This window comes from Protopterus annectens, chromosome 2.part1 (genome assembly GCF_019279795.1).
Source record: "Protopterus annectens isolate FY-2018-M chromosome 2.part1, PAN1.0, whole genome shotgun sequence".
NCBI lineage: Eukaryota > Metazoa > Chordata > Ceratodontiformes > Protopteridae > Protopterus > Protopterus annectens.
The window spans coordinates 1,418,835,711-1,419,124,068 of record NC_056729.1 but is presented as its reverse complement, the minus strand read 5'-3'; positions in this window follow the sequence as shown (position 1 = coordinate 1,419,124,068).

The following is a 288,358-nucleotide window of genomic DNA, read 5'->3' as shown; positions in this document are numbered from 1 at the left end:
CTTGTCCACCCTCATCACATCCAGTGCAAATCTTAACATCTTTAACTCTGCCAAATCCAGCTCTAACTCCTGCCTTTTTGTCAATGCCACTGTCTCCAACCCATATAACATAGCTAGTCTCACTACCCTCTTGTAGACCTTCTCTTCACTCTTACTGGTACTCGTCTGTCACAAATCACTCCTGACACTCTTCTCCACCCACTCCACCCAGCCTGTACTCTCTTCTTCACCTCTCTTCCATACTCAACATTACTCTGAACTATTGATCCCAAGTATTTAAACTCATCCACCTTCACCACCTCTACTCCTTGCATCCTCACCATTCCTCTATCCTCCCTCTCATTCACACACCTATACTCTGTCTTAGTCCTGCTGACCTTCATTCCTCTTCTCTCTAGATCATATCTCCATCTCTCCAGGATCTCCTCCACCTGTTCCCTGCTCTCACTACAAAATACAATGTCATCAGCAAAGATCATAGCCCACAGGGACTCCTGTCTGATCTTGTCTGTCAACCTGTCCATCACTATTGCAAATAAGAAAGGGCTCAGAGCTGATCCTTGATGTAATCCCACCTCCACCTTAAACGCATCCATCACTCCCACCACAGACCTCACCACTGTCACACTACCCTCGTACATATTCTGTACCACTCTTACATACTTCTCTGACACTCCCGACTTCCTCATACAATACCACAACTCCTCTCTAGGCACCCTGTCATATGCTTTCTCTAAGTCTACAAAAACACAATGCAACTCCTTCTGACCTTCTCTGTACTTCTCCATCAACACTCTCAGAGCAAACATCATATCTGTAGTGCTCTTTTTTGGCATGAAACCATACTGCTGCTGATCACTAATCATCACGTCCCTTCTTAACCTAGCTTCCACTACTCTTTCCCATAACTTCATGCTGTGACTGATCAATAAGAATTGCTGTTACAGTGATCAAAAAGTACAATACTTCTGCAGGTGTAATGCAGTATTTTCTCACCCTATGTGCAAACGACATCTCTGCAGTATACACTTGTGGGTTGATAGCTGGTAGTTCTAGGCACTGTATTCAGTAAATCACATGTGATTAATTGTGTCAGTGGTACAAGCTGGAAGGCACACTGTAGAAAGATGTGGTTTGTGCTGTGGGAGCTGAAAGACTTTGCAGTACAGTACAAAGTTATCAACATTGTTAGGTACAGTGAGCATTCTCTTGAATAAGCATAATATAACACAATAGTAATGTATGTATTTATTTCTATTTGTATACATATATAGGCACACACATACACACACACACATACCCACACACACACAAGCACAAATATGCACACATTCCCACACACACACACACACACACACACACACACACACACACACACACACACACACACACACACACACACACACACACACACACACACACACACACAAACACACATGCATTCATATGTATACATATATACAGACGCATACACGGATAAAAACATGCACACATACCAACCCGTACACATATGTATGCATATGAATATACATATACAGATGCATACATGCACACAAGTAATTTTTGTATCTGTTGTGAAGACTTGCAAAACGTTATCTTGTGTTTTTTGGAGCCCGAGCAGCTTTGAATTAGAAGAATATCAATACAGATACAACTTTGGGCACTTACAGGATCACTGCCTGACAAAAAGAGTGTGTGGCATTCAGGAGGATAATAATGTGCCTAACAAACTGCATACAGATTTTGAGCTTGCTTCTTCTTTCGGGACCAAGCAAGGACATAAAAAGAGAGAGACTAGAACATTTGGGTTTTTTAACGCAGAAGGCAGGCAGCATTATAATATTAAGCCTGAATTCTAAACATGGGAGTTTACAGCTTATTCATTACACCTGTAAATAAAAACAAATACACACTGATAGAAAAAAAGGTATACCGTAACTCAATAGTTAAAATTTTAAAGTATTTATAAAATAACATGTTACCTAAGGTAACATCCAAAAGCGAAATACCAATCAGTAAAGCACCAATCAGCATCTCTTTAATACAAGAAAGCAATATTTAATTCAGTTTGTTAGAATACAACTATAAAAGAAATTTCTAACAATTGTACAATTTATCCTTAAAAGTCATGTTGTGCAGCGGTAGCATTGTTGCCTTACAGCAAGAGGTTCTCCTGTTTGATTCTCAGCTGGAGTGCCTTCTGTGTGGAGTCTGCATGTCCTCCCCATGTTCGAAAGACATGCGTAAATGGGCGTGCCTTCACTGAAGATTGGGCGTCGGGCTGGCAACTCAGCACCATAAAAAAAAATCTACTGCCAATCATTAGCGGACTGGAGTTCCACTGTGGTGACCCCTAACTGGGAAAAGACAAACAAACATCCTTAAAAGTCCTGTAATAAGAAAAACTCTTACTCATTTTGCACCATCTAGTGGATGTTTAAAATAGAATAGCCTTATAGATGTTAATTTTCTTATGTCAAAATGCAGCAAACTCCTTCTGAACAATTTTAAAACTTCAAAATCAGGAACACTGTATACACCTTGTACTCATTAGTACTTATAACTTAGCAGCCCTTAATTTTAACACAGGGGCTATATTAATGTGACCATTTAGGCTAGGGAAGCAATTGGCCTCAAGTTTTATCTGCTAAAATAACTCTCTATATTCCACAGGGACTTCTTCTACAACAATAAACCTGAATTTTGCCCCTTTACAAACTTTGGTGTTTATACAGGGCATTCATAGCTTTATGGGCAGTAATGTCTCGGTAATGCTCATAAATACATGTTCATAACCTCCTTTTGGTTTTTCCAATATAAAATGCCCCGCAGGGTCCACAAGTAGCCAAATATATCACACCTGTGGAGTTGCAGTTGTAAAAAGAGTCGGACAAAATCTTTATATTCCTACTAGAAATAAACACCTTACCATCATTTAAAATGTGGGCACATTGGGAACATGCCCACATTTGTAAGTACCCAGTCTTTTGTTGCTGTTAATACTTCTCCCTTTAATATTGCCTTTTTCAAGCAATTACTTAAGGTTGTTGCCTTTCTTATAGGTAATAAAAAGTGTTTCTGACTTTAAAGTGGTTAAATCTGTGAACTCAATAAACTTATCTCACTCATTTGTAATAATACTTCTACTAATGTTGGAGCCACCATTATACTCCATAACAAATGCCTTATCAAAAGTTGTCACCATCTCAAAGTGGGTAAAATTAGTCCTTCCTCTTGTCTTTGAACTCATTCCTAATATTCTCAATTAAATCCTCAGGATAGCCCCTTTCTAAGAATAAATTCTTAAGAATTTCACATTCTACCTGAAAATCATCTTCCTCAGAGGTCAATTTACTAGCCCAAATAAATTGTCCCTTCAGTATACTTCTTTTTTGGGACACAGGATGTGCACTAGAGTAGTGCAAATATGAGTTAGAGTAAGTTTCTTTTCTGAATACAGTTGATTTAAAACCGCCACTAAACTTATGTATAGTTACATCCAGATAGTTCATTTTGTCTGTCGTAACATGATGAGTAAACTTCAAAAAACTTGTAGTACTTTTCATGTACATAATAAATTCAGTAGGCTTAGTTTCCATGTCTATCCAAAAAATACAGATGTCATCCAATAATCTTTTGTAGATCAACCAACAGTTTTTGTAAACAAACTCAAGGATGAATTTGTGTTCCCACATAGCCAAGACAATGTTTGCATATGTGGAAGCACAGTTGGCACTCATGGCCACTCCCTTGATTTGTTGGAAGAATTCTCCACTACAAAAGATAAAATTATTCTTTAGGATGAGCACCATTAAACACAAATGAAAATCATTTTGACTACCTCTGTCCTTCAAAACCAATACTTCTTCAAACATTTCTTTTTTTTTTAAATTCTCTTTATTAGAATTATATAATACAATTACAAGTAAATCAAAACTAATCTACTTCTAAGTACAAACTACACAATGAAAAATAACTATGTACAAATCTCATCTATATCTTAGTGAATTTAATTCAAAATTTTACAATATTGTCAAGTGAGAATATAATCGGATAACATTTTCCAAATATTCTTCTGTACTGGTTTTTGCTTCATGGAATACCAAAGATATTTATGCACACAAAGTTGCTTTCTAGCTACTTGTCTAAATCCTTCCCATGACAGCTTAGTCCTGTCTTTCCAATTTAGTGTGATATAATATTTTATTAACATAAATGTTGTTATTAGAAGATGTATCTGTTTGTTACTCAGTCCTATTGGGGGGATGTGTAAGAGAGCAAATTTCCAAGATAAAGTTGTTTTTTCATATCCTATTTTTTCTAATTTGACCCTTAGGGCACACCAAAGCTTGTATGAGCATTTACAGCTCCAAAATATGTGAATGATATCTGCCTCTTGCAAAGGGCAGAATTGGCAGTGTGGTAGAATCTCCTTGTACATCTTATTTAAGATTGAGGGCGTAAAGTATGCATTATTTAATATCATAAGTTGTGTATATATCTAAATTTTTGGAGGGGGATACATTTGGAGAATTTCTGAATCGCCTGCGCTATTATGTTGGAAGTAATAGTAGAATCATGTTTCATCCAGTAGTTAGAGTGTATAGCCTCTCTATTGTACTTGATAGACATAATAAATTTATAAGCATTTGAGATCATTTTCTTTTTCCGCATCAACAAATCCCATAAAGTTTTACATGTAGCTATGTGTGAGTCTGAGATGTCAAAACCGTCCCAATATCTGTAACATAACTCTTTTAATTGTCTTACAATTGTTGTATATTTAGGCGGTAGTTTTAACTTGTTCCTTATGCTGACTACAGATTCCTGTTTGAATAGAAGAAAATCTAATACTGCTTTATCCCTCAGCTGTGGGTATGGATTCAAGTTAATAATTCTATCGTTTAATTGAATATTGGGATTAAGACATAATGGTTGGAGTGTCAAGTATGCTGCATATAAATTCAAGGACTTAAAAAAATTTTGTGTGATTTTAATTTGTTCCCATAAGTCGTTTTGTATTCTATATCTCCTCCTGGATGTTCCATCTAAGAATGGGAGAGCCATGGGGTTAAATCGTAAAGATTTAACATAATTATGGTATAATTTCACCCAAAGCGGGCACCATTTAGTGGGTTCATCCCTAAAGCTTGCAATATTGATTATTCTGCTACTATTGTTAATTTCATAATATAGTCTAAAATCAGGCATTCCCAATCCATCTTTGTCCTTGGGGTAAATAAGCTTTTGATAATTTATCCTGATGGGTCTTGGGTGCCATATACATTTTTCTAGGGTTGTTTGGATATTATTGAAAACTTTATTATGTATGAGTGTATTGGTTGCATTAAATATGTAGAGTATTCTCGGGAGAACATTCATTTTAATAATGGCCACTCTCGATAAAAAAGGGAGTTTGAGTTGTGTCCATCTTTCCAAATCTTTTTGTACATTTGACCAAACTTTATCTACATTTTCTTGATAATATTTATGCGCGTCCGTATAAAATGAGATTCCAAGATAGTGTAAATGGTTTCTAATTTTAATATTTGATGGAGTAAATACACTTGGGTATTGTGCATAGTTATTTAAGGGAAATATTGTTGATTTATCCATATTTATCTTATAGTTCGAAAATGTAGAAAACATATCTATTGAATTAGTTATCTTATTAAAGTCTGTGTTGGGGAGGGAGTAATATATATTTAGATCATCTGCATAAGCTGATAGTGCTATCTCAGTGTTAAATAAGACCGGAATATTGTGAAGTGTTTTCTGCTTTATTAGTAAAAACAACGGTTCAATATACAAATTATATAAAAGAGGTGATAAAGGACACCCCTGTCTTATCCCATTGTTAATTTCTATTTTCTTTGAACTATATTTATTTAATTGTAAAATGGTATAAGCTCTCGTATGTAGAGTGGTGAAATAATGAATGAACTGTGTAGGAATACTAAATGTTTGGAGAATAGCTGTCAAAAATGTCTTATTAATTCTGTCAAATGCTTTAGATGCATCAGTAGCTAACGTGTAAATAGGTGTTTGTTTTATTAGGGATAAAGATATTGCATCGAGAGTGTTTGGTCAACTGTTCGCCTATGGTTAATAAACCCCGATTGCTTTGGGGAGATAACTTTTGTAATTACTGTTTTAATTCTATTAGCTAATATTGTTGCCATAATTCTCATATCCAAATTAATAATGGAGATGGGCCTATAATTATGAGGGTTAGTGGTGTCCGTATTCGGTTTAGGTATTAAGATAGTTCTGGAAGCATTCAAATGAGGATCATTGATACCAACCCGTATAATGTACTTAAAGAGATGATAGAATATAATAGACATTTTGGAACTAAAACATTTGTAAAACTCGGCAGAAAAAACATCTGGACCTGGTGCCTTATTACCTTTCAGATTGTTAATTGCTGTATTGATATCCGTTTGTGTGAACTCAGCTGAGAGAAGAGCTTGTTGTTGTTCATTTAGCTTGGGAAAACTTAATTTATTAAGGAATAGATGCAATTCGTGTTCACTGAATACTGTGGGAGTAGGGTTATACACCTCTTCATATATCTTCTCAAACACCTTGATTATATCTTGTGAATTATAATATCTATTATGCTGAAAGATAATCTCTGAAATATATGGAATAGGTTTATGTTGATTAAGTAATCTTGCTAAAAATCTGGAGGGAAGTTGCGCCCATTGTGAGTAATTGGCTAAGTTCTTAATTTCGTGAAATGACAGGTTCTCTGCTTGTAGAGATAATAGATTGCTCTGAAGTTGATTAATAGTATTCTCTATTTCCGACTAATACTTCTGTTGCAGTTTCAGCTCAAGTTAAGTTATCTCTTCCTTAATACTATTTTCTTTGGTGACAGTACATTTCTTATAGAAGTCAGATTTATTAATTAGCATCCCTCTTATTAAAACCTTCGTGGTAGCCCAGGTTATATCGATCGGGGTGCTAGTATCTGTAAAGGATAGTATGCATTGGTCTAATAGAGTGTCAATTTCCTTTCTAACATCAATCTTATCAAGTAGGTTAGGGTTTAAGTGCCACCATCTATTATAGTTTTTCGGAGAGTTCTTATGTAACCAATCTATGGTTAAAGTAATTTTAGAATGGTCTGAAAGAGACCTAGGTTCCGTGTAGAGTGAAAGATCAAAGTGTAGAAAAATATCAGAAATTAAGAAGAAATCCAGTCTGGACCAACTCTTATGGCATTGAGAGAAAAAAGTAAATCCTTTAATGTCCGTATGAGAGACGATATTATAATACGGGTCAGTTAATCTAAAATCGTTTTTAATCTTGAAGAGTGCAGTAGTGGCCTGCAAATTAAATTTAGTATTAGTGTTTGTTCTATCTATCTTTGGATCCTGGATGGAATTCCAGTCGCCACCTAAAATGTAGTAATGTTCTGGGAAGGACTTTAGTAAGTTGTAGATGTCCATCATAAAGTTCTGTTGAAGGGTACACGAGGCACGTTCATAATCAAAACTGGTTTATCTAACCTATCAATTTTAGTTACAAAATAGCACCATCTACCTTCTGGGTCTGACTTCTGTTTTATGATATCCTGTTGGAAGGAGTTTTTAATTATGATAGCTACTCCTACTTTATTAGCTTTATTGCCTGCTGCTATAATGGATTTAATCCATCTTTTCTACACCGTGAGGTTCCACTGCTCCTTTAGTAAGTGAGCTTCTTGTATCATAATAAAGTCCAGTTTAGATTTAAATACTAGATGCAGGAGCAGTTTTCTTTTGTTCTCTGACTGTAACCCCTTAACATTCCATGAAGCTAACGTCCACATAACTCCATTCGTAACTGTAACCTTAACTGGTATTCATAAATTGTAATGGTAAATACAATCAGTACAGAAGAAAACCATACATGACATGTAAAACTTAGATACAGACAAGGAACTCTTCCAGTCTTAACCCAGTGCCTAACCACTAATTCTCCTAATCTGGAAGAGAGAGGGATACATATTATTGTTTGACAAACATTTGTTAAGCAAAAGAAATGGTACATCATTTTAACGTTTAAAAATTTGTGTTCACAGTTTAAACTGTATCCCAATTCACTAAACCTATCCCTAAAGAGCATAGAAAACTAAGCAATCCTTAGTACTATTTCCTGATGCATGGATCAGAGCATAAACTAATGGTATTGTGAGAATTCCTAAGTTATACCTATATTTATAGTATAGCCTTTTAGACAAGATCATTTATGGTAGATCTTCTGTTATAAACCTTCTTTTAACTAAAGATTTTCTAATCATGCAATATAAGTAAAATTAATTTGGTATCTACATACTCTTCATAGCCAGCAATTAAACACCATTAAAGTAAAATATCACACTTTTATGCTTGCGTTATAACTGTAAATTGAAATGGCGTGAATCAGATATTTCCTATACAGAATCTTACATATTCACCCATTTAATCAGACACTTTACATTCTCCGGTAGACCAAATGCATAAGTAGGACTGCCCCGAATCTCATATAGGTTTTCTGGGTCTTTTACATGTAAAGTAATTGTCTAGGCAACTTTGCCCTTAAATAAGTAAAATATTTATCTATATCATTGTAGCAGTATGTTTAGAGTACCTAGGAATCATTGTGTACCATGAGGTATGCCTTCAGCATTTAATCGGTTGAATCTTCCAAGCGACCACATTTTAGAGAGCATATTTAATAATTTCCTGCCTTAAATGCACAATCTTCTCTTTTCTAGTGCAGATATGTACAGTACCAGTTGCTGCCTCTTTAAGAAAGCGTTACATCCTGGGAGATCATTGCGTACGCAAGGGTTGCGTTGTAGCTGTGAATTATTGGGAGCTGTAGTTCATCTACCATCCGGACAACCACGAGGAAATCAGGCCCAAGTCCAGCATCCCCGTCCGGCCATGGACCGAAGGCCCTCCCAACAACCGATGACCTGGATAAAATGGAGATAATGCCGGTATGTGTATCTAAAGCAGGATATATAGATTGGACCAGATACCTCTCTTTATTTCTGCAGTGTGTCTACCATTGTAAAGCGATCCTACCTCAAGCTACTTTTCTCCGGATTGGCTTTAAATACTTTGAGAAACACCGATACTGCTTCTTCCTTGCTTTTAATTGAGTATTTAAGTCCCTGACTTGTGAAAAGGAGCGTACTGGGATATTTCATCTGAAATTTAATTTGCTTGTCGATAAGGAAGGCGCAATAAAGGGCAAGTTTTTGTCTTTCTAGCTTAATTTGATATGGTAGATCTTGTGCAATGCTTACTTTCAACCCTTTCCATTCCACAAATTTTTTTGTTTTGGCAGCAGCTAGCAGTTTATTAACATGATGGAAGTTAAGTATCTTAGCATATACTATTCTTGGGCTATTTAACACTGGGGATGATCTCAGAGCTCTGTGCAGTCTTTCAATAGTAATTTGATTAGCTTCTAGGTCGCTTCCTAAGAACAGCGAGAATATTGTAGTTATAGTGTCCATCAGCTTGTTTTGCTCAATATTCTCCGGGATGCCCCTTATGACTATATTGTTGCATCTAGATCTGGCTTTGAGATCCAGAATTTTTGCTTGGAGATCCTGGATAGAAATTTTGTTAGTTTCTGAAGCTTTTTGAATGCTTTCAATTTTTATGTCTTGATCCATGATTTTGGATTCAATTTTGTCCATCCTTGTGATAGATGAACCAACTGCATTTATTTGGGTGGAAAGATTTTGTATCGCCTCGTGAATGGGTTGTAGTGCCATTTTTAGATCTTGTAAGTTGGAGGATTCTGTTTTGTTCTTATTTGAGTTTGTTTTTTTATTAATTTCCAGAGATTTATTGGTTCTGGCTCTTTTTGAGGTTGTATCCTTTTCAGGTGAATTTATTGAAGAGAATTTTGTTTTGGTAACCTGGCTTTCCATAGATTCTGTTTCAAGTGACATTTTGTTTATTCTCCTTTGACATATTCTAGCAGATCTTTTTCTGTGTTATATTTTAGAACCACACCGGCCTGGATATTATCAGCATTGAGTTCACATGTGACATAAACTCCGGTTTCAATCTGCAGTAATCTTGCACTTTTGTAAGAGTTCTGACAGTTTCCTTCCCTCAGGTACGTACAGCAGGCTGTTAGTTGACTGAACAGTGTAATTTTACTTGGAGAATGATTTTTTCTCACTTGTATTTTGTATAAACAATTAGGTATGATGCTCCTCTGTGTATCAGCACTTCCTACAGGACAGCAGCCATCTTGATCTCCCCACTTCTTCAAACATTTCTAATCCTTTACTATGTGGGATAACTGAGAATAAATCTTTAATGTCTATCGTCACAAAGATTATCCTGTCCAGGAATATAGAGATTTTGTCCGACTCTTTTTAGAATTGCAACTCCACAGACGTGATATATTTGGCTACTTCTGGACACTGCGGGGCATTTTATATTGGAAAAACTGAAAGTAGGTTAAGAACATGTATCTATAAGCATTACCGAGACATTAGTACTAATAAAGATACAAATGCCCTGTATAAACACACCAAAGTTTGTAAAGGGGAAAAATTCAGGTTTATTGTTGTAGAAAAAGTCCCTGTGGATATGAGTGGTGGGGCATGAGAAGCTAAATTGGAATATAGAGTTATTTTGGCAGATAAAACTTGAGGCCAATTGCTTACCTGGCCTAAATGGTCACATTAATAATAGCCCCTGTGTTAAAATTAAGGGCTACTAAGCTATAAGTATTAATGAGTACAGGGTGTATACCGTGTTCCTGATTTTGAAGTTTTAAAATTGTTCAGAATGAGTTTGCTGCATTTTGACATAAGAAAATTAACATCTATAAGGCTATCCTATTTTAAACATCCACCAGATGCTGTAAAATCAGTAAGAGTTTTTCATATTACAGCACGTTTAAGGACAAATTGTGCAATTGTTACAAATTTCTTTTATAGTTGTATTCCAACAAACTGAATTAAAGATTGCTTTCTTGTACTAAAGAGACCCTGGCTGGTGCTTTCCTGAGTGGTGTTTTGCTTGTTATTTGTGACTTTTTGACACCACTGGCTTCTTTTTCTTTTGGTTACTGATGTTATCTTAGGATACCAAGTGTCAACAGAATTAGGTAAGGGCTAAACAGTATAGTGGATATAAAACATGTTTTGTATTTTAGTTTATTACAATAGGCTCAGCTGGTATCTGTGCCATCTTGATATTGCATGTTAGCTTTGCTCTTAAGGAAAATGGTTACCATTTTGTAACATGGCTAATCTTCTCCTTAATGTTGTCAGTTATAAATTTACAAATGTGAACAGGACATTATGAGAGCCATCATTAGAGAGAATGAGAGAGAAATGGATAGCTTGCAAGGGGAAATTGAGATACTCAGTCAGGTCATTACCACCGACTTAATGTTTTCCGTTGAATCGGAAAAAAATAAATATTTTGACATCAAGAAAAGTACAGAGGATAGGTGTGACCTGTTATATAAGAGGAAATGCAGAAAACTTGACAGGGACCTGCAAGAGTACAAAGACAGGATTGCCTATCTGAAACCTAAGTCTGACCACTATAAATCTAGGTTTCATCAGGGGGGAGTATATGGTGACAGGAGTTATGGATTTGATAAGGGGAACAACAATGAAGGGAGGGTTAGATGTACCCATTTGACCATACATGACAATGGATATGAGGAAGAATTTTATACACCCCACCCATATGATCCTTTAGGGTACCCGGGGTTAAGGAGATCCGAGAGGTTAAGGCAAAAGACACCTGTACAATATTACCAAGGGGGAGCCCCAAACTGCAAGAGGTACTAAACAGTGGGGACATTTGTGAAACCAACAGTTGAAATAAGGGAGTGTTTAAACAACAAAATAGTACAGTTTAATTTAAGCAAAGAGGAAAATGAATTGTTGAAAGAACTCAGGGACAACAAGTATGTTAGAATTATGCAACCAAACAAAAGGGGAGGGGTAGTGTTCATGGACAGTATAGTGTACTCTGGCAAGATGTTGGACATCTTGAATGATAGTAATAGGTACACATGAGTTTCAAGGAATTAAATAAATTTATCTTATAGAAAAATAGATTTAATTTTAAAAGAAATGTTGGATGAGAATCTGATAAATCAGGATACTTATGGATACTTGTTTATGGACAGACCAAAAATACCCTACATTTTTGGGATCCCTAAAGTCCACAAGGATCCTAACAACGCCCCCTCTTAGACCGATTGTGGCCGCTACGGGTTCTAAAACTTATCAAATTTTTTTACCTTAAGTTGAAAAACATTTGGACCAACATGGGGGGGGGGGGTACTTAAGGATTCTTGGGACATTTTGAGGAGTGTAACAGATGATCTGTATGATGACTCCCTTATATTTGTAACCTTGGACATACAAGACTTGTTCAATGTTATACCCCACCGATTAGGAATGGGGTGGTTTGAGGAAGCCTTGAATCATGATGGAGACTCACATAATACTTTGGTTTGTACTGACTTGATGGATTTGGTATTAAAGTACAATTTCCTCTTTTTTGAGGGTGAGTTTTATAAGCAGACACAGGGAGTGGCCATGGGGCCGTGCTGCGCCTCCACCTATGCCAACATTGTTTTGTCAGTGTGGGAAGACAAATTTGTATTTTCCTCAGAGTACACAAGATTTTGGAAATATTACAGGCGTTACCTGGATGATATTTGTATTTTCTGGATGGGAATGGCAAGTTGAATGAATTTATTTGTTATCTCAACCAGACCACAGAATTTTTGAAATTTACTCATTGCATTTCCTATAAGGAAATGCACTATTTGGATGTGACCATACAAAAGGTTGGAGGTGAGAGGAAATTTAAATCCACCATACACTGTAAGGACACTTTCTCTAACTCCTACCTTTACTTTTCTAGTTCACATCTTTATAGACAAAAAAGGAGTATTCCGAAGGGCCAGTTTATACGTTGTTCCAGGATGACCTCTGACAACACGGATTTTGAGGCAGAATGTTACAAACTAAGAGAAATGTTCCTAGCAAGAAAATACCCCCCCTCCCCGATTTAATAGACAATGTGATAAAAGACGTGCAACACATATTTTAGGGTAGGCCATTGAGGATATCCCAAATACTAGCCATGCACAGGTTGCTACTAATGACCTTACAGGTCAAAGGGGGAATTTTGTTATGAACTACAGCTCTGATGCTAGTACTATTAGGGACATAATTTTCAGAAACTGGCAGAAATTTGAGTGTTACTCTGATTTAGAAGTTATTTTTAAGACACCACTTCAGTTCACCTACAGGAAAGGTAGGAATTTAAAAGACATACTAGAGAACAAAAAAGTTCAGGTCAGTATGAAAAGAATTGGTACTTTCAAATGTGGGACTTGTTACCAGTGCTCCTACATTACTAACCAGGACTTTGTTAACATTTCAAGTAGAGACAGAACCATTGAGACTACTACATTTTCCAGTTATGACACTGTGGGAGTTATTTACCTCGCTACCTGCAAAATTTGCGGGGCTTTTTATGTAGGTAAAACTGTTTATAAGCTCAAAAGGAGAATATACGAACACCTCAATGAGATTAGGAAGCAGGACATTAGGAATTTACAAACATTCTCTTACTTGTCAGAATGCTAGTTGGAGTTTTTTTGTCTTGGAGAAAGTAGAACAGGACCCTGGGGGGGGGGGGGGCATGGGAAAATCAGACTGAGGTTAGGGAACTTTACTGGCAGTTAGTTTTGGAGGCTAATAGACCCCCCTGGGTTGAACAAATACATTTCCATTGTACCAGTTCTCAGGATGAGAGCTGCTAAGTTGTAAAGATTTTTTAGCATTCATTTTTTGGTTAGATGGCAGTCATGGTTATATTAGCTTGTCTTGTCATTTTTTTAGCTATCCAGTATTTTTGCAGTCACCTAGTATATTTAACACACCTGTCTTTTATACATGTTTTTATAGATGTTTTTCCATGTAAAATTTTATAATGTTTTTGGTTTTATTCACGTTTAACATTTTTTATTGTCACATATACTTTCTTGAAGGTTTTATACATGCTTTCTCATTTTATTCTGTTTCTTTAAACACTTAATTGGTTAATAAACATTAATCAGGGACGGGTTGGTATATTTAAAAGGAGGGCTTGACAGTGGAAAGTATAACATCTGATGAAGTCTTTGAGATGAAAACGCTTGATTTTTGGAGTGCATTTATGTTTATGGTTAATAAACAACTGTCTACCTGATCCACAGTCTCAATTATTTGGACCTATGTTATCTGTGTCCTGGTTTTGTGATTCACTTATAAATTTTATAATCTAAAATACTGTCACCCTCTACTCAATAAATTATATTTAAAAGGGTTCTACATTAGAAGCCCAATGGGCCATAGCCAAAACACCAGTCAGCTACAAAGAGTTGAAAATCAAATTCTCTAATTTCACTTCTCTAACAAATTTCCATTGCCTTAATTTTACTAAAGGAAAGTGGTTACCAGTTCCTGACATTACTATTCCTCTTTTTAATGCTACCAGTTATACATTTCTTAAACTCAAATGCTATCTTCCCCTTCTCAGTAAATTGTATCTAAAAACTTTGTCTACTCCCATCAAACTTCTAATTTCCTGCTTTTTCACAAGTCTTCCTTCACTACAGCTACCTGTGGGAGATTATTCTCTAAACTTGCTCCAACATACTGAAACTCTGTACCTGAACACAGCATGCTAGTCAAAGACTTCATCTCTTTTAAGAAGTTCCTCTGTTCTTATTTGCTTGAAGTAAACAAATGTGGCTGTTGCACAGACTGTAGTCAATACACAGTATGGCCTGTCTACAAAACTCATCTCCTGCTCAGCATACCTCTCTTCTCCATCTAATTTTCCATGTATCTCCCTTTCCTTAACAGTTGATGAGAGAATCCTGTCAACCTATCAGTATACATTATTTATTTTATGTATTTATGTATCCTTAAAAATAAATAAATACTTTCACTTTAGCATAGCTAGTGGACAAGTGGTGTGTAGAAGTATTATAATGGAAAGAAAGCTTGTTATTGATTACTTTATAAGCTGTTTTGTGAGCTGTGCTTGTGTGCTTAATATACTCCATGTAAAGGAATAAGTTACTTGCTTATACTGCTATACAATTTAGTTTGCACTATGCATAGCATATGTCATTTAATCTGTTTGTTTTATTCTACTTAACTTGTTTTTGTCATCTTTGCCAGGGTTGTCATAGACAAAAGTCCCTGAACCAGTCCACTTACCCAGTTAACAAATGTTGAATAAATAAAAATAAATTAAAAAAAGTAGTAATGTGATGCAAATTGTTTGCTGCACAGAGCATGCAGTTCTTATCTTTATAAAGTACTTTTTTATTGTGCTTTGTTGTGTCATTTGGTCCTATCACTAAATTAATAGTTCTTTCAATGCCAGCATAACCCAATGAAGAGGGCTCCCAGTTAGTTTTATAGGACCTTTAGGGGGCCAAAGAAACTAGCTGGCAGATGGAGCTAAAATGCACAGGATATTATATATTTTTCCTTTATTCCATAACCTCAGCACACTTATAGAAGGGCAGCTAACATGCTCATCCATTTCCAGATGCCATCCAGTGATGCACTGTATATGGCCTTCCACTCAAAGTTTGTTTTGCTTGACACTAGCCATCTGCTACAAGATGGGCATATGGCAGACTATCAAACCTTCCCAGAGGAACATAAGGAGATTGTGGCTTGTTCACTTCTCCACCGTACCTCAGCATTCTGACATTCAGCACACCATTGAACCTCTGATGGCATAAATATCTTGTCCCTTTGTTAGTAGCTCTAAATTATTGGGCAGCTATTCTAAGAGCCATTGGTCATCTACCTGTTAGAAATTATATATGTTGCAGAAATATGTCCGGGTGATTTAATATCAGATATCCTATTTAACAAGAGTTTTTAAAAATGAAGTACATTGATTGTGTTCTACCTGTATTCATTTTTAAGATATTAGCTGACAATATATGTCCACGTGGTATCAGCAGACAAAAGAAGGTAACACTATAGAATGCATTCCTGCAGGCAATAATAGCAATCAAACCATTAAAGGTAAATAAACAGGAAGTGAAGGATACAGAAGAGAAGTGGGATATGACTGAGAGTAGCTGTGAAAAATATAAGAAGCAAAAGGCAAAGACAATAGTGTTGTGAGGGGCAGCATTAAGGAAAATTTGGCAAATAGTAAATGAAGAGCATAACTCCCTCAAACTGAAACATCCCTTACATGACCAATCAAGTATTAAAGTGAAGTTGTTGAAAGGTACACTGTGTATTAAAAGTAGTTATTAAACAAAATCCAAGTTCAGCACAGAAACACAGCAGACCACAAACTTAAAATGAATGTATTTAATAAATCAATAAAATGTATAAAAAGTTTAGTGCTTTCACACCCAAAAGTGCTTCTTCAGACCATACAATCAAAAAACAAAAAAAAATGTAAGCAACTCATATAGTAAAATCAATTGCTTATCAACCAATAGAACCACATTCCAATAAAACACATATCAGTATTAAACAGCCCTACTTCTATTAATGAGGAAGGTCACTAGACTTTAAAAGATGTCTCAGAGAAAGCTTTCCATTTAATCCGGGTTGTTTATTTGCCTGCAAATTAATTAACCACCATAAAACCCTTCTCTCTGTGTGATTCCTTAAATCACCTCGACGTGAACTTCCCTTAACAATCAGCTGAAAGTCTAAATTCATATACAGCGCCTGTGGAAGGGTGAACAAATGTATTGGATGTATCAATGTGCATGCAAAAATTACACCTAAAGCATCTATTTGTTCCCTGTATGTCACAAGAAGCAGCTGTGGATACATAATTAGTTCTAAAACACAATTGTGTCTTCAGGGATTTTTTATTCTTATACCTAATATGAGGCCTGTCTCCTACTAAATTCCCAATCAAATTGTCTGTCTGGAGAATAGACCAATTAGTCCTAATAACTCTACTTATCGCCTCCATATCAATCATATAATGCAACATGATAGATACTATATTCCGATCCAGCACACCAGTCCCTACAGAGGTCACATTACATTCCATATGCCTGGAGGCTTCAGAATAATAGGTTCTTGCCTTATCAGCTCTTAAGCTCATTGTCTCCCTACAAGCATCATCTATTTTTTTTTAATTTATACCCTCTCCCCTTAAATTCGGTTCTCAAAATGGATACATCTCTATAGAAACAAACCAAGTAAAGTCAAACCGACTATTAAGAAACCAGAAATGAAGGTCACAGCTCAAATGACTTATTTATTGATACATCAAGAAAATCAATAGAATTCAGTGGATAATGACTCATAAACTTAAAAAAATGAAGTGGTATTGTATGTAATCTATAAGCCCTTGCAGCTGTAAGGAAGACCCTCTCCACAGCAAAAAAAAATGTCATCCACAAACCTTCTGTACAATAAAATGTGCTCTACATAGCTATTGCCTTGAAAAACATGCTGCTGTTCCCAAAAGACTAAAACCATACAAGAAGTGCCCATAGCTATGCCAGCCCTTTGTATAAACAAAGATCTCTCAAGCATGAATAAATTGTTTTCTAGCACAATTTCTAAAAACATGCACAGCAGATCTATCTGTTGTGCACTGAGGGTAGTGTGCTGACACAAGAAGAATTTCGTCATCTCAATGCCTTCTACATTGGGAATCACTGTGAACAGTGATTCCACATCTGAAGTTTCCAAATAACAAGGCTGTTTATTCTGTTATGGGTCAAATGGTGTAGTGGTACACTGCTCTGTCTGTAGTGTATAGGGTGCTGAGTTTGAGACTTGACAGGGTTGATTGTTTACTTCTGTGATGGCTTGGTGGATAACTACTGAGGTTATGGTGTATAGGGTCCTGGGTTCCAGACCTGTGAAAAAGAGGAGCTTTGAGCAGCCTATCTGTCCCTGGAGAAGTGGTTTCAACCAAGAAATTAATAGTTTATTGGCCATTTTGGGCTAAATTTCTATCTCTTTCATTTCTCTGCATAAAAACACATTTGCACGGTTTTGCAAGCCGGGCAGCACCGGTTAGCTAGGGTTTAACTATTCCCGGCTCCACAAAGTCTCCCCTTCAATTTTTCCCATGGAACTAGACAAACTTTCAACTTCAGTGCTCAAACCATTCATTTCTCAGCCCAGCACTTGCTCAAAACTCATAGCAAGCACTAATAAACCCTAACACTAGACCCCCCCTATACTGTCCAGAAGGACAAGGCTCTCTATTCGTCCCTACCAGCCAATCAGTAAAACAGTTCACTTTACCTATCCAGGCATGTCCAAAGGGCAGTTTCCGGTGTAATCTCCATTCCAACTGGTAAATCTGGGCATTTTGAGGCAATGTTACAACTGCATTATGTACACAGACAACCCTCTCCTCCTACCACCAAAGACTAATACATGCGAGAGATGTGATTATACAGCCAAACTGGAGGCAAAGCTCTCTCAACCCAAGCTGGATCAGACAGTCAAGAGGAGAAGGAAATTACTTGCATCACACGACCAGTCTCACATAGACCTATTAAACCAGCACCAGAAAAAACACACATAAATACATGAAAACAAACTAGGAGGCTCTAAATAAAAATCTGCAAAAGCAACACAGACCTCCAAAGCAGACATCCAAGCAACCTCCACCCCCCAACACAAACCATGAAACACATACTTCACAAAACCAGTGTGCCACGCAATCACAGCCCTTAAGGCAAAATAACATACCCAACACAATAGTAATAGGTGAGTCTATAGTCAGGCACACTGATGTCCCACTCACTTGGCTGAACAAGGAGAAGGTTACTGTTAGCTGCCTGTCGGGTGCCAGGATCTGTCACATAACACAAGCACTCAGGTCACTCCAGAACAAGTACAAATATGACTCTGTCATTGTCCATGTTGGTGTGAATGATCTGAGATGTACCTTCCTGGACTTCACGAAAAGAGACATGGAAGAGCTCTCTGATCACGTAGCCCAGGGTGGTATGACCCTGACCCTGAGTAGCATCCTGCCCTCACTAAGAATGATACCACAGTATAAAGAAAAAATTATCAATTTCAACAATTGGCTAAGCTTCTGGTGTCATTCAAAGGGGATCCAGTGTCTGTTCTCCTGGGATGACATGCTCGACAAGTCTCGCTGCTTCGCAAGAGGCTGCTTGCACCTGTCACCCTTAGGCTTTTGAATACTGGCTAAGGCTCTTGCCACCCCCATAGTGCCTTTTTTAGGCAATTCTCAAAAGACAAACCCACCTCCATAAATAGCACAAGTAACCAAAAACTGAGGATAATGCTACTCAATGCCAGAAGTCTAAACCTCAAAATGCATGCACTCGAGGCACTCCTAAGTATGGAGGAAATCAATATCTGTGCAGTAACAGAAACCTGGTTTAAGGCTCCAGAGAGCACCCCAGCACTACCAGGCTACAACTCATATCATACATTTCGGCAACAGAACCTGGACCAAAATAAAAAGGCGGGGGTGCATCCATATTCATCAAGGATACCCACACCTCCAGGTTAGTGGCACAGCATGATGCTTCAGAGATCATCCATGTGCAACTAACAATGGGCAAAACTGCAATTCAAATTGTAGCTTGCTACAGATCACCCAGCATGTCCCAGGACCCCCATTCCGCATTTCTGGAAACACTGGAAAATATGAAGGTCCTGCCTAACACCCTAATATTGGGTGATTTCAATTATCCAAACATTAACTGGGAGAACTACTCAAGTACTAACTCCCTTGCCCAACATTTCCTAGAATTTATAAACTCAAACACTGTGGATCAACTGGTCAACAACCCCACCAGGGGTGACAACATATTGGTTTTGGTCATCACCAACATGGGCAACAGATGTTCCACACCAGAGGTCAACCCCTTGCTGGTTATATCTGACCATAAACTAATCACTCTGGATATCCACATTCCACCCCCACCCCCGGTGAAGGAAACCACCGTGAAAAACTTTTCAAAAGCAAACTTCACGTTACTTAAGACTAAGGTGGAAAGTTTCAAAGCCCCCATGCTAAAGGATAACGCTGTCCAAACAGCAGCATCCTTTACTAATGCACTCTAAGAGCACCTACAAGAATGCATAAATAATGCTATCCCAAACAAAACCAAGACTCATTCCTCCAAGAAAAGAAAACCAGTCTGGTAGACCCATACCATAAACAAACTATATTATAGAAGGAGGAAACTAGTACAGAGAAGAGTAAAATCCCAAGAAGGGAAGACATCCCTGATCAGTATCAGAAAGAAATTATGATCCCTCATAAAATCATCCAAGGCTAGATTCGAAAGGAAAATTGCCAAGGACTCCAAAGATACCCACAAGGCATTCTTTATCTATGTCAAGAATCTAAGTGGTAACTCTCAGATCTGCTCTGAGTTAGTGCAGAATGGCACAAAATACACTGAACCGACTGATATTGCCAACATCCTGGCAGACAGGTTCACTGCAGACTTCACCCCCAAAAGGGCCCATAAACATACCAGAAGAATGTAGAGCTCCTGAAATCACAGAAACCCAGATTAAAACAGCCCTTTCCAAATCCAAAAACACAGTATCAATGGGACCAGATGGTACCCCAGGCTGCGTCTTACACAAGCTCCAAAATGAACTAACCCCTCACCTAAACACACTGTTCAAACTCAGCCTCTCCACAGGCTATGTACCCACAGAGTGGTGCACAGCAGCAGTTATTCCACTCCACAAAGGTGGAGCCACAACAGACCCCAGGAACTATTGCCTTATAAGCCTGACTAGCCTGGTCTGCAAGGCTATGGAGCGCATCATCATGGAACTCATTAACAGAGACATTGGGAACCTCCAAACACTGGACCCTACCCAGTTCAGCTTTGTCAAGGGCAGATCATGCCTCCTAAGCCTGGTGGACTTCTTTGAGACAGTTACCAAGGCTATAGATGAGGGAAAGGTTGCCCACACAGCCTACCTAGACCTTGCAAAGGCCTTCGACACCATTCCCCATTCTGGTATTATAGACAAGCTCACCAGCCTGAACATAAACCCCTATGTCATGAGATGGATTGCCAACTGGCTCATGGACAGAACCCACATGGTAAGGGTTGCAGGATCTAGGTCCAACTCTAAACCAGTTACAAGTTGCATCCCCCAGGGCTCAGTCCTGGGACCCCTCCTGTTTGGTATATACTTGTCAGAAGTACAGGCAAGCACAGGAGGACTATGGCTGACCAAGTTCACAGATGACTGCAAACTAGGGGCTATAATCGACTCTCTGGCTGACACAGACATCCTCCAAAAGGGTCTCACTGAGACAGATACCTGGTGTCAAAATCATGGCCTCAAGCTAAATGCCAAAAAGTCCATAGTCATCACCTTTGGAAAAAACAAAGTACCCATGAACTACCACATAGGTGGCAGTCCTCTAAATGCGGAAGATGTAATAAGGGAGCTGGGGACCTAAGTGGATAGTAATCTCTCCTTTGATAATTACATTGCCAAAGTGGTTAGAAAATCCTTCTATGTGGCCCACCTAATCACAAAAGGGTTCGCATCTAGAACAAAAGAGGTTATTGTACCCCTCTACTCATCATTCATCAGACCCATCATAGAGTACAATGCCCCATTTGGGATGTACCTTACAAGACACCTCCAACAGCTGGAAAGACCACAGAAGTACCTCACCAAGAGGATTACTGGCCTCAAACAGATGCCATATGCAGCTCGAGTGAAGAAACTCCAGCTGTACTCAGTTGCATATCGCCTACTCAGAGGTGATCTCTACCTGACATACAAGGCCATCTTCAACCCAGAATTGATGGACATGCTCCACCTAAAGAAAATCAAATCCCCTCAAGCCACACACTCTAGGGATCTAAACCTCACCACAACAATAAATAGGATGTGCTGGAGGGATAGATTCCTGTCTCAGAGACTTCCCATGCTTTGCAACAAGATTCTAATCTACATTAGGCAGAGCTCCTCACTAACACTCTTCAAGAGAAACCTTGACGAGTGGATGGGAAACAGAAAGTTTGTAATGGGGATCACTTCAGTGGCTCTGCTGGACAGAGGCACAGGGAACTAATTTAAGGGTGTGGCAAAAGCCAACACATTCTGGCTAGGCTTATAAATGCCTTCAGGTAGATAGCCTAGTACCTGCCTATGAACCTATAAAAGGTCCACTTCTTGTAGTAAAGCTTTATAATTCTTGTAAAAAGTGCTTAGTGTCCATAAGAACTGTCTGTATGCCATCTAAAACTGCTCTAAGATGTTTCGCTACATATATAGAGAATGGCTCAGTGAGCCATCCTTTCCCAAAAACTTTAGGCCTAAAAAGGTGGTGATAAAAGTCTTTTTGTACTTTAGGCAACCCTTGAAATATCAGAATAACTGGACGCTCAGCAGTCAAATAGCAAAACAATTCAGAGGTTATCAGATGACTATCCAGACAATCCTGTACAAGGGAGCAAACAGAATCTCTTAACATTGCAACCTATTCTTCAGTGATTAATTCATACACACCCCTACTTGATAGCATTGCATTAATCTTGTATTTATAATAAGAATAATCAAGCACAAACACAGACCCTCCTTTATCCATTGATTTAATTACTATATCCTTGTCCTCTCACAGCTCCAACAATGGCTTTTTCTCAACCTTAGTCAAATTATAACAATTATCGTTCTTAGTCTTATTAACCTTGCTAGTTCCATGACAAATATTGAGCAAATCCAGTTCGCATTTTTTACAGAAGGTCTCTAGGATTGGATGTAACAATGGCTGAAAAGTATTGGGTTTCTGAAAACTAGGAAGACTAGATTCAGCAGGAAAGATGGTTTTCACCATCACGTTCCTAACAAACAACCTCAAGTGAACAACAACATCACTAAAGTCTGCTGCTTGTGCAGGTATAAATAATAAACCACGTTCCAACAAAGAAACTTGAATGGATGACAAGCACTTACTTGAGATGTTCAAAACTATGAACTTCTGGCTCATTGCAGAAAATGTTTCATAGTTGAAAACTGTAGGATCTCCATGGGCTGCCTCCTCTGTTTCATCTCTCTGCTAAGTGATCTCCCCTTGTCTTCCATGTCTATTTACCTGATTGGTAAAGGGAGGGGAAGGGACGAAAAATCATGCTGTGAAGAGCTCTGCTGTACAGGCTTGATCTTTCTTTAAACCACCGGAGGCTGCTCAGACTCATCCCCAAACACAGCACCAGTAAGAGTGGGAATCTGAGGAGGTGTAACAACCCATTCAATTTCACTGGTACTTGCAACTTTACTCTGTTCCACTAACACCTCCTCTTGTTCAGTTGCTCTCTGCTCATTTTTGGAATTGAATGTTTGAGGCCAAGCAAAAACATGGCCTTTTTTAAAGGCTAGTATGTCTCGATCCAATTTCTTCCCTTTTTGCAAATGTAGACGAGATTCATAGGCACAGACACTATCAAATACTTCATCCAAGGCACTAAGGCAGTTATACCAGCCTCTTTTGGAAAGTCTGTGAACAATTTAAACCTCTTCATGTTTATTTCTTCTTCAAGTTCAATCTCAAAAGGGCTTAAAAAGTCAATAAGTAAAGGAATGTAGCTAAAGCTCAACTCCAAATTCAGATGTTGCCACTTTTTCAAAAGTTCAGCATACGCATCTTCATGGGTGGGCATTTTTAATATTCTCAAAACCCCTTGGTATCACACGGAAATACAGGCATACCTCCAAATAGAGGCATTGCCATTGCATGCATTTGAGTTTATACAAATCATTTTCTAAATCTCTCAAAACAGTCTTAAAGGAGGCAATATCAAAGGGTGCTGTATCTATATTAACCTACAGGCTTGGCCATTTCTATGACAACAGCAGATAAATGTCTACCTGTATAAAGCAATTAAATAGATCCAACCCATCAGCTCTTTCTGAAGTTAAAGGTTTATAACCCAACTCCAACATTCGTGTAAATCCTTCTTCTATGCTGCTGGAGGGTGAACTAAAGTGTGTATCCAAGAAAACACTCCACAAGGAAATATCTGTGCCAGAAGTAACAAATTAATGCAACACAAACCAAGTTCAGCAAAGACACATGGCAGACCACAAACTTAAAATGAATGTATTTAATAAATCAATAAAACATATAAAATGATTAGCACTTTCACACCTGAAGGTGCTTCTTCAGACCATACAATCAAAAAACAAAAAATAATTAAGCAACTTATATAGTAAAGTCAATTACTTATCAACCAATAGAACTGCATTCCAATAAAACACGTCAGTATTAAAGAGCCCTACTTCTATTAATGAGGAAGGTCCCTAGACTTTAAAACCAGTTTCAGAGAAACCTTTCCATTTAATCTGTATGGTTTATCTGCCTGTAAATTAATTATCCACCATAATTCCCTTCTCTCTGTGTGATTCCTTAAATCATCTCGACATGAACTTCCCTTAACAATTTCAATTACCTTAAACCTAAAACTGTGTGAAGGTCCAACTTCTAATGTGTGTTTAGCTAGGGGACTTGTAATATCTTCCACCCTGGTGCTATAAAGAGGATCCCTCATCCTTTCAAAAAAGAGAGTGGTTGGTCTTGCCTACAGAAAAAACTCTTGCATGCAATGCAAGAGGCAATATAGACTATATCTGATGTATGACAATCAGCTGAAAGTCTAAATTCATATACAGTACCTGTGGAAGGGTGAACAAATGCATTGGATGTATCAATGTGCATGCAAAAATTACACCTAAAGCATCTATCTGTTCCCTGTATGTCACAAGAACCAGCTGTGGATACATGATTAGTTCTAAAACACAACTATGTCTTCAGGGATTTTTTATTCTTATACCTAATATGAGACCCATCTCCTGCTACATTCCCAAACTAATTGTCTGTCTGGAGAATAGACCAATTAGTCATGATAACTCTATGTATCACCTCTATAGCACTCGTATAATATAACATGATAGGTACTATATTCTGAACTAGCACTCCAGTAACTTCAGAGTTCACATTACATTCCATATGCCTGGAGGTTTCAGAAAAAATAGGGTCTTGTCTTATCAGCTCTTAAGCTCATTACCTCCCTACAAGCACCATCTATTTCTTTCAGTTTATACCCTCTCTCCTTAAATTAGGTTCTCAAGATGGATAAATCTCTATAGAACCCTTCGTCCAGGTTATTCATCCTGGACAATCATAGGTTTTGACTATTCAAGATATTCTTATATGTATGAGCTGGATGCATGCTTTGTCATTACAAAACTACATTATGTCTACAGGATTTCCTAAACATTCCTGTGCTGTAGGTAACTATACAAGGCAGAAGTGGGTATGGTCTGAAGAAGCCCCTTCGGGTGTGAAAGCGCTAACCGTTTTATACATTTTATTGATTTATTAAATACGTTCATTTTAAGTTTGTGGTCTGCCATGTTTCTGTGCTGAATTTGTTTTTTTTTGCATTCATTTGTTACTTCTGGCACAGATATTTCCTTGCTGAGTGTTTTCTTAGAATAGTAGTTATTAGCTAAGAAAAAGGAATTTCATGTCTCGAGCAGTAAGTAAACAATTTGCTCACAGGAATGTCAATGCTGTTGTGAATGTGTGTGTGTGTGGGGGGTGGGGGTTGCATGACTGTAGCTAGAGAATTCTTGAATAGCATTAGTAAGAATGTTGCAATAGGGTGGAAGCTCAGCTCCTCACCACTCTGTTTAGTCTAGACCCAGAAAGAGTTTAGTCACCACTATGACTGCTCTCTGCACTAGGCCATGCCGCAGAGGGCATACAATGCAATTCCTGGCAATGGTGTGACTCTGCAAGTCACACAAGAAACCTCTTCAAGGTAGCCAATATTGGTATCAAGCTGCCAGTTCACAAACTCTCCCATCATCTCCACCAGTGCCTGCCAGGTGATCAACTCTGACTCACTGACAGTGTCATCAGAGGGAATGACCATCAGAGGTCACTGGGTATGCCTCCAGGTTGTCCCCTGCCACATGATCTCTGTCTCCTGGTGGAAAAGCAGGCTTTGAGGCAGATGGAGAGTCAGAGGGAGATGGATGGGCCACAATGGTGGAGTGAGTATTGCTGCCATAAATCAAGTTCAGCTATAGCACATGCTACAGAAAACAGTGATATAAGTAGAAAGAGAGAGTAATAAAAAATTATATATATATATATATATATATATATATATATATATATATATTTATATATATATATAGCTATGTTGATTTATTATATATGTGTGGTGTGTGTGTGTGTGTGTAGTTGTATATTGCTTTATCAGAAAAGCAATATACCAAACCTTTCATTGTGCATACAATTTTATTTTATTTTTATTTACTTCTACGATGATCACAGAGATTTGGTTTTAATTTAAAACTGTTTTTTTTTTCAAATTTAACTTCAAAAACACTGACAGCCATTTGCTAAACAAAACAAAACAGTCTCACACTGAAAACAGGCAATATGAGCAACAGTAAACAACTCTTCCCTTGAAACTCACATTTATGCAAAATGTTTCTGGCAATTCATTCAATTACAAGATGTGCTGAGGCTTATAGTCAAACAGCATGTAATGAAGCACTAATTAGAATCTATGTGGAAATTCAAAAGTAAATGTGTAATGCATTTACTAACAGCTTGGGACAGCCCACCAGATGCAAGTGCCACTTTTCAAGTACAGCCTAGCAGCACTCTTTGGTGAAGTGATTTGATCAGTCACAGTAGATAAGTGAAGGCTGAGGAAATCAAACCCCAAACTATGAAAGCAGCTCAGAGACAGACTATTGCAGCCCAACACAGTGCCTCTCATGTGCCTGCAAAAAAGTTAAATAAAAAAGATAATCATAGTTAAAATATTAACATTAAACTCATATACTTCATACTGTCTAGACTATTCACAGCTAAATAATAAACACACTGTCAGCAGTCAACAAAGCAAGTAAACCAAGGACTTTTCCCAAAGAACATGGCTGTTATGGTGATGGTCTTGTTTCCTACAATCAGGTCCTCCCTTTATACCATAATTACTGTGTGTTGCAGGAATCAAATATTCACACACACACACACACACACACACACACACATACAAAACCATCAGTTACAGCCATTTGCATGACTATGCACCTCTACTATCTGCTACAGAACAAATGAATGAATACCTTTATAAATAATGGACCAGAAATATATCTCATCTCATTACTGTCAGAATCATACAGTGGACCCTAATACACCCTGGACAAAGACTCAAAATATGAGAAGGTGAGTTTAAAGCTTTCTCATATACTGAGAAAGCTGCTAGAATAGAAAAGCTTTGCAGTAACAATAATTTTCTGAAGGATACAAAGTTTGAAATTCATGCCTGCCATTTGTTAATGACTGCAATCCACAATAATTTGTCAGAAAGCCAAAATGTTACAAGGAATTGGCAAAAGTACCTCTCAACTTCTTTGCACTAGAATTCTTGACAAAGTCAAAAATAATGAGGGAACAAAGGCACACATTTTTAAATACAATTTTTTTTATGTCTTTACCAACAAGGTAAGTTCATGGTACAAAGTATCCCTTTTCAAGGATGACCTAGGGACACTGCTTGAATGACTTGTTAAAAGGCACACACAGTAAGCAAATGAAGGAGGATGGATTCAAATCCTGCACTTTTGACTACAGGAAGCAGTTTGTTAAGAGCTAAGATTCTTAAATGCTAGACAGCTCCTGTTACCTTGAAATGCATTTTCTGAACAATAACCATGAAACTTTAATGACTATCATTATTGACTGACTGTTACCCTCAGCAGTTTAACAAAAAATACAGAAGCCAAAAAAGGTATCACAGTGTAATTGGTCACACCTCTAAGCTCTTAATAAGCTGTTTCCTCTTGTAAAGGGTAGAGGGTTTAATTCTACCTAGATCCATGAACCTACTGAGTGACCTTGAGCAAATGATTTAAACAGACAACACTAATGGAACTTGCTAGATAAAATATGTATTTTCTGAGCAATAATTATGATGCAGTAATGATTGGTATTACTGACTAATTGCAATCCCCATTTACCTTACCTGAATTTTCTGCAGGCCAGTAATCAACTTGAAGGGCTGTTTTTCTGTAATCCACTGGAGGGGGCATTCACACACACACACACACACACACACACACACACACACACACACACACACACACACACACACACACACATTTCCATCTCCACACCCTGGTACTCCTGTCATTTATGATCCTGCTAAATGCAGGCTTGTTTCTGGGACATGCATGCTAAGAAAGTGTGAGCTGACCAGCTGCTTAGTTCATCTTTTACTGGATCTGGCCCTGTCATATGATATTTTACATTCCTCAATGGCATGGCATGACTATGTGATTGATGTCTTCATGTACCTTTCATAACCACCTTCTGTTATGCACTACAGAAGAGTTTGTGTGTCATTGCAGTTGAAGGGTGAGGGGGCCTACAGTAACATCAACTATATCTTCAGATCTTCTATACTTCCACTGGGTTTTGCAGTAAAGTCAGTGCCATGCCTGATTCAGGGTTTATTTTATTAGGAGGATTTAAGAATGCAAGCCCTTCTTTTTTCTTACATCTGTGCCAAGGTGCTGTATGTTTGGATGGTGATTGCTGTGTTGGTGGGCTTTCACACATACTAATCTAGGAGGACTTATCTTTATAATAGCAGGAGATTGCAAACACAACCTGAGGGATGTCCTGGATGACCTGCATCCTGGTATAGGCCACAGCCTTTTTTTGGGCTACACACACACACACACACACACACACACACACACACACCACACACATATACACACATGCACGGTACTCTCAGCGGTCATATACCAGTTGAGTATATATTGGGAGCAAACATATTATATTTTACTGTGTCTGCCATTGTCAATGAAGCTGTTCAAACAATGGCAGTGGAATCATCTGCTGGGCCTGTATCACATCCACAGTGTTGTGAAATAATATGTGGCATTGCTCTATACTTGATACTGTCAAAACATTTGATAGAGACATTATGTTTGCAACTGTGGCCTATAGCTATACAAGGGACGTGAACTAACACACACACACACACACACACACACACACACACACACACACACTTGTGATTCAGCAAGTTTTTACACTGTAGATGCTCCTTTGTACCTACCACTCTCTCTCTGTATATAGTACAACTTCACCTCCTGCAGGGGACCCACTATAGGGGGGAGAGGGCATGGTCTAGGACCCATAGTGTCACCAGCTCCACATCACCATCCAGCATTGGGGAGAGTGGGATTTCATGGATACAGACCATGAAAGGATATTTGTGCTGAGACCTTGTACAGGACATCATCCTAATGTTCACACTCATGGAGCACTCCATCAGCTGTGCATGCTGTGGATCATGTCAGTAACCTTACCAAGATAGTGTACCTCCATGGACAGGGATATACAAATTCAGTGCATAGATTTCTTGATGTTTTTTTTGTACAGGTATAATAAGTCAGCAAGAGAGCTATACACGGTCAGTGCATAGATCTTTTGCTGACTTATTATACCTGCCCATCAAACCTCAGCCCAATAATGCATTGTCTGCTGGATCTGTGACCTCACACACAGACACACACACACACACACACACACACACACACACACACACACACACACACACACACACACACACACACAGATTAGCACTGCCTGTTATTACCCAGTCACACTACATAGGAGACACCACCCTCTCTTTATCCAGTCTACACACTGCCCCAACCTAATCATCCATAACTCACATACTCACAAGCAGTAATAACCTGCACCCCCCCCAAACACAAATGCACTGCCCATTTTTTACCTTGTCACTCTTTCTCTCCCCACTCCATCCTGCCATCAGTGTTCTGTTACCTGCATAGCTTGTGTCTGATATACTGCATAACCAGTCGATGCATGGAATAGCACAGCCTGTTTGCATAAATGCATGCATTATTTTTTGCTGTTGCATGTTATGCTTACTCTTGCCCATAGGTATTAGCCGGATGCTGCCTCTCATTCAGTGCCACAACATAATGCACCCACTTCTGCCTTGTATAGTTACCTGCAGCTAGCTTCTCTACATGCTCCTCATCAGGCATCTCCTCCAGTGCTAACTCTGGAACTTCTCTCTTCCACATGTGTCTCCTCTGCTGTATCTGTTTGCATATCAACATGTTGTGTACTGCTGCACACACTGCAAAGATTTTCCTTTGTGTTTAAGGTTTATACTGCAGTGCACCACCACAGGCATCTAGGCAGAGTAAGTGGGCCTTTAGCAAGCCAACCACCCATTCAACAATGAGTTTGGTCTATGATAGAGTAGTTTTGTGTGTATTCTTGGCTTTTGTCTATAGGTTTCTAATTTATTTCATTATGCATGGCTCCATGGCATATGTGACATCACCAATAACATGGCTCTATGAAAAATCACTTATACAAACCCCTGATGTAAACTGCATGTCTGACACATGTGGAAGTCATGGGCACTGCCAGAGTGGTTAGCTGATACATTGTATATCATACCCTGTGCATTACAGACCATCTGGCAGTTGATGGGGAAGAAACCCTTACGGTTAATATAGTGTTGTCACCGATCCCCAGGTAGGGTCTTTATTGCAATATGAGTGCATTCAATGGATCCCATTACCAAAGAGAACTGGGCTATGTCATAAAAGGCCTGTATGGTGGTGCTTCTTTGTGGTATGAAAACCTTATATGCTGTAGATGGCATTGTGAAACTGGTTAAATGTCTTTCAGGCAGATGCTAGAGATACAACCACTATGTCCCTCTGCCGGTTGCTGTAAGGTTCCTGTAGCTAAAACTCTCAAAGCCACACATAGCTTGGTGTAAACACAGGGATGGGTATTCCACAAAACCCCCAAACCTGCATATGAGGGTGACACAACTCAATCAGCTCCTGCATGGTGCCTCTATTAACATAGTAGCAGTCTAGTTTTGTGTAAGACATGATATGTTAAGTACAGACTGATGACTCATTGATGACAAAGGCACGACATGTACCTCTGTGACTACTGCCAAAGAAATCAGCCAATTATATAATACATATATATTAATGTAGTAGCTTCCCGCATGCATGTGTTTGTGTTTTTCTCCCATAACTCCAAGATTTTTGGATGGTCAGCAGCTGTGACAGTAGCATTTCATTGCACAAAATATACATATGTACCTGAACCATTACTTACCTTTTTCTGAATCTATTACCCTCATTTTAACATTGCTGTTCATTTCCATGTCATTATACTAGCCTTGTTTTGGGCAAACATTTGTTCAGACAGGATGGCATGCATTTGTCAAGATCAGGGAAGATAATTTTTGCAGCAAATATTTTGCAATCTTTGACAAACACTAGGCAAGATTTTTGTCAGGTCGAAAATTTAGCATTTCACAGACAGCAATATTTAATGCATCTGTGATGGTTGTTAATGCTAGGAGCATTAATAATAAAGTTTTTTTATTGGGAAATTTGCTGTTTACACAGAATTTATGCTGTTATTGTTTGCGAAATATGGTTGAAGAACAGAGATTGGAAACTAATTCTGTCAGGGTGTAAATGGTAAAACACAAAATCCAAGAGGCTCCAAAACCAAAACAAATCCAAGGCAGAAGGTTGTGAGCGGCAACGGTTTTATGTGGTAAAACCACTTAAAACAAAACAAAAAATGTCATACATATTAAGCATTTTCGTCCTTTATTGGAACTTCATCAGTTAGTTACAAAACTTTTATACACATATCCATGAGCAATGACAGCAATTTTTTGATGTTTCAAGATGGAGTGTCTCCAACCATTCATCTAATGTTCAGAAGATTTAAGTGCATCTCATCTTGACAGTGTGTAATCTTGCAAGCCAGCTAAAAAACTGTAAACTTTTCATATTGAACAGATTATGTTTTTATATATATTAGTTTCTGTGAAAGATCTTAGATAAAAATAAGTAAAAATCAAAATCACATTAAATGAGAAGTTAAAATCACATACATAAACATCACTCCAAAAAACCTAGTACCTAAAAATAACTCAACATTCACTGCATGCACTAAGATGGCAAAAAATATATTAAAATCAGTTGTAAAGGGTAATAGAAGCATTCAATTAAAGAGCATATAAAATGTATGTTATACTTCATTTCCTTGAAGGGGCTTGAATAGGAAGAAAAAATGTGTGTTAAATATAATGTCCACATAAATAGCTCTATTATATAAAAAGGGTACTTAAAGTGTGAACCCGTAGCAAAGGGGCCATATGTATTATTATATCATTCACCCCAACCTCTGTTTCATTACTTAGTCAATGCTTTAAGTTTCAAAAGGGGTGTAACGGAATAAGACTCGTTAAGTCCAGGCCAACCATGGGCATTGAAAATTCAGTTGCCAATATAATTCCCTTAGTCCAATAACTGTACCCATGGACATACCCTCATTCCCTCCTTTAATCCTTCTGTCGAGTAGAGCCACTGGAGTGATCCCCAGGGTGAATTTTCTATTTCCCATCCACTCATCAAGATTTCTTTTGAACAGAGCCAGTAAGGTGCTCTGCTTGACATGTATGGGAAGTCTATTCCATAGCATGGGTAGTCCCTGGGTTATGAATCTGTCCCTCCAGCATGTTCTGTTGATTGTGGTAATGAGGATGATGTCTCTGGAACATGTGGTATAGAGGGATTGGGATTTCTTTAGATGTAGCATTTCTAACAGAGCTGGGTCAGACATGGCTTTGTAAGTCAAGCACAGATGGGTTCCTATTAGAACACCAAATGCTTGAAACGTTAAATGTCATATGGTCGACACCATAGGATCGACATTTCAAGAGTTTGAAGGTTAAATGTAATGGCGCCGTATGGTGCAGAATGGGAGAATTTCCCTTTTCTGCACTGAAGTGCAGTCTCAGAGTTGGTTTATTTAAGTAGGGGGGTGTGGGGGGCACGCCGTTAAGGTAAGTTTTTTTTTTTTAATTATATATTCAATCTTTCAAACTTCGACCATATGTTGTAGAACATATGGGATTCGAAGTTTTCAAAGTTTGAATATATAATAAAGACCCGCACAGATCGCCTCTAAGTAGGCAATATGAGACAGAGAATAGTTGGTGTTTTTTGGGTTTGTCCAAATAGGACAAGTGTTTAAGGCCTAGGATCGTCTTTGTGAGGTACTTTTGTGGCCTCTCCAGTTGTTGCAGGTGTCTAGTGAGGCGCATGCAAAATGGGGCATTGTACTCGATGATTGGCCTAATGAGGGAAGAGTAGAAAGAGACAATGACCTCTTTCTTCCTGGATGCAAAACCCTTAGTAATGAGATATGCCATGTAGAAGGACTTTCTGACCACAGTGGCAATATGGTGGTCAAAAGAGAGGTAATTTCTGTGTTCAATGGACTACCATCGATGTGGTAATTCATGGGAACTGGGTTTTTCCCAAAGGGGATGAAGACACATTTTTTGGCATTGAGCTTAATGCCATGGTTCTGACACCAGTTGTTGGTCTCAATGAGGCCTTTCTGTAGGATGTCAACATCACGTGGGGAGTTAATAATAGCTCCCAGCTTGCAATCATCTGTGAACTTTGTCAGCCAGAGACCCTTTATGTTATCCTGGTCTTCAGAGAAGTAGATGCCATACAGGAGAGGACCCAGGACCAAAACCTGTGGGATTCCACTCATGACTGATCTGCAGTCTGACTTGGAGTCAGCTACTTTCACACTGTGGGTTCTATCTATGAGCCAATTTGCAACCCACCTAGTGATATAGGGGTTAATGCCTACCTTAGTGAGTTTTTCTGATTCCTGAGTGGGGAATGGTGTCAAAGGCCTTGGCTAGATTAAGGTAAGCTGTATGAACCACTCTGCCTTCATCCGCAGCTCTGGCGTCTGACTCAAAGAAGTTGACAAAGTTGAGCAGGCATGATCTATCCTTCACAAAACCAAATTGTGTGGGATACACAGTTTGGAAATTCCCTATATCCTTGTTTATTAGGGCCATGATGATGCATTCCATAGCTTTGCATATCAAACTTTTCAGGCTAATGGGCCGATAGTTCCCAGGGTCTGTAGTCACTCCTCCTTTGTGGAGAGGGATGAGTGTAGCAGTGTGCCATTCAGTAGGGACAAAGCCTGACGTGAGACTGTGATTGAACATGGCACACAGGTGAGGTGCCAGGTCACTCTGCAGTTCATGTAGAGCACAGCCAGGGATATTGTCAGGTTATATAGAAGCTGTATTTTTGGCCTTGGACAGTGCTGTTTTAACCTGTGCAGCAGTAATATTGGGTGCCTGGCAATGTACTAGTATTGTGATTGGTCATCTGGGGGGAGGGGTAAAGTTGGCCCTGAATCTGTCGGCCAGTATAGTGGCAGTATCTGTTGGCTCAGTATAGGAGGTACCATTGTGCAGTAGCTCAGAGCAAATCTGGTTATTGCCGTGGAGATTCCTTACATAACTATAGAAGGCCTTGTGGTTGTCTTTACTATCTGCTGCAATTCTGTTTTCATAGCTAGCTTTGGAGGATTTGATGAGAGATCTCAACTTTTTATTGAGGCTGATAAGGGAGTTTTTCCAGTCTTGGGACTTTACCTTATTCTTCATCAGGTTCCTCCTTCTGTTGTAGAGTTTGTTTATGGCAGGAGACCACCAGATTGACTTCCTTTTTTTGGAGGACAGCATCTTGGTTCTATTGGGTATAGCAAGATCCATGCATTTGTGTACGTGTTCGTACAGTGAATTGGAGTATGATTCAGTGGTCATGCAAATATTCTCCAGTTGCATGGATGCCATGAAGTTAGCCACCTCTGTTTTTAGGAGCCCAGAGTTAGCTTTGGAGACATTTTTCATGATGGTTTCCTTTGCACTCTTCCCTTTATTGCCTGTCTTTTTCTTCTTCCAGGTCTTTTCAGTGATACATCTACGGATGTTTTTCCATAATATTTTTATACCACGCATTTCTATTTTCTTCAGTATTATTTACATCTTGATCAGTTTAAAATTCTTTATTATATCTCACTTTTTCTTTTCAATCTCTGCAATGATTTCCATCCTTTTCTTTATTTAAACCTTAATATTTTGTTTATTAAACTTTTTTATTGTCCTTCATATATTTTTAGCACCCTATACAAAATTGAAGAGGCAGCATATATGATTATATTAATCAAACCTAAAATCCATTCTCTTCAACGGGTTAAGCCTTGAACTCCAAAGAAATGCAAAAATTGTTCTGTATAATTTATTTTTATATGTAAATGGCAAACCAAAGCCACTTACTAGTTACATAATGTTTGCCATTAATATTGAATTTATTAAATGTATTTAAAAATGATAATTTAAAGGTACTTCAAAATGTACATGTTTTGTATCACTTCTATCATCTATTTCCTTTATACTTCTATCACCTTTTGTACCCCAAAATGTAACCCTAAAACTATTTCATGAAGATTAAACTCATTTCCTATTTCTCCATTGTATCCCTGCTGTTTACTTTTTCTTGTTTAAACATAACCTTATTGTATTTGGACTCTTACTCAAACTATCTAATACTTTCTCCATTCCTTTCACATCTTTTGACACAATTATAATGTCACCCATGTATAATAACATAACATGTATTTCAATCACTTTCTGATTTAAATAACATGCATCTTTCATTCTTGGTTTATATCATCTACTATTACATTCCTTACTAATGTAAATACTGTATTGCTCAAAGGGTATACTTGTCTTATCCCATTTTTTATGATTATATCCTTAATCATCCATTTACTAAAACATTTATTGTGTTATAGTTATATGCAGTAACACACACATTTGCTATCGTTGCAGTTATATTATACAGTCAAAACAATTCCCATAATTTAGAATGTCGTATGGTATCAAATGCTTTATTTATGTCACCTATCATAATTGTTAAATGTTCCTTTCTGTTTATGTTGTCATCCACTCTCTTTATGGTGTCACCTGCTAACTCCCTAATTATCATTAATAATTCCTGACAACCCCTACCTTTTATGCTAGATATCACGTCATCTATGACATTATTAATTTTAGTCGCCATTCTTTTCTGAATTATCTTCTTAAAAATGTTATAGTCTGCATTATTCTTCACCACTGGTCTCCAGTTCTTTATATCATGCCTATCTCCTTTCTTCCATATAAATTTCATTACCCCCCTACATAATTCTTTGTATTTGAATTCTTCTTTTAACCATTCATTTAATACCCTTAAAATATTTCTTCTGCCATGGTTACAAATTTTTATACATTTGATATTCTATACCACCAGGCTCTGCTGCTGATTCATTGTTAACTTTTCTTAATATTTTGTTTAATTCTTCCAAATATATTTCTCTTTCTGTCTGTTCATTATCTTGTTGTGAGAATACTTTTAATTGCCATCTCTCCATTTTGGACAACCATTTACTCTTGAAACATCTCCTTTGCATATTCTGTCATCTCTTCCATTATTTTTTCTTGTCTATTCTGCATCACATGCTTTATTTGTTAGTTCTATCTTTACTGTGTTATATTCATTAACTTACTTATTTTAATATGGAACTATCTTCTCCTTCTTTCCTTGCAAACATACTTTTGCTTATACAAATATTTATTTTTTGCCTGATTTAATTTGTACCATTCCTTTTCTTTAGAAAAAATATTCCTTATCATTCTTTTCCAAAGTAGAAAGTAATACTTCACATTTTTCTTATAATTTCCTTATTTTCTTTTCTTACATCTAAATCCCATTATACATAACATTTCATGTATTTTTTTAAAGGCTATCCACCAGTCCAACAACATAAAATCTTCTCATATCCATGATCTTTCCAAAATTCCTTAACTAATAGAGTTCCTTTCTCATCCTATTTTGCTTCATTTATTCTTTTTATCCCTTTTCCTATCTTTATATATCTCTCATATCCTTTTATTTTTATCTAGATACACAAATGATCTGAACATTTTGTTTCTAATATACATTCCTTAGTTATTACTATTCATTGAGATAGAAAAAAATAACCTTTTCTGTTTCATACGCTCCTCTTTTATAAGCCCATCCATTAAATCTCCATAAATATAATTTACCATATCTTATTATTTCTAATGCTTTATTTATGTCACTTCCCTTTCTCTTTCTATTTCACAATTTAAATCACCTATAAGTATAATGTCTACATTTATAGCTACATAATCTAAAATATTCTGAAACGTATTTTCTCTATCCATTTTATTAACATAAGCATAAATTGCTATCATCCTATATACCTGCTCTCTCTCCAACCTATATACAACACTGTTCTTTTCATCTCTACCAATGTCACATCTAACATCTGTACTGTTTTCTTCAATAATATTCATATTCCTGAACATATATCTTTTCATAGATTCTAGACATTACCTCCCCATAACTGCTTAGTTTGTAATCTTTCCATTATAGTCAAACTTATGTTTTGTAAAGCTATTATATCTGTATCAAGCTTCTTACACCATATTAAAATGCCTATCCTTCTTGTTAAACTTTTCAAAACTATTTACATTACTGTTATTAGTTTATGTGTATCTCTTTGAAATCACTTATAATAACTTTGTTACGATTTTATTTAATTCTGCCTGTCTTATTATCCATTCCCCTCTTTTCTTTTATATTATTTCCTATAACATTTATTTTCCTTTTTCTTACTCACTTATTTCTGAACCTTCTTCTCTTTCTGTTTTTCCTTTACCTCCTGATATTCTTGTTTTTGTTATCTATTTTTTTAACATTTTCCAAAATGTCATCCTCCTATGCCATTTCTTGTTGTGTATTACACACTTCCTCTCCCCCTTATTTTCTCTCTTCTTTACTATCCATCCACAGGTGACTTGTTTTATCACATCTGTAACATTTCAATTCATGTTTTCTTGTATCATGTCCACTTTCACCATGTATATAACATTTTTGCTTATCACATTCATTAATTAAATGATCTGACTTAACACAATAAAACATGTTTTAGGTTGACCATAATACCTTACAATACCTTTTTCTCCATAAGTATTTATCATACTTGGAATATACACAATAGCATAATTTTTCATTTTTAACACAGCATTACATTATCAACCCCCAGTCCATAAACCTCTATTGTCATAAACTTTAATTACATCCATAACATCTTGACACATTTTAATCAAATGTCTCTTTTAAGTCTCTCTTTCAACATCAGTTCTGAATTGAATATGAATTTTCTTCTTGGTGTCTCATTTAAATGCTTTCAAAACATAAATTCCAAGGATGACAGTCTTGTTTCTTTTCATATTCCCCTAGAAGTTTCTCCATTCCTGTCCCAGTTTCAAAAATAATGTCAGAAAAGGTTTCTTTATATGAATAAATGCCCTTATTTCCTTCGGTTTTGCACCTAGAGAGAAGATAACATTGTCCCATATCTTATACCTGCGCATCTCATCATCTGCTTTGCTAAAAATTCTTATTGTAAAGGATTTTTTCTTACCTCTGGTTGTCTTCTTTTGTTGCTAGTTTTCTGCTTTTTATTTCTTACCATGTCTGTATAAGTTGTGTCCATATTAGGAATCTCTCCTCCCTTTCTGGCACCTGCTACTGGATCTTGAAGTCTGTCCATTAGTTCTTCCCAAGATAGGCCTATCCCACTCTCTGGTTCACTTTCCATAAGTAAACCCTCCAATACATCATCCTGCAACTCTCCTTATTGGAGGGTTCTAACAATGCAGTCCTCTTATTTCAGTGTCCTTGTATGCAATATAGAAATAGCATTTCTGAATCTATGGAAGGTTTGACTGCCTTCCTTACATTGCCTAATACATACTTTGACTCCACTGCTATTGTAAAAGTGGCACTTCCTTCAGCTATTGATGCTCCAGCATCTGTGATCAACTCAGCTTACCCCCCCCCATGATAGAAACACTTTTTTTCACCACCATTTACACTCCCAGAATTTGCCATACTGTCTCCCTACCTCTCCAGGTCACCACTGTGCCCAGAACAGTAGAAGGAAGTGCAGGGACCAAACACATCCTCCAAACAGTGTAGAGGTCCTTTATTTATATACAAAAAGTAACTGTTATTTACAAAATATTTACATATTTATAAATATTTACATATGTACAAATATATAAATATATAAATCCTTTTACACATGTTCATAATTTCCTTTACAATCATACAAAATTTTCATCCCTAGCAGATCTCCACTCCTTTTTCCTTAACCACCATCTGAGTTTACTAAATATTGTTGCAAAAATCCATTTACCATTAAACATACTTTCATTTATTCTTTCATTCCATATAACCATGCCAATGGGGCACTAGGAAGCATCAGAACCAACCAGAGGTTTATAAAATCTATTCATTTATTCCTTGGATTTTATAAACCTCTGGTCGGATTTGAGGCTTCCTAGTGCCCTACTATCATGTTTACTGGTTACTGCATTTGTTTTTGCTGGGTGCTATTTACCTCTTTGGCTGTGTGTTTCATTCGATATAACTCATATAACATAAAATAACTTTTTATCTATTTTTAACATATTCCTTACTTCTATTCTTATAATATTCATAGGATCATAGGATCATAGCATGTTACTACCCTACTGGCCCTAAGGCCCTTATAAGCCTAGCCAATAAATTAGCCCATGTTCCCACAAGTCAGCACTCAATGCCCCTGACCAGCAGCAACCCAGGTGGAATCCCAGGGGTGTATTTTCTAATTCCCATCCAGTCATTCAGGTTCCTCTTAAAGAGGAATAATGAAGTACTCTGATTGATGTGGAGATGGAGTCTGTTCCACAGATGGGGAGTCTCTGGGATACAAATCTATCCCACCAGCAAGTCCTATTGATGTTACAGACCAAGCTGAGATTTTGTGTGTGGGTCACATGAGTGGCGTTTGGCTTGTGAATATGCAGCAATTTCATCAAGGTGGGGTCAGAGATTGCTTTGTATGCCAGACGTAGATCATCTCTCAGGAGTCTGTATGAGATGGAGTAAAGGAATAGGGCTTTTAGCCTATCCATGTAAGATAGATTTTTGAAGCCCTGGATTCTCCTTGTCAGGAACGTCTGTGGTCTCTCCAGCTGCTGCATCTGCTTTGAGAGCTACATACCAAAACAGGGTATTATACTCTATGATGGGCCTGATAAGGGAGGAATACATGGAAGTTATGATTTCCTTGTTCCTGGAAGAAATACCCTTACTAATGAGGTGAGCCATGTAGAAAGCTCTCCATGCAATGGAGGCAACATGGTGGTCAAAAGTTAGATTGCTATCAAAATGGGTGCCTAGGTCCCTCACAGCTCCTCACATGCTCAGAATGTTGTTATTAATGTGATAATTTGTGGAGACATCACTCTCCCCAAAAGGAATGATGATGCATTTATTGGCATTTTGTTTGAGGCCATGTTTCTAGCACCAGTCATTTGTTTGGGTGAGACCCTCTTGTAGTATTTCTACATCACTATGGGAATTGATGACAGTGCCCAGCTTGCACATTTCCTTGCAAACTTGGTCAGCCATAGTCCTCTGGTTTTGGCTTGCACCTCAGAGAAGTATATCCCAAACATTAGGGGCCCCAAGACTGATCCCTGGGGTATGCTGCTCATTACAGGTCTACTACTTGAGGTAGCTTCCCTTATTTTGACTGAGTTCTATCAGAGAGCCAGTTAACTACACATCTGGTCACATATGGATTTATGCCAAGCTGGGATAGTTTATCTATTATGCCTGAGTGGGTTACAGTGTCAAAGACCTTGGCCAGGTCAAGGTAGGTGGCATGCACCATCTTCCCCTCAGGTATGGCTTTGGTGACTGATTCAAAGAAGTCTACCAGATTTAATAGGCATGATCTCCCCTTGACAAAACCAAACTGTGTGGGATCAAGTGTTAGGAGGTTTCTCATGTACTTATTAATGTGGTTCATGATAATGAGTTCCATGACCTTGCAAATCATGCTAGTTAGGCTAATGGGTCTATAACTGCCTGGACTGGAGGATGCTCCACCTTTGTGCAGAGGAATGATGGTGGCCTTCCTCCACATTGCTGGGATGAAACTGGTACTCAGGCTTAGGATGAATAGGGTGCCCAATGGTGCTGCAAGTTTCTGCCTGAGTTGATGCAGGATGCTGCCGGGATGCTATTGGGTCCCATGGAAGCTGTGTTTTTAGCCTTTGAGATGGCAGTAATAACTTGTTCCCTAGAGATAAGGGGTGGGGGGGGCAGGTGCTGGGGATATCCTGGATTACTGATGGGGAGCAGAGGGGTAAAGTTTTCACTGAACATGTCTGCCAGCAGGTTGGCTATATCTACAGTATTTGTGTATGTGGTGTCCTTGGCCATCAGTTGTGAGCAGATTTGGGTGTTTCTGCTTAGAATGCAGACTTATGTGAAGAAGGCCTTATGAATGTTTTTTGTGGATGTGTCCAATTTGGGCTTGAAGTTAGCTTTGGAGGACTTCATTAATACCTTTATTTGCCTGTTTAGGTCAAGGAGAGATTGCTTGCATTTTGGCACCTGTTCATGCTTAGTCCTGGACAGTAATGTTGTCCTTTTGTTGTAAAATTTATTTATAGCCGAAGCCCACCAGATAGATTTACTCTTCCTTGAGGAGGAGGATTTTGTCATGTTAGGTATTGCTGAATCCATGCATTTATATAAATGGTTGTATAGTACTTTTGTGCAGGTTTGGACATTAGTGCCAGTTTCTACTTTTGTGAAGGGGGCTCTGAAGCTGTTTAGACCTGCCCTCAGCAGGTTGTAATCAACTTTGTAGAAGGTTTTATTGTTTAACCCTAGCTTGGGGGGAGTCAAGGAAGATGGTGACATTGAAGGTGAGCACTCTGTGGTCCAATCTTATAAGGGATGATGATATTAAGGGTTGCTCCAATGGTTTCCTATGTTGGTTAGTATCAAGTCCAAGATGTTGTCACCTCTTGTGGGGGTGTCAACCAGCTGGTCCAATGCACTGGCATTGACAAAGTCAAGGAATCTTTGAGCATTTCTGCTCTGCCTTGAGTAGTTCTTCCACTCAATGGTTTGGTAGTTAAAATCTCCCAGGATCATGGTATAGGTTTGAATCTTAATAGATTTGAGGAGGTCCAGATAGGTGGTGTGGGTGTCCTGAGTTAATGTTAGGAGCCTGTAGCTAATTATGACTTGAATAGGGGTCTTGTCAACCATTAAGTGCACCTGGAGTGTCTCCTGCATAATACACTATTTGACCAGTCAGGAGATGTGTATATATATTGAAACACCACCTTGTTTGGCTTTGCTGCCCTCAGTTTGGGGTCATATTTACTTTATTCACTTCTTTTATATCTTTGAAAAAATGTTATTTACATAGTTTTCCCATACCTTTTTACTATTTTACATTTCAAAAACACACATTCCATAGTTTCTTCTTCTTGAGAACATAAACAAATTCTAACACTTTTCTTTTTATATGGCAAATTCTAACACTTTTCTTTTTATATGGCATATTTCCTTCTACTGGCAATTTATCTATTACCAGTCTCCACAAAAAAAAAAAAAAAAAATCTTGACTTTGTACTTTCTGATCACACCATTTGCTTATTTTTATAGCTTTAATTTTTTCATCTATTAGATTTTCCCATTGTTTTACATAGTGATTTTTATTGTTACAGCCTTACACCATACCGTTCTATCATTTTCTATATCATCAATTTTTGTTTTCCACAAAAATATCTTTTCTTGGTAACATTTTATTTCTTTATTCATACACTCTATTTCTCTTTTACTCTTTTTTACCATAACCCAAAATTCATCATACTTGCATTTATACAGTTTTACTACTAATCTCATATATTTTTCATTTAGCATACACCACTGAGTTAATTAACCTAAAACCTTCTTCTTTACTTACATACAAAACTCATCTTTTTAGAGGGTTTAGTCTGAAACTCCATATAAAGGATAAAAATATCTGCAATAATTTCTTTTGAAATAATTTTGGCAGCATAAATACACTTTCTAAGTATGTTACTTTTTTTCTCAACAGTACTGATTTTATCAGATAAGCCTTTTTCTGAATGATAATTTATATGTTCTCCAGAAAAGACAGGTTTGTTTTATTTATTCAGTTTTTTTGTGCTGAATTCTACTTATATCTTTATTCCCAAAATGTTATACCTAACACAGAAATTTCATTCATTGTAAAATGTATACCCCTACCTTTACTACATCATCTAAACTGTTACTTTTCTCTTTATTTAAAGCTATCCCTACCACCTCTAGACACCGATTTGTGCAAATTATTACTTTTTTTAAACAGATTTTGCTTTTTACAATTATTATGTCATCTGTGTACATTAACAGAACTGGAATTCTTCACCCTTCAGATGTTATATACCTCACCTCCATTTTGTAATTTATTTCGCATACTATCACATATATATCACATTTATAACTAATGCAAGGAGTATACAACTCACTAGACATCCCTTACACCACTGATCATATGTACCTCTTGGCTTAACCAACCATTTACAAGCATTTAACGTTATTATTACTACACACTAACATACATAAACTCCTAACTTTCTCACTTATATTCTTTCATTATTACCCATGTTATGCCATGCCCAATTGTGTAAAATGCCTTATTACAGTCTCCTCTCATGACGTTCACTTCTTCTTTTCTATTCATAATACCATCCACAACTTCTCTATGATTAATAATTCTTGACCACCCTTCCCCTTTATATCATATATACTATCCTCCATAATATTTTCCATTTTAGCAAATCTCTTTTGTATTAGTTTCATAAAGATCTTATAATCATTATTATTCAATACTATTGGTCTGTAGGTTTTTAATTATCTTCTGTCTTCCTTCCTCCATATGAATTTAAGTATTCCACTACATAATTCTTTATGCATAAAACTTTCATTTAACCATTCGTTCAAAATCTTTAAAAATATATATGTTTTGCAAATCCCTGACATTTTTATACATTTCATACTATATTCCATCTGGTCCTGCAGCTATATCCATATTTACTTATTCTAATACATTATTGAGCTCATTTAAAGAAATTTCCTTTTTCAATTCTTTATTCTATTTTTATGTTAACTTTTTTTGCTTTCTATGTTCTATTCACACCTTCTTTTTTCTTTACACATTTATTGTACATATTGTGCTACACATAATCTCTCTCTGAGTTATTTCTATTTCTTCTTTTACATTTTTATTTCTATTTCTTCTTTTACATTTATTTCTTTTATTATGCTACATCTTCCTTTACTAATCTTCTTAAGCAACCCAATATTTTGCTATTTTTCCTTGTAAAAAGTATTTTCTTATATAGCAATTCTTGTATTTCTTCTTGATTTCTTTCATATAAAGTATTTCCATCATTATGTTCTAAATCTTCCAATGCATCATCATATGTTCTTTTATATTTTTTTTCTCTACTTTTCTCACATCATATTGCCACTGCAATAAACATTTTTTTGTATTTTTCTTAAATATCATCCACCATTCAGACCAGTTTTTATAAAATGTTCTCATAGTAACATGATCTTTTCATAACAGTATTACTAATCTCTTTCCTTCCTCGTTCCATGCTTTCTCATTTATCCTTTTTATTCCCTTGCCTATTTTTATATATATTCTATGTTTTCCTTTATCTTTAAACATACTGAAAGATGATCAGAAAATCCTGTTTCAACAACTTCTCCTTCTTCTAAAACAAAACCTTTTGATACTATAAAATAATATATTTCAGTTTTAAACATACCCCTTTTGGGGGTCCGTGAATTTTTGTCACAAAGATTTAACTTACCATGTCTTATCATTTCTAACATTTTATATAATTTCCTTTTTTAACTTGTCTGTTAAATCACATTTAAAGTTTCCTGTTATTATAATATTCATATTTATCACTACATAGTCTAAAATCAAATGAAATAAGCTTTCCTTTCTTTACAGTTAGCACAAGCATATGATGTTATAATTCTATATACTTGTTCTTTCTATTTTAAATCTAAAATGGTTAACCTTCCAATTTTTGCTAAAGTTACATCTTTACTGTAGTTCTACATAATACATATATTCCAGAACATCTGTAGTTTCCAAAATTCAAGATTATCTTTCCTCCACAATGTTTCTTTGTTTATACTCTTTTTTTATTTGTTAAAAATTGTTTGTCTTCTAAAATAATTACATCTATATCACATGTTATACCACTCCAAAATCCCTATTCTATTACTAGACTCTTAATACTATCCATATTTACAGAAAACACTCTAAAAGTTTCATTTTCTCTTTTCATTAGATTCATGGTTTCATAAGTTCATATCTATTTACTCAGCTAGTTTTCTTAATATGCCATTATAAGCTTATCCAATTTCCCTCCCAAGGATGAGAATCAAACACTGTTTCTTTTGTCTATGCGTCAAACACATTAACCAGTATGACAACCCTCAATCATTAGCTGCATATATTTTTTAATCTATTTCCTTTTTTTTCTATTATATTTACTCCTTTAAATTTCCCTTTTCTGTCTGTCATGCTTTTACCAACAGAATTATTTTCTTTTCTTTTACTACCTCCTAATTTATGTCTTCCTCATCATTTATTTCAGAACCTTATTCTGTGTCCCCTTTATTATTTTTTCTCATCTAATTTTTCTTCCATTTCTACTACTTCTAAATGTCCTTCTCTTTGGTGATTTTCTTCGCTTTCTTTTTCCTTCCTCTTAATTTCATTTGTGCAATCCACCAATAAATGTCCAATTTGGTTATATTTATAATATTTCAATTCACATGTTTTGCATCATGTCCCATTTCCCCACAAATATAACATTTTCTTTTGTCACAGTTACTTATCAAATGTCTTAAATGTTCTTCTTTTTCAAAAAATATGATTTGGATTGTCCCTAGTATTTTACAACACCCCTATTCTCCTCCACATTTATCATGCATGGTATATGTATATATTTTTTCTCTTTCTATTTTTAACACAATATTACAATCATAGCCACCATTCCATAAACCCCTTTTGTCAAAATCATTTGCAATGTCAGTACTTCTTTAAATAAAGTTTTCAAATGCCCTTTTAAAGTCACTCATTATACCTCTGTTTGAAATTGCACATGATTTTTTTTTGGTTTCTCCATTAAATGCTTTTATCGCTCCTATGGGTTACAGTCTTTTTTTCTTATTCTCCAAGAAAATTTTCAATTGGAAAAGCAGTCTCAAATATAATGTCACAAAATGTTAATCGTTAGTAAGAATAAATGCTCTTACCTCATGTGCTTTTACACCCAAAGAAGCTATTAAATTGTCACACACCCCATATCTGTCAATGTTTTGTCTTCTTTACTTTGAATCCTTACCACATACTTCTATTTTCAGTTTTTCTATCTTCTTTTCTGGTATTCCATATTTTCCTTCTTTTACTTTCTTTGAATATATTTTTCTTTTCCATCTCACTATTCATCAGGATTGTCTCTGCATCCTCCTTTTGTGTTTTCTCCATAATGCCCCCCCCCCCAAGGAAACATCTCTTTCATTTTCTGGCTCACTCTGCACCACCATTTATTTAAGTAAATCATCCCACAACCCTGTCAAATGGAAGCTGTAATTATACACCCACCATTGGCTGACTCATCTCAATCAAACATATTTCTTTGAAACAATTCTTCAGAATCCTGCACACATTCCCCACTCTTGATATTTGCATTCTTCTCCATTTTATTCACCACTCCATCATCTCCTTTTCTTTCCATATGCCTCCCTGTTTCTCCCGGCCCCTCTGCAGATGGAACAGAGACAGGAAGTTATCCTCCAAAGAACTGGTCCGATTCACACCAATGATGAGTAGGGAAAGTTGCCTGATGCCCTTGCCAAGTTTCCTCTAGTAGTATAAATATTACTTTGTGTATCTTCTGAAAAGATGCCACTAGCTTAGTTGGACATACCTGACTAAGAAAGGATAAATAAGTACAAATAAATAAATAAAGCACTGTAAGATGATGTATCAAACTAGGCATTAAGACCTGCCAGTACTGGACTGCAAATAGCAGCAGAATTATAAAACAGCTTCATTTCTGTCTGCCATTTTTATGCCAGTAATCTGTCTATGACATTCTCTTTTTTTCTGAGATTTGTGTTGTTGTCTGACAGAACTTGCTAATTGTTTCATGGTTTTGAAAGCCAGTAAAATACTTTGCAGTTTTTTTCTTCTGTAACTAGTAGTACATGGAACAAATAAAGCTGCAAGCACTACAAAAAATTATGATTAGTCTCTGATCTTAAACTGCTATTATGCATTCTGAACATGGATGTCAAAGTTCACTTCTCAAGATTTTATCTTGAGATGAATTTATTGTCATCCCTGTTTAAAAATGGGTCTATTTCATCAGAGTGAAAATTGGGAGCAAAGACAACGAAATACACTGCTTTAGTGACACTGTTAAGCACTTTTGTCCAACAATATGCGCTTCTTCAGAACACCAGCAACATGTTAATAAGTTGAATTTATACACTTTAAAAAGGTCATATGACCACTCAATTCCATCAATAAACCCAGCAACCCAAATTAAAAACCCTTTGATGTTCAATAACAAATTAAAAATACAATCACCCTAAACCACTTTAGAGTCATACTATGTTCAAGCTGACTGCTTGTCAACTTCTACATTAAAAGGCTAAGTAAATACATTTTCACAAACAAAAAGCTGACTTTAATCTTAGAACATTCCCAATTGAAGTAATGTCATTCAAACTTGGATGTACTGTGGCATTAGTCTTTACTTGCCATTTTAATTCTTTATATTCTAAAAAATCTTTACTTGGTCCACCTCTGCTCCCCATATAAATCTGATCAATTCTTGTTCTTAATGGTTGAATAGTTTTCCCACTATAAAAACACTCACAATGTTGACACTGTGGGACATATATGACCCCTAAACTTGAACAAAAATATCTTTGGTGCAATCTAACAGTTTCATAACCTTGAATATACAATGAGGACAACTCAAGGTTATGTCTGCATTGATTACAGTGACCACATTTGACCATTTTTCCTTGGTTCACCAAAGGAACATTTTTTTCCAGTCGTAAAATAAAGAATATATCATTACCATCAATCACCACATTGTTCATCAGATACTGATGTCCCTTTCCTAATAAGGGGCAAAAAAACTCCATCCTCCTTTTCTATTTTGATTGCTTGTAATATTCCATTAAGAAATGCAGTGGGATAATGTTGACTCTCAAACATAAACTTCAACTTTAAACTCTCTTGTTCAAATTGGCCATCATGAGAGACCATGTTCAATAGTCTCGTTGCCATTTCACCAAAGATCTTTTCTGTTGAGTAGGGTGCCAACTACTAAAATGCAGAAAAGAAATGGAGTAAGTAGAGTTCCTAAAAATCTTATAAGTCAAAACCTTTTTTAATTCTCGTTTTTGAAACAGAAATGTCTAGTGGACTTGATCATAGGAAAAATTCACAGTAAACTTAAGAAATTCAGTAGTAGTAGTATGTACATACTGTAAACATTAATTTAACCTGTCAACTGTATCAGTACAAAAAATCATTATGTCATCTAAAAAACACCCATTAGAGGACTAACAATCTGTATAAACAGAGGGGAAAACCTACTTGTTCTCTCAGTGGGCCATAATAAGTTTGGCAAAAATAGGAGCTCATGCTGCCCCCCATAGCAACAGCTTGAAATTGCCTAAATAATTGACCTTCAAAATTGATAAAATTATTATGCAAGATCATTTCCATTAATATTCCTAATGCTTTGATTTTGTTGTGATCCAAATGTGTATTAGAACAAGGTATTCATAGAACCATTCCAAAGCTAGCTGATACAGAATCATAGAGTACAGATCTTTAACACCAGTAGCAATAAATATTAAATCTTTAACATATAATTCAACAGTTATTCCCCTCATAAAATCCCAAGAATCCCTATGTCGGTCAATAAAATGAGCTATGTTAAATATTTCAGAAGATTTAATGTCCACTGTGGATTGAAGAGGCGGATCAGAAAGGTTCTTTTGGATTTTGGGGATGCCAAAGATTATAGGCATTCTATGATATGAAACAAACAAAATTCATGATCATTTTTAGTAGTAAAATCATTAACAAATCCTCCAAATCTATATTCAACCTCCTATAAGCTATGTTCATTCGGTTTACCAAGACCTCTTTGAAAGTGTCACTAAACGACAAAACAAACATTTTATTGATGTAATCATTCATATTCATCACCACTAGGCCACCACTTTTATCTGGTGTCATGAGCCTAACCTGTCTATTGTTAATAATATTTCTCTATAATTTCCATTCATCTGAATTTAAATTACACTTAAAATACCTTATTTTATTGTTTTGAATAATAGTTCTAATATCACTTTCACAAATCTTTTAAAACTGAGATTATTAGGTGCACAGGAGGATTGACAGTACTAAGTTTTTTACAATACTGAAAAGATGAGAGATCCAAATTGTTCTGATTAAAGTAAAAGCTCAAATTAAGTTTTCTTGTAAGCAGTTTCAAATCCATTAACACATCATCCACCCTAGCTTCCCTACCTGGAATAAAAGTTAACCTTTTACAAACAGATCAGACTATGCACTAATAACACATTCTCTATTGTAGTTATATATTTTGAAATGATACCTCTTATTAAATACAATAGTGTACCTGTCTAATGGTTGCATGGCCAGTGTCTGTTCTTCCCCCTCCCCTTTGTCCCATTGGAATTGTCACTTGTTTGTAGTTGGACCATCCTTGTTGTTGAGCTGGTCCCCCTGCTGGCAATTTTTCAGTCGCTCGGAACTCTTGAGTGGGGAAAGTACTAAAGGGTCACTCACATAGTGGAATTCAAGCAATTCACTACCATTAGCACCAGAACAATAATTTCCTTAAGTAGCCTCAACAAAATCACTTAAAACATTGTCTTCCCCAAAGTTTTAACCAGAGGCAGGGGGAAAAGGATAAGTTTTACCAAGTTCATCGTCATTTTTGTTATCATTTTATATTGGATCGGAGCTTGGGTATGAAGTATGATAGAGCAAACACAATTGAATAGCGTTAATTTTGTATTGTTAAAGGGGAGCTCTTAAGTTAACCCTGTCAGAGTCCTAAAGAGCCTAGTCGCCTCTCCTACTTTTACACTACTTCTATTACATATGCTATTTTAGCTGTACGGCATACAATGCCCTTGTTCCTATGCTAATCCAGATAGGTGCTTGTGTAGGACATGCATCTAGACTACTTGCACCTGCTCCAGATGTAGTGATATACCTATAGAGGGGAAGTAGCACCTCTAACCTGTGTAGGTAGGGCAACACTTTTCCACCGCTGTTTGTTTATACTGGTGTCACATTAACTTAGCACAAGCTACTCAGTTGTTAAGCTTATTGATTTTGCTTTATTTAGCCTGCTTAGTTACTGCCTAGTATTGTTCTTAGATGATATCCAACTGGACCTAGCTCAATACTATTGCACCTACTCCTAGCTAGACTGCCATTTACTAGATAGACCTTTTACCCTTACTTTGTTTAATCACTTTGAATCATTGCTTATGTTTGATTAAGTACCCATATGCCGTGTTATATGTCTATATACCTGTAATTGAACTGTTTTTCATCGGCTTGTTAGAACTGGAAAGCTGAGAACCTGTATTGAACTGCTTTTGAACTGCTTGTTTGAACTTGAAAGCTGAGAACTACCCAGCTGTATTTAATGTCTGCTTGTTTGTTAGAATTTGAATTCTCTGTGTACTACCGTGTCTCTTAAATGTCTGTTTTCTTACACCTTCATTGAGTCTCTTGTCCCCCCTGTTCACAGGTTTGAATCATCTATCCTACACTAAAACCCTAAGAATCTACCTATCCGATGAAAGGACCCACTGCAAACAAACCAAACCAACTCCTCTTTAGAAAAAGACTTGCCATCCGGCTTAAGAACCCAGTTCACTAGGAGGCAAGGAAGTATGTATTATCTATCAGAGTAGTAGTTTTTCAACACTTGCTTAAACTCTGGTGCTTATATGACATGCTACCTAGCCAGGATACCCAGCAGCCATACTCCCCTCTCTATTCCCTAAATACTTATACATATGTTTTCTCAGTTCTTATTCTTGTACTGTCTCCTGTAATTTATCTACAGTAGCACTCGTAAACCCTCTACCTTTTTATCTCCGCTCCCTTGCGACTGTTGCATTACAATATCTGACCACTAGATGGAAGACTAAACTAGGATAGCCCATTAGACATCCAACCTTCCCTGATTTTTCTTTTTTCCTTTGAATTAAAAGCTCTGTCCCTGGATTGAGGATTTCCCTCCTGCCCTATCTTTCCACTTTACCTTCTTCTTTCCACTAGCTTTGCTCTTAGCAACCACTTACTTTCTCTACATTGGTTCCTCCTTTCTTTGCCAATCCTTCCTAACTAAGGCACCAAGTAGTTAGCTGTTTACTGATTGTTTCTTACTCCTCCCTGACTTTCTCAGTTACCTGTCTGAACTCTCTCCGTTCACCCTGCAGGCTCACTCCCCTCCCCTACCCTACCCCCAATTCCCACTGACCCCCAGTGGTCCTAGCCATATACTTCTGTAACCACACCCCTTCTTTTTTTCATCCTATCATAACCTCCTCCACTTAATAGCCCTACTGCTAACTTCTCAAAGCCCTAATTAGATAATTGCTTTTTCTTTTAATACTCCCTAAACTCACCCCACCCCTTCCTGTTTTACTTACTCTACAGCATCTCTCTTACAGCCACCCTTATTTTACTAAATTATATACAACTTCTTATAACCAATTTTACTTTACATAATATTATACAACTTCTCTCTTATAACCATCTTTACTTTACTTAATAGTACACCTCTTCCCTCTACCTACTCTTCCTTTTTATAGTACTCTCTCCTTTCTCCCACCTGTAGTTTTCTTACTACACTCCTACCATCAATATACCCAAACTCCATAGCTACTTATCCTAATGGCCCCAACAAACAAATCTATACTCACAAACCTGCTACTCTTAACTTCAACTCTTACTTCTCTCACAATACCATACACATTAACCTTGCATGAATACTTCTCTCTTCCTGAACCCCACCACCCCTACCAGTAAACTCTACCCATTTCTCCCATAAACAACCTTAACCACAGTAACATAACCTCCACTTCCATCTATATATTACCAAAATACCACAGAGCTACCCATGTTACTTACTTCACTATAAAAAAATGCCCAAACAGTTTCTACAAAATCCTTAAGTTTATACATTATCCTAACCAACACCCCCTATTAGATGGTGATATTCATCCTAACCCACACCCCAATACTGACATTCTCAATAACATACACAATACATTATCTCCTCCAATTACTACTTTAAATAGACCCTCTCACTCCTCCTAATAGGTCACCTTAACATCCATAGCATTAACAATAAAATTACCCACCTACATGCACTCTTAGATGTGTACTCATTTGATATTGTCTGTATTACAGAGACATGGCTAAAGCCTTCAACTCTGGACCAGGAGATTACCCCTCCTGGATATAATATCGTGAGACTTGACCATAAAACCAAAAAGGGTGGAGGTGTAGCCATTCTGTATAAATCTGAACTCCAAGTTTCACCTTTTAATGTGTTCCTTCCTTCAGATACCAATTCAGAAACTCTTAGTGCCAAACTTCAAATCAACAACTCCAAATCCATCTATCTAATTTGCACATATCTCCCCCTGGAAATAATATCAACACTCTTGAAAACTTACTTAGTTACCTCACTATCCACCTACCTCAAGAAACCATTGTATTATGTGATTTTAATATAGACTGGGCTTCCTGCAGCTCCCTTAATCCTCCCAATCATATAAATCTTTATGGATTCTCACAAATTATTACCACTCCTACTAGAATCCATAAGCCAAGCAGTAAGGAAACCACCCTAGACTGGATCCTTATCAACAGCCACCTTGATACTTATAAACCAGGAACCCTTCCTGACGATATTAGTGACCACATGCTAACCTATATCATTAAACACAGAATCCATACCCCAACTACTAATAATTTTAAAACCTCACGTTCCAAAATTTTTTTTAACCCAGAGAGCTTCCAAAATGAACTGAAAGCATGTGACTGGTCACCTATGTCTCATCCTCCACTTGATGATGCAGTGACATACTTTAACACTAGATTCCTTCAGATCCTAGATTACCATGCTCCCTATCATTCTTCCCGAATAAGGACCAAAATTGCCCCCTGGCTCACAAAACAAACTAGGCAAAAGATCCTCCTCAAAAATAAAATTTGGGCCAAATGAAGAGTTTCTAAATGTCCATCAGATCACCTCTGCTTTAAACAGTTAAGAAATGCCACCAAGAAAGATATTCTCAGAGACAAAAAAGACTATTACCTTCACTTCCAACAAACGCATTAGCAAAAACCACAAAAATTCTGGTCTGGCATAAACAAACTTCTTCAGCCAGGACACTCTAAATATCCTGCCCCTACAGGATTCAACCAAAGTAACTCTAACCAAATTCCAGATGCCTTTAACAACTACTTTACTGAAGCCATTCGAACCCTAGCCAATACTTTACCACCTATTACTACATCCCCATTAAATACCTCAAAGACTCCATCTCCTACCTTTCAAATACAACCAGTACCTACATCACTCATTTGCAAACTCCTTCAAAAACTAAAACCATACACCCCTTCTGCTGACTGTCTTCCAGCTGAATATCTGCAAATATCAGCAAACGCTATTGCCTGTCCTATCTCCATCCTTATAAATAGAACAATTTTAGAGAGCAAAATCCCCTCCATTTGGAAAATATCCCATATCATCCCTCTACATAAAGGTGGGGCATCTACTGAACTCTCCAACTTTCGGCCTATTGCCTTACTGTCTCCAATAGCTAAGATAATGGAAAAATGCATACACAGACAACTACTTGACCACCTTCTCCAAAACAATCTACTTACCAACTGCGAACATTGTTTTAGGCCTTTCCATAGTACAACAACTGCCCTTCTATCCTTCTCTGACTCCATAAACAAAAATCGTAACAATAACACTTTTTCCTCTGCATTATTTATTGGCCTTTCAAAAGCCTTTGATATGGTCAACCATAATATCCTTATAGACATTCTGAAAGCCCAATCTCTTGACTCACAAGCATTAAATTGGTTTAAACTCTATCTGGAAAACAGGCAACAAGCAGTATTGTGGGATAATAATCTTTCAAAATCCCTTCCCATTAACACTGGAGTACCCCGAGGCTCTATTTTAGGACCTCTACTCTTCTCATTGTTTATTAATGACCTACATACCAAAATTCCTCAGGCCACCTGCATACAATATGCAGATGACTCTACTTTAATTTGTTCAGCTAAGTCCATAACCTCTCTCTAGTCTCTCACCCAAACAGTATTTAACAGTGTTGAAAATTGGTTTATGCAACACTGCCTCCTCTTGAACCCTAAGAAAACAAAGTTACTGCTCTTTGCTCAAACTCATAAGTCACCTCAAATGCACTTTACAATATCCTCTAACAATGCAACTATCATATCCCCAGACACTTCTACCTGTCTACTAGGAGTAACAATTGATAATAACCTTAGTTTTGATGACCACATTAACTTTACTATAAAGTCAGTCAACAAAAAACTAGGCACTCTTTATAGAATCAAGCCCTTCCTTTCCCCTACAGCCAGAATAACTATTGCCCAGACCCACCTTATCTCTACCCTGTTCTATGCTTCAGCAATATATACCAATCCATCAAAAAATAACCTTACCAAACTCTCCACTAGTTACAATAACATAGTCAGATTTGCCACTGGCACCACCTTTAGAACTCACCACTGTCTTCACCTAAAACAACTAGGATGGCTAGAACTGCAGAACCAACTACTTTATCAACAAATAGTTATCACCCAAAAATTCCTTTACCACCCTAAAAATACCCCTATCCTCACTATCCTGATCTCACCCTACAAAAATCTTGCTATACTACGCTCAGCTAATAAGCCTCTAGTTTCCACTATTAAATCACATAACAAGGCTGGAGACTCACTTTTCACCAACACAGTAGGTAAAATCTGGAATCAGCTTCCTACTGAACTTTCCTCCCTTGCTTCCACTATTCTTTTTAAAAAGCATCTGAAAGAATATCTTACAACTCACTGGCTGTGTCCCTGCTCTAACGAAGACTGATATTTACACCTCCAGATAACTTCCTCAATGTTATGTTTTTCTGTTCTCTGTATTTAATCTTAACTGTAAACTATTAAGTTACTCTGTAAAACTTTTGTTCTCACCTATGTAGCTAATGTATTGTTATTCACTTGGCTATTTACTATCTATTGTATAAACTTTTTTGTCACTGCTGATAGTTGGAGCTTTTCTCCCCGGGACTCTACTGAAAATGGACATATATACAGTTAGACTAGCCCGGTCAACAAATGTAAAATAAATAAATAAATAAATAAAAATTTTGTCCCCAAATACTTTTTTAATTTGTAATCTCGAGTATCACTGTATCAATTCTGTGATATGTATGTATATATATATATATATATATATATATATATATATATATATATATATATATATATATATATATCTAGCATAATACTCTTCTCTTTTAACATCAAAAATTAAGTCAGAATCGATACTATTAATCCTTTTTGTTCTTGGTGGATTGTTAGTGGTATTTTGTGGTTACTAAGACTGAAAGCTCAAAAGCCTGAAACCCCAAATATCAAAAAGTCAAAGTATTGAAAAAAATCTTAATGCATTGGGGAAGCCGCCCTGCACCACACATGTGATGGTCCTGCATCCCCAACCCTGCTAATTATATATACTAGCTCTGAGATCACACAACAGTGGAGAAACAGCAAACTCCCATTTTCAATTTTTTGAGTTTTCGATATTTTGGGTTTTCAGTCTTTTGAGATTTAAATCTTATGACATAGACCCATATCAAACACATAACAATATGGTTACAATCAGAGACCCAACCATAATCCTCTCTATTAATAACATTATATGATAATAATTAACTCTAACTAAATTCATGCTATCTAAAAAAAGAAATTATGTGTTCAGACACCCTGCTTTAAAGAAATAGATATTCTCCTTCATTCCATGTTTATATTTATTATCCATGAAGCTTTTTCTAAAACTCATACAGAGTGTGAGATTTTGTTAGACCTTCAGTGGTAATTTATTCCATAAAATAGAGAAACGTTGGATAACATGCTTATCCCTCTTTACAATCCTATTATAGGTTAGTTTATATATTGGCTGTCTCTTATCCTAAGATAATGTTCATTTTAATTAAAAAAAATCAGCCTTCAAGTCCTCATTGAAAAATACCCTAAATTCTAAACACACTTTTTTTTCAAACTAATCTGTATAGTGTACTATAAAGATCCAGATGTTTAAGTCTTATCTTCATAGAGTACATTTTATGAGATACTTTATTCTTTTGGTAAAACATCTTTGAACTGCTTCTAAAGATGCAATATCAGACAATGAAAGAGAACAACATATCAAATTATATTCAGTAATAAGCCTGATTAATGATAAAAATGCTTTTAGGACTTTGGGTTCTCTGGTATCCACTGTATATAAAATTAATTCCATTTTTTTAGTGATTTAGATTTGATATCCTGCATTTGGAACTCAGAAGTTACCCTCTTACTTATAATAGTACCAAGGTCCCCAATCTAGTTCACCATTGTAAGTTTTTTTCTTTTCCTTTCATAATTATCTTTAAGTCCGGAAATTCTCAAATTGTAAAACATTGTTCTTCTTTAGTTGCTCATTCATCCACACACTACCACTAGGCTTCTTTGTACTCTAGAAAGCAGCCTAAATTAAAATTTATACTTTTTTCCTTATGCAGTGAACTGTATTTCACTGTAAGGATTGCTGCCCATCTAGAATGTGCACTGCCAAATGTAGTGCAAACAATGAAGAGAAAAAATAAAGGTACCAACAGAAGAAACGTTAAGAAACAAGTAGTTAAAATGTATAGTTTTGATATTACCACAATTTTGTTGTATTTCAACATGAACATATGCTCATTAAACTTCATTACGTTCACACAGACACTGCTATCTGTGGAATAAAACATCGGGATGCCAGGGCATTCACAAGACACAGTTCAGATTTTTATCACTACGTGCCACAAACATTATACTGTGAAGATAAAAAGGAGGTTATCTATGGTCAATCACAGGTGTAACAGAAACAATTCCTGACACTTGCCCTGTGTAATTTGGAGTTATATGTGTGGATGGCTATGATGCTGGCAACAGGGAACATAAACTTTCCTCAATATAAAATAAAACAAAAATGAACACTGCACCTCTTTACTTCTCTTGATTTTGTGAACATCATTCCTATATCTATGTCTTTAAAAAGACTGCTATATGATATGCCTTACAGCTGATACATGTTTCAATGAGTAATCTACTTCCTTAGAATTGCAGACACAATTGTATTTAGAGGCAAATATTTTGTCATAAACAATTTATGTAAATGTTAAGTATGTTCCTCTCCTAAATGTCACAACATTTCTTGTATGTACCTTCTCCTTGACAAACCCTTATTGATACTGCAGTCAGACTAATCATTCACACTTGTAAGTACTTAGCAGGTAACACTTCTCAGTGCTTGTCCTTACAGAGGTAGGGCATGTGGATGCTATTGTATAGGTCTTTACACCGTGTTTATATTCAGTGTGCTTAATGCAGATTGTAGATTATGGGATTCATGAATGCTAATGAGCTCACACCTCATTTGACTATTCACAGTTCTGAGAGTGCTGAATCTGCACTATATAAAGGTAATTGTGTAGCTCAGGAAGCTGTATCATAGTAGGGTAGACTGGATCTGGAGAACTCAATACTGCTACTTAATGCTACTTGCTTTGAAAACTTGATTCTACTTTCACAACTGACTTTGTGCAAAATTAGGTTGCTGTTATGAATGTATTTAAGTATTTGAACCGTATTTATGCTTTGCATTTTACAATAGAAGTATTACTTTACTGTCTGCATTATTCTCAGTAGCATTTGGCATAGGCATGTATACCCCGCTTATTTATTGACCGTGCAGTATTTTTCTACATAATGAAAATTTGAATACTGAAAGCTGGCCACTTTATTCAGAAGACTGTTGTATTAATTATTTCCAAGATCATGGATTCTTGCATTAATAGCAATGACAATTTTGTTAAGGCTCTAATGTCTACCTAGCTGACCTCAATGGAAGTATATAGCAGACCAAAAACTGTTCATTATTTTTCTTTGACAGGTGTACATTATTTTTAATGTTGCAATGTACCACAGAGTGAGAGAAATGTTAGTCCTACTATGAATTTTTTATCAAGTTCTTTCTTTAGTTTTGCACTAGGGGAGGGAGTGGAAAACTGTTGTGTGTACTCATATGAAGCCTTCCTTTTTCATGTATTTTGTGTATGACAGATAGATAGATAGATAGATAGATAGATAGATAGATAGATAGATAGATAGATAGATAGATGCATTCATATATATTGTTTTCTGTTTAACCATCCTTTGTTTTTGCACTTATGAGTTTCTTCTTTACTGTTATGTTTCATCTCGTACAGTACCCAAGACATCTGCACCCTGTAAACTGCCATACATGGATGCCGAGAATGATGTGATCATTCATGCCTTAGGTCACCATGGGTCTCATCTGCCTGAGTTGGTCATAGCTCAGTTGGATGTAAAAGTTCCCTTTACACATCAAAAAGAGTAGACATATATATGTATGTATATATGCACATTATTTACAATATTTAAAAAACTCATTTGTGTACATATTTCACTTATTTACAAATTTGCATATTTACAAAGTTTACATTCTTTACCTATTACATCACTTTGCTTATATGTATATATGGATCTATGTCAGAATAACACATTACCATAACACTGAGTTGCAAAACAGTGAGATGGAAACAAAGAAAGTTTACATTCATGAATGTCCAGATCATCATAAGTTTTCACCACAAAATATTAACAATACTTCCAATATATCCCTTTTTTCAACTTTAACTTAAAATAAATAAAAATTCTTCATACGTAATTAATCTCCCAACCTTTTTTGCATAATATAAACCTTATTCTTTTTAAAATATCTGCCAAAACCCACACTTTTTAATAAAACTTCCTTCAGCCTTTCATTCCACATTTCTCAAATTATCCAAAACATTTTTTGTCAATATTTCAATATCCCCAACAAATCCCCTTCAATAATATCAATAAACAACTAATATTTATGTTTATCTTTTCTGTTTCTTTTAAAACTATTAACAAGTTCATGTTTTCTTCATCCCACAACTTTCTTACTATTTCACATTTTAAGAAAACATGTTCTGCTATTTCCAATTGACCAGAAAAAGTACAGAGCCTTTAATTCATCACTTTATTAATCATAGCTTCTTTCACTAGCAATTTGTTTATAGAAAATCCTGACACACTTCCATATTTGTAAATCTCAGCTTCCTTCTTCAAGTTGCATCAAAAACATACTTTTCCAATGTTTCCCAAGGATTGCTTAATAATAATAATAATAATAATAATAATAATAATAATAATAATAATAATTTTTATACCATACATTTCTGTTTTTTCAGAGTCCTAATATTCATTTTCCATGAAAGATTCTTATTTAACTCTCTTTATATGTTTTCCTAAAACATCTTATATTGCACTTTTAAAAATTCTGCAGTTACCTCAGATGTATCTTTTTTTCTGCATTTTAATATCCAATAGAAATGTAAAGAAGTTAGTATTGCTGTTAAATTTAAACATTCTTTGAACATAGAAGTTGTTTGATTTCCAATTTTTTGTAATAATTTTTCTAACAAATGCCAAAGGACTCCAAAATAATTTTTGCTTTTTGGCTTTTCCAAATACATGAAGTAGAAAATTCATTAGTATTATTGATCTAGTTAAAGAATAATTTTCATACCATAACCCTTTTAAATACTTATCTCTTCCCAATATGCACTTAATTTTTCACAATCCATAAACATGTGTCCAATCAGCTTTTACATCTTTACTGAATCTCCAACAAACTGAATATCATTTTACAAAATTTACAGATTTTTTAGTTAGTAACAAGCACTATATGTATATATTTCTACATAAAAGCTTGCCTGTATAAACTAGAAGAAGTTAAGTAACAAAGTTTTATTATTACCATCTATTGAGTCGATTTTGTTCTCCACTACTGTCTAAAAAAGTGCAGAATTTTGCACCAAAATAATTATTTATAATTAACTTACATAACTTGGACAAGCTTCCATTGTAGATCAATTTACCTTTGATGATACCATTAATATACTCATATAATGGGGGTGATGCTGTTCTGTTTCTCTTCACTCATATTATCTACAAAATTAATTTATTTTCTTACTGATAGATAACAGAATAATATTAACTGCTTAACAGACTCATCCAACTTATAATCATTCATTAAATATTCTGACAACTTAACGTTTCCATTTTCAAAGCAATCAGGCCATAATACTCATCCATGCCTTTTTAGTAAATTCATTTTAACATTGTTCTCAGTTTCTTTACATCTAGAAGTGTGTGCAATGGAAAAGCACAACATTTTCCATTTTGACAATATAATTTTAAAAACATATTTCTTAACTGTTTTAAGCATTGATTTAATAAATGCATAGTTTAAAGACTGAAACAAATTTCCTTCTAAGGGAAGTTGTATAAACTAGATCAAAGGATTGTTACATATTTCTAAGAATATTGTATAATCTGCTCCTGAATGGTTTTCCATTGACTACTTAAACTGAGTCTATCCAGAGTATAATATAGTTAAGGTTTGCAGCAATAGAATAAGATTCTACATATGGGAAGCTAATAGCACCATACTCCCATAATCTTATAATATTTCTATATGCAATTCTCAGCTTTTTAAATACCATAAGAATGAAGTCAGCACTTTTCTTTCAAAGCTTTTTGTCAGATATTAAAGTTATTGAATGCAATGGGGATATAACCATTTTAATAAGTACTAACCTATCCTCAAAAGTAAAAAAAAAATCATTCAATGTTTTAATAAGAAGCAACACTTCTTCAATTATTTTTTCAAAAATTATTAATAATCTCACTGACATCTTTATAGTATTTTATTCCTAAATATTCTAGTTCTTTTCCTTCCCTGTTATATTTATATTTATCTTTAAACTTACCATCCAGTAACTGACAACACTAAAGTTTCAGTTTTACTATTATTATTATTATTATTATTATTATTATTATTATTATTATTAAATTTCAGCAGAGATACTGCTTGAAACATTTTGATTTTTTCATCTATTTCTTCGATTGAATAATTTAAATCTCCTACAGTTATTAAAATATCATTTGCAAAATGCTGTATTTTAGATTAATAATCTTTGTTAATTGAGAAACCATCTTTTTTCATTGTTTCTTATACTATTAGCTAAGGGTTCAATGACTATTGTACATAGTAGCAGAGACAAGGGACACCCTCACTTTGTTCCTTTGTTTAAAATTAATCCTTGAGAAATGCAAGATCCAATTTTAACATATGCTTTGGAGTCTCTATGCAGTTTTTTTTTTAAATAAGGCAATGCATTGTTCTGGAAATGCAAATGCTTCTGAAGTTTTAAACAAATAGTTTAAATCTACAAAATCAAAAGTGATCTCAATATCTAAACTAATTAGAGACAATTTGTTCTTCATTCCTTTTCCTAAATCTAAGATAGCTACTTCCCTTTTTATATTATCATATGATAATCTATTGACTATAAATCTTGTTTGATCTTTATTAATTAATTTGTCTACTATAGCTCTTAATCTTGTAACAAAGATGGAATTAAATATTTTATAGCCTACATTCAATAATGAAACAGGTCTCTAAGAGGAAACTAACTCATTATCTTTTCCTTGTTTAAGTACATGTTGTATTATAGAAAATTTCCATGAGAAAATAATTATTTTGTCACTCTGAATTATCCTGAAAACATCACTCAGTAACTCTAAAATATTTAATGGATGCAGACTATATAATTCTATACTTAAACCATACAACTCTGGAGCTTTACCATTTTTCCCTTTTCTAAAACTTCTTTAACTTCTATTAGGGTAATACGCTTATTCAACAGAGATATTTGTAGGTCATTAATTTATTAGCAACATTTTTCTTTAAATACTTACAAATTTTGCAATAATCATGATTATTATTTTTATATTTATTATGATCTTCATGGATTTTTTTAAAAAAGGTTAAGCATTTCCTCTATGTCTGAAGTAAGCTTATTAGTGTGTTGATTTATGATATTTGTATCTAAATTGTTATGTGTCTGGAGCTTTTCTCCCCGGGACTCTGCTGAAAATGGATATGTAGCCAGTCGGACCATCCCGGTCAACAAATGTAAAATAAATAAATATTATTAATTTGTGCCTTTTTGCTTATCATCTTACTTCTATTAGCTAATATATGTAGAATTTTAAGTCATCACATAATTGTTTTCCTTTTTTTTCTAAAGCTATCTCTATACTTTAAACTGACATTTTGCATTCATTTTTAATTAGTTCAGTATTACCTAATTTCTTTGTTGTTCAAACCTCACTTTGTATATTTCTTGTATTTCTAACAATTCTTTATCATACTTTTTCATTTTATTACTTGTCCATCTTCCCATTCTATCTTTAATATGCATTTTAAGGAGTCCCATAATATAATTTTACTAACCTGACCATTATCATTCAAAGATAAAAAAATTGTGATTTGTTTCTTAAGGTAACTCACATTTTTTATCATACATACTGGGATTCAATAAATAATCTGAAATGTCATTATATCCATTAATATATTAATACTTAGTACATTATGATCAGATAGAGAACTAGAAATAGTTTTAAAATAATTCACGTTAAGTAAATCCATAGAGGCATAAATTCTAACAATTGTAATTTGCATCCCATGCACATAAGAATAATGAGTGAAGACCAATGACTTATCTTCTGCTTTTACTATTAAATCAACTAAATTATTATTACTAATCCATCTGTTTAGTGCTTTAGCTGATGCCAGAACTCTTTTTCTTTTTTCTGTTCACTTATCTATATCTTCTATATTAAATATGCAGTTAAACCCTCCTGCTAAAATTAAACTATTCTTCCAATGAGTTTTGTAGTAAGTTTAAGTGATCTTTAGCCACTCTTGCACATATTCCAAGGATCCAGTATAAATTAGCTAGTGTATAGAGTTTGCCATTATATTTAATTATTGCAAATACGTACATTCCTTTTGGATCATTAATGGATTCCATGACCTTAGGCATTACAGTAGATTTTCCCAAAAGTATAGAAGTTCCTCTACTCTTTTTTTGTTAAAAGAAGCAGATGATAACATTTTGTAACTAAATTAAGTACTATATATCTTTATTTATCGAGTGAGCTTGTTGCAAGAATCAGTAAACATAATGACCACAGGTGCTCAAAAGCATATATGAGGTTTTATTAAAATTATATGCACTTTTGTCCATATAAGTACCAGTGGAATTAAGTATTGGATTATATGCTTTTGTGCAGCTGTGGCCATTGTATGTACTGGCTTCAGCTTCCTCAGTTTGGATTTTTTAGTTATTTCTCTTTCAAGAGTATAATGCCTTCTCTGATTAATTTTAGATATCTCATTAATAATTTCCTTTTGTTGCCATTATTTAGCCCATTTACATTAATAGATAATAGATTAAAACTATCCATATTGTGTATTTAAAAAGATTTCTTTTAAAAGATAATATGACTCATTTATTCACCATACTAGTGTAATTGTATATAAAACTCTAACACATTCCTCCAAAACTATCTTAACATGCCACATTTTTGAATTCTTCCTTTCTACAAGCTAAATGATTAAAACTTGTAAATAACATAAATCTACAGCTGTAACTGTATATATTACTAATAAAACACAATCTACCATGGATACCAAAGTTTCTAGTCTGTTTATCGAGTAGACAAACTGCTATACTTTGTCTCTTCCTACCAATACCTAAAAATTCATCAAAAAACTAGCCAAATGGTACTGTGACATACAAATAATTAATATAATATTCTATATATCAAAAATAATAAGAGACTTTTAATTTAGTTATATATTTTGCCATTTATAACAATTTTCCCTATTACTACATATAAGTTTAATAATCTTCTTCTATTAATCACAAATATTAAATAATCCAACAAATAGTATATTATATCCTATTTTTATAACAGTAATATAATTTATCCATTAAATATTCTTAAATTATTTACTCATTCGACATTATTATAACTAAATCTATAAATAAATAAGTAAAACAGAGTGGGACCTGAAGAGATAAAGATATCTGTAAACTTACAGATGACAGGTAATCTTATCATACTAAACTATTATAAAAAAGGAAAATCAATGCACTTATGTATTTATTATGCTAAAAGATATATACATATTTTGTAGATCTAACAAAAGCCCTGAATTGATTTTAAAAGTACAAGTGTCTATATCTTAAAATTATGTAACACTGTTAATATGATAAATATCAAAATATTTAAAAATCTTTTAGCTTATTAAACTAATTTATAAAAATATGTACATTACTGAGGTAAGAGAATGTCTTGCTAATATAAAATCTCCCATCAAAGAACTATTTAATCATCAGCTGTCCATTAGAGATTAAAGTATGTATATATATATATTTTTTTAACTTACTGATACAACTCTGTTACTAATCTTGCATAGTAGATATTTTGTTCCTTTTGCATTTGCATATTACTCATAAGGTGTTTACTCTTCTTATTAATGCTAGTATTAAAATCAGTATTGACTACATATAAAAGAATTCCTGCTTGTTTAATTTGAATGCATGTTTTTAGTCATTGTGAACTGTTGTTCTGATCTAGGCTTCACATTCTGATATTTGAATTTGATTATAGTATATGAAAATGGCAACTCACAATACACAACAGCTGCTAATTTCCTCTGTAAGTTTCTCATTCTTCTTAATTCTTTTAAACTGTTCTAATTAGTAACAAACATCTAACTTTACTTCTTTCCATTAATATGTACAGTTAGAGTTAATATCACTACAGCATAAGCTATTAGCATTCAGCAAAATGTAAGGAAATTATATGTCAGCAACAGCTCAAGATAAAACATTACTATAGCTTTTGTTTTACAAATTATTCACTTCTAAATAAATATTTTTAAAAAGGATATTGAGTAGATTTATCACGTATATACTTGGCAAAATAAGAAAAAAAAAAGAAAGTTCTTTCTTATTTTCATAGATATCATTGATGAACTTTGACCCAGATTTTCTTCAAAACAGCTCAAGGAGTAGGGAGGAAGGAAGGCAAGCAAGAATCAAGAATTTTCATATAACTGGAACATTATTTTGTTCTCAAGCTTTTTAAATGTTAATTGTTTCATAAATAACCTATGAAAAGAATGTTACATAAGAACAAAGAAAACAAAATGACCAGCACTTTATCACTTCTAATTAACATATTACTTAGACCTGACATTTAGTTAACCCAGCAATGTACATGCTAACAAAGCTAAACAAATAAAATACAATTCTTAACTTACATAGTCTTAAAAATACCAATTATATTGCTTATAATTGAATGTCATTACTTTACAGGAAGTATTTTTTTAACATTTATACATTTAGTTAAATGAAATATATTAAGTATTTCACTGCCAAAATAGTAAAATAGCAACACTAACCATTTATATTCCTTACCATGAAAATGTTTTAGCTTAAAATACAAATAAATAATTGTATATGTTTGTAAGCTAAAAGTCTAATGCAAACCTTTTACTTAAACGGTAAATCTGTTGTTTCAAAAATAAATCATGCAATCAGAAAATAAAACTAACTTGTTTTAAAGCTTTTTAAATTTTAGAATCTGTTTTCCAGAAATTCAGCTCACTCTGTCTCTTGAGGGATATACTGTTCTAGTCCATTTCTTCAGTATTATTAAGGATTTTACTTTTGTTACAAAAGTGAATGCCTCCTCTAGTGTGTCAAATATTTTAGTTCCTTCAGAAAGAAATAATTTATTTTTTGCAGGAAACTCCAGTGTGGCATTAATATTGTTATTGATAAGTTCCTTAATCAGTGGGAAGCAAAATATTCTTTTACTCAATACTGTACTGGAATAACCATTGTCCAATCTGACTACATGTTGTCCTTTTTTAATAGGTGGGCTTCACCATGCTGTTTTTAATATTTGATCTTTTTCTAAGCTGGACATATACTTAACTATAATTGCACATGATGGTGAGTTTTCCTTCCCCAAATGTGCTCTCAGAGATCTATGTGCCCTTTCAATAACAAAATATAAAATTTCAGATAGATTTAATGTTTCATGTAACCAGGTTTTTAATAAGTTTATTTTAGTGTCCATAAATTCTAACATTATTTCATCTAGTCTGTTTTCTTAAATCAACAACTTTATATATGAGCCAGTTACGTTGTTTTAACAGTAATTCAGTGTGAGACTTGCCTTCAGTTATTCTCCCTTCATGATCATTTAAAGCATACTCCTGATTTGTGTACTTTGTCGTTTCATAAGAATTTCTACATGTGTCATCGTCTTTCTGAACTCTTCTTTGAAATTTTCTATTTTGATATCCAGTTTGTCCATTTTAACTAATACATCCTGCAGATATTTTTGACTGGTTGTCATTTTTAACACAAGGATCCTGAGTACAATTTCTTCAGTGGCTCATGGAGCCTCTTGCCTCTTAGTCAAGCAGTTGAAATTCTAACAGGAAAAATACAGCTTTTGAAGAACTCGAAGCTACAAATCTTTTCTCTGCATATTAGTGAATAACATTAGCAAACAAGTCTCTCCAAATTTTAATTTTTTATTATATTTTCTGTCAGAGAATAGTTTTCAGTCACAGAGCTTTCACCAGTTGCTGTTCTCAGTTAACCACATTAGCCACGTCCCTATTAAATGTCTCTTCAATTCCCTTTTTATTTCTTTCATATATTTCCTTTACTTGATGAAACAAGAACCCTATGATCATGCTTTAAATTATATATATCATATTTACATGCATTTTACTCTATTTTTTTCTCTTTTGCTTTGCTGTAATTCTGCAAATTAAATATACTTTCCTACATTTTTTCATTTAAATATTACCTACCACTCCATCCATGTCATGCAATAATCCCTCATAGTAATATGATCCTTCCACAATTTCTCAATCTCCATTTTAGTCTACTTGTATTTATTTATTTATTTATTTATTGGCTGCCAATGTCTTGATTTCTTTTCCATCCATGATAACATCCTCATTTCACGCTAACTCTATCTAAATTGCTGCATTATCAGTACATTCTGGAATTATAACTCCCCTCTATAATGTCCTTTTTATATCGAGAAGCAGTTTCCTCTCTTCCTTCTTTTGATCTAATCTAAATGTCCATCTATTTCTTTCCCTCCTGTCAAAATTAACCCAATGTATTATTTATCTCATTCTTTTAACATCACTACCCATATTCTTTGCCATTATTAATATTTTCATCACAACTACTGCAAATGATAAGAAGTTCCAGAATAACTCTTCTCTGATCTTAAGATCAATATTTGCATACAATCCTATCATTCTAAATACAATGCTTTACAACCTACCTAATGCAGTAGCTACTGCCCCTGTACAAACTTTCCACTTATCTAACACCTTCACATTTTCATTAAAAATAAACACCACAAACAAAATCTATCATTCTATTAATTCCATATAATATCACTCCCCATAGCCTTTCTGTTTGCAACCTATCAATTTCTGAAATAAATCTTTTAATCATAGGTTCATAGGTTGATACTAGGCTATCGGCCCTAGGGCCTATGCAAGCTTAGCCATAACAATTCCCTGGATATTTCTTCCCACAATATTTACTTCTCCGGGCCCCTGTCTAGCAGGGCGACTGATATGATCCCCAGGGATCATGTAAATATATATAGCATCTTCATCTAAATTAGAACACTACTGCAATATGTTTTATCTTTGGGCTTTATTTGAAATGCCATTCTCATTAACTAATACACTCATGGAATTATTTTTTCCTTTCTTTTTAACTTATGATGGAATGCTTTTAAACTTTTACTCTCTAACTTTTATACTTTGTCCAATGTAATCTTTCTTCCCTCCCACATTACATTTCCTTCTTCTTCATCTTCCTCATCCATACAATCCTTCACAAAACATTCAAAAATATTTCCATTTTCAGTTTACACTTTTGTAATCCAATTTAAACCTCTTCATCTTCATCCTGAATTTAAAACGATGCCATGCCTTCATCTATATTTGCCTCTTCATTCTGCATTTCATATTTCTTTGTCAGCCTCATACATTTCTTCTGTAGTCTACTGTATCTCCCTTTGTTCCATACATTCAAACCAGAAATATCCTTCATCTTGTATATCCTACATTCCGTATTGCATTTATTTATAGTGTGTTCCCTCTTCCCACTTTGGTTATATTTTACTTTTCCAAAGTCATGTACTAAATGTGAGATGCTTCCACAAAAATAAGGTGTTTTTGGTTGTACTTGTTACCTTGAAGTCTCTAATGTATCTTCAACAAAAAATAAGACTGGGTAAATGTAATATACAGCATTATCTTTTACATGCAAAATAACATTCATTTCCTATCCACCAGTCTGTTCATTTCTTTGTCTCTTATTTTTCCATTATTTTAAACTTTTTCTACACATTCTTTATATAGCTCTTTATGTCTTATTCTTTCATGATATTATTTTTCCTAAATTGTAGATATACTTTCTTTCTTAAAGTCATCCCTTGAGCCATAAAAATTAGTAATTCTAAGGATAAGTATTTTTCTCTTTACATGCATGTTGGTCTTATTTTAAATTTTACATTACCTTACAGTATCTGTTTTTTCTTTACTTCTCCATACACTACTCTAGTGCATGTCCTTTTCATTTCCCTTCCTTCAGAAATGTTCTCAATCTCTGCTATTGCCTTATTTTTATCCTTTGTCTCTCCAAAAACCTGATCTGCCATCTCTCCTCAGAAAATTGCAGGATCCTCCTGTAGGTCATCCTTCTGTAGCATTCACAGCAGTTCCTCATTTCTCTAACCATCTCCTTCTAGTTCCATAATGCAAACCTCTTCATAATGTGTTTTATCCACAGAAACAGTTAAACACTTTACATTTGTACAATCCATACTATTCACCTCCAATATTGCTTTCACTACACTTTCTAAACCTAGAAAACCATCTTTCTTCTCCAAATCACTTTCCCTAATGTTTTAATTTTCTTTGCCATGCTTTACACTCAGCTGGCCTTCCTTCCTCCATGCCTCCTCTTCCAGTGACCTAGGAAATGGAGTAGAAGTGATGCAGCATTTTACAGTGATACCTTCACTCATAAGGAGCTCTGGAAGTTCCTTAGTGTCCTGACCAAATTTCCCATAATAGTATAAATATCACCTTGGGTCTCCACTGAAAAGTGACCACTGGCCTAGTAGGACCAAACAAATCAACAAAAGATAAACCCTTGATTCACTAACTATCATGTAGGTTTCACACTAAGCCTATTCAATTTAAGCATGTTAGCACTATGAACTCAAGCGCTAATTGAATATGCATGCTGTTCATCATGTCTACACATTTGCAAGATCCTGTCTGTGGCCAGTAATAGTGTCTGTGACCATAGAAAGGTCCTTGAAATCATGAGCACAGAATGCAAACAAAACAGCTTGTCTGCAGGCAAATCTAATATATGAGAGCACTATGTGGCCTATAAATATTAAGGGCAAGTACAGTGAAAGAATTCTGAAGGATATTTAGTGAAATGGGGGAATTGTACACAAATGCATTGTTTGCACTGCATAAGTAATTAAGAGGGGAAGGGAAATTGTATACAGATACAGCAGGCAAATATGCTGAAGTGTCAAAGAAGCATTTCTAAAATAAATCCTGCAGTTTTAATGTAATTTTAATTAATGCCTATGATAATACCTGACTTATGCAGATAAATAAAAATGGAAAAGTTAGAAAAGGATGTAAGATGGACATAAAGCTGCAGTGTAACAAAAGGGAGTTAATGTGATATACATGCTAATAAAATGCTAAGTTTAGATAACAGTTAGAAAGGACATAAGTTACATTATGGGATAAATACATAGACTGTAGTTATTGCATATGAAATGTGTATATAGGAAATTTCTGAATACAAGCTGACACCATTGCTGTATTCTCTGCCTCAACATGTATACACAAGACCAAATTAACCTTTCAGCTTTTGTGTCATGCAAATCAAAAAGGGACATATTTATGCAAGTAACTGTTACTGGCCCCCATAGACAAGAGGTGTATCACCTGTAAATCTGTAATAGACAATCATGTAAATATTAAATGGTAATATAATAATACTCAGTATATATAACTGACAAATGACAACACAGTTTGGATGACATTTTACAGTTTCAGGTTTTCCATTGATAATTTGCACACATCAAACATCATCATACTTGGCATGCTCAGATGGGATTACAGGGAAAAGTAACATAACAGCAACTCAACAGCACCAACATCTACAAAAGTGTCATAACTGAGGGCCAGTCACACTTGCTGATGATCTGGCAGCATGCCATACAGTAAGGAATGTTTTATGGAAGCTCTCCTCTACCATTGAGCTTTATAGTGTGACAGAAACAATTGCAGTAATAATGAATGTCTTAGATAAAGACATGCAATACAGAGCATAATTATCTTGAAAACAGGTAATGTCTGTGAGCAATGAATTACTAAATAAACATTTGCATCATGTCATTTTCAAACACATGCCAGGACAAATATCAGAAAAACTGATATTAATCCTGGACACCACAGAAATATGGATACTGGTTGTGTCATGTAAAATATCCATGAAGGGCTTGCAGAACTTTTGATCATAAAGAGTATGGATGCCCTATCTTGTAAAACAATAGCCTGAAAAAATTTGACTACCAACGCATATTCTGCAGTATTGAAAGTGCTTTGAGTAAACTTAAAGACACTAAAATCAGAAAATTGGAAAGGGCTAGGTTAGATTATTTGCATTGGAAAGCTTATCCCCCTCCAACTAATTTCCGTGCTTCTGTGACTAATAATAACACACTGAACTCTCTTGATGGGTCATTGGTATCTCCCGAAACAGAGCAGAACATGAATATTCATGAGGATGTCAGTATTGACGTGAGACGTAGCAAATGGCTACAGGACCATGCAACTAATACAAATGTTAACATCAACACTAATGAAACCAGGGAACAGGGTTTTCAGAATGGAGGGCGACAGAAGGCACAGCAGTCGAATGTCCGTTACCCCAACAACAAACGACAGAAGAAGAACAGGCGGAGGAGGTAGTGACTCAGGGAGAAGATTTATTCGGTCCTGGTGTTGATGCAGATAATACATTGCCTGGATTACAGATTTTAAGAAACTCAACAGGTGACTTTAAAATCTATAATTTTTCAATGTATGAAATTTCTCCTGTACTTGTTGAACCTTTGGCTAAATGGGTGCCTGTGCCATCTAAAAGATCTGACTTAGCAGCTACTTTATTGGACCTTAAACTTTTCACCTGAAAACTAAATCTAATGTCTTTTTTGGAAATAATTGTTCTATGCCTCATGATTTATGTGTATCAAGTGTGTTTAACCCTATTTCACAGAACAATGTTGCTGTATTCGAAAGATTATGTGAAATAGACATTAGGAATGCATTGAGTAAAAATAAGAAAATATTCTTCTGATTTTAATATTTCAAGTACTGAATTAGATGCTTTGAATGAGCTTAGATATGCTGATATTAAAGTTTTAATGCCTGATAAGGGTGGGGGTTTAGTCTTCATGAATGAAAGTGATTATGACAACAAGATTTTGGATATACTTAATTCTGATGTTTATGTTGAGGTTTCTTTGAATGAATATAATGGGGCTTGTCAGAGTATTAGATCATACATTAATGATTAATTTATTGATTCTAGAGTTGAAATTGATGTTTTTAATTGCATGAATATATTAGCCTCTGTAACCCCGACTATGTCTGGACTCCCAAAAATTCACAAAAATTAATTAAATCCAACTTTTCATCCTATTGTGAAGGGGGAAAAATGCATGACATATGGCTGTGCCAAGTATGTTGACAGCTTATTGAAGAAATACCTAAAAGTTGTACCCCAGATATGCCATGACTCATGGGACTTTTTAAATTGTTTAAATTCCTTGACTTTTGATGCTGTACACAATTTTCTAACAACTGACATTAGGAATTTGTACACTGTAATTCCACAGATTTTAGGCATTGAATGGGTAAGGGAATTCCTACTCAAAAAGGGTGCCCCTGGAGATGAAATTGATTTGATCGAGTATTTGCTTGATATCATTCTTTCAAATAATTTCATCTTTTTCAATGATAGTTATTACCTTCAGAAATATGGGGTAGCAATGAGCTCCCCTTGTGGGGAGAGTTTTGCCAAATGCGTAATGGCCTTTTGGGAAGAGGAACATTTATTTAAATGTGATATTTATAAGGAACATTTTGTCTGGTACACCAGATTTTTGGATGACATTTTTATTATTTTTAAAGGTGACAGTCATCAGGCTTTGAGGTTTGTGGAGGAGATCTCTGAGTAAACTGACTTTTTAGATTTCACCTTTGAATTTGGGACCGAGCATATTTCATATTTGGATGTTTCCCTCTTTAAGGACACCATTAATTTGAGATATGTGGCCAAAAGTTTCAGAAAGGCCATGTATTCAGTTTTTTGCACTTTGAGAATAACCACCCCTTCCATCAGAAGAAGGCGGTGGTTAATGGTCAGCTGGTAAGAGCGACCAGAATGGTCACCCTTGAAAATGATTTCTTACTTGTGTGAACATTTAAAAGACATGTTTTTGGCTAGGTCCTATCCCATTGAATTATTAACAGCTATTATTGATGAAGTAGTAACTAAAAGAGTGACTGGTTGGTTTAAACCCCTTTTAAAGGGATAACAGATACATATTGATACCAACATTGTAGATGTTTCCAATGAGGCACATACCTCACTCTCTGATAGCGATACTAATCATGTATTGAAATTTAGTGCCCCCTATGCGTTAGATGCTGGAATTTTAAGAAATATTGTGGCTAAAAATTGGGTACTACTTATGAAGGAATTTTCATTTAGACAAAAGATTGGTACTAAACCAGGCATGTTATTTAGATGTGGCTGCAACATCAAAAACGTATTAGAAAACAGGAGTGAAATACATACCGGTAAGTCTGGCATGTATAAATGTGGATATTGTAGATTTTGTCATCTTATAAAGGTTTCCAATAGATTTTGCATTGCAAATAGGGTTAATTATTTAAAGGGTAAATTGAACTGTGAGAGCCCGGGGGTTGGAAAGACTGAAAGGCACTTCAAAGAAAGAATTTATGAGCACCAGTACAGTATGAGCAAAAGAAATTTTACTAATGTTCGAGCCAGACATGCCATGGAAAATGAGGGACACACATTTGTGTATATGGTCATTGAGCAAGTGATGAAAGACAAAAGGGGTGGCCCATGGTAGTTGTATTTGGAAGAAAGAGAGTTATATTGGCAACTAAGACTTAATGCCTGTGTTTACCCCGGACTTAATGAGCAGTGTTTTTTAAAATGTATCTTGAAACTAAAAGCACTTGAGAGATAGTTTGTATTCTGAACTAATAATGCATTTCATGATGTATGTTATTTGAGTTGGGAGGTAGTAATTTATATTATATTATATTACAGAAGCTTGATTTTAATATTTTTATAAAAATGTAGTATTTTTTTTAATGTTTAATTGAATAATTAGTATGTGATGTCACTTTTTAGTCATTATATAAGGAATGAATCATTTGTATTTGTTGTCTGAAGGAGTTTTTTATTTGAGTTTATCAATGATGCCTGAGTGGGGATTGTGTCAAAGGTCTTGGATAAGTCTAGGAGGGCCATATGCACAGATTTGTTGCCCACATCTAGGGCTTTGGTGACTGTCTCAAAGAAGTCCACCAAGTTTAGCAGGCAGGATCTCCCCTTGACAAAGCCAAACTCGGTGGGGTTCAGTGTTTCGAGATTTCCTATATCTTTGTTAATAAGATCCATGATGATTCATTCCATGGCTTTGCAGATAAGGCAGGTCAGGCTAATGGCTCTATAGTTCCCGGGGTCCATGAATGTATCCTCTTTGTGCAAAGGGATGATGGTGGCTGTTTTCCATTCGACTTGGATGAACCCAGTGCTTATGCTGTGATTGAAAAGCTTGCCCAATGGTGATGATAATTCTTGTTTTAACACATGTAGAATGCAGCCCAGGATGTTGTCTGGTTGCATAGAGCCTGTGTTTTTGCCTTGGCGAGGGCATTTAAGACCTGCTCCTCTGAAATACTAGGTGCAGGACAGGTGTTAGGGATTTTGGGGATATATGTGGCAGGGACAGAGGAGTGAAGTTTTCACTGAACCTGTCAGCAAGCATGTCATAGGATCATATGATCAGAGGAGTTTACTAGGATATTGACTCAGAGATCATTTCAAACCTACTTGTTTCATCCAAATGCAGTCCCATAGAAATGCTAATCAATAACCAAGATTGCATTTAGTAATGACTGCCCATGTCCAGGAGGGTTGTGGGCCCTATCCATGTTAGGAATATATGGTACCCCATCCACTCATCCAAGTTAAATGATTTTAAACAAATTAAACAAATGGGACAGCTCAAGACTGAGCCTTATTCCAGCAATCCCCAGCTCAGATGGATCCTGGGCTGCACACGTCTGCCACAAGCATGCAGGGTGGCCTTCTTAATTTAAGATGGCTGTTTTTAGTGCTCAAATGATACCAAACAGTCTAGATTCAGCAAGCCTGAGTCCAGTTTATGCTATAAAATGCATCAGTACTAGAAATTCAAAGTGCAGAAAATCACAGTTCTAACAGCAAAAAAAAAAAAAAAAAAAAAAAAAAACAGTTTAAATTAAGCAGCAGTTCAGTAGAAAACTCCCACAAGAGTGTAGACCACAAACCTTCTCGGTGTGAAATAACTGCTCTGGAACCCAAGTGCTTAAACAAGAACAAAGACACTTTGAATAACATGGACAATAAGCATTCAACCAGCAATTCTCAGCTTAGAAGGGTGTAGGTTATCCTCTCCTGCCACAAGAGTTTAGACCACAAATCTTCCTAATGTAAAATAACTGGCTTGGAACCCACGTGCTTAAACCGGACACAACAGGTACAATAAGCCTTCAAACAGCAATTCCCAGCACAGAAGGGCAGAGGCTACCCTCCTCTCCCACAAGAGTGTAGACCACACACCTTCTTAATGTAAAATAACTGGCCTGAAACCCAAATGATTAAACCAAAACTAAGAGGCTTAGAATAACAGTTACAATTTAATCAGGCTAGTAACAAGCAGTAGTAAATGCAGAAGAATAAATACAATTGAACATTTTTAAGAACAAGCAGTAAAAGCAAAACACAAATACAGTAAAAGGAGCTGAATAAAGTGCATTTTTAAGTTAAGTGGGAAAGGAGGAAACAGAAGATAATTTAAGGGGCTGGGCCTTCCCAAATGATGTCTCTCTATTCAAGAATGAGCTGATGAGATGGAACTGGGAAGAGTGTACAAAATCAGATTTATAGTAGGGGCAGGCAACTCAGAAGCCACCAAGTTTGACAATACAGCAACAGTTGGGCAGGTGGGTGGGAAAATAAAATGCAGACAGAGATCAGCAATATTGACTGCATGTGCCATAGGAGGACAGCATTGAAGGATATCACAAATAACTGAAATCAATGTTTGCAGTAATAAAGGCGTTACAAATATAATTTCAAGAATCTGATTTAGTCAGTATGCTGACAAGGAGCTACAAATGTTAATGTCCACACAATGGTCATTAGTACAAAATCAATACTTCTTTGTCAATGAAGCTGTCTTCATCATGTAGTACACACTGTGTCTCAGAACTGAACAACATTCTAGCTGTGTAGGCATGCTGTACAATGCAGTACTCAATGCATGTGCCACATAAGTACTCACAGCATGGCATGTCCTGAATAACCATTTCACTACCATGTAATCACAACCTGTGATTATATATTATTGTCCAACATAAAAATGGATGCAAATAACTAGATACAATGTTTTTTTTTTGTGTAAAGTCAGTATTTGCATGTAATGTTGCCCTATTTGGGAAGTGAACAGCAAACTATGCAAGTCTACTGACTAATACTATGTGGATGAATCACAAGCAGCCCAGTGGAAGCCTTAACACAACTGTGACACTCCACCATTGTTAACTTCTTACATAATGTGTATGTGTCACAAACAATCTCTTTGTGATAAAAGGGATGGGGCAAGCCTCTCTCACTGTAAATGTACACATTATAACTGTAGTTGATGCCATTCATGAATTATAGTATAAGGCCAGACAATGCTAACAGTCACTGACTGTGGATGCTGAACACAAGAGTATTTCACTGCAGAAAATACATGATATTGTAGAGAATGAATTTGCCACAGTAGAAGTGTCACTACAATTGTAAAATAGGTTGGTATTTCAAGGCATTACATCATGTAATTGCTGTATTAAGGCAACCACTTACAGAATATTGTCTCATTCCCTCGTGCTAGACACGTATCACAAATGTTATGCAAGAAAAATGTAATCACATGTTATCATTACTCTGAATAAAAGTAATGGTATGAGAGAAATTATCATAGCTGTTTGCAAGAGGGATCAGCATTTATACATGTACACAGCAGATAACATTTGGCAAAACTGTTAGCGACATGTACAGTCACAATAAGACTGATACAAAGTAGTCTGAGCAGTAATGGCTGGATTTAAACTAACTACCTAAGACCAAAATCTACAGATTAGTGCCTGAATCACAAGTGCCACACAACATGATATAGTACATGTGTGACAGTGCACAGATGAATGGATGAAATCACCATTGTTTATTACCTGGATGTTTATGCTAAAAACTGTTCAAAGGGTGCAATAACACTGTATAACTACACATCATATGTGTATTCAGAAAACAGTCTACAAAGTATGAGAGTAAAAGGCTCATTCACAGCTGGACTCAAACTTCCTACCTGTGTAGGCACACAATGTACAAAGCACAATATCAAAGTCACACATTAGAGGAAAAGTTGCACTGCAACTCTGTGATACTGCAGTTATGAAAGCATTATGTAATCTTTGTGTTGCCAAAAAGTTATTTTCCCTGGGGAAGCTAGAATTTGCCAGTTTAACAATGTGCTACTGTAAATACATCTCATACATTGAACTGTACAAAAAAGTGGTTGTGAGGTAGCCAACTGAGCATGTCAGTAATTGCAGTCACACTGTTTAAACAAGGATGGATGCAAACTGCCTACTTATCTAGCTACACAATCTATACAGCATATTATCAGCATCCAACCTTATCCTGCTTATGTATTCATGTTTGTTGCACTCATGAGAATTCTGACTACAAGTGAGGCATAGGGTATCTCTGAAGGGAGGACATCAACAGTGTATTGCCAAGGAAATGTGTATGGTGAAATGGCTTTTACAGCCACCTGGAACTGCAAATGTTGCCACTGCATATATGTGCAAACAATCCTGAATTCATCTACAGTCAAATACACACTGTCATAGAAGTTATTTACAGCAGTATTTGAACCTCCTATGTATCTAGTTACACATTCTAGAGAACAAAGTAAGAAACACAAGTGCCACAGGAGAAATCTGAGTTTTAAAGTGTGAGAGTGCACTTTAGAAAGAATTACCTCATCAGTGTGTTGCAGAGAAGATGTTTTTGTGAAAGGTAGAATAAGGGGATGGTGGAGTCATCTAGCAGTTTAAAATGTTTATGCAGAATAGCAGTTGACTGAGCACAGCTGTGTTAGAGGACATGCTCACCTGACTCTATACACTCCCCTTCATATACATACACACACAAGTTTTCCACATCGAGCATTGAACTTCCTTCCTATCTAGTTACACAATCTACAGAGCACACTATCAGTCACAAAGACCACAGGAGACTGTCCTTCATGTACATTATGTTACTATGAGGGACATACACTTGTTTCACAGTATGGGATGCCAAAGAAATCCACAGATGAAGTCCAGTGGCTTATCAAGCAAATGTTCCTGCCATTTTATTTCAGAATGACTGCACACATCTTTTCTCATGCTTATACAATCTGCATTGGCAAAACAAACACCTTCTACACAGGACAGTGCACTGCAGAATAACACTGATGTATTATGTATGAATAGATTAACCAACATTGTAACACAGTTGTATGTGTAACCATCGGAGAGCAGACATACATTAACTTGACTGACTTAATTGAGTCAACATTATTCTGAAATCAAGATAACTTATCAAAATTCACTACAGACATACAAATGTTTTACAATTTAACCAAATAATTATTTGCTGTGTTTATTTTTTACAGAAGAGGAACACTGCCGAGGTCAATTGCACTGCTGCTGGCAAAGTTTTATGGGTCTATATCACATTATCGAAATTCCAAAATGTCGAACACCATAAGTTCAACCTTGGAATCTCAAAATGTGATATACTTGAATGCTCAGAACAGCGAATTTTTTCCAACGGAAAAAAAATTGCTGCTCCAAGAATACCCCACACTAAACCATAGATACATTACTAGCTATCCACTTACCTTAACCCAACCCTAACCCTAAGGTCCCTAACTAACGCACACTGACCTTACCTGCTTCCTAACCCTAAGGTCCCTAACTAACGCACACTCATCTTACCTGCTCCCTAACCCTAAGTTCCCTAACTATTGCACACTCACCTTACCCGCTCCCTATCCCTAAGGTCCCTAACTATCACACACTCACCTTACCTCGGTCCGTTCACACACTTACCTTAACCCGGTCCGAAATCCTTCACACCACAGTCGAGGAAATAGCAAAGCTGTAGAAATGGCCCACCAAATACTTTCCCTAGGAAAATATTCGGTGTTCTGCAGCTTCACTATTTCAAGCATTCGCTGAATAGGGGTTGATATTATAACATTCAAAGTTTTAAGACTTCGATGTTATAATATAGACCCATGTTTTACCACACTCATAATTATATTTTGAGGTGTTGAACTTAGAACAGTATTTAACAGTAGTCTATGGTGCTCTGTGCTGACTGTCATGCAAAGAAGCGTTATACACATGCAACCATGTATAAATCTGATGGAATACTGAAGTGATGTGTGTTATGGGCACATTTCAGGTGCCCTGATTTATTTACATATTTGTCATGATAGTTGCATGTAGCCAATCCTTATATGTTTGCTACATGTATATTATGAAATACATGAGGGACTAAGCATGTTATTGATGGTGGAAGCATTTTTTATTGAAATAGTTTTTAATCAATGAGGTTAACTAGATGACAGAATTGGCTGGAAGAGTTGGACAGTTGTTGACAGGACTGCACAATACAGATATAACACATAAGTGCATGTTTCATTTCTGCACCTAATTGTGATGTATTACTTCTTGCTTTATCAACATAATTATTCAGGCAAGATCTATACAAGACAGGCTTCAAAAAAGTGAGCAGTCACATTAATATAGTAGCAGGATAACAATGTGTTAAGGTAAGGTGTAGCCAACATTTACACCCACAGGAGTCATAGAAAACAGTCAAAAACATTTTTGCATCCATTTGGATTCGAACTTTTAGAGAATTCCAAGAAAAAAATTAATACTTGAGTATTATCTACACCATATAGAAAGTCACACTTCACATGGTTGCAATATGAAAGCAGATTTCAGAAAATGAGAATGTATGTATTCATCTTCATTACTGTATTGGCAACTGTAATCTGTATGTTCAGCTCCTAAGCTTGTTGAAAAGGACATAAAACATGTAGGAACATCTGTATAGTATGTTACTCTCACTTTAATTTAACATTTATTAAAACATATTCAGCTGTCATTCCTTATACAACAAAGTGCTTGCTATAGGGAGAAATAAGGTGAAGGAGAGTGCAACAAACATGAAGACATAAGCAGGATAAGGTTGGCTTAATAAGTCTCCCTGTTGGGGCCATAATGTTTTTGAAAATTATGTCTTGCTGCACTATTCAAATGGTATATTTATGAAACTGTGTAAATAGAAATACAGATGTCTGTAGTTAACTATATGATAGGAATATGAAATGTCAGGAATTAGTAATTTGATTTACAGTTGAAATTCAACCCATGACATTGTGCACAAATAGTATAAAACAGGGTAATTATCTTGGCACACTGCATAGGAACTCCTTTTCATTACATCCAGCAGCCTAACAACTGTTCCATTAACTGTTTCAAAGTACTGCCTTTAGTTTGCCTTTACTCTGCATTCTCATAGCACACTGGATTTAACCACATGGCTGAAATTGAAATTGTTAGCTTTTGCAATAGGAAGTTAAACAGCATTCACCATCACTCAGCATTTTTGTACTATGTCAACCTTCGCACAAAAGTTGAAAATAAAGTGAAGACTTTTCCATGGGCCTTTTCTGGCCACATGTGTTGTGTGTGAATCTATTTTTTGACCAGATTAAATATGTGAAAAAGGGGAGGATACAACAGTGGAGAAAATAGGGTTGGCAAACAGAGGTAGAACACAGGGGAAATAATGCAGGAATTTACAGAAGTATGGTGGAAGAGCACCATAGCTATCCATTTCTTCTCAATATAAATGTACAATTATGCACACAATTTCCTGACTTTTGAGAGTCACCGCCTTACCTCTCAACCTCTTAGAGGTTCTGGACAAAGATATAAATAAAAGTGGGGAAAAGTCCCAAAATAGGGACATTGTTTAAATATTGCTCTTGCAAACTCAGAAAGTTGATAGAATAACACATTTTGGATTAGCATGAATTTTCTGAAGGATATGAAATCTGAAACTTAAATGTCTGTCATTATTTTCTAACTGCAATCTATAATGATTTATCACTAATTTGCCAGAAAAAACACAAAAATATGAAAAATTGACCAAAAATATGAGGTAAAATTCTGGATATTCTAGAAAAGCTGTGTAGTTGAGTGGTATAGTCACCACTCCAGTGATGGGTGACAACAACAGAATAATGTTGTATGGCCAATTTAATAAAATCAAGCATGACATGATGACACATAGGTGAAATGGAGAGTTATATATGGGTCATAATTTTTTGTGGGACAGGTGCCCATTTCTTTTTAAGAGAGAGAATAATGTTGTAGAATGTGCATATGAATGAGAGGGTCAGGTGGTCAGGGTAGGTTGACAAGCATGTGTAGATATACAGTACGTACAAAACAGATAGGAAAGATGTTGGAAACAAAAGGTTGGGGGACACCATGATTGAAGATAAAGAGGGGAAATCAGAAGTGCACCCAAGAATAACTTGAGAACAATGAGAATCTAGTCCTCACACTCAGAACAGTCAGAACTGACTCCTGCCTCACCTGGGTCAAGACATAGCATCATTTTTGCAGTCCAATGCAGGACATCTTTAACCATGTCAATACATCTACAAAGGCAATTCTAGCTCTGTGTGCTCCTGCCAGGTGCAAAATTGCCTCCTCCACTGGTACTGCTCTTGGAAGTTTCCACTGCACCAGCTGATGGGACAGAGCTGTCTGATGCAGACATAGCAGGTAGGGCAGGAGTTGTTGAGGCAATGCTGACTGGTTATGAACCCAAAGTGCTGGGCACATGTGCTGCCATCTGTGGAGGTATGGCTGACTGAGCCACAGTGGTCAGTCTACCTCTCCACACTGTTGGCCATTTTGTTTTTAGCATCAGGCTATGCAAACAGCAGAATGTTAATAAAGTCTAAAACCCAAAAAAGAAAAATTAAAATAATAAAAGAGAGTTAGGGTGTGGAAACAAAAAAGAGATAATTAGATTCATGGCATGTCATATTAATTTATTTTATCGGTACATTTTTTTGACAATACAAAAACAATTATGATAATTTATTATTGCACCCCTTTGCCACATCATTACATGATGTTAAGATATTAGTGTATTATAAAATAAATAACTCTCACTTCTAGGATATAAGAAAGAGCAACTCTTATTTCCCTATGCCATATAGGACATATACATTAAAATGTAATAATTGCAATTATCACATTTGAATTGTTCCTAACATACTATTGCTGTTAATATTTTAGAAATACTTTCTTGTAGTCAAACGTTATTGCTGCTTTTAGATATTGAACTGACATGCAGTTATTCTGATGTTCTCATTGACTAATGCAAGCAGCAAGAGTTACTGGGAAAGGCATGCATACTTGATATCAAGATTGAGGCATGCCTGCTCAAAATGCTAGTGACTGAGGGACTGCAAATCATTATCTGTCTTGAGTCTGGACATGAGACATAATTACCCCATTCTTCTCTGAGATGAGTTAATCTCTTCTGGTGTGCCTTACAATTTGTGGCTATTTCCCCTGCAATCATGCAATACCAAAAGAAAAAAAAATAAAAGTATAATGAATAACTAAGTTGTCTGACTAGATAATTAATGCCATATCATACACAGGTTATGTGTCAGCATACTTACACAATTCAGGGGTGTGTGCAGTCCTAAATTCAGCTTTCCATCAGCTTAGGAGGTCCTGCTTGTGCAACTTAAGGTCACTCTAGTGGTGACAACATTGTTCTCTAGTGCTTGAAATGCCAGTTGCACTGGAGACAGCTTTGGCCAAGCCTTTCCAAACCTTATCCTTATGTTAAGATCCAGTATAATATCTCTGCAGCAGCCTACAGCTGTAGTGCTTCATGGAGAGTGCCATAAAAATCCTGGACTTCTCAACATCCCACCTTTGTGCTCTAAATTAAGCACCTTTCTTTCATCACCAGCCATGTCTGCAGCAGTCAAGCTAACGATATATATCTGAACTGATGCAAATATCAGATCTGACAATGTAACAGGTTGTGTGCAAAGATTCCAAGCCTTGCCAACTGCATTTGCACAATTAAAAACATGGATTCCTTGGCAAATGCGTTGGAACTACTTACATCGAACAGCACTAAAGTTGTGAAACATGGCATTGAGATTTGCCATGTGTGATACTCATCCTATTGACAAATTTTCCAGTGTTCAACAATGAAATGCTTAATGGCTTGGCCTGTAATCCCTGGTGTTTGGAAAGATAAATAGAATGAATTACAATATATTTTGATTTTGGGACTTGCATGCTGTTGAAATTGTGTTCTACCAGCTGAGAATCAAATCCATGGGATAAAGAATGCAAAAATTGAAACATAGCATATTAATTCTCATTGATATGGGAGAGTTTCCTTTTAAGCATGGTAATTACAAATATACTAATTTCAGAATGAATGGAAATTTACTTTAGAGAGGCCATTATGTGTCGATGTGTGACTTTAAATAGTCCTGGAAATGATCTTCCTGTGTAAAAGGCAGAATGTCTGTTTGAGCATGTATTTCAGATGGATATAGTTGCATCATGACCTGAGTAATACAGGCTGGGGTATGTTATGTACATACTTCACAAGACATACTGTCCTAAACACATAGTAAGGATATGCAATGAGTCATGATGATTATAACAAAACTGCTGTGCCCATGATACACATGCACATGTATTTTAGTTTAAATATCCTCATTGTCATGTCTAAGAAATTGTACACACATTAGCTTAATGTTATATGTGAAGTATTAATGATGCATGCTAAATAGAAAAGTTTAGTTATGCAAGCATTACTGATACATTGCTTGCAATAAACAGGTTTATTATTCTCATTCGTCTTTGGTTTTCCATTCCTAATCAAAATGTTATGAGAAATTGGATTCTGATACCCATTGCGAAAGTATCTTTTAGTTGGATTTGAACCACTAATCACCAGTATTTACTATCTAAATTCACTGCACTTACACCTTGTACGATAGATATAAGTAAGTGATGGATGGAATTTGTTCACTCAGTGATGTCTACAGTGCCAAGCTTATTCATTCTACATAAGGCAGCATTAACTAGATTTTTCACTTTTTTCCTTAGGCAGTGACCATGTTTGCACACTGCCAAGTGGAGAGCAAATAAAAAAGTCATTAGAAAAAAGTATGCAAGAGAGAAAAAAAGCTGACAGTAAACTGAATTCAGTCAATGGGTATATGTAGCAATAACCACAGCAAGAAGCACATTCAAGTGACACATTCATCCTTCTAATATTTCCTTGCTACATCAGAAATATACTTTATGGAATACATGATCAGACGTACAGTGATTGACAAATAATGTGAAAGTGGACAGACAACAGCTCACATGTTGTTAGCATTTTAAACAACAAAACAATGATATCACAAAATGTTAGATAAAAAGTTTTTTTATCTACCAATGAGCAGAGCTACTACTGCATTACAATGACACATTCCGCATTCTCATATCTCCTTGACACATCACTTCCATCATTTGTGTTGCACAATATCAGGACTTTAGGTAATGCCATGGAAACAGAAAAGGGGACAGGAAGCATCAGAAATGCTTTTATTTTTCACACAGCACACATAATTAATAATGACATAATTTCAAATGATATATCTGTCTCTCAGTTTTAGTCAATACTAGCCTTACTTGAGTTTCCCACCACAACACATTTGTTCACCAAAATAAGTGTCAGTATTTATTCTGACTTCCCTCAGTAAAATTATCCGTGAACAATTTTTGAATACTGTATCATCTCTGCTGTTTCTCAGTGCATGGCAGCTTGAATTTCTTCACTCAGTACTGACCAGAGTGCTGAGGAAAGTACAACAATGCAAGTCTTAATTGCACTATTGATGGGATTCCAAATTAAATTTCTCAGGTTTTAGTGAACTTCCATTCAGTGCTACTGACCACTGCCAGTCCACAGAGTACAATGTCAAAATGCTCACAATCAAGAAAAAAGACACATTTTGAAATGAGTACTTTAAAAGACGTTTCCTCAATTTTATTATCTTGCAACAGGAGCCTATACAGATTTGAACCATCAGACTATGGTATTAAAACATTCATTTAAGATCACTTCCCATATTTGCCACAGACAATAACATATATTAGCAAAGAGTAAAAGTGCTTAGATATATTCAATATTTGAGATTGTGTCAAGTCACATTGAAAGTGCAACAGAAACAAGTTATAAAAGTTGTCCTTTCTCATTTGTCAGTGAATGTCTGGATGAGTGGGATACTGGCAGCAGTTAGGATACTGATCTACTCACATGATATTAAAGAAAGATTGCAAACAATGCAGGTGCATTCTTCCCCTTACTTATGGTGTCTCATTCCCTTATCTATGCTTTCCTACCAGCAATGCTATTTGACTTTTATTACATATGGTATCTGTATGAGTACTTAATGTACTCCCTTAGATATGCAGATTTCTTACTAAGAAGCAGTAACTGTTGTCATCAAAACAGCATTTGAATGTTAGGAATGTTGCTCTTCTGCCTCAATCAATGTACTTTCAGCCTTTTTTGCTAAGTTTCTTCTCCCTGACACACCCTCAGTAAGTGTACATCAAAGAAGGAAGACACATTGATTGTTCCTGCAGTCAGACTAATCATAGACACCTGCAAGCTATTAGCAGATAACACTTCTCAGTACTTGTCCTTGCATTGCTGTGGCATGTGCATGCAATTGTGTAGCTCTCTATTCCATGTTTGCCTCTTCTGCACTTAGTGCAGATTGTGGTATTCAAGAATGCTAATGATTTAACACCTCATTTGCATGCTCACAGTATACAGAGGGCTGACTCTTCACTATATAAAGGTAATACTTTAGCTAATGAACTTGTATCATCGTGGGGAAAATGTTTGGATCCATGGAGCTCAATACTGCTAAATAAACACACTTGGAGATTTATCTACTTTTTAAACTACTTTCTTCTCAAGGTATGTTGCTATGTCTTACAGAATGCTTTTCTTGTACCATTAAGGATTAATTGCAATACCTAATACAAACCACTTATCTGTCTACTTTTTCCTTATAATTTGTTGTTAGCATAGCCCATGTACATTAGTTATTTGTCTGCATTAGAAAGATTGGTAAAGAATTCTACCTGACATATATTTTGTAGTATAATATAACTTCTTAGCAAGGTCAGGCATTTTACATGTGTAGCCCAAAGAATGTGTTAAGTTTGTAAGGTCTACCTGGTTGTCATCCACACTAGTGGAGATGACACTATAATAGCTTTTTCCATTTCTACTTGTACAGTGTGAATTTGTATTACTAACACTGTGATGTATTACAAAGATACACAACTGTTACCCACTTTACAGAACTGTTATATTTGTTGTTATTTAATTAATATATATTTCTTGGAGGTACCTTAACTTATGTGTAGCCATAGGTGGAATTATCTTTTAAATTGTGTGCATGATGGATGCATAGATTCATATATAACTGAGTTCACACTCATTGTGTCTATGTATTTTAAATTTAATTTTGTGTCTGTTTTCTGTTTCATCTCATACAGGGATATGGCACTCAATCTATTTATTTATTTTATTTTACATTTGTTGACCGGGATAGTCCGACTGGATGCATGTCCATTTTCAGCGGAGGCCCGGAGAGAAAAGCTCCACTCAATAAGAAATCTATACTTCAGAAGCCATCATTCTCTGATGCAGAAAAAGAAGTCATTATCCATGCCTTCTGTCATCATGGAGCTTTTTGCTTAGGGAGAGTTAGAGGTGACCAATCTGCCTGAGAAAGAATATGACAGTAGGTTGTCAATGACATCAATGCTGTCAGAGAGCATGGGAGAAGTTACTCTCAGATATGGCACAGGACAAGTGATATGATAACCTCTACCAGCTGTATGATGACTGCAGTTGCCCAGAAACAGGTGGCTACTGCTGGTGGTCATGCTACTGAACCACCATTAACTGAAACTGAGGAGTTACTGTCCACTGCCAGAGATCCAGGTAGCTCGGCAGAGGGTTCATGCAGAATCCTTAATGTTGGTGCTGGGATGAACATCAGACCCAGAGTATCTCAAGATGAGCTTCCAGGTGTACAAAATAAAAATAAAAATGATTGTGTCATTGCATATATCTTTATATGTGTATATCTTATATGTCTGATATATCTAGAGCCAGTGATAAGTGTGAATCAGACAACATAGAAATAGAGAGGTAGATGAGGGTGTTTTGGGGGATTCAACTGGTCAGTAGATTTTTGTATGAGATCATTCTTATTCTGCACATGAAAGGGTATTGTTCTCTGTTTCGTGTTTCATTTGCATTGTGATACTAACAACTTTCTTTCCTTGTCCTTCCATACATCCAGGGACATCTAAATTGCAGTCTGCTAGACCACCTGCATATGTTAAGCACATATTTGTTATTGTTATTACTGTATATAAGGTAGATTCAAGTCTAACTGAGACTAATACTTGTTAATTTAACATTCCTTTCATATTAGAAAAAGTTTTGATTAATTTAATTCCCTATTTCTCTTTCTTGCGTTTATTGTGCTATCATATGTGATAATGACAGTAGCACTATGGAACTCCTAATACTTGATGTCAGAGTATTGGTAGCCTCTGATGATGATGTTGACAATGTACTGGCACAGTCTGAGAGTGCAGAGGGTCAGTCGGACACTGAGTTTGTGGCTCCCACATCCCTTGCTCATATTTTTGACACAGTCAATTTGCTAAACATAGTCATGACAAGGAGACCTCTGTTATAAGACAGGTTGAGGGTGACATTGTTGATTAGGTTAGTGTAGTTACTCCATTTGCATAACTGGTTCATTCTCCCCATAGCCATCATGAGGGTGAGGTGCCACACAGGAGGGGTGATAGAGGTGCAAAGAGGAGGCCTGCTGTCCACCCTCCTCCTGATGCTAGTGTGTCATTAGGGGCTGCCAGGTGTATGTGTAGGTCCATACTGGAGGCACATGCATGTTTCACCAGGGTCTCAGAAGAGATTGTGTGAGTACTAAACATAATGCATTTTGACATGCATGAGTCTCTAACCATGTGGGTGACTCCTTGGATAAGAGGAGTGAAACACTGACTCGGGCAGTGTCTGTGATGGAAAATCTGCTTGGGGAGGGTGAGTATCCACATGGCTAGAGAGATACTATATCTTCTGGTGTTAGCACATGTGGCCATGCCAGAGCCTGCTCCCAGAGTGACACTACTTCCACTGCTCCATCAATGATTGTGATGTCCAGACCCAGACATAATAGGCTACGGAGTCCTAGCCCTAGATGTAGTCATGATAAAATCATGTCCAGCAGACATCACTTACATTCAGGGAGCAGACCAAGTTCTTGCCATAGCCATGGAAGTAGCAGTGCAACTCCTTGCAGAAGTACTTCTTGTAGTTGGGAGCAACAACAATGAACTGACTACTCTACCATACATGGCTCACACCTGTCTGAGATTCCAGGATAAAGTGCTAGCACAGTGATTAATCGTGTTCCTGCAGACACACACACATTTTAAAAAACTCACTTTCCCATAAAACCTTACATATACGCAGGCTATCTAAATAGTGCTGCTGACTGCTATACATATGTTGTTACTGGCCGTGACCACTTGTGTTTCTTACTTGCACACACTCACTTCTTTGGTTTCAGCCTTGCCCTCCTGCAACCCTTCCTCCCAACCACCATGTGCAAATGTTGATGACTGTGCTTTGCCATAGGTAGTGAGTGTGTGTGCTATACTTTGCCTCTTAGCCAGAGCCAGGGCATACTGTGCACACCTCCATCTGCAAGCACAATCTGCAGTTGGTGGTTCTCCATCATACTCCTAATCTGTACCTGCTGCTGCTGGCCCTGTCAGTGGTCCTTGAAACTGTGGTCCTGCCTCTTGCTGTCCTTGTTGAAGCTGTTTCCTGGGAATGATATTGTGTAACATTGCACGGACTGTAATTATTTTTGCAGTGGTACCTGGGTCATACTGCAGTGCACCTCCTGATCTGTCTGGACACATGAACCTTGATTTGTGCAATCCAAGCACATGTTCCATGATATTCCTAGTATGAACATTGGCCTTGTTGTTTACTTGCTTATTGGGGTTGTGCGCATACCTCTCAACTGTCTAGATTTTCACAGAATGTCCAGATTTTTGCCTCAAATTTTCAGTCTGTTCCTCATAAAATTTGTTGTTTTAGGGCAAATCACTGGGATTACCTGAGGAATAAAATCACTAATTAATAACATACATTTGACTTTCAGACTTCACATCCTTTAGAAAATATATTTTAGCACACGTCCTGTTATTCTAGCTACTTTCTAAATTATAAGAGCAACATTTAAAATATGTCCTTAGTTTTGGGGCTTTCCCCCCATTATGTCAAGCTTTGTTCAGATTTCTTGGGCTAAGAGGTTGAGAGGTATGGTTTTGTAGGTTTCTTATCTGTGTCATGAGCCAGGGCTTCAGTGCATAACCTGCATCTCCCACTAGATACCCTTGAGGAATGTCACCCCTAGCAAACCTGGTGTACAGCTTGGAAGTGTGTCATATGTGTGCATTGTGAAAATTGCCTAGATTACTTGTACAAAGTTTATAGATAATCCCTTGGACAGTTTATAGAATGACATCCTCTTCTGTTAATGTATCTCCTTGCCTGTTCACCAGGTGGGGCTTTTATCTCTATGTGTGTACAATCTATAACCCCAACTCTTCAGGGTAGTGTGTTACTGCTTAAGATTCCTGCATGTTTTTTGCTCTCTGCTTTGGGGTCCATGGGAAATAGATAAGATCCCTTACACATTGTAGCATTTCATTTAAAAACATATGCAATATTTTAGGGGCTGATGCCTATGTCAGCCATGATAAGTCCCCTGTTGGTCTTTGGAAAGTGCCAGTAGCTAGCATACAGAATGCTACACATACTTTTATTTCCACTGTCATGGGTTCTCCATGATTTCCTTGGGACCTGAGGTGAGGCTTAGAGGCTGCATAGCTTCTCTAGTGTTTCCCTGTCTGCCCTGCTCAACAGTTTCAGTGTCGTACAATCCATGATAAGTCAAATGGGGTCTAAACACCCTTCTTATTCTTGCCTGAGGTCTGTCAGCAACAGCAGTAGCACCTTGATTTAAAGCCTGTTGCACATTCAGCATAATGATAGCAACAGTAACCCTTATAATGTTTTGTCAAGTGTAATCATGCCTATATTTTGATGTTAAGGGCAAATGGCAACAAAGAGTGCACACAATTGCTTTATAGCTTCCTGAACATCTCCACTATGTTGGATTGGATAACTAGCATTTACTTTGGCTCTTTATTCTGTCATCAGCATATCTACCATTCCCCTTTGCCTTGTAGCTCTAGACTACATTTAGAGCTGTTTAGTGAATACACACAATATCATGTTGGCAGATCAGCAGAACTTGACTGCAGTTGTTAAGGAATCTGGTCCTTAGATAGCTACAGCCTTTGCTAATTCTTTCAGCTGAGAAATACACCAAGACACAGATACTTCAAGCATCTGTCAGGTGCCAAGATCCACCACATAATGCATGCACTCAGGTCCCACAAAAACAGGTACAAATATGACAATGTTATTGTACATGTGTGTGTGAATGACCTGAGACATACCTCCTCGGACTACATGAAAAGAGACATGGAGGAACTCTCAGATTATGTAGCCCAGGCAGGTATGACTCTAGCCCTGAGCAGCATCCTACCATCACCCAGTATGATACCACAGTACAAGCAGAAAATTATTGATTTCAACAACTGGCTAAGTTTCTGGTGTCATTCTAAGGGGATCCAGTATCTGTCTGCCTGGGATGACATAATTGCTTTGCCAGAGATGGTCTGCATCTGTCACCCCTGGGCTTCCAGATATTGGCAAAGGCTCTTGCCACCCCTATAGTGCCTTTTTTTAGGTGGTGCTCCAAAGACCAAATAACAGCTACAGACAAATGCAATCTGAGGGTCATGCTGCTCAATGCTAGAAGTCTAAATCTCAAAATGCAGTCACTCAAAGCACTCCTTAAAATGGAGAACATCGACATTTGTGCTGTAACAAAGACCTGGTTCAAGGCAGCAGAAAGCACCCCTACACTACCAAGCTATAACTCATTCCACACCTTTTGGCCCCAGAACTTGGACCGAAACTCCAAAGGCAAAGGTGTTTCCATATTCATAAAGGATGCACATGCCTTCAGACTGGTAGCCCAACATAATGCATCAGAGATACTTCAGGTGCAGCTAACATTGTGTAAGACAGCGATTCAGGTCGTAGCCTGCTATAGGTCCCCAGCCATATCCAAGACTCACACTCCACATTCCTAAGCAACCTGGAGAATATTAGGGTCCAACCTACCACTCTCATACTGGGTAACCTTAACTACCCCTCCATTAACTGGGAAAACTACGCATGTACTAATACACTTGTCCAACGTTTCCTGGAATTCATTAATTCCAATGTCCTGGACCAGCTCATTTTTACCACCACTAGAAGTAGCAACATCCTTGACCTGGTCATTATTAACATGGGCAACCACTGCTCTGCACAAATAGTCATCTCCTTCCTGGTTAGATTCGACCATAAGCTAATCACCTTGGAAATCCATGTCCCTCTCACCCCCACCCCTCCTGCAAAGGTAACCACCATGAAAAACTTCTCCAAAGCTAATTCTGGGTTTCTAAAAACAGAGGTGGCTAACTTCACGGCACCCATACAAATGGAGAATAGTTGTTTGACCACCGAATCATACACCAATGCACTGTACAAACATGTACACAAGTGCATGTTTCTTGCCATACCCAACAGAACCAAGATGCTCTCCTCCAAAAAAAGGAAGCCAATCTGGTGGTTTCCGGCCATAAACAAACTCTACAACAGAAGGAGGAAAATGATGTGGAATAAGGTGAAGTCCTAAGACTGGAAAAACTCCCTTATTAGCTTCAACAAAAAGGTGAGATCCCACATCAAATCCTCTGTGAAAACAGAATTGCAGTGGATAGTAAAGACAACCACAAGGCCTTCTATAGTTATGTAAAGAATCTTCATGGCAATACCCTGATTTGGTCTGAACTACTGCACAATGGTACTTCCTATACCGAGCCAACAGATATTGCCAATATACTGGCCAACAGATGCAGTGCCAACTTTACCCCCCCAAAGGACCAATTACAATACCAGTAGATTGCCAGGCACCCAGTATTATTGCTGCACAGGTTAAAACAGCACTGCCCAAGGCAAGAATATAGCTTCTATGGAACCTGACAATATCTCTGGCTGTGCTCTACATGAACTATAGAGTGAACTGACACCTCACCTGTGTGCCCTGTTCAATCACAGCCTCACCTTAGGCTTTGTCCATACTGAATGGTGCACTGCTATGATCATCCCTCTCCACGAAGGAGAAGCAACTACAGACCCTGGGAACTATCACCCCATTAGCCTGACAAGTCTGATATGCAAAGGTATGGAATGCATCATCATGCACCTAATAAACAAGGGTATAGGGAATCTCCAAACTCTGGATCCCACACAGTTTGGTTTTGTGAAGATTAGATCATGCCTGCTCAACTTGGTCGACTTCTTTGAGTCAGTCACCAGAACTGTGGATGAAGGCAAGGTGGTTCATACAGCCATACCTTGATCTGGCCAAGGCCTTTGATACCATACCACACTCAGGAATCATAGAAAAACTCACTAAGCTAGGCATCAACTCCTATATCACTAGGTGGGTTGCAAACTGGCTCACAGTGTGAAAGTAGCTGACTCCAAATCAGACTGACAACCAGTCATGAGTGGAGTCCCACAGGATTCAGTCCTGGGTCCTCTCCTCCTTGGTATCTACTTCTCTGAAGTCCAGGCCAACATGAAGGGACTCTGGCTGACAAAGTTCACAGACGATTGCAAGTTGGGAGCTATTATTAACTCTCCAAGTGATGTTGACATCATACAGAAAGGCCTCACTGAGACCAACGACTGGTGTCAGAACCATGGCTCAATGCCAAAAAATGTGTCATCATCCCCTTTGGGAAAAACCTAGTTCCCATGAATTACCACACTGATGGTAGTCTACTGAACACAGAAGTTGTTATAAGAGATCTGGGAACACAGGTTGACAGCAGCCTCTTTTTTGACCTCCACATTCTCATTGTGGTCAGAAAGTCCTTCTATGCGGCACATTTCATTACTAAGAGTTTTGCATCCAGGAAGAAAGAGGTCATTGTCTCCCTCTACTCTTCCCTCATTAGGCTAATCATCAAGCACAATGCCCCATTTGGCATGTACCTCACTAGACACCTGCAACAACCGCAGAGTCTGCAAAAGTACCTCACAAAGAGGATCCTATGCCTTAAACACTTTCCCTATATGGACAGACTCAGACTCCAGCTATTCTCTGCCTCATATTGCCTGCTTAGAGGCAATCTCTGCTTGACTTACAAAGCCATGTTTGACCCACCTCTGTTAGAAATGCTGCATCTAAAGAAATCCCAATCCCTCTGGACCACACGCTCCAGAGACCACAGCCTCATTACCACAATCAACAGAATGTGCTGGAGGGACAGGTTCATAATTCAGAGACTGCCCATGCTATGGAATAGACTTCCCATCACTTCAGTGGCTCTTCTTGACAGAGGCACTGGGAACTAAGGTCAGGTGGCATGATGCCAGGGTAATCCTATGGGCTAGGCTTATAAAGGCTCCAGGGCCATTAGCCTAGTACACACCTATGAACCTATGATATTCAGAGCTACAAACCTGATCAGTTTCCCTTGTTTAGAGTTCATGTGCCTTTTTCACAGGCTTACCACCTGCATGCAGGTCTTTTCATTATTTTTCTCAGGGATTAGAATATTTTCCTTGAACTGTAACTTGTGTTTCCACCTTCATTCTTAACCTCATTGGCAAAAAAATTAGAAAAGAAAAAATGTGATACAATTTAAAATACTACTTCCATGTTTGTATTACTGAATCTGTATGTATTGTTGTTTGAAGTATTATAGTGACAATGTTTGCTCCCATTTAAGTCAGAGGACACAGCATATTCTATAGTTAGTTGTTTCCTCCCAGATGACAGTATCAACATATATAAAGTATTTGTTTTTAAATTTATAATTTATAAAATGCTTTTAATTTTGTTAATTTTGTGGTTTATTGAGAATAAAGATTGATTTTTTTTCAAAACTAATCAATGTATTTCCATATAAATGATTATGGCAGTTTTTTTATTATTATTATTAGTTGTCTGCATGCTTATTGGTTGAACATTTAATATATTATTAATTGGAAAAATACTTAAATGATTTGAAATTAAGGTATCTCACAACAATGAAAAGGCCTGGAGGCAATACCTAGATTTGTTGTGAATATTTATGCACAGGCTTATAAAAAAATCCTAAATTTACTTTTTATTTATTTATCCTTTGTTAACTGAGTTAGCCCCATTAGCCTGTTTTCAGGTGAGACCTGATGTGGCATTTATACTACTAGGAGAAATTTGGCCAGGGCATCAGGAACAATCCCATACTCATCACTGTTGCAAGTGGGTCCAGTGTGCATGACCACTTCCTGTTTCCATTCCAGGTGTGAAGGTGAACCCTGAGGAACAGGGAGACAGATGGGAGAGAGAAGGATAATGGATCGGTGAGAGTAATGGAGGTGAAGGCAATATCAGGACGGAGAATGCAGGATTCTGAGGAGTTGTTTCAAAGAAATCTGTTTGATGGAGATGAGTTTGTAAATGATGGATATATAAATCCAACCCTCCAGTCAAGAGAGTTGCAGGATGATTTACTTAAAGAAATGGTGATGCAGATTGAGACAGAAAATTGAAGGAGATGTTTCCTGGGGGAACGTTATGGAGAAAATACAAAAGGAGGATGCAGAGACAATTATGAAGAATTGCAGTAAGATGGAAACTAAAACATATGCAGAGAAAGCAAAAGAAGGCAAAAGTACAGTAGCAGAAGAGAAAGAGGCAGGAGAAAATGAAAAACAGAAGTACGTGGTAAGGATTCAAAGTAAAGAGGACAAAAAATGGACAGGTATGAAGTGTGAGACAATTTGATAGCTCATTTGGGTGCAAAAGCACATGAGGTAAGAGCATTTATTCTTACTAACAATTAACATTTTGTCTCATATTTGAGACTGTTTTTTTTTCAATGGAAACCTTTCTTAGAGAATATAAAAAAAGAAGGACTGTAACTAATGGAATCTTTATGTGATAAAAGGATTTAACAGGTAAATAAAAAAGAAAATCCATGTACAATTTCCAACAGAGGTAGACAGAGAGACTATGAAAGGATATTCAAAACTTTATGTAAAGAAGTACTAGTCATTTTAAAAGTTTATGATATAAAGGGTTTATGGACTGGTAGATGGTATTGATATAATTCTGTTAAAAAGAGAAAGAGAAAAAATGTACATATGCCAAACACAATAAACGTGGAGGGGAATAAGGGTGTTGTAAAATACTGGGATCAACCCAAACCTGTTTTTGTGTGTGTGTGTGTGTGTGTGTGTGTGTGGAACAGAAAGACATTTGATAAATAACTGTGATAAAAGAAAATGTTACATTTGTGGGGAAATGGGACATGATGCAAACAATGTGAATTGAATGTCATAATGTCATAAATGTCACAAAATTGAATGTTTATAGATGGATTATAACAATTAAAATAAGAGTAAAGAAAAAGAAAAAGAAAGGGAAGAAAATGAGCAAAGAGAAGACATTTTAGAAGTAGTAGAAATAAAAAAGCTAGATAAAAAATAATAAAGAAGACATAGAAGAAGACTCTGAAAAACGTGATGAAGAAGACATAAATTGGGAGACAGTAAAAGAAAAAAATAATTCAATTGTGAAAAGACAGAAAAAGAACATTTAAAGGAAAGGAAATAAATGAAAAATATATACAGCTAATGATTAGGTATTGGTATAATGATTAAGATGTTTGACTCACAGATACAAGGTATAGTGTTTGATTCTCACCTTTGCAATGGAAATTGGTTAGACTTGGAATGATCTATTAAGGCAGCTCATCCAGTAATTAGCTATGAATTTATGAAACCATGAATTAAAGTAACATGAACATTTTAAAGTGCTTTCTGTAAATGTGAATATTATTAAGAATATAGTAAGAAGAATAGGAATTTTGGAAATGCTGTAATACATGTGATGTACATGTAATTATATTAAAAAACACAAGATCGTTAAATGAAGGAAGATTACAAACAGAAACTATGGAGAAGAAAGATAATGTGGGACTTGGAAAATGAGAGATGTACTGGAATAGCCACAATCTGTAGAAATACAGTAAAATGGAAGATTAACCCCTATACATTTAAAATGAAAGAACAAGTACATAGAAGTATAACATTATATTCTTACACTAATTGTGAAGAAATGGAAAGCTTATTGCACCAGATTGTTGATTATATTGTGATGAATATGAATATTATAATAACAAGAGACTTTAATTGTGATTTAAGAGGCAAGCATAAAAAGAAAAAAAATTATATCAGAACAATGTTATAAGTTATAAGATGTGGTAGGTTAAAATTATGGGACAAAAATTCATGGACTTACAAAAGGGTATGTATAGAACTTGAAATAAATTATTTTATAGTATCAGAACGTTTAATTATAGGAGAAGGGGAAGGAGCTGAAACACCATTTTCTGATTGGTAGTTGAAGCAGGAGTTTCTGATCATCTTGCAGTATGGCTAGAGATAAAGGAAAACAAAGAATACAAAAAATAGGAAAAAAGAATAAAAAGGATAAATCAGCAACCATGGAATAAAGAAAGAAAGTGGTTAGTAATACAGTTATGAAAAGGTCATATTACTATGAGAACATTTTATAAAATTAGCAAGAATGGTTGATGACAGCTAAGAAAAAAATATAAAAATGATTTTTACAGTGGCAATATGATGTGCAAAAAGTAGAGAAAGGAAAATATAAAATAACATATAATGATGCCTTGAAATATTTTGAACATAATGCTGGAAAATACTTTAACAAAGAAAAATAATTATATAAAAAAAAATCAAGAAAAAATACAAGAATTGTTATATAAGCAAATATATTTTTACAAGGAAAAGAGAAGTATCCAGTTACTTATGCAAATTAGCAAAGGAAGATAGTAGTGTAATGAAAGAAAAAATATAAAAGGGGAAATAGAAAGAACTCAGGAGAATATTATAAATAGTGTAGTAAAATATGTGCATGAAATGTTTAAAGAACAAAAGAAGGTAGTATAAACAACATGGAAAATAAAGTTAACAGAAAAAGAAAACAAGGAGTTGGAAAAGGAGATTTCTTTATGTGAGACAGATAAAATATTACGGCAAGTAAGTAAGTAAGTTCTGCAGAATCAGATAGACTAGGGTAAGAAATCTATAAAAAATTAATTCATTGGCCCCCGGATTCATGAAACCTCCATGTAAGACGTAATATGTCTTACTCGGAGGCTGCAGTTGAACGGTATGACGTCAGTGTGCCATGAATATTCATGAGGGCACACTGACTCAACCATAACTCTTACATGGACTGAGAAGGAAAGCAAGGGGCGTGTCCAACTGCCGAGCAGTCTAAATGTCCATGCCCCTGCAAGGGGCCACTGACAAACTGTGTCATATTCTTGTAGGTCCCTCTGGTGTGACAGCAGGGCAGGCGATACATGCTGGTGAGTGTGTTAACACTTTAATATTGGTAATGAAATGTGCATGTCATAGGTGAGGTGTAGGCCATGTACACGTAACACACCTATGCATAATGCATGCTGTGCATGTTTGCTGTGAGACATCAATCATCTCAGTAAAGTCAGTAGCTGCCTCAATCACATGCAATGCACAGTGCAGCAGACACAATTGTGGCAACACTGTACTGCACATTGGATATGCATAGTTGCTACAGCTGTACACAACAGAACACATTCATCATACACAGTACATGAAAACATGCTACATTTGGCATTACCACACACCCGCTGTAAGGTCACACTTCAGTATCCCACATGTCATGCACACACACATGATGTACCTCAGGGGTAGAGGCCTATCATGGGGCTGTGCAACACTCTGCAACACATAACACAGTCATGTTAGGCAATGCTCCCAATTGGGCACCTCACACACCCATGTACAAGGTTGCTGTGTAATTGTGAATGTAGCCACGGCACTACAGTTCAAGTAGAGCATGCTAGGCGGTGGACTTGCACACATTAGTAGCTGTGAGTGACCACAAGATGCATGTTGATGATGGCACAGGGTACTACACCCCATCCAGTTGCAGTGACCACAGTACTACTCATAGCAGTCATTGCTTTGCACCTCAATGTTGTGTGTGTGCAAACATATGCACCTATACACAATATGCATAGCATGTTGTGCGTGTGCTTACATATGCCAGTATACACAATATGCACAGCAGTCACCATCCAAACAAAGTGTCACATATATGTCCTGGAATGCTAGTGGGTGTATAGGTCACTTGAAACACATTGGGTATGTGTGGTGTATAATGTTGCAGTCGTGTAGCATGCCATGCCATGTCTGGCACCGACATATCTGCAATATGTCCCACACTCACCATAACCACTGTACACTGGCCATGTCGAGCATTGGGATTCCTTCATGTCAACATGCACCACTCATCCCCTGTGTGTACATAGCATGCATGTTCTACATCCGTGCCCACTATTATCTGCTATGGACACAGACACTGTACTCAGACATGGATATCTATGTGTCACACAGATAACACATGCAACCATGGCATGTATATTTGTGAGTGATGATGCACAGGGCATTGCAGAGCTAATAATACCTGCACAGCAATGTTGTGTCCATGTACACATTGTGTTCCAGGGTGTATCCAATCACTGAACAACTACACAGTTGCATCAAAGCCATGTATACTGCCATTAAATAGGGGCATCTACACTTGCACTGCATGGTCTTGTGCAACACATATTCTGCATGCTGACACGTGTGTGGTGACTGTTTACCTTGTGATACTGACACCCACCTTCACCCACTATAGAGTATGTGTTGGATTGCTAGTGTGTGTGTGTGTGTGTGTGTGTGTGTGTGTGTGTGTGTGTGTGTGTGTGTGTGTGTGTGTGTGTGTGTGCTGTAGTGAGGAGTGTATTAGTGTATTAGTATTCATGTGTTCATGTGTGCATGTGTTCATGTGTTCATGTATGCATGTGTTCATGTGTGCATGTGTTCATGTGTGCATGTGTGCATGTGTTCATGTGTGCATGTGTTCATGTGCAGACCGTAAAGTGTGTTTCCTGTCTTCCTCTCACAGGTGCTGAGTTAGAGGTGGCTGAAAGCAGCAGGGAACCTGAAGCCACTGCCACGGATAGTGGTGACGATGAGACATGTATTTTGGCACAGGAAGGTTTGACAGGGTCTGTCGTTGGTCTGCCAATCAACAGTACACAGTGTTCAACCCCATCTATGTGCACACTCATACTGTCAATACATCCCTCACCACCAATGGCCATAGGCGAGGGACAGCATACAGTTGGCATTGACCAGGAGAGCGTGGTACCCATGGCACTTGCATCCCCTCACAGCAGCCATAGCTGTATTTCTGGAATGGTACCACATAAGCGGAGGTCCAGGAGTTCTCGGGGGAGCACCACTGGTTGTATTGCCCCTGGCAGGTGTGCCCTCACAGGTCTTATGATGTCCAGTATGTTCCAGGCTGTAATGCAGGCTCAGGCACATATGGAATGGTACACCAGGCAGGGACTTAGGGCACATTACAGTGCTATCAATGACAGCATCCGTGATCTTGACGGTGCCATCTGGACTTACACCGAGGTCATTGATAGATGTTGGTGGGAGACATTAGATGCCACAATATGTCTTCCATGAGGCAGGACCGTGCATGATGGTTGTGACGTCGATGCAGATGCATGCCAGCAACAGCATCAGCTGGCAGTGGTTGCAGACGGCCCACAGTTCACAGCCGCTCTCGTAGTGGCAGTACCAGCCCCAGCAATGCTGGGGTTGGCCTGTCCATTGACTGTCCCAGTAGACCACGTGCACATGGCTCTGGCCAGTCCCAGCAGGGACATGGGTCCAGTCATCATACCTCTGCCTCTGATGATAGTACCCAGTCAGGGTTGGTACCCGATACTGTCTGTAGCACCCTGCCAGGCACAGGTACTGTGTCCATGGCCGAAGACAGCGATCTGTACAGCCTAGCAGGTACAGTCTGTGGCTGTCCCACAAACTACCATATATGGCAGCCACATTGTGGAGCTGTGTGCATGCAGACTCATGCACATTAACCAAACAACTAGGGCTCACACATACACACACACACACACATTACTTCAACATTGGCCCATGCTGTACTGTTGTCCCTCACACACACACACACACACACACACACACACACACACACACACACACACACACACAGACATGTCGATTGGATGGGTCAATGTCAGGCTCTGGCAAACAACAAAATGTCCTGTGCATATGATGATACCTGTGTCACCTCCTGTCATCTGTAACATTGATGGAGGAACAGGCTAACATGGTATTGAGGCACAGGGTGACATTATAGCAGTGTAGCAATATTAGCAAGTTGTCAACAGGAAAGTGTAATGACATCCTTGTAGGTATCAAAGCTCTGATTGTCAATGTAGCATTGTTTACACCACTGTCAGGTCTGAGTATGTATTGTCCACCCATGTGCCACTTGGCTGAAATGTAATGTGTTGCCAGCATGTGTTAGTGAGTGGACAGTATGTGTGTGATGTGTGCAGTACAGATTAGCAAGTGTACATCTGTGAACATGGTGGGTGCACACTGTCTGTATGTACGTGCATAGTGGACACATGGGACGTGTGGCATACCCTGCTGTACACATTAACATCTCATAGTATCTTTCAATGGCCAGTATGCATTCTGCTACAGTTATGTACTAACATGGGTAGACATGTGTGTATGACATGGGTTGACACTATGCTGTGGGTGATACCGTTAACATCTGTAAATGATTTGCGGTCTGGTAGTATACACAACCTCAACAGCATGACTATAAACAATCATTGGATGATGTCCTGACAAATGACACACAGTCATAGGGAACTCAATAACAGTTGGATCCTTCCGGTGCTACACTATAACACTAACCAGTGGTAATGACCGCCACCCATTCCTGTGACCACACCTGTTTGGCATATAGTCCTCTTAGGTACATGCAGACACATTAGGGATGTGTCCATCCAAATCTGGAAATGCATGCATTGGCCTACAATGCATTCCCTGGATGGGACGCATATCCTACACAAGGGTATCATACAGACAGATACCTGTTGTCTGATACATGCTGTATAGCAGTAAGCCGACTATGGCATAGTCATCCACATGCACTATACATACTATCCCATCAGTACCACATAGGTGGTAGCCCTCAACATGTATGTTGGGTACCAATGTGCACATACAGCCCCATGTTATGTCATGTGTCCCTTGGTATCCACATATCCATAGGTATTGTGGAGTCCCAAGGTGTATCACATAAGACATAAGAGGCCTGAATGCATATCCACAAGGCAGTTGTACACCTATAAAGACTGTCCATTATTGGCAGTCGTTGCTGTGTATGAACATGTCTGACATATACCCCAGGCATATACCCTCACTCACACTACTCTTAAGTAACTGTCATGGGTGTGTGTGGCACAGATGACCTTGGCCACAGATCACGACAGTGGACGGCCTTGTCACATACATACATATGTGACCTACGATCTGAGAAGCAGCGGCACAACCTGTCAATGGAAACAAATGCATTTGTGTAGTATGCAGGCTTCACACCTATGTACTGATTGAGAGGACATGTACACATATATATTTGCCACAAAGATACCTGATGTGTGCAATGCACTTACTGTTGTAATCATATGTCATACCATAGTAAAAGCAAAACCCACACCGCATTGACACACACAAAGTCAGTGTTTGTAGGATTCAAAGCCCTGCCTCACTATGTTATGATACTAGAGAGAAATGTATTAACACGGTGCACTACTTGCTTTACTGGGTTGTTTTCCTTCTCCATTTGTATTTGTAGGATGGTGACATCATCAGTCTTTCCAAAGAGGAATGTACCTCTTTTAGTGCATTTTCCCAGTCTCCAAAAAGGGCACTCCTTTCAAAGACAATTGTACACATACACACCCCCCCCCCCAACACAGAGTCAGTGTTTGCAGGATTCAAACCCCTACTTAACTATGTTATGATACTAGAGAGAGATGTATTAACACGGTGCGCTATTTGCTTTACTGGGTCATTTCCCTTCTCTGTCTGTATTTGTAGGATGGTGACATCACCAGTCTTTCCAAAGAGAAATGTATCACTTTTAGTGTGTTTTCAAAGACAATTGCACACATACACACACCCCCTGCAGTCAATGTCTGCAGGATTCAAACCCCTACCGAACTATGTTATGTTACTAGAGAGAGATGCATTAACACGGTGCGCTATTTGCTTTATTGGGTGGTTTCCCTTCTCCGTCTGTATTTGTAGGATGGTGACATCATCAGTCTTTCCAAAGCGGAATGTACCTCTTTTAGTGTGTTTTCCCAGTCTCCAAAAAGGGCACTCCTTTCAAAGACAATTGCACACATACACACATACACACACACCCCACACAGTCAGCGTTTGCAGGATTCAAACCCCTACCTAACTATGTTATGATACTCGAGCAAGATGCATTAACACGCCGCACGATTTGCTTTACTGAGTGGTTTCCCTTCTCCGTCTGTATTTGTAGGATGGTGACATCATCAGTCTTTCCAAAGAGGAATGTACCTCTTTTAGTGTGTTTTCCCAGTCTCCAAAAATGGCACTCCTTTCAAAGACATTTGCGCACATACACACACACACCCCACACACACACACTCAGTGTTTGCAGGATTCAAGCCTCTACCTAACTATGTTATGATACTAGAGAGAGACGCATTAACATGGCACGCCATTTGCTTTACTGGCTATTTCCCTTCTCGTGCTGTATCTATAGGATGGTAACATCATCAGACTGGACATGGTAATGTGTGTACGCTTTGTTTTATGCCATTCCAGGAATGGTCCATGTGGGTCGTTGGCTGTCAACAGCTTGAACAGGAACTCATAATCCTTACCTTGTGTGATCTATCTGTGGACACATTGACATTCCATCATATGTCAACACATATTTATGCACAGCTTGTTGGTTTTGTGGTTACTACATGTGTCTGGGATGTTGATAAAGGGCTGTTCAAAGTCTATGTGAGACATGTGTAGCTGTGTTCAGTGATGTATGTCCTGGGTGGCTGCCTTGCAAACAGTCTAGCATGTTTGGGAACCATGATCCGCACATGAACATACCACAGTTAGTAGGGTTGTGTGTATGTCAGCTTCCAATAGCTCTGTTTATGACTTCAACCATGATGGACTTCATGGCCTTGCAGATCAGACGTCATAGGCATACTGGATTGTACTTCCTATGATGTGTTGTGCACCAACACTTGTGTGGAGTGCCATATGTTGCTGTAACACATTCAATGGTTCCACATTCTGTATAGGGGGGGAGGCTCAGCTGACTGTTCAGGTGCAGGATCTGTTTGTTCTGTAGTTTATGCATGACACATATTGGGAATCAATGTATTCCACTTGCTGCCATGCTTTTGGCATTGGGGGTAGCTGTTCATCCATTCTACATGTGATATCTCCAGGCATGATGATATGGACTATCGTCAGTGGGAGGTGGGTCTGTATATATGGGCCTGTCTGTCAGGATGTCGGCATTGTCATTCAGATACAGTTGTCCCTGACTCAGGACATATATGGGTGTACATTGCTATATATGACGTAGCTGTCGGAGGTGTCATGATTCAGTCTGGACTCCTTCTCAGCTACTCTTTACAGAACACCAACGAACCTGAGCACTAATCCCTGTTATACTCTTTTACACACTTAACACCCTACTGATCCTTTGTGATGTGGCTACAGTGTATGTCATCATAATATCCCAGCATGTCCAGGGGTCGGTTTCATGTGTACTCTCCAATCCAGCTGGTGAATATTGTGATGTTGACACAATGTCACATCTGCCTCATGTACACAGATAACCCTCTCCTCCTCCCGACAAACTCAGATATATGTGTGAGATGCACCTATAGAGACATACAAGGTGCTGAAGTCTCTTGACCCATGACTGGCACAGTCTATCAGGTGGTGAAGGTAACCACATACACCACATATCAGTCTCACATATCCTCTGGCGACAGCACTCAAACCACATTATCACACATAGACATACTCGGATGCTGTCAATTAACTCTGCCTAAGCAGCAGAGACCTCCACAGCAGGCACACACAGAACTGCTACCCCACTACAATACCCACATATCACATAGTTCACAATGTCAGTGTGCCACACAGTCACTGCCCTTCAGGCTAAACAACACACCTAATACACTTGTAATAGGCAACACTTATTGTCAGACACACTGACGTACCACTCACCAGCCCAAACATGGGAATAGTCACTTTGGGCTGTCTGTCAGGTGCCAGGATCTGCCACATAACACATGCAGTCAGGTCACTCCAAAGTAAGTACAGGACTGGCACCATCATTGCCCATGCTGGTGTGTAAAACCTCAGACGTTACTCCCTGGACCACATGACATGGTACATGGAGGAACACTCTGATCATGTAGCTCAGGCCAGAATGACCCTGACCTTGTCTAGCATCTTACACCCACCAATTATGATGTCACAGTATACAGACAAACATATCACGTTTAACAGTTGGCTAACAAATTGGTGTCATTCATAGGGGATACAGTGTCTGTCAGCCTGTGGTGACATGCTCGATATGCCACGTAGCTTCACTATGGACAGCTTGCACCTGTCACCCTTGGACCTTCGAATCCTGGCTAAGACTCTTGCTACCACCATAGTGCATTTGTTGAGCAGGGTTCAAAAGACAAACCCACCTCCATAGATATTACAGGTTAAATTATACTAAGGGTAATGCTGCTCAACACCAGATGTGTTACCCTCATATTGCGGCCACTCAGGACTCTCCTCAGTATGGAGGATAGCAATATCTGTGCACTAACAGACACCTAGTTCAGGCTCACATATGCACACCAGCACTACCAGGTTATGTTTCATACCATGCTTTCTGACCACAGAACTTGGAACGGACAACACAACCAGGGGGAGTATCCATATACATCGCAGATACACACAACTCCGGGTTAGTAGCACTGCACAAAGCATCACAGACCATACATATACAACTACCATTGTGCAAAACTGCCTTTCAGTTTGTTGCCTGCTACAGACCACCCTCCCATACTCAGGAAAAACACTCGGCATTCCTGGGAACAGTGGAGAATATGAAGGTCTCCACAAACACCATTATATTGGGTGACTTCAAATACACAAATATTGACTGGGGATACTACTCAAGCCCCAACACCCTCGCCCTACAGTCACTACTATTTGTAAATTCATATGCTATGGCACAACCAGTCACCACAGCCACAAGGGAGAATACATATTGGACATGATCATCACCAACATGGGGACTCTATGTTCCACACCAGCGATATAACCCTCATCGGTAAGGTCAGAACATACATATATCTCACTAGACATACATATACCCTCCACACACCCATCCTGGGTAATCTTGGTGAAATTCTCATGAGCCAACGTCTCACTTCACCAAGGAAAATAAAATTGATGATATAGAAAAAGAAAGAAAAGTATGGTATACAAATGCAATGATAAAACATTTCTGTTTAAAACTATGGAAAATTCTAACAAATGAAAAAATTAACCCTATAAAAATAAGAAACAAATGGTGTTATCAGAAAGTGGAATACCAACATTGTTAGTGGATACTGGTAATAGATAAATTACCAGTAAATAGAAATCTACCATATAAAAAGAAAAGTGATAGAATATGTTTACATCGTAAAGTGGAAGAAACTACTGAAAATATGTTTTTGAACTATAAAGCAGTAAGTTACAGGGAATTATGTAAAGAAGATTTTTTTGCAAAGATATAAAAGAAGGGGATAAAATAAACATGGATATGATTAAATATGGATATTATAAAAACAGAAGTAAATATCTTTAGCATAGTCTGGATACAGCTTTTGTTGTATCCAGATCTGTTTGTGTGATTCCTGTGTTTCCTGCTACACCATCTTGTGTTGGCAGGGGCCTACCTGCACTTAGTGGGAGTAAGGGAACTGGTTGGAACTGGACTGGAATAGGGTGTTGAGCTAAGAGCTCAGGGACAAGGATTAATTGGTCAGTTCTAGTGTTTCTATTTTACTTTTGTTTTTGTGGTATTTAAACCCAGCATTTGTGTGGGTTTGTCCTTGTTTTCCCATAGTGCACTTCCGCTGCACAGTTTTAACCTTTTGAGAGATATCTCAGTTGCATTTTTCCCTTACCCGCACTCCTGTGTAAGTGAGGCCCTCACCTGCATCTACGGTATTGATTTTATCCAGCCCTACTCACACCTATAGGTACTCTCCTCAGATAGGGTCTACTATCTCTGATCTCCCTTCCACAGAATTTCCTACGGTTTCTCCTTCTAGTCTGGTTGATATAGGCAGCCTGAGACAGTGTAGCAACTGCCTTATGTACACAGAAACCCCTCTGCTACTACCACCTAGGAACACAATATGCGAGAGATGCAATTACAATAAGAACCTAGAATCTTTGCTTTCTCAGTCACGATCCAGTACATCTGGCACTGAGAAGGTTGTCTGCATAAACACTACGAACACCACATGTCTAACACCACCCACATCTGTACAACAGTATCCTACATATGCGGGGGTTCTCAACAAAAACATACCCAAACAAAAGAGACCTGTGAAGCAAAAAACACACATGCACATCATAACCCACAGCATCAAGCATCACACATAGTACATACATCTGTGTCTCACAACCTCTAAGGCCCAGCCACAAACCCAATTTACTTGTCATAGAAGACTTTATCATGAGACACACAGATGTGCCCCTCACCAGACTAGAAGTCTCAGTAAGTTGCTTGTCAGGTGCTAGAATCCACCATATCATGCATGTACTCAAGTCTTTAAACAACAGGTACTCTTATGACTCTGTCATAGTCCATGTGGGTGTGAATGAGTTGAGATGTACCTCTCTGGACTATGTGAAGAGAGACATGATTGAGCTTGCTGAATATGTGTCCCAGGCAGGTATGTCTCTAGCCTTAAGCAGCATCCTACTATCACCCAGAATTATGCCTCAATCCAAACAGAAAATTATTGCCTTTAACAATTGCCTTAGTTTCTGGTGTCATTCCAAGGAGATTCGCTACCTGAAAGCCTGGGAGGATATGATTCACAGACCACGATGCTTTGCCAGAGATGGCCTTCATCTGTCTCCCTTGGACTTCAGTCTTCTGGCAAAAGCTGTTGCCTCCCCCATACTGCCTTTTTTAGGCAAAGTCATAAGCACAAAATTACCAACATGAAAAATTATTCTAAATGAAATTTAAAAGGTTATGCTGCTAAATGTTAGGAGTCTTAGCATGAAACTGCACTCATTTCAAGCATTCCTTACCCTGGAGGATGCTGACATTTGTGGAGTCACTGAAACCTGGCTCAAAGCTGTGGAGATCACCCTAGCCTTACCAGATTACTCATCCTACCATACTTTCAGACTCCAAATGGAGGGCTACAAAGCCAAAGGAGGTGGAGTTTCAAAATTAATCAAAGACATACACACCTCCAGGCTGGTCAAATGGTATGATGCATAAGAGACACTCCAAGTGCAGTTAACTGTTGAAAAAACACCCATTCAAATCATAGCTAGCTACAGACCCCCAACTATGACTCAAGACACCCACTCCACCTATCTGGACTTACTTGAATCCATCAAGATTCAACCCTCATCCATGATCCTGGATAACTTTAACTACCAAACCATACAGTGGAAGACCTAGTCTAGCCAAACATGAATGCCCAGAGATTCTTCGACTTTGTCAATGACAATGCATTGGATCAGTTAGTTGACACCCCTATGAGAGGTGAAAATATCCTGGACCTGGTCCTAACCAATGTGAGTAGCAACTGCAGTACCCCTACAATGTCATCCTCTTTGGTAAGATCCAATCATAAAGTGATCCCTTTTGAATTCACCATGTCTTCTGACCCCCCCCCCTTTGTCAGGGTCAAACAAACATTTCCAAAGCTGACCACAGTATCCTCAGAGCAGGTATAAGCAGCTTCACAGCCACTGTCCCTTCAGATAGAACTTACACTAATGTCCAAGCCTACACCAAAAACTATATGAGCACCTACATAGCTGTATGGACTCAGCAATACCTGACGGGAAAAAAATCATCTTCCTCAAGGAACAGTAAACCTGTATGGTGGACAGCAACAATAAACAAACTCTATAATAAAAGAAAACAAATGCTGTCCAGGACCAAGAAGGAGCAGGTGCCAAATTGGAAGTGATCTCTCCTTTGTGTGAACAAGAAAATAAGGTCACTGGTGAAATTCAATAAGGCTAACTTCAAGTCCAAATTGGCCACATCCACTAATGACAACCACAAGGCCTTCTTCACATATGTCTGCAATTTCAAAGGTAGCACCCAAATCTGCTCTGAACTGATGGTCAATAACACCACATACACAAACACCATAGACATAGCCAACCTGCTGGCAGACAGGTTCAGTGAAAACTTTACCCCCCTGTCCCCCATCAGTTAACCAGGATATCCCCAGCACCTGCCCCCTTCTCTTCATCACGAGTAAGCAGATCTTTAATGCCCTCTCAAAGGCAAAAAAATACAGTCTCCATGGGACCCAATAACATCCCTGGCTGTATCCTACATGAACTCAGGCATGAGCTCTCATCTCCATTAGGTACCCTATTCAATCAAAGCCTGAGCACTGACTTCATCCCAGCTGAATGGAGGACAGCTACTGTCATCCCTCTACACAAAGGTGGAGCATCTACTGACCCAGGCACTTATAGGCCCATCAGCCTAACTAGCCTGATCTGCAGGACCATGGAATGCATTATCATAGACCTTATAAACAAGGACATTGGCAACCTCCAAATGCTTGACCCCACACAGTTTTGTTTTGTCAAAGGGAGATCATGCCTGTTAAACTTGGTCGACATCTTCAAAACAGTCATCAAAGTCATGGACGAGGGGAAGATGGTGCACACTGCCTACCTTGACCTAGCCAAAGCCTTTGACACAATTCCTCACTTGGGCATAATAGATAAACTCTCCTAGCTAGGCATCAACTCATATATTACCAGATAGGGAGGTAACTGGCTGATAAAACCCACTCAGTCAAAATAGGGGAAGCCACCTCTAGTGGTAGACCTGTAATGAGCGATATACCCATGTGACCGGTCTTGGGGCCTCTACTGTTTGGGATATACTTTTCTGAGGTGCAAGCCAAAACCAGTGGTATGCAGCTAACCAAGTTTGCAGATTACTGCAAGCTGGGTGCTGTCTTAAATTCCCCTGGTGATATGAACATCCTCCAAGAGGGCTTTACCCAGTGACTGGTGCCAGAAGCATGGCCTCAAACTGATTGCCAAGAAATGCATCATTATCACCTTTGAGAAAAATGGCTTCCCAACTAATAACAGTAATAACAATGTACTAAACACTCAATCAGTCGTGAGGGACTTGGGCACCCAGGTTGATAGCAACCTGACTTTTGACCACCACGTTACCTCCATTGTACATAAGGCTTTCTATATGGCCCACCTCATAAATAAAGGTTTTTCATCCAGGAACACGGAGGTTATAACATCCCTGTACTCCTCTCTTATCAGACCCATTATTGAGTACAATGCTTCCTGCAGCATGTAGCTTGCTAAGCACATGAGGCAGCTGGAGAGACCACAGAGGTTCCTGACCATGAAAATCCAGGGTCTCAAGCACCTATCCTATTCAGATAGGCTAAAAGCCCTGTCCCTCTACTCCATCTCATACAGACTGCTCAGAGGTGAACTATGTTTGGCATACAAGGCCATCTCAGACCCAGCCTTGATGGTTTTGCTGCATATCCATAAGCCAAACTCCACTCATGCAATCCACATGCAATGCCTTGACCCTGGTCTGTGACATTAATAGGACTTAGTGGGATAGATTTGTGTCCCAAAGACTCCCCCATCTGTGGAATAGGCTCCCTCTCCATGTAAAGCAGAGTACCTCTCTAGCCCTCTTTAAGAGGAACCCGGATGACTGGATGGGAAACAGAAAATACACCCCTAGGATCCCACCTGTGTCCCTCCTGGACAGGGGAAACAGGTGCTGACTTTGAGGGAACATGGGCGTAATTCTTGGTTAGGCTTATAAGGGCCTCTGGGTCAATAGCCTAGTATCATCCTGTGAATCTATATGTTAAAAGAATAGATAAAAGTTATTTTATGTCATATGGGTTATATAGAATGAAGGAATGCATGAAATTATGTTTAATGGTAAATGGATTTTAACAACAATAATAAGTAACACCAGATTGTTGTTATGGAAAAAGGAGTGGGGGGTCTAATAGGGCTGAAAATTTAGTATGATTGTAAAGGAAATTATGAATACATGTAAACAGATTAGTATATTTATATATTTTGAACATATGTAAATATTTCTATATCTATATAGTTGTATATTTATAAATATAGAAATATATTATAAATAATTATTTTTGTATTTAAATAAAGGATCCGTACTCTTTTTTTCTTTAGGCACTGTAGGATATTTTACATTCACCTAAGCTACCACCAACTCAAACATATGGGACCTTGGTTTAACATCTCACCCAAAGGATGGCACACTCAGAAGTACATCATCATCCTTATTCTGCATTGCAGTATCAGCATTTCATCTGTTTGCTGTGGGAATTGAACCCACAGTCTTTTGCATGAAAGACAAGTGTGTTACCTGTGATTATTCTCATAATAATTTCATGAGTTTGTCAGTTTAGTACAAATTTTGTTTGATAATCATAGGTTCATAGGTTGGTACTAGGCCATCGTCCCTAGGGCCTATACAAGCCTAGCCATAACAATTACCTGGCTATTTCTTCCCACACTATTTACTTCCCTGGATCCCTGTCTAGCAGGGCGACTGACGTGATCCCCGGGGTGAATTTCCTTTCTCCCATCTCATCATCAAGGTTCCTTTTGATGAGGGCAAAAGAGGCGTTCTGCTTGACATGTGTGGGCAGTCTGTTCCAGAGTCTGGGGAGTTTCTGGGTCAGGAACCTATCACACAGGCATGTTTTGTTTATTGTGATGACAAGGTTTAGATTCCTGGAGCATGTGGCTCTGAGGGATTGGGATTTCTTTAAGTGTAGCATGTCCAACAGCTCTGGGTTTGACATGGCCTTGTATGTTAAGCAGAGATTGCCTCGGAGTAGACAATATGTGACAGAGTATAGCTGGAGTTTTTTAAGGTAGTCAGCATAGGGCATCATCAATTCTGTCAGGTAGTATTGGTTTAATTCTGTTTTCAAAAAAGATGTGAATATTTATAATCAATATTTAATAGATATAGGTCTATAAGAAGAGCATAAAGATGGATTTTTATCTTGTTTTAATATGGGAAATTAATGTGTATTTCCAAGAAGGTGGTAGATTGGATGTAGTTTTAACTTCTAGAAAGACTTTTAATAACACTTTCACTAACTTATCAGAAATTAATTTATATAATTCTGGAATGATGTCATCATTACCCAGTGCTTTATTGCTTTTTAGATTGTTAGTCTGCACCTTAATTTCACTATAGAGATTGATTTTCTTTTCTATTTTTTATTTGTTCTTTCATCAGTTTATAATATATATTTGTTTTAATAATGCATTTGCCATATTATGGTGTACTGAAACATTACTCATTATATTTATATCTTTATAATAATTCTTAAAACAGTCTATGATTTCACTATATCAGTCACTTTTCTACTTTTATTACTATTTTCACAAGTAATGCATTTTAAAATAATTGGATTTATACATTTTGCTCTAACTGCTAATCTACTTAAATTAGTAGGATTTAATGAATAAGATTATAACTTATATTTTTCTAAGCAAATATAATTTATTTATATATTTATTTGCAGTTTGTTTATCAGAATAGTCCATTGGGCCAGAAGAACCCATTTTCATTGGAGTCTTGGGGAGAAAAGCTCCAACATGGTTAAAGATTAAACAATATAACAGCAAATATATATTACATAGTTATAAAGGGTTCCTATTAGATGACCAAAGACATAGGGCAGGATTCATGAAGCCTCCGTGTAAGAGTTACAAGTCTTACATGGAGGCTGCAGTTAAACGGTGAGACGTCAGCATGCCGTGCATATTCATGAGGGCATGCTGACTCACACCCAAGGCTAACATGGTCCATGTAAGAAAGTAGGGGGCGTGTCCGCAGGGCAAGTCCTGCAAACGGACACGCCCCCAGAAGAGGAACAGTCCCGAAAGTAAACCCCCATGAGAGATTCTGCGTAAATGTCAACAAACACAACACAACACATGGCCCCACAGACTATAAACATAAAAAGTAAGAATGAACATGTTATATATTTTTTTATAAGTTCTAAAGATGTTTGCCCGTAATTGCACAAGTTTGCACGGGCATGCCTGTCGCTTAGCCACAGTTAGCAGTCAGTGGAAAAGCATATAAGATCTAAATACGCAAAGCAAGCCAAGAAGCAATAGCGTAGCGGTAGAGACATCAGCTGAAGACGAGGCAGTCACGGTTCGAGCCCCCACAACATAAATTTTTATTTCTAGTGAAATAAGCACAAAACAATTCCCTGACATATATGTACATATATAAAATTATATGTTATGTAAAATGTAATGAAATGGGCCATGTATTTTGAAGAAATGTGAGATAATAAAAAAAAATAAAATGTCAGAAGTGCCTATAGCTGAGCTACGCTCTAACAAGCTGAGTATATCTGCCCGTAGGTGAGCAGTGGTTTAACAGGTGTAAAATGAGTGCCCGGGGTTGAGCAGTGTTGTAACACGCTGAAACTGTGTGCCTGTAGCTGAGCTGAGCGTAATATGCATGCTGACAGCCAAATGACACGTAAACCAGCATAACCCATTTGCACAGAGCTGCGCACCGCGCCAAGATAACCGGCGGGCAATGTTGAGCAAGCTGTATCAAAACTGCCTTCACACAGACACACTTCCTAGCTTGTGTAGACAGTCATAAAAAAAAAAAAAAAAGCAATGGCCAGGCTCGAACTCACGAAATCATGCACCATAGTTAAAGTACTGAACCACTAAGCCATGACAGTTGCTCTTAGAAATGCAGTATTAGCATATATATAGGAATGAATGGAAAGAGAAGCATGACGAAGCAGGTTTTGCAAAGCTGATACATATCCAAAAGGGCCAATCACAGATAAGTGTGGGAAAAATGGCATATATAAGCCCCATAGGCGGGAATACACAGCATAACTGACTGTGGAATCGATTTGCAGTCAGGATGGCAGGTGTAGGAGAGGGTAGTTGCTTCCGAGCACAGAGGTGGGGCATTGAGGAGTCCAAATATATGGTTTGGCTCCTCGTCCATGATCATGAGGCCCAACTCATGCAGGGCCAGGTCCTGTGAGGAGCATACAAGGCTGAGGCATGGGACCGGTTGGCACATGATCTCACCAGTGCCACAGGAATACCAAGGACTGGTGAGCAGGTCTGTCACCACCATGCGGACCTGAAGAGATGGAAGCAGGACCAACTGAACCATTGGATCCAGGAGGCCTGGCAAATGCCCAATGCCCCACTACTGAGTAAGTTACATGTAATTATTTATGTAAGAAATTAACCTAGCTAATATTATGGAGATGTGTATTCCAATATTACTTCATTTATATTACAGCTGCAGGTGTCCATTCCACGAATCGTCAAGCCTATGCCGATAGGCTTGTGCGGTTGCGCCACCAGGCAGATTAGTAATTCTCTCCCTGTAACTGTCAAAAAATATAAGTATGACAGCTTGCAAAAGAGTGCAGTGTAGTCACTTATTAATAAAAAGTGCAAGTAACAGTGTAAGAGAGATTCTGCTAGTACTGTGTGATTACATAAGTGTGATGCAGCCTGTAATCCAAAAATAAAAATGAAACAAGTCTGAAATAAAGATGTTCCACCTGTAATGTAATAGTACATAACCTGCAGCAGGCTGTAAATTACAGCTACACAAGCTGAGTACAACACATGTGTGAAATATATCCCCGTTTAAAATCTGAAACATGACACAAGTGAGACTTTTGGAAAGGATTGTTGTAACCAAGTAAAACATGTCAGTAAAGCCTAGAATTGAGTACCATCCTGAATTGTAAAAATAAAACAAGTGAGAGTGTGAGAAAGAGGTATGAATCCACCAATAAAGTTGTAATAACTCCTGAATAAAGTATACTGCAGTCAGTACAGAATGAAATGAATGTGACAGGCACAACCAAAGAGTGAAATGTGTGCAATAAAGTACTGAAGCTGGAATGTGTGTCCCACAATTTGGATATGTTGCTGTACCTTTGCAATATGCAGACAGTATGGTTGTATGAAATGCCAAACATCCACAGTTGTCTAGAGCCATATAAATCAAATGTAGCAGGATGTTGTAGCTGAACAGAGCCAGATATGAATGTGTATGAATAAAAATGCAATGTATATTAATGTAGCAGTAACATTCCCATCACCAACATGCGTAAGTTTACACATAGGAAACTGTAGTTAGACCTGTCGGTGTATATATCTGCAGCTAGTAGAAATGTACAGCATATGTATAGTTATTTGAAGTTGTTAATGAAATATTTCTTCACCCTACCCTATAACCACAAATAATCCATTCCACATGAAATGGGTATGTGTATTTACAATTAACTCCCCTGGACATTTGTCCTGTTGGTTCATACATATTTGCACGTACGTTGATGCATGTGCCCTGTTCATACATCCAAACCTGATGGCCTGTTGCCATCAATCAACCCTGCATGTTGTTGGATTGTGTATTGTTATTCAAATTATGCATGTGTTATGCTTGCTGTTCAATGGCTTGAATTTATGGGTGTTTGGTTAATGGAAATACTAATGCATGCTGTTACAACTAATTGTGAATGGTATTGTTCGTTACTAATCCAAACTGTCATAAAATAAGGCAAAATATAGGACGACAGGGAAAGCGGGTTCCAGCAGACCCACCTCTCCCACTTCAGCTGGCGAGTGCAGCTGGCAGTAGTGCCCAGGCCAGACCCTCCTCCGGTGGCCCTGTGCCACCTGCGGGTGGAAGCGCTGCAGGGGATGGGGCTCACCCCCTCTCTGCAAGCGTGGCTGGAGTAGACCATCCACTCACCCTCCGTAGTGTCAGGACTGTGGTGCGTAGGGAGATCAGGCATTCTGTGCTTGCTCCCCTATGCCAGCTTGAGGCACAGGTGGCACAACTCATGGGCGTGCCTGCTGCCCATCCTACACAGCCCCCAGCACAGCCCCTTCCTGGGCAGGGAAGACACAGTGGCAACTGCCCATGGGTGGGGATCTCAGTTCCACTGTTGCCATCTGTGGGCTCATGGGCTCGAGATATCCAAACATCCGTCCCCGTCAATTGTGTATCCCCCCACATGTGTCATACACCACCCCTGTATGCATCTTGTTTGTCTTGTCTGTTAACCTCCCCTACCTACCTCCCCAGCTATACCTTCTTCCTGTACCTGACATTCCACTCTCACCTGAAAAAAAAAAAAAGGGCACTCTGTTCCCACACAAAAATTACGCCCCATACATAGCTGCTCATTTCGCACACATGTCTGCTGGACATGTAAACTGGCAATTACAATTGGCTGTACAAGAAATATTGTTGTCCTCACCCCTCTCTCAGGGGTGGAAGGTTTCAAATTTCACACCAAATTACAAACATATGCACAGCTGTTGCTGATAAAGAAATGGGCAGCTATGGGCCTTTCCTACATCCCTCCTGCAAATCCTGAACTTGTTTTCCTACTGTCCTACCCTCTTTGTGCCCCCTTTTTCACCACTTTCCTATCTCCCCATTTTCTTTTCTTTCAAAGAAATTAGTGCGGGTGTGCATGAGAGTAAGCACTTTTAAGCAGTTATAAGTGGGTGTGCGCTTGTGTGCACTTAGCTAAGCATGTGTGCGTGAAGCTAAGCAACAGTGCGCATGCGTGAGCTCCGCGCAAACCAGCACTAACCCGCTTACAACTGCCTTAGTCACTCTGAATGACAAGGCCTGTAGTCTGATCAGAAGCAAAATAAAATCCCACTGTCAGTCCCGAACCCAGGACCTTGGAAACAGTAGTCTGTATGACTTACCACTAAGCCATGACTGCTATACAAGAACATTGTGCTGAAAGAAATATATCATGAAATAGTAGGAATTAATGTAAAGGGAACATAGCAAGTCTAGTACACAAAGCATGTCATGTATATTTACTGTCAAATCTAGTGGATTTGTAAAATATTACTGTGTGAAGAGAAACAGCCATGCTAGTTGGTAGCTAGTAGGTAATAATGTCACAGTAGCACCTGGCAAGCCACACACATACTCAGAGCAGGATAAACACTGCCATAGTTGAATAGTTAAGAGCCCAGACATAGCAAGTGTGACTGAGTTACAGGGATGTCCCTGATTTGGAAACAAATGTCAACTGTGCCCCACTGACTCCCTGTGAAATGTACTAACAGTAGGCAGAAAGGCATTACAACACATGCAATGGTAACTATGAATTACTGAAAGTATGCACCACTTGCACATCACAAATGGTGTAGTAATACATATGCTCAAAATAACCCACAATCACAACTACAGAATATCACAATATTTCATGGGTGTATCCCACTGATATGTACCATTCCATGAGGCTGATAAAAGATGCACCTGAGAGTATCTGAGGCCTGCTCAGCAGCATAATCAAATACACTTCTAACTGTCAAGGCCCACACCATGGCCAGACCACACTGCATGCAGTACCACCCTACCACAATAAACACATAGGGAATTGCTGCTAAAAACAGATATAGCAAGCATTACAAGCTGTGAATGTAAATGGAAAATAGGAAAGCCATAGCAACACATTACAGTAAAGACACCTAGCAGGCATACAAGGAGTGAATGTAAAGTGCAAATATTGAAGCCATAGCAACAAATTGCAAGAGCCACTGCTATATACCAGTTACACCACAATCCCCACAGGAACGCACACACACCCATATACACAGTATTACTAGTCGCAGGTGTCAGTCTACATACACACGGAGAAGAGGACACTGGAGGAAGGAATACTCAGCTTACAGAACAACATGCATTGCAGTGTCTACAACACAGCCTGAAATATGAGAGACATACCAACCCTTACACTCACAGAACAGTGTCCACAGCATACCAGCATGGTCCCCACCATGATAATCTGAAAGGGCTATGCCTACCTAATAGACATTTTTATAGCACTGTCCTGAAATCACAGTGAGAACTGCAATCACTACACAACAGGCTGCATGTAATTAGTAAATGCTGGCTAACAATTGGTGCAGAGGCCATCATATGGACATGTGCAGATACCTACAAAAGCATCCTATACTCCCAGTCCACATGCAATACTTTCATTGCACCCTCTAGAGGTAGAGACAGAGACAGAGAGAGAGAGAGAGAGAGAGAGAGAGAGAGAGAGAGAGAGAGAGAGAAAGGAAAGAAAGAAAGAAAAAATATATATAACAACAAAACAAACAAGTTGTCATCACAACCTGACACTGCCAAAGCAAACTAAAGCTGGCAAGAGAAGCAGCAGCAGGCCAACTATCAGGAAGCCAATGCAAACAGATGTAACAAACACAGGTAATGTAAAGTACTAATATAATAGTCTACATACTGTGAACCCTCCATATGTGTTATTGGTCTGTATCTATGTATATGAAGATGTGCATAGGGCAGGGGACATACTGCAACTGTCACTGAAGGCTGTACATACATATGTATGTAAAGGTAGATATGTGCACATATCAATGTAGGTTGTAGTGCAATGTACAATATAAGTTGTACAGTAATGGATGTTCATCAGTACGTTAGTGTGTGTATACATATGTGTAAATAAAAAGGATTATGTATATATCTATCATATGTATATGTATGTATATCGAGATATGTATGTATATATATATATATATATATATATATATATATATATATATATATATATATATATATATATATATATATATATATATATATAATATGCATATATGTATACATAGACAGAGAGGGATGTAGAACTACATAGAGATATATAGATAGAATATGTACGTACAGATATATGTAATACACACATACATATATAGATATATGTAGATACATATACATATACAGACAGATCTGACTGTCTACAGATATGTCTGTATATGACTAGCTCTCTCTCTGTCCCACCCCCTCTCACTCTCTCTCTCCCTCTGTCTCTCTCTCTCCATATCTATATCTATATATCTATATCTATATATATATATATATATATATATATATATATATATATATATATATATATATATATATATACATATATATATATATATATATATATATATATATATATATGTATATATATATATATATACACATACATATATATATATATATGTACATATATATATATATATATATATATATATATATATATATATATACTGAGTGAAGTACATGTGTGCATGTGTGCAGATGTATTGCAACAGGTGCCTGGTGACAAAGGCATGGAGTGAACACCAGTGTGGATACTGGAGTACCATACCCCATTCCAAAACACTGACACCAGTAACCACCACATATGTGCATGCCTGCCCACCACTGCATGTGTCAGGGGGGAACAGGGGCAACAAGTGTACAATAGGCTCCCCATTGATATACACAGTGGCACACTCGTCCTGTAATACCTGTAAATGGTATGTGTCAGCTATGGACATGTAGGTCACTGTACCCCTCTACACCCCACAATGTCCTACACGGTATGTACCTCCCATGACAGCTACAGATATGGAGAAGGACACAGTCATACGTAAGTAACTGTGTCAATGCACTCAAACACATTACCTATGCAGAGTGACTGACAAGACCACAGAGCGCACATAGACTACCTACATAGAGGTTACCACTGCTGGATATACATAGTTAAGTCACACCCATGACAGTTGTCCAACAACCATGGTAACACCTCACAACATCCACAACCCAAATTACCTATGTCTGTCGTCCTTGTCACTGCAGTAAAGAGCACATGGCGGAGGTACAGGTCCCTACCCACAGATAAGACATACCCTGGAGTAAACCACACAGCATTAAGAAGCAAGGCTCCCCATGAGTAGGTGTCAGACATACCCCTGCTGAATGTTATGCAGATAGGTAATATGCCATATGAGTCACCCTGTGTAACTGTTTGACAGGAGCAGGTACGATCACATCACAGGTGTCACAAGGGGCAGGGTAGCATAACAGTATGCTGCTGTAGGCCCAGGGCCAATAGCATACTACCTACCTAAGACACAATGCACACCCACGAACCCATTGCAAATGAACTATGTGAGGTGGAATGAGTGTGCCAGTGACTGGGTGCATGTTATGTACTGGTGTGATTGCTCACCATGACTGTCTGTCTGTCATGGTAGTGTGTGTCCTTGGTGTGATGCCAGAGACAGATGTGTGAGGTATTGTGATCAAAGCATACTACATTGCCATATGTTGTGCTGTGTTACCCTGGATGTGATTGTGGTGTAGGCAGGGTTATGGCAAGTAAGAGTAGTGTGCATTACCAGTGAAATATGTAACGTGCATTGCATGCAGTGCATGGGTTGATAATGTTCCCCATACAGTACCTTGATACAAACCCCCAGTGTGAGGTTGTGCATTGGACCTGAACCAGTGTGCTGACTGCTGGAGTATACTAGTCTGTCGTATGGAGTGTGCCAGGTACTGTTGCACAGTTGTCGGCTGAGCACTGATATCTGGTCATTTACATGTGTATCCCCCAATAGACAGACTGATGCTATATATGGGGGTTAAGTTATATCACTACAGTCGAGTATTATGTGTATTATGTGTGCCATATTTTGCTGACATATATTGCTGACATATTTTTCTTTTCCTTTTCAGGGTTATGGTTCACCAGCGAAACCCTGCGTACTCCACTGCAGAGGATGAGGAGATACACCAGAGCCTGGTGCAGGATTTTGCAATACTCTTTTCCTGCACCAGCCAGAACCAGCAGGAGAGGGCTGCACTGTGGCAAGACCTGGTCCATCGGGTAAATGACATAGGCACACATAACCGGACATATGAGCAGGTACGCCATCACTGCAGTGATTTAATTAGAAATGTCCATCAGCGTGCGTCGGATATCCACAGGCAACAGCTTGCCACAGGTGGTGGGGCGGCTATACATCCCCCCCTCACCAGACTGGAGGGACTACTCCTAAGTGTTGTGGCTGCAGCCCAACAGCAACAACAGCAGCAGCATACATGTGTAATGATGGAGGCTGGAGCCACCCAGTAGCAGGACTCGGAGCATGCAGGTAACATGCCATATGTATAGTTGACTGTTCTGTACGCTGTTAGTTTATGCATGTGTGAGGTGTGTCCTTGGTTTGTAGCTATTATCTTGGTAATTATTGTGAAAGAGTGATATTCTCAATATCAGCAGTAGACCTGTGGAAGCCAACTGTTGTACTACTGAACTGTATCATACTCACAGTATCAATGGCACAGTTGTGCCCACTGACAATAAATGTCTCATTTCTGCAGGTCCCTCTGGTGTAACAGCAAGGCAGCCTATCCATGCTGGTGAGTGTGTAATAACAATACCTTCAATACTCTTTATACTAATAGTACTAATAGGCTGAAGCAGTAGTGCTATGTGTTTGATTGCAGGTGTGTTTGTGTCTGTGTGTTGATCATGATCACCCAGTGCATGGGTTGATAATGTTCCCCATACAGTACCTTGATACAAACCCCCAGTGTGAGGTTGTGCATTGGACCTGAACCAGTGTGCTGACTGCTGGAGTATACTAGTCTGTCGTATGGAGTATGCCAGGTACTGTTGCACAGTTGTCGGCTGAGCACTGATATCTGGTCATTTACATGTGTATCCCCCAATAGACAGACTGATGCTATATATGGGGGTTAAGTTATATCACTACAGTCGAGTATTATGTGTATTATGTGTGCCATATTTTGCTGCAGCAGCAGCATACATGTGTAATGATGGAGGCTGGAGCCACCCAGTAGCAGGACTCGGAGCGTGCAGGTAACATGCCATATGTATAGTTGACTGTTCTGTACACTGTTAGTTTATGCATGTGTGAGGTGTGTCCTCGGTTTGTAGCTATTATCTTGGTAATTATTGTGAAAGAGTGATATTCTCAATATCAGCAGTAGACCTGTGGAAGCCAACTGTTGTACTACTGAACTGTATCATACTCACAGTATCAATGGCACAGTTGTGCCCACTGACAATAAATGTCTCATTTCTGCAGGTCCCTCTGGTGTAACAGCAAGGCAGCCTATCCATGCTGGTGAGTGTGTAATAACAATACCTTCAATAGTCTTTATACTAATAGTACTAATAGGCTGAAGCAGTAGTGCTATGTGTTTGATTGCAGGTGTGTTTGTGTCTGTGTGTTGATATCTCATATACTGAGGAGTGTGCATGTGTGCATGTGCACCTGTGTGCATGTGCACCTGTGTGCATGTGTGCATGTGTGCATGTGTACCTGTGTGCATGTGTGCATGTGCGCCTGTGTGCATGTGTGCATGTGCACCTGTGTGCATGTGTGCATGTGTGCATGTGTGCATGTGTGTATGTGCACCTGTGTGCATGTGTGCATGTGCACCTGTGTGCATGTGTGCATGTGCACCTGTGTGCATGTGTGCATGTGTGCATGTGTGCCTGTGTGTATCAGTGGTGACATTATGTACACATTGTAAACTGTATTTCCTGTCTTACTCCCACAGGTTCTGGTGCTGCTCTGGTGTTGTGCAGCAGGGAACCTGAATCAGCTGCCGTGGATAGTGATAATGATGATACCTGTGTAATGGCACAGGGAGGTGTGCCAGGGTCCATCGTTGGTCAGCCAATTGACAGTACACAGCTGTCGACCCCATCAATGTGCACAGTCATCTTGCCAATACATCCTTTATCACCAATGTCCCTAGGTGATGGACAGGATACAGTGAGCATTGACCAGGGTAATGTGGTATTGGTGGCACATGCATCCCCACACAGCAGCCATGGCCAGGGTCCTGACATGGTAACACACAGGCACATGTCCCGGGGTTCTCGTGGGAGCATCCGTGGGCATACTGCCCCTGTCAGACGTGCCCACAGAGGTCTTTCAACCTCAGCTATATTTCGGGCTGTAATGCAGGCACAGTCACGTATGGAACGGTACACCAGACAGGGTCTGAGGGAACTGAGAGCATGTTGCACAGCTATGAATGACAGTATGCGTGATGTTGCGGCTGCCATTCGTAATTTCACTGAGGTCATTGACAGACATTGGGGGGACACATTAGATCTGTTTCACAACTACATGTCCATGAGCCAGGGCAATGGTGGGTGGTTGAGGCGTCGACGTGGGCGTATGCCAGCAACAGCAGCAGCTGGCAGTCGTCGCAGATGACAACAGGCCCACGGCCACTCCCATAGTGCCAGCAGCAGCCCCAGCAATGCTGGGTCTGTGCTGTCATCAGACCACCCCAGGAGACCACGTGCACGTGGCTCTGGACAGTCCCAACAGGGACCTGTCTCCAGTCACCAACCACCTGCTTCTGATGACAGTACCCAGTCTGGCTTAGTACCTGATACAGTCTGTAGCATCCCTGCCAGGCACAGTTACAGCGTCCGTGGCCAGAGACAGTGATCTGTATGACCTGGCAGGTACAGTCTGTGGCTGTCCACAAACACCTGTATATGGCAGCCATGAGGTGGAACTGTGTACATGCATACACACATGCGAATTGATAACACCTAGGGCTACCACATACACGCACACATTGCATCAACATTGCCCCATCTTGTACTGCTGTCCCTCACCAACACACACACACACACACAGATATGTCAATTGGTTGTATCAGTGGCAGACTCAGGCATACCAAGTACACACCCTGTGCATATGATGAAACTGTGCCACCTCCTGCAATCTGTAACATCGGTGCAGGAACAGGTTAACATGATGCTGATGCACAGGGTGACTACATAGAAGTGTAGTAATAGTATCATGTTGTCAACAGTACAGTGTAATGATATCATTGTGGTTATATCCCAGCATGCCTGATGCAGTTACAGTATGAATGTCATTGTATTGTTTTGTACACCCATAGTAATTACCATAGTGTAAAGTCTGCACATCTTTGCATACTGGTGGTGAAGCTGTCAACAGAAGGCCACCTACATAGGTAGCACAGGGGATAAGAAAATATAAGTATTGATACTCAGTGATGGACATGTCAACTGCAAGTTGCATGCTGTCCACACTCGACTCTGCAATGAGGATGTTTGAGGATGTTGATATCTGTGCAGTAATACACAACAGGTTCAAGACTCACAACAGCACCCTAGCACTACAAGGTCACACCTCATACCATGCATGACAGCCCCAAAACACAGAAGTAACTATGACAGGAGGGAGAGTCTCCATACATGTCAAGGATACTGTGGTGCCAGGACAGGTAGCATACATCCTACTAAGTTTGGAACTGCTGAGTGAGGGCTCAGTGTCTGTTGTTTGAAATGTGTATTAGTTCAGGTATGAGCACTTGGGTTTCAGGCCAGTTATTCTACATTATGAAGGTACATGGTCTGTACACTTGTGGGAGGTGAGGCTGGACCCTGCCCGTCTGAACTGTGAATTTCTGGGTACAGGCTTATAGTGCCTGCATATTTGCACTGTTACCTACTGGAAGTCGTACACCTTGTTTGTTGTAGCATAGTCTAGATCCAGGCCTGCTGACTGTAGCTTTGTTTGTATGCATGTTTGCTTGTTATGTCCCTGAAACACTGATTCCACCTGCAATGCAGATTTACAGTGCCTCTGTGGATCCCTAGTGACATCTGTATTGCTTACTGTACTGATGTCCATGTCTCACTTGACAGAACATCACTGTTTGTCCTGTTTGCAAGTAAGTTGCCTGTAACACATTGCATATGACTTACCTGGCATTTGCTCATGAAAGCATTTATATATGCCAGCACTAACAAATCAGGAGCACTACACCCTCACATACTCACCTTGAGTACCTTGTTCCCCATTGACCCTATGTGTTGTTAATTATTATGGGATTCACAATACTATGGCAGCATGTGCAAAGGTCACTTGTCAGTCTCCTCTCTGGTCCAGTTGGTGAATCTGTGAGTCATGTGGCAATGTTACAGCTGCCTCATGTACACAGACAACCCTCTCCCCTTCCCATAAACTTACAACACATGTGAGAGATGCAACCACATAGCCAAACTGGGGGCTAAGCTCTCTTAACTCAGTACTGTCTGGTGGAGTGGGATACTGCAGTGAATACAATACCAGTCTCACATAGACCTGCCACGACAGCAATCCAAACACATAAACACACAGGAACATTCTTGGATTCTCAGAATAGCATCCTGCCTGAGTAGCAGACACCTGCGAAGTAGACACACAAGCAAACGTTATGCCAGAACAGAGCATGTGCAACACATAGTTCACAAAGCCTGTGTGCTGAACAGTCACAACCCGTACGGCTTAACAACACACCTGCTACAGTTGTAATAGGTACCTCTATCGTCAGGTACACTGAGGTCCTGCTCACCAGGCTGAACAAGGAGAAGGCCATGGTGAGATGCCCGTCGGGCACTATGATCCACCACATAACACAAGCATACAGGTCACTCCAAGGCATTTACAAATATGACTCAGTCATTTTCCATGCCAGTGTGAATGACCTGTGACATACCTCCCTGGACTACATGATAGGGGACATAGAGGGGATCTCTGAGTATGTGGCACAGGCTGGTATGACCCTGACCTTGAGTAGCATCTTACCCTCACCAAGAATGCTGCCACAATATGTAGACAGGATGATCAATTTCTACAATTGCCTTATGTTTCGGTGACATTCAAAGGGGATCCAATGCCTGTCAGCGTGGGATTACATGCTAGACAAGCCATGTTGCTTTGCTAGGGACAGCTTGCACCTGTCACCCATGGGCCATTGTATATTGGCAAAGGCTCTTGCTACAAACATAGTGCCTTTTTATGCAAGGCTCAAATTACATAGCCACCTACACAGGTATCACAAGGGATAGGACAGTGTAAACCTCAAGATGCATGCAGTGGAAACTGTCCTTAGCATGGAGAACAGCAATATCCGTGCAGTAACAGAATCCTGGTACAAGGCTCCCAGGTGCACCCTATCACTGCCAGGTTATACCTCATACCATGCTTGTCATCCCCTAAACTTGCACCAAACCAGAACAGGGGGGATGTATCCAAAGGCACCACAGATACACACACATCCAGGTTGGTGGCACAGCACAAAGCATCAGACCTATCCATGTGCAACTAACAGTGGGTTAGACTGCCTTCAGGTTCATAGCCTGGCACACACCACCCTCCCATACCCAGGAAACCCACTTGGCCTTCCTGACAACACTGGGAATATGATGGTCTCTACAAACACCATTATATGGGTGGAATGCAACTACCCAAACATAGAGTGTGAGCATTACTCGAGCTCCAAGCCCCTAGCTGAAAGGTTCCTAGCATTTATTCACTGAATTGCTATGGAACAACTTGTTACCACTCCCACAAGAGGTGAAAACATGCTGCACCTGTTCATCAACAACATGTGGACTATATGCTCCAGACCAGGCGTGTATCCCTCGCTGGTAGGATGACACCATATACAACTCACACTGTATATTCAAATACCACATGCAGCCCCTGCACAGAACATCACAGTCATACAGTTGTTTAATGCAAATTCCATGTATTCACATGAGGCAGGCTTCAGACATGGGAACTATTGAAGGTCACAGGTACATATGTGTATGTGGCACACGCATACATCATGTGTGCATTGACATTACTGATATAATCTATGTTGTGCAATATTGGGAACAACACCCCACACACATGGACAAACTGTGTGACAAAAACACACATGGTGTTTGTAGGATACAAACCCCTACCTAACTGTGTTATGACACATGTGAGAGACGCAGTAGCAGAGCACGCTATTTGTATTACTGGGAAGCTTGCTTTCTCTTGCTGTACTTATAGGGTACTGACATCATCAGTGTTTAGACAGTGGAATATGCAGCATATGGTGTGTTGTACTAGTTGCCAAAAGGGACATTTCTCTTACACATAGAATTGCACACACACTACTCCCCCCACACATTCACACATACACTGAGTACTTGCAGGATTCAAACCCCTACCTAACTATGTTATAACACTTGTGAGAGACGCAGTAGCTGAGCGCACTATTCAAATTACTTGGTATCATTTGTGCTCCTGACATATGTATAGTGTGCTGACATCATTATTTATGAAGAGGTATGTACATCTGTTACTATCCATCAGTAAGGGGGAGAGCACATATATGCATTAACTTTGCAGAGGCACAGTGGCCTACTGTACTGCGGAGGCAGTCGCCAAATACACTGTGGATAGCCTTCTGTATTCCCTAGGGACAACAGCCTAGTATTGCAATCTACGGCCATATGTTTACCTGTCAGATGCAAGTATCTGTTGCTCATATACTGTTTGTGGGTCTTTATTGCCATAGCTTTCCCTATCTCTATGAACAATTTGTGTACTGTGGCAGATGTTTGCATATGAGTGGGATCTAGTACTTTACTTATGTCTCTGTTGTAATTTCACTGTGTGCACTGGGCAGATTTCTGTATTATGGGAGGTTCCTGTGTTAACACATACAAATGCCAGATATGTGTGTGCAACTGCTGAACTGTGACATGGCCTAAGTGTGTGAGCATGCCCAGTTCACAGTTTATATGGCTTCTTGACTGACACGTCTCATTTATCTAAGTGTGCGAGCATGCCCAGTGTGAACTTTCCATATGTTGGGATCTGTGGTTCACCACATTTGTGTTTGTGTGTGGACTTCATCTATATTTCACATGTACAGTTGAGTGTTGGACGTCAGGTTGTGTTCTTACTGCCCAACTGCTTTGTGTCTGAACCTAACAGGCATTATGCTGTGCCTGCAGGGTTGCCATGGGATAGTTTGCATACAGTTGTCAACATCCTTTCATACTGACCAAAAAGTGTATTGTCGTATAGTGTACTGGTTCAGTACTTTCACTGTGGTGGACAGTATCATCGGTTTCAGTCCTATCACTGCTTGTAATATTTATAGTGAGCACACCAGACTGGTTGAGGGCCAGTTGTGCAGATATGACCATGTTGGTGTTTGTTCAGATATGGACAGCATAGAACAAGATTGTCCGACATTGTTAATGTATTCCGCAACTTGTGTGGACAGTGACAAACAATGGCCATGTGCCCTAGGCCATTTGTAATGCTAGTCAGAGAGTGTTTGTTCTTCAACACACATATTTACTGGTGTTTGCCATGACATATGTCAAGGTTAGTGTGCTGTGCCTCTGTCTACCCATGACATACAGGTGATATCCAGGATACACCTACCATCTCCCATCCAGTCATCATGATTCCTCTGGATGACAGTCAATGAGGGACTCCCTGGATAACCTGTACTGGGAGTTTAGTCATGAGTGGAGTGAGCTTCTGGGTTATGGACCAATTGGTACAGCATGTCCTGTTTATGTCTGTGCTGGGGTTCAGACCTGTCATGTGCATAGGTCACCAGCATTCAGATTTTACATGGTGCCAAATGTCCATTGATTCCAACTTGGTCATGGCTTTCTACATCAGGCACAGATCACCTCCAGCCAGGCGGTATGGCACTGTGTGGAGCTGCAGTTTGTTTAATCAGGCAACACATGGCATCTGTTACAGCTTTGAGATCATCCTGGTGGGGTATTTGTGGGGTCTTTCCAGTTGATGCAGGTGTCTGCTAAGGTACATCCCACAAGGGCCATTGTACGCAATTGTGAGGCTGCTGATGGATGACTGGAGAAGCACAATGACCTACCCTGACCTAGCTGTGCTTACCTTCATGATTAGGTGGGTATATGATATGTTTCTGTAACCACTACAGACACATGGTTGTCACATGCAGGATATCTATCACCTTGTGTCCCCAGGTCTCTTATTGCTCCTGATGTAATTAATGGGTTAACACCTATGTGGTAATTTGTGGCCACGTACTGTGTTTCCACAGGGGATGACTATACACTATTCTGCATTTAGCTTGTTGACATGGCTGTGGCACCACTTGTCTGTTTCTATGTGTGCCTTTTGTAGGATGCTTGTGTCAGCTGGAGGGTCCGATATGATGGGCAGTTTGTAGTCATCTGCGAACCTGTTCATACAGAGTCCTTCCATGTTGGCCTGTACCTATGTGACATATATAGCATACAAGAGAGGTCCCAGGACCGTGCCTTGAAGGATGCCAGTTGTACCTGGTTTGTAGTCTGCCATGGCTGCAGCATTTCTGACCAGGTCAGTTCTGTCCTTGAGCTGGTTTGCAATCCATCTACTTGGATAGGGGGTTTATAGTTAGGCTGGTGAGCTTATCTGTACTGAACAACTTGGGGTATTGTATGGAAGGGTTTAGCAAGGTGCAGATAGGCTGTGTGAACCACATTCCCCTCATCAATGGCCTTGGTGCGTGTTTCACATGAGTCAGACATGTTTAAGGGGCAGGATCTGCCCTATGACAGCCACACTGGGTAGGGTCCATTGTCTGTAGGTACCCAATCTCGTTATTCCTGGGATCCATGATTGTCCTCTCCATTACTTTGCCAACCAAGATAGTCAGGGTTGAGGGGTGATAGTTTGCAGTATCCATTCAGGCACCACCTTTGTGGTGAGGGACCACTGTTGCTGTACACTGCTCTTTGGGTACATATCCTGTGGTAAGACTGAGAGTGCACAGTAGTGCTATTTGGTATTCCATTCTTCTTACAGTACTTGTTGGACACAACCCAGGACACCATCTGGTACTATTGATGCTGTGTGGTTTGTTTTGTAGATGCTGGCTGTTACCTCAGCATCTGCAATGTTAGGGGGCCAGCACTCTGCTGGGATAGATATTTGGCAGTTTGGTGCTGGTGGGAAGTTTGCAAAGAATCTGTTAGGTTGGATGTTGGCAATGTGTGTGGGTTTGGTGTATTTTTTGTGATATTTGAGTAATTCAGAGCATATCTGTGTATTATCACCATGGTTCCTACCATCCGTTAGGACAGCTGTGTGATTATCCTTTGTGTCCTGCACAATTTGTATCATCATAGGTTCATAGATTCATACTAGGCTATCTGCCCTGGCCATGTTTGAGCATAGACAAACTGTGTGTGGCTTTCGGCACCCCTTGTAATGTGCATATTATGCCCATTTAGGGTTTACTTTACTAGATGTGACACAGGGATGGCCCCCAGTGTACACCTTCTATCTCCCATGCACTTGACCGGATTTCTCTTGTTGAGTATGAGTGTGCAGCTCAGCCTATCATGGACTGGGATTCTGTTCCAGAGTGTAAGGAGCCTCTGAGTTATGAATCTGTCCCTCCAGCACATCCTATTTATCTATGTGTGGAGGTTCAGATATCTCACTGTGGTGTCTCTGCTGGATTTGGAGTTTCTGCAGTGGAGCATGTCCATTCATTCTGGATTGGACATGGCCTTGTACATCAGGCATACATCGCCTCTGACTGGGAAGTATGCATGTGAATTGGGCTGTGGTTTCTTCAGCCAAGCAGCAGATGACAAATGTTTGGACCCTTTATCCTCTTGGTGAGGTACACTTGGGGTCTTTCTAACTGCTGCAGGTGTCAAGTAAGGTACATCCAAACTGGGGCATTGTTCTCAAGTATGGGCCTGATAAGGGAAGAGTATGGGGGCACAGTGACCTCTCTTGATCTACATGTGCATCCTTTCATATTAAGGTGGGCAATATAGCAGGTCTTCCTGGCCACCTTGGCAATGTGAGTGTCACATGACGGGTTACTGTCCACTTGTGTCCCTAGGTCCCTGATTACTTCTTCCGTACATAATGGATTACCACCTATGTCATACTTTGCGTGTGCCTTGTTTGGTATTTGGTGAGACATTCGTACTCTGCAGTGTCTTCAGGAAGGCTGGCTGGGGTTCCTGGGTTTGTGAGGGTGGTCTGTAGCAGGCTGCAAACAGGGACGCAGTTTGAGCCACTGTTACTTGCCTGTGGATAGTCCATGCTGCTTCTTGCTGTGGTACCAACCTGGGGGTGTGGTAATCCGTGACAATTATTGATAGCCACACTCCTATTGTAGTTTGTTCCATGTTTTGGGGCTGTAGAGCATGGTATAAGGCATAACCTGGTAGTGTTAGGGTGCTCTTCTGGGCCTTGACCCAGGTTTCTGTTACAGAACAGATATTACCATTCTCCATGCTGAGGTGGGTTTGGTCTGCGTGCATCTTGCAGTCTAGACTTCTGGCATTGGGTAGCATTACGTCCAGTTTTTATCTCTTGTGCTACCTATGGTGGTGGGTTTGTGTTTCCATCCTTACCTATTCAAGGCATAGTGGGGGTGACAACAGCCTTTGCCAGTATCCACACAGCCAGGTGTGCTGGGTGTGTGCCATCCCTAGCAGGTGGAGCATCATGTCTTGCTCGGCATGTCATCCCAGGCTGTCAGCCATTTGTTCCCCTTTGCTAACAGCAATACTTCGGCCAATTATTCTACTTGATCTTGTTTTTTTCATAGTGTGGCATCATGCTTGGTGAGGGTGAGATGTTAGGCAGGGTCCATCATGTTTCAATATACTAGATGGTGTTACATTGCTTAACACATGGCAATCATGCCTCAGGTGGTGCTGCAGGGCTGCCTATGTCGGATGCACATACTACACTCCCTGTACATGTTTGAAAGCAGGTTGTGTCATGTTAGGTGCCCCTTTTACTATATGAGTGAGTCAGAGAGGGGTATCATTCCCAGGGTTCCTACTGAGCCAGTGTATGTGCTATGCATTGCCTCTTTGCCAAGGCCAGGGCATACTGGGCACGCCTCCTTCTGCCTACTGGGGCAGGCTCAGGTTGTTCCTCCTCTGAGTCACGCTCTGCCTGTGATGGCCTTGGCAATGGTGGGGGACTGTTTGTCCCGGCCTATACTGGTCCTGCTGCAGCTGTTTTCACAGAATCATATTATGTAGCATAGCACATACCATGACAATTTGGGTACATGTAGTTGGTGAGTACCGCAAGGCTCCACCAGATGTGTCCAGGCACTGGAACTGTGACTTGAGCAGCCCAAACACACGCTCTATTACATTTTGTGTTTGTGCGTGTGCCTCATTATGGCGTTCTTGTTCAGGTGTGTGTGCGTTTCTGATGGGTGTCATCAGCCACGGCTCCAGTGCATATCCAGCATCCCCCACTAAGTGACCATGTGAGATGTCCCCATTGGCAAATGTCTGGTAGAGCTGCGTCAAATGCCAGATATGGGAATGATGGTAGCTTCCAGAGCAGCCAGCACACACATTCGTTATTATGCCCTGGGCATCACTCACGACCTGGCAGTTGATGGAGGGGAAGCCTTTGTGGTTGATGTCGGCCCTACCCCGCTTACCAGCTGGTGCCTTGATGCATATATGCGTGCAGTCTATTGCACCCACTACCTCAGGGTATTCTGCTATTTGCTGGAAGAGTCGCATATTGCTGGCCAATGCCTCATGGGAATTGGGGAAATATACATGATCTCCGACATGTGCCGACATGGCATCCAGGAACTGGTGCAGTACCCTGGATGCAGATGCCTGTGAGATCCCCATCATATCACCAGTTGGTCTCTGGAAGGTACCTGTTGCTAGTATTCTTAGGCCAACACATACCTTGGTTTCCACTGGGATGAGTTCCCCTGTATTGGTTCTGTGTGTGAGGCGTGGCCTGCACAGCTCAACAATTTGCTGCAGGAGGTCTCTGTCCACTCTATAGCACTCCAGTATCTCCAGCTCATGTAACCCCTGGTAGGTGACCCTGGGCCTGTACACTCTTCTCCGTCTCCTCACTGTGGGTTGTCCGGCAGCATTTGCATTGTCACCACCCTCAGCAAGTCTCCTATGTCTCCTTATAACAGCTATGGCAGCCCCTAGCATGTTTGGTCTGAGTGCAGCTTTTTCAGTTTTCACTTCTAATAGCTTACTCCTGTCTTGCAGTGTCTCTTGAGAGAAACATACTGCAATGCTATTTGCAGTGTTTTAAGTGCTGGGCTGGGCTAGTATTCTGCCTGTGTAATTGCCTGCTTCTAATTGTTTTCACCTGCTAGCTCTACCAGTATTCCCTGCTAGCTTCCTACTATTTCTTCTGCTTCCTTTTTCTCTCTGTTTCCTCAGGGGGGAGCAGCACGCATACCAGCGAAAACATACTCACAGTGGCTACCACATGCGCACACATGCTTACACGGACCAGAATCTGCTTATTTGGGTTATAACACGTGCACACCAGCGCAAACAGGTTTACAGATCTTTAAACAGGCTCCTACTTGCTTACTCTGCCTTACACGCGTGCACTCTGTCTTACTCGCGCCTCCCAGCACGCACACGCGTGCATGCACACGCAGCAAGATACTTTGGTATTAGCCACAGTGTACACCTTCCATTTCTTGACTTTCCCATGCTTATCTGTTTACACTCCTCTTTCTATGCTGTGTGACGGACATCTTTCACATACCACTTTGCTCCAATGAGCTTGATTTCTTTCTAACATTCCCCCCTGTGATGCTCCAATGAGCTTGATTTCTTTCTAACATTCCCCCCTGTGATGTCACCTATCTCCTACTCTGTTACTCCCCCTTATCTAACTCTTACACTACACGGACTGTGCTCATTTGCTATGTGACAGTGAGATTCACTATCCTACCACTCATTTACATAGGATTGCCCACTAATGCTTAGTTACGTGTCTTACACTCAGCTTCCCACCTTAGCAACCACTAAACGGTGGCCATGTTGTTTTCGGTCTGCTAGTCCTTGCATTGTAAATCCATGCATTGCATAAAACCCACATTTGTGGGTTTAAAACCTTTATTTTTATGTTTTATATAGCGCAGCCCATTTGAGCGGGGCTGCGCTGCGTTTAAACCGCGCCGATCGCCAGAAAAAAAATCTTTACTTTTCATGTTTGCATCAGGTTACCTTGCCAATGGCCACATATTTGGCCATGGGCATGCTGCCTGACACATATGCACACTTTATTTGGAGCTGACATGGCTCCATGGTGTTATTTGCAGAAACGTACTCAGTTGTCAACTGAGTACATTTCTGCACCTAACACGACTCTTACACGGGCTGGTTTCAGCTTCGTGGATCGCTAATCTACCTCATTTGCATGCCTTTCGGCTGCAAGTGAGATAATTAGCATATCCACTCCCTGCCCGTGTAAGAGACGTTTTAGCTGGTCTCTTACACGGTATTTCGGGCTGTTCCTGGATCGCTATAGCCGCATGGAGTCTTACACGACTCTTAGACTCTGTGCAAGCCATCGTGAATCCTGCCCATATTCTTTCAAATGCATCTTGGTCGAACTTGCATGTGGGTGTCTTTTGGGTGTTTTTTTTTTAATTAATTAATTTATTTATTTATTTATTTATTTATTTATTTTGGAACAGCGATTTTTTTTCCCTTGGAAAAAAATCACTGTTCTAAGCATTCGAGTTTGTAAGCTTTCGCTTTTAACATGGGGTTGATAAATCATCGCTCACTTTTCTAAGCATTTGATGATTTAATATAGACTCGTTATAAAACATAGTAGTAAACAGCTCCTACCTAGTTTAGAAATTAGACAATATAACAACAAAAGATATTACATAGTTTTAAAAACAAAAAAAAAACTTTTTTTTTGGGGGGGGATCAACGTTGTAGTAAGTGAGAGAGTGGGAGATAAAGAAGAGAAGTAGGAAGAAAGTGAGGAGAGATAGAGGGAAGTCAGGAGGGGTGGGAGCATGAACATTCCAATTGAGATAAGAGGTGGGAATGGAGTAGGGTCTTGAAGGAAGAGTGGTTATTGGTGGTATGAATTTGTGGAGGAAGGGAATTCCAAAGTCTTGCTAGGGAGAAGGATAGCAGATACTTGCCTGGAGTACGTATAGGTTTGTACAGTTCAAGCAGGTTCTGATTGTTGGGCCTGAGTAATCTATTTGGTTGGTGCATTTTGAGAGTGTAGGCATGAGAGGGGTGCAGAGACAGGGTTTAAAGATGAGTTTATGTGCATAGGTAAGTTGGATGTAGGAGAGATGGTTAGGCAGTTTGAGCCAATTTAGTATGTGGAGGGCATTACAGTGGTGGGTGGAGGATCTGGTTCCAGTGGCAAATTTAGTGATTTTGTTATAGCAGGAAGTTGGTTTTGTCTTTACAATGGATTGAAGATTAGTAAGGAGGGGGCACCATACAAGAGGAAGGGAATAAGGAAGGCAGTAGACAAGACATTTCTTGTTGACGGAGTAAGATAGCAGTTTTGACGATAAAGTACGCCTAGTTTTTGGTGGGTTTTCCTTATGTTTGCTTGAAGATGAATGTCAAATTTTAATTGATCATCAATAAGAATGCCGAAAAGCTTTGTGTGGGGCATGATTTTAATTGGTGTATTATTTTGATTGGTTATGAGAAAGGATTTCTTGTCAATTGTGGTACATTTTGTCGGGGTGACTATCATGACTTTAGTTTTGGAAGCATTTAGTGCTAGGTGATTATTTAGCATCCAGCACTCGGTTGAAGAAAAGGCGTCTTGAGTTACTGTCAGCAGTTTGGGGAGGGATTCAACAGACTAGATAATAGTAGAATCATCAGCATATTGGATAAGTTTGGCTTTAGGAATACACTGGTGGAAGTCATTTATCTTCTTTTTCTTTTGGCTGTTCCCATTAGGAGTCGCCACAGCAGATCATCTGTTTTCATTTCCTTCTGTCCTCTGCATCTTGCTCTGTCACACCAACCACCTGCATGTCCTCTCTCACCACATCCATAAACCTTATCTTAGGCCTTCCACTTTTCCTCTTACCTGGCAGCTTCATCCTTAGCATCCTTTTCCCAATATACCCAGCATCCCTCCTCAGCACATGTCCAAACCAACACAATCTCGCCTCTCTGGCTTTGTCTCCAAACCTTCCAACCTGGGCTGACCCTCTAATATACTTATTCCTAATCCTGTCTACCCTCGTCACACCCAGTGCAAATCTTAACATCTTTAACTCTGCCACATCCAACTTTGACTTGTGCCTTTTTGTCAATTCCACTGTCTCCAACCCATATAACATAGCTGGTCTCACTACCCTTTTGTAGACCTTCCCTTTCACTCTTCCTGGTACTCGTCTGTCAGAAATCACTCCTGACACTCTTCTCCATCCTGCCTGTACTCTCTTCTTCTCCTCTCTTCTACACTCACCATTACTCTGAACTGTCGATCCCAAGTATTTAAACTCATCCACCTTCACCAGTTCTACTCCCTGCATCCTCACCATTCCTCTATCCTCCCTCTCATTCACACACATATATTCTGTCTTAGTCCTGCTGACCTTCATTCCTCTCCTCTCTAGAGCATATCTCCACCTCTCCAGGATCTTCTCAACGTGTTCCCTACTCTAACTACATATCCCAGTGTCATCTCTAAACATCATAGTCCACGGGGACTCCTGCCTGATCTTGTCTGTCAATCTTTCCTTAACCACTACAAATAAGAAAGGGCTTAGAGCTGATCCTTGATGTAATCCCACCTCCACCTTAAAAGCATCTGTCACTCCCACTGCAGATCTCACCACTGTCACACTACCCTTGTACATATCCTGTATCACTCTTACATACTTCTCTGCCACTCCCGACTTCCTCATACAATACCACAACTCCTCTCTAGGAACCCTATCATATGCTTTGTCTAAGTCCCCAAAGACACAATGCAACTCCTTCTGACCTTCTCTGTACTTCTCCATCAACACTTTCAGAACAAACATCGCATCTGTAGTGCTCTTTCCTGGCATGAAACCATACTGCTGATCACTAATCATCACCTCCTTTCTTAACCTAGCTTTTACTACTCTTTACCATCATTTCCTGCTATGACTGATCAATTTTATCCTTCTGTAGTTACTACAGCTCTGCACATCACCCTTTTTCTTAAAAATCGGTACCAAAACACTTTTTCTCCACTCCTCAGGCATCCTCACACTTTCCAAGATTTTATTAAATAATCTGGTTAAAAATTCCACTGCCATTTCACCTAAACACCTCCATGCTTCCACAGGTACGTCATCTGGACCAACAGCCTTTCCATTCTTCATCCTCTTCATTGTTATCCTTACTTCCTCCTTGCTAATCCGTTGCACTTCCTGATTCACTATCCCCACATCATCCAACCTTCTCTCCCAGGCTTAATATAGAGCCTTGTGGCACACCTGTTGGAGTATTTAGGAAAGAGGATGTACAATTTTTCCACTTGATGGCTTGTTGCCTATCAGAGAGGTAACTGGAGAACTGGTTGATAGTGGAGGTGGACAGATTAAGGTGAGAGAGTTTAGACAAGAGTAAGCTATGACAGTATCAACAGCTTTGGATAAGTCTAGCAGGAGGGTAGATACGATATTACCGGTGTCATGTGCGATATTAACAGCTTCAAGGAAAGAGAGGAGAGCGGTGGTGGTGCTGTGTCCAGGTTTAAAACCATGTTGTGTTGTGGTTAGGATGAGGTTATCTAGCAGGTAGGGTAGTAGTTGTAGATGAATACATTTTTCTAAGATTTTAGAAATAGGGGAGAGGATGGCAATGGGATGGAAATTAGAGATGTTGATATATTGTTACCCCCTTTGTGAAGGGGAGTGATGAAAGCTTTTTTTCCAGAGTAGTGGTACATAGGATTCTTGAACTGAGAAGTTTATTAGTATGGAGATGGGGAAGGCTGGGCCATCATCAGCAAGCTTGAGGAAATTAGGTGGAAGGTTATCTGGGGCATTTGAGCATGGTTTCAATTTTTGTAGGAGTTTCACTATGGTATAGATAGGAATAGGTTTGAGAGAAAAAGTGGGGGAGGGGGTTTGAGAAGTACTGGTGGTAGTGAAGGGTGTGTTGGGGGAGGTAGGAGAATGTGGTGAAGGTATATTATTTGTAAAAGATGTGATGAGTTTGGCTATTGACTCTATGAAGAAGGAGTCAAACTGGGTGGCTAAGGAGAGATCAGAAGCATTAGGATCTACCCATGGGTTTTCTTCTTTCCCAGGATGGAGGAGGGTAGAGATACTATTCCAAAACTTTTTAGGCTTAGTATTGTGATTATTTTGAAGTGGAAAGAAGTAAGATTTCTGGCCAGAGGTTATGTGTTGTTTGACTTTGTTACAGAGTTGCTTATAATTTGTCGAGGAGGAGGATGTTTCATATTTTCGTAATGTTTCATTGCTTTGTCCCAGAGGTGCATGAGGGTTATGGTCTGTTTGGTTATCCAGGGGGTGGTATTGTACTTAACTCTTTTAGATGCAGGGGGAGTAGAGTTGTTTAACAGGTTAATGAATGTGGTATTAAAGTAAGTAAAAGCATTATCCAAGGGAAGGGATTTTAGTGGGTTCCAGTTGATATGTTTTAGAGAGTTGGAGAATGTTTGTGGATTGAAGTTTTTCATGGAGTGAGTGGAAATATAATTGTGATATAGAAGTAGAGGGGAAGGAGAGTGATAGGCGAATGCATGAAGATGATCACTAAGAGAGTCTGAAAGGGTGCAACTGTCAGAGATAGTATAGGAGTGAGAAACTAAAATCCAGTCTAGAGTGGTACCAGAGGAGCTGTCTTTAGAGGGTCTAGTAGGTCAGTTAATTAGCTGGGAGAAGTTATATAGGTTTAGATTTTGGAAGGTTGTGGGTGTTTGGATGGTAGCCCAAATAATGTTAACATCGCCCAGAATTATGGTTCCATAAGAAGAAAGCCAAGAGAGGATATCCTCAAGAATAGGGATGTTGTTGCCGGGAGGAATATATAGGGCAGCAATACAGATGTTTTTGTGTTTATTTATCTGTAGGAGGGCTAAGATTAGCTCAGCAGTATCAAGTTCTCCCCAGCCATAAGGGACAAGGGTGCCAAACCAGATGTGAGCATATGGCTTTTCATCCATGCAGTCATGCTTTGTTGAATAAAGTATTTAACTTTGCATGAAGAGAAAGGCAATTCTAGAGAAGTGGTATTTTCTTTCAGACATATCTATCCCTTCAGCACAGCATGTTCTATTTAAGTTGCAATAGACATTAAGATCTCTAGAGTGGGTATGTCTGCTACTATTAGACTTGCAGATGTGTAGAAGGTCTGAAAGAATGAGGACGGCATGTATGTGAGACAGAGATTTCCTCTTAGCAGCCTATAGGATACTGATAAGAGGGGCTAGGCTTTGTTGCAGTCAGAGTAGCTTTTGTGATTTGGTGTCTAGATTTTATTGATGAGAAAATGTTGTGATGACTCTGGTTGGGTCAGATGCTTAGACAGGTAGATGCTGAATCGAGCATTATTTTCAGGTTTATGTTAGATGATCGAACTTCCAAAAGTTCGACTGTCATATGGTCGACACCATATGATCGAACTTTTGAAAGTTGGAACGTTTTAAAAGAGATCTCCATAAAGCGCAGAATGGGAAGATTTCCCTTTTCTGCACTGTAGTGCGATCTTGGAGTTGATATATTTAAAGAGCAGGGGGTGTGGGGGTGCAGGGGAGCTTGCCCCCCATCTTAAAATGTTCAGGTAAGTTATTTGTGTAGTTTATTATTTTTTTTTAGATGTTCAAACTTCTGAAAGTTTGATCATATGGTGTCGACCATATGATGGTCGAACCTTTGAAAGTTCGATCATCTAATATAGACCCTTATTTTCAATGGCTGGCAGTGTACAGTAGAATTTTTACCTCTCTAAATGTGGATCTCATACCCTTGCTAATAAGCTGTAGTGTAAATAAGGACTTACTAACAATAGTCAACATGTAGTGGTTGAACAACAGCTTATTGTCTACAACAACAGCTTATTGTCTACATATGTTCCCAGGTCCCTCAATACTGGGTCAGTTTTCAGGGGAAATTTGTCTATCTCACTTTATGGGTGAGTTGCCTTTATTGTCTCATATGTAACCAAACAAAGGGATTATGACTCTTTACAGGTCAAAGGATAATGTGAAATACAGCTCTTGTGTAAGATGGTGTAGAGAAGGCGGAATGTAACTTGCCAAAGTTGGAAGAATGATCAAAAATATGGTTTCTTCCACTTCTATAAAAATTATAAAACAGAGAACCCTCGAAAGTACTCCAAAAAGAGTATATGCTGTGTCATGAAGCAGTTTCAATGATCAGATAAGTAAATGTTTTAAAAGGCAGCATGGGATCTTGGTGGGACTCCAGGATGACTAAGAAGAGGCAGCTGTGGCAGAGAAAAAATAATTATTCATCTGCAAAAAGAAATTCAAGTGACACAATTTTGATTATCCCTTGTTTTGTTTAGGAGATACTTATCTAAACATATACAGGGCTGAAAATGGTTAAAACAGGGCAAGTAAAATGGTATAACATCTGCTTCACAAGTCATATGAAAAGAGAAATTAATGTTATAAGGTCTAAAACATAAGTCTCAGGTAAGGAAAGACTAACAACATAGTGTTTGCACAACATATCACAAGAAGAGAGAGAGCGAGAAAGACTACTGACACAGCATCTGCATCACAAGTCACAGGATGGGAGAGAGCAATAGTAAAGGGTCGATAACAAAAGTCATAAATATCAAACTAATGATAGAGCGTCTGCACCACAAGTCAGACAAAGGGAGAACTCAATGGCCTCAAGTCTCCACAACAAGTGTCCTCAACAGGGGGAGAGGGAGAGAGAGAGAGAATCTCATCATCAACTCCCCTTTTTCTCATTTTACTTGGGGTTGTGGTTCTTGTCAACTGTCGCCATCTTTCTTTGTCTTTTCAATGCCACTCTTTTAGCTTCTTTGACACTTATGCCTGACTCTCACAGGTCTTCACTCACACAGTCCATCCACCTTTTTGCTGGACACCCACGTTTACTCTTGCCATCTTCTTGTCTGTCCCAAATCTTCTTCATCACCTCTAACTTCTTAAACTGCTCTTCCTTTACTGCCCAAGTTTCTATATCATATAGTGGTACCGACCATGCCACTGTTTTGTACACCTTACTTTTCAGCTTCTTTGGCATTCTTCTGTCATAGACTACACCTAATACTCCATGCCAGTTGGCTGCTGCCCCTCTGATTCTAGCTTTGACCTGTTCATTCAGGCTACCCTTCTCCTCAGCTACTCCTCCCAGATACTTGAAGCTGTTAACCTGTTTCATGTTTTTCCTTCTATTTCAATTGTCAGCTTCTTCTGAACTCCACCATTTGCTCCATTACAATTGTCTTAACTGTACTCAGTTTTACCCCATGTGCTTTCACTTAAACATTCCATTTCCCTAACTTTTTTGCTGAAGTTTTTGCTCAGAGTCTGCATGTAATGCCACATCATCTGCATGCAGAAACTCTGTTGATCTGTCCCATCCAACCTGTTTGCTAATATAGTCCATCACCAGTATGAACAGAAGGGGGCTCGGAGTTGAATTCTATTGCACACCCAGGGAACCCCTCTGCGAGACTGAATACTGTCTGTACTTGAGTCATTGTTGTATATAGCTTGCACTAGTTGTATCAATTTTTCTGGGATTTGAACCACCACAAAACTGCCTACATCTGCTTTCTTAGGACCTTGTCATATGCTTTATCCAAGTCTAGAAATGCCCAGTTGGATTCTTTCCTCATCTCTAACTTCTTTTCAACTATCTGTCTCACTGCAAACATGGGGTCAATTGTGCTGCATCTTGATCTGAATCTGAACTGTTCACCTCCCATCTTACTGTCTACTGTTCTGTGTATTCATTTATCAATCACCCTCTCCAGAACTTTCATGCAGTTTGACAGGAGTTTGATACCTCTGTACTGGCCACAGTTGTGGAATCCCCTTTGTTCTTATACACTGGCATGAGTATGCTTATTCTCCAGTCATCTGGGATATGCCATTCTCTTCACGCTGTTATGAGTACTCTTAGGAGCTATTTCTCCTCTAGCTCATCCAGCATCTTTATCATATCTGCCGTGACCTCATCTGAGCATACTGCTGTCCCTGACTTTCTTTAGTGCTGTTCTTACTTCTTCTATGTCAGACTCCTCCTCTTCTCTCATCAGTGGCTGTGTCTAGGGCAGTATATCTTCTGTGGGATTTTCTTTATTCAGAAGCTGCTGAAAGTACTGCTTCCATGTCCTGTGCTTTTATCCTGTGGACTGCTGAGAAGATTGCTGGCTTCCCTTATGAATAGTATCTGACTATCTTCTTTATCTTTTTGTCTTTGCCTTACAACTTGACATAGTTTCTTTGTACTATCTACTGACTTACTTTCCTGAAGCTGGTTGAGTGCCTCTGATGCAACTATTTTTTTAGCTTCTTTGTCAGCCAACCAGTATTCCTTCCTAACCTGGTCCATCTTTACTATTTCCTACTTTTGCCTATACTCCTTTCTTCCTGGACTTCTGTATTATACCACCAGCTTTTCTTATGTACCTTATTTCCATACTTGACTTGACCACATATCTGTTCTGTTGTCCTTTCACATATTGTTTTGAGGTGCTGCCACTTTTCTTCAACTCCACCTATTTCCTCATCCTCTTCTTCTCATGGTGTTAGAGCCCTGAGTAATTCCTTGAGCGGTTGTGCTTTCCATCCAGTCAACTTCCAGGTCTTTAACCTGGTCTCTTTTGACCTTAGAGCCTTCTCTGACCACTGCTTGCAGCTGACTATGGCAACCGGTGGTTTATGCTGTGGGCTGACTCTTTCACTGGGGATGACTTTGCAATTTCTGATTCTATCCCAGTGCCCTTTCCTTACTAGGATGAAGTCTACCTGAGTTGTATGTTGGTCATTCTTGTACGTGATCTTCTGACTGTCTCTATTTCTGAACCATGTGCCATTATCAAGGCATTTACCAGACAGAAGTCTAGAATGGCCTCTCCCACTTTATTCCTGTTGCCTTACTCATGTGGACCCAGGCAGTCCTCATATCCTGTTCAGTCTGTCCCAATATGTGAATTCATGTCACCCAGTATTAATACCAATTCAAGTTGTTGTGCCTTATCTAGTAGGTCCTGCAAATGCTGTCTGAATACATTCTTCTCCTCACTATTAGAACCCTGCTTTGGGGTATAGGCTGAGATTATGATTACTGCTCTATCATTAGGCGAAAGTTTGATGTCAATGAGTCTGTCATTAATTCTGATGACATCCTCATGGGCTTCTGAAGCCTTTCCCTCACATCATTTCCCACAACATTTCAAGCCTGTCCTCCTACTGAGTAGTAGACTCTGGATCCCAAGCCAAGTGGCTTTGCTGCACTGCCCTTTCATCTTGTTACCTGGATACAGAGGATGCCCAGCCTCCTCCTTGCCATCATGTTATCCACTTCCAAGCTGCATCCTGTCAGTGAACAAAAGTCATAAATATCAAACAAATGATAGAGCGTCTGCACCACAAGTCAGACAAAGGGAGAACTCAATGGCCTCAAGTCTCCACAACAAGTGACCTCAACAGAGGGAGATTGAGGGAGAGAGAGAGAGAGAGAGAGAGAGAGAATCATCATCATCAACTCCCCTTTTTCTCATTTTACTTGGGGTTGTGGTTCTTGTCAACTGTCGCCATCTTTCTCTGTCTTTTCAATGCCACTCTTTTAGCTTCTTTGACACTTATGCCTGACTCTCACAGGTCTTCACTCACACAGTCCATCCACCTTTTTGCTGGACACCCACGTTTACTCTTGCCATCTTCTTATCTGTCCCAAATCTTCTTCATCACCTCTAACTTCTTCAACTGCTCTGCCTTTACTGCCCAAGTTTCTGTATCATATAGTGGTACCGGCCATGCCACTGTTTTGTACACCTTACTTTTCAGCTTCTTTGGCATTCTTCTGTCATAGACCACACCTAATACTCTATGCCAGTTGGCTGCAGCCACTCTGATTCTAGCTTTGACCTGTTCATTCAGGCTACCCTTCTCCTCAACTACTCCTCCCAGATACTTGAAGCTGTTAACCTGTTTCATGTTTTTCCTTCTATTTCAATTGTCAGCTTCTTCTGAACTCCACCATTTGCTCCATTACAATTGTCTTAACTGTACTCAGTTTTACCCCATGTGCTTTCACTTAAACATTCCATTTCCCTTTTTTGCTGACGTTTTTGCTCAGAGTCTGCATGTAATGCCACATTATCTGCATGCAGAAACTCTGTTGATCTGTCCCATCCAACCTGTTTGCTAATATAGTCCATCACTAGTATGAACAGAAGGGGGCTCGGAGTTGAATTCTATTGCACACCCAGGGAACCCCTCTGCGAGACTGAATACTTTCTGTACTTGAGTCATTGAGACTTGTATATAGCTTGCACTAGTTGTATCAATTTTTCTGGGATTTGAACCACCACAAAACTGCCTACATCTACTTTCTTAGAACCTTGTCATATGCTTTATCCAACTCTAGAAATGCCCAGTTGGATTCTTTCCTCATCTGTAACTTCTTTTCAACTATCTGTCTCACTGCAAACATGGGGTCAATTGTGCTGCATCTTGATCTGAATCTGAACTGTTCACCTCCCATCTTACTGTCTACTGTTCTGTGTATTCATTTACCAATCACCCTCTCCAGAACTTTCATGCAATTTACCAGGAGTTTGATACCTCTGTACTGGCCACAGTTGTGGAATCCCCTTTGTTCTTATACACTGGCATGAGTATGCTTATTCTCCAGTCATCTGGGATATGCCGTTCTCTTCACGCTGTTATGAGTACTCTTAGGAGCTATTTCTCCTCTAGCTCATCCAGCATCTTTATCATATCTGCCATGACCTCATCTGAGCATACTGCTGTCCCTGACTTTCTTTAGTGCTGTTCTTACTTCTTCTATGTCAGACTCCTCCTCTTCTCTCATCAGTGGCTGTGTCTAGGGCAGTATATCTTCTGTGGGATTTTCTTTATTCAGAAGCTGCTGAAAGTACTGCTTCCATGTCCTGTGCTTTTGTCCTGTGGACTGCTGAGGAGGTTGCTGGCTTCCCTTATGAATGATATCTGACTATCTTCTTTATCTTTTTGTCTTTGCCTTGCAACTTCATATAGTTTCTTTGTACTATCTACTGACTTTCTTTCCAGAAGCTGGTTGAGTGCCTCTGATGCAACTATTTTTTTAGCTTCTTTGTCAGCCAACCAGTATTCCTTCCTAACCTGGTCCATCTTTACTGTTTCCTACTTTTGCCTGTACTCCTTTCTTCCTGGACTTCTGTATTATACCACCAGCTTTTCTTATGTACCTTATTTCCATACTTGACTCGACCACATATCTGTTCTATTGTCCTCTCACATGTTGTTTTGAGGTGCTGCCACTCTTCTTCAACTCCACCTATTTCCTCTTCCTCTTCTTCTCATGGTGTTAGAGCCCTGAGTAATTCCTTGAACTGTTGTGCTTTCTGTCCAATTAACTTCCAGGTTTTTAACTTGGTCTCTGTTGACCTTAGAGCCTTCTCTGACCACTGCTTGCTGCTGACTGTGGCAACCGGTGGTTTATGCTGTGGGCCAACTCTTTCACTGGGGATGACTTTGCAATTTCTGATTCTATCCCTGTGCCCTTTCCTTACTAGGATGAAGTCTACCTGAGTTGCATGTTGGTCACTCTTGTACGTGATCTTCTGACTGTTTCTCTTTCTGAACCATGTGCCATTATCAAGGCATTTACCAGACAGAAGTCTAGAATGGCCTCTCCCACTTTATTCCTGTTGCCTTACTCATGTGGACCCAGGCAGTCCTCATATCCTGTTCAGTCTGTCCCAATATGTGAATTTATGTCACCCAGTATTAATACCAATTCAAGTTGTTGTGCCTTATCTAGTAGGTCCTGCAAATGCTGTCTGAATACATTCTTCTCCTCACTATTAGAACCCTGCTGTGGGGTATAGGCTGAGGTTATGATTACTGCTCTATCATTAGGCGGAAGTTTGATGTCAATGAGTCTGTCATTAATTCTGATGACATCCTCATGGGCTTCTGAAGCCTTTCCCTCACATCATTTCCCACAACATTTCAAGCCTGTCCTCATACTGAGTAGTAGACTCTGGATCCCAAGCCAAGTGGCTTTCCTGCACTACCCTTCCGTCTTGTTACCTGGATACAGAGTATACCCAGCATCCTCCTTGCCATCATGTTATCCACTTCCAAGCTGTATCCTGTCAGTGAACCTGCACTAAGTGTAGCAATTCTTAGTTCATGATAAGCAGGTTGATTGGTTTTACATCCAGCTTTCACGTAGAGCTGACCCAGGTAACACAAGCTGGGCCACTGGACACCGGCCAGCCAGTAGCATACTGACCCAAGGCTTCTGGGCTTTATAGCAGGCACACACTGGCCAATGGAGCACATACACCCCTCCCACCATTAACATGGGTCCCTGTCTTAGGCTGGAGTAGGCCGGGTCCTCACCTAACTTATCACTGGCAAATACCTATGCCCATTTGGTGACATTAGTCAGCACAATTGAATCACCTAGGGCCATATTTTATACTGTCAAGTGGCTAGCCCTACCACAAGTGCACAGTCTGTAATCCATGTTCTCCTATCATGAGGATACTGTGTACCAGAGTAGATGCCAAAGTGCTATGCAACTCTTCACCCTATTAAGCACCATGTAGAGTCTGTGCTGCTGCCCACAGCTCCATTCCTTGGTAAGTTTGAGATGGAAACATTCAGCATGTTTTTCAGAGGTGGGAGGAACCGCACAGAGAAACAGGGATAGCATTGGCCAGGGATCAGGGTCAAACCTTGTACCTTGTGCATAGGAGGTGAAGACCTTAACTGTTATGCCACCTGGTCAACTAATAACACAGGTTGTGCACCATATGTCACATGAAGAGAGAAACTAATGATATATGATCTGCTACATAAGCTACATGAAGAGATACACCAATGTCTCAGTATCTGTACTGCAGGTCATTAAAATGTAGCAGCTAATAGTGCATGGTCTGCACCACAACATACATGAAAAGGAAGCCTAATCATATAGGCTGTCCACAACAATTTAAATGAACAAAGAGACTAATGGCAATGGGGCTACCACATTATGTCACATGGGGAGAAAGACTAAAAATATCGGGTTTCCAACAGAAGTCACATTAAGATGAAAAATACTGGGATATGGTCTTCACTGCAAGACAAATGGAAGAGAGAGAAATTGAATGGAATATTGTCTGCAATACAGGTGAAATAAAGAGAGATAAACTAATGATATAGAATATGTAACATTAATTACATGAAAGGCAATGTTGTTGGCACAGCATCTGTACTATAATTCAATTTAAGGAATATATGAATGGTGTAGTGCCTGCACCACATATTATACAGAGGGACAGAGTAATAGTATAGTGGCTGTAATGAAAGACAGCTGAAGGAAGAGATCAATGGTATAGGATTTCTACCACAAGTCACATGAAAAGAGAGATTAATGATAAAGGGTTTTAACTATATTTCACATAAAGAGAGCCTGTACCACAAGTCACATAAATGAAGAGACTAATGTTATAGGGACTGCACCATATACAACATAAACATATAACACATGTAGGGAAGCACTAATGGTGCAGTGTCTGCACCTTAAGCCACATGATGAGTGGGACTAATGACATAGGACCTGCACAGTAAGTCACAGGAAGGGAAAAATAATGTTATATGGCCTACATAACAAGTTACATGAACAGAGAGAGGGTAAGGGTATAGGTTCTCCACCACATGCACATGAAAGGAGAGAAATAGAACACGTCCACTAGACACATGAGGACAGAAACTAATGGTACTTATCCTGCATCATATACCACATGAAAGGAGGGACAAATTGTATATTTCATGCCATATATGTCAAATGAAGAGGGTATCTAATGACATAGTGACATAGTTTTTCAGAATGAACAACCTGAATTTCTGTTTTATCTTGGGAGTAAATTTTAAAGTCTTGTGGGATTGGTTTGGTGGAGAAAATAAGTAGTTTAATTTTTTTTTTTATTTTGAATTTAGATGTAATTGAGAGTTATTAAGCCAAGTTTCTATGGATTCAAATGCTTTTTGGGTTATCTTAAGGAGGTCTTGAAAGATGATGGAGGAGGATATGATTGTGGAGTTGTCCACATATTGGATGAGTGTGGTTTGAGGGGACACTGGATGTAAATTGTTTATGAAAATATTAAAGGGTTCTGAGACTGGACCCTTGGGGTTGAATCTGTACAATATGTCAAATGAAGAGGATACTACTGGTGTAGGATCTGTCATGAAGGGTATACTACTTGTTGTAGGGTCTATCCTATAAGTCCTATGAAGAGGATATGAAGAGGATACTACTGGTCTGTACCATAAGTCATATGAAGAGGATTCTACTGGTGTAAGGTCTGTACCATAAGTCATATGAAGAGGATACTACTGGTGTAAGGTCTGTACCATAAGTCATATGAAGAGGATACTACTGGTGTAGGGACTGTACCATAAGTCAAATGAAGAGGATACTACTGGTGTAGGGTCTGTACAATAAGTCATATGAAGAGGATACTACTGGTATAGGGTCTGTACCATAAGTCATATGAAGAGGATACTACTGGTGTAAGGTCTGTATCATAAGTCATATGAAGAGGATACTACTGGTGTAGGGTCTGCACAATAAGTCATATGAAGAGGATACTACTGGTGTAAGGTCTGTACTATAAGTCATATGAAGAGGATACTACTGGTGTAGGGTCTGTACCATAAGTCATATGAAGAGGATACTACTGGTGTAAGGTCTGTACCATAAGTCATATGAAGAGGATACTACTGGTGTAGGGTCTGTACCATAAGTCATATGAAGAGGATACTACTGGTGTAGGGTCTGTATTATAAGTCATATGAAGAGGATACTACTGGTGTAAGGTCTGTACCATAAGTCATATGAAGAGGATACTACTGGTGTAGGGTCTGTATCATAAGTCATATGAAGAGGATACTACTGGTGTAAGGTCTGTACCAAAAGTCATATGAAGAGGATACTACTGGTGTAGGGTCTGTACCAAAAGTCATATGAAGAGGATACTACTGGTGTAGGGTCTGTACCATAAGTCATATGAAGAGGATACTACTGGTGTAGGGTCTGTATCATAAGTCATATGAAGAGGATACTACTGGTGTAGGGTCTGTATCATAAGTCATATGAAGAGGATACTACTGGTGTAGGGTCTGTATCATAAGTCATATGAAGAGGATACTACTGGTGTAAGGTCTGTACCATAAGTCATATGAAGAGGATACTACTGGTGCAAGGTCTGTACAATAAGTCATATGAAGAGGATACTACTGGTGTAGGGTCTGTACCATAAGTCATATGAAGAGGATACTACTGGTGTAAGGTCTGTACCATAAGTCATATGAAGAGGATACTACTGGTGTAGGGTCTGTACCATAAGTCATATGAAGAGGATACTACTGGTGTAGGGTCTATACCATAAGTCATATGAAGAGGATACTACTGGTGTAGGATCTGTCATGAAGAGTATACTACTTGTTGTAGGGTCTATCCTATAAGTCCTATGAAGAGGATATGAAGAGGATACTACTGGTGTAGGGTCTGTACCATAAGTCATATGAAGAGGATACTACTGGTGTAAGGTCTGTACCATAAGTCATATGAAGAGGATTCTACTGGTGTAAGGTCTGTACCATAAGTCATATGAAGAGGATACTACTTGTGTAGGGTCTGCACAATAAGTCATATGAAGAGGATACTACTGGTGTAGGGTCTGTACCATAAGTCATATGAAGAGGATACTACTGGTGTAAGGTCTGTACCATAAGTCATATGAAGAGGATACTACTGGTGTAGGATCTGTCATGAAGAGTATACTACTTGTTGTAGGGTCTATCCTATATGTCCTATGAAGGGGATATGAAGAGGATACTACTGGCGTAGGGTCTGTACCATAAGTCATATGAAGAGGATACTACTGGTGTAGGGTCTGTACCATAAGTCATATGAAGAGGATACTACTGGTGTAAGGTCTGTACCATAAGTCATATGAAGAGGATACTACTGGTGTAAGGTCTGTGCCATAAGTCATATGAAGAGGATTCTACTGGTGTAAGGTCTGTACCATAAGTCATATGAAGAGGATACTACTGGTGTAGGGTCTGCACAATAAGTCATATGAAGTGGATACTACTGGTGTAGGGTCTGTACCATAAGTCATATGAAGAGGATACTACTGGTGTAAGGTCTGTACCATAAGTCATATGAAGAGGATACTACTGGTGTAGGACCTGTCATGAAGAGTATACTACTTGTTGTAGGGTCTATCCTATAAGTCCTATGAAGAGGATATGAAGAGGATACTACTGGTGTACGGTCTGTACCATAAGTCATATGAAGAGGATACTACTGGTGTAGGGTCTGTACCATAAGTCATATGAAGAGGATACTACTGGTGTAAGGTCTATACCATAAGTCATATGAAGAGGATACTACTGGTGTAGGGTCTGTACCATAAGTCATATGAAGAGGATACTACTGGTGTAGGGTCTATACCATAAGTCATATGAAGAGGATACTACTGGTGTAGCGTCTGTATCATAAGTCATATGAAAAGGATACTACTGGTGTAGGGTCTGTATCATAAGTCATATGAAGAGGATACTACTGGTGTAGGGTCTGTACCATAAGTCATATGAAGAGGATGCTACTGGTGTAAGGTCTGTACCATAAGTCATATGAAGAGGATACTACTGGTGTAGGGTCTGTACCATAAGTCATATGAAGAGGATACTACTGGTGTAGGGTCTGTACCATAAGTCATATGAAGAGGATACTACTGGTGTAGGATCTGTCATGAAGAGTATACTACTTGTTGTAGGGTCTATCCTACAAGTCCTATGAAGAGGATATGAAGAGGATACTACTGGTGTAGGGTCTGTACCATAAGTCATATGAAGAGGATACTACTGGTGTAAGGTCTGTACCATAAGTCATATGAAGAGGATTCTACTGGTGTAAGGTCTGTACCATAAGTCATATGAAGAGGATACTACTGGTGTAGGGTCTGCACAATAAGTCATATGAAGAGAATACTACTGGTGTAGGGTCTGTACCATAAGTCATATGAGGAGGATACTACTGGTGTAAAGTCTGTACCATAAGTCATACGAAGAGGATACTACTTGTGTAGGATCTGTCATGAAGAGTATACTACTTGTTGTAGGGTCTATCCTATAAGTCCTATGAAGAGGATATGAAGAGGATACTACTGGTGTAGGGTCTGTACCATAAGTCATATGAAGAGGATACTACTGATGTAGGGTCTGTCCTATAAACCATATGAAGAGGATAATACTGGTGTAGGGTCTGTATCATAAGTCATATGAAGAGGATACTACTGGTGTAAGGTCTGTACCATAAGTCATATGAAGAGGATTCTACTGGTATAAGGTCTGTACCATAAGTCATATGAAGAGGATACTACTGGTGTAGGGTCTGTATCATAAGTCATATGAAGAGGATACTACTGGTGTAAAGTCTGTACCATAAGTCATATGAAGAGGATACTACTGGTGTAAGGTCTGTACCATAAGTCATATGAAGAGGATACTACTGGTGTAGGGTCTGTCCTATAAGCCTTATGAAGAGGATACTACTGATGTAGGGTCTGTACCATAAGTCATATGAAGAGGATACTACTGGTGTAGGGTCTGTCCTATAAGCCTTATGAAGAGGATACTACTGATGTAGGGTCTGTCCTATAAACCATATGAAGAGGATACTACTGGTGTAGTGTCTGTACCATAAGTCATATGAAGAGGATACTACTGGTGTATGGTCTGTCCTATAAGCCTTATGAAGAGGATACTACTGATGTAGGGTCTGTACCATAAGTCATATGAAGAGGATACTACTGGTGTAAGGTCTGTACCATAAGTCATATGAAGAGGATACTACTGGTGTAAGGTCTGTATCATAAGTCATATGAAGAGGATACTACTGGTGTAGGGTCTGTACCATAAGTCATATGACGAGGATACTACTGGTGTAAGGTCTGTACCATAAGTCATGTGAAGAGGATACTACTGGTGTAAGGTCTGTATCATAAGTCATATGAAGAGGATACTACTAGTGTAGGGTCTGTACCATAAGTCATATGAAGAGGATACTACTGGTGTAAGGTCTATACCATAAGTCATATGAAGAGGATACTACTGGTGTAAGGTCTGTATCATAAGTCATATGAAGAGGATACTACTGGTGTAGGGTCTGTACCATAAGTCATATGAAGAGGATACTACTGGTGTAGGGTCTGTACCATAAGTCATATGAAGAGGATACTACTGGTGTAGGGTCTGTACCATAAGTCATATGAAGAGGATACTACTGGTGTAAGGTCTGTACAATAAGTCATATGAAGAGGATACTACTGGTGTAGGGTCTGTACCATAAGTCATATGAAGAGGATACTACTGGTGTACGGTCTCTACTACAAGTCATATGAAGAGGATACTACTGGTGTACGGTCTCTACTATAAGTCATATGAAGAGGATACTACTGATGTAGGGTCTGTCCTATAAGCCATATGAAGAGGATACTACTGGTGTAGGGTCTGTACCATAATTCACATGAAGAAAAACAGCGAGAGCGACTAAACTCATTGGGTCTGTACCACGGGTCACATGAAGGAAAGACTAATGATATATACTCTACACTACAAATTAGATGAAGAGAGAGACAAACAGCATAGGGTCTGCATGATTAACCACATAGAGAAGAGGCTAATGATACACTGTTTGCACAACAAGTCATAAGGAACAGATGATTAATGATACAGGCTCTGCACCATAAATCACATGAAGACAGATGAAGACTAACAGTATATGGTCTGCACAGCATATGAAGAGAACGACTAGTGATATAAATCTTCCATAAGTGACTGGAAATAAAAGACTATTGGAACTCTATCTACACCATAAGCTACAGGAAGACAGAAACTAATGGAACAGTGTTTGCAACATAATTTAAGTGACAAGAGAGACTGATAACATAGAATCTGCACCATAACTCACATTAAGAGAGAGAAAGACTAATGATATAGTCATGAGTCTACAAAAAACTTAGAGGGAGGGGTTAATGGCCAAGAGTCTGTACCATATGGCACAAGAAGGAAGAATCTATGGTATCTGATCTGCTCAACATGTCGCATGAAAAGGTACACTAATTAAAAAATGTCTCCACCGTAAATGTCCTTATCAAAACTGATCTTAGCAATAAGCTGTAAAAACTGGGCATGAGTCTCTTAGAATGTACTCACTTCTTTGAGTGAGGAATAATTTTAGTTTGCTAAAAATGAATTTTGTCATATTTGGCATTCCATATATAATGGGCACAAAAGGGCATTTTACTGTTAAAAACATCTATAACCTTCTGAAATAAAAGGTCTTCAAACTTCATATTTATACTTCTATTTGATATGCTGATTTAATTTTTTGAAGTACTTTGGCAAAACATTATATCAGGTTCTGTACAGTCCATATGGCTCTTATAATCAATATAGTCCATAATAATGACCCCCCACCCCTTTATCTGGCTTTACTGTATGTAGTAATTTGATGGTTATCAGTTCAAGTCGCAGAAGGTTTTCTCTCCTTTCCCTCCTTAGTCAAGTTATAGAACCTCTTTGTGTTTAATACATTGCAAGTACGTCTCTCAAATACTGCCAATGTCACATTTAAGGGTGGATTCACTGTGCTTCCTCTCGCAGGTCCTTGATAAACAGTGTTACAATGTCCATCAGAAATAAACTCAAGTTTGCGCACAAACAATTTTAAATCCAAAAGGAGATCATTTGTATTTATTTTGGATATTAGTATGAACGTGAATCCACACTTGAATATCTTCAAATATAATGGAGAATTTATAAAGAACTGTAGTTGAAAATATTGAAATTGTTATGGTAAAAACTTTAATGCACCAACCATATTTTCAACAGTCATAAGTTTATGTTCCTCTTGCCTTGGCCTCTTCCCATCCTATGCCTTCTTAATCCTATTGGTTGCTAATTCAGGAGAGGAGCATAGAGTTTAATCACCTGTTGTCCACTATTATCTTACTGAACCTTCACTGGGAAGCTCCAAAAAATTATCCAAGTACAGTCCTGCTTCATTCACTGGAAAAGTTACATTCCAAGGAATTCATTAGCGTTCCTAGCACCCGCAATACAGCTATTGCTAGAAAGGGCTTCCAGCCCAGTGTGCCCATTTGCAAATCATTAACACACTAGCTGCAATGAAGGATGACCTCATTACTGGCTAATCTGTATGTTTTCTGAAATGCAGTTACTGCCACTGTGTGCAGATCTTGGCTAATTTGCACATTATGGTTGGAACATGCTGCTCATGTAGGCAGAAGAATCCCCTATCAAGTCACTCTCTCACACACATGTACACAGACACGAACACACACAAACACCTCAGTGCCCGTACTTCTTCCTACCCTCCTGTGCCCCCTCACACACACCTGTACTACTTTAGTGCCATTATGGCATGTATATATTAGGCCTTGATGATCTAGTGTATCCCCCCACCAGACCTTTCAGTATTCCTTATTTTGAAGGAATGTTCCTGTTTTCAGACATTATCCTTGCATAGGATTTCCTTACTTTCAGGCTTGATTTACCCTTTCACACAGTTCTGTGAATCCCCCCTCATCATGTGCAATTTTTGAAGGTGTCTAGTATACAGAAAACCACAATACATGACCAGTAAACTAGTAGCCATAACAATTTAAAGAAATATGACACACATCTTGCATCTCCCTTTTTCTGAAGCAAAAATAAATAACCTTGTGTAGTAAAATTTTGCAATGCAGTTCATTAAGATCTACAGATTTTACACTATCTGTTTGAGAATGTGCTTATATTTTTGCAACATTTTTGCCACTCTCTATTTTTAAGTGTGTTTCTGAGTAGTTCCCCACAATCCTACCTAAAGTGGGAAGAGTTATATGGTATTTGGTATTGAAATGTTATGCTGATTAGATGTCCAGATTATTTTGTTGTATGCTCCTACCTTTAAGGGCTTTTCTTACAATATTCAATATCTGCAGATTGAGAGGAATATGCCCAACCCTGATCCCCATTACAATGTTGTGTCATTGCCATTATTGCACTTTAAAGAATCCTTCTGGTGGTCTAGTGGTTCGCTCCACCCCCATCAACCTTATGAAGTCTGTTCCATTACAGCACTTCACTTTATCTGTGGTGTCCAGTGATTCCTCCTCCCCTATGCCTGTACTACTGTTGGTACCATTACAGCATTTTAGAGTGTGCCCAATGGTTACCCCTTCCCTGTTATTCCGTTTTGTGCCTTCAGACACTTTAAGGAATATTCTCTAGTACTTGTGGCACCCCTCACTCCCTGATCCTCATAGTAACCCTGGTGCCATCATGCCATTTAAATTTATTTATTTTATTTATTTTATTATTTATTTTACATTTGTTGACCGGGCTAGTCTAGCTGGATATATGTCCATTTTCAGTAGAGGCCCGGGGAGAAAAGCTCCACACATAACATAAGCAAGACAGATAGACAAATTGTTAATAAAGACTTACACATAAAAATATACATTTAAATCAACTAGTAATCAAAAATCAGCATACATTAAAGGAACTCAAAAATTTAAACTCATACACAATGTTCTGTCGATTTCAAAGCAAGTTTACCTAATACATATGGTTATGCAGTAAAGCAACAGCCATGTAGATTACAGTAAAAGCTCGAAGGGAAGAGAAGTAGAAGGAGTATGAAGGAAGGAAAAGAAATGGCACAAGGCCAGAAACATAAGTAAGAGAGGAGAAGAAAAAAGACAGTCAAGATGAGGCGGGAGAGATAGTAGACGTAGGTCAGAGCATAAGAGGACAGGAGGGAAGAGAAGCAGGGTAGACGTTAGTTTTCAGGCAAAAAGAAGGGTTAAAGGTTGGGAGAGAGTAAGGAGAGGGAAGTTAGCCTGGAGTGCTACAAGAACAGAGCCAGTGGTTTTGGAAATGTAGTTTGATATGTTGTTTGAAGAGAGGTAGGGATGAGATTAGTGTTAACTCTTTAGGCAGCAAATTCCATACTCTGCCTACAGTATTGGTGAAAAGAGAGTCACCAGCTAAGTTGTGGGCCTTTATGGGTTTGGTCATAAGTTTACAGGAGGAACGAAGAGAGGTGAGATTGTTATAATGGGGTAGAAGTTGTGAAAGTATAGGGGTGTTACTAGGTTGGTACAGTAATTTGTGGGCAATTGTAAGTTGTGAAATATTAAGATAGTTTTGTAGTTCCAGCCAGCCTAACTGTTTCAAATTGAGGCAGTGATGTGTTCTAAAAGGGTTACCAGTGGCGAAGCGGGCAATGTTATTATAGCAAGTTGCTAGTTTGTTTAGGTTAGTTTTTTTAAGGTTGGTGAAGATAGGAGAGGCATAGAAGAGAGTTGATATAAGATGGGAGTGAGCAATAGTAGCTCTAGTTGATGGGGTAAGAAATGGTTTTATACGGTATAATGATCCAATCTTTCTGTTAACAGTTTTGATGGTGTTGTTGATGTGTTGGTCAAAAGAGAGATTGTTATCAATGGTAATTCCAAGTAGTTTTGTTGTGGAGTCAGGAGAGATGATAGTTTTGTTGTTTGAGTAGATAGAGAAGTTAAGTGGAGAGGTACGAGTGGTGGGGGTGAAGAGGAGAAGTTTGTTTTTTTTGGCATTGAGAAGTAGATACCGTCTAGTAAACCATGTTTCTACAGTGTTGAATGTAGTTTGAGTTAGAGTGGTTAGATCAGAGGAGGTGGATGCTGAACAAATGATAGTAGAGTCGTCTGCATATTGAATGCAGGTAGCTTGAGGAATTACAGAGTGGAGATCATTAATATAGAGGGAGAAGAGGAGAGGACCAAGGATAGAGCCCTGAGGGACACCAATTGCAATGGGAAGTAAGGAGGAGATATGGTTTTCCCAAAGAACTGCTTGTTGTCTGTTACTGAGGTATGATGTAAACCATGATGTTAAAGCATTCCTTGATGGCAGATGTTTCTCCCAATTCCCCAATCCCTGTTGTAATCTTGGTGCCCTTATGGGAAATAAAGTAAGCCCTGGTGGCCTAGTGTATCTATTGGTCACTGTAGTAATGCTGGCATCAGTATGGCACTTTACAGCTGTATCCCTGGTGGTCTAGTGTATCTCTCCCCTCATACCAATCCCCATTTTGCTGTCAGTGCCATTTTAGTACTTTAAAAGTAAGTCCTGGTGTCTCGTGGGTCCTCTCATCGCATTTACGTTTGATGGTTGAACATGGACTTTTGGCCATGTTTGCTACCATGACGTGATGGTGATGGCCATCCTAATCTACACAGCTGAGAACTTCCTTGAATTGCTTGGCAATATAGATGCCTTCCTGGAGACAGTTTCAGGGAGACAACTTATGACTATTTAGTTCTCCAGAATTCCTCATTAGGATTCAGCACTTTCAAACGAATAGGCCTTTGTGGTGCAGTATGTCTTTGTGTTGGAGGACCATGCAGTACCTTGTTACAGTGCCTTGAATAACAAAAAGGTATCATGATGTGTTTACAGATGTGTACACATTCTGCTACCTTCAAGAATACAGTCAGCTGTCTTCTTAACTGTTGTTGTCCTCATTTGGGGGGAGATGAATATACTCTACCCTTACCCTTTTCATATTCCTTTTTGTACCTGTTGAGTATTTTTTTAACACTGTTAGATAAGTTGTGTTTGTTTGTGAATTTTACTAAAAATATTCTTAAACTTGTCCTTAATAGATGGGTATAACAAATTATTCATAAAGGAATTGTTTAAACTATATGTCTTTTCCTCCAGTTTTGTCATTTTTTTCATCTTTTGTTCTTGTGATAACAGTCAAAAGATCTGTACCAAGCTTGTCATATAAATCCACAATTTCCTGGTAAAATAATGAATCCTTAGTAACATCAAAAAGAATATTTTTGAATATGAAACCGTATCATTACATACTTGGTCTTTAAAATAAAAATTATCTAATGGTAAAGACTGATATTTCATTTTCAAAACTGTCCAACTGTTCAGATGGTTCTCTATCCATCTTACCACATATTGGTTGATTTTTAAAGCATTTAGCTTTTGTATGATACCAGTGTGAAGAATATTATCAAAGGCCTTGGCCTGGTCTAGATATGCCATACCCACTGCATGGTCACTGTCTACAGCCTGCATAACTCTTTGGAAGAAGTTTATCAAATTAAAAAGGATCTAACCATCTCAAAGCAAACTGTTGTGAGTCAAGTCTAATGAATTGTTTTGATATCAAATTGTATGAAAGCAGTTGTAAGATGTCCCATGTCTTTGCAGATAAGGCTTATAAGGTTGATAAGTCTGTAATTACCTGGCTCAGTTGTATGGCTATCCTTATGGAGAGGAACCACTCATCAATGGCAAAACCAATAACGAAACATTCGTTAAACAGGAGTATGTGTGCACCAGCATATTTAGCATTGTTAGCAACCAGGTCCCATGGAGGAAGTATTTGGGAACTTTTTAGCACTTTCAGTAAATGATCTTCAGAGATAATTGGGGAAATAAAGGATTGATATATTTTAGGGTTTTAAATAGAAGTCTTGTGGGTGAAGTTGACACTGAAGAAACTATTTTACATTTTAATTGTTTTGTGAGCTCTCCCCTGACTTTTAAGGGGCACTGGGAACTTTCTGTTTTGTTTATTCTATTCTTTCTCTGATGGTGAAGTGGTTTATTGGCAGACAGAGGAGTCAGCCAACCAGAAGAGAGAGAGAATAATTATTTAAGGTAGTCTGCATCCAAGCAGATGCAGTTGGGTGCAGTGAACTGTAGAAAGGTATTGGAAATTTAACAAGAGATTGTCTCTTTCTCTCTACTAGGGCAAGGTTAGTAATACCTGTATAGTTTTGTTTAATTACTTTCTTCCTTATATATTTCCTGTATGATCAAGTTTCTCAAACTACATCTATCTTTTTGAATCTGTACATACACCTCTCAGTGTAAGTAATCAGTTTATACGCGAATATAACAATGGAGCAGCTTTAAGAACTGTCTCATAATTTGTTAGCTTATGGTATAATGGCAGTAGGGCCAAACTAAATCTCCAATAAAGTTTATTAACTCAACTCTTGTAAAGGGCAGCATGTGTAAGAATAGGTCAGCTCAGAAAATACCATTGCCCTGTACTCTACCATTCCCAAAAAAATGAAAAACCAAGGGAAAAACTCCACTCATAAAAACAAAAGATGTAAAATACAAGAACAAATAATGGTTAAGAGAATGTCATCTCAGATATGCATGTCTGATGTCAAGAATGACAATAACACTATGAAGGAACTCCAAAAGGTTAATAATTCAGATAAACCCTCTTTGCTACATACAAGTCTTGTGAGACAGAAATTACATAATAGTCATTAGTTTCAATGCAACTGGATTTTAATAATAGTGAACATACAATGGCCAGAAACATGTTCCCTAAGGTAATAATAGTGCATCAAATGAAAATACAAAGGCAGAAAATCCAAACAATTCTGCCTTAAAATAATACACTGAAAAAGAGGACACTACTAAATGTATTACCATAAATCTCCTCCCACATTCTACTTTGCCATCTACTAGAAGACAAAATGGTGACAATCTTAACATTACTGCGGCAATCTGTTTACAGGTTCATGATCCTTTTAGTTCTAGTAATCATACAAAACACAAATGTAGCATTAAAGAAGAACAGAATAAGAAGATGTAACTACTCAAAAGGGAACATGGTGCAACTTATTAACTCTAACACTGCACCATCAACTGTCTTAGACACCAAGGCCCCTAATATACTCAGGAACCAGAACAAATTAAATGTCAAGATAAGAAAAGAAATAGAACATCTTAAAACTCATAAAGTGAGGAGAATTAATATTAAAGATCTGATAAAACACAAAAGACTAGCATTAGGAGGGCTAAGGTGCACATAAGGTCATGAGCTCAATATCAAGCACTGAAGTACATAATACAGTTAAGAAAGAAGATATAAAGGACAAAGAAATTCTAGTCCTTAGTGACTCCAGGTTCAAACCCATAGTTAGAAATGTCTGTAACCTAAATACGAACAAAATCACTCTCACTGCCCTAACTGGACTTAAATTTATTGATGCTGTCAGCTTGTTTCCCAAATTGCATTAGGATAAGACAGGTTATAGCCTGAGATTAATTCTTGTTGGTATTAATGACCTCGGGTATACTCTGATAAATTATATGAAAAATTCCATGTCAGAAACAGTATAGATGGTGGAGGAATCTACAATTCTTTTAATATTAAGTGCAACAATAACCTCACCCAGCTGGAATAATCACCTTTTCACCAAAGCCCATATGTGGAATCAGGACTGTTTATACATTTAAGTCAATGGCATGGAGAATAAAATTTATTTATCTGTTTTTATTAACCTCTGCTTACAGGGAAAGTCTGACTAGGAAAGAGATTACCCATTTGCAGTAGATGCCCAGGGAGAAAAATCTCCAAGAAAATTAAAACTTATCTTAGACTGCCTACTTGAACAAGGCAATATTACACAGCTTTCAGTAGATTTGATGCATCTTTGACGTGCTACTATTGCATCGCCCAAAACCTAGGTAGAAAGTTTGATGAACTACTTGGAGTTATTAATGAACATAGATGAGCATTATGATTGTGGAATGTTGGAAAAAAATCTAATTTAAATATTCCACATTCTTCAAAATATGAATGTCTTGAGGACAGGGAGCAACATTGCGGATTCACAATATGGTATCATCTACTCTTGTTATGTCAGTTGAAGAGACATCATGGGTTATTGTGCAGATACTCACCCCCATCTCTGAATAAACCCTTTAATCTGAACCTATGTTATTGTGGCCTCTGAGTATGGGAACTGCCACACATTCAGAATCCATTCATCTATCCACACCCCCTTTTTCCCATTTTTTTCACATGGGATCAGGGTGTCACCTTTTCAGTGACAATCATCTAGAGTCAATATTTATACCACCAGGCGGCTAGCCCTGCCATGTTAGATCTTCCACACCACACACTCATGCACACATTCACACCTACAGCCAATTTAGAGTGTCCAATCCACCTACTGCATGTCTTTGAAATGTGGGAGGAAACCAGAGCACCCAGAGGAAACCCACACAAACACAGGGAGGACATGCAGACTCCTCATAGAAGGCATGCCAGGTGAGAATCAAACCAGGAAACCTCTTGCTGTACACATTGAGCACATCTCTCTTGTATACAACAGATTCCGGATTCTAGAAATAGTTTTCTAAGGGATATTTCAACTTCCAGAAATCGGCAAATTATACAACTTAATCTAAGTATGACAAAGAGTTTGTTGACATTATTTTGTGAAAGAGTTGTTAGGGGAGAAATGAGAAGAAATAATGTTTTAGATCAGGTTGTCTCTTTTAATCCAAGCATGATTGATAAAGTAGCTGTTGGTGTGTCATTAAGGCTCTTGGATCATTACTCCCTGCAATTTCAATTAAAAGTAACCCCATGCCTGGAGTAAACAAAAATTATTTGGTAGAATTAATTTTGAGACCTTTATTGAACCTATATAAACTATTGACTGGAAAAGTTGGTTATCAAACCAAACATCTAATTATGGAAATAGCATATTCCAAGACCTATCAATAAACAGCATTGAATCAATTACAAATTACAAGTGGAACACTTAAATAAAACATTTCCTCATTGCTGGAACATTATTAGGCTTCATAAACTTTGTAAGAAAATGTAAAAAATAAGACATATAAGAGATTTTTCTGCATAATAAAACAAAACAATGCTTAATAATATCAGCAAATCTATTAAGCAGTGCATCGATCTTGAGAAAACTAATTCTGAAAAAAAATTAGCTAAGGATCCAAACAACAAGAAAAAAATTACAAATATATTGATAGTATTCAGCCAAGAATTTAGTAGTTTATTGGCCATTTTGGGATAATTTCTATCTCTTTCACTTCCCTGCTATAAAAACCTCATTTGCACACTTTTTACACTTGTATTCCGTTCAGCAAGTGCCTCCCAGGTGTTCTGCAGAGTCTACAGCAGCAGAGAGACAAAAGAGTGACTTTGGAGTGATTAAGTATCAGTTTTCTGCTTTTCTTGCTGTCTTAACTAATTCTGCCTAAAACGCCAGTTTTTTTTTCTTAGCGAATCTGTGATTTAAAAAGTTTGTTATTGTATACAACTCCGCACAGCTCCTCATGGTGTCCTGCAGAGTGATACAGGCAACTGGTAGGCTACACACTCAAGTGCGCTAGCCGAATTAAAGCATTTACTGTGTTTCTGTACCTAATTTCTGCTCCTTAAAAAAAATATATATATATATCCCTGTTTCCCGCCTTTACTGAACTTGAATAGTCCAGTCTTCAGGTATTGCTGATCTCTGGGCTGTGTCATAGTTCCTGTGTTGCCCATATCCTTATTTGGATAGGAGGAAGCTTCTTTGTTCACCAGTGAGAGTGGGGAGCTCTGAGCAGCCTATCTGTCCCTTGAGGAGTGGTTCCAGCCCAGCAACTTGTAGCTTATTGGCTGTTTTGGGCCATTTCCTATCTCTTTCTAACCCCCCGCTTTAAAGCCAGCTTTAGCGCGCTTTTGCACTTGCAATTTAAAGTTTGTCCTGTTTGTTGCATTTACCTGTTGAGGCTACACACTCAAGTGTGCTAGCCTGTGTTACATATTTATTGCATTTTCCTGCTGTTTGTTGCAAAAAAGAAAAAAAAAATGATCCTTGTTTCCCATCTTTCCTGACCTAGAGTAGTCCAAATACAGGCTTTGCTGTATTCTGGACTTTTGGAAAGTTCCTGTGTTGCCCATTTCCTTTCTTGGATAAAGGGAGGCTACTTTGTTCACCAGTGGCAGTGGGGAGCTTAGAGCAGCCTATCTATCCCTGGAGGAGTGTTCCCAGCACAAGAATCTGGTAGTCTATTGGCCGTTTTGGGCCAATTTCTAGCTCGTTCAAGTCCCCCTGTATAAAACCTGCTTTGGTGCGGTTTTTGCACTTGTTACTACTCAGCCAAGCTCCTCGTGGTCCTGCAGAGTGGTGCTAGCAGCAGAGAGGCTAAAAGAGTGACTGCTAACCTGATAAAAGTGTTTTTTTTTTTTGCTGCTACTACCTGGGCGACTGTCCGATCTAGCTAAACTGCAAGTATTTCTGCTTCTTGAACTGTTTTAAACTGTTTAAAGTTGTTTTTGCACCTGCACTTTTAAAGTTTGCCCTGTTTGTTGCATTTACCTGTTGAGGCTACACACTCAAGTACGCTAGCCTGTGTTACATATTTATTGCATTTTCCTGCTGTTTGTTGCAAAAAAGAAAAAAAATATCCTTGTTTCCCATCTTTCCTGACCTAAAGTAGTCCAAATACAGGCTTTGCTGTATTCTGGACTTTTGGAAAGTTCCTGTGTTGCCCATTTCCTTTCTTGGATAAAGGGAGGCTTCTTTGTTCACCAGTGGCAGTGGGGAGCTTAGAGCAGCCTATCTATCCCTGGAGGAGTGTTCCCAGCACAAGAATCTGGTAGTCTATTGGCCGTTTTGGGCCAATTTCTAGCTTTTTCAAGTCCCTCCTGTATAAAATCCGCTTTAGCGCGGCTTTGAGCGATTTTGCGCATAGCGCAGCATTGGGCAATGCCGCTTAATTGAGTTTAAACCATTCTCGGCTCCACAAAGTCTGCTCTTCACTTTTTCCCTTAGAACTGATCTAGTTCTCATAATAAACACCCTATTCCTACTCTAAAACCTGGCACTTGCTCACTAAAGCAATTATATAAGTCAGCACTAAAAAATTAAAAGAACTACACTCTCACAAACTCCCCTTGAGTAGCTTGTTCCCCATTGGCACTTTTTTCAATTATAAAGGAATTCCCAATACTATTCTAGCATGTCCAAAGGTCAGTTGTCAATCTCCTCTCTGGTCCAGCTGGTGAATCTTTGAATCTTGAGGCAATATTACAACTGCCTCATGTACACAGACAACCCTCTCCTCCTCCCAACAAATTCCAACACATGTGAGAGATGCAACCATATAGCCAAACTGGAGGCTAAGCTCTCTCAACTTAGTACTGGTGAAACCAGTCAGGAGGAGAAGGAAACCACACTCACTACAATTCCAGTCTCACATAGACCTACCACGACAGCAAACCAAACACATAAACACACAAAAACATACTCGGAGGCTCTAAATAAAAATCTGCCTAAGCAACAGAGACCTCCAAAGCAGCCACCCAAGCAACCGCTACCCCTAAACAAAACACGTGCAACACATAGCTCACAAAGCCAGTGTGCCAAACAGTCACAGCCCTTAAGGCTAAACAGCACACCTGATTCACTTGTAATAGGTGACTCTATCGTCAGGCACTCTGACGTCCCGCTCACCAGGCTGAACAAGGAGAAGGTCATGGTGAGCTGCCTGTCAGGTGTTAGGATCCGCCACATAACACAAGCACTCAGGTCACTCCAAGGCAAGTACAAATATGACTCAGTCATTGTCCATGCTAGTGTGAATGACCTGAGACGTACCTCCCTCAACTACATGAAAAGAGACATAGAGGAGCTCTCTGAGCATGTAGCTCAGGCCAGTATGACCCTGACCTTGAGTAGCATCTTACCCTCACCAAGAATGATGCCACAATATGAAGACAAGATGATCAATTTCAACAATTGGCTTAAGTATTGTTGTCATTCAAAGGGGATCCAATGCCTGTCAGCCTGGGATGACATGCTCGACAAGCCACGATGCTTCGCTAGGGATGGCTTGAACCTGTCACCCCTGGGCTTTTGGATATTGGCAAAGGCTCTTGCCACCCCCATAGTGCCTTTTTTAGGCAAGGCTCAAAAGACAAACCCACCTCCATAGGTATCACAAGGGATAAGAAACTAAGAGTAATGCTACTCAATGCCAGAAGTCTAAACCTCAAGATGCACGCACTCGAAACTCTCCTTAGCATGGAGAACATCGATATCTGTGCAGTAACAGAAACCTGGTTCAAGGCTCCTGAGAGCACCCCAGCACTACCAGGTTATACCTCATACCATGTTTTTCAGCCCCAAAACATGGACCGAACCACAAGAGAAGGGGGAGTATCAATATTCGTCAAAGATACCCACACCTCCAGGATGGTGGCACAGCACAAAGCATCAGAGACTATCCATGTGCAACTAACAGTGGGTAAAACTGCCTTCCAGTTTATAGCCTGCTACAGACCACCCTCCCAAACCCAGGAACCCCACTCGGCCTTCCTGAGAACACTGAAAAATATGAAGGTCTCTCCAAACACCATTATATTGGGTGACTTCAACTATCCAAACATAGACTGGGAGCATTACTCTAGCTACAACACCCTAGCCCAAAGGTTCCTAGAATTTATAAACTCAAATGCTATGGAACAGCTTGTTACCACTCCCACAAGAGGGGAAAACATACTGGACCTGATCATCATCAACATGGGGACTCTATGCTCCAGACCAGAAGTGTATCCCTCACTGGTAAGATCAGACCATAAACTAATCTCACTAGATATTCACATCCCGACCCCAGCCCCTGCCCAAAAAAACACAGTGAAAAACTTCTCTAAAGCAAATTTCACACTCCTCAAAACCAAGGTGGAATCCTTCAAAGCCCCCAGGCCTGTGGAAAATATGGCCCAGACCGCAGAATCCTTTATAAACGCATTTTATGAACACCTTGAGGAATGCATGGATCATGCAATCCCAAACAAAACCAAGACCCAATCCTCCAAAGGCAGGCGTCCTGTCTGGTGGACCCCAGCCATAAATAAACTATACAGTAGAAGGAGGAAGCTACTACATGATAGAGCAAAATCCCAAAAAGGGAAGGTATCTCTGATCAGTATTAGCAAAAAACTACGGGCACTCATAAAATCGTCTAAGGCCAGCTTCGAGAGAAAAATTGCACAGGACACTAAGGATAATCACAAGGCTTTCTTTAGTTATGTTAGAAACCTGGGTGGGAATTCCCAGATATGCTCAGAATTAGTCAAAAATGACAAAAAATACACCAAACCCACAGACATTGCCAACATCCTAGCTGACAGGTTCAGCGCAAACTTCTCCCCCCCCCTTCCCCACCAAAAGGGCAAATATCTATCCCAGCAGAGTGCTGCCCCCCTGACATCTCAGATGCTCAGGTAAGAGCCGCCCTCTCCAAAGCAAAAAACACAGCATCAATGGGACCAGACAGCGTCCCAGGCTGCGTCCTACATGAACTCCAAGAAGAACTAAACCCAAACATAAAACTACTGTTCAATCTCAGCCTTACTACAGGATATGTACCCAAAGAGTGGCGTACAGCAACAGTGGTCCCGCTCCATAAAGGTGGTGCCTCAACGTATCCTGGAAACTATCGCCCCATAAGCCTGACTAGCTTGGTCTGCAAAACTATGGAAAGGATCATCATGGACCTCATAAATAAAGATATTGGGGACCTACAGACACTGGATCCTACCCAGTTCGGCTTTGTTAAGGGCAGATCCTGCCTCTTAAACCTGGTTGATTTCTTTGAAACAGTCACCAAGGCCATTGACGAGGGGAAGGTGGTCCACACAGCCTACCTGGACCTCGCAAAAGCCTTCGATAAAATACCTCACTCGGGTATTATAGATAAGCTCACTGTTTAAACATAAAGCCTTATGCCACTAGATGGGTTGCAAACTGGCTCAAGGACAGTACCCACATGGTTAGAATTGCTGGAGCCATGTCAGACTCCAAACCAGTTACAAGTGGCATCCCAAAAAGCTCAGTCCTGGAACCTCTCTTGTTCGGTATATATTTCTCGGAGGTACAGGCCAACACGGAAGGACTGTGGCTGACCAGGTTCGCAGATGACTGCAAACTGGGTGCCATAATCGCCTGTCCAACCGACACAAGCATCCTACAAAAGGGCCTCATAGAAACAGACAACTGGTGCCAGAGCCATGGCCTCAAGCTAAACACCAAAAAGTGTATAGTCATCCCCTTCGGCAAAAACAAAGTGCCCACAAATTACCACAAAGATGGTAATCCATTAAGTTACGAAGAAGTAATTAGGGACCTGGGGACCCAAGTTGATAGCAATCTCTCATTCGACAACCACATGGCCAAAGTGGTTAGAAAATCATTTTATATAGCCCACCTAATCATAAAGGGATTCACATCTAGATCAGGGGAGGTCATCGTGCCTCTTTACTCATCCCTCATCAGGCCCATAATTGAGTACAATACCCCTTTTGGGATGTACCTTACCACACACCTGCAGCAACTGGAAAGACCCCAAAAGTACCTCACCAAGAGGATCAAAGGGCTCAAACAGATGCCATATGCTGCCCGGTTAAAGAAACTCCAGCTCTACTCAGTGGCATACCGCCTGCTCAGAGGCGATCTGTGCCTGACATATAAAGCCATGTCCAACCCGGAATTAATGGACATGCTGCACCTCAGAAAATCCAAATCCCATCGAGCTACGTGCTCGAGAGACTTGAACCTCAGCACTGAAATAAATAGGACATGCTGGAGGGACAGATTCATAACCCAGAGGCTCCCTTCACTCTGGAATAAAATCCCAGTCCAGGTTAGGCAGAGTCCCTCATTGACTCTCTTCAAGAGGAATCTTAATGAGTGGATGGGAGATTGTAGATTTACTCCGGGTATCACTTCTGTGTCACTGTTAGACAGATGCACAATATACTAACCTCAAAAAAGGGCATAGCAAAATTCATTTTAAAATGGCTGGCGAAAGCCAAACACACTCTGGCTAGGCTTGTAAATGCCCTAGGGCAGATAGCCTAGTATGAACCTATGAACCTATTAATAATTCCTATTAGACAGTGACAGCTATAACACTGAATAACATTGAAGTAATGATCCTGCAAGAATAGCTAATGAGTTTAATTATTGTTATACATTATTGTTTACTAATGGTATCATACAAGAAAAATCAACAATAAATGTTGCTGTTAATGAGGGTAGTCATTACCTATCACTCTTGACATGTTAGAAGGGGCCTTAAGTATACTAAGGAGATCTATATCAGTGGATCCTACAATATCCTTGCAATAGAGGATCTATCAATTAAGAACAATATGGTTCCAATATTACACCCAATATTTAATAAATTACTCTCAACAGATATAGTTCCTAGTTCATGGAAGCTGTCTAATATAACCACAGACTACAAAAAGGGTAATAAAAAGGAAGTCAGTAATCATAAGCCAATATGTATTTCTTCAATAATTGGCAAATGTTTTGAAAGATGTATTATTGAAATCAAAGAAACTGAATGTTCATAAATTGCTTTACTGGACATTGATAAACACAGTTTTGTTAAAGGGAAATCAGTTTCACAAACCTATTAAGTTTTCATGTCTTAATAACTATTTGCTTGAACATGGGACTCTCATGTATCATTAAGAGCAGTGTTAGTGACACAATAGGTAGGACACTGGTCTTTGGTACAGAGGGCTGTGGGTTCTATTCCCCCACCCGGTGGATGGATTGCTGATACCAATGTGCAACAGAAGGGAGGGTGCTGAACTCCTGAGTCTTTTGGATGAGCCATTAAACCAAAGTCTATTCTGCTTGAGTTAGTGGATGTAAAAGATCCCATGGCCATGGAACTTATCAAAAAGAGTAGGGGTAATTCCCCAATGCCCTGGTCAAAATTCCCCTAGTAGTAAAAATACCACCTCTAAAAGATACTACTTGCATCATGAGACTAACCTGATCAAAAAAAAATCTTTCTCCAGATCTTGCTGAGGTTTTTGATTGCCTCCCTCATCAGGTAATACACAAATGCCTTTATAAAGCTAAAGTAAATAGTTGCCTGATAAAGTGGATCAAGCCATGGGTCACCATACTGGATATGAGGTCTAACCTTTACCTAGCCAGAAAGGAGTGCCACAAGATTCAGTAGTGAGTATTCCCAGATCTAAGACTTGCTGAATCTATAAGTGAGCCAACAACTGTAAAATTAGTGTAATTGCACAAAATAACTCTTATGTTACCCTGTTAAACTCATATATGAATCTGATTGCTGAATGGGCTTATAATATTGGCAAGAACTTCAGTTTTGAGAAATGGAATATCAAGTATTTGAAATGCAATAATTATATTGCCTGTATACTTCCTATCCAGACCATTAAAGAAAGCATTTCAGTACAAAAATTTTAGAATAGCCATTTCCTGAAACTTCTCTTTTGATGCACATGCACAACAAATCAGCAATAGAACTATGAGACAAACCGGGAACATGATCAAGAACCTCAGTACACATGATGTGAAATTGTCATACACTACTGTACAAAATGTATGCAACACCAGTATTAGAATAAAATATCTTTGGTGTGTGTGTGTGTGTGTGTGTGTGTGTGTGTGTGTGTGTGTGTGTATGTATATATATATATATATATATATATATATATATATATATATGTATATATATATATATATATATATATATATATATATATATATAGACATACACACACACACACACACACACACACACACACACACACATATATATATATATATATATATATATATATATAGAGAGAGAGAGAGAGAGAGAGAGATATATGTATGTGTAAAAAATAGAAGAGAGTTCAATGACCATTCATTAAAAAGATTATTTCTGATATAAATCTCAGTTCTCAGCTACTACAGTAGGTGTATGCAACTTAAGCTGTACCAAATGCATTATTGACATGTCCATAACAAACTATTTGCCTACAAAGCCTTACATGCTCTGTAAGATTTGACTCTTTACTCTTGTAGCATACTTGATATTCCAAAAACATGAAATTTGAGTTACGCTCTTTGAGAATTAATCTGCAACATGCATATCTAACTCAGACATTGGTGATATTATGGAATAAAATATCAGTAGTAATAAGAGCTTATAGGAGCATAGTTTACTTTAAGAAGAAATTGGACATTTGGGTTGGAATAGAGTGTGTAACCCTGAACTAGTGGAATCATCATTCCTTGATGGTCAGCTGGGCCGAGTGCTATTATAAAGGTTATGAAATTTGTTTGTAAGTATATTGGCAATGCCTGTTGGGTCAGCACAGGAGGCATCATTATGAATATGTTCAGAGAAATGCAGGATATTGCTTTGTTTTGTTTTCTAACATAGCTAAAAAGGATTTATAATTATCTGTGGCTTCTGAAGCCAACCTAAATTCATGGGCTGCATTTGTGGACTAGGGTTGTTTTTTAATGTCTTTGATGTTGTCCTTAAGAAAATGGCTTTGGACCAACTAAATAATTTTACGAGTTTCTTCTTTTGTTGTGCAGTTTATTTATGGTGGTGGACTACCAGAGACATTTCTTTTTGAATTTTCCATGTTCTGGTGGGGACTGCTAGTTTTATGCATTTTTCAGAAGGTGCATAGAACTTCTTAGTGAAGCTTGCTGCTGTATTAAGGTTAGGGGAGGTACACTCCTAACTGAATTTTGATATTTCATCACAGAGTGGGTTGAGGTTGGCATGTTTGTAGTCCTTAAATTCAGTGGGATATTTTGCTGTAGGAAGTTTTGTGAGTTGAAAGAAGGAGGTGAAATCCTTATTGCCAGACTTCACTGGGAAGGAGATGGAGGAGGAGTGTAAGAGGAAGCCATCTTTATAAGAATCAGGTCAAGAATGCTGTGCCCTCTAATAGATTTATTTACCAATTGATCAAGGAATTTTTTTGTTTGGTAAGTTTTGGATGGGCATTTCCCACACTGGAGGCATGTATCCCAGTTTATTGAAGAGTAGCTACAGTCACCCAAAATAAGGGAGTTTTTCTCAATAGGGTGATCATAGTGATATTAGAACTGACCACTAATCACTTGAATAAAGAGAGATTAATGTGGGAGGCTGGTATAATGGTTAAGGTGTTTACCTTACAGACACAAGGTGAGGGTTTGATTCTAACATGAGGTAATTGGCTCAGCTTAAAATGGATCACAAGGGCAGTTAGCCTAGTACTAACCTATGAATCTATGACATAGGGCTGCACCATATGCCACATGAAGAGTGAGATGAATGGAATTGTGACTACACCACAAGGCTCATGAAGACAGATGCTAATTGTAGAGGATCAACCCTAAAAGTGACATCAAGACAGAGACTAAAGGTATATGGGCCATACCACAAGCCAGGGGCGGCTCGTGGCATCGAACTACCGGACTGCAGCCCCATCAGCTAAAAAGAAGAAGAAAATGTAAAAAAAAAAAAAATACATTTTCTTGTGTGTAGCAGCTGTTTATTTGTTTAATGTAAAATTCGAGTACGCGACTCGGAAGTACGCGCATGCGCACTTTAACTGCCTCGGGCTGCGGCGGTTTTAAACAGATTTATTTTTTGTTTTGATTGCAGCCCAGTGGTGTAATGAAGGCATCATTGTGATGCCCAGAAGTCTATGCGGTTCCAAACCGCATGGAGTTGGAAGGGGCTCAGACTGCGACGTCCGCAGTCACGTCATGACGTGCTTGCTGGGCCAAAGGCTGCTGATTGGTTGTCGCTCTCTTCCCGGGCTTTATGTGCTGGGAAAAGAGCGAGAAGCAAACAGTTGCAGCCAGTTTCGGTTGTGGACTTGTGGTGGATTTTATTTGCTTGCCTTGGCAGCCTAATTTTGTTCGCTGAATCTTTGGACCGACGTGACACAGCAGCTGAAAAAAAGAAGAAGAAGAAATACAGTTTCTTTTCTTCTTGGTGTAGTGGTATGTATGTGTAACACACTAGCTTCTCTTTGAATTTCTTTGCCATGTTATTTGGATCCCAGTGTAAGCCTACAGAATTTTTCCATGACAAACCAAGCATTAAAAATGGAGGAGTTGGGGGTTATGTCCTGAGATAAAATACACCATAGTGTGCTAAGGCATCTGGCATTTGAAGACCTTTCAGATTCTGTATTATCCCAGGTAATAGATTAGCAAAATATGTATCTGCTGCTGCCATCCATGGGGTTTTAAAATGATGAAAATATGTCGGTGCATGGAACATTAGTTAATATTCGCAAAAACTTTATCTCAGTTTATTTGAAAAAAATGGCTACTTTATTTCATTTAACCTCCTCATCATATAAAACTAAATTTTTTGCTGGTTTTAGAATACTTGGGATTCATACATGTTTCAGTTATAGTAGTAGGCATCATGAGTGGCTAATGGTGGTTTTAGCTTGGCGAAAATTAGAAACTTGTTCTTTCTTCCTTAGTCCTGGTCTGAATATTCAAGAAGGAGACACTTACATGGAGAATGAGAATCCTTCTTGGTGCACAGCATAAGGAGGGGTCCGATATCTATGTTTAACAATAAGAAAGCCTCCACCATCACCGTTACTGCTGAGTAGTAGAACAAACAGGCTGTTTCTCCTCATTCACCTCTCCTTTTTCCTCAAGACAAGCATTACAGAAAGAAAACATCAGAAGACAGCTTCCATGAAGAATGTCAGACAAGTATTATATGAAAGGTAACATAATTATTAAAGATAAATTATGTTACTGTAACTCTGAGTTACACACTCCAAGTGTGCCCTAGGCTAGCTTATCATTATCAGGGGATTCCCCTACTGTCTCACAAGATCTTTCAGTCTCGACAGCAGCAGCACTCAAGACAGAATTACTGTCGCTGCATATATTTTATTTGTAATATGCAGTATGGCATATCTAAAAAATGGAGCCACAGTTGCAAGATTATGAGAATGGAATGTCTAATCTTGAAAAGACTGTCATAATAAATTATCTCACAAAATTAATCACTTAAAAAAAACATGCTAATACTATTAAAGACGTACTTATTAACTGAGGGAAGATGTGCTAGAAGAAATGCAATTACTGGAGGATTGGTCAAAGAATACCTTAGCAATAAAAATATATGAAACAATTCGTGACACTTCTAGTCTCCTAACCTTATTAAACAATGGGGTAAATGCTGCCAACATTGTCTTTCACTTTGGATGGATGCACATAAAGTTGCTTTCGCTGAAAGGAGCATTTCTCATACAAGCTAGCCACTTATCAGAAGTTCAGGTTCTGGTCCTGAGGGTTAGTTAGCTGTTATTACTGTTCAACTAGCATTGACCAATCAAGTATACCAAGTTCTGCTGTTGTATATTTACTTATGGTAAAGTCATTACTCTGGCAGTCTTGTGTACAATGTATGAAATAATGACAGTTTTCCAACCATGAATATGTAGTTGGAAGGGGGGCAGGTTGGCATGTAAAATGGTATTAGTTTTAAGAAATTAAATTTTGTGAGATGATCCTGGAGTTTACATGCATTCAGGTAGCTTGTAAAATACTTCTCTAACACTTTCTATATAATATGAATACAGACATGTTTGTACATGAACCCCATATATGTGCCTCACAATCTGATTTCCTTAAAAAGAATTGGATACCCCATATCCTTGCCGCAGGGACCTCATCAAAAAGTAGTGGAGTGCCCATTTTAGCTAAGAAAGTTTTCTTAGGCAGATCATGCAAGTGTGTAAGAACTCTTAAAGCAGATATGTTTTTTTTTCAAACACCTGACTGAATATTAAGTACGCAGCACCAGCTGACAGGTAATGCAGATTTCCTAAGTGATCTTCAGCATGTACTGGAGTTATTCATGGCTGAGTGAGAAATGAGTGGGATAAGAATTGTCACCTCCAAATCAGAAGTCATGATTCTCTTCTCAAAAATAGTGAATTACTCTCTTCAGTCAAACAGTAGCTACCTCACCTATAGAAGTTTTAGTATCTTAGGATGTTGGTCTTGAATAAAGTTAGAGTAGTTTCAGACACATAAATGAATGAATGGGTACTTAAGAGATTTACCATTATGTGGTGGTGAAGTGAGAAATGAGTCACATGATGCTTTCACTTCACCAAATAGACTATTGCCCCCATCCTCACCTATGGTCACAAGCTCTGGATAGTGAATAAAGGATGGTAGCATGGATGCAAGATTAGAAATGAAATTCATTTGCAGGGTAGCTGGGCTCCCTCTCTGACAGAAAAAGGAACCCAGTAATCTGGGAGGATCTCAGAGTACAACTTTTTCTCCTCCAGACTGAGAATAGTCAGTTGAGGTGGTTTGACCACCTATTGAGTATGCCACCAGCTACCATGGCCCACTGGGAGGTGGTCCAAGGAAGACTCAGGACATGCTGGAGAACTTACAATTGCTAACTTTTCTTGGAGCACATAAGATGAACTTACTATTTCTGGGGATAGAGACAATCAATGCATCCTGTGAGGATGAGAGGTACATGCAAATAAATCGCTTTATAGAATTAGGTATATACAAATCTCTCAACTGTCCCCGATTTTGGCTCAAAATGTTGCTCTCCCCCTAATAATCCCATGGCAAAAGTGGTAAATTTGGAAGAAACTGTAGAGGATTTACAATTAATAAATAATTGTAATAATCAGAGTTATAGATTACTTTTAATTTCAGAAATGCATGTAGATTCTCTTATTTTGTCAGCTGCTCAAGTTAACAGTGCTAATATTAAAAAAAGTGTCCCTTCTTTGACAGGTTCCCAGCTGTATTGTGCGGATATTTTATATTTTTGCATCACATTTTTGGTCCGTTTTATAAAATTGTGGTTTTCTGGCAAATTAGTGGCAAATCATTAAAGATTGAAGTTAGAAAATAATGACAAACATTTGAGTTTCGATTTCATACCATTCAGAAAATTCATACTAATGCAAGATCTACTATTCTATTATCTTTCTAAGTTTATAAGAGCAATATTTAAAATTGCCCTTATTTTTGAGCCTTTCTTTGTCCCACTTCTTATGGCTTTGTCCAGATTTCTTGCTCTAAGGCTGAGAGGTATGGCATATGTGTCAGGCCATCACAGTCAGCCAGAGACATTTGAAATTGTGACATACTTGTTACACCCCACGCCCCCACATAGTGACTGTGAATGTGTCCAAGCAAGGCAAGGAGCAGTTATGCAGTGTAAGTTCATAGGTTCATAGGTTCATAGGTTCATACTAGGCTATCTGCCCGAGGGCATTTGCAAGCCTAGCCCATCGTTTTGTGGCTTACGCCACCCCTTTAGTATGGGGAACTATACCCCTTATTTTGCTGTGCCTCTGTCGAGCAGTGACACTGAGGTAATCCCTGGGGTATATCTGCGATCTCCCATCCATTGGTCAAGATTTCTCTTGAACAAGGCCAGCGAGGTGCTCTGCCTCACATGTACCGGGATTTTGTTCCAGCATAGGAGTCTTTGGGTGATGAATCTATCCCTCCAGCACATCCTATTAATAGCCGTGTCGAGGTTTAAGTCTCCCGCCCTTGTGGCTCTGATGGATCTAGATTTTTTGAGGTGAAGCATATTCATCAAATCTGGGTTTGACATGGCCTTGTATGTTAGGCAAAGGTCACCTCTGAGCAAGCGGTAAGCGACTGAATAGAGCTGGAGTTCTTTCAGTCGGGCAGCATAGGACAGATTTTTGAGACCCTTTATCCTTTTGGTGAGGAACTTTTGTGGCCTCTCCAGCTGCTGCAAGTGTCGGGTCAGATACATTCCAAATGGGGCATTGTACTCAATCATTGGTCTGATGAGTGATGAGTAAAGGGAGACTATGACCTCCCTTGATCTAGATGAGAATCCCTTCATGATAAGGTGGGCAATGTAGAAGGTCTTCCTAACTACTTTAGCTACATGGGTGTCGAATGACAGACTACTATCAGAGTATTCCCCCATCCAAGCTAGACATAAGTACTACAGTAGCTTTTCATCTGTCCTTGATTTTGCAGAATGTTCTGGTTTTCTGTCATATTTTTATACTGTTGATTTAAGCTTATTATTATTCAGAAAATGCATGTGTTGCACTGCATATTGCTGTGTGTTTAAATAGCAAGGCTTTAATGACCATCAGGTAAGCTTGTCTGAGATTGTAAGATGCAAGTAAGCATTAATAAGCATACTGTTAAAGGATTACCAACACTGAAAGCCTTTTTGTTTTTGCAAAGCAGAGAATATTTACATAACTTAATAACGTATAAACGAAAAGCAAAAGAGATGGTAAACCCAAGTACTTTATTAATCAAAGTAACATATTCAAGATATGTCACTAAACCAGACCGGTTTCGGCCTTACAGCCTTTATCAATGGTATACAGAAGTAAATTGGTAAAAAAGAAGAAGAACTGGTTCAGGTTGTATTTATACTCCTCCCTATTAGAACAGGAAATATTGGTATAGCCCAACCTAGTGTTTGGGATGTATACATGCCCAAAAAAACTTGTTTTAAATAAATAATCAAAAACAGTTCATATACAATTATGAAACCAACAGTTATGCATTAAATGATTAAATACTACTATAAGCAAAGATATAAAATAATTTCATAATACTATAAGCAGATATATGAAAAAATTTTTAGGAAAGAAATATGTAAATAACATCTTATAATATTATAATGACCTGATTATGTGAATACAAAAATTCATCACGGCCAAACAAGAACTAATAAAAGTATATTCACTTGATGTAGTAATCATAGAAAGGTATTATAATGACAGCCACTCAGTGCTGAAGTGTACATTGGTCATCTTAGTTACTAGTATTATATAGTTCCTAGAACATATATTAACAAAACCACATAAGTGCCATCATTCAGAAAAAACAACAATATAACAATACACAGCATGTATTGATGTAAATAGATAAACCTAGCCTCTGTCATAAATGGTCATTCAGACCAGGCGGAAAAAGTGCCCCAAGCTTTGTAATCCAGTATTGTTCTTTTTTATTCAAAATAGAGTGCCAACCCTGTTGATGGCTACGATCCCCTACAATTTTGTCAATAACCATGAACCTAAATTGTGCATTGGAATGTTTGATGGTGTGTCTATATAAGGCATTAGTTTCCTTCTTATTCCGGATGTCACTCTTATGTTCTGTCATACGTGTTTGGAGGGATCTAGATGTTTGACCCACATAAAATGATTGACACTGACATGTGGCCAAATATATGACCCATGTGGTACTGCAATTAGCAAAAACCCTGGTCTGATACACCCGTTCAGTATTAGCACTTGAAAATTCCTTCAGTGTGTACACCTGGGAACATGAACAACAATGACCACAATGACCACAAGGAAATAGGAGATAGACTCATAGGTACCTTTCCTTGTGGTCATTGTTGTTCATGTTCCCAGGTGTACACACTGAAGGCATTTTCAAGTGCTAATACTAAACGGGTGTATCAGACCAGGGTTTTTGCTAATTGCAGTACCACATGGGTCATATATTTGGCCACATGTCAGTGTCAATCATTTTATGTGGGTCAAACATCTAGATCCCTCTGAACACGTATGACAGAACATAAGAGTGACATCCGGAATAAGAAGGAAACTAATGCCTTATATAGACACACCATCAAACATTCCAATTCACAATTTAGGTTCATGGTTACTGACAAAATTGTAGTGGATCGTAGCCATCAACAGGGTTGGCACTCTATTTTGAATAAAAAAGAACAATACTGGATTACAAAGCTTGGGGCACTTTTTCCGCCTGGTCTGAATGACCATTTATGACAGAGGCTAGGTTTATCTATTTGCATCAATACATGCTGTGTATTGTTATATTGTTGTTTTTTCTGAATGATGGCACTTATGTGGTTTTGTTAATATTTGTTCTAGGAACTAAATAATACTAGTAACTAAGATGACCAATGTACACTTCAGCACTGAGTGGCTGTCATTATAATACCTTTCTATGATTACTACATCAAGTGAATATACTTTTATTAGTTCTTGTTTGGCCGTGATGAATTTTTGTATTCACATAATCAGGTCATTATAATATTATAAGATGTTATTTACATATTTCTTTCCTAAAAAATTTTCATATATCTGCTTATAGTATTATGAAATTATTTTTTATATCTTTGCTTATAGTAGTATTTAATCATTTAATGCATAACTGTTGGTTTCATAATTGTATATGAACTGTTTTTGATTATTTATTTAAAACAAGTTTTTTTGGGCATGTATATATCCCAAACACTAGGTTGGGCTATACCAATAATTCCTGTTCTAATAGGGAGGAGTATAAATACAACCTGAACCAGTTCTTCTTCTTTTTTACCAATTTACTTCTGTATACCATTGATAAAGGCTGTAAGGCCAAAACCGGTCTGGTTTAGTGACATATCTTGAATATGTTACTTTGATTAATAAAGTACTTGGGTTTACCATCTCTTTTGCTGGTCGTTTGTGGTTGCTCTACTTGGTTTGACCGTGCAAGCCGTCCGTGCGAAGCATTCAGTTGCATCTGATCATTGAGCCTCGCTGGTGGTTCCTGATGGTAGCTCAACATTTTTCGTGTATTTGTTATCAATAATACTGGTCTTTTGTAAGGTGAATTATGTGAAGAAGACTGAGTACTTGGATATCCAGGAAAACGGCATGTTTACCAGGTTTTTTTGGATTCATATTTCGTTTCAGTGCTTAAGGAGGAATTAGGCCTATTAGGCGGAATTAATCGTTACGCTAAGAACTTTTTCTTCTTTTACGTGGACATTGGTACTGTTTTTTATTTTTCAAAGCTTACAACAAGGACATTAATGTATTAAAGGCGTCAATAACTTTATATTTCTCCAGGATTTACTATTTGGTTTTGGGGATATATGTTAAAACTGTATCTAAATGATATACAGACTCTAACCAAGGGGCGGAACTAATGGTGAATGAGTGCACATCAGAATATTGGAACTTTTTTCAAGATTGATAGTGGTTTTCTGAGGGCTACGATTCCAATGCGGATGGTGTTTTTTTGATGGAATACTGCTGACCGAGGGGAACGGGTGCAAAACCTTGTTGGTGTTGGACATGTTATTCTGTTGATGGCTATGACTCCGATGCGGATGGTGTTTTACTAATGTTATACTGCTGGTCGAGGGGAACGTTTGTTAAACTCTTGTTGGTGTTGGACATATTTCGACTGTGTGTCTAACAGTACAGTCGATTTTGGACAATTTAAGAATTGTTTGAATTGGAATGTTTAATATTTGTACAAAACGTCCAGTTTAGGGGATACACATATATATTATATGAGAATTATATCAAAACACCAAGATAGTAGTTGGGTTTTGCTTTCTTTTTTGGTGGTAATGCCTTCTATGATGTGCTCTTATTTAAGTTAACAATAATATCCTTCTATGGGTATATGTGTATACATCTTAAACTAATTTTTAGTTATTATAAATACAACATAGACTGAATGGTTTGTCATTGAAGCTAGGACACCATGGTTGAAAATATAGTAGATCTATGATTTAAATTTAGGATATATAGTGTTTCAAGGGCAATATTACGGATTACTCATCTGTATGGTTTGAAGAAAATAATACATATAGGATTAACATCTTATGGCTCAATTGATATTCTGGTTTCATTACGTGTTTTCTTATGCTTTATATAACCGTTAAGGGGAAATTTTATCTACAATTATATGGCCACATTATCTCAGGGATATACATGAACATACAATTTGGATTTAGAACTAACTAGGGACACGTATAACATGTTATTAGTGGCATACTTTTTCAGCTTCTTTATTTAATACATGCTACATTACAACTTGTATGATTAAAAGAACCACATTTATATACTTGAACCTATTTGTAGATCGGGATTCAAGGGGCTGTCTTTTGTGTACCAAATATGGTTATGTAGATGCACTTATACTGTAATCAAAAATCCTTTACACAATTGTATGTGAATGATAACCAGGATACGATTTTATCAATATTGTAACAGTGATGATTCATCGAGTATGAGTCTTTATTTTTGAACTCAAGTGACTCATACATTATTGTGTTAGGTGTGTACACTAATATATTGATGTTATCTTAAGTTACCTGCTGATTAGTGCACTATACACCATAGTATTTATGTCAAACCTGGTGCCTGAATTTTTATAACCCATGGTTGGATGCTTCAGTGGATTATAATATTATTGGGAATTATTGTGACTAATATATGGCTGATTTTTCATTTTCTTTTTAGCATTACGGCTTCCCATTTTCAGTGTGTTCTCTGTTGAATCATCTTTTTTTACATATTCTACAACTATATATCTTACATTCAGTAAATTCATCATAGTCCGCTGGTCTGTTTATTGACAGATTATGGATTTAGAGCAGATTTTGAATGGGTTATGTGCTGATAGGCATGACTTACGTGTATTTGGTGTCAATGTTATGTCAAGCAATAACCAAAATGGCTCTAATAATGGTCCTTTTGAGGGTTGTGACTCAGCCTTTAACAAATTTAACAAAGATTTGAGGAATCTTTGTGCCAATATATGGCATTTGCGATTATTCAAAGCGTATATACAGAAGGATATCACTCCTAGAGGTTTGAGGGTCAGGTTGCAGCCCTTAGTGAGCAGGTCGGTGGACAGGCTGACGAAGGAATGGAACCAGGCTCTTCATCAATCCTCTATGATGTTTGTAAAAATTTTGGCAGCATACTATGAGAGAATGGTGGATATATGTCCAACAGAGGTTAAAAGCTCTTGTGAAGAGTGCAAACGTTTTGAATCTCAGCCCATATTTTCTTCCTTGGTTAAAAAATTATCTAAGGCTTTGGCATCCTTTGATCAACTGACCAAGGACCGTAAAATTCATAAATTCAACAGAGACTGCACTGACTATCAGAGAGGTCATCCTTTTGATACATCTAAAATGGTCAGGTTCAATGATACTAGTCACAAAACACTTGGTATGAAATCTAGAAAGAGACCTAGATCCATTTTAAAATCCACTGATGCATCCCTGGCCAGTACTTCTGGTGATGAATCATCATACACGGATAATGATGGTGGCTACCATCAGGAATCACCAAAGAGTAAGAAACCCAATACTAATACCCCTTTAGACACTCACCAAGGCGACGAGGGGGTCGAAAACACAAACGCAGTAACCAATTCTATGGAGAATTTGATACGAACATTGTTGACGTAGCTCAGGTTGACTTTGATAATGTTTTAAACTTATCTGATGTACCATTAACAGATGCACAAACTATATTGTTGAATAAAGGCCTTGGTTTTATTCCGGGTTTCTTTAGTGATGAATATAGTATAGTAAATGATGTATTGTCATTTTGTCGCAATCTTAATCTTAAATTGTTCTTTTCAGGTGACACCTCTCATAGATCATCTGAGCTTAGATTTTTGAAATCTGATTTTCAACCACCCATGAACAAATACGTCTCCATATTTCAACAGTCAGTCATTAAAGATCTACATTTTCATCATCATGAATCGAATATTTTAGGTCAAAACATTTCGGCCATGGAAAAAACTCCTATAGAAGAACTTAAGCAAAATCGTGATATAGCCATTCTGCCTGCAGATAAGGGTGGTGCTGTTGTGGTTATGAATACAGGGGATTATCTATATGAGGGCAAAAGACAATTGGCGGACCGTAGGTGTTACATGCAAATGTTTATAGATCCCACATTGGTATATAAGAAGGAAATTGATTCATTCTTACAGACAGCTGAGGATCAAGGTATCATAACAATTAATGCTGTCAAACATCTTACTGTCAAAGATCCACAAAAACAGATCTTATATCTTTTCCCCAAAATACACAAGTCTATTACTAAACCCCCGGGTAGGCCTATAGTGTCTGGTATCTGATCATTAACAGAACCACTTTCAGCTTTTCTTACATTTTATCTCAAGCCACTATTGTCATTGGTTAGGGCCAGATTGAAAGACACGACACACTTTCTTCAGATAATAGCAGATACCCAACTGGAACAGGACTGGTTGATGTGCACACTTGATGTAAAATCCTTATACACTAGCATCCCACATTGGGTTGGTCTGCAATCACTACAATACTGGTTGGAAAAATGTGAAATGTACCCACCGGGTTTCAATACACTGCTTATCTGCATGGTGGAACATGTATTAACTAAAAATGTCTTTTATTTCCATGGCGAGTGCTTTTTACAGCTTCAAGGTATGGCAATGGGGGCTTCCTTTGCTCCTATATATGCTGACCTTTTTATGGCCTATTTTGAGGAGTGTTTAATCTATGACTTATCACACAATATTTATATTGTTGAAATGGACATCTGGAGACGATACCTAGATGATTGTTGGATGGTGTGGTAGGCAGATATTACATATTTACAGGAATTCATTCAGTATTTGAATGATAATATATGGGGTATCGAGTTTACGGCAACATATGATTATAACACTATTAACTTCTTGGATGTTACTGTATACCGTAATGAGGATCATACATTAAGTACCAAAGTTTTTCGCAAATACCCTCAATATAACACTTTGCTAAATGCAACTAGCATGCACCCTTACCACACCATCCACAATATACCAAAATCACAATTCATGCGTATGAAACGCATATGTTCATCAGGGGGGATTTTGAAATAGCTAGGAATTATTTATGTTGCAGATTTAAACACAGAGGATACAAAATGAGGGATATCTCTTTGGCAAATGAATGGAGTAACTCATTGGACAGACAAACTTTATTGCAATATAAAAAGTTAGATAATAAGGATCAGGACTCAACAATAAGGTTTGTCACCACATATTGCAGGAACCATCAGCTGGTCAGGGATATTTTGAACTCAAATTGGAATATATTGATGGCACATGATGAATTAAGATCACTATTAGGCACAACATGTCATATGTCTTTCAGAAGGGATAAAACTTTGGGGGGGATGTTTTCCCACTACAAACACAAGGAAGGAGGAGGAGCTATCTATCAGCAAACCACCTTAACAGGAGATAGACTCAAAGGTACCTTTCCTTGTGGTCATTGTTGTTCATGTTCCCAGGTGTACACACTGAAGGAATTTTCAAGTGCTAATACTGAACGGGTGTATCAGATCAGGGTTTTTGCTAATTGCAGTACCACATGGGTCATATATTTGGCCACATGTCAGTGTCAATCATTTTATGTGGGTCAAACATCTAGATCACTCCGAACACGTATGACAGAACATAAGAGTGACATCCGGAATAAGAAGGAAACTAATGCCTTATATAGACACACCATCAAACATTCCAATGCACAATTTAGGTTCATGGTTATTGACAAAATTGTAGGGGATCATAGCCATCAACAGGGTTGGCACTCTATTTTGAATAAAAAAGAACAAAACTGGATTACAAAGCTTGGGGCACTTTTTCCGCCTGGTCTGAATGACCATTTATGACAGAGGCTAGGTTTATCTATTTACATCAATACATGCTGTGTATTGTTATATTGTTGTTTTTTCTGAATGATGGCACTTATGTGGTTTTGTTAATATATGTTCTAGGAACTATATAGTACTAGTAACTAAGATGACCAATGTACACTTCAGCACTGAGTGGCTGTCATTATAATACCTTTCTATGATTACTACATCAAGTGAATATACTTTTATTAGTTCTTGTTTGGCCATGATGAATTTTTGTATTCACATAATCAGGTCATTATAATATTATAAGATGTTATTTACATATTTCTTTCCTAAAAAATTTTTCATATATCTGCTTATAGTATTATGAAATTATTTTTTATATCTTTGCTTATAGTAGTATTTAATCATTTAATGCATAACTGTTGGTTTCATAATTGTATACGAACTGTTTTTGATTATTTATTTAAAACAAGTTTTTTTGGGCATGTATACATCCCAAACACTAGGTTGGGCTAAACCAATAATTCCTGTTCTAATAGGGAGGAGTATAAATACAACCTGAACCAGTTCTTCTTCTTTTTTACCAATTTACTTCTGTATACCATTGATAAAGGCTGTAAGGCCGAAACCGGTCTGGTTTAGTGACATATCTTGAATATGTTACTTTGATTAATAAAGTACTTGGGTTTACCATCTCTTTTGCTGGTCGTTTGTGGTTGCTCTACTTGGTTTGACCGTGCAAGACGTCCGTGCGAAGCATTCAGTTGCATTTAATAATGTATAAGCCTTAGGTATTGAAATGCATATGACAGTATTTGTAATAAAGAACAGGATTACAGTATTTTCAGAAGCTCATTACATTTGTTGGAGACTTGTAGTCATCTTTGCAGGCTTTATCCGTAAACTAAACAGAATGCCAATATATCATGTGTGTTCCAATACTTGTGCAGTAATCCTTTAAACAATTTATCTTGAGCTTGCTTGCTGTTCATTTTTACTTTGATCATGTCTTCCCTATGAAACAAGTAGATAGCTGTCAGGCAGCAGGTCTTTTTTGGATAAGGAACATTTTTACAAGTGGGGGTATCACAGAGATTGCTGCATTCAGCATGTTACTTGGTAATTTTATAAAGCTGAATATAAATTATAATTATAACTGCTTTTGACTGGCATTCCAGTAATGTATTTAAAAAGTAATTTATTTTTTCATGCCTCACAACCTTTGTTTTTCCATCTAGATATTAAGTAAGTTGTTATGTAGCCAATGCATTGAAATATTTTTTTCTTCTACACTTTGTTTTGTCTTGATTAGACTCTCATAATGATGGTTTGGCACCCAGGGCAGCGTATTTAAATTAAAGTTCCAGTTATTGTGATTTTGAGCATAGCCCCACCCGCTTTTTGTTGGCCACACCCCTTCCCATTGGCCACACCCATTCAGCTGTCTCCTGCAGCCCCCCCCTATAGTTTGAAGTCACCAGCTGCCACTGCCACAAGCCATATAAAAAGTGACACCAATGGCATACAGCCTGCACCACAAGTTACATGAAGTAACACAGAAAAACAGTATAAGATCAGCACATTATGTCACATAAACGGAAAAACTAATGATATAGGATCTGCACCATAACTCACATGAATGGCTTATTGTCTGTATCACAAATCAAATGAAGAGAATGACTAATGGTATACAGTCTACCACAAGTTACATGAAAGGAGTGTTAACTTTTACCTTAAAAGAAGACAAAATAACTTTTCCTCTCTTTCACTGGTATTTAATACACACGTGTGGGAGCCTCATGGAAAGCACTAGGGAGACTCCCCAAACAAAAGAATGCATAAACTTATATACTGTTAATACTGCTGACAGTAAAAAAATATCAATTGGACCAATTAAGTCATTACCTAAAAACAATTAACCAATCAGTTGTTTACCTGTAGGCTTAAAGCAGTTCATATTACTACATCTCTTGGCAGAGAAAGAAAATCGGATGCACTTCCATAAAAGGAACATTTCCTGCTTTTAAGCAAACTCTTGTTTTTCTGTACTTTTCCACTATTCACAGTTCACTCAGAGTTCACAGTACAAAGTACATGCACGCAGATTGTCACGTACCCAATTTCCTTTAAACATATGCTCTTGGCCGTTCATATTCTACAGGAGACACTAATAATATGAGGTTTGTACCACATCTCAGCCAAGAGAGAGAAGACTGATATAGGGTCTGTACATTAAACCATGTGGGAAAAGTGACTAATGGTATAAGATCTGTACCACAAGTCACATGAAGAGAGAGACAGAGTCTAATGGCATATGTTCGGTACCACATGTCACCTAACTAGAGAGGGAGAGAGAGAGAGTAATGATATATTGTATACTCTACAAGTCACATTAAGGAAAAGACTAATGGTATGCCATTTGCAGGCCATGCTTCATAAAGAAAGAGGATAATGATAAACAGTGTGTACTAAACATCACATGAAGATAAAGTCTAATTGTATATAGACTGTACCACAAGTGAGATGAAGAGAAATACTAATGGTGTGTGGGCTGTACCACAAAGTACATGAAGAGAGAGCATGAGACACAAACAGTATACTGCATAAATCATATATCATATGATGGGTCAGACTAATGGTGTCAGGTCTTTGCCACAAGTTTCATGAAGGCATATACTAATGGTAGATGGTCTGCAGTATACATCACATGAAGAAAATTGCCCTGCATTACAAAATGTCTTATACCCCACTGTCCAGCAAGGGACCTCCAGTCTAGTAACGAATTCTTATTACTTAAAAATAAATAAAATAATGTTGCAAGAGACTCGCTATACTCCCAAAGCATTGCTAAACTCTAGAATAGTATCCCCACACAAATAAAACTCTCAGACAAATTCAATAGTTTTAAACCACTACTTAAACAACATCTTAACCAATCCTGGTCCTGTACATTCTCATCACAGGGTTAAAACTTTTTCACTTGACTATTTGCAGTTTGACGTTTTGAAACTTTGAGCTTGTGAAGTAGATACATATGTATATATATATATATATATATATATATATATATATATATATATATATATATATAAAGAGAGAGTGAGATGCATTAATAAAATCAGGACTCTCTCTTATGGCTACTGTAAAAAAAAAGACTTTTCAAAAACATACAGTTATTAGATCTTTTTTGAGGGTACTTATAAGATAATATACCAATATCGGTAAAAATCTAGTAAGATGGTAAAGCCTGAGCCTTAAAACTACCGGGGTAAAAAGACATAACTATATCAAAGCAAGTCATCCCTTGTTAGTATGTAAATGTTTAAAGTAACAAAAATTCATGAGTCCATAATATGTTAGAACTCAGATTTTTAGGTTAAAAAAATCATGAGCCTACAATGTTGAGACATAGATGTAAAAGTAGCAAGAGAAAACATACAGGAGCTCATGGCATGCTAAGATATGGCTGCATAAGAACAAAGAAGTATAGGTTTACAGCATGTTGGGATATGCATCTCTAGATGAGTATAAATCTAAAAAATCTGCTGAGTGCCCAAGGTTCAGAAAAGCATTTACATACATTACGTACACAGGGTCTAGCTTTCCTGCAGTAGTATGACAGAAAAACCTCCTTCACTCAAAGTCTGAACTACATGTAAAACAGCAAAGTAAAGCCCTGAAAAACATTGGACTTACTTTCACACTCATCCTGGTCAGTGTATACTTGTCTTAATGTAAATTTGTATGGACAAAGTTGGGAGGACTCATCCTAAAACTCTTCATGACTATTGTAGAGTAAAACGACATCAATTAAACAAACGTTTTCTGCGGTCCTAATCTAAGTCTGTTATCTTTTCTCTCCATTGCATGACTGCAATGATAGGCACGAAGAAATTAAATCAAAAAGTCTATCTCCCAGAAAAAACAGCTTGTTCCATGCATGCCATATATGCAACTAAAATGTGCAGAAATTTGAACTAAATAAGTTTAACTATCATAAAAATAGTAATGTCTTAAGGTGATAAGGTACCTCAAACATTACAATGAAAACAAAACTGTTATTAAAAGGTTTCAAAATAAAAAGGATGCTTAAAAATAAACAAAAAGGCATGTAAAAAGTACAATAAAAAGTTGTAATAGAAAAAAAAAATATCCCCACCTCTTCTTTACCCTCAGATTCTGCTTTTTAACTTGAAGCATCCAAAAATGCCTCAGAACCCACTATCATTTCCCAAAATAAATCTTTCTTAGGTAAGGTTGACTACTGTCATCAGTGAATCCTAAGACATGCCAGTTTAAGAAAGCATTCACAAAATTTGACATGCTTGCCTAGAGCCCACTCCATCGACATCAAAAATTAAAAATGTGGGGGGGTGGCAAAGCCTGAATGACTAATTGAAAGCAACAGTATTTTAGAGCTCCATATAACTAGTTAAATAAGACAGAAAAAATATTTTTTTTTCTTCAAAGTATAAAATATTATAGATAAAGGACTAATTTACATACTTTGAAACTTTGGTGAAGTTTTACAATAATTTCCCGTCAAAAAGCTTGGAAGTATATTCACTGGTTAAAATGAACAACTCAAGGAAGTCTCACCAGGATGCTGCCTTAAAGAAGGAACTACAACAGATGACATCTACCCTGCAGGAGTTGTCTTTGAAGATGGATGATTTTAAACAGAACCTAGAAAATCTTAAAACAAGCAGTCAAAAACAGGCTCACACCCTCAAGGAACTGTTACAACAACACCAGACAAGGATAACAGGAATAGAGGTTTCTCTAAATGACTTAGAAAGCAGACTTAAGGAAGAGGAAAAGCAGAAAGAACTGCTTCTTAAAGAAAACACTTGGTTGTTTAATAAAGTAGATGACTTGGAAAAATAGGGAGAGGAGAAATAACATCAGGATTTTTGGATTACCTGAGAACACAGAAGGTGAGGATATTATTTCCTTTTTATCAAGCTGGATCTCTGACTTTTTAAATTTAAAAGAAGGAATTTCCTTTGGCATCGAAAGGGTGCACATAGCTCTTGGGAAATCTGCCACTAACTCAAACTATCCTCCTAGGTCAATAATTATCAAATTTCTTTCATACTTGGACAAGGAACTGATTTTAAGATCTGCTTGGAGGAAGGAACCTATAGAATATAAACAGAGCTGATAAGATTTGATAAAGACTATTCATCTAGAATAATGGAACAAATGAAAAAAGCGTGGCCGATGATAAAGTTTCTGAAACAAAATAACATCAAGGCACAGCTTGCATATCCAGCTAAGATAAGAATACTGTATGCCAACGAGATGAGGACTTTTATTGACTTAGGGGAAGCCTCTTCATTTATTAAAACTAATAATGTGATTACTTTACCAGAAGATATGGATGGGATGTCACCTTCTCTCAAGAGAACAAAAGAAACAAATGTCTGGACAGACGTCAAAAAGAAGAAGCAAAAGACTGATACTGTTACAGCCAAATCTCTCAGAACATCTACTATGATATGAATTGTTTTAACATTACTTTAAAGGACCAATTTTACAGCTTGGAATTTTAAAACAAAGGTAACTAATTGCTGGAATCTTTATATTTTTTGAAAATAGATGACAGATGAGAGTTTTCACATTACCTCAGGTATGTAAAACAGGCTACTTATCTTTCACAGAAGGATGGTTATATAGCACATAAAATATTTATACTTTTCTCATTATTTATTTTAACTGCATCTTGTTTCCCTTTTTAAATTCTCTCTTATTTACTATACTAATATAGTCTGTATATATTTAATAACACACTATCTATACATAGATAAAAATTAGTCTAAAATAATCTAGTTTTAAGGTAGACTAATTGGAATAGTGAATTTAATTGTTATTACAATATTTATTAGATTAATGATAGTCACTGTTATGCTTATTGGGATTGGGGACATGTTCATAATTAACTCTGAAATGTTCGTTCATGTACATATGTCCTTTGAATTATTCCCTTTTAGTTTTAACAAATATATATATATAAAAAAAAGGAGGGAAAAATGTACTGTTGGTTAAGAGAAGTGAAGCTTTCTTCACATTCTATTTGAGTTGCCATAGCAACAGCAAACCATTGCTGCAGTTTCTAAGGACACTGTGAACCTGTGAAGTGCATTTACCCTCACAGATAACAATTAATAAGAATAAGTAATGTTGTTTAGTTATTAAAATGAAAAACAACCTAAGCAAGGTAAAATAAATACAAAATAGGCAGGATTCACGATGGCTTGCATGGAGTCTAAGAGTCGTGTAAGACTCCATGCAGCCATCGCGATCCAGGAACAGCCCGAAATCCCGTGTAAGAGACAGCTAAAACGACTCTTACACGGGCAGGGCGTGGATATGCTAATCACTCCACTTGCAGCCGAAAGGCATGCAAATGAGGTAGATTAGCGATCCACGAAGCTGAAACCAGCCCGTGTAAGAGTCGTGTTAGTTGCAGAAATGTACTCAGTTGACAACTGAGTACGTTACTGCAAATAACACAACGGAGCCATGACAGCTCCAAATAAAGTGTGCAAATGTTGCAGTCAGCATATCAATGGCCAAATATTTTTTTTTTTTTCGGAGATCGACGATGTTTAAATGCAGCGCAGCCCCACGCAAACGGGCTGCGCTATATAAAACAGAAAAATAAAGGTTTGAAACCCACAAATGTGGGTTTTATGTAATGCATGGATTTGCAATGCAGGGACTAGCAGACCAAAAACAACATGGCCACCGTCTAGTGGTTGCTAAGGGGGGAAGCTGAGTGTAAGACATGTAACTAAGCATTAGTAGGCAATCCTATGTAAATGAGTGGTAGGATAGTGAATCACACTGTCACAAAGCAAATGAGCACATTCCGTGCAGTGTAAGAGTTAGATAAGGGGGAGTAACCGAGTAAGAGATAGGTGACATCACAGGGGGGAATGTCAGGGAGAAATCAAGCTCATTGGAGCAAAGTGGTATGTGAAAGATGTCAATCACACAGCAGAAAAAGAGGAGTGTCAACAGATAAGCATGGGAAAGTCAAAAAATGGAAGGTGTACACTGTGGCCAACACCAAAGTTTCTTGCTGTACGTGCATGCGCGTGTGTGTGCACTGTGAACCGCGAGTAGGACAGAGTACGTGCGTGTAAGGCAGAGTAAGCATGTAGGAGCCTGTTTAAAGATCTGCAAACCTGTTTGTGCTGGTGTGCACGCGTTTTAACCCGAATAAGCAGATTCTAGTCCGTGTAAGCATGTGTGCGCGCGTGGTAGCCACTGTGAGCATGTTTTCGCTGGTATGCACGCTGCTCCCCCTGAGGAAACAGAGAGGAAAAGGAAGCAGAAGAAATAGTAGGAAACTAGTAGGGAATACTTGTTGTGGTAGCAGGTGAAAACAATTAGAAGCAGGCAATTACACAGGCAGAATATAAGCCCAGCCCAGTACTTAAAACACTGCAAACAGCATTGCAGTATGTTTCTCTCAAGAGACACTGCAAGACAGGAGTAAGCTAGTAGAAGTGAAAACTGAAAAAGCTGCACTCAGACCAAACATGCTAGGGGCTGCCATAGCTGTCATATGGAGACATAGGAGACTTGCTGAGGGTGGTGACAATGGAAATGCTGCCAGACAACCCACAGTGAGGAGACGGAGAAGAGTGTACAGGCCCAGGGTCACCTACCAGGGGTTACATGAGCTGGAGATAGTGGAGCGCTATAGAGTGGACAGAGACCTCCTGCAGCAAATTGTTGAGCTGTGCAGGCCACGCCTCACACACAGAACCAACAGAGGGGAACCCATCCCAGTGGAAACCAAGGTATGTGTTGGCCTAAGAATACTAGCAACAGGTACCTTCCAGAGACCAACTGGTGATATGATGGGGATATCACAGACATCAGCCTCCAGGGTACTGCACCAGTTCCTGGATGCCATGTCAGCACATGTCGGTGAGCATGTATATTTCCCCAATGCCCGTAAGGTATTGGCCAGCAATATGCGTCTCTTCCAGCAAATAGCGGAATACCCTGAGGTAGTGGGTGCAATAGACTGCACGCACATACGCATCAAAGCACCAGCCGGTGAGTGGGGTTGGGCCTACATTAACTGCAAGGGCTTCCCCTCCATCAACTGCCAGGTCGTGTGTGATGCCCAGGGCATAATAATGAATGTGTGTGCTGGCTGCCCTGGGAGCTACCATGATTCCCATATCTGGCATTTGATGCAGCTGTACCAGACATTTGCCAATGGGGACATCCCACATGGCCACCTAGTGGGGGATGCAGGTTATGCACTGGAGCCGTGGGTGATGACACCCATCAGAAACACACACACACCTGAACAGGAACGCCATAATGAGGCACACGCACAAACATGTAATGTAATAGAGCGTGTGTTTGGGCTGCTCAAGTCACGGTTCTGGTGCCTGGACACATCTGGTGGAGCCTTGCAGTACTCACCAACTACATGTACCCAAATTGTCATGGTATGTGCTATGCTACATAATATGATCCTGCGAAAACAGCTGCAGCAGGACCAGCATAGGGCCGGGACAAACAGCCCCCCACCATTGCCAAGGCCATCACAGGCAGAGCGTGACTCGGAGGAGGAACAACCTGAGCCTGCCCCAGTAGGCAGAAGGAGGTGTGCCCAGTATGCCCTGGACTTGGCAAAGAGGCAACGCATAGCACATACACTGGCTCAGTGGGAACCCTGGGAATGATACCCCTCTCTGACTCACTCATATAGTAACAGGGATGCCTAACATGACACAACCTGCTCTCAAACATGTACAGGGAGTGTAGTATGTGCATCCAACAGAGGCAGCCCTGCAGCACCACCTGAGGCATGATTGCCATGTGTTAAGCAATGTAACACCATCTAGTATATGCAAACATGAAGACCCAACCTAACATCTCACCCTCACCAAGCATGATGCCACACTATGAAGACAACAAGATCAAGTACAATAATTGGCTGAGGTATTGCTGTTAGCAAGGGGGAACACATGGCTGCCAGCCTGGGCTGACATGCCGAGCAAGACATGATGCCCCACCTGCTAGGGATGGCACGCACCCAGCACACCTGGCTGTGTAGATACTGGCAAAGGCTGTTGTCACCCCCACTGTGCCTGGAATAGGTAAGTCTGGAAACACAAACCCACCACCATAGGTAGCACAAGGGATAATAACCTGGACGTAATGCTACCCAATGCCAGAAGTCTAACCTGCAAGGTGCATGCAGACCAAACCCACCACAGCATGGAGAATGGTAATATGTGTTCTGTAACAGAAACCTGGGCAAGGCCCAGAAGAGCACCCTAATACTACCAGGTTATGCCTCATACCATGCTCTACAGCTCCAAAACATGGAACACATGACAATAGGAGTGTGGCTACCAGTAATTATCAAGAATAACCACATCCCCAGGTTGGTACCACAGCAAGAAGCAGCATGGACTATCCACAGGCAAGTAACACTGTCTCAAACTGTGTACCTGTTTGAAGCCTGCTACAGACCACACACACAAACCCAGGCACCCCAGCCAGCCTTCCTGAAGACACTTCAGAGTATGAATGTCTCAACAAATACCAAACAAGGCACACACAAAGTATGACATAGGTGGCAATCCATTATGTATGGAAGAAGTAATCATGGACCTAGGGACACAAATGGACGGTAACCTGTCATGTGACACTCACATTGCCAAGGTGGCCAGGAAGACCTGCTATATTGCCCACCTTAATATGAAAGGATGCACATGTAGAGCTACAGAGGTCACTGTGCCCCCATACTCTTCCCTTATCAGGCCCATACGTGACAACAATGCCCCAGTTCGGATGTACCTTACCTTACACATGCAGCAGTCAGAAAGACCCCAAATGTACCCCACCAACAGGATAAAGGGTCCAAACACTGGACATCTGCAGCCTGGCTGAAGAAACCACAGCCCAATTCAGAAGCATACTGCACAGTCAGAGGTGATGTATGCCTGATGTACAAGGCCATGTCCAATCCAGAATGAATGGACATGCTCCACTGCAGAAACCCCAAATCCCGCAGACACACCACAGTGAGATATCTGAACCTCTACACATAGATTAATAGGATGTGCTGGAGGGACAGATCCATAACCCAGAGGCTCCTGACACTCTGGAACAGAATCCCAGTCCATGATAGGCTGAGCTCCACACACAAACTCAACAAGAGAAATCCGGTGAAGTGCATGGGAGATAGCAGGTGTACACTGGGGGCCATCCCTGTGTCACATCTAGGAAAGTAAACCCTACGTGGGCATAATATGCACATTGAAAGGGGTGTTGAGACCCACACACAGTCTGTCCGTGCTCAAACAAGGCCAGGGCAGCTAGCCTAGTATGAACCTATGAACCTATGATGATACAAATTGTGCAGGACACAAAGGATTATCACACAGCTGTCCTACCTGATGGTAGGAACCATGGTGATAATCCACAGATATGCTCTGCAGCACTCATATCACAAACAATGCACCAAACCCACACACATTGCCTATAGCCTACCGAACAGATTCCTTCCAACCTCCCCACCAGCATCTAACTGCCAAATATGTATCCCAGGAGAGTGCTGGCCCCCCAACATTGCAGATGCTGAGGTAACAGCCAGCATCCACAAAGCACAGCACACAGCAGCAATGGTACCAGATGGTGTCCTGGGTTGTGTCCAACAAGTACTGTAAGAAGAATGGAACAGCAAATAGCATTACTGTGCACTATCAGTCCTACCACAGGATATGTACCCAAAGAGCAGTGTACAGCAACAGTGGTCCCACACCACAAAGGGTGTGCCTGAATGGATACTGCAAACTATCACCCCTCAACCCCGACTATCTAGGTTTGCAAAGTAATGGAGAGGATGATCATGGATCCCATGAATAACTATATTGGGTACCTACAGACATTGGACCCAACCCAGTGTGGCTGTCATAGGGCAGATCCTGCCCCTTACACATGTCTGACTCATGTGAAACGTGCACCAAGCCCATTGATGTGGGGAATGTTGATCACACAGCCTATCTGGACCTTGCTAAACCCTTCCATACAATACCCTAGTTGGCGGTACAGATAAGCTCACCAGCCTAACTATAAACCCCTATGCAAGTAGATGGGTTGCAAACCAGCTCAAGGACAGAACTGACCTGGCAGACATGCTGTAGCCATGGCAGACTGCAAACCAGGTACAACTGGCATCCCACAAGGCATGGTCCTGGGACCTCTCTTGTATGCTATATATGTCACATAGGTACAGGCCAACATGGACAGACTCTGTCTGAACAGGTTTGCAGAGGACTACAAACTGGCCACCATATTGGACCCTCCAGCTGACACAAGCAACCTACAAAAGGCACACATAGAAACACACAAGTGGTGCCACAGCCATGTCAACAAGCTAAATGCAGAATAGTGTTTAGTCAACCCCTGTGGAAGCACAGTACATGGCCAGAAATTACCACATAGGTGTTAACCCAGTAAGTACATTGCAGTCCTTTATCCATTTATTCAACATGGAAGTGGTGAAGACTGTTAACTCTGTCAAGTCTCTGTTTATGAATGAGACTAATCCTTTACTACAGTTTGCCTCTTCGGTTTGTTCTACATCGAAAAGTGATGAACATTGGAAATCTGAGAATGTTTCAGATTTTCATAAAAAGCTGAATCTTTTTGAAAGAAAAGTGGGTACTTATAAACGCTTGCAATGGCAGCGTTTTAGCTTTTCTGCATATCTAGATAAAGGCATCGTCCCACGTGGCTTGAGAGTTCTCAAAATGCCTTCATATGGGAACGCTTATCCTGAGCTCCTGAAGCGGTGGCAGCAACTTAACATCAAGTTAAGTTTGGATTACATGAGTTTAATGAATGAATTCTTTTCAACTATCGAGAAGGAACTCAAAGATGAGATACTAAATATGGAAAATGAATTAATGGATATGCCTGTATTTGCGTCTATGGGTGAGTTATATCAGCAGCTACTTGACAGAACACAAGCATTGGATGACCGTTTGGAAGTAAGGCGTAAGCTCACGCGTGATATCAACGACTTCCAAAGGGGTCATATTTTCTCATGGCCGAAAAATGATCAAACTTTTAAACCTAATGCTGCAGTACGTAGTAATAAGAGAAGTTTAGATGTTCTTGATGGTTTTTCTGAAACTACAGTTGATATTGCACAACAACATGAACCGGCTTTGGCAGCTTCGTCAAATCACTTACAAGTGAATACACCTACTTTGGCGACATCTACGCTAGACTCCACGAATGCTTGCTCTCAGTCAGAACTTAGCGACAAGCAAGATGGAGAGGCTAACTCGCGTTCCACTGTGGTTAGGAAGGCACAGCAACTTACATTTAATTTCTCTGGCAAACGCTTTCATCTAGAACAGCCGGAGGCTGTAACTGAGCATTCCTCTCCAAGAAGGAAACCGTTTATGGGACAAACAGTTATCCCAGGCAAACGTAAGAATGAGAGCCCTTTAGGGCAGGGCAAAGCAAGTCGCAAATGACTAAAGGCATTCTCAACCTTTCAACCTTTAACTTGAACTCTGCTCATTGTTCAGTACAACATAAAGGGCTTAATTTTATTCCTACAGTGAAGGGTGATCTAGTGACTGCACTCACAGACCTTAAGATTTTCATTAGAAATGTAAATTTAAAGGTTTTGTTTGGTAACTCTGTCGTTAATGGAGTTTCATGTAAACGGCGTAGTACCTTTATACCTTCTAGTATGCCTGTGGTTACAGCATTTCATGATTTGTGTGAGAGGGAATTAAGAATTTTGTATTCTGACTGCAATATTCTGAGATTTTCTCGCTTTAATTTAACATTTGATGAGTATCAAGCGCTCAAAAGTTTACAGGTGAGCAAAGATTTAGTGATTAAACAAGCCGATAAAGGTGGGGCTGTAGTCCTTATGGATCGGCCTAAGTATATATCTTTAGTTTCTGTTCTACTGAATGATGTTGAGGCTTTTAAAGCGTATTACATCAATAGATGTTAAAAGATGTATTAGTTATGTCAATATGGTGATCTATGACTTGCAAATTAGTGGTGATATTACTCTGGATTTATTTCATTTTTTTACTGTTTCTTGTCCAATTATTCCTTGTCTCTATGGGCTGCCTAAGATACACAAGTCGGTGACCAACCCCCCCCCCCCCATGAGACCAATTGTATCGGGAGGGGGTGGATCACCGAACCTATATCTATATATTTGCAAACACAATTGCAACTATATTTACCTAAATGCACTTCTGTGCTAAGAGATACATCTGATTTCCTTTGTAAATTGCGTGTTTGGTTTAATAGTATTGGTGGTTCCTGTCGACAAAGTGAGTATTTGTTTGTAACGCTTGATATAGCATCCCTTTTACTGTAATACCGCATGATTTTGGTATTGAGTCTATCAGACAATTTTGATCTCCCAGTCTTCTCTTGTGAATAGATCTGTTGAGAATATTTGTTCTCTTCTAGATGTAGTTTTGAGGAACAATATTTTTTTGTTTGATGAATGCTTATATTTGCAACTCACTGGTGTAGCCATGGGTACTTCTGTGGCTAACACTTATGCCAACTTGGTGTTATACCAATGGGAGAAAGCTTATATTTATAATTTGGATAATTCTTTTGTAAGTAATATATATTTTTATCAACGTTTCGTTGATGATTGTTTTATGGTTTGGAAAGGTTCCCTTTCACAGTTGAATGAATTTGTTCATTATTTAAATGCAACCACCAGTTTCTTGAAATTTAAGATGGATGCCTCTGATAGTGAGATTAATTTCTTGGATGTTAAGATACAACTACGTGAGGGTTCTATCCATACCAGTATTCACAAAAAGGAGATAACTCTGATAGATACATTAATTATTCCAGCAAGCATGCCCCACATGTCTTTAAGGGGATTGTTACTTCACAGTTTAATAGAGTTAGTAGATTAAATACTGATGATGCTACATTTAATTTACAGTTGGATGAGATGTCCAAAGAGTTTCTGGATAGTGGTTATGATTCTAAACTAGTTTTAGATTTAAAAAATAAAGTTTTAGTTAATAGGAAGACAATATTGAAGCCGATTTTCCTTGGTGATGATGTTGGTTCTGTTAACCTAGAATGTTCAAAAGTATGCACTAGGTATCTTACTAGTTATAATACCTTGACTTGTTTTGTAAAACAAATAATACAGAGGATTTGGGTTGTACTAATGGCCTCTAGTGAGATTAAAGACATTCTTGGTGACAGGCCTTTTTTCTCATATAGAAATATGAAGTCCTTGAAGAATATGTTATGTTACAAAGATTTTTTCAGGCCTGTAGAGAGGACTTTTACCACTAAGCCCGCATTATGGCTGTTTGAATTGTTCCTGCTGTTCTGATATTGTGGTTGGTTGCAGTGATAAGTTCAAACATCCTATTAGTGGTAAAGTTAATCAGTTTAATTTTTCTATCACTTGTGTTACATTTAATGTGGTGTACTTAGCTAATTGCGTGAAATGTACTGCATTCTATGTGGGTAAGACCACTAGAAAGCTAAAAGAACGCATCATTGAACACAAATCGGAGATTAGAAGGGCCATTGACAGTAATGCCTTGTATAAGCACATAGTTGATTCAGGTATTGAACATAGATTCTCCTTTAGAGTTATTGATGTAATACGGCCTCCTGCCAGAGGTGGTGATAGTGGTAATTTACTTGAATTAAAAGAGTATGAATGGATTCTTAGGTTGAACTCTGACCATTTTCCAGGTTTAAATAATATGATTACCTTGAAACCTGTTCTTGTTAAATTGCAACATACTAGGTTGCGATAATGTTATGTCTTTTCTATTTTTTTTACATTTTCTAATTTTAATGATTTGTTTTATATACTTGTGGTCACATGAGTTTTGGACTGCTGGTCATGTGACTTCAGTGACCTGTATTTAATCCATTTGGTTTTTAGATTTGTTTGTGTTAGTATTGAGGAAGGATTTTATCCGAAAGCTTTGCTATTATAAAGTGTGTTTTTCTCAGTTCTGGTTGTTATTCATATTTCCTTGCAGCTTGTTCTTTTACTATAAGCCAGTACCCAGACATTCACAGGTCAGACGGGCTGGGTCCAGCCGCACCACACACAAGTGTATAGACCACGTACCTTCGTAATGTTGAAAAACTGGCCTGATACCCAAGTGCTCATACCTGTAATAATACACATGTCAAATAACAGACACTGAGCCCTCACTCAGCAGTTCCAGACTTAGTATGATGTATGCTACCTGTCCTGGCACCACATTATCCTTGACATGTATGGACACTCTCCCTCCTGTCATAGTTAGTTCTGTGTTTTGGTGCTGTCATGCATGGTATGAGGTGTGACCTTGTATTGCCAGTGTGCTGTTGTGAGCCTTGAACCTGTTGTGTAGTACTGCACAGATATCAACATCCTGAAACATCTGCATTGCAGAGTCGTGTGTGGACAGCACGCAACTCGCAGTTGACATGGCCATCTTTGATTATCAATATGTACATTGTTGTATCCCCTGTGCTACCTATGTAGGTGGCCATCCCTTCACAGCCTCACCACCAGTATGCAAAGATGTGCAGACAGAACACTGTGGTAATTACTATGGGTGTACAAAACAATACAATGACATTCATACTGTAACTGCATCACGCATGCAGGTATATACCCACAATGCTATCATTACACTGTACTGTTGTCAACATCATACTATTACAATACATCTATGTACTCACCCTGTGCATCAGCACCATGTTAACCTGTTCCTGCACTGATTCTACAGATTGCAGGAGGTGGCACAGTTTCATCATATGCACAGGGTGTGTACCTGGTATGCCTGAGTCTGCCACTGATACAACCAATTAACATGTCTGTGTGTGTGTGTGTGTGTTGGTGAGGGACAGCAGTACAAGATGGGGCAATGTTGATGCAGTGTGTGCATGTATGCGGTAGCCCTAGGTGTTATCACTTTGCATGTGTGTATGAATGCACACAGTCCCACCTCATGACTGCCATATACAGGTGTTTGTGGAGAGCTTAGACTGTACCTGCCAGGTCATACAGATCACTGTCTGTGGCCACGGACACGGTACCTGTGCCTGGCAGGGGTGCTACGGACCGTATCAGGTACTAAGCCAGACTGGGTACTGTCATCAGAAGCAGGTGTTTGTTGACTGGAGACAGGTACCTGTTGGGACTGTCCAGCGCCACATGCACATGGTGTCCTGGGGTGGTCTGATGACAGCACAGACCCAGCATTGCTGGGGCTGCTGCTGGCACTATGTGAGCGGCCACGGCCCTGTTGTCATCCGTGATGGCTGCCAGCTGCTGCTGTTGCTGGCATACGGCCATGTCAACGCCTCAACCATCCACCATTGCCCTGGCTCATGGACATATATTTGTGGAACAGATCTAATGTGTCCCCCCAACGTCTGTCAATGACCTCGGTGAAGTTGCGGATGGCAGCCGCAACATCACGCATACTGTCACTCATGGCTATGCGACATGCTCTCAGCTCCCTCAAACCCTGTCTGGTGTACCGTTCCATACGTGACTGTGCCTGCATTACAGCCCGAAACATAGCTGGGGTTGAAAGACCTCTGTGGGCATGTCTGACAGGGGTGGTACCCCCACGGATGCTCCCACGAGAACCCATGGACGTCTGCATGTGTGGTACTGTGTCAGGACCCTGGCCATGGCTGCAGTGTGGAGATGCATGTGCCACCGATACCACATTACCCTGGTCAATGCCCACTGTATTCTGTCCATCACCTAGGGACATTGGTGACAAAGGATGTATTGGCAGGATGACTGTGCGCATTGATGGGGTCGACAGCTGTGTAGTGTCAATTGGCTGACCAATGACGGACCCTGGCACACCTACCTGTGCCATTACACAGGTATCATCATTATCACTATCCATAGCAGCTGATTCAGGTTCCCTGCTGCATGACACCAGAGCAGCACCAGAACCTGTGGGAGTAAGACAGGAAACACAGTTTACAATGTGTACACAATGCCACCACTGATGCACACATGCACACATGGGCACATGCACACATGCACACATGGGCACATGCACACATGCACACATGCACACATGGGCTCGTGCACACATGCACATATGCACACATGCACACATGCACACATGCGCACATGGGCACATGCACACATGCACACATGCACACATGCGCACATGCACACATGGGCACATGCACACATGCACACACCTCAGTATATGAGATATCAACCCACAGACATAAACACACCTGCAATCAAACACATAGCACTACTGCTTCAGCCTATTGTTACTATTAGTATACAGAGTATTGAAGGTAATGGTATTACACACTCACCAGCATGAATAGGCTGCCTTGCTGTTACACCAGAGGGACCTGCAGAAAAGAGACATTTATCATCAGTGGGCACAACTGTGCCATTGATACTGTGGGCATGATACAGTTCAGTAGTGCAACAGTTAGCTTCCACAGGTGTACTGCAGATATTGAGGATATCACTAATGCACAATAATTACCAAGATTACAGCTACAAAACGAGGACACACCTCACACATGAATAACCTAACAGTGTACAGAATGGTCAACTATACACATGGCATGTTACCTGCATGCTCTGTGTCCTGCTGCTGTGTGGCTCCAGCCTCCACCATTACACATGTATGCTGTTGTTGTTGCTGCTGTGCTGGAGTCACAACACTCAGGAGTAGTCCCTCCAGTCTGGTGTGGGGGGGGTGTCTAGCCACCCCACCACCTGTGGCAAGCTGCTGCCTGTGGATATCCGACGCACGCTGACGGACATTTCTAATTAAATCACTGCAGTGATGGCGTACCTGCTCATATGTTCGGTTATGTGTGCCTATGTCATTTACCCGACGGACCAGGTCTTGCCACAGTGCAGCCCTCTCCTGCTGGTTCTGGCTGGTGCGGGAAAAGTGTACAGTGAAATCCCACACCAGGCTCTGGTGTATCTCCTCCTCCTCTGCAGCGGAGTAGACAGGGTTCCGCTGGTGAACCATGGCCCTGAAAAGGAGAAGGAAAATATGTCAGCAATATCTGTCAGCAAACTATAGCACACATAATACATATAATACTCAACTGCAATGATATAACTTAAGCACCATATATAGCATCTGTCTGTCTATTGGGGGATACACATGTACATGACCAGATATCAGTGTTCATCCGACAACTGTGCAACAGTACCTGGCACACTCCATACGACAGACTAGTATACTGCAGCAGTCAACACACTGTTTCAGGTACAATATACAACCTCACACTGGGGGTTTCTATCAAGGTACTGTATGGGGAACATTATCAGCCCATGCACTGCACACAATGCACGTTACATATTTCACTGGTATTGCACACTACTCTTACTTGCCATAACCCTACCTACACCACAGTGACATACAGGGTAACACAGCACAACATATGGCAATGTAGTATGTGTTGATCGCAATACCTCACACACCTGTCACTGGCCTCACACCAAGGACACACACTACCATGACAGACAGACAGTCATGGTGAGCAATCACACCAGTACACAACATGCACCCAGTCACTAGCACGCTCATTCCACCTCACATACTCCATTTGCAATGTGTTCATGGGTGTGCATTGTGTCCTAGGTAGGTAGTGTGCTTTTGGCCCTGGGCCTACAGCAGCATACTGTTATGCTACCCTGCCCATTGTGACACATGTGTTATGATCGTACCTGCTCCTTACAAACAGTTAAACAGGGTGACTCATATGGCATATTACCTATCTGCATAACATTCAGCAGGGGTATGTCTGACATCTACTCATGGGGAGCCTTGCTTCTTAATTCTGTGTGGTCTACTACAGGGTATGTCATATCTCTGGGTAGGGTCCTGTACCTCCACCATGTGCTCTATACTGCAGTGACAAGGACGACAGACATAGGTAATTTGTGTTGTGGATGTTGGAGGTGTTACCATGGTTGTTAGACAACTGTCATGGGTGTGACCAAACTATGTATATCCAGCAGTGGTAACCTCTATGTAGGTAGTCTGTGTGCACTCTGTGGTGTTTGAGTGCATTGACACAGTTACTTGCATATGTCTGTGTCCTTCTCCATATCTGTAGCTGTCATGGGAGGTACATACCGTGTAGGACATTGTGGGGTGTGGAGGGTACAGTGACCTACATGTCCATAGCTGACACACCATGTCCGCTGACACATTCCATGTACAGGTATTACAGGACTAGTGTGCCACTGTGTATATCGATGTGGAGCCTATTGTACACTTGTTGCCCCTGTTCCCCCCTGACACATGCAGTGGTGGGCAGGCATGTACATATGTGGTGGTTACTGGTGTCAGTGTTTTTGAATGGGGTATGGTACTCCAGTATCCACACTGGTGTTCACTCCATGCCTGTGACACCAGGCACCTGTTGCAAGACATCTGCACACATGTGCCTCACACAGTCTATATATGTATATATATGTATATATATATATATATATATATATATATATATATATATATATATATATTGATATATTTATATCTGTATATGGATATATATCTGTTTGTATATATGTATATAAAATATGTATATATAGATGTAGATATACATATAGATGTGGGGAGAGTAAGTGAGAGACACAGGGTGAGTGAGAGTGTGAGGGGGTGGGACAGAGAGAGATAATCATATACAGACATATCTGTTGTCAGTCAGATCTATCTGTATATGTATAAGTCTCTACAGATATCTATATATGTATGTGTGTATTACATATATCTGTATGTACATATTCTACCAATCTCGATGTCTGTGCAGTAAGTGACAACCTGGTTCAAGGCTCCTGCGAGCACACCAGCAGTACCAGGCTATACCCTGTATCATGCGTTTTGGCCCCAGGACTCGGGACAAAACAAAAAGGGAGGGGGTGTGTCCACATTCATGGAGGACACACACACCTCCTGGTTAGTGGCAACACATGAAGCATCACAGACCATCCAGGTGCAGATAACCATAGGCAAACCTGCTATACAACTGGTAGCATGTTACAGACCACCCTCCCAATCTCAGGGACCACAGTCAGCCTTCCTGTAGACATTGGAGGACATGAATGTCCCACCACACACCATCATATTGGGATACTGCGACTCCCCTAACATACACTGGGTGCATTATTCTACCCCAAACACCCTAACCCAAAGGTTCCCAGAATTCACTATGTCAAATGCAATGGAACAGCTAGTCACCTCTCCCACAACAGGAGATAATATACTAGACCTGATCATCACAAACATGGGGACAATGTGCTACACACTGCAAGTATACCCCTCACTAGTCACATCTGACCACAGACTAATCCCCCTGGATATACATATCCCACCTCCCCCACAACACAAAAGACTACAGTGGGAAACCTCTCACATGCCAACTTTACACTTCTTATACCTGAGTTGGTAACCTTAATGCCCACTGGGCCAGTGTAAACCACTTCCCACAATGCAGACACCTTCACATATGCTTTCTACAGACATCTCCAAGAATGCATGGATCATGCAATCACAAATGAAACCATGACCGTCTCCACCAAGGGCAGGCGTCCTGTCTGGTGGACCCCAGCATTGGACAGATTGTATAACAACAGAAGGTAGCTACTGCACGGCAGAGCATACTTCCATAGAGCTACGGCATCTCTGATCAGCAGTAGTAGAAAGATACATTTTGTCATACAAACATGCAAGGCCAACAATGAGAGGGACATCGCTATGGTCACTACAGATAACCACAAGGCCTTCCTCTGCTATGTTACACACCTGGGTGGGAACCCTCAGTTGTGTTCACAGTTAGTTCACAGTGACAAACGCTACACTGAACACACAGATAATGCCAACATTCTGGCAGACAGGTTCAGTGCAGGTTTCTCCCCTCCCTCACCCACACATGTGGAATTACTTATCCCAGCTGACTGTAACCTCCCTGTCATCTCAGATGTCCCGCTGGGAACCACCCTCAGCAGAGCTGTAAACACAGCATCAATGGGACCCAACGGTATTGCAGGTTGCATGCTACATGAACTGCAAGAGGAGCTACACATGCACATTACATGCTATTCAGCAGTAGCCTTACTACAGCATATGCACCTGGACACTGGCATACAGCAACAGTAGTCCCACTCCACACAGGAGGCACCTCTACAGACCCTGGTAACTACTGCCCCATAAGCTTAACCAGCCTGGTCTGCAACACTATGGAAAGGATCATTATGATACCCATACACAGTGACATTGGGGACTTTGACACTTGATCCCACCCGGTTTGGCTTTGTAGAGGGCAGATCCTGCCTTATGAACCTGGTTGACCTTTTCAGATCAGTCACTAGAGCCATTGATGAGGGCACAGCGGTCCATACAGCCTACCTGGACTTGCCTATGGCTTTCGACACAATACCACACTCTGGCATCATAGACATGATCAACAGCTGAAATATAAATCCATATGTCACATGATGGGTTGCAAACTGGCTAACGGATAGAAACCCTACAGTCAAACTCACTGGTGCCATTTCAGACTCAGAGCCAGTCACATGTGGTGTCCCACAGGGCTCTGTCCTGGGACTGCTCATGTTCAGCATATCATTCTCAGATGTGGAAGCAGACATGGGAGGGTAGTGGCTGACAATCTTCAAAGATGACTGTATACTAGGCGCCATAGGCGATACACCTGTTGACACATACATCCTACTGACAGGCCTCACGGACACCAACAACTGGTGCTGGAGTCATGGCCTTACACTGCATGCCACGTAATGTATACTCATACCCTTTTGGACGGACAAGGTACCTACATATTATCACATAGACAATAATCCACTGAGTACAGACAAAGTAATCAGAGACCTGGTGACGCTGTTCAATGCTGACCTCTCATTTGACACCCACGTTGCCAAAGTGGTTGGATGGACTTCCTACCTTGCCCACCTTATCATGAAGGGATTCACATCCACATCAAAAGGAGTCATTTTACCCCTATACTCCTCCCTTATCAGGTCCATGACTGTGTACTATGCCCCATTTGGTATGTACCTCACCTGGCACTTGCAACAGCTAGGGTGACCCCATAAGTACATGACCAGGAGGATCAAGGGTCTGTATCAACTGTCATATGCTGCCAGACTAACGTAACTCATGCTCTATTCCATAGCATACTGCCTACGTAGGGGTGATCTGTGCCTGATGTAGTAGGCCATGTCCAATCTGGTATTGATGGACATGTTCCACCTCATACAATCCAAATCCATCAGAAACACGACAGCTACAGATTTAAACCTCAGCACACATATGAATAGGACATACTGTAGGGACAGATCCATCACTAAGAGGCTTCCCATACTGTGGAACAGGATCCCAGTTCATGTTAGGCAGAGACCCTCACTGACACTCTTCATGTGCATTCTTGACAAGTGGATGGGAGATCATAGGTTTACAGCAGGGGTCTTCTCTGTGTCACTACTAGACAGAGGCACAGTAAACTAATGATATTATGTAGGGGGGGTCTTCACTGTGTCACTACTATACAGAGGCGCAAGTTTATAAATCTATTCTATACACTGTCTGCAGATAACCTAGTACTAAACTATGACACTGTGAAACTATATATGTCTATGTATTTCTACATCCCTCTCTATCTATGTATACACATATGCATATTATATATATATATATATATATATATATATATATATATATATATATATATATACATACATATCTCGATATACATATGTATACACATGTTATATATATATCTATACTCCTTTTTAGTTCCACATATGTATACACGCAGTAACGTACTGCTGAACATCCATTACTGTACAACCTACTTGTACATTGCACTACAACCTACATTGCTATGTGCACATAGCTACTGTCACAAACATATGTATGTGGAGCCTTCAGTGACAGTTTCAGTATGTCCCCGGCCCTATGCACATCTTCATATACATAGATACAGACCAATAACATATCTGGAGGGTTCACAGTATGTAGAGTATTATAGTAGTACTTTACATTACCTGTGTTTGTTGCAGCTGTTTGTGTAGGCTTGCAGTTGCTTGGCCTGCTGTCAGCCTCTTTGCTTTGTTGTTTCAGGTTTTTTTTTACTTTCTTTCTCTTTCTTTCTTTCTTTCTTTCTTTCTTTCTTTCTTTCTTTCTTTCTTTATTTTTTCTCTCTCTCTCTCTCCCTCTCTCTCCCTACCTCCAGCGGGTGCAATGACAGTATTGCAGGTGTGGACTGGGAGTACAGGATGCATTTGTAGGTATCTGCACATGTCCATGTGATAGCCTCTGCACCAATTGTTAGCCAGCATTTACTAATTGCATGCAGCCTGTTGTGTAGTGATTGCAGTTCTCACTGTGATTAAAGGACTGTGCTATAAAACGGTCTGTTAGGTAGGCATAGCCCTTTCAGATTATCAGGGTGGGGACCATGCTGGTTTGCTGTGGACACTGTTCTGTGAGTGTAAGAGTTGGTATGTCTCTCATATTTCAGGCTGTGTTGTAGACACTGCAATGCATGTTGTTCTGTAAGCTGAGTATTCCTTCCTCCAGTGTCCTGTTCTCCGTGTGTATGTAAACTGACACCTACGACTAGTAATACTGTGTATATGGGTGTGTGTGCTTTCCTGTGGGGATTGTGGTGTAACTGGTATATAGCAGTGGCTCTTGCAATCTGTTGCTATGGTTTCAATATTTGGCCTTTACATTCACTCATTGTATGCCTGCTAGGTGTCTTTCCTGTAATGTGTTGCTATGGCTTTCCTATTTTCCATTTACATTCACAGCTTGCAATGCTTTCTAAATCTGTTTGGGCAGCAATTCCCTATGTGTTTGTTGTGGTAGGGTGTTACTGCATGCAGTGTGGTCTGGCCATGGTGTGGGCCTTGACAGTTACAGGGGTATTTGATCATGCTGCTGAGCAGGCCTCAGATACTCTCTGGTGCATCTTTTATCAGCCTCATGGAATGGTACATAGCAGTGGGTTACTGTAATGACATATTCTGATACTCTGCAGTTGTGACTGTGGGTTATTTCAAGCATATGTATTAATACACCATTTGTGCCGTGCAGGTGGTGCATACCTTCAATCAGTCATAGTTACCATTGCATGTGTAGTTACACCTTTCTGCCTACTGTTAGTACATTTGACAGGGTGTCAGTGGGGCACAGTTGACATTTGTTTTCACATCAGGGACATCCCTGTAACTCAGTCACAGTTGCTATGTCTGATCTCTTAACTATTCAACTATGGCAGTGTTTATCCTGCTCTGAGTATGTGTGTGGCTTGCCAGATGCTACTGTGACATTATTACTTAGTAGCTACCAACTAGCATGACTGTTTCTCAGCACACAGTACTATTTTACAAATCCACTAGATTTGACAGTAAATATACATGACATGCTTTGTGTACTAGACTTGCTATATTCCCTTTACATTAATTCCTACTATTTTATGATATATTTATTTCAGCACAATGTTCTTGTATAGCAGTCATGGCTTAGTGGTAAATCATGCAGACTAGTGTTTCCAAGGTCCTGGGCTCGAGACTGAGTGAGGTATTTTATTTTGCTGCTGAGAAAACTACAGGCCTTGTCATTCAGAGTAACTAAGGCACTTTTAAGCAGTTGTAAGTGGGTTAGCGCTGGTTTGCACAGAGCTCACGCATGCGCACTGCCGCTTAGCTTCGCACACACCCGCTTACTACTGCTTAAAAGTGCTTACTCTCACGCACACCCACGCTATTTTCTTTTAAAGAAAAGAAAATGGGGAGATAGGAAAGTGGTGAAAAAGGGTGCACAAAGAGGGTAGGACAGTAGGAAAACAAGCTCGGGTTTTGCAGGAGGGATGTAGGAAAGTCCCATAGCTGCCCATTTCTTCGTCAGCAACAGCTGTGCATATCTTTGTAATTTGGTGTGAAATTTGAAACCTTCCACCCCTGAGAGAGGTGTGAGGACAACAATAATATTTGTTGTACAGCCAATTGTAATTGCCAGTTTACATGTCCAGAACACATGTGTGCAAAATGGGCAGCTATGTATGGGGCGTAATTTTTTTGCGGGTACAGAGTGCCCTTTTTTTTTTTTTTTCAGGTGAGAGTGGTATGTCAGGTACAGGAAGTCGGTATAGCTGGGGAGGTAGGTAAGGGAGGTTAACAGACAAGACAAACAAGACACATACAGGGGTGGTGTATGACACATGTGGGGGGGTTACACAATTGACGGGATGGATGTTTGGATATCTCGAGCCCATGAGCCCACAGATGGCAACAGTGGAACTGAGATCCCCACCCATGGGCAGTTGCCACTGTGCCTTCACTGCCCAGGACGGGGCTGTGCTGGGGGCTGTGTAGACCGGGCAGCAGGCACACCCGTGAGTTGTGCCACCCATGCCTCAAGCTGGTGTAGGGGCCCAAGCACAGCGTGCCGGATCTCCCTATGCACCACAGTCCAGACACTATGGTGGGTGAGTGGATGTTCTCCTCTGGCCACACTTGCAGAGGGGGGACGGGCCCCATCCCCTGCAGCACTTCCACCCGCAGGTGGCACAAGGCCACCGGAGGAGGGTCCGGCCTGGGCACTACTGCCAGGTGCACTCGCCAGCTGAGGTGGGAGAGGTGGGTCCGCTGGAACCCGCCTTCCTTGTCGTCCTATGTTTTGCATTATGTTATGACAGTTTGGGTTAGTAACGTACAATACCATTCACAATTAATTGTAACAGCATGCATTAGTATTCCCATTAACCAAACACCCATAAATTCAAGCCACTGAACAGCAAGCATAACACATGCATAATTGTAACAGCAATACACAATCCAACAACATGCAGGGTTGATTGATGGCAACAGGCCATCAGGTTTGGATGTATGAACAGGGCACATGCATCAACATATATGCAAATATGTATGAACCAACAGGACAGATGTCCAGGGGTGTTAATTGTGATTGCACATACCCATTTCACATGGAATGGATTATTTGTGGCTATAGGGTAGGGTGAAGAAATATTTCATTAACAACTTCAAATACCTATACATATGCTGTACATTTCTACTAGCTGCAGATATATACACACTACAGGTCTGACTACAGTTTCCTATGTGATAAATAATTCAGGTTGGTGATAGGAATGTTACTGCTACATCAATATACATTTCATATTTATTCATACACATTCATATCTGGCTCTGTTCAGCTACATCATCCTGCTACATTTGCTTTACATGGCTATAGACAACTGTGGATGTTTGGTATTTCATACAACCATATTATCTGCATATTGCAAACTGAGAGCAACATATCCAGATTTTGGGACACACATTCCAGCTTCAGTACTTTTTTCAACACATGTTGCTGTTTGGTTCTGCCTGTCACATTCATTTCATTCTGTACTGACTGCAGTATACTTTATTCAGGAGTTATTACTACTTTATTGGTGGATTCATACCTCTTTCTCACATTCTCTCACTTGTTTTATTTTTACATTTCAGTATGGTACTTAATTCTAGGCTTTATTGACATGTTTTACATTTAGTTATGGCAATCCTTTCCAACAGTCTCACTTATGTCATGTTTCAGAATTTCAACAGGGATATATTTCACACGTGTTTTACTCAGCTTCTGTAGCTGTACTTTTCAGCCTGCTGCAGGTTATGTACTATTATATTACAGGTGGGACATCTTTATTTCAGACTTGTTTCATTTTTATGTTTGGATTACAGGCTGCATCACACTTTCGTAATCAAGCAATACTTGTAAACTCTCTTACACTGTTACTTGCACATTTTATTTATAAGTGACTACACTGCACTCTTTTGCAAACTGTTATACTTATATATTTTTTTACAGTTACAGGGAGACAATTACTGACCTGCCTGGTGGCGCAACTGCACCAGCCTATCGGCATAGGCTCTACGGTTCATGGAACGGACACCTGCAGCTGTAATATAAATGAAGTAATATTGGAATACACATCTCCATAATATCAGCTAGGTTAATTTCTTACATAAATAATTACATGTAACTTACTCAGTAGTGGGGCGTTGGGCATTTGCCGGGCCTCCTGGATCCAACGGTTCAGTAGGTCCTGCTTCCGTCTCTTCAGGTCCGCATGGTGGTGACGGACCTGTTCACCAGTCCTTGGTATTCCTGTGGCACTGGTGAGATCATGTGCCAACCGGTCCCATACCTCAGCCCTATATGCTCCCCACAGGACCTGGCCCTGCATGAGTTGGGCCTCATGATCATGGACGAGGAGCCAAACCATATATTTGGATTCCTCAACACCCCACCTCTGTGCTTGGAAGCAACTACCCTCTCCTATACCTGCCATCCTGGCTGCAAGTCGGTTCCACAATCGGTTATGCTGTGTATTCCCACCTATGGGGCTTATATATGCCGTTTTTCCCGCACTTATCTGTGATTTGCCATTTTGGAATTGTATCAGCTTCACAAAACCTGCTTTTTCATGCTCCCCTTTCTATTCATTCCTATATATATATGCTATTACTGCATTTCTAAGTGCAACTGTCATGGCTTAGTGGTTCAGTACTTTGATTATGGTGCATGGTATCCTGGGTTCGAACCTGGCCATTGCTTTTTATATTTTATGACTGTCTACACAGGCTAGGAGGTGTGTCTGAGTAAAGGCAGTTTTGATACAGCTTGCTCAACGTTGCCCGTCGGTTAGCTTGTTGGCGTGGTGCACAGCTCCGCGCAAACGGGTCACGCTGGATTACGTGCCGTTTGGCTGCCAGCACACATATTACGCTAAGCTCAGCTACGGGCACACAGTTTCAGCATGTTAAGACGCTGCTCAACCCCGGGCACTCATTTTACACCTGTTAAACCACTACTCACCTACGGGCACTCATTTTACACCTGTTAAACCACTGCTCACCTACGGGCACTCGTTTTACACCTGTTAAAACACTACTCACCTACAGGCAGATATCCTCAACTTGTTAGACTGTAGCTCAGCAATAGGCACATCTGACATTTTTTTTTTTTTATCTCACATTTCTTCAAAATACTTGGCCCATTTCATTATACATTTTACATAAAATATAATTTTATATATGTACATATATGTCAGGGACTTGTTTTGTGCTTATTTCATTAAAAATAAAAATTGATGTTGTGGGGGCTCGAACCATGACTGCCTCCTCTTCAGCCGACGTCTCTACCACTACGCTATTGCTTCTTGGCTTACTTTGCATATTTAGTTCTTATATGCTTTTCCACTGACTGCTACCTGTGGCTAAGTGATAGGCACGCCCGTGCAAACGAGCGCACTCACGGGCAAACATCTTTACAACTTATACAAAAAAATATCAGATGTTCATTTATACATTTTATGTTCATAGTCTGTGGGGGCATGTGTTGTGTTGTGTTTATTAACATTTACATGGACTCTGTCGTGGGGGTTTACTTTCGGGACTTTTACTCCTCTGGGGGCGTGTCCATTTGCAGGGCTCACCCTATGGACATGCCCCCTACTGTCTTACATGGACCGTGTTAGCCTTAGGTGTGATTCAGCATGCCTTCATGTATATGCATGGCATGCTGACGTCACACCGTTTAACTGCAGCCTCCGTATAAGCCTTGTAACTCTTACATGGAGGCTTCGTGAATCCTGCCCAATATCTGTAAATATTTTATGATTTATCCTCATAGGATTACATATTCCTGGAAACACAACTGAAATGTTTCCAAACTACATGTGCACATAAATATAGCTGCTTGATTAAAAAGTATTACTCAGTTTAACATGCTGATTCCACAAGCTGTCTGCACTGCAAAAGTTACATTTTATATGTTACTTGAAATTGACAGCCTCTAGAGCACATGAAAAGATACATCTTACTTTTTGCAACATCTTTGCAGTTACCTCACACTCTGTACAAACTCACTTGGTAACTGATAGCTATTCATTTAAAATATCAGTTTAAATATTAAATGTGCCCTTGAAATGCTATTGACATTTTGACAAAATATAATCTGAACTGTAAAATGAATGACTTGAAAGAAGTGAAGTAATGCATAGATTTCAAAGACAGTTCTTGACACTACAGTATAAGTAAAAATGTATATTCGCAAGGAAGTATTGAAATGTTTTAGTCTTCCAGTTAAAATAGCTTACTGTCAACATTTTGAGATATCAGAAAGTTTGAAGAACTAGGAAATTACTATTATTTGTCTTTATAATGATTATTAGACAGATATTAGACTCTGCTTTGTTTAATGAATTGTGACATGTTTATGAGGGAAAAGTGGACTCAATTAGATGTTATTACAATATTTATTAGATTAATGGTGGACACTGTTATGCTTAGTGGGTTACGGGGCATGTTAGCAATTAACTCTGAAATGTTTTGTTTATATACATACTATCAGTTGAATTATTTCATATAATATTAACATAATATATAAAAGGAGGGTAAATGTACTGTTGCTTGTGAGAAGTGAAGCTTTCTTTACATTCTATCAGCCTCGTGAACTATTTCAGTTTTTTTTTTTTTTTTTTATAACAATCATTGATTAGGAACTGCTATATTTACGTTGTCATGGCAACAGAAAACACCTGCGGCAGTTTCTATGGCCTTTGTGAATCTGCAAAGTGCATTTAGCCTCGCAAATAACAAATAACAAAAAAGTAATATTGTTTAGCTATTAAATTGAATTACAGTCTAAGGAAGGGTAAATTAGATAACTTAAGAGAACAACTTGTAAATACTTTATAAATTACTTACATTGGACTACACATTCCTGGAAACTCAACTGAAATGTCCCCAAATTACTTGTGAACTTAAATGAAACTGCCTGATTAATAAGCATAACTTACTTTAACAACTTGAATCCATAAGTTATCTACTCTATATATGCCACATTATATATGTCACTTGCATATGACAGTCTCTAGAGCACACGAAAAAATACATATTATTTTTGCAACATGCTATATTTGCACTAACCATACATTCTAAACTAACTCAATTGGCAACTGACAAGTTATTTATTTGAAACATCAGTCTAAATATTAATTGTGCCCTTGCAATACTGTTGCTGTTTTGACAAAACAAAACCTGAATTGAAAAAGGAATGATTTGAAGAAGTGAAGTATTGTACAGATTTCAAGGACAGCTATTGACACTACGATATAAGTAGAAATGTATACATGCTAGGAAAAATTGAAATGGTTTACACTTTTAGTTAAAATAGCTTATTGTTAACTTTTTGCTTTATCAGAAAATTTAAAGAGCTAGGAAATTATTTTTAATTTGTCTTTATAATGTTTACTAAAGTGATGTTAGTAACTGACTTGTTTAATGGATTCTGAGTCATGTATAAGATGGACTACTGAATGTTATTTCTGTTTACCTATGTTTGCTGAATTTCTTTTATTAGTACTGATTTAAAACAAGGGAAAGAAAGGGAAGGGAATTTTCTGTTTTTGGTCAAGAGAGGAGAGGCTTAAGAGTATTCTAACTGCCACAAGAACTATTTAAGATGCTCTAAACACTATTTGATTAATGCTTACCTAAGGTAAGTCTTGATTACTATATGGGTACCTACACATTCATTCTAGACCTGATGTGGTTACCCATTCTGGAAGCAGGATGTACCCTATGCAGGGTGGGAATTGTCAGGGTGATCATATTTCATTCTTAGACTCTGCTTTGTATATCTATAAATATGTAAAAGCACTGCACACTAGAATGTAGGGTGCCTCTACTCAGAGTCAGGATACCACTGATAAGCCATGTCTTTTCTTAAGTGTAAGTTGAAGCTGGTGAGCTGAAGAGTGAGAACATAAAGGAAGACACTACACCTACAGTAAATTCATATTTCATTGATAGTCACTCATTGTCTCCTGCAGAGTCTTTTTAGTCAAATTATTTTAGTAATAATCTATTTGTTGTTGGCTTATTTAGTGTATGCTCCTCTGTTGCATTTTATTTATCCAAAATGACATATCTGACATGTTTGGGATCTCTTAAGGGTAACTAAATATTCAATGTTTTCTAAGTCAACATAATAATTGTTCACACTACTAACATTCCATCCTGATATATAAAATACTATAGAATAATAATAGAATAACATAGAATGTCATATCTCTTTTAAGAAAATTCTCCATATAATAATTTAACATATGGAGCTCAGTTGATATTGTTGGTTAAAGGTATAAGTGATAATCCAATAGAGCTATCTTTATCTATTGGATTAGGAATGACTTTCATTCCATTTTTAATGGGAAATTCATATTTACTTGTATTTGATACTTTAGAATTAATGTTTTATAGAAGTACTTTTTTAAAGCCTGACCAAAATTTTACCCTACTTGTATTTAAAAAAGAAAGAACATTAAACTACATTCCCAAGTTTACACACATAAAAATAACATTCAATGCTATCAGAGAATATGGTATAACTACTATAATCAAAATAAAAAAGAAGCAAAATGTTTCTTCCAATGATAACTTGAAATGGATTTAACATTCTTATCATTAAATACTAATGGCTTAAATAATGCAAATAAAAGATCAAACTTACTAAAATATTTAAATCTAAATAAGGCACAAGTAGTATTTCTCCAGGAAATGCATTTTAAGACTAATGAAGCTTTATTTGGAACCCTAAGGACTATACAGTCTTAGTTCAATCCTCCTATAGAACAAAGGCAAAAGGAGTATCAATTCTCTGGAAGAAAAAGATAATCACTCCAAAGGTTATTTATAAATATGAAGACAAAGAAGGCCTACTAGCTTTTATTATTTATTTATTTATTTATTTATTTCAGTTTGATAACCGGGGAGGTCCACTGGGCTCAGGAGCCCGTTTTCAGTGGAGGCCCAGGGAGAAAAGCTCCACATTACTTAGTAAAGATAAAAAACAGGTAACATTAAATTTAAGATTCAAACATATGGGTACATTAAGATAGAACAGAAAACAATAGGTTTTATGAATATAGGTAAAATTGTCATACAGAGACAGTTATGAGGTACAATGGTTACGCAGCATATGAGTCATATATTAACATGGTTGGTTAATAAGGATATTTAGAATGTGAGTCTTGTTAGGGCAGAGTGGAAGACCAGAGACAGTATGGGGTACAATGGTAACATAGCATATGGGTCATAAATTAACATGAATGGTTAATAAGGTTATATAGAGTTTGAGTTTTGTTGGGGCAGAGTGGAAGACCAAGTGTAAAATTGTAGGGAGGGGGAAAAAGGGAGTGCAGACTATTTACAGTATTTACAATATATACAAAAGGCAGCAGAAAGAAATAAGTAGAATCATGGAACAAAGTGTAGGAAGAAGGAGTAGTATGGATATACAATTAGTGTTGAGAGTAGAAGGCTAGGTGGGGAAAGTGCAGTTGCACTTCCTATTAGAGAATAAGTGGGAATGGAGTAGGGTTTTGAAGTTGTTAGGGTTTTCAGTCATTCGTAAAGATGGAGGTAGAGAATTCCATTTTTTGGCTAAGGAAAAGGATAGGAGGAGTTGGCCAGCTGGTCGCTTTGGTGTGTGTATAATTAAATCTAATAACAGAATACAGACCTTAGCTAATCTATATTGGTTCCCAGGAATTGGAGCAGGAACAGTTAAAAACACCTAGATTTTATTTCCAACAATTATAAAGGAAATCTTACTCTAGGAGGAGACTTTAATTGTACCTTAGAAGCTTCTGAAACCACCAAGAAGTCTTTTTGCATAGCAACTATTTCAAAATCCTTAAAATGATGGATTGATTCATTTCATTTAATGGGCACTTTTGAAGTAAAAGATGATAAATCCTTATTATTTTCCCATAAAGACCATAGATTTGGAACACTAACCAGAATAGACAAGTTATTCGAAGTTCAAGATTTACAAACAAAAAATCCTCAACTTCTCAATAGTTCCATGCCCCTTCTCATATCATGAGTCTCTGATAATGAAGCTCCAAATATAGTTTAAACCTTTAATCTTCTCAGCTAGAACTCTATCATATATCATGAAAATTAAAGAATTCAGACCCTGGATGTTGTCAGAACTACAATTATTTCTTGAAATTAATAATACAACAGAAATCAGTAGAGTCATGGTTTGGGACTCATTAAAAGTGTATTTATTTGGTAAGACCCTTAGCTGGTACAAAAACAAAGTTAGAGTGGGAATCTGAATCATTAGACTTGCAAATCAGACTCTTGACAGCAAAATCTAAAAAAAGAAAAACCAGAATTGTCCAGAAATCAAAAAAGAAATAGAGGAATTAAATAAAAAAATATAATGAAATTCTAACACACAAAACTTGTCTAGCCTTGGAAAAATTAAATATAAACTCATTAGCCACCTTCCCCAGATATCTACATGAATTATCTATAAGAATTAAAATACAATCTAAAGCAAATAACATTAGTAGTATATATCATGAAATGAAAGGGGAAAAAGTATTAGATATAGGAGACATCCTTGAAGCATTTCGGTTCCATTATATGGAACACTTCAAAAAAGAAGATTTAGATACCAACCAAATAAACTTAGATACAAACGTTATCAATGTAAAAAATAATTCCAGAAAACTTAAAACTAGACCTACAAAAACCTATATCCTACAAAGAAATTGTTGACAAGATAAAAGAAAGTAAATCTAACAAAGCTCCAGGGATAGATGGTATAATTACGGAAATTTACAAACTTTTCCCTTCAACAGTAATCTTTCTTTTTCATAAAACTTTGCTAGGAAGTCCAGTCAGAAGCAAATATGCCACTCTCATGGAAATATTCTCTCATAACACCAATTCTAAAAAATAATAAACCATCAGACCTTTGCACCTCATACAGACCTATATCATTACTGAATAATGATTACAAAATATTCATGTCAATCCTAGCTAACAGAATGAAAATCCCACTTTCAAAGACAATTAATAATGACCAAACTGGATTTTTCTATAACAGGCACACACATGATAATATAAAAAGGATACTTACTCTTATAGATTATGTGAATAAAGAAGACAGAGAAACACTTGTAATCAGATTAGACATAGAAAAAGCCTTTGATTCCCTCAACTAGGAATATCTATTTAAAACTTTAGCATTATTGGAATTTCCTTCTCCCTTCATCTTATTACTAAAAAACATATATATTAATAACTTAGCCTACATTAAATTAGGTCCTTTCACCTCAGAATCTATACATATAATGAAAGGTACTAAACAAGGATGCCACCTTTCTCCTATTTTATTTGCTTTAGCAATAGAAATACTTGCAGAAATAATATTCAATTATCCAAGAATAAAAGGAATAGAAGTCTATGACCGGTACATATCTAAAATAATGCTTTTTGCTGATGATATTTTATTAACCCTATCAAACTCCAAAGAGTCATTAGGAGAACTAGAAGAAGTAATGGAAAAATGTTAAAAGATTTCCGGTCTACACTTTAATAGATCAAAATCAAAATTTATATTTTTAAATAAGAAAAAAGAACTACAAGTTACAGAAAGATCCATCATAGGAAAACAAGAACTTACACTAAATTATTTAGGAATAGGGTTATGCAAAAATATAAACTAATCAATATTAATAAATTATAAAAACATTATTGAAACAATAAAAATATATATAGAAAAGCGGAACAAAATTATATTAACTTTTGAAGACAGATTGCAATTAATAAAATTGTCTTATTGGCAAAAATACTATATATAGCATTAGCAATACAGTTAATTCCTGAAAGATGCTTTCTTAAAGAAATAAACTCATGTTTAATAAAATTTTTCTGGTATCCCAAAATGAATAGAGTAGCTCTAACTCATCACATTAGACCCTGGAAACAAGGAGGATTGAACTTCCCAGAAATAGAAACATATATAAAAGCATCTGTGCTTAAAACTACAATAGACTGGATAAACCCTAATTATTTTGTCAACTATAGAGAATTAACAATGGCTATATTAACAAATTAATTTAATCTGTTAAAAAAACTTTTAATAGTAGACAAAGAAAACAAACTCTGGTACATACTATGCATAAGTATACAATATAATATAACAAAACCATGGTTTGACCTTTTAACCCCATTTACCATCACTAAGAACTTTCCTCACAAAATATATAGGGAAACAATAACCTCCTGGGAATAAAATTGATTATTTTGCTGGTTTCAACATGTAACTAAATTAAATTTTTTAGATATAAATATGATAAAAACTGCTTACAATATTCCAACACAGGACTGGTTCACCTTACAAAGCATTCTAATGTGCATTCAAGATTTATGCAGATTAATTAATAATTCCTCATTGTCCAGAAATCAAAAAAGAAATACAGGAATTAAATAAAAAATATAATGAAATTCTATCACACAAAACTTGTCTAGCCTTGGGAAAAATTAAAAATAAACTCATTAGCCACATTCCCCATATATCTACATAACTTATCTACAATAATTAAAATATAATCTAAAGCAAATAACATTAGTAGTATATATCATGAAAAGAAAGGGAAAAAAGTATCAGATATAGAAGACATCCTTGAAGCATTTTGGTTCCATTATATGGAACACTTCAAAAAAGAAGATTTAGATACAAACCAAATAAACTTAGATACAAACCTTATCAGTATAAAAAAATTCCAGAAAACTTAAAACTAGACCTACAAAAACCTATATCCTACAAATAAATTGTTGACAAGATAAAATAAAGTAAATCTAACAACTCTTCAGGGATAGATGGCATAATTATGGAAATTTACAAACTCTTCCCTTCAACAGTAATCTTTCTTTTTCATAAAACTTTGCTAGGAAGTCCAGTCAGAAGCAAATATGCCACCCTCATGGAAATATTCTCTCATAGCAGCAATTCTAAAAGATAATAAACCATCAGACCTTTGCACCTCATACAGATCTATATCATTACTGAATAATGATTACAAAACATTCATGTCAATCCTAGCTAACAGAATGAAAATCCCACTTTCAAAGACAATTAATAATGATCAAACTGGATTTTTATATAACAGGCACACTCATGATAATATTAAAAGGATACGTACTCTTATAGATTATGTGAATAAAGAAGACAGAGAAACACTTGTAATCAGATTAGACATAGAAAAAGCCTTTGATTCCCTCAACTAGGAATATCTATTTAAAACTTTAGCATTATTTGAATTTCCTCCTCCCTTCATCTTATTACTAAAAAACATATATATTAATAACTTAGCCTACATTAAATTAGGTCCTTTCACCTCAGAATCTATCCATATAATGAAAGGTACTAAACAAGGATGCCACCTTTCTCCTATTTTATTTGCTTTGGCAATAGAAATACTTGCAGAAATAATATGCAATAATCCAGGAATAAAAGGAATAGAAGTCTATGACTGGTACATATCTAAAATAATGCTTTTTGCTGATGATATTTTATTAACCCTATCAAACTCCAGAGAGTCATTAGGAGAGCTAGAAGAAGTAATCGAGAAATGTTATAAGATTTCACGTCTATACTTTAATAGATCAAAATCAAAATGTATATTTTTAAATAAGAAAAAAGAACTACAAATTATAGATAAATCCATCATAGGAAAACAAGAACTTACACTAAATTATTTAGGAATAGGCTTATGCAAAAATATAAATGAAACAATTTTAATAAATTATAAAAACATTATTGAAACAATAAAAATATATATTGAAAAGTAGAACAACATTATATTAACTTTTGAAGACAGATTGCAATTAATAAAAATGGTCTTATTGCCAAAAATACTATATGTAGCATTAGCAATACAGGCAATTCCTGAAAGATGCATTCTTAAAGAAATAAATTCACGTTTAATAAATTTTTTATGGTATCCCAAAATGAATAGAGTAGCTCTAACTCATCACATTAGACCCTGAAAACAAGGAGGATTGAACTTCCCAGAAATAGAAACATATATAAAAGCATCTGTGCTTAAAACTACAGTAGACTGGATAAACTCAAATTATTTCATCAACTGTAAAGAATTTACAACAGCTATATTAACAAATGAATTTCATCTGTTAAAAAAAACTTTTAATAGTAGACAAAGCAAAAAAACCCTGGTACATACTATGCATAAGTATACAATATAATATAACAAAACCTTCTGCAACAATACTAATTAATCATTACATCAATTCCTTAAGGAAACTTATCAATGCAAACATAGATCTAAAACCTTGGTTTGACCTTTTAACCCCATTTACCATCACTAAGAACTTTCCTCACAAAATATATAGGGGAAACAATAACCTCCTGGGAACAAAATGGATTCTTATGCTGGTTTCAACGTGTAACTAAATTCAATGTTTTAGATATATATATGATAAAAACTGCTTACAATATTCCAACACAGGACCGGTTCACCTTGCAAAGCATTCTAATGTACACTCAAGATTTATGCAGATTAATTATTAATTCCTCATTTAAAGATATTCCAAATCTAATAAAGTTTTCTGTATGAATTTATATATAATAGTTGTGAAAAGAAAAATTCCATTTCAAATCTATATAAAGAGTTAATAACATATAAAACAATTCCCAAACCATCATACTGGCAGTTCTTAACAAAAGGCCAGTCATTGCAGTTAACAGAAGAAATTAAAACTAACATCTTACTATTAGTTAATTACACCTCTAACACACAGTACTGGAAAATATTTAACTGGAAATACTTACATAGAGCATTTTTAACACCAGATAGAATTAAAAAGGTCAGTACTACTACAAACAGTTTTTGCTGGAGGTGTGAAAAGTCAAATAAATCAGACTGGATTCATATTTTTTATGAATGTAATAAAATTAAATCATATTTGAAAGGAATCAATCATGTTTTACAAGCTTTATTTAATGAATCCTTTATCTTAACTAAAGCATTGATTATACTAAATGTAAATGAAGGTCCCTACCTGAATAAGACAAATATGTATTTGTTATGGACATTACTTGCTATACATAGGAAATGCGTAACCAGAAGGTGGAATTCAAATATACCCCCGACCTTGGAAGAATTCTACACTTTACTGAAGACAACTGCATTGATGGAAATAAAAATCAAAGAACTACGAATCTATCCCAGGCCATTGGTAAATAATGATTGGAAGAAAGTTATATCTTTGTTGGACACTCTGCAATAATCAATATTGTATCTCTGATAACTGATCTGGTAATTCTATATTTAATAAAATACAGTGTATATAATTGAAAGTCAGGCTATTGTAAATAGTGTATATAGTTGTTTAAAACGATATTTAAAAATATTATGTAAATGTTATTTTAATTGAAAATAAAAACATTTTTGGGGAAAAAAAATAAAAATGCCTTTATATGACTAAAACAAGCATTCACCACTGCTCCTTTTTCAGGTTTACAAATTATAAAATATCCTTCAAACTGCTTGTATGTAAAACATTGCTTTGTGCAAGGTGTATTAACACATCCCCTTAATTATAAACAATGCCCTGTTGTCTATTACAGTCAATACTAGACTCGATGACCACAAGATTTTTACCTCAAAGCAGTGACTGCAACTGCAATCTTATTAAATCTTTCAGCCTCTTTAGTATTAGAGTCTTCATCAAATATGTTGTACCTCATAAATTAGTTACTTTATTGTTAAAAAAATAAGATTCATCATATATCTTCAACCAAAATAAATATAAACTGTTACAAGTGACTGCTAAGTAACTACTCTCTATGCTGCAAAAATGAAAAGAAAGGCAATGAGAAGAAGAAAACAGATGGGTTTATACAAGGAGATACTGTTAGGGATACTATTTAGAAACAAAAAGAAGGAAAGGCTCACATGCATGATGAGCTTTCACCAAAAACTCTGAGAATTTGGGTAGCATTCATGTTACCAGAGACCTGCAACAGTTCACAGGCAAGCAGGAAAGTGCTATTGTGGTGCTTATATACAAGGTCTAAGCAGTTCTTACCTTTGGAATTGCAGAGAGTTTTGCCTTCAGATTTTATTCTATTTCATACGCCAGCATTCAATGAGGTCAGGACACTGCAACTAATCTCGGAAAGGGTCTGAGGACATAGGCACATGCAAACATTAATCACAAGCAGCTTACTATACACACCTATGTGCAGTTTACAGTATTACAAATTCACATGGCACATGTCTTTTTGGAAAAACTGTATCACCTGGCAAAAAAATCTAAAAAAATAGAAACTGAAACCCCCAATGCTGCACTCCAAGAATAAACTATAACCAAAATTTGTAGTGCTGCATTCCACCATTTGAAAAATATCCCTTATACTGCATGTACACAGTGACCTAGGATTCATTAACACTGTGTACATGCTTTGTGGAGCTAACATGATCGAACAACTGTGCACACAGCATTGCTAATTGAAAACAAGTGAACAAGGAAGGATAATACAGTTGTGCATTGCACTGAGTGTAGTTATGGACATGTGTGGACTTCACAGGCATTTGCATTCACATTAAGACAGACAACACAGTCAATTCATTTTCAAAAGACAAATCTGTTGTTTGAAAAGACAGGCAAATGACACAAGTTTACAACTTCCTTTTCCAAAAATATTTTTTATTTTGTTTTCATTATAAACATATGCAAATGTACATATAACAAATACAATAAAACAATAACAAAACTATTTACAATATTTACATACATCCATTATAAACAATCATTTTATCCATGAGAAGTTATCAGTATTTGTTCAAAAGGTTTTCCAATTTTTTGCCATGTTATTTTCTATGAGTAATGTTATGAGTTCTATAACAAATGGTTTGCAGTTCTTTTTTACTAACAACTTTTGCTAAATTAATAAATTCTTTAAACATCAAATCTTGTTTACTTTTCTATTTCAAAGTAATAACTTTTCTAGCACTTGCAAGAATTGGCCAGAGTAACTGAATCTGAGATTTAGGTATTACATTAGGTATAGGAACACTGAATAGGATTAGTGAGTTAGAAATATGACAGTTATCAGACCATAAAACCTATACAAAATATCTGAAGTCTTTCCAGTATTTAACAACATTTCTACATTCAATGAACATGTGAACCCAGTTGGCCTCTAGTAATTTATCACATTTCCAACATTTACTTTCACTGTTTTTGAGTATAAGATTTACTTTATGTTGAGTATAGAAACTCCTGTTTATAAATTTCCATGTATACAATCTCGAATATAATGAAGAAGAGGTACCATACATAGATTTCAATAACAGTTTTTTGGATTCATCAGATATTTGTTCACCATTAATCTTTACATAGTAATTCCAAAAATCTGAGTCAAACTTTAGAGTGTCTTTTCTTAGTATCTTATAGATAGGCCCTAGATACTTAATTTTTGATCATCTGTCTTTTCAAGACACCTAATAAAAAGCTGGATCAAACTAGGTATAGATTCAGTCTCTAGGTTGATTGATACTCTCATTTTGTTTTCTATAAACTGCTGTAATGAGTGTATAAACAACCAACTGTATTGACTGTTATCAAAACTACATAGAAGAGAGTTTAGTGGTTTAATACTTTTATTTTAGATAAACTGATGGCAGAATATCAAGTTATTTTCTTTTAATTTTTACATCACATTGATGTTGAAATAATTTAGGCAATCAGGGGAGTATGCTATAGGGAATATAAGAAATAGGAATTGATTAATGTTGTAATTACAACCAATTATATTTCTAACGTTATTAAATATTTGATTGATGCCATAAGAAAAATGATCAAACTTCTTATTAAATAAACAAAATTCACGTAAAAGCCAATGAACTCTATTTATTCTGTATTATTCCTTAAATTGATTTTCTATAGTTCTGACATCGGTTATATGAATCTCATGTATTATTTTCCAGCCAGCTATATAGGTAGGCGAGATCCAACTTAATATTACATTAATTATAACTGATTTGGAATAAAGATCTAAGCTAGGGAATGCTATCCCATTACTGTTCCAAGCTCTAATGTGCATTTATATGCAATCCTAGGTTTTAAGGGGAACCATAAAAATTTAAGTAGCATGGAATCTAATTTTTTAAATACATTTTTGGGAGGGGGTAGTATCAATGACTGTATATAAAACATAATTTTAGGTAAATTATCATTTTAATTAAAGAGAGCCTATCCTCCATTATGCAGAACATTTTATTCCATCATTTAACATTTCAATCATTTACCCACCAATATATATATATATATATATATATATATATATATATATATATATATATATATATATATAAATAACTTATATTTAGCCATCTATAAAACATCATTAATATACTGTATTAATGTCTATATGTGTCTAAACAAACAGTCTAAAACATCTAGTTAGAAACATCAATCAGAAACATATTGTTACCCCACCACTGACCCACCAGAAAAAAATGCACTTTGGTGTTAAGTCAAATTATACTATTACTGAAGAATTAGAAGACATATATCATGTGTAGTTATTTAAAAGAGAAACGTATGTAAAGTACTTGTAGTGGGGAGAAGAGAGAAAAGGAGCATTAGTGACAAAAAGGAATAGGAAGAAAGAAGAGAGAGAGAGAAAGAGAGAGAATGTTATTTAAATACTTATTACTATATGTAATTAGAAGAAGTAGATATAGAAAGGAAAAGAGAAAGTTAATAGTAAAGACATTACCTAACAGTATAGAGAATCAAATGTATTATGATTCATAAAACAAAACATTTAAAATTAGAAGGAATTTATTCATTTGTCCTTTAGTTTCTTAGTTTTGTTTGCACCTTCTTTCACAGACCATCTATTTTTTGTTGCCTGTCTCTTCAAACTCTGGGATGACCATTCAATTTCTTCTATGTCCGACAGTATTTTCTTCCTTTGGATTAATTCTACTGCTTCTTGAAGGGAGTCAAAGATCTTCACTCCTTCTGGCAAGCTGATTTTTATTCTTGCAGGAAAAAGAATTTGAGCTTTAATATTGGCTTTTTTTCAAGGACTTAATTAGAGGAACACACTCCTTTCTTCTGGATATGACTATAGACATGTAGTCATTGTCAAAATGAATAACATTTTCACCCATCTTGATAGGGGAATTAGTCCAAGCTGATTTCAGCACTAAGTCCTTCTTGTGAGGAAAGAAATCTAACTATTCTAGATTTGAAGTTAAATGAACTCAGAGACAAAGCTGGATTTGCCAGGGACCAATGAGCCCTCTCAATTCCAAAAGAGAGGGATTCAGGCATGTTTAGTGCTTATGAAAACCACTTATTGAGGAATTGAATAATGTTAGCACCCTCTTCTTTCTCAGAAATTCCATATATTCCTATGTTATTCCTCCTTGTTCTACTTTCAAGGTCTGCCAGTTTCTCAATCAGCCTGGTATTTTGTTTCAGAAGAAATTCATTGTGATGTTCATTTTCTGTCACTCTAGTAGTTACTGACTGGTACTATTAGTTTCTCTAAGGCAAGAATTTGTTCAGATTTTGTTTACTATTCCATTCAGAAGTTTCAGTTGTTTACTGCATTCGTGTTTGATAATATCCATTTTGTTTTTGAATTTGACCATTTTTAGTGGCAGTTCTTGGATGTTTGTTATTATAAGATGTCGATCTTTCTTCACTGCACTCTCCTGGTGTGGGTTCTTCACGTTGCTCATGTTTTTAGTGACAGTTCCTGGATGTTTGTTATTGTAAGATGTAGTTCTTTCTTCACTGCACTCTCCTGGTGTGGGTTCTTCACGTTGCTCATGTTTTTAGTGACAGTTCTTGGATGTTTGTTATTGTAATATGTAGTTCTTTCTTCACTGCACTCTCCTGGTGTGGGTTCTTCACGTTGCTCATGTTTTTAGTGACAGTTCTTGGATGTTTGTTATTATAAGATGTAGTTCTTTCTTCACTGCACTCTCCAGGTGTGGGTTCTTCACGTTGCTCATGTTTTTAGTAACAGTTCTTGGATGTTTGTTATTATAAGATGTAGTTCTTTCTTCACTGCACTCTCCTGGTGTGGGTTCTTCACGTTGCTCATGCTTTAGTGACAGTTCTTGGATGTTTGTTATTATAAGATGTAGTTCTTTCTTCACTGCACTCTCCTGGTGTGGGCTCTTCACGTTGCTCATGTTTTTAGTGACAGTGCTTGGATGTTTGTTATTATAAGATGTAGTTCTTTCTTCACTGCACTCTCCTGGTGTGGGTTCTTCACGTTGCTCATGCTTTAGTGACAGTTCTTGGATGTTTGTTATTGTAAGATGTAGTTCTTTCTTCACTGCACTCTCCTGGTGTGGGTTCTTCACGTTGCTCATGTTTTTAGTGACAGTTCTTGGATGTTTGTTATTATAAGATGTAGTTCTTTCTTCACTGCACTCTCCTGGTGTGGGTTCTTCACGTTGCTCATGTTTTTAGTGACAGTTCTTGGATGTTTGTTATTATAAGATGTAGTTCTTTCTTCACTGCACTCTCCTGGTGTGGGTTCTTCACGTTGCTCATGCTTTAGTGGCAGTTATTGGATGTTTGTTATTATAAGGTGTAGTTCTTTCTTCACTGCACTCTCCTGGTGTGGGTTCTTCACGTTGCTCATGCTTTAGTGGCAGTTATTGGATGTTTGTTATTATAAGGTGTAGTTCTTTCTTCACTGCACTCTCCCGGTGTGGGTTCTTCGAGTTGCTCATGTTGAGATCTCCAGTAGAAAACTTATTGACAGGAATAATTAAAAAATCCTCTTGACTATGTATTTTTTTAGAAAATAATAAATAAATAAATAAAGTCTATGTTAATCTGTCATTTAGTATACTTTTATTTAGATTTTTCTAAAAATGTAAGTATATTTTCTGTCAAGATATTAAAATCTAAGCAGAGCTATGGATTTCTGCTGCTATCAGACTGGCATCTTGGCCATGCCCCCCAGTTTACAACTTCCCATGGCTAATATGCATCACAGCACTAATGAAGGAATAACTGAAAAGCAGATACATAAATGTATGGACAGACTGAGAAAATTAAGGAACCCCTAAACATACTATCCACACAAGTACTGACAGTGGATACAATAACAGCTGTGGTGGTAAAATACATGTTGTGAAGAGTAGGAAGTGAGACAGAGAACACATCCAAATTGTTATGCAGTGCAATCCACAAGGGATATGCCACAGAAACAAAACTGTCATGCAGAACAGAAAATAAATAGAATAATATGCTTCACTAAAAATTGCTACAAATTTGTCAAATATAACAGGTGAGATGAATGTACACTGAAGATGTGGGGCAAGTCAGGAAAAATGTACTAACATGAAAATTTGGCAGGCACAAATCATATGGAGGCAGTCCATTAATAACTGTTTTTTGTGTGTGTGTTTGTGTGTGTGTGTGTGTGTGTGTGTGTGTGTGTGTGTGTGTGTGTGTGTGTGTGTGTGTGTGTGTGTGTGTATGGGTATCAGTTTATGCCTATGGACAGGATTAAAAGTGTAATAGTAAAACCACTCATGAAAGTTACCTCCTAGGAGACATAATCACAGCACAAGACTGCCTGATGTCATTATTGTGTAAGGAAACTGTTGCATGCACTGATTCAAATTATATTGACATGATTGGAGTAGGAAGCATGTATACCTATGTAAATATGGTATTCAGTGTGCAATACCTGCTGCTGCCACACCCACACAGTTAACAATCTATGAGAAAGAACACTTCTGTAAGATTTCTACTATTATGTTGGAAAATGTCTACTGAATTAAACAATGTGCAAGACATCATAAGACCTGCATCATAACACTCAATATACCAGACAGACATTTATAACATCACCATCAGGTTGTTCATGAACTGTAAAAAACTATTAGAGTTTACAAACAACAGTTTTAAACTGGCTTATAACACTGATGGTGTCCTCTGCTTATTGGTCACTACCTCCATTGCATGACTGGCAGCACAGCCATGTTGCCTGAAGCAAATTCTCAGAATATTTTTGCCAGAAAATGACAAATGACAATACCTATTTTTGGGCCTTCATTATTTATATAGCTTTGAGCTAACCAATGCACGACAGAAAATACAATACATGCATCATTATCCTGGGCATGTTAATAAGTAAGTACAACAATTACTAGATGAAAAGCACCCACCCATCCAAAAAGCATAACAACATATCATAACACAGGTCCTGTGAGACTTTATGTCCATTATATAGCATCACTCATTGAGATTTGATTAATAAGCCATGCTTGACATTGTCACTATATTGTCAACAAAGTAATTAAAACCACACATTACTGAATTTGAACACATGCACAATACATCAAAATTATTTTGACCTCTCCACTAACTAATGATACCACATAAGAAACCATATCACAGCTGTCAGTCAACACAATTTTGAAGAGATAACCTGAGCACTGAGTTTGAATGTATATGGCTTCCATTCTAGGGAATAAAAAACTTGGCCTTCCCATCTCTAACTGTAAATATTTCTACAAAGTGAAACTTTAAACATCAACTCTCTTGGAGAAGCCAAGCATACCTGTTAGTATTCTCTTACACAATCAGTACTTATACCTTGTCAGACTCAAACACCTGGCTATCAAAGTGCATATTCTATAAAATCATGTATCCATCATCCGCAGAAACCACAGAAGAAATCCTGTCTAGAGTATCATAAAGTATATCCACGAAAGTACAGCATTAGCAGTGCTGGGATGGTTATGGCTCACATAAAATATAGTCCTTTGGCCATGTCAGTGTTACTGAAGTGTAAGTCAGCCATATCACAATCTGTTGAGTATATCAATCCTGTCCAGCAATATTGTCTACATGCATTACTAGTTTGGAACCCCTGCCTATAAAGGTCCACAGTCTATAGAACTGTGTATTGACGATACATGCAATGAAAAAGTCATAAGTACAGGTAAGAGAAAGCACACAGTTGAAGGAATGACTTCAATGGTGTGTCTCAATGAATATGGCTCAAATAAAAGGGGGTTTGATGGATAAAAATCCTGTAGCCATGGAAATGTTGCTCCTATGCTGAATTACTCACATTATAACTGCTAATTCAGCCATTCTGGTAAATTATCATCATCTGTAATACTATTGCTAGATTTAAACACCTACCTATGAAAGTCCACACTCTACAAAGCCTTATAATTACTGCTCATGCCATATGAGAAGACAGAAGTATTAGAAAGCATACACTTGAAGTGATGACCTAAGCAGTATGTTTGAATGGTTATGGCTCCCATAAAATGTTGTTTAACTCATTCAAGCCTGTAGCCCATTTTTTGTGTACTTCCAGTTAACACCCATAGCTCCTTATGGCATCCAGACCTTTCTTGGGTCTGACTTTTTAACTAAGTGAGTTACCAGCTTATAATAGGCAGGAATAGAAAGGTCAAGAATTTATTAATACAACTACACTAAGATTGTTAATCTAGGACATCCTGCAGACTTGATTATATTATGCTTTTCAACTTGATTTCTTAGAAATGCTCTGGAATGCAAGGATGTGTAAGAGGTGTAACAATCCACACCACATAGTTATTAAGGTCTCAAAAACCTTTAACCATGTAATTGTTAACACATGTTTCAGTTTTCCACATCACCATCTGTTGAGTAGGTCAGTCCTGTCTGCAATATTCTCATAGACACATACGCTACTTATATATTGTCAGATTTGAACACCAGCATAAGTCCACATTCTAGTCAACTTAAATATTATCTGCTTATGTCACAGGAAAAGTCTTACTGCAAGTGTGAAACAGCATACATTTGAAAGAATTACTTCATCATTGTGTTGCAAAGCATTTGTCTGACCTAAAAGGGAATGAAAGAGTTGTGAGAGTCCAAACCTTGTGCAAATGTTTCCAGTGAGTGGATGTGCACACATCACAGCTGTTGGATATCAATCCTACCTTTCTCTATAGTCAAGATTCACTAATACTACTTAACCATTACTAGAATGGAACACTTGTCCAGGTCTATGCTCTAGAGAGCCATGTATTAGTTGCTAATGCCACATAAGTCTTATTGCAAGTGTGCCACAGTACACATTTGAGGGTATGACTTCATCCTTTTGTTGAAAAGCTTTTGTCAAGCTTAAAAGGGAGTGAAAGAGTTGGGGAGCCCTCACTGTCTGTAAAGGTTAACTCTTAGTGGAAGTGTACACATCGGATCTGTTGAATAAGCTCCACCTACTTGATACTATTTGTTTACACAATCATACAAGTAACAATTGTGGGATTCAAATACCTGCCTATCTAAGTGCATATTCTAGAGAGCATCACTGCTCATGACACAGACATTTTATTTTAAGTGTGAGACAGCACACATTTGAAGGTATAACTTCATCATTGTGTTGCAAGGCATTTCCCTGACCTAAAAAGGAGTGAAAGAGCTGAGGGAGCCTTCTCTCTGTTTAAATGTTCCCACTGAGTACAGGAATATACATCACATCTGTTGGATAAGTAAGTGCTACCTGTGACTAAAGTCATAACACTCATACTAGGTAGATATTGCTGAACTCAAACACCTGCCTATCTAAGGCACTCTGAAGAGCCATGTATTATCTGCTCACACCACAGGAAAAGTCTTATTGCAAATGTGAAGCAGCACACATTTGAAGAGATGGCTTCATCATTGTTCTACGGTGCTTTTGTCTGTCCTAAAAAGGAGTAAAAGAGTATCTCTTAGGGGATGTTTACACATCACATCTGTTGGATAAGTCAGTCCTACCTGTTACTGTTTACTGATGCACTCATGCAAGTTACAATTTCTGAATTTGAACACCTGCCTATCCAAGTTCACATTCCATAGAATATTAATCAGTGATGCCACAGAAAGAGTCTTATTACATGTGTTAGACAACACAGAGCTCTTCTTTACATGACATGTTCTGGGGGGAATTAGCAATGTAGCCTGACAGACAAAACAGCAATCACGACTCCCAGCATACTTGCTAAATAAGTCATGCATCACATAATTTGCATTAATTGTTGTGTTGTGTTGTGAATGAAATATAGGTTCACAGGTTGTTACTAGGCTAATGGCCATTAGGGCCCTTGCAAGCCTAACTGCACATCCCAAACCATGCGGGTCCCAAGTATCATAAGAGGGGGAATGTTAGCAGGTAGGTACCTAAGGATTTGTAGGATGGGCTTTATGATAATACTTTTCTTATTGATGGCTTCTGTCCATAAGGGACATAGTGGCCATATAAGGGGTACATTTATGATTTATCATCCAATTGTTAAGAATTTGTTTGAATAGAGTCAGGGATGAGCTCTGTTTTACATGGATGAGATCCTATTCCATAGTACAGAATCCTTTGAGACACATCTCTGACTCTTCCACATGTTCTAATTATGTCACAAACAAAGTTCAGATCTTTGGATTTAGTGTTTCTGGTGTTGTTTGTTTTGCCCATGTGCAACAGTGCTATCAGGCTGTGTCTGAAGAAGCCTTGTAAGCCAGGCAAAGATCCCCTATCACCAGTCTGTAGGAGACTGAATACAGAAACAGAGCCTTTAGGCAATCAGTGTAGGACAGGGTATTCATGCCCCGAATTCCCCTGGTGAGAAATCTTTGTGGGCAATGCAACCATTGCAAGTGTCTGGTTAGATAAATGCCAAAGGAGGCACTGTATTCAATGATAGGTCTGATAAGGGCCAAATAGACTGGTACTATAACTTCCTTGGACCTGGATACCATATCCTTATGTGTAAGTTGGGTGACATAGAATGATTTTATTATCTTAGCTACATATTGTTCAAAGGCCAGAATGCTGTCTAATTATTTCCCAGATCCATTACTACTGCGTCGACTCTTAGAGATGTTTTTATTGATGGAGTAATTAACTTGCATTGACAGTTTCCCAAAGGGCATTATAATGCATTTTTTGGCATTGAGTTTTTAGGCTATGGCTTTGGCATCAATCATTTGTCTGTTAAAGCCACTTGCAAGATGTTTGTGTCTTGGAGGAAATCTATAATAGCTTCCAATTTACAGTCATCTGTGAACCTGGTAATCAGAGGCCTTTAACATTAACATTGACTTTTGAGAAGTAGATGTCAAACAGGAGCAGGCCTCGCATGGAGCCCTGGGTACTCCACCGATGACCAGTCACTTGGTGGAAGTGGTCTCACCAATCCTGATTTCTTGGGTCCTGTCTTTGAGCCATTTGGCAATGTAGCAAGTGATGTAAGGGTTTACACCTAGCTCAGAGAGCTTGTTAATGATGTAAAACCACAAAAGATGTAGCACAATCCAAACACGCAAAAAGCTTGTTAATGATGCCTGAGTGGGGTATTGTATCAAATGCCTTAGCCAGGTCAAAATACACTATATGTACTGTTTTACCCTCACTCATTGCCTAGGCGACCCTCTGAAAGATGTCCACCAGGTTAAGTAGGCATGACCTTCAGTTAACAAAGCCAAATTGGGATGGGTCCAGTGTCTGTAGGTTGTCAATGTCCTTATTTATCATTTCCATGATAATTTTGATCCATGACTTTGCATATTAGGCTTGTTAAACTGATGGGTCTGTTGTTCCTTGGGTCAGTTGATGGTCAGCCCTTGTGCAGAGGAATGATGGTTGTGGTCCTCTATTCACTTGGAACATAGCTTATTTCAAGGTTGTAGTTTAAAAGTGACTCAAGTGGTCCTGGTAGGTCATGCTGCAGATTGTTTAGGAGGCAACCAGGGATGTTGTTGGGATCCACGAAGGTGGTATTCTTGGCTTTAGCAAGTGCGGCTAGCACCTAGTCCCTGCTGATGGCTGAGGGCTGTATGCTGGAGGGGATTTCACCTGGTGGAACAGGAGAGAAGTGGGGGGTGAAGTGTGAGCAAGTTTATCAGTCAATAGATTTGCTATGTCACCCTGATTTGTGTAGGTGATACCATTTACCACCAGTTCAGTACACTGTTGTGTGTTATCACTGATTACCCTTAGCCTATGAGGCTATCCTGACCTCATAGATGGCCTTGTTGGACTTAATTACACCTCTCTTGATTAGTTGTATAAGAGAGCACTTTTCTTTAAATGAGTTGTTTTTCCTGATTTTGGCCATGGGTTTTCTTTGTTTATTATATACCCTGTTTAGGTGAGGATTCCACTAGTGAGGTTTGGTTTTAGTGCTTGTTTTGGATTTATTTCTGGTAGGAATGTCAACCTGTATGCAACTATTCACATGTTTGTATAGTGATTCTGTGAACAATTCTGACAAGGTAGCTATAATCTCAGGGTTGGAGAGAGCCTTGAATTTTGACAAACTATCACTTAATAGGATGTAGTTTGCCTTTGAATAGTTCCTAACTGTTACTGGTTTCGTTGAATTTTCTGGGGTGATTTTTACTTCAAATGGGACAGCTTTGTGATCCAACCTTACTAGTGAGAATGTGACATGGGGGTGGGGTGCAAGGCTTTCTCATGTTGGTGAGTACCAGATCCAGTATTTTGATCCTCTGATTGTATAATACACTATCTATTTCAGGGTGTTAGTGTTAATAAAGTCCAGGAAGCATTGGTTCTGTGAGTTTGAGGCAGTGTACATTTTCTCAGTCTGTAGAGGGGTAGTTAAAGTCATCCCACAAAGAGGGTGTTTTGTTGGATGGTGAGCATCTCTAGCAGGCTTAGGTAAGAGTCAGGAGTGTCTAGGAGAATAGACGGTGACCTATATCTAGTCATGATATGGTGAGAGACCTTACCCATGGTAAATTGCACATGGATGAACCCATCCTGTTTATCCAACCTGGAGGTATGTTTGTTGCTAACATAGATAGAAACGCCTCGACATTTGGCCCCAGTCTTTGTTACTGTTTGTCTAATTGTGTGATACTGTAACCTTGCACTTTCAGAGTTCTTTCTATGGCTTTAAACCAAGTCTTGGTCATGGCACAAATGTCTACCTTGTCCAGAGTTTGGAGCTCTTGAAGGGTGTGGATTTTTTGTTTAGGTATGAGCATTGTATAACACCATAAGGCTGCTTGTAGACTTTTTCAATATGTTGGTACTTTTGTCTTTTTGGCATTGCCTAAAAGAAGACTTTAAGGGAGTGGATAAAGTTTTAGCCAATATTCTTAAGCCTGGGGGGAGAGGTGCAACCCTCCTTTGGCAAAGCAATGTGGTCTTTTGACCATATTCTCTTTTGCTGACAGATATTGGATCCCCTTGGAGTGACACCAGAAACTAAGCCAATTATTAAAATCAATCATTTTATGTTCATACTGTGGCATCATCCTTGGTGAAGGTAGAATGTTGCTCAATGCAAGGCTCATACCTATCTGTGACAAATATTCTGACTGATCCATTATGTCTCTTTTCGTATAGTCCAGTAAGGTATGTTTCAGGTCATTTACACCCACATGGACTATTATTTATCTTATTATTTATTTATTTACATTTGTTAACTGGGTAGTATGTGACCCGGGGAGAAAAGCTCCAGTACAGTAACAATTTAGTTTAGAAAAAAATCTACAAATACAAAAGAAAACAAATAGATGTGAAAACATGACGTATAACATAATAAAGAGATAACTGGAATAATCAAAGAAAACTTAAGAAAAAAATAAACAGATCAATTCAAAATATGGGATATAAGCACTAGCTGCTTAAAGGTACTGAAGATGGGTGCACAGGAAGAGAGTTTTGATGAAGTAGGAGAAGGAGATTAGCCAGGAGAGATACAGGTACACCACCAGTTGCTATTGATATAGTCTTTTAGGCTTTTTTTAAATAAGGATATGTTGGGATTGTTTGGGATGTGCTGAGGAAGAGCATTCCAGTCCTTAGCTATTGTATTGAAATACAAAGAGTCACTATAATAGTTGTGAGATTTGGTAAATTTTAGCATTAGTCTAGTAGAAGACCTAAGGGACCTGCAGTTAAAGTTAGAGTGGACCAGGCTTGAAAATGCAGGGCAGATACCGGGGCTGTATATTACTTTGTGGCAAAGGTAAGTTGGTTTAGTGTTAACAAGTTGGGAAGTTCCAGTCAGTTGAGTTGCTGAAGAGTGAAGCAATGATGAGTTTTATGGGGATGATTGGCTGCAAACTTAGCTATTTTATTGTGTCAGGGCTCTAGATTATTAAGGTCAGCCTTATGTAGGTTAGTAAAAATATGTGAGCAGTAGAGGAGGGTAGATAGTAAGTGAGATCTAGCTGTGGCTATTCTAGCTTGGTGATTAAAGTATGGTTTGGCCATATACAGAGTGCCAAGTTTGGTATGGACTTTTTGATAGAGAGATATGTTTAGTAAAGTTTAATATGTCATCTATTGTAACTTCTAGGGGCTTGCTCTGATTAGTAGTTTCAATTTTTGTTCCATTAGAAGAGTAAATAGAGAGAGGTAATGAGCTGAGCTTGGATGATTTGTTTGAGAAATCATGAACTTAGTCTTGTTTCAGTTTAGGATGAGTTGATGGATGGAGAAGTAATTTTCAATGTCCTGAAAAGATTTTTGCATTTGTGTTGAAGTTCTTGGTGGGGGGGGGGGCAGAGCAGATGAGTGGAATCATCTGCATATTGGATGATAGTGGCAAGTTGGGTGGCAGAAATTAGATTGTTGGTAAATATGACAAAGAAGAGGGGACCAGCTATGGATCCCTGGAGTACACTGGTCGATACTGGAAGTAGTGGGGGAGAGTTTGTTCTCCCATTTTGTAGCCTGTTGATGGTTTGACAGATAGCTGTGAAACCATGTTAGGGATGACAAATCGAGATTGTATGATGCAAGTTTGTTGAGTAACAGTTGGAGGATACAGTGTCAATAGCTTTTTGCATATCCAGGAAAATTGCTGAGACTAGTTATCCATCATTTTTGAGGTGATGGATAATATCAGTAAAGGTTATTAGTGCTGTGTTAGTACTATGTTTAGGTCTGAAGCTGTGATGTGAGCTGGATAATCGATTTTTAGTGGTGAGGTGATTCAGGAGCTGTTGGTGTATACATTTTTCTAGGATTTTGGCAACAGGAGAGAGGATGGCAAAAGGTCAGTAGTTTGAGATATCGCTAGAGGAGCCATACTTGTGAAGGGGCGAGTGATGTGAGAAATTTTCCAAAAGTGAGGCACATACTGTTTGGAAATAGAGCAATTGATTAGGATGGATATGGGGTAGGCGATGGAAGGAGCAACTACTTTAAGGAATTCAGTGGGTAGTTGATCGGCAGCAAAACAGAAGGGTTTTATTTTACTTAGGAGTTTTTTTATGTAAGTAGTTTGAATAAGTTTAAAGGAAAAGAGTTTGTATTCCCTCTAGTAGGGGAGGGAACTATGAGTGGCAGGTTTTGTTTTCTGTCTAGGAGGGAGGTCCTGGAATTGATAAAGTGAGAGTTGAACTTTGAGGCTAAGGGCTTGGAGGAAGTGGAGGGGTTAGGGGTGGAGGACCATTTTCCAGGGTTAAGGAGGTAGTTAATATTTTTCCAGGTTGTTCAGGTGCTTTTGTTGGCAGGTTTGAAAATAAGCTTTTTTTTATTTTTGGTGATTTCTTTCTTAACTTGGTTTCTTAACTGCTGATATATGGTGAAATCATTTTTGTCTTTGGTGGTATGATATATTGACCAGGCTTTGTCCCTTTGTTTAATTAGAAGTTTAGCGTCTTTAGATAGCCAAGGTAATTGTTTGGATTTGGAGCATATTTTCATGGCAGGGGAAAGATTGTTTAAGATGTCAGGGAATTTATAGCTGAAGTATTACACTGCAAGGTCTAGTTGTAGGTTTTTTAATGGAGACCAGTCACAGCATTCTAGTAGTAGATTAAATATATCAGGGGAGAAGTTTTTCTTGCTACGTGTGTATTTGAAGGATAACTAAGCTTGGGTTTGAATTTTTTTTAACTAGAAATGTTGGAGAATGATCACTTAGTGTGACTGGCAGGCAGCCAGCTTGGTACCTATGATAGAATCATATTGATACCTGGGGTGCAGTAATTTGAGTGTGTGCATAATACTGCAGATCCTGGCTCCAGAAAAGCAACTAACCATTATCTTATCTTGTCCAGCCTGGGGAGTAGGGTTTCTGTGTGTCAAGCAATGGAGTCCCCAATGACAAACCAGTTACAAGTGGTGTCCTACAAGGTGTCCCACAAGGCTCAGTCCTTGGACCTCTCTTGTTCGGTATATATTTCTCGGAGGTACAGGCCAACACGGAAGGACTGTGGCTGACCAAGTTTGCAGATGACTGCAAACTGGGCGCCATAATCGACTCTCCAGCCGACACAAGCATCCTCCAAAAGGGCCTTATAGAAACAGACAACTGGTGCCAGAGCCATGGCCTCAAGCTAAATGCCAAAAAGTGTATAGTCATCCCCTTTGGCAAAAACAAAGTGCCCACAAATTACCACATAGGTGGTAATCCATTAAGTACAGAAGAAGTAATTAGGGACCTGGGGACCCAAGTTGATAGCAATCTCTCATTTGACAACCACATAGCCAAAGTGGTTAGAAAAACATTTTATATAGCCCACCTAATCATGAAGGGATTCACATCTAGATCAGGGAGGTCATCGTGCCTCTTTACTCATCCCTCATCAGGCCTATAATTGAGTACAATGCCCCTTTTGGGATGTACCTTACCAGACACCTGCAGCAACTGGAAAGACCCCAAAAGTACCTCACCAAGAGGATCAAAGGGCTCAAACAGATGCCATATGCTGCCCGGTTAAAGAAACTCCAGCTCTACTCAGTGGCATACCACCTGTTCAGAGGCGATCTGTGCCTGACGTATAAAGCCATGTCCAACCCGGAATTAATGGACATGCTGCACCTCAGAAAATCCAAATCCCATCGAGCTACGTGCTCGAGACTTGAACCTCAGCACTGAAATAAATAGGACATGCTGGAGGGACAGATTCATAACCCAGAGGCTCCCTTCACTCCGGAATAAAATCCCAGTCCAGGTTAGGCAGAGTCCCTCATTGACTCTCTTCAAGAGGAATCTTGATGAGTGGATGGGAGATCGTAGGTTTACCCTGGGTATCACTTCTGTGTCACTGTTAGACAGAGGCACAGTATACTAACCTCGAAAAAGGGCATAGCAAAATAAATTTAAAATGGGTGGCGAAAGCCAAACACATTCTGGCTAGGCTTATAAATGCCCTAGGGCAGATAGCCTAGTATGAACCTATGAACCTATGAACAAGAGTATTAGGTAAAATGTATGCTTGCCTTATGGGTTTTGTACTTAGAGGACCATTAGGTGTAGGCTTATGTGAGATGTTTGGTGTTGCTTTTGGTTTGTGGTTTAGTGGTTGCTGAGGATCAGTGCTGCCATTACGTGGCTTTGGAGGTATTTGACATTTGGGAAGGTTTCTTTTAAGTACTTCAGCAAAAGACAACCTGTGTGTGTAGTGAATATGATGCAGTGTGGGTATTCCTGACAACCTTGTTTGTATGCAAGATTTTTGCCTCCAAGGAAGTTTTGCATTTACATCTCTTACATCTGTATTGTCTGTATTATTTTCTTTTATGATTAACTGGTTGTCTGAGAATATGACACAATTGCTACATTGCCTTAGAATGCCCAGATCTACCAAACTGGTCACAGAGACATTTGGAAATTGCTTATCCATGTTACCGGTGGTGTAATATTATTAGCTATATAGGATTAAAGATTGGGTTTTAAGAAGGATCTCCTATGGTAGTTTCTAGGGTTAAGGGCAGGATGTTATATAATGTTAGGATATAATAGTGCTGTTTGATGCACAAGCTAGCTGCTCTAAGGTTATTTCAGCATAATGCCATACCGTTAAAAAGGTTTCTGATCTAATCCTAACTTTATAGGCACATTTTACTGTCTAGGTGTTTGCTACTATACAGGGCACTACTAACTGCTATACCCTGGTAGGCAACTCCACACAGAGAAAATAGTTTGAAAGCTGACTCTTATGCCCTCCTAGCGAATAAGTGATTACACTTTGAGCTTCCTCCGGTGCTTCCCATCTTAGACAGCCCAGGTAAACACCTTCTGCCACAAGATGTGTGATCCTGGAATCTGTTCATGTAAAAAGACAGCAAAATCAGCTTTCAAGTGCAGATTAAATAAAAAACAATTAGTAGTATTTCCCAACTCAGAGAGACCATGCAAATACCTTCTGCCACAAGATGTCTAATCCTGGAATTTCTTAAATTAAAAGCACAGCAAAAGCAGCTTAAATCCAGATTAAACAACAAGTAACAAACAAACAAACAACTAGGTCCCTGGCTAATTTGTCCTTCTGCAAAGAGATTTGGAGGCACACAGAATAGAAAGGCCAACAAACAGAGAAAGTATTATATTTGCCACAAAATTAAATAAATGCTTTAAAATGCTGAAGACATTAGTGATCACTGTATAAAGGAAATACAAGTGGAGTTAATCAAGTAAATATTCTTACCTTAACTTGGATAGCTCTGGATGCAGTTGAAACGCTGAAAAAAGGTTGCAAAGTTCTCTGTAAGTTAACCTAAGTGAGCCATGTGTACATATAAATGCATTTTCTTTAGTGGAAGTGGAAACAACAACAAACATTGTACACACACACACACACACACACACACACACACACACACACACATTTCCATGTTGAGTATTGAACCTCCTATCTCTCTAGTTACACAATGTAGAAAGTACTGTATTAGTCACAAGTGCCACAGGAGAAGCCTCTCCAGTGGCTATATATATATATATATATATATATATATATGTGTGTGTGTGTGTGTGTGTGTGTGTGTGTGTGTGTGTGTGTTGCACTATGGTGTAATGATCAGTTAAGTGATGGGTAATAGTCACAGATGTCAACCTGTGTACTGTCACCTATGCATTCCTGGCTGTTAATCTCAATGTCATTGTAAAAAAGTCTTGGCAATTTCTGTGGCTGATTTGCAAGTCTCTGTGATGCAAACCATACACAGTGCACTTATTCATACTACTTTGAAAATAAGTTTGCAGTTGTAGCAGTTCATTGGAACACACTTGGAAGGGTAATGTATGTCAATGCCACTATCATTTACATTATGAGGTAGGTAGGCTGCATTACAATAAACTCATATTTTAAAAACAATAAGCTAGTAAACTATAATCAATTAATAGAAGTCACTGGCATTACTATCATTCTGGCCCAATCATTTATTGAAGCACACTGCTGACAAGCTGATTGGTGGGGCTGATGGCTAAGTATTACTGCATGCATATTTATTTTTGGATTTTTTTTTACTTAGAATGATAAGTGATAGTAGATTTTATTGTTTAGTACCAAGCACAATGCAAATGGTAAGTACAGACATATAAACATTTCTATTTCTGAGGCATGACTGCTCATGTATGTTGCGCTTAACACCTGTTTGTCATCATTAAATCTCTGTCATGCTGATTAGACTAAAGTGTTGAAAACAGGGCCAAGCAGGGGTAGGACACTAGTTGACTAATTAAGAAATAAGCAGAATAGTGCTGGGGTGTAACATATGTATCCAATACTTCAACAACTAAAATGTTGTAGGAAAGCAAACTGCAACTAATGCTGTACATAATACTGGATTCAAACATCTGCCAGTCTTAATCAACATTCTCTAGACCTGAGCATTATATGAGCATACCGCAGAGGGACTCATATTTCAGCTAGGAAAAGTATACAGTTGAAAGGACCATGAGAACACTATGAAGCAACAGACTATGTGCGCTTCATTCTTCATCACAGAAATGAGAACTGCAACATCCCATATGATGTAAATTAAACCCTGGAGTCTGTTATACATATCATAATAATGGCATCCTCATATTGCTATCAGTATTGCTTTCTGTCATGCAGTAAGGCTAAGCATAGTAATGTGAGGAACACCATATGAATACATCCAAAGTTTTTGCCATCAAATGTGAAGCAGCAGTTGCTGATGCTGAAGTATTATTACAGGTACTGCTCCATGCCAAGCATTACAGAAATGCCAAAGATAGAAATAGACAATTTTGGTTATGGGCCATTTCTGGCCATGTGTGGTGTATGAATCTATTTTGACCAGATTACAGGTGTGAAATAGGGTCAGTAGGGTAGTGGTGAAAATAGGGAGCATACAGATGGCAGGGCACTGCGGTATTAAAGAATGTTCAGGATGATGATGGGGGAATACCACAGCTATCTACTTCTTTGCAACCTAACACTGTACTTCTAAAACTAAGTTGATAAAATTGGATAGTGACATCATAAAGAATATGCAAGAACAACTTTATAATATGTGACCAATTGGGCTAAATCAAGTTTTTCATACACACAGATGCGAAGTAGAGAGCTATGTAAAGGGTGTATATATTTTGTGGGATAGATGCCCTTTTTCTTGTCTTAAGAGAGAGGAATGTTGAGGAAGGTATTGAGGAATAAGGTAGGTAAGTATGTATGGTAGGTTATTTACCTGGTACTGACATACAGAACATAATAGACAGACAATGATGGCAATGGAAACAAGAGGTTGAGGGTCACCATGACTGAAGATATGGCTTTAAGGATGCATTCCTATCCAGTGAGAATACAGTAGGAATTTTGTCTTCACCATCAGATCTTTCACCAAAGTATCTTGTAACAGACAACTGGAGCAGTGCCAGATGGGGCAGTATTCTAGCAAATTAGCTGCTGGAACCTTTCACAAAATCCAATGTGAGCACCAAGGCCTCTCTCCATAATCTTCTCCACCAGCCCTGTTATCTCCTGTCAGGTAACATAATCAACACCTCCCCTGGCACTACTCCTGGAGACTATCACTGCATAAATGCCCAGGGCAGAACTACCTGATACAGGAGTTGCAGATATTGCAGGGGACATGGAGGCAGCATTGGTAGTTTGCGACTCAAAAGTGCTGGGTGACTGCTGCCTTTGATGGCACTACCACAGCCACCTGTGAAGGGATAACAGTCAGGGCATCTGCAGCTAGTGTAGCTCCCCATGCAAGTGGTCATGTTGCAGCAGGAATGATAGTCCAAATCTCATAAACACACACATACAAAAGAAAGACAGAGGACAGGGAGAGAGAGACACACAGAAAATATCATAAATGTCATGTAATTGTAATATATTACAGTCAATACATATTTCCACATAAATATTTAAAAGGTTTGTCAGATGCATTGTCACAGTAAAACTTAATCTTTTCAATATTATACATATTATGCAAATAGTATGACTACAGGAAAGATAGTTTATATGTCCATGGGTGTGTACAAGGCTAATGACCACTATGGAGCGTTTAAGCTTGGCCATGCATCCCAAATATCTGACAGGTTCTGCAACCTTTGATAAGTGTAAGCAGTGGCTTGGGAGATGAAATATTCATAAGCAGGGGCCTGGGAGATGAACCATTTACAGATTATCTGTGTCCATTAGAGACATGACAGGTGCCAAACCAGGGCTGAATTTCCTATTCTCCATCCAGTTGTCCAAGTTACACTTGAAATGGGTTAGCGAGGAAACTCTGCTTCACATGGATGGGGAACCTGCTCCAGAGAAGAGTAATCTCTGGGATATATACCTGTCTCTCCTGCAGGTTCTATTTCTATTGCAAGGTTTACGTCTTTAGAATGGGTAATTCTAGTGCTGTTTGTTTTGCACATATGCAGGGGGTCCATCAGGGTGGGGTCTGACAATGTCTTGTATACCAGGCATAGATCTCCCCTCAGCAGCTTGTAGGTGACCGAATACAGGGATAGGGTTTTGAGGTGGTCTACTTATGATGCGTTACTTATGGCCTGTATTCATTTAGTGAGGGACCTCCCTGGATGTTCCACTTGTTGGATGTGCTTATCTATGTGCTTAGGATCCCCCCCCCCCCCTTGGCTGACCTGTTGTGACTCAGTTTAAACTCTACAGTTCTCTATAAAATGGAGTCTACAGGACTGCAAACAGTTTCTCTCAGCATTTAAGCAGATTGAACTCTACAGTTCCCTACAAAACGGAGTCTACAGGACTGCAAACTGTTTCCTCTCAGCATTTAAGCAGATTGAACTCAACAGTTCCCGACAAAACGGAGTCTACAGGACTGCAAACAGTTTTAACTCTTCAGTTCCCTACAAAATGGAGTCTACAGGACTGCAAACAGTTTCTCTCATATTTTAAGCAGATTGAACTCAACAGTTCCCTAGAAAACGGAGTCTACAGGACTGCAAACAGTTTCTCTCAGCATTTAAGCAGAGTAGGTTGCACAGAAAAAGTATTTGTTAAGCTTTCACTTACAGTGCTGTGTAATTAAGCAGGTCACCATTTTGGTCAGCCATAGGGCTCTTTTTCTACTTGAGTGTTTGCCTCCTTTCCCTGTAACTTAAGTAAACTGGCACTTACATTAAGAACTATAATACTTACCTTATAGCTTTAGAACACCTTAGGAAACCTTGTAAACTGCAATAGCCCCTCTACGTTCGCCCTTGCTGCGCTCGGGATCTCTTCGCTCTCCTCCCTGCCCCCAATTCCCTTCTGCCCCCAGTACCTTTAAATTTATAGTACTATAGCCACTCCCCCACTTTCTAGACCCTATCTGCTTTCATCTGGGATAATTCCTCCCACCACCATTATTCTACCTACATTTCAGTAGCACCTATTAGCTTTCATCTGGCATTCTCCCATCCCCCTTCCAGTACCCTTACCTCGCCACTCTATCTTCTGGTGTTGCATCACCAGGTAAAATAGTTCCTTAACTCACTAGCTGACTCACAGATAATGATATACTCCTCTTTACTAGCCCTCTTGTTCGTACTATACCTCCTTACCTTGTATGAAAATCAGTTTCTCACGGGATTTCAGGTCCCGAAAGGCTATACTATCACCCCAGCTGTAAATCCTCCCACCTTCAACCATACTTACAGTACCAGGTCCTGTCCAACATCTTGTTCAGTCTATCAACATCTCAACCCAGGCACATTAGCTCTAGATCCAAACACTACCACAAACTAATAAACAAATTCCTGAAATTCATTACCAAGTATAGACTTAACCTACTACTTGGTGGTGATATTCACCCCAACCCTGGCCCACCCACTTCAGATACAGATACCCCCTCTACTTGCAATCTAAGCTACAAACCTACAATTAATAGGCCAACTAACTCTCTCCTAGCCTGTCTTCTCAATATTAGAAGCATTAATAACAAGGTACATGAATTGCATGCACTTCTGGATGTCCACTCCCCTGAGATTCTCTGTTTATCTAAAACCTGGTTAAAACCTAACACTACAGACAATGAAGTGTTACCACCTGGGTACAACATACACAGGCTGGATTGTGCTTCGAGGAAGGGGGGGTGGGGTAGCTGTACTCTATAAATCTGAGTTGAATGTCACCATACATGTAATACAACCACTTCAGATTAATAACTTGGAGATTCTTGCTACCAAATTGCAACTTAATAAAAATAAATGCATTAATGTCATCTGTATGTACACACCCCCATGTAACAATATATCTACACTTGAAGATATCCTGCACTAGCTATCATGTCACTACCCCCAAGAAACCCTACTACTTGGAGACTTTAACATAGACTGGGGCAGCTGTTCCTCAGAATCCCCAACCACCCATATTAGCCTGCATGCATTTTCACAAATCATATCCACCCCTACCAGGATAGGTAAACCCAACCAAAAAGAAAGCATACTTGACTGGGTACTCATAAATAGTCACCCCCAACTGTACACCTCTGGTACCCTCCCTGATGGCCTAAGCGATCACCTTCTCACATATGTAATTAAGCACAAAGCCATTAATTCTCAACAACCCTTACTCAGAAAGGTTAGAAATAATATAAACTTTAACCCTGCCAAATTCCAACAAGAACTAAACTCATGTAATTGGTCTATTCTAAAACACCTCCCCTTAGAGGAAGCAGTAGCATACTTTAACAACAAATTCCTTGAGATCCTTGATTTGCATGCACCTGTTCATTCAAAGAGAACAAAGGGAAAAACTGCGCCATGGCTTTCTAAAGAGTCTAAACTCAAAATTACCCTTAGAAACAAAGCATGGGCTTTATGGCATTCTTCTAAAGACCCCCAAGATCACATTAAATACAGGCAATCCAGGAACGAAACTAAAAAATCCATTTTACAAGACAAAAAACAATACTACTGTAATTTACAGACAGTAAATCAAAATAACCCTCAGAAGTTTTGGGCAGGTTTAAATAATCTACTACATCCTGGACAAACTTCAACCCCAATCCCTGCTGCTACTATTGATAAAAACCCTGAAGATGTTTCTGACAGTTTTAACCGATTCTTTACTGAGACAATTCAAGCCCTAGCTAGCCAACTACCTCCTAGCCCCCCTGGTCCTGAAAGTAGCACCCCTAGAAACCTACTCGCATTCAGCTTCCAACCAGTTGCCACTTCACTTATCCGTACCTTGATCAAAAAATTAAAAGCCACTACACTTTCTGCTGATCAACTCCCTGCCGAGTACCTTAAAAAATCAGCTGATGCTATTGCTTACCCCGTCTCAATACTAATCAATCGAACCATAGTAGAAGCTAAAATTCCCACCATCTGGAAAATATCCTATGTAATCCCACTTCACAAAGGAGGCAGCTCTACTGAATTCTCCAGTTATAGGCCAATAGCTATACTCTCTCCACTTGCAAAGATTATGGAAAAATGTATTCATAGACAACTCATGCACCACCTAATCCAGAATCACCTTATGGCAGACACTCACCATGGCTTCCATCCTCATCACAGCACTACTTCAGCCCTCCTAGCCTTTACCAACACCATAAACCATAATCACAACAATAATTATATATCCTCAGCCCTCTTCTTGGATCTTTCCAAGGCATTCAATATGGTTGATCACCAACTTTTAATCCACACCCTGCAAACATTCTGTCTAGATAATAGAGCCCTTCAATGGTTTCAATCCTACCTGAATATTCAACAGCAGGATGTCCTCTGGCAGAACAAACTCTCTAACCTTCTACCTAACACCCATGGAGTACCACAAGGCTCTATACTAGGGCCCTTGCTGTTCTCCATCTTCATTAACGACCTTTATACTGTCATCCCAAAAGTCAGCTGTATCCAATATGCTGATGACTCTACTCTGATTTGCTCGGCCACATCTCCAATAGAGTTATGGTCAGCTACCGAGACCACCTTTAATACAATAGAAAACTGGCTTTCTGAACGTCGTCTGATCATAAATGCCAAAAAAACTAAAATGCTGTTATTTTTCACCAACACGTAGGTCTACCGCTTTCACCTTTACCATAAATTCAGATGACGTCACAATAATCTCCCCTGACCCATCTACAAAACTATTAGGTGTCATCATAAGATAATAATCTAAAATTTGACCTACATGTTAACCAAACTATGAAAACCATCAATAAAAAGACTAGGGTCACTTTACAGAATAAAAGCCTTCCTAACCCCTTCAGCTAAAATTGCCATAGCTCGCTCTCACCTTCTTTCAACCCTTCTGTATGCATCCCCTCTACTCTTGAATTTAAACAAGACTGTCCTTAACAAACTCTCAATTTGCTACAGCCACATTGCCAGGTTTGCCACTGGGCTGCCATTTAGGACACATCATTGCATCAATCTAAACCAGCTTGGGTGGCTTGAACTACCCAGCCTAATCCAGTATAACCAACTGATTATGGCCTATAAAATCCTCTATAATCCGGACAATACTCCTGCACTTAAAAATATTATCACCCCCTATAACAATCCAAGACCGCTTCAATCCTCTAACAAACTACTAATTCAGACTAGCAAAATTAATAACACAGCCGGTGACTCTCTCTTTGCAAAGTCTGTAACTAGATCCTGGAACTTTCTTCCAGCTGATATTACCTTACTTTCCACCTTAGGTCAATTTAAAATTAGACTGAAATGACATTTGTCACTTAACTGGCTATGTCACTGTATCAAGCCTGGCTAACTCTCTTTATAATGTGTAAAAATCTGTTAACCATCTTACTGTGTAATTTAATTTAATCCTGTCTTACACTCGAGATTAACTCTAACCTGTGGAACTTGTTTAACTTGCTTACTTATGTAATCTGTGTAAATAATCTGTTTGCAATATATAATGCTGCTATTATGTAATGCTGTATCTGCTTACCCTTGGAGCTTTTCTCCCCGGGCCTCCGCTGAAAATGGACATGCATCCAGTTGGACTATCCCGGTCAGCAAATGTAAAATAAAAATAAAAAATTCCAAAGGAGGTATTGTACTCAATGACGGGTCTGATGAATGTTGAATACTGTGGAACAATGAACAATGACCTCCTAGGAACTAGATGACATTCCTTTGTTTACAAATTGCACAACACAGAATGATTTCCTCACTACAGTAGACATGTGATGGTCAAAGGTTAGATTACTGTTTATGTATGTCCCCAAGTCCCTAACTACTGGGTTGGCTATTAGTGGTTGTGCTGTCAGTTTGATAGTTACCAGGGTGGATGACTTCCTCGAGGATACTATTATGCATTTCTTGGCATTTAGTTTTATTCCTTGGCTCTGACATCCCTTCCTGGAGAATATTAGTGGCAGTGGCGAATTCTATGTCTACTCCTAATTTACAGTCATCTGTGAATTTGGTCAGCCAGTAGTCCATGGCATTGACCTTGACTTCACAAAAGTAAATGGCAAAAAAGAGTGGTCCCAGTACCAATCCCTGAAGAACGCTGCTTGCGACTGGGGTCTTTGTAGAAATGAACTCCCCAATTCTAATTTCCTGGGTCCTGTCTGTGAGTCAGCTGGCTATCCACTGGGTAACATAAAGGTTTATACCTAGCCTCCTGAGTTTGAGTTTGCCAACAATGCTTAAATGGGGTATTGTGTCAAATGCCTTGGCCAGTCAAGGTAGGCAGTGTGACCTATTTTGTCTTCCCCATTGCTTTGGATACCTTCTCAAAGAAGTCCACCAGGTTGAGTAGGTATGACCTGCCCTTGACTAAATTAAACTAAATTGGGTTGGGCCCAGTGTTTGGGGGTTTCCTATTATTGATTGCCATGATAATTATTTCCATGGCTCTGTATATGAGACTAGTGAGACTTATGAATCTGTAGTTTCCAGAGTCTGCACATGGCCCTGCTTTGTGCAGAGGGATGACTGTTGCTGTTCACCACTCATGAGACATAAAGCCTTTTTAGAGGCTATGGTTAAATATCAATTTTAGATGGCCTGATAAGTCATATTTCAGACTGCTTAGAAGGCATCCTGGTATATCACCTTGGGCCATCGATCCAGTGCTCTTGGCCTTAGAGAGAGTATTGAGAACCTCTTCCCTAGTGATAGTAGGAGGAGCTATATCTGATGGTATTTCCTGAGAGGAGGTTGAAGAGGGAAAGAGGGGTAAAGTTAAAGTTGAATTTGTCTGCCAGTAGGTTTGCTATATCTTCAGGTTTATTTTTTTAATTTCTCCAATTGGGTTTCTAATACCATGACAGGAATGGACCCCACTTCTAAGTCAAAGTATGTTAAAATTCATGAAATCAGTATTGTTTCAGTCTTTAATGTCAGCAAGAAGTGTTCTTTGCAGCACCTGCAGTGAGCCCAGTAATGACTCCTTCTTCAGTTCGTACTGAGCTACATGTATTGGTAACATATCTAAATTCGATTGTATATTATTTTTTATAAGACCCATTGCTCCTATAGCTATTGGAACTGTCTAGGCATCTTTTGTCTACATTGCTCTCATTTCTGCCTGCAAATCCTGATATTTTATGACTTTGTGTCTCTCTGTACGCAATACACTGTAGTCACTGGGTGTGTTGATTTCAATGATCAAAGATACTTTTGTCTTCTTTTCAAGGACCACTATATCTGGTTTTCTTGCATCTATCTTTAGAACTGTTGGTAATGGGTGATCCCATGTGATATAGACTTCATCATTTTCTATGATACTTTGTAGCTTGTTTCCAGTGTTTTTCAGCCACTTCAAGTACCATAATGTTTGCACAATCCCCAGTGCAACAGTCTTGCCACATTATTATGCACTGCAGTATACAGTCCTTCTTCCATTAGTATGTCACAACCAGCAACAAGGTGTGCAACTGTTTCCAATTCTGTTTTACAAAACCTACATTTGTCCATTCTACATTTGTATGGTTCAGTATAGGTGGACCCATTAACTATGAACTCTGCACACAATTGTGTATTGACTGGAGGTGGCAGACAGCTAATGAATGACCTGTGATTGTCCTTTTGATTTAGCAGACGTTATTTGTCCTCTGAGTTGTTTGTTTTTATCCTGTCAGGTGCTACAGCTCCTAATTTTTGCCATGATTTTTTTCCTTCCATCATAGAGCTTACTGATGTGAATCCCCCATGGTAGCTTGTTTTTTGAGTTGTTCTGTACTTCTTCCTGGTGGGTACTGCTGCCTCTATGAAAATGCTTGAATAGGGTTTCTGTGAACAGTTCCACATAGATAGCACTGCCAAGTTATCACTTAATAGGAGGAAGTTAGCCTTGGAGTAACTCCTGAACATTCCTGGGTTAGCTGGCGCTCCGGGTTTTAATTTTACTTTAAAGGAGACAGTTTTGTGATCTGACCTTACCAGAGAGGACATTACACTAGTGAGTATTCAGAACTCTTCCATATTAGTGAGGACCAGATCCAGTATGTTTGCACCCCTAGTTGATGTACTGACAATCTGGTCCAGTGAATTTGTGTTTACAAAATCCAGGAATCTCAGTACCTGCACATTTGATGTCATATATGATTCCCAGTTAACACCGGGGTAATTAAAGTGTCTGATGAAAATGTTATTGGGTTGGATGGTGAGTATTTCCAATAAGCTTAAATACATATTATGGGTTTCCTGGGTCATAGAGGGGGACCTATAGCTTTTAAGGAAGTTGTATGAGATTTTGCCTATGGTTATTTGAATTTGGAAAAGCTCAAGTGCATCATCCTGTTTGACCACCCTTGAGGTATATTTATTTTTGATGTAACTTGAGACACCTCCACCTTTAGTCCCTGTCTCTGTAATAGCTGGTCTAAATGTGTGGAAGGCATTATAGCCTTGCACTGCCAGTGTGCTCTTCATGGCTTTAAACCATGTCTCAGTGATGGCACAGACATCAGCATTCTCTAGACTGAGGACAACTTGTAGGGAGTGGAGTTTCTTGTTTCAATTCCTAACATTGAGCAGTAACACCTTTAGATTTTTTTTTTTTTTTTTTTTTTGCTGTGTTAGAAGCACTTTCAGTTTGGCATTGCCTAAAAGGCACTATTGAAGAGGACAATGTCTTAGCTAATATTTGAAAGCTTAATGGGGAAGGTACAGATTATCTCTGGCAAAGCAGTGTAGTCTGTTGACCATCTTCTTCCATGATGACAAATATTGCACCCCCTTAGAATGACACTAGAAACTAAGCCAATTATTAAAGTCAGTCATCTTCTGATCATATTGTGGAAGCATCCCCGAGCAGAGAAGAAGTTTATGCCTTACAGTTCATGAAATGTGTATCTGAACTAAGTAAAATGTTATTCTAGCTTTCTGATTACATAATAATAAACATTAAGTAAGACAGAATAATTGCTGCTGCTTGGAATTAAACCCACAAGCATCTACATCTACTAAACTACTGACTAATACAATATTGCAAGAGCTATTCCTCCAGGTATGTGTCATTTGCTTAAATAGAATATACATATCTGTGTGCTCAGCATTTATCGACTGTTGTCTAGAGAACTGATAACCTATTTTTACAATCAATGTTATTATGAAATGGCAAACATTCATAGCTGAATCAGTACTTACCCTGTGCCTCCATGAGGCATTACAATTTTGCGTAATGTGCCTTCCTATTTCCCTCAAACTGTGCAAAAGCTAAACATAACAAAAAAATAAATAAAAATAAATAATGAACACCTGTTTGCATTGCCAAGTCATGGTACTGTATTGCCTGGTTGTAGGCAATTATACTTATACAACTCAAGTGGTTCATGGGTATTAAAATATTCCTTCTATTGGCTAAGGAGGTATTGCTTTCACTTTTTCAGTCATTATAATGGTGACAGCATTATTCACCCCTGCTTAGGATGCCAGTTGCACTGATGAGAACCTTGGCTAAGATGTTCCAAGCCTCAGCCTTGTACTGTAGCCCAGTACAGTCAACCTGTAGAAGCTTTCTGCTATGACATTTATTAACAAGACATACTGCCTGCCATGTCTTTTCAAACATTTCTGGAAAAATGGCAGGTAACTGGTGCCCAGTTCAGATTTTATGTGCATCACCCTGTACACAATGACAGACAAGCTAGAAAATTACATTTGTGCAACAGAAAGCACAGAAGTGGGTAGAATGAAATGTATGTACATTTCTCCTGTTCCATCTCTCTGCTTCTCCAAGTGTCCTCTTCCTATCCTATATCCAACTGACGTTATGTACAGCACACCTACCAGTGCTATTATTATTTACACCCTTTGAATTATTCCTCTTCCTCTATATGTCTGCAACCTTCCTGCTTACCCTACCTTTAGACCCTACCACCTACCACTCTCTATCAACCCCTCCACTTTCAACTCATTATTTCCCTATCTGTATCTATCCTTTCATCCCAGAACCCTTCCTATCCAATCTATCATTTATACATATTTCAGCCTACCAGCTATTTTATAATGTATATATATCCCAACTACTCTGAAGTATTTGATGTCTACACTCCTTTTTAAGGTGTTATTTTTCACCAGCATTAGTAGAAAACTGTATGGATATTATATATGACTGCATGTAATGAAACTGTATATCAACTGTCTAATGTAGTATTTTACTGTATACATGGAGCTTTTCTCCCTGGGCCTTCACTGAAAAAGGACATGCGTCCAGTTGGACTTTCCCAGTTAACAGATATAAAATAAATAAATACATTCTTCAATGTCCACTTTAGATGAGAAACATGACAGTAAGATATGGCCATGTCTGCTGCTCAATGAATATACAAATGCTCCACAGTGACTCCAGCAAATGCTGGTGAATGTTAATATTGCAGTAACATTTCAAATGATATATTGCCACCCCTTGGCATGTATTCTAGAACTGTTGGTAGCATTCATAATGTGTACATTGACAGAAACAAATATGGCATGAAAATCTCCATTAATTTGTTTTCATTCAGTGCTGTCCTTGTGAAAATTTTGTTTCAGTACTGACATTGCCTTGGTGGTACATAAGAAGCTTAGAATAGAAATCATGACAGAAAGGCACATGAACTTCTGAATTCTGTGTATTAACCATTAACACCACAGGGAACTGACATTCTGAGTGTGTAAACTGAGGTGTACAATTTTGAACATAACTGGATATAGACATTCTTCTTGCAACCTTGTAGCTGTTGCACTTTGAGTTGTTCCTTTACTGGAGTAATAATTCTAGGCAAGTATGTATTGTTGTGGAAGGTTTCCATTACATTGATTTTTGTAATATCTTCAGTGGTATTTTCACTTTATTTGAACATGCATAATTATTTCCTGAGTTTTCTTCTATAAGATATGAAGTCAAGTGTCAGTTCTGTGCAGTCATTCCTGCATACTGCCAGTGCACCATACCAAATGTTGTGCAATGAGTAAGAAAAAATTTTGGAATTGCTTACTTTGTGTGTGACAATATATTGTTTTCAAATGATATCATGATGCATTTATGGCAGTGATGGCGAACCTTTTGGGCTTAGTGTGTCAAAAATTTGTAAAATACCTATCTTGACTCTACTGGTGTGTCACCCCCCCCCCCCCGAACAAAAGAGAAACAATTCTTTACATATTCATTTATTTAAAAAAAATAGTCCAACCATGTCTGCTGCTATGTATTATAAAAGTAAAAGAAAAATCAGTGACTTACAATAGAGGAAACAATATGCACACTGATAGTTGGGCTTAACCCTTAAAACACTGCACCAAAAAATTACCCTACTTTTAATAGTAATTTTGAATTGAACTGAAAAAGACATGGAACACATTGCATTTGATTTGATTAACATCAGTTAATAACTTTTTTTGTTGTTGAATTTTAATATGCATGTGCAGGGTCACATATTTCTTGTATTTTTGTTCATTCAGTTTCTTTGGTAACTCAGAAGTTTGTGAGTACTGGTGTATCACCCAAATTCTTGTAATGCATCACCTTTGACATGCGTGTCATAGGTTCACCATCACTGATTTATGGTATAACACATATTGAGGAAAAGGTCATACAGAGTTTACAGGATGTGATGTTCTCCACAGAATTTTAGAAGTACAATGTACACTTGGGATAATTAAAAACATATTACACTGAAGCAACATTCATACATATTTTGAATCCTGTAATGTCCTCATTATATTTTCAGAATTTATCTTGCTAATTTTACTACATCATTATTTTACACATGTACTCTGCTTTCACAGCATGCACACAGAAGTATGCTTTGACTATAATCAGTTATGTGGCTACTACAGCTGACACAGATCACTTTTCTCTTGTATATCAGCCATAGTACACTATTTTATTGCAATATTCTCATTTTAAATCACATCTGTAGTTCAGCTTAAAGTACAGAAAAACATGATTATACATGTATTATGCCCAATAAAATTAAATTATCCCTAATGTGGACTCAAACCCTGTGATGCTTGAGCTGCTATTCAAAATACACATCAATGTAGCTTTGAGTCATTCAGAAAGTAATATAACAGATGAATTTTATACAGTCAACAATGTCCAAGCTGCTGAGGAAGGCATACCATCTCCATTCTCATTTGCATGACTGATGATTAACTCATTGTGCATGTGAAATTAAATTTTCAGTTTTTGCCATTGGGCATGAACTGTCATTCAGTGATGGGCATTGCTGATTGGCACTGACATGCAATGCAAATCACTGCACAAATGATGAAGCAAAATAATGTATTCATAAATCAGTGTGATGCTTTCTCATCATTGTGGTCTTATGCAAGTAAAATGTTTACAGTAAGGATTCCTACTTTCACAGAGATGAAACCTTCACTAGATTTGAACCCTGCACCTATGGCATTACAATGAAACACTGACATGATGAACATGTTTTGCCAACTGAGTATTTGCAGAGTTTGAGAAAGTTAAGCACATTGCTTAGCAGTGTATTTCTGAAATTTCTTTTAATTTGTACTCTATCCATGTTAGCTCACAGCTGTCATTTGTCTTTTCACAGTGCAATTGTGTGAATTTGAACCTTGCAAAAGTGAGGATAGTAAAGCATGGGAGGTTGCAAACAACTGACCAGAAGACAAGGCTTTCTGATTTCTCTTTATGTGCATTACTTAATTGTATTACCTTTGTACCAGGGATGTATTGCATTTTGCCAGAAGTATGATGTATTTTTCATGTCTTTCTAAGTTGTATATATACTGAGATAACAGCCACTTTGTCATTGCAGGCATCCTAATGTTCTAACAAAATTTAACAAAAGTGTGTATCAAGGTTCTCTCCTAAGTCAATAAATATAACTTAAACTTTCTCACTAAGGCTTTTTTCTCTTACACGACCTCTTTAAGTGTACTTTGCATTAGCAGGTCTCCTAAACAAGTAATTGAATGTGCAGAACTGCTAATGAGTCACACCTGCAAGGCATTACCTATCCAAAGGCTTAATATTCACTCATACTATTCAGGTGTCTGCATGTTATTGTGTAAGTACTAACACCATGTTTACCTGCCTAATACATTGAGCAGATGGTGTCATTCAGGAATGATAATGAGTTGAGATTTAATTAACATATTCAACATGCACAGGGGAGTTAATATACATGATATAAACAGTGGTAAACAAGAAATATGAATCAAAATGGTTGTGGCTATGGAATATCCATCTTGCTAGGGAAGACTGCTTGGTTTTCCAAGTGCTGCCAAATAAAGCTGCTGCTGACAAAACAACTGTTGGATTTGCAATACTTTTTGGAGAACTGCCTGAAGTCTTTCAAAGCATGTAATGTTATTTACAAATACTGCTTCCAAGTTTCCATTTTGAATACTTTAATTTGCAATGCCTGCTGACTAACCATGCAGGGTTCTGTTTTTGAAATAAGCAAAGAAAACATTTTTTTTATTTTGCAGATATCCCTTACTTGTATTTTAATGGAGTTCAAGAAATATCTTTATAAAGTAACTGTATACATTAAGATCTGTTATAGTGTCAGGCTAATGTAAACAGTGTACGTAGTTATTTAAGATGTTATGTATAAATACTATGGAATTCATTCAAATGTATTTCAAAAATAAAAAACAAAAATTGAGAAGAAATATATTTAGAATGTTCATACATGTCTGACTTGTAGCAACTTATGTTGGTTATTGTTACATTAAGCAACTGCTCTCTGCTTATGCTATTCTATCTGCCTAGTATTTGTGTACCATTATTCTTCTATGTATATAAATAAGTTTGTTCAGTTCTGTAGTCATGCATTTTATCCTTTTGTGGGGGAAGAATATAGGGATATTATAGGGCTTGCATTGATATTTTCAGACCTGTTTGGTATGTTTATAAACAATGCCTGCATAACAAATACTTGCTCCTGTGAAGTAGATCAGCCAAGTCCATACCCTATGGTGTATTGTTTGGTCTGATATACTTTTTGTCTATCACAACAGGAATATGGCTCTAAAATCAACAAAAAGGGACCAGACCAACAGAAATTCCCATCCCATATGAATCCCCAACTTGTATAAACAATCCTGTGATTATTTGTTTGCTTGTGATTGTGTCGTTGCCTAATAAGAGAAGATTTTTTTAATTTAGATTTTTTTACCACTGTTTTTTCCTGTTTGTAGAAAAAAAGGGCTACCTTGTAGACAACAAGATTCAGTTTGATTTATATTTTGCTGCTTTTGTTAGAAAGGGACAGGTTTTAGACATGCAAACTTTAGTCATCCCAAGAGTCCTGGTCATCTATAAATGGACGCAGACAGCAGGGAGGACAATCCAAAGCTTATGAAGTAATCCTGTGTTGGTTTGTAACTTATTGTTCTTTATGTTTAAAAGAAGTGCATCACCAAGTGATAGTGAGATCTAAGCATTAAGATCCTTGCTTACACTTATCAAGGGTATCAGAACTTGTTAGAGATTTGGGATGCATGACTAGGCTTAAAAATGCCCTTATAGTCGTTAGCCTAGTAATGAACCTATAAAGGAATTCCAGCTTTTGTGTGACTTTCACAACTGGTATAGTCATTGCAAATACTTTATTCTACTTAATTTAATATTTAGATGTATATTGTTTGTGCATTTTTTCTCTTAGAACATATCTGTGAATTCTGTGGCAACAGATTTTTATTATCCTTTTCTTTTAGAATTCTTTATTTAGAGCTGAAATGGATTTTTAAATGAGTATGTTATTAGTGATTTGCTAAAGCATAAGTATCTTGTTTAGTGTGCTAAATGCTATGCATATTTAAAGGTAGTAACACTATATAACTCATGTCAAAACTTGGATGATTCGCTCACCATTATTAGTAGTAAATCTAGCCCCCAGATTCTCAAAAGCTTGCACAGAGTCGAAGATTGGTGCAGGAGCTCAAGCAGGCAATATGTCTGCCTTGCGATCCAGGAGCAGCCTGCAGGGGCGTCCACGAGCGCTCCTGCACTAATCCTGCATGGACTAAGCCCTGGTATGCAAATCACCCCATTTGCAGGAGAAATCTATGCAAATTAGGTGATTTTGCAATCCAGGAAACTTGCAACAGTCCGTGCAGGACTAGTGCTATCTGCAGAAATATACTCGGTTAGTAACCGAGTACATTTCTGCAAAATTCAAAACTGAGCTGTGACAGCCCCAAATAAAGGCTGCCTATCATGTAGTAAGCATGCCAATGGCCAAGTATAAGGCCATTGGCATTGCAAACAAAAAACAAATACAAAAATCAACTTTTATTTTTTTTTAGCCGATCGCAGCTGTTTAAGCGTAGGGCAGCGGCACGCAAATGGGATCAGGGGAAAATAATAAAATAAACCTAAAATAAGCAGTCTAACTAAAATCACTATTCTGCCATGCAAGTCAATGGCAGGCAGAAATCAACCTGGCCAGTGAGTAGTGGTTGCTAAGGGGGGAGGGTCAGTTGAGACATGTAACTATGCATTAGCAGGCAATCCTATGCAAATGAGGGGAAGGAATGTGAGCCCCAGTATTCCCCAGCATGTGAGTCAGGTCCCAACAGTGTAAGAGTAGGAATAGCTTGGTGCAAGCCTAGGAGTTAGGTGACATCATGGGGGGGGGGGTCAGGCATACTGTAAGTGGATTGGAGCCCTGTGGCTCGGGATTGCTCCTAGCTTAGCACAGCTAAGCTAGGGTGTGTGTCTAAACCTGCTTAGCACACTTTACAAAGCCTAAGCGGGTGTGCGTTCCTCGCACCGAGATTTACAGGAAGAAAAAAGAAGTTAAACCAGAAAATAGCAGCGGTGTGCACATTTGAACACTCTGTTTGCGTGGCACACACACGGGCTTAAACAGGAAGGCAATGGGAAGGGAAAACAGCAGTAGGAAGGTAATTAAGGAGAACTAGCTTAGATGGCAGGTGAAATGTATCAGAATCACCCAATTACACAGGCAACAGACCAGCCCAGCCCAGAACACTACTATAAACTATGCAAACACCTTCCTCTCTTGTTTTTCCCACACTCTACACCACCAGTGTAAACAAGCGGGGAACTTCTAACACTTAGTACAGCACAATGATAGGGGCTGCAATAGCTATCATCCAACAACTTGTGGAAGAGGCTGAGGGTGGTGAGGAAATGAATGCTGTCCACCAACCCACAGTGAGGAAATGGAGAAGAGTGTACAGACCCAGGGTAACCTACCAGGGGCTACATAAGCTGGAGATAGTGGAGCACTATAGGGTGGACAGGGACCTCCTACAGCAAATCGTTGAGCTGTCTCGGCCACACCGCACACACAGAACTAACAGAGAGGAACCCATCCCAGTGGATACCAAGGTATGTGCACACCTAAGAATACTAGCTACAGGTACCTTCCAAAGGCCAACTGGGAATATGATGGGGATTTCACAGGCATCAGCATCCAGGGTACTCCACCAGTTCCTGGATGCCATGGCAGCACATGCCAGGGAGCACATATATTTCCCCAACACCCATGAAGCATTGGCCAGCAATATTCAATTGTTCCACCAAATAGCAGAATACCTTGAGGTGGTGGGTGCTATAGACTGCACGCACATATACATCAAAGCACCACCTGGTGAGCGGGGTATGGTCTACATCAACTGCAAGGGCTTCCCCTCCATCAACTGCCAGGACGTGTGCAATGCACAGGGCATAATAATGAATGTGTGTGCTGGCTGCCCTGGAAGCTATCACAATTCCCACATCTGGCACCTGATGTAGCTGTACCAGAGATTTGCCAATGGGAAAATCCCTGACGGTCACCTAGTGGGGGATTCTGGATACACACTGGAGCCGTGACTGATGACACCCATCAGAAATGCACACACACCCGAACAAGAACTCCATAATGAGGCACATGCACAGACCAGAATTATAATAGAGCATGTGCTTGGGATGCTTAAATCATGGTTCCTGTGCCTGGATACATCCGGTGAAGCCTTGCAGTACTCACCAGCTACATGTACCCAAATTGTCATTGTATGTACCATGCTACACAATATGATCCTACAGAAACAGCTGCAGCAGGAACAGCACAGGGCAGGGCCACACAGCCCCCCCACCATTGCCAAGGCCTGCACAGGCACAGAGTGACTCGGAGGAGGAACAACCTGAGCCTACCCCAGTAGGCAGAAGGAGGCATGCCCAGTATACCCTGGCCTTTGCAAAGAGGCAACGCATAGCACATACACTGACACAAGAGGGACCCAGGGAATAACAGCTCTCTCTGACTCTCACATAAAGTAAAAGGGATGCCAAACATTACACTACCTGTGGCTAACCATGTGTAGGGAGTGTACTATGTGCATCCAACATAGAAATACACCTCTGGGAAGGTTGTAGCCCAATGATCTCTGTAGCGCATCCTGTAACTGCGTACTGCTGTAGTGTGATAAACTAGTTAGGTAGTTGTTCTACTCCCAGACATGGCATTTGTGTGTGTGTGTCTGTGTAGGGAACAATGCTTTTTAGGGTAGTCACACTCCCTACAAGTCAAATGCTCAACTTTGGCAAGGCTGCTGATGTCAGCCCCCCAGAAATACACCTCTGAGAAGGTTGTAGCCCAATAATCTCCGTAGCGCATGCCATACCTGCGTACTGCTGTAGTGAGATGTAGAACTCTGGTATGGTTCTATTCCCACCCATGGCAGGTTTGGATGCTTTGTGTGTGTTTCAATGCCTGAGTAAGGAGCAATGTATTAGAGGCTAGTCACATTCATTACATGTCAATAACCCTACTTTACCAATCCTGCTGATGTCAGCCAATGTGATAGACACCTTTGGGGAAGGAATTATTCAGTGATCCCTGTGGTGCATCCAGCTCCATGCTGTAGTGTGATGTAGACCTCTGTTAGCGGTTCTATACCCACACAAGTTGGCTGTGGATATTTTGTGTGTGTTCCAATGTCTGTGTAGGGAGCAATGCATTTTAGGCTAGTCACACTCAGTACATGTCAAATGCCTATCTATGTACTTGCCAGTCCTGCTGATGTCAGCCAATGTAATATACACCTTTGCAGAAGGAGTACTCCAGTATTCTCTGTGGCACATACTATACCTGCATAGTGCTTTTGTGTAATAAACTAGTTAGGTAGGGGTTCTACTCTCAGACGTGTGTGTGTGTGTATAACTCGTATTCTGTGTTGAGGTAGGCATGAGTGTGTGACACCTGGGCCAATGTGGAGCGGGTTTTGCAAATTTCTTATATGGTGGCCCTAGTATATATCACAATGTCCACTGTACAGGGATAACAGATGTGAAATAGCCAAGAGGCTGGGGTGCAAATCCATACCCATACATGTGACATCAAGGCCAGGCAATCACAGTTAGCAGCTCCAGTATTACCCAGAGCACACTCTCACCCCATGTCTCATACTCACACACACACACACACACACACACACACACACACACACACACACACACACACACACACACACACACACACACACACACATGCCAAGGCAACAGTCAATATGTGTGTAGTACACTGCATATTGGCAACTAATAGTAACTATGGAGTGACTGCAGTGGCCTACAGAGGGCATGGCACCCTGTCCATCTGTCCAATAGGCACATACCTGCAGACAGTGCACCTTCCCCATGCTCCCCACTGGACATCTGCAACATCTGTGGTGCCATTACATGTGACCCACAAAGGACATACCATGCCGAAAAACATGCCCTGTATGGACAGATGCCACTGACACCAGCGAATGTTGTTAGCATGCTATCAATGCAGGTGCAGGGGTAACCAGCTGTCCATTACCAGTTCCTGCAACAGGTGACCGACTGGAACATCTGATGATAATCTGTGCACAAAACATGGGCCCGACACCCCAGGTACAGTTCCACATGTCACTGTACATGCTTGTGGGAGGTGTGCACATCCCAGACACTGTCCATATCATGGACTAAGGAACACATGCATAGCAAGCGATGCACAGCATTGGCCACATGCAATAGTCACCCAGGTGACTGGATGATGGATACAATACCCACCTGTGTGGGCAAATGCAGAAACCATAGCCCTGAGCCACAATGTAGACCATTGTCATGTGGCCTGATGCCAAGGTATACCCATCACCTAGCCTTATATAGCCATCTGGCACAGTCGCCCACCACATACCCGTGCATAAATACACCCATGCATGTCAGTACTGGCACCCTGTGTGTGTGTGTGTGTGTATGTGTTGTATGATGCATATGTTCACATTCATACTCACTACAGCCCCCATTGGCATACTGCAGCATGCTGTCTGATGTCAGACACCTCCCCATACCCTTTTCCATATAACCTCTGTATGACCCCTGTAGTGCATGTGATACCTGCACAGTAATGTGTTGTGCCAATCTCACTAGTGATGAGCTGTATCCCTGGCCCTGCCAAGTGTGCCAATGTGTGTGCATCCCTGTGAGAGTGTGGCTGTGTTGACGCTGGCACCTGTTCATGGGGACAGGCACGTTTACTTAATCTACAGTATAGCTACCATATCCCTCTTGCAGATGTCACTCACCATCACATATATGTTCTGAGGACTTCACAGCAGGTAACCTATGTGGTGCATCCAATAACTGCATAGGATTGTGATAGGACTAAATAGTCATCAGGGGTTTGATACCCTGTGCTGGTAGGTGTGTGACACAAACATGCTTAGGTTTTACTCTCCCACCACTCCCTGACTTGTCAATGCCTCTGTCTGTTTCTCTCACTCCCTCACTGGTGGATGTGGAGACCTACACCTGCTTTTCTTAGGCAGAAGTATGTGCATTTTAAGTGATTCTCATGATCAGCTGATGGCCTCTGCATGAATTGCAGCCCTCCCCTAGCTGATTGCATGTGGAACAGCTGTGGTATCATTCTCATAGTCAATTGCATGGAAACACACTCCAATATCTAGGAACATCATGCTGGTGTTGGCCCTTTTCATTCACTGTGAGCAGGAACTAGAGCTGTTGTTTTGGAAACAGCATCTCAGATGGACTGTGGACTTTCCTCTAACAACATACACTGTGGAAACAGGGCAACCCACAGGAGAGGGATGTGCCTGACCTGACTACAAGCTGTAAGTGCTGCTATACTGCATTTGGAGTAATATTGGTTTAACAGTGTGTGTGGATATGGCTGTCCTACATGTTTTAATACCTGCCAAGTCAGTTCTATGTTTATGAGGATTCCCCATCTGTAGGGTCATCTGCAGACTGGGCAGTGTGTTGTGCCTTTGGTTTCATGTGTTACCCACAGAGCATCTATCTGTGAACTGCAGAAGGTAGTGTGAGGATTGCAGCCTGTAGATAGTGAAAGCCGTGACAGTTACTGACCTCATATCCCTCATAGGACATATGTTGCAACAAACCCTGTTACAGCAGTAAATGTATGAGGTTATTACAGCAACATGTCAATATTGGCCCTGTGTATGTGCTTCCAGCCACAACTCTGTCAACCTTTGTACATATGTCATGCATATTTGTTGTACACCATAATTAGTGTCATCATATCTAATAAGAAGCCAGTGAGATATCAGACTGCTACACATGACATGTACAGTAGGGGTTATATTTGATGACATGACCTGGACATTCTGTGGTTGTTTGTACAGTACTGAGGTCTGTGCACTTATGGTGAATGCCGACAGTGTGTGTATTGTTAATATGTACCTTGGCTTGTATACAGACTGTGGTAGATGTCATGGTCCTAGGTCCCGTCCTATCTGATGTTACATGCTGCTCCACTGTATGTTACCATATTGGCTTACATGTTTGTAGGGCCATACACACACATGTCCCATACCACAGACGGGCATCAGACCACACTGTGTAGTGGCCCAGTATATGTAGGGTCAGTGTGTGAGTGGCACATATGAGGATGGTGTTGAACAGATAGCCCATATACTGTAATATTATGCTAGCTTACCATATGTGGCTGTGGCAGTGTTCACATTGGTTGTGGTTATGCACTTTCACACAGGTGTATCTTAACCTGTGCTGTGACATGCCTGTAGAGCCTGCTAAATATGCAGGTACATGTGCATTCCCCCATAGGAGATGTAGGCCAGTGTTGAGCCAGTCTGCCTGTAGCCTGCACAGTGCTTTGTTACATGCCTAGCAGCTTGGTGTACTTACCCAGTGAGGTGTCATGTCCAGATATTTTCCAGATGTACTGCTGCCGGGCCTCCCTTAACAGTCAGGCATGTCAGACAGAGTGATGGGAGGCTGTACAGATGTATGTCAATATCTAGTGGGTAGTATGTGGCCATGGTACCTCTGTACCAGCAGTTATTATGTGTCAGGACAGACAGAGGTGTGTGAATGCATAACCTATGGGAGCAAATGTATACCAGTCGTTATGTGTTATACCCATCTACATGGCTGTTAACATCCATATTGTCAGGCTTGGTCCACATGTTCTGCACTAAGGGGTTCTGTGTATACCTCTGGACTATACAGAGTATGTCAGAATGTCCACATCTATTGGCCAATATCTCTGCTGTAGTCCACAGGAGCATTATGTACTTGCAGCAGTACTGTTCTATGATGTCCTTAGGATGTCTGTCAGTAGCCAATGGTGCACATGTGAAAAGCAGATGTGACCTCCCACGCACACCATGTCTGTGAAGACAATCCCTATTACAGTAGCTATAGTCTGCTAATATACCTGTTATACATGCCTGACATCCCCTTGCACTATGAAGGTGGGACTATAGGGGCTGGAGTAGGGCTACACCCCATATTCAGGACATATGGTGAATATATATGTACATATGATTATCCAGATATCTATATAGATAATTGCACATGTACATATCGACATATATAGATGGGTGTGTATATGTACATATATATGCATAGACACACCCAGATATATACATATACAGAGCAGTATATGTCTACACATATACAGACAGAGATACAAATGCACATATACATATACCACAGTGCCATGTCGGCCAGCAGTACACTGCTGTTGTATCCCCCACACATACAGTGGGGCTGGAGCCATATATGTGTGGGTTTCACCTACACAATACATGTGTGCCCATATGCACTCCAGAGGCCAGTGTATGTAACAGTGGTATATGGCCCTGTATTAATGAGTCTGGGGGGGATGCACCATACATAACCTAGGCTATTACAACATGTGGGAGTATCAGGGGTGAGCTGCCTTAAGGTATCTGGATGTACAGTACCATACATGTCACTTATCTTGACATTACTTACATAAAGTGGGTTACTGCAGGCCTACTGCCTCCTGCCATACAGACTGTTCTGTGTGCCAGTGTGCCTATTTGGTCAACTGAAGTCTTTACCACCTAGCGATTGTGTACAGAGTGTAGATAGAGGCTGCTGGACTATACACCTTCATCACTTACTGTTGATTGTGTGGTATTCTGTGGCCCAGTCTGTCCTTACTAATGTACAATTGGAAGGGCTTGGCCTGGACAGCAACAGTTGTGGACCTTTCCAGACTACTGTATTAGTATAACTGTTTCATAGTTACATTACTCTGTTGATATGGATGTCAGTGTCTGAACAGCTATATGACATGGCATGTAATTCTGTAATTGTACACAAATAAAGGTATTCCATTTCTGCAAACCTGTGTGTGGTGTTTATCCTATGACCTCTCTGTGGGTATATGTTGCAGGCAACGAATGTCATTTGTATGGGTGGGTCATCCAGTGTCCAGTTGTTAGGGTGTTCACTGTAGGCATAGTGGGTGTACCATATTGTGTGCGCCTACTACATAAGTATCTTACTGTACATATGTCTGTGTGTGTATGTATAGTCACATGTATATCTATATATATGTGTATGTATATATATATTTATATATATATATATATATATATATATATATATATATATATATATATATATATATATATATATATATATAGATAGATAGATATATGTTACCAAACTGTACAAAAAAAAACAAAGATAATTATCGCTAAAAATGAACAAACTCCGTGACACAAATGCATTCAAAACAAATTCAAAATGAATTGAAGAGAAAACACCCAAAACTCCTGTATTATTTAGGACTTTCGTTTTCTTTATTACCAAGATTTCTTCAGAAAGACATGTTTCATTATTAAACACAACCATTTTATCATTGTTTAAATACAATATTTTGAGCTGTTTATTTAAATTACCAACACAGTTCTTAATCAATAATACTGTGAGACCAGTGATCCTGCAAGGTGCTGTGTGCATCTTCATTATCATTATAATAAAGAGGTAATTCAGTTACCAGTAGTCCAGCAAGGTGCTGTGTGCATCTTCATTAGAAAATAATTTAGTTATCAGGAGGGGAACCTGTAGCACCATGTGTATACAAGGGTTGTGTGTTTCCCATATACCTGAATTAGATATTCCTATTAGTTGTTGTGTGCATACCGGGCAACCTTGTGCATCACGTATGCTTTACGATACCTAAAAATAAAACCATTAGTGTAAACAAAGTAACCCATGAAGTCTGTTGTTATTACCAAGAAAAAAATTGTCCTATGCGGGACAACCCAAAAATTAGGTGTTTTTCTTTGCCGTAAACTCATGTCTCCAAAGGTAAGCATGGCTGTGTTCATATGTGCATGGACTACAGCGTGTGGAAGACCGAAGATACTTGGGACGGGACAACTAATAAGATGACTCCCGTGGGGAGGGTGGGCAAAGTGTGGTGGTGTGGTTGCTACGGGCTGGTAACCAGAAAAGGGATGGTGGATGTGTTGTGCAGGGGGGGAGGCAGAAATGTGGATAAAGACAATATGGGTCGAGGAGAGGCTGGGTTGGATGGGCCTGTACTGGTTGGCCCGCCTAGTGGGTGGGGGAAAGGGGAATGAAATATAAAAAAATAAAAGAAAAATAATTTAAATCCTTATTTAAATAAAACAAATAAAATAAAATAAACTTGGTAGTGTATTGCAGGGTGGACGTGTTTGGCTGTGGGGGGGGGGTATGCCAATTCGTACAAGACATATATTGTTTGGGGCCTCTCAACCCCATTAATGGTGCATGTGGACATATATGTTTCTGTTAATCTACCATTACTATCTACAGATATATGGCCATATATACCTATATAAGTATATATATTTGCTTACATATTTATAACTATGTCCGTATATACCTACGGAGATATATATCTGCATACATATATGTAACTTGCTGTGTATATGTGGACATATAGGTGTTGACATATATATGTGTAGATGTCAGCATTTGCATGTATATATGTTCATATATATTTATATATATGCATATATTTCTGAATATATATATATATATATATATATATATATATATATATATATATATATATAGATATGTTGTATCTGTTTAGATATTAATATATTTACACACACACACATACATCTAGATGTTGGTATATATTCTCTGTACTGTTGCATGACTGGGCTGGATGTTATGTTTCTGAAAACATCAAATTGCTGTATATCTGGCATGGCTTAGTGGTAAATCACTTTGTGTATGGTGTCAATGGTCCTGGGGTTGAGCCTTGCAGAAGCTGTTTATTTTGTTGCTCTGCAGAACACAGGCCATTGGATGCAGAGTGATTAAGGCACTTTAAAGCAGTTGTAAGTGGGTTTGTGCAGGCTTGCGCGAAGGTAAGCACTGCTAACTTCTGGTTACAGTTTCCTACACTCAGCTTCTAAATTGCTTAACATGTGTAGGCATAGCTTACCCCTGTGCAAACAAGCTTAAACCCGCTTACTGTTGCTTAAAAGTGCTTACTCCCGCTTACCCCGTGCTAATTTTTTAAAAGAAAAGAAAAAGGGATTGATAGGAAAGTGGTGAAAAAGGGGCACAAAGAGGGAAAGACAGTAAGGAAAATTGCTAGGGATGTGCAGGATGGGTGCAGGGAAGGTCCATAGCTGCCCATTACTTCTACAGCTACAGCTGTGCATATACATTGAATTTGAAGGTAGATTTGGACAATCAAACCCAATGGGGGGTGAGAACAACAATAATTCCATGTGATGCCAATTAGACCAGATTACATGTGTCAAGTGGACGTGTGTGAGAAATGGACAGCTATGTATGGAGAGAAATTTTTTGTGGGAACAGATTGCTCTTTCAGGTGATAGTGGGATGTTGGGGGGGGTATAAGTATATTTGGGGAGGTAGGTTGGGTAGGTTATCAGATAAGACAAACAAGATGCATACAGAGATGGTATATGACACATGTGGGGGGGTAAACACCTTGGACGATGAGGGGTGTTTGGAAGTCACAAGCCCATGAGCCCCCCAATGGAAACAATGGGACTGAGGTTCCCCACCCATGGGCAGTCACCACTGCACCTTCACGGCCCCAAATGTGGCTGTGCTGGGGGCTTGGTAGGAGGGCAGACTCACCCTCTAATTGCACCACATGGCCCTCAAGTTGGCGTAGCTTGTCTCGAATCTCCTTGTCGAGCTCGCTACGCAACACAACCTGGACCTAATGGCGGGTGACAGGTACCTCTCTGACCCCGCTCCTGGGGAGGATGAGCCCCATCCCCTGCGGTGATTCCACCCAAAGGTGGTGCAAGGCCAGTGGAGGAGGAGGTCCCAGGCTGGGCCCCAGACATGCTGGTGCCCAGTGCCATGGTCAGCTGAGGTGGCACAAGTGGGTCCGCTGGGACCGGCCTTCCCATTAGAGCTATGGTGTTGCAGTATTAAGAAAGATATCAGTTAGTAATAGACAATAGCATTCAGGATTAGTTATAACAGCATGCATAGGTATTCCCATTAACCCAAGACACTAGATTTACAACAGTTGCAGAATGAGCAGAACACATGCATATATGGGACAAGAGTGGCCATTATAACAGCATGCAGCTTTCATTGATGGCAACAAGCCACCAATATGGGAGTATTTTAACATAAAAATCAAACTTCGACCAGCAGATAGTGGCAGCAACCTATTATTTACTAATAATGTGTAAACACATATATATAATATACAAGAGAAAGCTAAACAGACCGGCTCTGGCTAGTAAATCACATAGCCTTCATCAGTGTAGTGTAATGCAATAAGCTCATTCCTTATATACTCTAAAACCTCCCATTAGAGATGCTCATTTAGTCCAGGTGCAAGTAGACCACCTAATTTGATTATCCATTTTCTTTCTTTTGTATTTAATAACTCATGCCAACCTGACTTATTGGGATACGATCAATTATAATGAAATTAAATGAAACATTTTTATGTAACCTAGTGTGTTTGTATAGGGCATTGGTATTTCTTTGATGTTTAATATCACTAAGATGTTCTGATATCCTATAGTTCACTGGTCTTGAGGTCTGTCCTATATAGAAGGCAGAGCATTTACAGACAGCAAGATATATAACCCAGTCTGAGTTACAGTTAGCAAAGAAGGAAATGTCATATATCTGGCTTGTATTTTTACTGCTAAAACTTTTAATCTTCATTATTCTGGGACAGTGTATACAATGACCACAAGGGAAGCAGCCTATGACAGTATGCCCTTCAAGTGTACCCTGTAAGCTTTCATTTTCTTGTAAGACCTTTGTTTGCAGTGATTGAAGTAAAAAGTCAAATTTTTCCTTTCCTAAAGGTAAATTGGCATTTACTCTCTATCAATCCAGAAAGTTTATTAACTACAAGCAAGATGTTCCAATTGCACTGGACACTATCCATTAGTGCCCCAGTATTCCTTCCAAAGGTCGTAACAAACCGTAAGGTATATTCTTTTCTATCATCTTGACTTTTATATTGAAGAAGATTTTCTCTATCTATATTTTCCACCCTATTTTTAGCTTGAAGGACATAACTTGCTTTGTAGCCCCTTTCCTTGAACCTAAGAGTAAGGTCATCTCTGAAGTGCTTATATGTGTCATTATCCGAGCATGTATGCTTAATCCTCATGTATTGTGACTTTGGTATATTTTTATAGATATGTGGAGGATGATAGCTGGTGGCATGGAGAAGGGAATTATATTCAGGGAATTTACGGTAAACCTCGGTAATCAAGGTGTTATCAGGAGCTTTGATAACCGTCACATCCAGAAAAGTTATCCGTTCCTTATCTTGGTTCTCCGTAAACTCAATCCCCCCCTTATTTTCGTTCAAATAACTGACAAATTCAAGATGTTCCACATCTGATCTCGATACCATCCAGCAATCATCCAAATATCTTTTCCAAATATCTATTTCTTCCATGAACAAATTATAAGAGCTATCATAAATAATTTGCTCTTCTATATATGCCATAAATAGGTCAGCACAGGGACAATCTACATACACATCTTGTCTTAAAAAACTTAGCCAAGATCTAATGACACTTGAAACACAATTGAAGGAGAGAAAGAAAAGAAAATACCTCTGAGATCTGGAAGAATATGATGGGGGGACCCCTTTACTGGAGATAAGGACAAACATGTCTGATTTTTACAATCTTATAGAAACACTCTCAAAAGAAAATGTCCAAGATCAATACTCAAGAAAACCCTTACTTCCAGTACAGATACCTCAGGGGAAGATTCTTCCGCTGGATTTGAAGTAGATACACCAGGCTCCACAGGCTCCCCAGCACAGAAGAGAAGAAAATCTAATACCCCTTTAGAATTAAACCAAGAAGGAGGAGGGGGGGACAGACAACATAGGAAATGTGGACAATATAGAGAGATTAATTCAAATGTATGTATGGAAACAATAAATGAAAATGCATTGAACATATCATCCTACCATATCATCATACCATACCATATCATCCTCTTCCTTGGAGGTGGACATTCTCAATAAAGGATTGTCATTCATACCTGGCTTTTTTGTGTCTGAGGAAAGCTTTGCTAATGATGTGATTGCATTCTGTAGAAACCTTAATTTGAAACAATTTTTTCAGGGCAAAAAAATCTAAGGGTGTAAATGAAGAATTTAGATATCATAAATCTACCTTTACTCCCCCAATGAATCATAATGTATTTATGTTTCAAAATTTGATTTTTAAGGACCTGCACTTTTGCTCTAGGGGAAAGCCAGGTCAGAACTAGTAATATTTCTAAGACTGGGATGGCAGTAATTTCCAGACTAGCAAATAATTATGAACTTGTTATCCTAAGGGCAGATAAAGGAGGGGCAGTGGTCGTCCAAGATTGGATACAATACGATAAGGAAGACACTAAACAACTTGCAGATGGGAGGTACTATTTACATCTAACATATAATCCCCCCCAAATTGATGAATTTCTATCCCTAGCAGTGAAAGAGGGCATTATCACAGATACTACCAGGAAACACCTGATGATATCAGACCCTAATAATCAATATATATATTTTCTGCCGAAAATTCATAAAAATCTTTGCAACCCTCCAGGTAGACCCATAGTTTCTGGGAAGGGCTCCTTAACAAAACCTTTGTTCCAATTTCTTACTAAGCATCCTAAACCACTTCTTAAATGGGTAAGGGCACGACTTAGGGATACCACAGAATTTCTTCAGGTCATCTCGGAAATGCAATTGAAGGCAGGTTGGTTACTCTATACTTTAGATGTTAAAGCTCTATATACCAATATCCCACACTGGGCTGGGATTGAAGCATTAGAATATTGGCTATATAGATCGGAGTTATACCAACCCAGCTTCAATACACTTCTCATCAATCTTACCAAGCATGTACTCACTAAAAATGTCTTCTTCTATCATGACAAATGTTATTTACAGATTCAAGGTACAGCAATGGGGGCATCTTTTGCCCCCATATATGTTGACCTATATATGGCATATATAGAGGAGCAAATTATTTATGATAGCTTCCATAATTTGTTCATGGAAGAAATAGATATTTGGAAAAGATATTTGGATGATTGCTGGATGGTATTGAGATCAGATGTGGAACATCTTCTTGAATTTGTCAGTTATTTGAATGAAAATAAGTGGGGGATTGAGTTTATGGTGAACCAAGATAAGGAACGGATAACTTTTCTGGATGTGATGGTTATCAAAGCTCCTGATAACACCTTGATTACCGAGATTTACCATAAATTCCCTGAATATAATTTTATAATGCTAGTGCCTTATTCATTATGACACTGATACTTCGCATGTGCATTTCCTGCAGTATTCCAGTTCATAAATATGTGTTATTTAGTGGGTATTACAAAAATATTGGTTATAATGTGCTTTGCCATGTAAAATAGACTTTGCTGCAATGGGACTCGAACCGGGAATGCCTGGTCGTTAGGAAATGCTCTGCCCACTACACTATTGCTGTATGGCTTAATTTGCATATATCTTCCTTGTTATCCTCTTCAGCCTTTTAAGGTGCTTTAACTGTAGCTAAGGGATCGGCACACCCGTGCACCTACGGTTAACTGTACTCGGATTTTTAAAAATATAAATACACATGGGGGACTGTTGGTGAGGATATGCGGACACCTATGAGCGGTCTCACTCATTTCTTACCACTTTCTGCTGGTCTACATTGCAGGGGCGTGTTTATTCTGAGAGCGCTGCTCCCAGACATACCCCCTGAACTCGTACATGTTCTGTGTAAGCCTAAGAGCTCGGGCAGCGCGCCTTCTTAATATGCATGGCACGCTGCCGTCCTGCTCCTAAACGGGCGCTTCCATGCTGGACTAAGCTAGTCCTGCATGGAAGTTTAGTAAATCCAGGGGTAGATTCACTGATGATGCTTGCACTTGTGCAATTGTCACAGCTTGGAGAACTGTTGCTACATACATTAATGACTAGACTGATGAACTAAATTATGTTAGGCAAATAGTAAATGGAACATATTTAGGAAAGGAAATGTCTATTGTCAGTAAAGATCACTCAACCCTTATTGAACAAGATATTATCACTGGCAACCTTGGAATTTTGGATACACATATTCAGCAATATGAGGATTCAAAGTCTATAGAAGAAAATAAAAAGAAAGAAAGGAAGAAGTAGAGAATACAAACTAAAAAAATATGCCGCCTTGTTATGTAACACACAGATTACAGGGAATGATAACATTCTTCTACCAGAAAAACTTCAGTCTACAGAAAAAGGCATCATTTTTCCAAAACAGAAAGTAGAAAAAAGATAGGCAAGGAGCAGGTGAAAAGCAAGAAATCAAAACTGAACTTGGAAGGACTGAAGAACATTACTGCAAGAAAAAAAGAGGAGAAAGAGTGAAGTCTCAAGCTATGGCTGTACAAAGCCAGCTGGATGAGAATTATATGCTTGCAAATGTAATAAGCATTGAAAACAGTGAGATTAAAAAGATTAATGGTGATGAAGACAATTTCTTTGTAACAGTTGACAGAAGAGAGATTACTAAATTAGAAGTTGAAGATTCATCATACCTGGCCAGGAAAGATGTTCTTATAATTGTAGCCTGAATTATTAGAGGAATTCATACTTACAAACAGAGAAGATAATGAACATCAAATAGTGTTATGCCTGTCAGGAGCAAAAATAGTGGATGTCAAAAAGGCCATAGAACACCCTAATGTAGCAAAGCAAGGATCTGATCTGATGTTGTCTATTCTCATTCATTCCTCAACAAGTGAGTTTGGCTCTGACCCTCAGATCTGACTCAGATGCTTTTTATAGCACTTAAGCTCCTCCAGCGTTACTTATAATGCTCTAGTCCCCTATCATACCTCAAATCTGGTTTGCTGCTTTCATGTACGGATATCGTCACTGTTAACTCTCGAGCTTTAGTGTGGAATTTGTGAGTGAAATGGGATTTTTATATTTTATTACCTTTTTCTTGATATATTATATATTCCTCTCTTATCCTTTATGCACTTATTGGTGTATTCTTTGTTTACTATTGTTGGAATTTTTTCTTCTTTCTTATAGTCTTGTTGCAATTTCTTTAATTGCCATTGTTGGTAGTCCCCCAAAGTTCTTAAGTTTTGGTTGCAATTCTCAATGAAGGGGATAGCTCCTTGACTGTTAAAGTGCAACTAGCTGCCATTTCTAGTTTCCACATAGAAATAAATCACTTCTCCATAGCCTCTTCAAAACTTTATAAGGCCGTTAAAAGGGGAACTTTTCATCTTAGACCCCCTTTTAAAGATCCAACTTTGCCACGGGATTTGAATTTAGTGTTACAAGCTTTAACTCAATCTCCATTTGAACCATCAGCAAAGCATGAACTAAATTTTTTAACCTGGAAAACTATATTTTTGTAGCTATACCCTCTGTTTGAAGAGTCTCTGAACTTCAAGCCCATCTTCTAAGCCTCTTTATTTAATTTCCCATAAAGATAGGGTAACATTACAAACAAACTCATCTTTCCTTCCTTCCTAAGGTGGTGTCAGAATCCAACATCAATCAATTTATTAATCTTCCAGTTTTCTTTCCAAATTTCACAAACAAGGGAGACTACATGTTACATTTGTTGGATGCTCACAAACAGCTATGTTTCTATTTGCATAGAACAAAAGTATGAGAAAAACAGATCAATTATTTGTTTCTTTTGCAGAATCAAAATTGGGCAAACTGGCTACCAAAGTAACTTTAGCCAAATTGTTAACTGATTGCATTTCCTTTGTCTACAACAAATTGGGTTTATCTTTATCAAAACCTTTAAGAACCCATTCTACCACGTCCATGGAAACTTCATCAGTATTCTTATCCAGGTCTTCCATAGACAATATTTGTGTGGCTGCAACTTGGGCTAATCCTCATACCTTTATAACTCATTACAAATTAGATCAGGTCTTGAAGGGAAGAACAGTCTTCGGCTTAATATTACTCAGGAATATCCTTGCTTAGGGTTCTCCCAGGATTCAGGTAGCTGGGGACTCTGTCCCACTTGTTGAGGAATTAATCAAAATTGACAACAGATAAAGAAGTTATGTACTCACCATAATGTTCCATCTGTGTTGTTCATTTTCATTCTTCCTCAACTCCCCTTCCTCCATCCCCCTACCATTTTCTTTGTGACGTCTGGAAGAATGAGAAGAGACTAAAGAAACCAATGTTCCTGCCTTTGAGCTCCAGATACTGGTTTCTCATACTATGATTGTTTGTAAGTTTCTAAAAAGCTACGAGATCAGCAAACAAGATCTGAGGAATGGTAGGGGACTAGAGCATTATGGTTAAGGGAGGAGCTTGAGAGCTTTCCAGTATTCATGAGCTATAAAAAGTGGCCGAGTCGAAACTGAGGATCAGATATGAACCTATATGAAAATGAACAACACAGATGGAATGTTATGTTGAGTACATAACTTCTTTTCTTTGTTCACGCTGATAGAAACAATTTCATCCATAAGGACTCCCTGACTGTTAGTAGGGAACTTGCAGCCCTAGCATAGCTTGTACAGGAGTTAGATGTATTCTTCACAAATCACATATAGAAAGGAGAGTCAGGTCACTGTGAAGGAAAAGAATTTTAGTGGTAAATACCAACATAACAGAAATATCCCATTTAAAAAATGGAAATGTACAGAGCATCCAAGCCTAACTTTGGGTACGTGTTTAAACTGGATGGCATGCTGTTTGAAGGTTAAGAAGAGAATTTTTGAAGCAGATATTTTGCAATATTTGACAAACACAAAGCAGGATTTTTGCCAGGTCAAAAGTTTAACAGTTTGCCAATAGCATCTCTGACAGCTGTTAATGTTAGAGCATTGAATACAAAGTTTTTTTATTAGAAATGTTGCCATGTTTCTATAAGACTGATGTTGTTTGTAAAACATGGTTAAAAGCAGTTACTGTAAAACATACATATTTCTCCTACACAGTCAATGGTTTTAAATCTAATATTTATCATAAACCCACGTTCAGTAACTCTTATTTAGAGTTCACCAGCTGCCATCCACTATCACAGAAAAAAAGCATTCTTAAAGGGCAATGCATTAGAGCAGCCAGGATGATCTCTGTATACCCAGATGTAGTCAAAGAGTTAGAGGTTGTGGGGGGGGGGTATGTTTTTAGAAAGTGGGTATCCCCCTAACTTAGTTAAGGAAACTACTGAATATGTTTTGTCCCAATGGGGTAATCAATATATACCACTTTTAGGAGTAGGATTAGGACCCAGAGGGGACACTGTGAATGATGGTACATACACTACAGCCAAGGTTCTTAAGTATAGTCCATTTATGTCAATTATTAAAGAAGTGGTGGTTAAGAACTGGAATATCCCTAGAAGTGATGGGGATATTCACAATTTATTAGGGAATTGTCCAACATTTGTTTATAAAAGAGGTGTTAATCTTAAGAGCAACTTGGAGAACATTAGGGCTTTGAGGCCAACAGGAGATATTCAAGGTATGAAGAAGTGTGGTTCTTGTAACGTATGAAGAAGTGTGGTTCTTGTAACGTACGAAGAAGTGTGGTTCTTGTAACCAGTGTTGATTTGATATATGAAAAAGTTAAAATACAATTAGAAAACAATAACAAGACTAAAGTTACATTTCAAAAAGGGAATTGTAATACTAAGAGTGTTGTTTATTTGGCAATGTGTTTGACCTGTCCGGCATTTTATGTCGGGAAAACTGACAGGTCATTAAAAAACAGAAACTATGAACACACTTATCAAATTAGGAAGCAAAATACTTACAATGCCTTATACAGACACTTGGTGGGTAGTAAGACATGTCACACCTTTAGATTTGCTATGTTAGAAAGGTTATTTGTCAACCCCAGGGGAGGCAATGCTAAGCTCCTATTAGAAGAAAAAGAGGTTATATGGCAATTGAAGCTAAATGCCTGCAATCCTACTGGGAATAAATGACAACATCCTCCTCAAACCAATTTTAGAGCTCAGAGCATAAATGCAGAATTAAATAGCACACATTATAATTTAATACAATTTTTTTTTATATTTTATAAACAGTACATTGCACACGTCAGATATAAATATGTATAAATATTATAAATATATTGACAAAATCTTATGCAAAGCAATATGGTTCCACAAAGGGGGTGACAAATTGTCCTAGTGACATCCAAGTAACCTCTGATATTAAATCAAATTAGCTTCTATTGAAAAAGAACTAGAAAAAATGGATGACCTGAGAACACTTTGGCATGAACTTATAGTACCATTTTATCTGTTATTTACTAAGTCATATAAATATGGGGAGATTTTTTCATGATTGGAGATTTCAACCTGTCTTTAAGGGAAAGGGAAGTAGGACAAACCTAGGGCCACGTTGTGGAAAAGAATAGAGAAGGTTATATAGGATAAATTATTGTCAGAATTGGAAAGGTTGGGACTTGAAACCATATATCGCCATGCATATGTTGAAAAAAGACCTATTACCACCTGTAATATCATGTTTTATATATCTTCTTCTTTTGGCTTTTCCGGGTTAGGGGTCACCACAGTGGATCACCTGTTTCCATTTCTTCCTGTCCTCTGCATATTGCTCTGTCACACCAACCACCTGCATGTCCTCTCTAACCACATCCATAAACTTTATCTTAAGCCTTCCTCTTTTCCTCTTTCCTGGCAGCTTCATCCTTAGCATCCTTTTCCCAATATAACCAGCATCCCTCCTCAGAACATGTCCAAACCAACGCAATCTTGCCATTCTGGCTTTGTCTTCAAACTGTCCAACCTGGGCTGACCCTCTAATATACTTATTCCTAATCCTGTCTACCCTTGTCACACCCAGTGCAAATCTTAACATCTTTAACTCTGCCACATCCAGCTCTGACTCCTGCCTTTTTGTCAATGCCACTGTCTCCAACCCATATAACATAGCTGGTCTCACTACCCTTTTGTAGACCTTCCCTTTCACTCTTACTGGTACTCGTCTGTCAGAAATCACTCCTGACACTCTTCTCCACCCACTCCATCCTGCCTGTACTCTCTTCTTCACCTCTCTTCCATACTTCCCATTACTCTGAACTGTTGATCCCAAGTATTTAAACTTATCCACCTTCACCAACTTTACTCCCTGCATCCACACCATTCCTCTATCCTCATTTCATTCACACACATATATTGTGTCTTAGTCCTGCTGACCTTCATTCCTCTCCTCCCTAGAGCATATCTCCACCTCTCCAGGGTCTCCTCAACCTGTTCCATACTCTCACTACATATCACAATGTCATCTGCAAACATCATAGTCCACGGGGACTCCTGTCTGATCTCGTCTATCAACCTGTCCATCACCAGTGCAAATAAGAAAGGGCTCAGAGCTGATCCTTGATGTAATTCCACCTCCACCTTAAACGCATCTGTCACTCCCACTGCAGATCTCACCGTTGTCACATTACCCTTGTACATATCCTGTACCACCCTTACATACTTCTCTACCAATCCCGACATCCTCATACAATACCACAACTCCTCTCTAGGCACCCTGTCATATGCTTTCTCTAAGTCCACAAAGACACAATGCAACTCCTGACCTTCTCTGTACTTCTCCATCAACACTCTCAGAGCAAACATCACATCTGTAGGGCTCTTTCCTGGCATGAAACCATACTGCTGATCATGAATCATCACCTCCCTTCCTAACCTAGCTTCCACTACTCTTTCCCATAATTTCATGCTGTGACTGATCAGTTTTATCCCTCTGTAATTACTATAGCTCTGCACATCACCCTTTTTCTTAAAAATCGGTACCAAAACACTTTTTCTCCACTCCTCAGGCATTGTCTCACTTTCCAAGATTTCATTAAACAATCTGGTTAAAAATTCCAATGCCATTACTCCTAAACACCTTCAAGCTTCCACAGGTATGTCATCTGGACCATGTTTTATATATAATAACAGCTATAAATGAAAAATCATACTGTGGTATAATGTATATAGATTTAACTTCAGCATTTGATAGGGTCATACACAAACACTGATCAATAAATTATAACAACTAGGCATAGTGATGTACTCCTGATAAGAAAGATAGCTGCATGGCTTGCAAATAGGACATGGGAAGTACCATATAGCAATTGGACAGGTGAAATTCGAGGATACAGTCAGAGTGACACACATGGCTCTATCCTAGGCCCATACTTTTTTTAGAGTGTACCTTTTAGATCTATATTTTTCATCTGAGGTGTTCTACAATCTGTATTCTGATGACTTGAAAATAATATGTAAACTGATTACATGTGTTTCACATATGGCATGTCTGCAAAAGAGCTTGACTAAATTAACCATTTGGGCACAGGATAATAATATGCTGATAAATACATCAAAAACTAAGTATATGGGATTTGGGAGACATAAACTGAAATGTGATTGCTAAGTACTGCACACAGTGATTGAAACTGTAGGTTCATTTAAGGGCCTGGGTATATGGGTAGATCCATTATAAAGTCTAGGAAATTAGAAATTATAAAGTCATTGCTTGTTAGTTACATTAGACCCAAACTCGAGCATGGAATAGCAATATGGAAATCTTATAAGAAAACAAGTATGAGAAAACTGGAAAGAATACAGGTGAAGTATAATAAAGGCATTCATGGATGTGAAAATTTATTATGAAAGACTACAATATCTGAACTTGTACAATGTCTCATTTCGATATCTAAGAGGAGATGTTATTCAGGTGTATAGGCATCTAGAGACAATTATCTCTGGGAATGTTTGGGGTTATCAAAAAGTAGTAGAGAATCATCAGACAACCTAAGTAAAAGATGCTACAGCAATGAGAATTGTACTAATTGGTTCTCTGAGACAACAGCTAATGCAGGAAACAGACTACCAAATTGCATTAAAGCAAGCACTTGCTTAGATATTTTTAAGAGCAGCCTGAACACTTATTATGGGATCAACTGGTTTGGTATGTTGGCAGGTTAGAAGGGCATTAATACCCATGTTTGAAATATTTGTATGTATATATGTGTTGTCAGAAGTTCAGAATGAGGTCATAATCCGGTCTCTCTGTCTCCATGAGACCCAGATCCTCCTTCAGCAAATAATCCCCTCTGTAAACATAACACAGAAGAAGTATTCCACTGTGGAAGAAGGTATCATAGAAACAACAAAATATAACGGCAAAAATCATAGAAACAACAAAATATAACAGGTGGTTTTGTGGATTCAAAAGTTTTTTTACGTTTTACCTTCCTGCTGCCATGGTGGTTTTGTGGATTCTACTAGATTTTGCCCTCTGTGACCATGTCTGGCAGCAGATGGCTGATGATGTCAATGCTGTGGGAGGCCAAGGCTGTGACTATAATGTTGTCAGAAATAGGGCCACTGATATGACAGACCAAAGGCTGTGGCATGGGAGCGAAGATCTGTTAGGGGTAGGTCTACCAAACAATCACTCACTGAAATGGAGGGCTTCCTGTCAACTGTAATGGATCCAGGCAGCTCAGAGGAGTTCCACAGTGCTGTGATGGATGTTGGGGCAGAGGTGGAGGACAGCCACAGGATTTCCACTAGTGATGCTCCAGGTGTGGCAATCAAATATATAAATGATTTAATTTATGGTTTATATTATTTGTCTTAAGTTGTATGCATATGCTACCTCTACCACCTGAAATTGTGTGTCTAGGGACATGAGGCATTGAGCTACAATGATCACTTGCACATGATATGAGCATACTATTTTGTCATTAGTTATATGTATTACTGTCTAACGTTATGTGCATTTGTGGTTGATTTATTCAGGTGTAAATATGATATTATAGGTTCATAGGTGAATACTAAGCTAATTGCCCTCAAGAGTCATTTTAAGCTTAGCCAATAAGCCAAGGTGAGAATCGAATGCTGTATGCTTCACCTATGAGCAAAGACTTTAACCATTATACCAAACTTGCTAATCATCTTTGTATTTCTTTTATTTTTATGTTTTCTTTGGTGCATTCACAGGTAAGGCTGGCAATAGCACTGTGGACCTCCTCCACCTGATGTTAGAGGACTGGTAGCCTCTGATGATGATGGTAGCAATGAACAGGTGCAGTCTAGGGTTGCAGAGGATTTGTCTGACACAGAGGGTGTGACTTGTACATCCCTTCCACACAGTCTGGTCACAGTCACAATGCCTGAGCATACCATGACACAGAGCCATCTAAGAGTAGACAGGTTGATGGGCATATGTTTGAGCAGAGTAATGTGGTTACCCCAGTTGCAGAACTCTCAGAATCACTCCTAGCCTTCATGAGGGTAAAGTACCACAAAGGAGTGTTGGTAGAGGTACTGAGAGAAGGTATGCTTACCACCTTCCTCTGATGCTGGCTTGTCAGTAGGTGCCTCCCAACATTACAGAGCCATGTTGGAGGCCCAGGCAAGTTTCACCAGGCACTCAGAAGAAATAGCCAGACTACTGCATGTTGTGCATTTTGACGTATAAGACTGCATGAATCATGCTTGTGACTCATTGGATAGGATGAATAACACACCGGACCATTGAGTGTCTGCTATGGAATGTCTGCTGCAGCAAGGGTAGCATTCATGAGGCGAAACAGTCAGTATAGTTTTAGATGTGATCCAATGTGCCAGATGTCCCTGTAGTTGTATTACTTCCACTGCTAAGTCAGGTATGGATATGTCCATACCCAGACATGACCAGCCAAGTGGTCATGGTCATGGGCATAGTCTTGATGACAGCTCATCCAGCATGCATTGTTCATTCCCGTGATCAGGGTTGTCAGTAATGAACTGGATCTACTAACCCGCAAGGCTTACACCTGTCCAGGATGCCAGGACATAGTGCTAGCACAGATGCTGGGGCTATGTTCCTGCTGACCACACACACACACACACACACACACACACACACACACACACACACACACACAGAGCACACCTCACATTAACCATGATGACATACATACACTCTGAAAAAAAATCTTGTAACCTTACTAAGAAAGCCCTGACCAATGACAAGAGAAACTATTACTCAAATCCCCCCAAAACACACCTACATAAATCTAAGAAATTCTAACATACGATTAACCAAATCCTTCATCCAGGCAACCTCTCCACTCCCCAACCTAGCCCCACCAATCCTCCCCCCCAAACTGCTACAAACTTTAACTCTTACTTTATAGACTCCATTAGTAAACTAATCAACCATCCTAACTCTAACACCTCCCCACCCACAAACCCTCCTATACACTCTAACACCTCAGATTTCTGCTTAAAAACTGTATCCACCAGATACATAAAATCCCTGCTCCTTAAACTTAAACCTTGCTCTCCCTCAACAGATGGTCTCCATTTTCTCTTTCTCCAGCTAGCTCCCAACTCCTTAGCCCTACCCATCTCTATTCTCATCAACCAATCCATTACTGAAGCCAAAGTCCCAGCCATATGGAAAAAGTTCTACACCCTACCCATCCACAAAGGCAGCAGCTCTACCGAACTATCGAACTTTAGGCGCACAGCAATTCTATCACGCCTCTGTAAGATCTTGGAAAACTGTGCACACAAACAAATCCTACAATACCTTATACAAGAAAACCTAATCACCCCCACCCAATATGGCTTTCATCCTGGTCATAATACCTCTACTGCTATCATCTTCTTCATAAACGCCATCTCACTAGCCAGAGACCAGAATAAGCTAGTTTCCTTCCTCTTTCTTGACTTCTCAAAGGCAATCGACACAGTCTCACACCTCTGCCTCTTAGATAAACTCTCTGAACTAAACCTGTCAGCTCCTGCTATCCCCTGGTTCTATAGTTACCTCAGCAATCATTTACAATCTGTCAGATGGCTCTCTGCTATCACCCCCCCAAACTCCCTATAAAGATGGGAGTAACCCCAAGGTTCAGTTTTGGTACCACTGCTGTTTAATACTTTTACTAATCGATTATCTACCTCTACCACACAGTCATCACCAGTACAATATGCTGAAGACTCCACAGTCATCACCATTGCTGATACCCTCCCTGAGCTCCATACTACAACACAGAACTCCTTCTTGTCTACTGAAAACTGGCTCAGCCAAAATCATCTAATCTTAAACCCAAAGAAAACCTATCTCTTACTCTTTGTACCAAAAACAATGAACCATCTGACACTGTCCTTCTCCATCTCTTCCCACAATCACATACCCATCACAGGATAAAGCCATACCAAACTACTTGAGGTCATTATTGATGACCAGCTAAAATTTGACTTGTGTGTACTAAGTAACATTAAGAAAACCCACCAAAAACTTAGACTCCTTTATAGAAACAAAAACTTTCTTTCCAGTAAACAAAGACAGCCCTATCATATGCTTACCTATTACCAACCCTTGTCTATGGCTCCCAAATCCTAACCAATTTACAAACCTCACTTATCTCTAAACTAGAGTCCACCTACAAGGTAGCTAAATTTGCTGCACCATACTCCTCTCATCACTGCTTAGCACTCAGAAAACTGAACGGGTTGGAATTCTCCCATGACCTTCAAGTCTCTCAACTTCAGATAATTCATTCTATTTTATACCAGCCCACCTTCTGCCCCAGTATCTCATCTATTATCTCCTCCTACACCCCAGCAATAATGCTCTGAGCAACATCTCCTTTCCATACACAAACCTAAGATCAACATTAGTAAAACCCTTTAGTTATTCCCCTGCTGAGAACTGCAGTAAACTTCCACTTGACATTAGACACATTAGATCCAAAATTCAGAAAGGCTGTAAAAAAAAAAAAAAAAAAACTTAAGAAATACAAAACTGTCAGGGCCATCACCCTCCTGACTGACCCATCTCCTCTCGGCCTACCAGCCACTCTCCTTTCTCCCACTCCTGTATTACCCAACTCATTTTCTGATTTTCTATATTTCAACTCAGCATTTATACTTTCCTATCTCTCTACCTTATACCTACATTCTGTAGAATCTTTCCATTCAAATATTTATCATGTCCGCCTTTGCAATTAATATTCACTTTTATGTTTATACTACCTCTATAAACTGTTGTGTCTAGGTACCTCTGGCACTGAAGTACAATGTCTACCTGCACATGCTACGGACATACATATATTAGTTTTGTGTTTTGCTCACTGAGATTATAGAATGTGCATGTGTGGGTGAGGTATTTCCGCACTGGTATTATGTTTATTTTTCATTTTTTTTTCCATTTTTTTCTCTGTGTATTTTCAGGTGAAACATTGTCTAGCATCAACATTATAGACCTCCATCTGTCTGTTGTTGGAGAAAACTTATCCTCTGGCAATAATGACAATGATATACAGGAACAGTCTAGGGCTACAAGGTGCATGTCAACCATAGGAAATGTGGCTCCTACATCCCTCCCCACAGTATAGACACTGTCAGTATGCCTATGCATATCCATGGTGGCTCCTACATCCCTCTCCACAGTATAGACACTGTCAGTATGCCTGTGCATACCCATGGTGGCTCCTACATCCCTCCCCACAGTATAGACACTGTCAGTATGCCTATGCATAACCATGGCATAGAACCATTTGAGAGAGGGTAGACTGATGGGGACAGAGTTGATCAGGGTTGTGTGATAACTCCTGTTGCAGACATGGCAGAATCTCCCCCTAGCCATTGTGAGGAAGAGGTATTATTACACAGGAGTGTCAGTAGAGGTGCTCTGAGAAGGTATGCCTACTGCCCCCCCTCAATGTATGTACAGGATGATCATGGAGGCACAGACAACTTCCACCAGCACCTTGGAGGAGACTGTAAGTCTGGCATATCATATGAGACTGCATGAACCATATATGTGACTCCTTGGACAGGATAAATGACACACACTGGCTCGTGCAGTGTCTATTCAAGATTATCTGTTGGGGAAGGAGAAGCATCCATGAGGCTGGTTTGCTGGTACATCATCTTATGCCAGCTGACATGGTCATGGATGTACCAGATCCCTCTCCTGCAGTGTTAGCACTTCCACTGCTACATCAGTAGTGAATGCGTCCCCACACAGATGTGATCATTCATGTGGTCATGACCCTTGACATTATTGTGATGATAGCTTGCCCAGCAGACATCATTTACTTTCAGGTAACACTCTGACTTCTAGCCAAAGGTCATGGAAAAAGCAGTGCAACTCCTGGCAGAAGTAGTTCACATGATCAAGACATCCAAGACAAATCTGATCCTGTACTATACATGTCTCACACCTGTCCAGGATGCCAGGACATAATGCTGGCACAAATGTTGCAGCGGCATCCATGCAGACCCCCACACACTACACTTCATGTTGACCTTGACATGCCTCACACACACACATAGACACACACACACACACACACACACACACACACACACACACACACACACACACACACACACACACACACACACATACACACATACATGCACTGTGCAAATGGTGATGACTTTGCCTTCCCTTTTACACAATCTGAGACTTAGGGGTTAGGGGTTCCTATGACTTTTGTACAGAGTGGCCATCCAATTTATAATTTTTGTTTAGACTGCTTACATTATGCATTAGTAGTAGTATTTGTACATGCTAGCTTGCTCACTCACTTGTGTAGATGATGCTGAGATTGCCCTGCCCTCTGGAGGGGTATCTCACTTGGGCTGCTTATGTCTGATGCACATAGTGAGTAGATAATGCATGGGTTAGGCAAAAATGCTTCATTGTACTGTACAACTTCAAATTGTTGTTTGCGTGTGAAGTTATGTGTGTGTTCTATAATCATAGTTGTATAGGATATATTGCTCATCATTCTGTACAGATGATGCTGAGACTGGCTGATTATGCCTGATGCATATATTGGCAAGGAAATGCATAGGTAAGCAATAGTCTGTTTTGTCTGAAAACATTGTTAGTATCTGTAGTCACTGGATGTATTAGTTAGTGCTATGATATTTCTGCACAGTCATCAATGATTTTTACTTTCTGCTTATTTCTGTTTATGTATTGCACTCTTTCTTAATGACAGGTTCCTGACATATGACGTACTTCTGCTCCTGAGGACATTGTTACCTGGGATTCCCTAGAATTGCTGCTTACAGTTGCCAGTCAATACATGGGCAAACAAAGTCTGGTGTGTTTGCATGCATGGATGTCACTGTTTATATCTGCTTATGTTAATCAAGTGATGAGTGCATGTGCAATTCTCTGTATCTTAGCTAGTGCCATAATATATTGTGTCCCTTCCATCTGCCATTCTGCCATGATCATCCACTTCTGCTAACTCCTCATCTGACCCCCACATATGTGTCTCTGCCACTGTCTGTGGTACTAGACATTGTTGTCACTGTACTGTGGCACCCTGTTGAAATTGTTTTGAAATAGGTGGCTAGGGTTATACTGCATGACACCTCTAGATGTATCCAGACAATGGAACTATGACTCGAACAGCTCAAATACACACTATGCAAGGCTTCTACTATGTGTGTGTGCAGTGCAGTACTTCTTCAGTAGGGTTGTGTGAGTTTCTCATAGGAATGATGAGCCAAGGTTCTTAGGCATATCCAGCATCCTCCACTAAATGTCCTCATGGGAAGTCACCCCTTGCAAACCTTTGCTAGAGGTCAGAAGTGTGCCATATGTGGGGGGGGGGGTCATGAATGCTGCCTGAGTGGCCTGCATGCAAACACATTGTAAATTACAGCATGTGCATTACAGGCCACCTGGCAGCAGATGGGAGGAAAATCCTTTTCTGTTAGCCTTCAAACTTCCTAGTTCACCAGGCATGTCTTTATTTCAATGTGGATGCAGTCCATGACCCCTGGTACCTCATGGAAATTTGATATAGTAGAGAAATTTTGCATGGTGTTATCTCTCTCTCCTCTGAAGTACATGGAAACCACATGTGCTCTCCCACATGTTGAAGCATTGCATTGAGGAAATGGTGAAATATTCTTGAGGCAGAAGAATGCAGAATCCACATTGATTCACCTATAGGTCTCTGAAAAGTCACTGTAACTAAAATACATAAAGCTATACATACCTTAATAATCATTGGGATTGGATTCCCATGATTCTTATGAGGCCACAGATAGGACTGGCAGATGTTTACTATTTTCTGTATGGTATTTCTGTCCACCCTGCACTGGTCCAATATTTCTATTTCATGTAGACTATGGTAGGGCAGGTGTGCTCTGAAAAACTTATGTCTTTTTGGATGACATCTTGCAACAGCAGCAGCTGCATCACGTTCTATGACAGCCTCTTGCAGATACAGATTTAAAATGGTTGCAGTAACCCCGAACATGTTTTAAAGTTTTCCTATGTCTGTATTCCAGCATAGTGAGCACAACATGTTCATGCATATTTTATATTTTTCCGAATCACTCTAGCATTTTTTCCATTGGCAAGCAGCATAACTCACTATACTGTCATTAGCGTATTTTGCTGCTAACTCTTGTTTTGCAGCCAGCCATGACTTATACTGATGTCTCCTGAATCACAAACCCCTGTTCATTGTTGAACATGGCTCATGAGCTTAGCAAGATGAGCAGGCTTTCATGAATCCTAGCCTTAAGTATCAGTTGCATAAATGAGACTGTCGTCATTGCATCACACTTAGCATATTGGATATTACTGAAGTCAGAAAAGTACTTTACCTGTAACTACCTTAATGGCTTGTCATGTTAATGATGTTTGAAATGAATGACAGTGCAGAGTTTGACTACACATAAGGAATATTATACTTATATACTTTTATGTAGCATGATAAATGTGATAATTTATTTTTACATTTTAAAGTTCCCTGCAGTATCTACAGACATATGCAGTTTATGATGTACTGTTTAAATATAATTCTTCACTGTAGATAATAACCCCGACAAATGCACACTATTACAGTAACTACTGCATAATATGTGATATTATAGACATGAAGACAAATGCACATTACAATAACTAATGCATAATATGTGAAGTTATAGACATGAAGACAAATGCACATTACTACTATGACTTCTTTGAGACAGTCACCAACACTATGGATGAGGGGAAGATGGTGCACACTGCCTACCTTGACCTGGCCAAAGCCTTTGACACTATTCCCCACTCAGACATAATAGATAAACTCTCTCAACTAGGCATCAATCCATATGTTATCAGATGGGTGGCAAACTGGCTCACTGATAGAACTCACCTAGTCAAAATAGGGGAAGCCACTTTAGGCAGTAGACCCGTAACAAGCGGCGTACCTCAGGGTTCAGTCTTGAGACCTCTGTTACTTGGGATATACTTTTCTGAGGTGCAGGCCAAAACTAGTGGGCTATGACTGACCAAGTTTGCAGATGATTGCAAGCTGGTGTCTGTCATCAATTCCTGTAGTGATGTGGACATCGTCCAAGATGGTCTCACCCAAAGAAATGACTGGTGCCAGAAACATGGCCTTGGGGAGAGTGGCATCCCCACAAATTATCACATTAATAACAGCATCCTAAGCACACAGTCATGATGGATTTGGGCAGATTGATAGCAACCTGACTTTTGACCACCATGTTGCTTCCATTGTAAGGAAAGCTTTCGACATGGCCCACCTCATAAGTAAGAGTATTTCATCCAGGGACAAGGAGGTCATAGCATCCCTGTATTCTTCCCTTATAAGGTCCATTACTGAGTACAACACCAGATTCGGCATATACCTCGCAAAGCACATGCAGCAGCTGGAGAGACCATAGAGGTTCCTTACCAGGAGAATCCAGGGCCTCAAAAATCTACCCTACACAGATAGGCTAAGAACCCTATCCCTCTACTCAGTGTCATAGAGAATCCTCAGAGGTGACCTTTGTCTGGCATACAAGGTGATCTCAGACCCCGCCTTGATGGGACTGCTGCATATCCGCCAAGTCAATCTCCACTCGAGTAACCCACATGTGCAACCTCAACCTGCTCTGTGACATCACTAGGACCTGTTGACGGGACAGATTGTGTCCCTGCAAGACCCCCCATCCATTGGAAAGACTCCCTCTTCATGTCAAGCAGAGTACCTCTTTACCCCTTTTTAAGCACAACCTGGATAACTGGATGGGAAACAGAAAATACATCTCTGGGATTCCACTCATGTCCCTGCAGGACAGGGGCACTGGGTGCTGACTTGACTAAACATGGGCTAAACTCTTGGCTGTGCTTATAAGGGCCTCAGGGTTAATAGCCTAGTAACTTCCTATGATCCTATGATCTACTGCATAATTGCCAATGCACATAAAGATGTAGACTTTATATTTACTCACCAGTCAGGTACATGTTTATAATCCTCACTTTACATACTTGTAATGTCAGTTCACATGTGATGTTACTAGTTAATACATAGTGCTCAGAAGTTCAGTTCTCATTTTGTCATGGGTACAGTTTCAAAACCAAACTACTGGTGATGGCACAAGGAAAGAAACAATACCCAATAATCCTTGTGCCATCACCAGTATTTTGATTTTGTTTGTGGTTATTATAATGGTTGAAGTGTTCCTGTGGTTCATGGGTTCAGTTTCATGCAGCTATGCATAATTAATCTCATCCTATTTTTATGTCACAGCAATGCATGCTGTAATAGTGCTAGAAATATCACAATAAATGTGAATATATATTTCTGTATAACACTGTTAACCTTATGAATGTTTTAAACCCTGAGTGCATACCCAGAGGTGGAACAATGCCAATTAAAATTCAACAGTAACCATCATGAGCTGGAGTCACTGTGGAGCATAGATAGATAGATAGATAGATAGATAGATAGATAGATAGATAGATAGATAGATAGATGGATGTAGTGATCAGCACACATGGTGAAATGTTACTGACATGTTTCTCACCTAAAATAACTAGGGCAGAAATAATAAATATAGTTAATTCTGTTTTTATCTATGCCATGTCTTGTTCGACTAGGGTTTCTCCACAGTGACCATCACTGTGCACAGGCTGGTATATGTGAGATCTGAAATGGGCTCCATTTCCCTGACATTTTTCCTGATATCTTTAAAGGGAAGATATGGCAGGTGATGGAGTGGGTAGTGTTCCATTTAGAGCACAGAGGTGGCGTGAGAAGTAATCTTACATTTTTATAGCTGTCGTCATTAAAAATTACAGTAGAGGCTTCTGCGGGGTGGCTATAGCAGGTCTCAGTACAAAAGTGAGGCTAAAAATAGTTTAGTCAGTGCTGCACCTCATGCTACTGGTATCCCATAAGTGTGTGCACAGTACTGTCACCATTACAGTGACTTAAAAAGACATAAGCAGGGTCTCTTTAGCAAATGGAAGCATTATGGTAGGATCCACTCGCTACCTGAGTACTGTA